This window comes from Loxodonta africana, chromosome X (genome assembly GCF_030014295.1).
Source record: "Loxodonta africana isolate mLoxAfr1 chromosome X, mLoxAfr1.hap2, whole genome shotgun sequence".
NCBI classification, from domain to species: domain Eukaryota; kingdom Metazoa; phylum Chordata; class Mammalia; order Proboscidea; family Elephantidae; genus Loxodonta; species Loxodonta africana.
Window position 1 is genome coordinate 48,799,543 of NC_087369.1, and position 288,358 is coordinate 49,087,900.

Below are 288,358 nucleotides of genomic sequence, written 5' to 3' on the forward strand. Positions count from 1 at the left end.
GCTACCTCCTTTCATTTCTAATTCTCAACTTCTGTTTCTTTACTGTTCCAAGGTAATAGAAAAAACAGTGAAGGGTAAGATCAGTTGATGTACCTCTGGGAAGTGTAGAAATTGGTGAGATCTCTTCCTGTCTGCTCTATTGGGGGGGTTTCTGAGATTTATCCCTGGCAGGATGACTGAGATCTGAATTTGAAGCCTGATTCCTTCGTGGCTGGCTTTGAAGTTGACTCATCCATGGGGTGAAAGGTATGTCCTGGTTGTTTTTTAGGGGAAAGAGAGGGTTCTTTGTCTCTAACATTATCTGAATCTGTGATCTGCTCCCACAATCCTAGTAAGGATCTCTCTATGGATAATGAGAGGGTTCCCTGGCACCCTGACCTCCTGCAAAAGTGTACAGGACAAGGAGAAATGGGAAACAGAAGGAAATATGGAAATACAACTTGGGTCAAGAAATCCTATCCCTAATCCTTTGATATATGTTTCTCTATGGGCATTCTTCAGTCATGCCTCCTTCAAGATTCAGTAAAGTTTCAAGACTATGTCGGATCCTATACTTCTGAGGGAAGCAACATGCATCTTCTGTTTCGGGGCAGGGGAAAGGATGGGCATAAACCAAACCACAAAAAACCAAACCCAGTGCTGTCCAGTAGATTCTGACTCATAGAGACCCTATAGGACAGAGTGGAACTGCCCCACAGAGTTTCCAAGGAGCACCTGGTGGATTTGAACTGCTGACCCTTTGGTTAACAGCTGTAGCACTTAACCACTATGCCACCAGGGTTTGATGCTTGTGTCAGATGGCAAAGCCATTGCTGTCAAATTGATTCCAACTCATGGTGACCTACACATGTTTCAGAGTAGAAAATGTTTCAGAGTAGAACTGTTAATCTTACAAAAGCCCCTGGGTGGCACTAATAGTTAAGCACTCAACTACTAACTGAAAGATTGGTGTTTTGAATTCACTCAGAAGCACCTCTGAAGAAAGGCCTGGTGATCTGCTTCCAAAAGGTCATGGCCTTAAAAACCCTATGGAGTGCAGTTATACTCTGCAATACATGGGATTGCCATGAGTCAAAATCAACTTGAGGAGGTGGGGCCAAGATGGCAAAATTGCCAGATGCTTCTGGCAATCCCTCTTATAACAAAGACCCCCCAAAAACAAGTGAAATGATTATATTTATGACAAGCTAGGAGCCCTGAACATGAAAAGCAAAGTTAGGGAATCAGACTGAGCGGCAGGGGGAGGGAGAGATTGTCAGAAGTGGAGAGGAGTTGCCGGGATCCCTCATGCACTATTCCTGGGAGTACCTGCAGTGGACTGGTAGTAGCACTCAGCTGCAGTTTCCTCAGGGAGAAGCAGCCAGCCACACGGCCTACTCACCTCCAGAACCAGAGAAGAATGGTGCTCTCGGCAAAAGCTAAGTACTTGCACCCCCCACCCCCATGCCGACTTCAGAGGCTGTTGATTTCCCTGGGCCTGAGATAGGCCCTGTTGAGCACCTGGAGCCATTCTCATGGCCTTGCAGAAGGAATAAATTCACGATTGAGGGAAAAGATAATTTGCCAGCTCCACTAACTAGAGGAGCTCCAGACAGAAGCAGCTCCTGTCAAGGCATAAACGGTCCATGGACCTTGAATACCTTTCCCCCCTGCATGGACCTGTGTGGCCTATTTCATGACAATAGGCCCTTGTTGGCAGACTGCAACTGTTCCAGCTATGCGGTAAAGAGGTGGATGATTGACACCACTTTGCCTATTAAACAGGGTCCTCACCTACCCACATCAGGGGCCTAAGGACTGGTGGCTCCACTCAGGTCACCCAGGCACCCATGACAGGTGTCCAAGGATAACTGGTACCTCCCAGTCATTAGAACCAAAAACATTGGGTGCCCATGATCTGTCTGAAGAACACACCCACCTGTATGCTCAAGAGAAGAGGGATGCACTTTCCTCAGACTCACTTAGGGGATGATTATCAGCCCCCTGCCTTGTTCAGAGTGTGACCCTCTGATGCAACCATATACCAGTACCTACACCAATCACCTCTGCCCCTCTAAGACTGTAGGAAAGAGCTTATAGCACACACTTGATGACCACCTACCTGGACACCTGAGCTGAATCCATACAAGAAAAGCAAATAGACTCCTAGAATGATATAACTGATAACAGCTCTAACTATCTAGTGACAGGAATTCAGAGCTTCAAAGGCAAAAATAATCAAGCTGGCTCACTCAAGCCACCCATTTGGGCACATGAAAACAAAACAAAGCAAGAAGCTAGGATATAGTAAACAAACAAAACTAATACAATAACTTACAGATGGTTCAGAGACAACAGTCAATATCAATTAACATAAAGAAACTGACCATGATCGCCTCAACAAGCTCTCAAAACAAAGAATCAAGGGATCTTCTAGATGAAAGTGCTTTCCTGGAATTCCCAGATGCAGAATACAAAAGATTAATATACAGAACCATTCAAGACATCAGAAAGGAGATCAGGTAAATGACAGAACAAGCCAAGGAACACACAGATAAAACAGTTAAAGAAATTAAAAATGTTATTGAAAAGTATAATGAAAAATTTAATAAGCTGCAAGAATCCATAGAGAGATAGCAATCAGAAATTCAGAAGATTAACAATAAAATTACAGAAGTAGACAACTCAATAGAAATTCTGAGGAACAGAATTGAGCAAGTGGAAGGCAGAATTGGTGAGATTGACGATAAAGCACTTGGCACCAATATATTCGAAGAAAAATCAGAAAAAAGAATTTAAAAAAATGAAGAAACTTTAAGAATCATGTGGGACTCTATCAAGAGAAATAACCTATGAGTGATTGGAGTACCAGAACAGGGAGGGATAACAGAAAATATGGAGAGAATTGTTGAAGATTTGTTGGCTGAAAACTTCCCTGATATCAAGAAAGATGAGAAGATATCTATCCAAGATGCTCATCAAACTCTACATAAGGTAGATCTTAAAAGAAAGTCACCAAGACTTATTATAATCAAACTTGCCAAAACCAAGATAAAGAGAGAATTTTAAGAGCAGCTAGGGATAAACAAAAAGTCACCTACAAAGGAGAGTGAATAAGAATAAGCTTGGACTACTCAGAAGAAACCATGCAGGCAAGAAGGCAGTGGGATGACTTATATAAAGCATCGAAGGAAAAAAATTGCCAGCCAAGACATATATCCAGCAAAACTGTCTCTGAAATATGAAGGTAAAATTAGGACATTTCCAGAGAAACAGAAGTTTAGAGAATTCATAAAAACCAAGCCAAAACTACAGGAAATACTAAAGGGGGTTCTTTGGTTAGAAAATCAATAATATCAGTATCAACCCAAGACTAGAACACCGGGCAGAGCAACCAGAAGTCAACCCAGGCAGGGAAATCAAAACAATAAATCAAGATACAAAACAGTGAAATAGCGATGTTATTATGTAAAACAAGACAACATTAAAATGAGAAAGAGGGACTAAGAAATGTGGTCATACATCTTTCAAATGGAGAGGAAGACAAGGTGATATAAAGAAATAAAAGTTAGGTTAAAACTAACAAAAACAGGGGTAAATATTAAGGTAACCACAAAGAAGGCTAATTATCCTACTCATCAAAATAAAACACGAGAAAAAAATAGAGACTCAGCAGAAACAAAACCAACAACAATGAATAAGAGGAAAAGACAATATATAAAGATAAACTACTCAAAACAAAAAATTAAGTGGGAAAAAGAAACTGTCGACAACACAAAAAAGACATCAGAATGACAGCACTAAATTCATACCTACCCATAATTATGATGAATGTAAATGGACTGAAAAAAAAATTTTGGGGGGGACTGAAGGCACCAATAAAGACACAGAGAGTGGCACAATAGATTAAAAACACATGATCTGTCTATATGCTGCCTACAAGAGATGCGCCTTAGACTTAGAGACACAAACAAACTAAAACTCAAAGGATAGAAAAAAAATATATCCAGCAAACAACAATCAAAGGAAAGCAGGAGTGGCAATATTAATTTCTGACAAAATAGACTTTAAATTTAAATCCACCACAAAGTATAAGGAAGGACACTATATAATGATTAAAGGGACAATATACCAGGAGGATATAACCATATTAAATATTTATGCACTCAATGACAGGGCAGCAAGATACATAAAACAAACTCTAACAGCATTGAAAAATGAGATAGACAGCTTCAAAATTATAGTAGGAGACTTCAACATACCATTTTCGGTGAAGGACAGGACAACCAGAAAGAAGCTCAATAAAGACACGGAAGATCTAAATGCCACAATCAACCAACTTGACCTTATAGACAAATACAGAACACTCCACCCAACAGTAGCCAAGTATACTTTCTTTTCTAGTGCACATGGAACATTCTCTAGGATAGACCACATATTAGGTCATAAAGCAAGCCTTAGCAGAATCCAAAACATCAAAATATTACAAATCATCTTCTCGGACCAAAAGGTCATAAAAGTGGGAATCAATAACAGAAAAAGCAGGGAAAAGAAATCAAACACTTGGAAACTGAACAATACCCTCCTCAAAAAAGACTGGGTTATAGAAGACATTAAGAATGGAATAAAGAAATTCATAGAATCCAATGAGAATGAAAGCACTTTCTATCAGAACCTTTGGGACACAGTGAAAGCAGTGCTCAGAGGTCAATTTCTATGAATTAATGCACACAAAGAAAAAGAAGAAAGGGCCAAAATCAAAGAATTATCCCTACAACTTGAACAAACAGAAAGAGAGCAACAAAAGAAACCCTCAGGCACCAGAAGAAAGCAAATAACAAAAATTAGAGTCGAATTAAATGAAATAGAAAACAGAAAAACAATTGAAAGAATTAACAAGACCAAAAGCTGGTTCTTTAAAAAATTAACAAAATTGATAAACCATTGGCCAAACTGACAAAAGAAAAACAGGAGAGGAAGCAAATAACCCGAATAAGAAATGAGATGGGCAATATTACAACAGACCCAACTGAAGTTAAAAAAAATCAAATCAGAGCACTATGAGAAATTGTATTCTAACAAATTTGAAAACCTAGAAGAAATGGATGAATTCCTAGAAACACACTACCTACCTAAACTAACACAAACAGAGATAGAACAACTAAGTAAACCTATAACAAAAGAAGAGATTGAAACGGTAATCAAAAAACTCCCAACAACAACAAAAAAGCCCTGGCCCGGACGGCTTCACTGCAGAGTTCTACCAATCTTTCAGAGAAGAGTTAAGACCACTGCTACTGAAGGTATTTCAAAGCATAGAAAAGGATAGAATACTCCCAAACTCATTCTATGAAGCCAGCATATCCCTGATAACAAAAAAAAAGAAAATTACAGACCTGTACCCCTCATGAACTTAGATGCAAAAATCCTCAACAATGTTCTAGGCAATAGAATTCAAAAGCTATCAAAAATATAATTCACCATGACCAGGTGACCATCATATAAATAAAACAAAAGACAAGAATCACATGATTTTATCAATTGATGCAGAAAAGGCATTTGACAAAGTTCAACACCCATTTATGATAAAAACTCTCAGCAAAATAGGAATAGAAGGAAAACTCCTCAACACAATAAAGGGCATTTATACAAAGCCAATAGCCAACATCATCCTAAACAAAGAGAGTCTGAAAACATTCCCCTTGAGATCGGAGACCAGACAAGAATGCCCTTTATCACCACTCTTATTCAACCTTGTGCTGGAGGTTCTAGCCAAAGCCATTAGTCTAGGTAAAGAAATAAAGGGCATCTAATTGGTAGGGAAAAAGTAAAAGTATCTCTATTTGCAGATGACATGATCTTATACACAGAAAACCCTAATGAATCCTCAATAAAACTACTGAAACTAATAAAAGGATTCAGCAAAGTATCAGCATACCAGATAAACATACAAAAATCAGTTGGATTCCTCTACACCAACAAAAAGAACATCGGAGAGGAAATCACCAAATCAATACTATTTACCGTAGCCCCTAAGAAGATAAAATACTTAGGAATAAATCTCACCAGAGATGTAAAAGACCTATACAAAGAAAATTACAAGACACTATTGCAAGAAACCAAAAAAGGCCTGCATAAGTGGAAAAACATATCTTGCTCATGGATAGGAAGACAACATTGTAAAAATGTCTATTCTACCAAAAGACCTATAGATACAGTCCAATTCTGATCCAAATTCCAACAACATTTTTTAATGAGATGGAGAAACAAATCACCAACTTCCTAAGGAAGGGAAAGAGGCCCTGGATAAGTAACACATTACTGAAAAAGAAGAACAAAGTGGGAGGCCTCACTCTACCTGATTTTAGGATCTATTATACCACCAGCATAGTCAAAACAGCCTGGTGCTGGTACAACAACAAATACATAGACCAATGGAACAGAATTGAGAATCCAGAGATAAATCCATCCACATATGAGCAGCTGATATTTGACGAAGGCCCAAAGTCCATTAAGTGGGGAAAAGGCAGTCTTTTTAACAAATGGTGCTTTCATAACTGGATATGAAACAAGAGCCATACCTCACAACATCCACAAAAACTAACTCAAAATGGACCAAAGACCTAAATACAAAATCTAAAATTATAAAGATCATGGAAGAAAACATAGGGACAATGCTAGGAGCCCTAATACATGCCATAAACAGTGTACAAATCATTACTAACAATGCAGAAGAGAAACTAGATAACTGGGAGCTCCTAAAAATCAAACACCTATGCTCATTCAAAGACTTCACCAAAAGAGTAAAAAGATTACCTACAGACTGGGAAAAAGTTTTTAGCTATGACATTTCTGATCAGTGTCTGATCTCTAAAATCTACATGATGCTGCAAAAACTCTACTACAAAAAGTCAAATAACCCAATTAAAAAATGGGCAAGAGATATGAACAGACACTTCACTAAAGAAGACATTGAGGTGGTGAACAGATACATGAGGAAATGCTCATGATCATTAGCCATTAGAGAAATGCAAATCAAAACTACAATGAGATTCCATATCACTCCAACAAGGCTGGCATTAATCCAAAAAACACAAAATAATAAATGTTGGAGAGGTTGTGTAGAGACTGGAACACTTATACACTGCTGGTGGGAGTGTAAAATGATACAACCACTTTGGAATTCGATTTGGTGCTTCCTTAAAAAGCTAGAAATAGAACTATCATAGGATCCATGAATCCCACTCTTTAGAATATATCCTATGGAAATAAGTGTCTTTACAGGAACAGATATATGCACACCCACGTTCATTGCAGCGTTGTTTACAACATCAAAAAGGTGGAAGCAACCAAGGTGCCCATGAACAGATGAATGGACAAATAAATTCTAGTATAGTTACACAATGGAATACTAGGCATCGATGAAGAACAATGATGAATCCATGAAACATTTTATAAGGAGGAATGTGGAAGTCATTTTGCTGAGTGAAATTAGTCAGTTGCAAAAGGACAAATATTGTATAAGACCACTAGTATAAGAACTTGAGAAATAGTTTAAACAGAGAAGAAAATATTCTTTTATGGTTACGAGAGAAGGGAGGGAAGGAGAGAGGGGTTTTCGCTAATTAGATAGTAGATAAGAACTATTTTAGGTAAAGGAAAGACAACACACAATACAAGAGAGGTGAGCACAACTGGACTAAACCAAAAGCAAAGAAGTCTTCTGAATAAACTGAATGCTTTGAAGGCCAGCGTAGCAGGGGCGGGGGTTTGTGGACCATGGTTTCAGGGGACATCTAAGTCAATTGGCATAATAATATCTATTAAGATAACATTATGCATTCCACTTTGGACAGTGGCGTCTTGGGTCTTAAACACTAGCAAGCGGCCATCTAAGATGCATCAATTGGTCTCAACCCACCTGGAGCAAAGGAGAATGAAGAACACCAAAAACACAAGGTAATTATGAGCCCAAGAGACAGAAAGGGCCACCCAAAGCAGAGACTACGTCAGCCTGAGACGAGAAGAACTAGATGGTGCCCGGCTACAAGCAATGACTGTTCTGACGGAGAACACAACGGAGAATCCAACAGAGAACCCCTGAGGGAGCAGGAGAGCAGTGGGATGCAGACCCCAAATTCTCGTAAAATTTCCAGACTTAAAGGTCAGACTGAGACTAGAAGGACCCCAGTGGTCATGGTCCCCAGACCTCCTGTTAGCCCAAGACAGGAACCCTTCCCAAAGTCAACTCTTCAGACAGGGATTGGACTGGACTATGGGATAGAAAATGATACTGGTGAGGAGTGAGCTTCTTGGATCAAGTAGACACATGAGACCATGTTGGCATGTCCTGTCTGGAGGGGAGATGACAGGGCGGACGGGGTCAGATGCCGGCCGAATGGACATGAAAAGAGAGAGTGGAGGGAAGGAGTGTGCTGTCTCATTAGGTGGAGAGCAATTAGGAGTATACAGCAAGGTGTGTATAAACTTTTGTATGAGAGACTGACTTGATTTGTAAACTTTCACTTAAAGCACAATAAAAACTAAAAAAAAATCAACTTGATAGCAACAAGTCTGGTTGGCTAACCTTACAAGAGTAGGTCACCAGGCCTTTCTTTTGTGGCACCACTGGGTGAATTTGAACCACCAACATTTCAGTTAGTAGGTAAGTGTGAGCTGTTTGTACCATCCAGAGACCAAGAGGTAGGTCTGCTCAAAGGTGATTGGCATCAAAGGTAAAGCAGAGCTTGAGGTGGTTGAGGATGGGAAAGCAGACTTGTGCTGACATGTGTGTCATGTATTATTAATCGCATATTACATACACATGTAGTGAGGCTAACATAGACTAAATACGTTGCCAACGGCCTCATAACTAGTAAGTGGTAGAACAGGATTGAAACTCTGGTCTGGCTCTATTCTTAACTACTATACCTTTATGATCTTATATGGTCATGATCTAATTTTTCATCTTACTCAAAATTGTGATGATAACAGATATGGCTTAAAACAAATGAGGCTTGAAAACAATTCATCAGAGCTTTTTTTGGCACTGGATATATAGATATACAAATATTGGAAATAACTAAGAAAGGGTCTGCAGAGAATATGTGTAAACATGGATATGAGCAAAGATTGCAGATGCCCCCAGGAGTGAATTTTAAGAGTCCACCAGCCTTATGCCACTAAGCTCTGATTCCTCTGATCCATCCAGAGGCCCCTGGTCCCTTCCATTCATTTATTCAACAAATATATAGTGAGTGCCAAATAGGTGTCAGACACTATTCCAGGTGTCGAGATACATCAGTAAACAAAGCGGTCAAATATTCCTTCATCCATGGGGCTCAAATTCTGGTAGAGACAGAAACAAATAAAATAAATAAGTAAAATAAAGAATATATTAGAAAACAACACGTGTTATTGAAGAAAAATAAAGTAGGAAAGTACTGAAGGGATGTTGCAATTTTAAATAGGACAGTTTTAGGGAAGGCCGAACTGAGAAAGTGACAGCTGAGCAAAACCTGAAGAAAGTGAGAGCCATGTAACTATCTGGGGGAAGAACATTTCAGGCAGAGGGACCAGGTAGTGTAAACACCCTTGGGGTGAGCACATGCCTACATATTCAAGGGGGACACTGTGACTGAGAAAAAAAAGATTTTTTTTCCCTCAGGGACACTGTGACTAGTAGAGTAAATAAGTGTGGTAGTATGAGAAGGGGTCAGAGTGATAATGGGTGTCTAAACTGTGACCTTAGAGGTCATTGTAAGGACTTTGACTTACCAAGTGACCCTAAAAGCCACTGGATATTTTTAGCACAGAAATGACATGATCTGATCTATTTTTAAAAGACTGCTTTGACTTGTATATTGTATTGAGAATATACTGCAGGGGGTTAAAGATGGAAGCAAGGAGATTAATTTAAGAAACTTTTGCAATAAGCCAAACAAAAGATGATACCTGTATTTATTTCTTATTGCTGCTGTAACAAATTGCCATAAGCTTAATGGCTGAAAACAACACAAATCTATTCTCTTACAGTTCTGGGTATCAGAAGTTTGGTACCGGTCTCACTGGACTAAAATCAAAGTGCTGGCAGGCTGTGTTCCTTTGTGGGAGCTCTAAAGGGGAATTCATTTCCTGCTCATTCTTCTTGTTGGCAGAATTCAGTTTTTTTGGTTGTAGGACTAAAGTCCCTGTTTTCTTTCTGGCTGTCAGCTGTGGGATGTTTACAGCTTCTAAAGGCCTCTCTCCAGTCCTTGAACATACCCTCCCCCATTTCAGAACCAGCAACAGGGTGTCAAATCTTTCTCACATTCCCATCTCTCTGACCCTCCCTCCTTCATCTGATGAATACTCAGTCTGGCACCACCCTCAGTTGGATTGTTTAGAGATATGGCACTCTCATAAGGCCACTCTCAATATATCCATCGAGACTGAGCAATTGCCTCCATTTTTTTATAATCCATGGCCATCTTGGTAATGCAGTTTTACACTTTATCTCCCTCCTTTCCTGCCTTACTACTTTTTCTTACAACTGATTCACTTGGATTGCAAACTTTCAAAAAGTGTTAGCATGTACACTTTTGCCTCAGGCTCTGTTTTCTTGGGAGCCCAAGCTAAGACATACGAAACACTGCTGTGATTACTAAGAGAGTGAGTTGAAAGTTGAAGGGCTTTGAATATTAGGTTTAGGAATTTTGATTTGGACCTTATCCCATGGCTGTGAATAAAAGGGAGTGTATTAGACAGGGTTGCTGATTGCAAGCAGCGGAAACCAGCTCTGACTAACTTAAGCAAAAAAGGGATTAGAGGAATATTAGGGAAGTGTTTTTTTTTTCAGTATAGAAAGTGGGGTGGGGGTGAAACAGCTAGATCTTAGGAGGGACAGGAGCAAGGACAGTGCTGAAAAATGCAGTGGTGGGATTCCTGGACCCTCTCTTTATGAGGCTGCCATCAGAAGACTCACTTCAAAATAGACGGAGATCATACATTTTCAATATCTGACAATGAAATAAAAGAGAGAGGAAGTCTAAGAGGAAGGAGAGGTAGAAGATGCCAGAAAAAGGAGAAACCTGTCAAGGAGCTCTTCTTCAAGCAGTTGGAGAAGTGGGGACTGAGACTATGAAGCTTTGAGAATGAAGAAGAATGTGTCCTTTTCCTAAACAGAAAAGAAGGAAGATAATGACCTAAACACAAAGATTCTCTGGATGGTGGGAAGTGGTGGGTGAGGCTGGATAGAACTTCAAGAGGATGGGGTTACTTTGTTCATGTGATTCCTCTGCTGTGTGATTATTTACTTCGCTTCTTTGCCTCAGTTTCTTCATATTTAAAAAAAAAAAAGAGTTTCAGGCTCAAAAGTCCATTTTGGCCTAATCAGCCTATAATTTCTTATTTTCTTTGGTAGTGGGAAAGGTGAGGGGTCTTTTTTTGGTAGTGGGAAAGGTGAGGGGTAGGTTTGGGGTATTCTTTGTTTGATCCTTGGGCAGATGGAGTCCTTTAGATTTCTCCATTTTTACCAGCATTTTTCAGACATGTTCCTCCAAAGTTACTCCTTCTCTGACAATATCCTTGTTCCTGTACATGGATGGACTAGGCTGTGATTCTTCCAGCCCAGAAGGAGCATTTTCACCATCTACCATCTATCCTTGGTCTAAATCACTCGACTGCTCCTCGTTTTAACCACACATTTTGCCTGTCCTTGTGGGAAGATGCTCCCCTGGTGCCTAACCACCTTAATCAGGATGAAATCTGTGTAGCGGGGTACAGCAAGCTGGGAGATGTAGGAGCAAAATGCCTTTCCATTGTGTTGTCAGGTTTAGCCATATGACTTACCTTGACCAATGAATTGTTAGCAGAAATGTGAATCATTTTTGGCAGAAGCTTTAAGAGCCCATGTGAGCTTCACTACATTCTCTTTTCCTTCTACCATCATGAGTGGCACTATTCCCCAATAGTGGGAGCTCTATCAGCCTGAGGCTCAAAGTAAGGATGATGGTAACGCAGGGCATAGCCCCAAGCCAACCTGCTGGAATTGTCACAACAATGAGAAATAAACTTTTAGACTACTAGGCCGTGGGATTGATTGTTACTAACTTATCCTGGTTAACACAAGGGTTCAATACTACTCTTCTATGGAATGCAAGATTGCGTAACCCACCAAACACTGAAGAGATGCTGGTGATGCAAACTCCTCTGCTTCTTCAATTTCAACATAGGCTAATACAGTTACAGAGGCTATTATTCCTTTAGCTTCATTTTCCTCCTCCCCTTCTATTGTTCTTTTTTCACCTTGCTACTATGCCTCTTTATAAATCATTTTGGGGAAGATAAGACTCTTTTTTCCCTTCTCAAAAAAAGGAATCATACATGCTTGGCCCAAGAATCTGCAAGATCACATATCATCTCTTTCATTGTAGGCATCGAGACATTTTTTAAGCACATATTATTTAACAGATGACGTTCTCGGTTCCCGTGCATAATAAAAAAATAAAAAGCCCAACACATTTTCTGCCTATGCCTGTAGAAGCAGACAACCAGTGATTTATTTTATCATAATAAGGAAGTATTTATGCCGTGATTCATGTCTCTAATGTGGTGTCATTATTCTGTGGCTGTGCTAACTGTAGAGGAAGAGTTGTTTATAGTCACAGACAGAGCGTCAGACTGAGACCCAAGAGCTCTTCCAAGAATGGTGACAAGAACAGCATGTGTTAGAAGAAGCTGCCCAGCTGGAAGGAGGATTGTGTGAAGTAGAAGTAACCTAAATATTCAGTCTGTTATCTTCGTTGCTTTTCTTCTCTCCAGGGAGAATTTCTTTTGTCTGTTTTTTATTGGAGCTGCTAGTTCCTTCACATGCCACTCTTTAATGGTGACTTTCTTAAACACTGGAAACCCTGGTGGCGTAGTGGTTAAGTGCTACAGCTGCTAACCAAAGAGTCGGCAGTTCAAATTCGCCAGGCGCTCCTTGGAAACTCTATGGGACAGTTCTACTCTGTCCTGTAGGGTCGCTATGAGTCAGAATCGATTCAACGGCACTGGGTTTGGCTTGGTTTGATTTTTTCTTAAACATTTAAGTTTGCAGTGGAATCTCTCTTTACAGACTCCATTGGGGTTTCTGTAAAAGGCCTATACATGTCTAGCTTGAGTACACACACCAGTTTGTATAGGTCAGGACAAGTCACAGAACATTAATTCTCCCAAGGTAGAAACTGGCGGAGCTGGGATAGGAACTCATCTCTTTCTGATTCTAAAACCCACGCATTAACAATTACATAACAATGTTTTCTTAAGCCATGTTAAAGTGTTAATTCTAGAGGAGGTTACGTAGAATGCATTTGAGTTTTGATGTTTTGTGACTAAAAAAAAAAAATTAACATGTATAGGCAGTAAATAAATGTGATACCATATTCTAGTCTTCCTGGAATGAAATTGCACAATGAAGTCATCCTTTTCAGGTAGATTAAAGAAAAATGCCCTAGTAAACAATGCTGAATATGATTTCGCTCCTCCTTCCAGCTTCTTTTTATGTATAAATGCTTTTTGTTTACTTTTTCTGTGTGCAGAAAAAAAAAGAGATAATTTAGGCATATAATGAATCCAGAGGAAACACAAATGGTCAATAAACATGTGAAAAGATGTTCAATTTCACCAATAATCAGGGAAATGTAAATTAAAACTACAATGAGAGAGGATCTTTCACTCATCAGACTACTCATAATTAAAAAATGTGACAACTACCAGATGATGGATAAACTGATAATCTCATATCATGCTTGTGGGCATGTAAATTGGTACAACCACTTGGGAAAACAGTGTAACAGTATCTAGTAAAATGAGAAATGTGCCATACTTACAACACAGCAATTCCACTTTTGGGTATATACTCTAGAAAAACATTTATCTGTACATATTCACAAGAAGACACACAAAAGGATGTTTACTACAGCACCGTTGGCAATAGCAAAGAAATTAGAAACAATCCAAATGCCCATCAATAAGGAAATGAATAAAATATGATATCTTGATGCAATAGATTGCTATTGAGATAAAAGGAAGGAATCAGAACTATATGAATCAATAAGGATATATCTAAACCAGTTAATATTAAATGAAAACAAGCAAGTTACAAAATGAAATATATAAAATAATTCCATCTGTATAACATTTTTCAGGACTCATAGCAATATAACATACTGATTCTTGATTTTTATTGATGTATGCAGTGGTGGTGGGTATGCAAAAGTATTAAAAATTGGTGAATATCAAACTCATAGTGGTTCTCTCTGGGAAAAAAGAGGACTATGGGGCAAGGGATATGGTCAAATAGGATTTTATGTCTTGTTATTTTTTCTAGAAATAAAGGATGCATATATAATATGTGTGATGTTAAAATATACCTACATATACAATGGCTAGAAGGAAATATAGAAATTATTAGCAGCTTTTAAACCTGCATTATGGGAATCTAGGTGTTTGTTTTATATTATACATTTGAAAAGTATAACTTTCTTAAAAAAATCAAGTCCCTTAGCATTATTCAAGACACAGTTTTTTTGCCTGCCTCGGGGAAAGAAGAAAATAAGACTTTGTTAGAACTGGTCATGTGGTCAAACTATAAAAACCAAAACCAAACCCATTGCTGTAGAGTTGATTCCAACCCATAGCAACCCTATAGGACAGAGTAGAACGGCCCCACAGGGTTTCCAAGGCTATAATCTTTATGGAAGCAGACTGTCGTATCTCTCTCCCATGAACAGTTGGTGGTTTTGAACTGCCAATCTTTCAGTTAGTGGCCGAATGCTTAACCACTGAACCACCAGGGATCCTTGCTCCGGCTTTTTGTCTATGCGACTCCGGGATATTTTCCTACTTTTCTTGATCTTTCTACTACCTGGTTCGGAGTTCCCTTTTCCACCCTCCTCCCTGTTACCTGTCCTGGTGACTTCACCATCCATTTTCATGACAATCCAACAGTCTGGCTTCACAGCCTTGAACTTTTCTATTCTGATGTCCTTTATTTCCCTGCTACTTCACTTACATGGAACCATGTTATTACTTATGAATCACCTCCAAGAACTCAAACTCCAAATTTCTCATTTCTGGCCAAGACATCCTGCTCTTTCATTTTTTGACCCTTCGCTTTCCTTTTCATAGTATCTTCCATCACACTAGCCCTGCTCTACGTTTATTGGCCCTTAGCCTCCTTTCTCTTCATCCGCCTGTTTACCTCTCTGGAGCTTTGCTCAACAATGTCTTCTATCTCTCTAGAGTTCTCCTAGACCTTCCCTCATATCCTCCTCATTCCTCAGCTCCAAGCACACCCCACTGTTGGTTTTCTCTGCTCTTCCCGTCAGGAGCTAATCAGTACCAGTATGATTAAATCTACTACAACAGTTCTCCAAGAGTGATCCCCACACCAGCAGCACCCATATCACCCAAGCATTTGGTACAAATGCAAAATTTTGAGTCTCACCCCAGATCTCCTTAACCAGAAACTAGGGAATACAATTCATATACCATAAATTCACCATTTAAAAATATACAATTAGTGGTTTTTAGTATATTCACAGAGCTGTGCAACCATTACTTTTAGAACATTTTCATCACCCAAAAAAGAATAACAGTCATTCCTCATTTCCCCCCTCTTGCATTCCCTGGGAATCTACTTACTGACACTATGGATTTGCTTATATTGGATATTTCATATAAATGGAACCATGCGATGTGTGGCCTTTTGCATCTGGTTTCCTTCCCTAGGCATAATGTTTTCAAGGTACATCCATGTTGTACCAGGTATCAAAATTTTATTTTTTATGGCCAAACAGTATTCCATTATACAGATCTACCATATTTTGTTTATTCATTCATCAGTTAATGGAAAATTGGGTTGTTTCTATGTTTTTTTTTTTGGCTATTATAAATACTGCTCTTGTGAATGTTGGTGCACAAGTTTTTGTGTGAGCATGTTTTCAGTTATTTTGCATACACATCTAGGAGTAGAATTGCTGGGTCAGATGGTAAGTCCATGTTCACCTTTTGAAGGAACTGCCAATCCATTTTCCAATTCACTTTTTTACATTCCCATTATCATTGTATGACGGTACCAATTTCTCCACATCCTTGTCAACACTTGTTATTGTCTGCCTTTTTTTTATTATAGCCATCCTTGTGAGTGTGAAATAATATCACATCGTGGTTTAGATTTGCATTTCCCTGGTAACTAATGCTGTTAAGCATATTTTCATGTATTTATAGCTTTTTGTGTATCTTCTTTTTAATAATTTTTATTGTGCTTCAAGTGAAACTTTACAAATCAAGTCAGTCTCTCACACAAAAACTTATATACACCTTGCTACACACTCCCAATTACTCTCCCCCTAATGAGACAGCCCGCTCTCTCCCTCCATTCTCTCTTTTCGTGTCCATTTCGCCAGCTTCTAACCCCCTCCACCTTCTCAACTCCCCTTCAGGCAGAAGATGCCAACATAGTCTCATGTGTCCACCTGATCCAAGAAGCTCACTCCTCACCAGCATTCCTCTCCAACACATCGTCCAGTCCAATCCATGTCTGAAGAGTTGGCTTTGGGAATGGTTCCTGTCCTGGACCAACAGAAGGTCTGGGGGCCATGACCACCGGGGTCCTTCTAGTCTCAGTCAGACCATTAAGTCTGGTCATATGAGAATTTGGGGTCTGCATCCACTGCTCTCCTGCTCCTTCAGGGGTTCTCTGTTGCGTTCCCTGTCAGGGCAGTCATCGGTTGTAGCCGGGCACCACCTAGTTCTTCTGGTCTCAGGATGATGTAGTCTCTGGTTCATGTGGCTCTTTCTGTCTCTTGGGCTCATAATCACCTTGTGTCCTTGGTGTTCTTCATTTTCCTTTGATCCAGGTGGGTTGAGACCAATTGATGCATTTAGATGGCTGCTTGCTAGTGTTTAAGACCCCAGACGCCACTCTTCAAAGTGGAATGCAGAATGTTTTCTTAATAGATTTTATTATGCCAATTGACTTAGATGTCCCCTGAAACCATGGACCCCAGACCCCCGCCCCTGCTACGCTGGCCTTCAAAGCATTTAGTTTATTCAGGAAACATCTTTGCTTTTGGTTTAGTCCAATTGTGCTGACCTCCCCTGTATTGTGTGCCGTCTTTCCCTTCATCTAAAGTAGTTCTTGTCTACTATCTAATTAGTGAATGCCCCTCTCCCACTCTCCCTCCCTCCCCGCCTCTCAGAACCACAAAAGAATGTTTTCTTCTCAGTTTAAACTATTTCTCAAGTTCTTATAATAGTGATCTTATACAATATTTGTCCTTTTGCAACTGACTGATTTCACTCAGCATAATGCCTTCCAGGTTCCTCCATGTTATGAAATGTTTCACAGATTCCTCACTGTTCTTTATTGATGCATAGTATTCCATTGTGTGAATATACCATAATTTATTTATCCATTCATCCATTGATGGGCACCTTGGTTGCTTCCATCATTTTGCTATTGTAAACAGTGCTGCAATAAACATGGGTGTGCATGTATCTGTTGGTGTAAAGGCTCTCATTTCTCTAGGATATATTCCAAGGAGTAGGATTGCTGGATCGTATGGTAGTTCTATTTCTAGCTTTACAAGGAAGTGCCAAATCGATTTCCAAAGTGGTTGTACCATTTGACATTCCCACCAGTAGTGCAGAAGTGTTCCAATCTCTCCACAGCCTCTCCAACATTTATTGTTTTGTGTTTTTTGGATTAATGCCAGCCTTGTTGGAGTGAGATGAAATCTCATTGTAGTTTTGATCTGCATTTCTCTAATGGCTAATGATCGTGAACATCTCCTCATATATCTGTTACCTACCTGAATGTCTTCTTTAGTGAAGTGTCTATTCATATCTTTTGCCCATTTTTTAATGGGGTTATTTGTCTTTTTGCAGTTGAGTTTTTGCAGTATCATGTAGATTTTAGAGATCAGGTGCTGATAAGAAATGTCAGAGCTAAAAACTTTTTCCCAGTCTGTAGGTAGTCTTTTTACTCTTTTGGTGAAGTCTTTGGATGAGCATAGGTGTTTGATTTTTAGGAGCTCCTAGTTTTTCTTCTATGTTCTTTATAGTGTTTTGTATACTGTTTATGCCATGTATTAGGGCTCCGAATGTTGTCCCTATTTTTTCTTTCATGATCTTTATCATTTTAGATTTTATATTTAGGTCTTTGATCCATTTTGAGTTAGTTTTTGTGCATGAAGTATGGGTCTTGTTTCATTTTTTTGCAGATGGATATCCAGGTATGCCAGCACCATTTGTTAAAAAGACTGTCTTTTCCCCATTTAACGGTTTTGGGGCCTTTGTCAAATATCAACTGCTCATATGTGGATGGATTTATGTCTGGATTCTCAATTCTGTTCCATTGGTCCATGTATCTGTTCTTGTACCAGTACCAGGCTGTTTTGACTTCTGAGGCGGTATAATAGGTTCTAAAATCAGGTAAAGTAAGGCCTCCCACTTTCTTCTTCTTTTTCAGTAATGCCTTATTTGTCCAGATTCTTGTATTATTTGCTCAGCATACAGATTGAATAGGTATGGTGAAGGGATACAACCCTGATGCACAACTTTCCTGACTTTAAGCCACGCAGTATTCCCCTTGATCTGTTCGAATGACTGCCTCTTGATCTATATACAGGTTCTTCGTGAGCACAAATAAGTGTTCTGGAAATTTCCATTCTTCACAATGTTATCCATCATTGTTATGATTCACACAGTCAAAATGACTTTGCATAGTCAATAAAACACAGGTAAATATCTTCCTGGTATTCTCTGCTTTCAGCCAAGATCCATCTGACATCAGCAATGATATTCCTTGTTCCATGTCCTCTTTTGAATCCAGCTTGAATTTCTGGCTGTTCCCTGTCAATGTACTGCTGCAACTACTTTTGAATGATGTCATGGATTGAATTGTGTGCCCCCAAAATATCTTTCAACTTGGCTAGGTCATGATTCCCAGTATTGTGTGATTGTCCACCATTTTGACATCTGATGTGATCCTACATGTTGTAAATCCTATCTATGATATTAAGGAGATGGGATTAGTGGCAGTTATGGTCGAATGTCAACCTATTCTTTTTGGTACAGTGACTTTGTGTATTCCCTCCATCTTTTTTTGATGTGTCCTGCATTGTTTAATATTTTCCCCCTAGAATCCTTCAATATTACAACTCGAGGCTTGAGTTTTTTCTTCAGTTCTTTCAGCTTGAGAAATTCCAAGTGTGTTCTCCCCTTTTGGTTTTCTAACTCCAGGTCTTTGCACATGTCATTATAATACTTTACTTTGTTTTCTGGAGCTTCCCATTGAAATCTTCTGTTCAGGTCTTTTGTTTCATCATTTCTTCCACTTGCTTTAGCTACTCCATGTTCAAGAGCAAGCTTCAGAGTCTCTTCGGACATCCGTTTTGGTCTTTTCTTACTTTCCTCTGTTTTTAATGACCTCTTGCTTTCTTCATATACGATGTCCTTGATGTCATTCCACAACTCATCTGGTTGTTAGTGTCAGTGTGTCAAATCCTTTCTTGTGATGGTCTCTAAATTCAGGTGGGATATACTCAAGTTTGTACTTTGGCTTAGTATGGAGGAGTTTTGCTTAGCGTGGAAGAGATAAAATAGCAGATCAATTGCCTGTATGTGACACGCAAGTAATCAACTTGGAAAGTATAAACTCCAGTACAGTGCTCTCCAGAATGAGTCAGAAACCCTTTGATGCAGATCTGTTGTTGTTAGTTGCTGTCGAGTTGCTGTCAAGTTGGCTCCAACTTATAGCAACCCCATGTACAACAGAATGAAACATTTCTTGATCCTGTGTCATCTTCATGATCATGAGTATGCTCAAGTCCGTTGTTGCAGCCACTATATATTTTCAGTGCCTCTCAACCTAGGGGCTCATCTTCCATCGAGCACTATATAGGATAATATTCTGTTGTAATCCATAGAGTTTTCATCGGCTAGTTTTTGAAGTAGATCTCCAGGACTTTCTTCCTAGTCTGTCTTAGTCTGGAAGCTCTTCAGAAACCTGTCCATCATGAGTGACCCTGTTGAAATATGGGAGGCATAGCTTCCAATATCATTACAACATGCAAGCAACCACAGTACCACAAACTGACAGAGAGGTGGCGGGATGCCTTTTGTTCATGTTTCATGGCAAACCCCTCTTGGGGTCAGTAGAGAGCATGCAGATTTCACACTGTGTAGCTTTCCGTTTTTTAGCCTTTCTGTTGGTTATCAAGTCTCATGGAACTGGCTGAAGAAGAAAATCAGGCACAGGCTCTCTCACACTGGAATCTTCATTTAGAGTCATGGTACTTTGCATTATATTTCATAATGCAAAACACCACATTTAATCTGGGACTTTTAGGCTATTGTTTCCTGTCAACTCCTTAGAGTCCACCTCCACCTGTTAATATGTACTAGCCATAACTCTTAGCACAATCATTATTTTCACTTGTTTTAAACAACATATACTATACACAGGAGCATGCCTGGTTAATGGTTTAAAGTGTATCAGCAAACTTAGATGATATTAAAATATAGTTACTTTTGAGGAAAGCTGTGGCATTGCATAACAGTGGAGAGGTAAAACTACTAACCAATGAAACATTATTTCATGGTTCATGAAAAACTTTGAAAAGCAATCTTATATTAGAAGATATTTCTTGGACTTTTGTGTTGTTCCCTGAGATAGTTAAAGTTGTGTGTCACCTTGGCTGGGCCATGATTCTCAGAGGTTTGGCAGTTATGTAATGATGTAATTTGGCAGTTATATAATGATGTAGTTATCCCCCATTTTGTAATGTAATCACTTCCATAATGTGAGCTGATGTGATCATCCAATCAGTTGTTAAAGAAAGTTTCCTTGGGGGTGTGGCCTGCATCCAATATATATGCTCATTCTGGCAAGGCTTGCTGGCTTTTGTTCTTGGGCAGCGGCCTACCGTATTGCCTGCTGATTTAGGGATTCGTCAGCCTCCACAGACAGTGGGCCAGCAGCCTGCTCTCTCACCTGCCAATCTTGGGTTCATCAGCTCCTGCAGCTACGTGCATAAGCCTCTGATCTGATGCCTGACTGATGGACTTGGTACTTGCCAGCTTCTACAACCACGTGAGCCATTTCTTTGAGATAAATCTCTCTTTCTCATTCTAGTTTCACTTCTCTAGAGAACCCAGCCTAAGACATTCCCTTAATCTGTTTATTCTTTTATGGATTATAAATTAAACATTTGTATTTTATTAATTTATAAATTACATCTTGATGTACAGGATGATCAGACATGTGGACCATTAGAATGGCATGAAATTGTATGTATTGTTTCACTAAGTCACTTAACTTTTGTTCATCTGTCAAATGCCATTCAGTCATGTCCCTTGTGTGTATAATAGCATTGGCCCTGTTAGCATAAAGGGGAAAATCTATGAAGACACTCTTTCTTTATCCTCATGATTTTAGTTTTTTTTTTAATTGTGGACTTCAGATGAAGGTTTACAGAACAAACTATCTTCTCATTAAACAGTTAGTATACATATTATTTTATGACATTGGTTAACAACCTCATGAAATTTAAACACTCTCCTTTCTCGACCTTGGGTTCCCTATCACCAGCTTTCCTGTCCCCTCTTGCCATCTAGTCCTTGCCCCTAGGCTGGTGTGCCCATTTAGTCTCGTTTTGTGTTATGGGACTGTCTAATCTTTGGCTAAAGGGTGAACCTTGGGAGTGACTTCATTACTGAGTTAAAAGGGTATCCCAGTGCCATACTCTTGGAGTTTCTTCAGTCTCTGTCAGGCCAGTAAGTCTGGTCTTTTTTGTGAGTTAGAATTTTGTTCTACATTTTTCTCAAGCTCTGTCCAGGACCCTCTATTGTGATCCCTATCAGAGCAGTCAGTGGTAGCCGGGTACCATCTAGCTATATTGGACTCAGTCTGGTGGAGGCTGTGGTAGATGTGGTCCATTAGCCCTTTGGACTAATCCTTCCCTTGTATGTTTAGTTTTCTTCATTCTTCTTTGCTCTCAAAGGGGTGAGACCAGTGGAGTATCTTAGATGGCCCCTCACAGGCTTTTAAGACCCCAGACAGTACTCACCAAAGTAGAATGTAGAACATTTTCTTTATAAACTATGTTATGCCAATTGAGCTAGATGTTTCCCAAGACCATGGACCCCACAGCCCTCAGCTCAGCAATTCAGTCCCTCAAGGAGCCTGGATGTGTCTATGGAGCTCCCATGACCTTGCCTTGTACAAGCTGTGCTGGCTCCCCCAGTATTGTGTATTGTTTTACTCTTCACCAAAGTTACTACTTATCTCTTGTCTATTTAGTGTTTTTCCATCCCCACCCTTCCACTCCCTTGTAACCATCAAACATTGTTTCTTTTTGTGTGTAAACCTTTTCATGAGTTTTTACAGTAGTGGTGATCTCATACAATAGTTGCCCTTTTGTGATTGATTTATTTCACTCAGCGTGATGCCCTCCAGATTCATCAGTGTTGTGAGATGCTTCTCAGACTGATCATTGTTCTTTATCATTGCGTAGTACTCCATTGTGTGTATGTACCATAGTTTGTTTATGCATTTGTCTGTTGATGGGCATTTAGGTTGTTTCCCTCTTTTTGCTATTGTGAACAATGCTGCAATGAACATCGGTGTGCATACATCTATTCATGTGCTAGCTCTTATTTCTCTAGGATATATTCCTAGGAGTGGGATTGCTGGGTAGTATGGTATTTCTATTTCTAGCTTTCTAAGGAAGGGCCATATCATTTTCCAAAATGGCTGTATCATTTTGCATTCCCACCGGCAGTGCATAAGAGTTACAATCTCTCCCCAGCTCCCCCAATATTTCTTATTTTCTGTTTTTTTTTTTTTTTGATTCGTGCCGGTAATGCCGAGTGAGATGGTCTCTCACGGTAGTTTTGATTTGCATTTTTCTAATGGCTAGTGTTTGTGAGCATTTCCTCATGTGTCTGTTAGCCGCTTGAATGTCTTCTCTGGTGAAGTGTCTGTTCATTTCCTTTGCCCATATTTTAATTGGATTATTTGTCTTTGTATTGTAGAGGAGTAGGATTTTCCTGTAGATTTTAGAGATTAGACCTTTGTCGGATTTGTAATAGCCAAAATTTTTTTCCCAGTATGTAGGTTCTCTTTTTACTCTTTTGGGGAAGTCTTTTGATGAGTATAAGTGTTTAATTTTTAGAAGATCCCAGTTATCTAGCTTATCTTCTGGAGTTTGTGGGTTGTTAATTATGGTTTGTATCCTGTTTATGCCATGTATTAGGGCCTCTAGCATTGATTCTATTTTTTCTTCTATGATCTTTATAGTTTTTGGCTTTATATTTAAATCTCTGATACATTTTGAATTAGTTTTGTGTATGGTGTGAGGTATGGGTCCTGTTTCATCTTTTTGCAGATGGACATCCAGTTTTGCCAGTACCATTTGTTAAAAAGACTGTCTTGTCCCCATTTCATGGACTTTGGGCTCTTGGTGAAGATCAGGAGACCATAGGTGGATGGATTTACCTCTGGGTTCTCAATTCTGTTTCATTGATCAATGTATCTGTTGTTGTATCAGTACCAGGCAGCTTTGACTACTGTAGCTGTATAGTAGGTTCTGAGATCAGGTAGTGTGAGTCCTCCTACTTTATTCTTCAATAGTGCTTTACTTATCCAGGGCTTCTTCCCTTTCCATATAAAGTTAATGATTAGTTTCTCCATCTTTTTAAAGAATGTTGTTGGTATTTGGATCAGGATTGCATTGTATTTGTAAATTGCTTTGAGTAGAATTGTCATTTTCACAATGTTGAGTCTACCAATCCACAAGCATGGTATGTTTTTCCATTTATGTAGATCTCTTTTGATTTCTTGCAGTAGCATTTTGTAGTTTTCTTTGTATAGGTCTTTTACATCCTTGGTTAGATTTATTCCTATTTTATTTTTTTAGGGGCTATTATAAATGTTAGTTTTCCTGATTTCATTTTCGTCATTCTTTTTATTGGTGTATAGGAATCCAACTGATTTTTTTTGTTTGTCTTGTATCCTGCTCTCTGCTGAATCTTTCTATTAGTTCCAGTAGTTTTCTTGTGGACTCTTTAGGGTTTTCTAGGTGCAGTATTTTATCATGTGCAAATAGGGACAATTTTACTTCTTCCTTACTGATTTGGATGCTCTTTATTTCTTTTTCGTGCCTTATTCGTCTAGCTAGGACTTTCAGCACAATGCTAAATAGGAATGGTGATAAAGGGCATCCTTGTCTTGTTCCTGTTCTCAGGGAGAATGATTTTAGCCTCTCTCCATTAAGAATGATGTTGGCTGTTGGTTTTTGCATAAAAAAAAAAAGGTGCCCTTTTTTATGTTGAGGAATTTTCCCTCTATACCTATATTGCTGAGAGTTTTTATCAGGAATGGATGTTGGACTTTGTTGAATGCCTTTTCTGTGTTGATTGAAATGATCATGTGACACTTTTATTTATGAGGTGGACTACATTGATTGATTTTCTAATGATGAACCACCCGTGCATACCTGGTATGAATCCTACTTGATCGTGGTGTATTTTTTTTTGATATGATGCTAAATTCTATTGCCTAGAATTTTGTTAAGAATTTTCGCATCTATGTTCATGAGAGATATTGGTCAGTAGTTTTGTTTTTTTGTGTGTGTGTGTGGTGTCTTTGCCCGGTTTGGGTATCAGGGTTATGCTGGCTTCATAGAATGAATTTGGAAGTATCCTTTCCTTTTCTATGTTCTGAAATAGTTTGAGTAGTACTGGTATAAGCTCTTCTCTGAATGTTTTGTAGAACTCTGCAGTAAAGCCATCTGGGCCAGGGGTTTTTTTGGTTCGGAGTTTGTTTATTACCTTTTCAATTTCTTCTCCTGTTATGGGTCTGTTCATATTTTCAACAACATTTTGTGTTAGTTTTGGTAGGTAGTGTGTTTCTAGAAATTTGTCCATTTCTTCTAAGTTTTCAAATTTGTTGGAGTATAGTATTTCATAATACTCTGCCATGATCCTTTTTATTTCAGTTGGGTCTGTTGTAATGCCCTCCATTTCATTCCTTATTTGTGTTATTATGTGTCCTCTCCTGTTTTTTATCTGTCAGTTTGGCCAGTGGTTTGTCAATTTTTTTGATCCTTTCAAAGAGCCAACTTTTGATTTTGTTGATTCTTTCTGTTGTTCTTCTGTTCTCTATTTCATTTATTTCTGCCCTGATCTTTATTTCCTTTCTTCTGGTGGCTGTGGGCTTCTTTCACTGTTTTGTTTCTATTTGCTCTAGTTGTGTGGCTAACGTTTTTATTTTGTCCCATTTTCTTTTTTGCTTTGTGCATCTATTGCTATAAATTGACCTCTGAGCACTGCTTTTGCTGTGTCCCAAAGGTTTTGGTATAATGTGTTTTCATTTTTTTTTTTTTTTGATTCTAGGAATTTTTTTATTCTATCTCTGATTTCTTTCTATTACCCTGTGGTTTTTAAGCAGGGTGTTATTCAGTTTCCATGTAATTGATTTTTTTTTTCCTTCCTCTTCCTGTTGTTAATTTCTACTTTGATGGCATTGTGGTCAGACAATATATTTTGTATTATCTCAGTGTTTTGGATTTTGTTGAGGGTTGCTTTGTGGCCTAAGATGTGGTCTATTCTGGAAACATTCCATCTGCATTGGAAAAGAATGTGTACTTTGCAGCTGTTGGGTGGAGTATTCTATATATGTCCATGAGTTCAAGTTGGCTGATTTTGTCCTTTAGATCTTCTGTATCTTTGTTGAGTTCCTTTCTAGATGTTCTGTCCTTTACTGAGAGTGGTGTGTTGAAGTCTCCTACTTTTATTGAGGAACTGTCAATTTCTCTTTTCAGTGCTGATAAAGTTTATCTTGTGTATTTTGTAGACCTCTCATTGGATGCGTAAATACTTATTATGGTTATGTCTTCATGATGGATAGTCCCTTTAATCATTATATAGTGCCCTTCTTTGTCTTTTATGGTGGACTTTGTTTTAAAGTCTATTTTATCTGAGATTAATATTGCCACTCCTACTCTTTTTTGGTAGCTGTTTGCTTGATACATCTTTTTCCATCCTTTGATTTTTAATAAATTTACGTCTTTGTTTCTAAGATGAGTCTGTTGTAGACAGCATATTGATGGATCCTGTTTCTTAATCCATTTGTCACTGTCTCTTTATGGGTACATTTAGGCCATTTACATTCAGTTATGAGTATATTGCTGTCTTTTTTGTAGTGCTTTTTTTTGTGATGCAGACATTTTCTTTGTTCCTCTTACTCTCCTGTGCTGAATTCCTTTTGTTTGTAAATATTTTTTCATTTCTTTTGTTTTTGTAGATTTTGTTTTTACTGAGACTTTGTTTTTCTTCTTCATTTTGATGAGTAGGTTTGATAACTTTCTTTGTGGTTATCTTGAAATTTACCCTGTCTTCCTAGATTTGAACCAGTCTATTTTTTTTATTACTTGGGGAAACCCTGGTGGCATAGTGGTTAAGTGCTATGGCTGCTAACCAAAGGTTCAGCAGTTCAAATCTGCCAGGCGCTCCTTGGAAACTCTGTGGGGCAGTTCTAGTCTGTCCTATAGGGTTGCTATGAGTCGGAATCGACTCCACAGCACTGGGTTTGGTTTTTGGTATTATTACTTGGTATCACCTTGCTTTTCTCTCCATTAGAATGTTCTATACCTACACCATTTATTCTCTTTTATTGTACTGACATTGTTGTCATTTGCTGATTAACCTCTCTGGTTCCCTGTTATAAATCATTTGTTTTTGAATAGTCCTTGAGAGTTCATTTCCTAGATTGGTATCTGGCTGGTGTGATCTTGCATCCTAGATTCAGGATGTGGTCTGATGTTGTTTATTCTCAAAATGAAGGACTCCCTTTAATAATTCTTATAAGTTTGGTTTGGTTTTTATTAATTTCTGTTTATCTGACAATGTCCTAATTTCACCATCATATTTGACAAGAGTTTTGCAGAATATATTATTCTTGGTTGGCAATTTTTTTCTTTCAAAGTTTTATATATGTCATCCCATTGCCTTCTTGCCTGCATGGTCTCTGCCAAGTAATCAGAAAAAATAGTCTTATTGTTTCCCTTGTGTATGTGACATTTTATTTTTCTCAACCTGCTCTCAGGATTCTTTGTTTCTTTAGTAAGTGTGATTATGATATGTCTTGGTGATTTTCTTTTGAGATCTGTCCTATGTGGGGCTTGTTGAGCTTCTTGGATGGTCAGCTTTTCATCTTTCATGATATTAAGGAAGTTTTCTGTCAGCAATTCTTCAATGAACCTCTCTGTATTTTCCATTTTCTCCCCCTGTTCTGGAACTCTAATCACTCTCAAATTTTTTCCTTTGATTGTTTCCCAGATAATTTTCAGGGTTTCTTCATTTTCCTTCATTCTTTTTTCTGATTTTTCCTCAAAGTTGTATCTAAGTATTTGTCTTCAACTTCACTGATCCTGTCTTCCATTGTTTTAAGCCTACTCCTCAGACCTTCTATGACACTTCCATTACTGAAATCTTATTTATCTTTTGGATTTCTAATTGTTGGTTTTGTTTGATTTCTAGTTGTGAATTTATTTTGACATTTTGTTCCTGTATTATTTTCCTGAATTCTTCTATTTTTTTCTCTATATTTTCCATGAAATTGTCTATTTTTTCCTTATTTTTGTCTGCTTTTGCTTCAACTCTTGGATAGCTCTGAATATTAGAGATTTGAATTCCCTATCGGGTAATTCTAGTGCCTTTCCTTCTACTGGATAGTCACCGTGTGTTTTATTTTGGACACCTACTGAAACCATCCTGCCCTTTTTTTGTGTGTTTTGATATTGTCTGCTGTCTTCAGGACATTCAGTAAGCTATTTTTTTTTTCATTTATTGATTGTAGATTTATTTGTCTCATGCTGCTTTTTTGTTTTATTTGGTTATGTCTGAGCAGACAGGCTGTGTGTTCTTTGTTGTTTACTTGACTGTGGGGATGATACTTTTCACCTCCTTTTCCAATGGGTAGCGCCAGTAGCTCAGCTATGGTGTAGCAGGTTAGGTCCAGCTGAAGGAGAGGGGCTGGGGTGGGTTGTTTTTGGCATGTACTGGGGCCAATGGGGTGGGCCAGGGGTCAGTGCAGAGAAGGTTCTGGTACGCCATGCTTTTGCTGCTTGGGGGTGTGATGTTCAGTGTATGGTGCAGGTAGACAGGAGGGAGGGATGAGATTGTATTGTGTGGAGCTAAGATGGATATTGAAATGAAGAGACAGAGGTGAGAGAAACAGGAGCCAAAAAAAAAGTGCTGAGGGATTTTACTGTTGGAGTGGGAAGACAAGAAACTGAGAAATGAAGAAAAACAAAAAGGAAAAAAGAAAAAGAGAAAAAATAAATAAAAATTAAAAACAAAAAAGAAATTTCCCATGGATCCCACTGGCTACTGGGGAAGTGGCTCCCAGGCCTTGGGGAACAGCCCATTTAGAAGGGGCCGAGTTGGCACACAGTGCCAGGTATTCAGGAGACAGGAAAAGAAGGAAAGCAGAAAGATATGAGAAACTGAGAAATGAAGAAAGACGAAAAGGAAAAAAGAAAAAGAAACAAAAAGAAATGCCACCAGGGATCCCACCAGCACAGCTGTGCAAACCAGGGAAGTGGCTCCCAAGCTGTGGAGTACAGCCAGGCTAGGAGGCACTTACAAGACGTGAAAAGAAAAAGAAAACAGACAAAACAAAATAAAAAATACCCCAGGGATTCCACCCCAGTCGAGCGGCACTTCACAGCCTCTCTAGAAGAAGCCAAAATGGCACATGGAGCCAGGTGTTCAAGAGAAAGGAGGGGGAGGAGGTGAGAATCAGGAAAGAAACCAAAAGAAGCCAAAAAAAGCAACACTAGCAACAATGAAATGGCACTGAAGGAGCTGGTTGCTGTGGGCGGAGGGAATACAAGTGACTCGGAGCCAGCGCCTCCCAGGCTGCAGTTACTTGGGCTGCTGTGAAGCACTGGAGGCTGAGCAGAGGGAAGAAGGGTGAGGGGTGGAAAAGCATGTATCGCTGGTTACTGGTGTTCTGTCTCCTGCTGGGAGCTCCATGAAGCTGCTTTCCCGTACTCCCTGTCTGCCCATCTCCCAACAGGAGTCCAAGGTGGCATATCCATGTTGCATTAGCTGATAGGGGACCTCTGCTTGTATCTCTGCTTGCTCTCTGTCTTATGTCTGTTTCTTATTCCATTTGGTGCTTGGTTGAGTTCTTTGTCTTTTCATTTGATGCTTAGGGTTCCAGGATTGATATTTGTCTCTGTTTTACTTAGTTTTTCAGGTCTTTGCTGTGGAGGGATGGTGTGGTGCTTCTGTCTGTAGTACCATGTTCATGATTTTAGTTTTTAAAGGGAAGTTATATATTCCCAGCATGCACCAGAGTCACATGCTATCCAGTAGCACAGTAGGAATGATGCTTTAAGGAGCATGTTGTCTTTGATGCCTGTAAGTGCTGAATTCTGCCTTTGCAAATAGAAACATCTTCAAAAAGATACACAAAATTTGGCTTTCAAAATGTCCAGCTTGCATATATCCCATAAAGATCCATTAACAGTTTATCCCATTAACAGTCCTTTGTACTCATCAGTTCAGGCTGCATTTTCCCACTGGGAAAATCATTTACAGTGCCCTAAACATATTTTCACAACATTCACCTGACAACATTGGCTGAGAGAAAAATCATAAGACTGCAGATAAACATCAGGGTCCCATGAATTCTTAAACAACATACCAAATTACAAAAATGGTGTGTATATCTCTTTGAAAAGATTATTAACAATAATTAACCAGGAAAGGAAACAGTAGATAGATCAAGGACTTTGACTCAGTTGTTCCTGCCCTGCCCCTCCCCCAATTGTTGAGAGGATATTGGGAGATTTTTTTTTTTATGTGTGGTAGTCAAGCTTCACATATGCTGTCTACTTTGGGGACCAAAATGCTTGTGTTGGAGAACACATGGAAAGGAGAGTGATTTTAGTCCTTTGGAGTTCACGTAGCAGCAGAAACAGGCTAACCAAGTATCACCTGGTGAAAGGTCTCCTTAATGAGCAAATAAAAATCTTATACAGTTAGTATACACTCATACTCTTTTAATGAGACCACACCAAAAAGCAATCGTTCCTTTAACAGGTAAATAAATAATTCCTCTTCTAATCTCCTTTAACACATTCATCTGCTTAACACATTCATATCCCATTCCTTTATAAAGTGACCCCTAAACTTTTGGCAGAGTCTCTGAATTGTACTACACTCAGACTTCTTTTTATTATACTGGCAACACAGAGGTGCCTGATGTAATAACCTGGAGTATATATTGAATCTATAGCTCTATATCCCACGGAAATATGGTTGGCAAATCTTTGCTACTCAAAGCTAATCAAAGTATGGTAATCAGACCATCAGCATTAGTATCACCTGAGAGCTCGTTAGACATTCTAGGGCCCTCAATCAGGTCTTCTGAATCAGAATTTTGGGGTGAGGTAAGAGACCAGGAATCTCTGTTTTAACAAACTGTTCAGGAGATACTTCTGCATGATAAAATTTGAGAAGCGCTGGTAGGTTCAGAATGTTTATTCTGCCATGTTGCCTCATATCTCCTTGTCTTTTGGTGGGCTGTACCCACTACCTGAAATTCTTCATTTGTTCTACTGTAGCACTCCACAAGCCCCCTTGCTAGCCAGTTCTTACTTGTTCATTACAACTTACTTCCAGGAATCATCTATTTTAACCTGGATGCCCTTCCTTTGCATACAGTGGATATTGTATCACAGCAACTAGAAAAATCCATTGGCAATTATAACACAGTATATGGTTTTCCCTCCTATTAAGGTCAACTCCTAGAAGGCAACGGCTGCAACTTATTTTATTTTGTATTCTTGATACTTAAAATAGAGCTCAAGAAGTGCTTACTGAGTGTACAAATAAAATCTCCTAAGTTGACTAGTTCATGTTCACTTAGTTTCATAGGCCACAGCCATTGATGTATAAAATCAGAATTCCAGTGGTTTGGAACTGTAGTTTGGGAATTTTAGTGATGAATATAAATGCCATGTGAACTAGACAGTCTAGCCCACTGGCCACCATGTTCAGTCCCTGAAGATTAACATGGCAAGCAGTTTCCAACCATATCAATTTGGATTCCATGAGAAGCAGACACCAAGATAGAATTAGACATACAAGACATGTATTAGGGGAATGCCTATGATGAAGAAAGGAGGGAGAGAACATGAATAGGTGAGGAAAGTCTGACTGTGATGCAGGTCTGACATATGTGACAGGAGAGGAGAGAGAAAGGAGGATGGGGTAGGAAGAGCCTCAGACTGCAGTGGAGTCAGAAAGATGGGGAGCCCCAGAGCAATGATTAGCCATTAGAAGAGTCCTATGTCAGGTACCATCAATGACTAGGAGCAGCTTGTGGAAGGCATGTCCTCAGCATGAATGCAGCATTAGATCCAAAGATGTAGAAGCTAGAGGCTGTCAACTCATTGTACTCCTCAGAGCAAGTAACCTCTTCAGTGGAGATCTGAGCAACATACCACCATGACTGACACACCACTAGAGGACGGCCTATGGACCAGCAAGTATGAGAGAGTGAGACAGGAGTCTTACATGAAGAGTGAGAATGAGCCATAATAGCCACCTCATGCCCCTTCCCCTACAACAGGGCTTTTTAATCTTGGCACTTTTGACATTTTCGGCTGGATAGTTCTTTATTGTGAGAGATTTTCCTGTTCACTGTAGGATGTTTAGTAACATCCCTGTCCTCTGCTCCTAGATGCTGATAGGACTCCTCTGTCTGGAGTTGTGACAACTCAAAATGTCTCTGTTGTTGTTGTTGTTAGGTGCCGTCGAGTTGGTTCCGACTCATAGTGACCCTATGCACAACAGAACACAACACTGCCCGGTCCTGCGCCATCCTTACAATCGTTGTTATGCTTGAGCTCATTGTTGCAGCCACTGTGTCAATCCACCTTGCAAGGGTCTTCCTCTTTTCCGCTGACCCTGTACTCTGCCAAGCATGATATCCTTCTCCAGGGACTCATTCCTCCTGACAACATGTCCAAAGTATGTAAGACGCAGTCTCGCCATCCTTGCTTCTAAGGAACATTCTGGTTGTACTTCTTCAAAGACAGATTTGTTTGTTCTTTTGGCAGTCCATGGTATATTCAATATTCTTTGCCAACACAATTCAAAGGCATCAATTCTTCTTCAGTCTTCCTTATTCATTGTCCAGCTTTCACATGCATATGATGCGATTGAAAATACCATGGCTTGGGTCAGGCACACCTTAGTCTCCATGGTGACATCTTTGCTCTTCAACACTTTGAAGAGGTCCTTTGCAGCAGATTTGCCCAGTGCAACGCATCTTTTGATTTCTTGACTGCTGCTTCCATGGCTGTTGATTGTGGATCCAAGTGAAATGAAATCCTTGACAACTTCAATCTTTTCTCCACTTATCATGATGTTGCTCATTGGTCCAGTTGTAAGGATTTTTGTTTTCTTTATGTTGAGGTGTAATCCATACTCATGTCTGTGGTCTTTCATCTTCTTAGTAAGTGCTTCAAGTCCTCTTCACTTTCAGCAAGCAAGGTTGTGTCATCTGCATAACGCAGGTTGTTAATGAGTCTTCTTCCAATCCTGATGCCCCGTTCTTCTTCATATAGTCCAGCTTCTCGGATTATTTGTTCAGCATACAGATTAAATAGGTATGGTGAAAGAATACAACCCTGACGCACACCTTTCCTTACTTGAAACCAATCAGTATCCCCTTGTCCTGTCCGAACAACTGCCTCTTGATCTATGTAAAGGTTCCTCATGAGCACAATTCAGTGTTTTGGAATTCCCATTCTTCACAGTGTTATCCATAGTTTGTTATGATCCACACAGTCGAATGCCTTTGCATAGTCAATAAAACACAGGTAAACATCCTTCTGGTATTCTCTGCTTTCAGCTAGGATCCATCTGACATCAGCAATGATATCCTTGGTTCCATGTCCTCTTCTGAAACCGGCCTGAATTTCTGGCAGTTCCCTGTCGATATACTGCTGCAGCCATTTTTGAATGATCTTCAGCAAAATTTTGCTTGCATGTGATATTAATGATATTGTTCTATAATTTCCACATTCAGTTGGATCACCTTTCTTGGGAATAGGCATAAATATGGATCTCTTCCAGTCAGTTGGCCAGGAAGCTGTCTTCCATATTTTTTGGCATAGACGAGTGAGCACCTCCAGCGCTCCATCTGTTTGTTGAAACATCTCAGTTGATATTCCATCAATTCCTGGAGCCTTGTTTTTTGCCAATGCCTTCAGAGCACCTTGGACTTCTTCCTTCAGTACCATCGGTTCCTGATCATATGCCACCTCTTGAAATGCTTGAATATCGACTAATTCTTTTTGGTATAATGACTCTGTGTATTCCTTCCATCTTCTTTTGATGCTTCCTGCGTTGTTTAATATTTTCCCCATGGAATCCTTCATTATTGCAACTCGAGGCTTGAATTTTTTCTTCAATTCTTTCAGCTTGAGAAACGCCAAGTGTGTTCTTCCCATTTGGTTTCTCATTTCCAGTTCTTTGCATATGTCATTATAATACTTTACTTTGTCTTCTTGAGAGGCCCTTTGAAATCTTCCGTTCAGTTCTTTTACTTCAATTCTTCCTTTTGCTTTAGCTGCTCGACGCTCAAAAGCAAGTTTCAGAGTCTCCTCTGACATCCATCTTGGTCTTTTCTTTCTTTCCTGTCTTTTCAGTGACCTCTTGCTTTCTTCATGGATGATGTCCTTGATGTCATTCCACAGCTCATCTGGTCTTTGGTCACTAGTATTCAATGCAACAAATCTATTCTTCTGATGATCTCTAAATTCAGGTGGGATATACTCAAGGTCATATTTTGGCTCTCGTGGACTTGCTCTGATTTTCTTCAGTTTCAGCTTGAACTTGCATTTGAGCAATTGATGGTCTGTTCCACAGTCTACCCCTGGCCTTGTTCTGACTGATAATATTGAGCTTTTCCATCATCTCTTTCTACAGATGTAGTCAATTTGATTTCTGTGTGTTCCATCTGGTGAGGTCCATGTGTATAGTCGCTGTTTATGTTGGTGAAAGATGGTATTTGCAATGAAGAAGTTGTTGGTCTTGCAAAATTCTATCATTCGATGTCCGGCACTGTTTGTACCACCAAGGCCATATTTTCCAACTACTGATCCTTCTTCTTTGTTTCCAACTTTTGCATTCCGATCGCCAATAATAATCAATGCATCTTGATTGCATGTTCAATCAATTTCAGACTGTAGCAGCTGATAAAAATCTTCTCTTTCTTCATCCTTGGCCCTAGTGGTTGGTGTGTAAATTTGAATAATAGTCGTATTAACTGGTCTTCCTTGTAGGCATATGGATATTATCCTATCACTGACAGCGTTGTACTTCAGGATAGATCTTGAAACGTTCTTTTTGACAATGAATGCAATGCCATTCCTCTTTCAGCTGTCATTCCCAGCATAGTAGACCATATGATTGTCTGATTCAAAATGGCCAATACCAGTCCATTTCAGCTCACTAATGCCTAGGATATCAATGTTTATGCGTTCCATTTCATTTTTGATGATTTCCAATTTTCCTAGATTCATACTTCATACATTCCAGGTTCCGATTATTAATGGATGTTTACAGCTGTTTCTTCTCATTTTGAGTCGTGCCACATCAGCAAATGAAGGTCCCGAAAGCTTTACTCCATCCACGTCATTAAGGTGAACTGTACTTTGAGGAAGCAGCTCTTCCCCAGTCATCTTTTGAGTGCCTTCCAACCTGGGGGGCTCATCTTCCAGCACTATATCAGCCAGTGCTATTCATAAGGTTTTTACTGGCTAATTCTTTTCAGAAGTAGGCTGCCAGATCTTTCTTCCTAGTCCGTCTTAGTCTGGAATCTAAGCTGAAACTTGTCCACCATGGTTGACCCTGTTGGTATCTGAATACCAGTGACATAGCTTCCAGTGTCACAGCAACACACAAGCCCCTACAGTACAACAAACTGACAGACACATGGGGGTTTGCAAGCCAGACATCATTTTTTTTTTGATGTTTGCAATCTAGACATCAGAAAAAAACTGGGGGAGGTGGTGCAGTTAATGAGATGGACCTTCTTAGAGAGAGATACCAGAGAAAGCTATGGTCTCTGTTTCCATCACAAGAGGCCTGATCATTTCCATGGGCTCTAGAAACTTCTCAGTGGGTAGATGGATTAGTCCAATCTGTTCTTAGGCCATCTACAATATAAAAGTACACAATACAATAGAATGCACTTACACCAGTGCCACCCTCCTGCAGCAGCGTTCTGCATGCAAATCAGAGAGAATAATGGATAGCAAAAATGACTAATAAAATAGTCAACAACCTATAAAATCACTTCATAAGGACTAATAGGCTTGATTTAAAAACCACAAAGCTACAGTGGCCACTTGGATTTTAAAATAAATGCAAAGTGCATTAAGAATCCATCTTAAAACATTTTTGAAGTGAAGATTAAATCTGCATAAATTTAGTCAATGCTTTTGTAACAGTTATGTGAACTTTAGAGCATCAGTTATATTTACTGAGGCAAAGAATTTTATGACTCGAGGATCATAGGAAGATGTAATTTTTCCTGAGTTTAAATGAGTGGGTGTATGTGTGTGTGTGTGTGTGTGTGTGTGTGTGTGTGTAATATTTTCACGTGGAAACAGTGTTTCATCACTTTACCATCTCCAGGCTTACTTATCACTTAACCATAGAGTCCAGCTGAAGGGAAGAAACACAAATGCGACCACTTTGTGGTGAGCTGGGTCAGCCTCCTGTTGCATTGGCAAATGGGATTGTTTTGTTTTCTTACACTTGATGCCATACTCACCCTCTTCCAGATTTTCACATGTGCCAAAGCAAATCATTGGGAGAAGGACCAGAATAACACATTGGGGAGGAGGTATCTTTGAATGGGTATGGAAGAAGCAATGTCGCATATTGACATCACTTTCTTTCTGCAAATATAAAAAGACTATGTTCTCAGTTGCCCTCACGGTGATGTGCTGTAACAGATAAATATATTCTTTATTAAGCCACTGAGGTTTCCACGTTTATTTGTTATCAAAGTATGGCCTAGCCTATCATGATTAATATGTCAATAGTACTAGCTCTAAATGTGAAAATGGGGAATCTTTTCTCTGAATCCATTTTGTATATTTAGAGAAAAACTTTTGATTTATTGTTACCATTTTTGTTATTATTTTGAGTGGTATGCAACTGGTTACCATGTAGTTGGGTGAATGGGTTTCCTCTTCCATATTTAGACTTTTGATTATACTCTACAGCTCATAATCCCTCCCTCCATCATATTTCATGTTTCTGTGGCTCTCAAAAGCAATGTGACCTGTTTGTTAGCTATGGCTCTCTCCAAGCACGCTCCGAGCTGTGGCTTCTCTTGCCTATTTCATATTTAGTTATTTCTTCCTCATATACTTCCTGTCTTCTATTAATTTGTTGTAATATTTCATCTGCTGTTGACACCCTTCTATTTTCTATATTCTCATGAGTTTATTTTTATTCCATTATTATCCTTTTAGTTGAGTAGAGGGGATGAGAAGATAAATGCTTTTGGTCAGTCCATCATCTTTACTTGGAAAAATTATTATTTTCTACAGTTTAAATATTATTAATTTATTATTAAATAATAATATTAAACATTAATTGAGGATGGTGATGATGATGAAAATGATAACATAGAAAGCAAAAGTCCTGTGAAGAAAAAAAAAAACACATATATGTTCCCAAAACACCGCTTTATGTCTTCCATGAAAGAAGTCAGTGATTCCTTGCTAATCTTCGGATCAATGCCAGACTGACTACTTACAGTTTAACTGGCCACATCTTTCCTTAAAACCCTTCATTCTTTCTGGTCACTGATACAGAATTGCTGATTCTGCAGACATTTCTCTTCTTTATCTTCCAAACTCTAGTTCCTCTGCCGTTACCCCTGCACCTCCTCTTGCCTGCAACGGCCTTCCTCATCTTCTCTGCATTTCCAAACCTTCTAGTTCTTTTACTACCCAACTAAAGTACATGGTTCCTTCCCAAACTTATTCTAGCCAAAACGTTCTTTACTTCACCTGCAGACCTCTGCTCCCACAGTTTTAAAATTCACTTACATATAACTTCACTCCATTTATTAATTCACTCTACAAGATTGTACCCAGCACTAACTGGATGTCAGGTACTATGAAAGGATAAAGTGTTCTTAAATGGCACAGTAGATATACTTAAAAAGAAAATTACATGTAAACAGGTGGAGGGAAATGTAAGCCAGGGGACTGGAGGCTGAAATGTTATAACAGAAAAGAGAACAATAAGAAAATGCTAGGTATCTTTGGAGATACCCAGCAGAAAGGTGTTCTGAAATCTGTAAAGAAGATGAATAGATATCAGCAAATGTGAGTAAGCCAATGGCCATCCAAAAGAACTGTGAACTTCTTGAGGTTGGGGGTTATGTCCTCCTTGTTTCCAACTGATTCACCTAGGCCTACTGTCAAATTGGAAACCCTGGTGGCGTAGTGGTTAAGTGCTACGGCTTCTAACTGGGGCAGTTCTACTCTGTCCTATAGGGTCGCTATGAGTTGGAATCGACTTGACGGCAGTGGGTTTGTTGTTGTTGTTGTTGTTGTTTTTTTTGGTTTAGTGTCAAATTTACACATATTAGGCATTCCGCAAATACTAATTAAACAAAGAAATGAATGAGGAAGTGGCACATTATGGTTGGTGCCTGTTATGGATTGAATTGTGTCCCTCAAAAAGTTATGTTGATAGTTTATAAAGAAAATGTTCTATATTCTACTTGGGTGAGTAGCATCTGGGGTCTTAAAAGCCTGTGAGAGGCCATCTAAGATACTCCACTGGTCTCACCCATTCAGGAGCAAGGGTGAATGAAGAAAACTAAAGATACAAGGGAAAGATTAGTCCAAAGGACTAATGGACCACATCTACCATGGCCTCCACCAGACTGAGTCCAGTACAACTAGATGGTGCCCAGCTACCATCACTGACTGCCCTGACAGGGATCATAATAGAGTGTCTTGGACAGAGCTGGAGAAAAATGTAGAACAAAATTCTAACTCACAAAAAAAGAACAGACTTATTGACCTGACAAAGACTGGAGAAACCCCAACAGTATGGCCCCCAGACACCCTTTTAGCTCAGTAATGAAGTCACTCCTGAGGTTCACCCTTCAGCCAAAGATTAGACAGGCCCACAAAAAAAAATGAGATTAAAGGGGCATATCATCCCAGGGGCAAGGACTAGAAGGCAGGAGGGGACAGGAAAGCCGGTAACAGGGAACTCAAGGTTGAGAAGGGAGAGTGTTGACATGTTGCGGGGTTGTAAACCAATGTCCTGAAACAATAGGTGTACTAACTGTTTAATGACACACTAGTTTGTTCTGTAAACCTTCACCTAAAGTACAATAAAAAAAAGTTACGTTGAAGTTCTAACCTCTGTATCTGTAAATATGACCTTACTTAGAAATAGAATTTTCTTTTGTTAATTTTAACATAATTTTTTATGTTAATTAGGCAATACTGGGGTAGGGTGGGTCCTTAACCTAATCCTTTCTGAGTGGTATCTTATAAAAAGAGCAGAGTAGACACAGACAGACAGGGAGAAGGTAGATGCCAGGTGAAGATATATCTACAAGCAACCAAGGAACGCCAAGAAACACCTGGAGCTACAGAAGCTGAAAGAGACAAGGATCTTCCCGTGGAGGCCAGAGACAGACAGAGAGAGAGAGAGAGCCTAACACTGCTAACTCCCTGAATTCAGACTCCAAAATGATGAGACAATAAATGCCTGTTTTTTAAAGTCACCCACTCGTGGTATTTTTTCTTACAGCAGCACTAAGTAACTAAAACAGTACCTGTCTTCTGAGAAACACAGGAATACCCACACGATCTGACATGAAACATTTGTGGAGAATACTGTCTTTCTACAGAAGCTTTCAAGACTTACCAAAACCACCAGCTGTTACCCAAACAAAAGAGTCAAAGAAAGGATAGAAATATTGCTGAGCTCCAGGGTTCTTCACTTTTTCCACATAGGATTGATTTCAAAGCCTTTATAAAAATTCTTCAATTTCTTTGAAGTTAAATGGGTAAAAGTTGAAGATCTTGGTTTTGAAAAAGAAAACTATCATAGCCCATAGTTTTCTTTCTTAAATTATTTGGAATATACAGCAGGTGTTATTATACATGGAATTGGAGCTTTGGAGAAACCTCAGGGGTGAATACTGGCACTTGGGAGTTTCCAGCATGGGAGTGGTTCCTGAATTTGGAAAAGTGGATGCTCGGGGAATTCAGAACATAGACCACTATTTCTACCAGTTAAAAGTCAGTTACCTCCCTTCAGTCCGTGTCTGGGTAAAACTCACTAGATTAAAAGAATTTTGAACTGGGCCATATGACCAAATGGATGAAACACATTTTTAGACAGAAAGTGTGAGTTTGTCATGTTATAAAATGCAGATTTGGGGGATGCAGTTGAGGTTTCACACTCTGATATGTTTATTTTTAGGTAACTAAATATGATTTTAGGGAGGACAGATTACATTAAAAGAAAAAAAGTTAAACATTTCTTGCCTTTTCCATCTCTTTCTCTTTTTGATATATTTTCTGGAAGACTTTCTTGATGTTATCTTCCATCTTCTACATTTTTTTTTCATTTCAAGAGTCATATTTTATTCACTTATTTCACAAATTTTATTGTTTTTTTTTTAGTCTCTTTTTTTCTTATTTCATCAATAAAAATAGCACTATTAATCTTTTTAAATGCTAAGTGATTTTTGTTTTCCAACTTGTCTCTTTGCTCTGGGGTTTATTTTTCTTACTGTGCATTTATCTTGGTCTTTCTAATTCACGATGGATGCTTTTCTGAAAAAAACTGGTGATGCTTGGTGAAAGAGAGCCCGCCCACCCCCCCAAAAAAATAAAGAAAGAAAAGCAGAAGAAGCTGATTGGGAGACTTAGGGGAATTAGAATCTAGAGTAAAGGGATAAGTCTTTAGTTTATATTATTTTCTTGAAATTTCAAAAATCATTCCAGCCACAGTCATCACTGGTGGCTGTCTTGTGAGAGCCTGACAGCATTCTATGTTAGTCCTCTGGTTGTTACGGCACCAGAAACATGGTTTCATATCAGCTCCTCACTTCCTCTTATCAGTTTTACTAATACCTTATTTATTAATGATTGTTAAATAATTGCACTATTTTAAAAATAGTTTTGCTTGCTAATGAGGTACAAAAGTGTTTTGACAGTAATTTTAAGTAATTTTGCTGAGATATTTCACCTTTAGTAGTTACAATAAATATAAGGTATTAATTGTACCAATTGTTTTTTTCTGTATTGCAAAACTGTATTGTCAGCTTTGCAAACTTTAAATAACGAGCTACATAAGAAATATCAAACTTGCTCACTTGTGTTCAAAATTTACAACCAAATACCTTCATATACTCTCTTCATATTTGCTCCCTGGTTTTATCATTGTCCTCTACAATTATGGAGTCTCTGGGTGGTGCAAACAGTTAATGCACTCAGCTGCTAACTGAAAGGTTGGAGGTTTGAGTCTACCCAGAGGTGGCTTAGAAGATAGGCCTGATAATCTACCTCCAGAAAATCAGTCATTGAAAACCCTACAGCACAGTTCTACCGTTACACATACGGGGTTACCATGAGTCAGAATCAGCTCGACAACAATTTGTTTCCACAGTTGTATGTTATAACTCCTGGTTTCTCTAAAATGAGACATCTGACATCCTCTGAATACTCCGAAAGGGTGTTTCTGTGGGGATATAGGCTTTTTTTGTGGTCCTAAACAGCTATACGAGGTGGTAGGGTGTGGGAGCCCCTGGGCATTGATTGCTCTCTCCCATGAGGATGAGCACATGACCTTGCTGATGCTGTTTGTTTAAAAAAAAAAAAAAAACGCAGTGCAATTTGGCTATTATTCCAGCAGAAAAAAAGGAACTCTCAAACTGGATAATTTGAGGAGAGTTTGATAAAGTCATTGTTTATAAATGTGTGGGCCCAAGGGATAGGAAAACCAAAAACAGATAGTGTAGGCTTCCACGTCTAGGAATAGTGAGGGCCCCTAACTATACTTACTCTGGAAGGGACAAGACGGGGACACCTTTGTTGGAATTTGGAGAAGCATCTACGAAGAGTACTGCCTGACAGAAGTTGTAGCCTTCATTAGAGAGAAGAAGTCAACCCATAGTGATCCCACAGAGAGGGAGCCAGGGGAATAAAACATCCAAGCCTCATACTTCTCCTACCCTCCCATCTCAACCAGTGCCTCCCACTGGTTGAACCCAACCAGAAGCCAGTGGGTAATGGAGCCCATTGATGTAGTTCATACAAGTCAGTTTCCTGGGACACAGAAGAGGGTGGCAAAAGTCAGAATGGATCTAGGACAGGCAAATGGAAAATAGTCCGCACACTGTGAAAACCCTATGTTTGTTAATAGTTCTTAAATTGACTTGTTAATGTAAGTTTATCTGGAATAATAAAGTAAGTGCATACATTGATCGAGAAATAGTATGGCAAGATCTGCCTTGTTTCTCACTTCTGGAAGGACTCCATCTGCATAGAGAATGACACAGGCAGCTGTATATCTCATAGGAAAACTAGGGATGAGGGAAAAGCCATGTAAAAATATACTCCATCTGCTCATGCTCTGTGTGGCCACCTTGTTTCTATATCCTTGATAAAATAATTGAGAACTTCTAAGTGTATATGCATCTGTCTATGTGTGTATTTTTTCTTTCCATCAATTCACAATGTACCTAAAACACTGTATGTTCATATTTCCAAAATACATAAATTATTTCATGCTATAGACATACTTGTTCTTTAACCACAGAAGTAGTTATCACTTAATTTTGCTAAAAGTTATTCTTCATGAAATACAGGTGGAGTATAATTGATTTGATTACGGTAGATTCTAGTATTTAATTTACATATTTAATACCCACAATCATTGGTAATGAAAATAAAATCGTTATAAGGTTCTTTGAAAGGAGAGGGATCTCTGATAAGGAGAGAGTGTTCAAATAGAGTGCAGCATTCCTATTAACCCATTGCCATCCAGTCAGTTCCAACTCATAGCAACCTTACAGGACAGAGTAGAGCTGCCGCATATGGTTTCCAAGGCTGGAAATCTTTATGGAAGCAGACTGCCACATCTTTCTCCCAAGGAGCAGCTGGTGGGTTAGAAACACCAATCTTTCAGTTAGCAGCCAAACACTTAAACACTGCACCATCAGGGCTCCTACAGCATTTTTATTACTACAGAGTAAATCCTGACATGGGTGCACTGCCTTGGGGTAAAAGCTATTAGCAGAGATGGATCTAGGTTGTGTGGGGCCTGAAAATGATACAATTTAAAGGCCCCTTTTTAAGAAAAAGAACACAAACTTATGAATGTGAAATTACGTATGAAAGTAATTTTTTTTCTTTTTTATTGTTTTGTGACATTGGTTGCAATTCCTACAATGTTTCAGCACTCCCACACCCCCCTTTACATCCCAGGTCCCCTGTGTCCATTCGTCCATGTTTTCTGTCCCTTCCTGCCTTCTCATATTTGCTTTTGGGCAGATGTTGCCCCATTTGGCCAATATATTTGATTGAACTAATAAGGACATTCCTCACATGTTATTGTTTGTTTTATAGGCCTGTCTAATCTTTGGCTGAAAGGAACACTTTGGGAATGATTTCAGTTCTGAGTTAGCAGGGTGTCCAGGAGTCTTGGTCTTGGGGGTTCCTCTAGTTTCTGTCAGACCAGAAGTCTGGTCTTTTTTTGTGAATTTGAATTTTGTTCTATATTTTCCTCCTGCTCTCTCCAGAACCCCTCTATTGTGATCCCTGTCAGAATGCTTGGTGATGCTATCTGGGCACCATTTAGTTTGTCTGGGCTCAGGCTTGTGCAGGCTGTGGTTCATGTAGTCCATTAGCCCTTTGGACTGATATTTTCCTTGTGTCTTTGGTTTTCTTCCTTCTCCTTATCTCCGAATGTGATGGGACCAATAGATATATTTTAGATGGCAGCTCGCAGGCTTTTAAGACCCCAGACGCTACTCACCAGAGTAGGATGTAGAACATTTTCTTTATGAACTATTATGCCTATTGACTTAGATGTCCCCTGATACCATGGTCTCCAGCCCTTAGCCTCAGTAACTCAGTCCCTCAATGTGTTTGGATATGTCTAGGAAGTTTCTGTGGCTTTGCCTTGGTCAAGTTGTGCTGACTTCCTATATATTGTGTGTTGTCTTTCCTTTCACCAAAGTTGACCCTTGTCTACTATCTAGTTAGTGATTTCCTCTCCCCACCTCTCCCCTCCCTCATAACCATCAAAGGTTGTTTTTTTTTTCTGTGTGTAAATCACTTCTTGGGTTTTTATAATAGAGGTCTCACACAATATTTATCCTTTTGTGATTGACTTATTTCAGTCAGCATAATGTCCTCCAGATTCATCCATGCTGTGAGATATATCCTGGATTCATCGTTTTTATTGTTACGTAGTATTCCACTGTGCGTATGTACCATAATTTGTTTATCCATTCATCTGTTGGTGGGCACGTAGGTTGTTTACATCATTTTGCTATTGTGAATAATGCTGCACTGAACATGAATATGCATATGTCTATTCATGTGGTGGCTCTTATTTCTCTAGGATATATTCCTAGGAGCTGGATTTCTGGATTGTATGGTATTTCTAGTTCTAGATTTTTAAGGAGGTGTCATATCATTTTCCATAGTGGTTGTACCATTTTACATTCCCACCAGCAGTGCATAAGAGTTCCAATCTTCCTGAAACCTCTCCAATATTTCTTTTCTTTTTTATTCTCCCCAGTAGTGTCAGGGTGAGAACTCTCTGTAGTTTTGATTTACTTTTCTCTAATGGCTAATGATGATTGCAGCAGTGTATCAACAGGGAACTGCCATAAATTCAAGCTGAATTTAGAAGAGGACTTGGAACAAGGGACATCATTGCTGATGTCAGATGAATATGAGCTGAAAGCTGGGAGTACCAGAAAGATAATTACCTGTGTTTTATTGACTATGTGGATCACAACAAATTACAGATAATGTTGCAAAGAATGCAAATTCCAGAACACTTAGTTGTGCTCATGAGTGCCAAGTGGCACTCGTTCAAACAGAACAAGGGGATACTACGTGGTTTAAGATCAGGAAAGGTGTGCATCAGGGTAGTATCCTTTCACCATACCTATTCAATCTGTATGATGAGCAAATAATCCAAGAAGCTGGACTATATGAAGAAGAACAGGGCATCAGAATTGGAGGAAGACTCGCTAACAACCTGCAATATGCAGATAACACAACCTTGCTTGCTGAAAGTGAAGAGGACTTGAAGCACTTACTGATGAAGACCAAAGACCACAGCCTTCAGTATGGATTACACCTCAACAAAAGGAAAACAAAAATCCTCACAACTGGACCAATAAGCAACATCCTGTTAAATGGGGTGAATACTGAAGCTGTCAAGGATTTCATTTTACTTGGATCCACAATCAATGCCCATGGAAGCAGCAGATAAGGAATCAAATGACATATTGCGTTGGGCAAATCTGCTGCAAAATACCTCTTTAAAATGTTGAAAAGCAAAGATGCCACTTTGAGAACTAAGGTGAGCCTGACCCAAGCCATGATATTTTCAATTGCTTTTTATGCATGCTAAAGCTGGACAATGAATAAGGAAGACCAAAGAAGTATTGATGCCTTTGAATTATGATGTTGGTGAATAATATTGAATATACCAAGGACTGTCAAAAGAGTGAACAGATTTGCCTTGGAAGAAACACAGCCAGAGTACTCCTTGGAAGTGAGGATGGCGAGACTTCATCTCACATACTTTGGGCATGTTATCAGGAGGGACCAGTTCCTGAAGAAGGACATCATGCTTGATAAGGTAGAGGATCAGTGAAAAAGAGGAAGACCCTCAACAAGATAGACTGATACAGTGGCTGCAACAATGTGCTCAAACATAGCAATGATTATGAGGATGCCACAGGACCAGGAAGTGTTTTGTTCTGTTGTACACAGGGTCACTGTGAGTCGGAACTGACTCAACGGCACCTAGCGACAATATTCTTACCCTTGATTTGCTGATGATATCTTAACTCTACACACAATTGGCTGTCTCCCACATAAATATATTCCACTAAATCCAAATTAAAATTAATCCCAACTCAGCTTCCCTCTAACAGAACCCCAAAAAGTATCTGTGACTACTCCATTGCTACCTAAGTAGAAATGTCACAGAAGGAAAGTTGTCATAAAAGAGTCAGTAACCTTATTGTTAATATGTCTGCTTTTCCAATTTTTTAATACAGAAAATCTGATCTTAATACATTGCTTGTGCTTCTTCTATGGCCTTGGAAGATCACTGTGTAAGCTTTATTAGTTTCATGATAAACCCACACTTTGGGGAAGTGAAATAAACTGCATAGAGGTAAAAGGAAGAAATAAACTGCATAGAGGTAACAGGAAGAGGATCTAGGACTGAATCAGTCCTGCAGCTTCTCCCCATAGAATGAATGAGGTTCTAGAAGTTCAGATTCTTAGCTCTGCCCATTCACCACTCAGCCAGGGGATGCTTTAGATAATGACTATGATGACTTTCTTTTTTATTCATTCATTCAGCAGGGATTTGTTGATTGCCCATTATGTGTTAGGTACTATTTGAGGTGATGGGGACAAAATAGTAGAGTAGATGCAGGGCCTGTCTTCATTGATCTTAATGTCTAGTGGAAGACAGACAATGAACCATTTCATCTTTCTGTAAAACAAATATGCAGAAAGTCACAGAATAACTCTTCTACCATTCTGCCCATACCTTGGCACAAAACACTGATCCATGAAAAGTAGTTTCCTAAGGAAGTCTCATTTATGACCTTGATATCTTCGGGCTCTTCTTGTCCCTGAAGAATGAGAGGATAAAAAAAAAAAACAACCTGTTACCGTGGAGTCAATTCTGACTCATAGTGACCCTATAGGATAGAGTAGAACTGCTCCATAGGGTTTCCAATGAGCGGCTGATGAATTCAAACTGCTGACCTTTTGATTAGCAGGTGAGCTCTTAACCACTGCACTACCAGGGCTCCAATGAGGAGAAAGGAAAGCAATAATCTCCAAGGAGTGAAGAGTATAGAAGCTGGGAAATCAACCCATTTCCTAGTCTTTGTTCTTAGAATGCCTAACCTTGTGCTCCATTAACCAGGAAAAACATGAAGGTAGAGTATCTCTTATACTCAACCAATGATAAGAGAATAGACACCATTCTCCTCTTTTAAGCTCTCACCTCATTCTAAATACAATATCTTCAAAGCATTTGTATGCAATGTAAACAAACAAAAACAAACCCATTGCCATCAGGTCCATTCCTACTCATAGTGACCCTATAGGACAGGGTAGAACTGCTCCACACAGTGTCCAAGGAATGGCCGGTGGATTCAAACTGCCATCCTTTTGGTTAGCAGCCAAACGCTTAACCACTGTGCCTCCAGGGCTTCATGTGATGTAAAGGCTCCCATTATCGAATGGGAAGAAAGATGAAGACTTCACTATACGTTTACCCTTGCCACAGACTTTTAGCAAGCCATCTAATAGATTAGCAGCTCAGGTGCAAATCAATGAAACAAAGTCAGCTACACAGATTCTTTACTTACCTCATTGAGATACAAACTTCTGCAAGAATTAGAGCTGTGAATTAGTGGGATTTCCAGAGGGCTTGTCTGTGTTTGGGGAAGTAGAAGGAACTCCCTGTGTCCTAAAGAAAGGATGACCATAAAAAATTATACATAAATAAACATGAATACAATTTAAAAATGGAAATCCCTGGGCATAATGGGATTTTTATCAATATTGGAAATATTAATATCAGCCTTTTCACTGTCCAAGCCATATATACTATACTCTCATGGGTCCTTGACTGCCTGATCATTATCTGTCTTCAGACATAGCTTCACAGGAATGTTGGTGTTCCAGAAATGGTGATGGGAATTCCACTGTCAGATAAAAACAGCAGTGATGTCATAAATATGGAAATTATTGCTTATGTCTGCCAAGCATATTGAATTGTTTCAAGTCTGTTAAGCTCCCTCTAGGCCAAGCTGATGTGATCTTTAGAAACATCAAGACACAGGAAAAGAACACTGAATTTGAATCCTGGTGTTGCAACTTTCTGGGCATATGTGACCTTGGGCAAGTTACTTAACAACCCTGAACTACAATTTTCCTAACCTATGAAATAACAGATAATACTAGCTCCCACTGCAGGATTATTTTGATAATATAAAGAAATTTTATACTTAAAGCATATGCCACAAAATAGGTGCTCAATGAATGGTAACCAAACCAAAAAACCATTCCCATTGCTGTTCAGTCGATTCCAACTCATAGCAACCCTATAGGACAGAGTAGAACTGCTCCATAGGGTTTCCAAGGAGCAGCTGGTAGATTCGAACTGCTGACCTTTTGGTTAACAACCAAGCTCTTAACCACTGCGCCATCAGGGCTCCCAATGAAAGGCAGTAGTTACTAATCATAAGCTAAATTTTATTGCTTGTTCTTCCCATTGTTTAAACTTTGAGGTAAGAATGACTTTCTAACAAGATTATTATGATTTGACAACATGAGCCAACTTCTCCATAGCAATTATTTTGCTGGAAAGTAAGCAAGGTCATAAATCAGTAATGACTCCTCCTGCAACCTCAGGACTTATCGATCTTGCTGTTTATCTTCTGCAATGTTCCTGGAAAACCCAATTATTTTGGAAAGTTACCCAAACTAGTTTACCCACTATTCTATATTAGTGTTATTAGTAACAAAGTGTGAAAGCATTTGATTGATTTTCTTGGAGGAACAATGCCTTTGCAGTATAATAGAGATATGACTGTATCCAATAAATTTCCTAATATAGTTTGTTTTAAAAGGAAAAAATGGAATGAAGCACTAGAGATTCATTTCAATGCATTTGCTTATGATAAATTGCACTCTTCTGGACACCAATGTTGAGAGAGTTAATGGGCACTTTAGCTAAGAAAAATTCTAGGGATCCATAGGCTCAGTCCATCATATGGAGCTATCCACTGGCAATGTTTTGATGTAGGTCTCTCTTTTAATATGTCTGGTGTTGTTCCTCAATACTCAGTACAATGCTTGGTGTGGAGTAAATGCTCAGTAAATGCTTGTTGAATGAAAGAATGAAATAAAATCATAAATGAGCAGTTACTCACTTTAAATGCTTTTGAAAGCAGCTCTACTTCCCTTTCCAGTGCAAATGTTTTATTGGTTTTATATAAAAAAAATAAAACCAGTTGCCAAGAAGCCTATTAAAATTCATGGTGACCCCATGTATGTCAGAGTGAACTGCATTCCATGAGGTTTTAAATGACTATAATCTTACAGAAGTAGATTGGCCAAGCCTTTCTTTCATAGCACTGCTCGGTGGATTCTGGGTTGATTCGAACCACCCACCTTTCAGTTAGTAGACAAGTGCAAACCTTTTGCACCACCTGAGGCCCTCTTGGTTTTATACAAAACCAAACCCGTTACTGTCGAGTTGATTCCGACTCATAGCAACACTATAAAAAACCAAAAACCAAACCCATTGCCGTCAAGTCAATTCTGACTCAGAGAGGACCTATAGGACAGGGTAGAACTGTCCCATAGAGTTTCCAAGGAGCGACTGGTGGATTCAAACTGCCAGACTTTGGGTTAGCAGCCGTAGCACTTAACCACTATGCCACCAGGAAAACCTATGTGTTTAATACTGGTCTTGCTTTACTGACAGACAGATTCAATTGTCTTTCTGTACCACTTTTCAATTTTATACACTGGTTGACTAGAGCTAGTCTCTGTAATGTTTGTGACGTAGTGTCATGGATTGAATTGTGTCCCCCCCAAATATATGTCAACTTGGTAAGGTCATGACTCCCAGTTTTGTATGGTTGTCTCCATTTTGTCATTTGATGTGATTTCCCTATGTGTTGTAAGTCCTATACACTATGATGTAATGAGATGGATTAGTGGCAGTTATACTGATGAGATCTACAAGATTAGATAGTGTCTTAAGCCAATCTCTTTTGAGATATAAAAGAGAGATGCAAGCAGAGAGACAGGGGGACCTCAAACCACCAAGGAAGCAATGCTGGAAGCAGAACACGTCCTTTGGACCTCAGGTTCCTGTGCTGAGCACTCCCAGACCAAGGGAAGATTGATGACAAGGATCTTCCTCTAGAGCCGAAAGAGAGAGAAAGACTTCCGCAGAGCTGACACCCTGAATTTGGACTTGTAGCCTACAGACTGTGAGGGAATAAATTTCTCTTTGTTAAAGCCATCCACTTGTGGTGTTTCTGTTATAGCAGCACTAGATGACCAAGACAGAATTTGGTACTAACAGAGTGGGGTGCTGCTGTAACAGATACCTAAAATGTGGAAGTGGTTTTGAAACTGTGAACAGACAGAAGACTCAGAAGGAAATGAGGAGACGGCACAGATGGTGAGAAGCAGCAAAGAAGCAGAAGCAGTAGAGAACCAGCAGTGGCAGGGAACTGGCAGCAGCAGAACCAGGAGACCAGCATGAGATGGCACGGGAGCCAACTCAGGGAGCGAAAGAGCTGAGTGCCTTTGCGCAGGAGGCTTCCTGGAGGAGTGCGGTGCCTCTGGGCACTTACTGTTAGAACTAAAGAGCTTTGGAACACTTGCCCTGGCAGGGTAGATGCAGGTGTGAGGCCTGAGGGCTGAGAGGCCAAGAAACACAGGAAGCAGAGCTGCCTCAGTCTCAAAAGGTATGGCCATGACCTCTGGGGTTTCAAAGGGTGGAGCCATGGCCTCTGGTGTTTCTAAGGGTAGGGTTGCCACTCAGATGGACTAGGAGAATGGTGTGCCTAAAGCCGAGGGAGCAGAGTTGCCATCCCAGTGGGCCTGGAAGGCAAAGCTGAAACCCAAGGCTGAGGAGCCTCCACTCAGAATCTGGAAAGTGTGGCCAATACCTAGAGTTGGGAGGGCAGGGCCATTGTGTAAATGGTCTCAGAGAACAGAAGATTATTTTTAAGCCTTGAGGGGTAATGTGTTTTGCTGACTTGCTTGGTGCCTGTTATGCCTTCTTTCCCTCCACTTTCTCCCATTTGTAATGGGAATGTCTAGCTTGTTCCTGTTTTGTAATTGTACTTTGGAAGCAGGTAACTTGTATTTTAGATTTCAAAGATGAAGAGGAATTTTTGGATTTTGGACTTTGAGTTGATTTAAGACTTTTGCTATGATATGGTGTGGTAAATATGTTTTACATGTGGTAAGGACATGAATTTTTAAGGGCCAAAGTGTGCAATGTCATGGATTCAGTTGTGTCCCCCCAAAATATCTGTCAACTTGGATAGGTCATGATTCCCGGTATTGTATGGTTGTCTACCATTTTGTCATCTGATGTGATTTCCTTACGTGTTGTAAATCCAGTCACTGTGATGTAATGAGATGGATTATTGGCAGTTATATTGATGAGATCTGCAAGATTAGATAGTGTTTTAAGCCAATCTCTTTTGAGACATAAAAGAAAGAAGCAAGCAGAGACACGGGGACCTCATGCCACCAAGAGAGCAGCGCTGGGAGCAGAACATGTCCTTTGGACCTGAGGTTCCTGTGCTGAGATGCTCACAGACCAAGGGAAGACTGATGACAAGGATCTTCCTCCAGAGCTGACAGAGAAAGTCTTTCCCTGGAGCTGACACCCTGAATTTGGACTTGTAGCCTACTAGACTGAGAGAATAAATTTCTCTTTGCTAAAGCCATCCACTGTTATAGCAGTGCTAGATGACTCAGACAGATAGCTTGAATTTAGGCCTAGTATTTGGAAGGCCAAAGGGAGCTATTTATTAAAACAAAGTGGTCCATGAAAAGGGTAGTGCACCCTCAAACTTGCTTGATAGATGTATCACTTGATATGAATGTTAAAAAAACAAATTCCCAGCCACCATCTGAGAATCTCCAAAGGCAGTACACCAGGTGCGTCTTATGACCAGCCAGATTGGGGAAAGCCTGGGATAGTGGGATGACTGTTACCTTAATATCAGAAGACTGATTGAGGTAAATTAATCTCACATAGCTTCTGTTTCCCATATTTAACATAGGGATATCAATACCTCCCCAGATCACATCTCAGAGTTTCTGTGGTACTTATAGAGGTTTTATTTTCAAGTCTTCATGTTTTATGCAAACTTTTGAAATCTATCCTGAAGTCACTAACAAACCCATCAAGATTGCAATGCTTCTATGTGGAGACACTAATTCAAGGTTTTACAATACTTTTTAGCAATCTTTCCATGTCACCTTTCCAGGGCCTCCCAGTCTACCTTGTCCGTTGCTGTTTCCCTGGAAATGAGTTACCATATTTGTGCAATTAAAAAATATTAAAATATGGGAAAGTGTGTGGTTTTGCTTTAAAGGAAAAAACAATCTGGGCAACTACCAGGTAGACATTAACCATGTGAATTGGACTTATTTTCATGGCTAGGCTAATATCTTGTCTTTAGTAAATGCTCCTACACATATATTGGGAGGAAAATAAAAATAATAATCATCCTTGTCACTATATTAATAACCGCTGTAATATTAATAACCTTTTCAACTCGATATATGTCTGGACGTTTTTGCCAGAGGCAGGAATTTGCATTAATAGAATAAGATTTATGTGAGGCAAAAGAGATAGATGCAATATTAATCTAGCCATGAAAGTCTACTCTGCCATCATGGTTACTGCCTAATAGGAACCAGGCACTGAGGCCCTGAAACACTGTTTTAGGAGTGAACACTGTTTTCGGGGACCGTGTCTGTTGATAGCTGGACTTTCACTACTTTTTTTTTTTTAATTGAACTTTATTTTCTTTTTAATTTTTATTGTGCTTTAAGTGAAAGTTTACAAAACAAGTCGAACTCATACAAAAATTTATAAACACTTTGCTATATACTCCTAATTGCTCTCCCCCTAATAAGACAGCACAATCCTTCCCTCCACTCTCTCTTTTTGTGTCCATTCAGCCAGCTTCGGACCCCCTCTACCCTCTCATCTCCCCTTCAGACAGGAGATGCCAAGATAGTCTCATGTGTCTACTTGATCCAAGAAGCTCATTCTTCCCCAGTATCATTTTCTATGCCATAGTCCAGTCCAACCCCTGTCTGAAGAGATGGCTTTGGGAATGGTTCCTGTCTTGGGCTAACAAAAGGTCTGGGGACCATGACCTCTGGGGTCCTTCTAGTGTCAGTCAGACCATTAAGTCTGGTCTTTTTACGAGAATTTGGGGTCTGCATCCCACTGCTCTCCTGCTTCCTCAAAGGTTCTCTGTTGTATTCCCTGTCACAGCAGTCATTGGTTGTAGCTGGGGACCATCTAGTTCTTCTGGTCTCAGGCTAATGTAGTCTCTTATTTATGTGGCCCTTTCTGTCTCTTGGGCTCATAATTACCTTGTGTCTTTGGTGTTCTTCATTCTCCTTTGCTCCAGGTAGGTTGAGACCAATTGATACATCTTACATGGCCGGTTGCTAGCGTTTAAGACCCCAGGCGCCACTCTCTAAAGTGGGATGCAAAATGTTTTCTTAATAGATTTTATTATGCCAATTGACTTAGATGTCCCCTGAAACCATGGTCCCCAAACCCCCACCCCTGCTACGCTGGCCCTTCAAAGCATTCAGTTTATTCAGGAGACTTCTTTGCTTTTGGTTTAGTCCAGTTGTACTGACCTCTCCTGTATTTTGTGTTGTCTTTCCCTTCAACTAAAATAGTTCTTATCTACTATCTAATTAGTGAAAACCCTCTCCCTCTCTCCCTCCCTCCCCCCTCTTATGTATGTCTCTTGTGGTTTCTTGTGCTAGTGTTTTGTGGTTTTCAATGTATAGGTCTTTTACATCTCTTTATTCCTAAGTATTTTATCTATTGGGGGCTAATGTAAATGGTATCGATTTGGTGATTTCCTCTTTGATGTTGTTTTTGTTGGTGTAGAGGAATCCAACTGATTTTTGTATGTTTATCTTGTATCCTGATACTCTACTGAACTCTTCTATTACTTTCAGTAGTTTTCTTGAGGATTCTTTAGGGTTTTCCGTGTATAAGATCATGTCATCTGCAAAAAGAGATACTTTTACTTCTTCCTTACCAATCTGGATGCCCTTTATTTCTTTATCTAGCCTAATTGCTCTGACTAGGACCTCCAGCACAATGTTGAATAAGAGTGGTGATAAAGGGCATCCTTGTCTGGTTCCCTTTCTCAAGGGGAATGCATTCAGACTCTCTCCATTTAGGATGATGCTGGCTGTTGGCTTTGTATATATGCCCTTTATTATGTTGAGGAATTTTCCTTCTATTCCTATTTTGCTGTGAGTTTTTTTCCTGAATGGGTGTTGAACTTTGTCAAATGCTTTTTCTGCATCAATTGATAAAATCATGTGGTTCTTGCCTTTTGTTTTATTTATATGATGGGTTACATTGATTGTTTTTCTAATGTTGAACCATCCCTACCTACCTGGTATGAATCCCACTTGGTCATGGTCAATTAATTCTTTGATTGTTGTTGAATTCTATTGGCAAGAATTTTGTTGAGGATTTTTTGCATCTAAGTTCATGAGGGATATAGGTCTGTAATTTTCTTTTTGTGTGGTGTTTTAACTGGTTTTGGTATCAGCGATATGTTGGTTTCATAGAATGAGTTTGAGAGTATTCCGTCCTTTTCTATGCTCTGAAATACCTTTAGTAGTTGTGATGTTAACTCTTCTCTGAAAGTTTGGTAGAACTCCGCAGTGAAGCTGTCCGGGCCAGGGCTTTTTTTTTTGTTGGGAGTTTTTTGATTACCTTTTCAATTTCTTTTTTTGTTATGGCTCTATTTAGTTGTTCTACTTCTGTCTGTGTTAGTTTAGGTAGGTAGTGTGTTTCTAGGAATTCATCCATTTCTTCTAGGTTTTCAAATTTGTGAGAGTACAATTTTTCATTGTAATCTGATATGATTCTTTTAATTTCAGTTGGGTCTGTTGTAATATCACCCGTTTCATTTCTTATTCCAGTTATTTGCTTCTTCTCCTGTTTTTCTTTTGCCAGTTTGGCCAATGGTTTATCAATTTTGTTAACTTTTTCAAAGAACCAGCTTTTGGTCTTGTTAACTTTTTCAGAGGTTTTTCTGTTCCCTATTTCATTTAGTTATGCTCTAATTTTTATTATTTCCTTTCTTCTAGTGCCTGAGGTATCTTTTGCTGTTCTCTTTCTATTTGTTCAATTGTAGGGATAATTCTTTGATTTTGGCCCTTTCTTCTTTTTGGATGTGTGCATTTATTTAAATAAATTGACCTCTGAGCACTGCTTTGCTGTGTCCCAAAGGTTCTGATAGGAAGTGTTTTCATTCTCATTGGAATCTATGGATTTCTTTATTCCATCCTTAATGTCTTCTATACCCAGTCATTTTTGAGTAGGGTATTGTTCAGTTTCCAAGTGTTTGACTTCTTTTCCCCGCTTTTTTTGTCATTGATTTCTACTTTTATGGCCTTATGGTCAGAGAAGATACTTTGTAATATTTCGATGTTTTGGATTCTGCTAAGACTTGCTTTATGACCTAATATGTGGTCTGTTCTAGAGAACATTGCATGTGCACTAGAAAAGAAAATATACTTGCCTACTGTTGGGTGGAGTGTTCTGTGTATATCTATAAGGTCAGATTGGTTGATTGTGGCATTTAGATCTTCCTTGTCTTTGTTGAGTTTCTTTCTGGGTGTCCAGTCCTTCTCCGAAAGTGGTGTGTTGAAGTCACCTACTATTATGGTGGAGCTGTCTATCTCACTTTTCAATGCTGTTAGAGTTTGTTTTATGTATCTTGAAGCCCTGTCATTGGGTGCATAAATATTTAATATGGTTCTATCCTACTGGTATATTGTCCCTTTAATCATTATATAGTGTCCTTCCTCATCCTTTGTTGTGGATTTAACTTTAAAGTTTATTTTGTCAGAAATATTGGCACTCCTGCTTTTTTGATTGTTGTTTTCTTGATATATTTGTTTTTCAATCCTTTGAGTTTTAGTTTGTTTGTGTCTCTAAGTCTAAGGTGTGTCTCTTGTAGGCAGCATATAGATGGATCTTTTTTTTTTTTTTTGATCCATTCTGCCACTCTCTGCCTATTTATCGGTAGATTTAGTCCATTTACATTTGGCGTAATTATGGATAGGTATGAGTCTAGTGCTGTCATTTTGATGTCTTTTTTGTGTGTTGTTGACAGTTTCTTTTTTCCACTTAATTTTTTTTGCTCAGTTTATCTTTTTATGTTGTCTTTTCCTCTTATTGGTTGTTGTTGATTTTGTTTCTACTGAGTCTCATTTTTTTTCTTGTATCTTATTTTGCTGAGTAGGATAGTCTCCTTTGTGGACACCTTAATATTTATTGCCTTATTTCTAAGTTTAAACCTAACTTTATTTCTTTAATTCGCCTTGTCTTCCTCTCCATATGAAAGATCTATGACTACTTTTCTTAGTCACTCTTTATTATTTTAATGTTTTCCTCTTTTACATAATGGCATCCCTGTTTCCTTGTTTTGAGCATTTTTTAATCTTGATTTATTTCTGTGGTTTCCCTCTCTGGGTTGACATCTGATTGCTCTGTCCAGTGTTCTAGTCTTGGGTTGATACCTGATATTATTGATTTTCTAACTAAAGAACTCCCTTTAGTATTTCTTGTACTTTTGGTTTGGTTTTTACGAATTCCCTAAACTTCTGTTTATCTGGAAAAGTCCTAATTTCATCTTCATATTTGAGAGACAGTTTTGCTAGATATATGATTCTTGGCTGGCAACATTTTTTCTTCAATTTTTTATGTAAGTCATCCCATTGCCTTATTGCCTGCAAGGTTTCTGCCAAGTAGTCCGAGCTTATTCTTATTGACCCTCCTTTGTAGGTGACTTTTTGTTTATCCCTAGCTGCCCTTAAAATTCTCTCTTTATCTTTGGTTTTGGCAAGTTTGATTATAATATGACTTGGTGACTTTCTTTACAAATCTACCTTATGTGGAGTTTGATGAGCATCTTGGGTAGATATCGTCTCATCTTTCATATCAGGGAAGTTTTCTGCCAACAAATCTTCAACAATTCTCTCTGTATTTTTTATTATCCCTCCCTGCTCTGGTACTCCAGTCACTCATACGTTATTTCTCTTGCTAGAGTCCCACATGATTCTTAAGGTTTCTTCATTTTTTAAAATTCTTTTATCTGATTTTTCTTTAAATACATTGACGCCAAGCGCTTTATCCTCAAGGTCACTAATTCTGCCTTCCACTTGCTCAATTCTGCTCCTCTGACTTTATGGAGTTGCCTAATTTTGTAATTTTATTAATCTTCTGAAGTTCTGATTGCTGTCTCTCTATGGATTCTTACCAAAACCAAGAAACCAAAACCACTGCCAGTGAGCCAATTCTGACTCATAGCGACCCTATAGGACAGAGTAGAACTGCCCCCATAGAGTTTCCAAAGAGCACCTGGTGGATTTGAACTGCCAAACTCTTGGTTAGCAGCACTATGCCACCAGGGTTTCCATGGATTCTTGCAGCTTATTAAATTTTTCCTTATGTTCTTGAATAACCTTTTTAATTTCTTCAACTGTTTTATCTGTGTGTCCCTTGGCTTGTTCTGTGTATTGCCTGATCTTTCTGATGTCTTGAAGAGTTCTGTATACTAATCTTTTGTACTCTGCAACCAGTAATTCCAGGAAGGCACATTCATCCAGAAGATCCTTTGACTCTCTGTGTTGAGAGCTTGTGGAAGTGATTATGATCTGTTTCTTTATGTGGTTTGATATTGACTGTTTCCTTTGAGCCATCTATAAGTTATTATATTAATTCATTATATGTTTGCTTACTGTATCCTAGTTTTTTGCTTTGTTTTGTTTTGATATGTCCAAATGGGTTGCTTGAGTGAGCAAGCTTGATTATTTTTGCCTCTGGAGCTCTGACGTCCAGTCACCAGGTGGATAGAGCTGTTATCAGGTACACGATCTTATGAGTTTATTCACTTTTCTTATGTGGATTCAGCTCAGGTGTCCAGGTAGCTGGTCATCAAATGTGTGATACAGTCTCTGTCGTACTGTCTCAGAGGGGCAAGGGTGATTGGTGTAGGTACTGGTATCTGACTGCAGCAGGGGGTTACACTCTGAACAAGGCAGGGGGCTGAGAACCATCCCCCGAGTGTCTCTGAGGAAAGCACATCCCTGTTCCCTAGAGTATATTGGTGGGTGGGTTCTGCAGACAGACCATGGGCACCCAATGTTTTTGGTTGTAAGGACTGGGAGGTACCAGTTATCCTTGGATCACTGTCGTGGGTGGTTGGGTGACCTGAATGGAGCTACCAGTTCTTATGCCCCTGATGTGGGTAGGTAAGGACCCTGTTTAATAGGCAAAGTGGTGTCAAATATCAAACACCCGCCTCTCCACCGCACAGCTGAAACAGTTGCAATTTGCCAGCAAAGGCCTATTCTCCTGAAATAGGCCCACATAGGTCCATGCAGGTGGAAAGGTATTCAAAGTCCACGGACTGTTTATGCCTGGACAGGAGCTGCTTCTGTCCTGAGATCCCCCGGTTAGTGGAGCTGGCAAATTTTCTTTTCCCCCTAATGTGAATTTATTCCTTCTCCATGGCCAGGAGCTTAGCTCGGGGTGCTCAGAAGGGCCTATCTCAGGCCCAGGGAAATGAACAGCCACTGAAGCTGGCTTGGGGGCAGGGGGCGTGGTAAAATATATGCAAGTACTTAGCTTTTGCCAAGAGTGCCTTTCTTCTCTGGTTCCGGAGGTGTGAGTAGGCTGTGCAGCTAGCTGCTTCTCCCTGAGGAATCTGCGGCCGAATGCTACTATCAGCCCACCACAGCCACTCATGGGAATGGTGCCTGAGGGATCCCAGCGATTCAGGTCTGGCAACTCCTGTCCGCTTCTGAACCGCCTCTCTTTCCCTCTGCCACTCGGTCTGCTTTCTAACTTTGCCTTTGATGTTCAGGGCTCCTAGCCTGTCATAAATATAAGCATTTCACTAGATTTTTTGGGTCTTTGTTGTAAGAGGAATCACTGGAAGCATTTGGCTATTCTGCCATCTTGGCCCCGCTTCATTTATTGAACTTTAGATGAAGGTTTACGGAACAAACTAGTTTCTCGTGAAATGGTACACACATTGTACATGTCAACATTCTCCGTTCTCAATGCTAAGCTCCCTATTACCAGCTTACCTGTTCCCTCCTACCTTCCAGGCTCTGCCCCAGGGCTGGTGCACTCCTTTAGTCTTGTTTTGTTCCATGGGCCTGTTCAATCTTTGGCTGAAGGGTGAACCTCAGAAGTGGTTTCATTACTGAGCTGAAAGGGTGTCCCAGGTCATACTGTCAGGGTTTCTCCAGTCTGTCGGGTCAGCATTTCTGGTCTTTTTGAGTTAGAATTTTGTTCTACATTTTCTCCAGCTGTCTGTGACCCTTTATTGTGATCCCTGTCAGAGCAGTCAGTGGTGGTAGCCAGGCACCATCTAGCTGTACTGGACTCAGTCTGGTGGAGGCCATGGTAGATGTGGTCCATTAGTCCTTTGAAACAATCTTTCTTTGTGTATTTATTTTTCTTCATTCTCCCTTCCTTCTAAAGGGGTGAGACCAGTGGAGTACCCTGAGTGGCCGCTCACAGGCTTTTGAGACCCCAGATGCTACTCACCAAAGTAAAATGTAGAAAACTTTCTTTATAAACTCTCTTATTCCAGTTGAGCTAGATGTTCCCTGAGACCATGTTTCCCTGAGCCCTCAGCCCTGCAATTTGGTCTTTCATGGAGTTTGGATGTGTCTATGGAGCTACCACGGCCTTGGCTTGTACAGGTTGTGCTGGCTTCCCGAGTATTGTGTACTGTCTTACCATTCATCAAAGTTACTGCTTATCTTTTGTCTATGAAGTGTTTTCCCATCCCCACCCCTTCCCTCCCTATTAACCATCAATATTGTTTCTTTTTGTATGTAAACCTTTTCATGAGTTTTTACAGTAGTGGTCTCATACAATAGTTGTCCTTTTGTGATTGACTTATTTCACTCAGCATAATGTCTTCCAGATGCATCCATGTTATGAGATGCTTCACAGATTCACCTAGTGTTTTCTTTGTTCTTCTTACTCTCCTGTGCTGAGTTCCTTTTGTTTGTGGATTTTTTTTTTATTTCTTTTGTTTTGGTAGATTTTGTTTTTATTTAGGCTTTATGTTTTTCTTCTTTATTTTGATGAGTAGGTTTGTTAACTTTCTTTGTGGTTACCTTGAAATTTACCCTTATCTTCCTAGGTTTGAACCAGTCTATTATTACTTGGTATCACCTTGCCTTCCTCTTCCTTAAAAAGTTCTATACCTATACTGTTTATTCCCTCTTTTATTCTTCTGATGTTGTTGTCATTTACAGATTAAGCTCTCTGATTCCCTGTTGCAAGTGTTTTGGTTTTGGATCGTTCTTGAGAGATCATTTTCTAGGCTGGTATCTGGCTGGTACAATCTTGCATCCCAGATTCATGTTGTGGTCTGATGTTGTTTGTTCTCAGACTGAAGGACCCCTTTAATAATTCTTGTAAGTTTGGTTTGGTTTTTACATATTCCCTTAATTTCTGTTTATCTGGAAATGTCCTAATTTCCCCATCATATTCGAATGAATGTTTGGCAGGATATATTATTCTTGGTTGGCAATTTTTTTTCTTTCAAGGTTTTATATATGTCATCCCATTGCCTTCTTGCCTGCATGGTTTTTGCCAAATAATCAGAGCTTAGTCTTATTGTTTCTCCTCTGTATGTGACTTTTTGTTTTTGTCAAGCTGCTCTCAGAATTTTTTCTTTGGTTTTAGCCAGTGTGATTATGATATGCCTTGGTGTTATTTGGGGTCTATCCTATATAGGGTTCGTCGAGCTTCTTGGATGGTCAGCTTTTCATCATTTGTGATATTAGGGAAGTTTTCTTTCAGCATTCTTCAATGATCCTCTCTGTGTTTTCCATTTTCTCTCCCTGTTCTAGAACTCTGATCACTTGAAAATTTTTGCTTTTGATTGTATCCCACATAATTCTCAGGGTTTCTTCATTTTTCTTCGTTTTTTGCCTGATTTTTCCTCAGAGTTGTATCCAAGTGTTTGTCTTCAATTTTGCTGATTCTGTCTTCCATCATTTCAAACCTGCTCCTCAGCCCTTCTATGACACTGTCCATTTCTGAAATCTTGTTTATCTTTTGGATTTCTAATTGTTGTTTTTGTATGATTTCTAGGTGTGAATTTATTTTGGCACTTTGTTCCCGTATTACTTTCCTGAATTGTTCCATTTTTAAATGTATTTTCCATGACTTTGTCTGCCTTTTCCATAAACTTGTCTATTTTTTCCTCATTTTTGTCTGCTTTTTCTTCAACTCTTGGATAGCTCTGAATATTAGAGATTTGAATTCCTTGTCAGGTAGTTCTAGTGCCTTGTTTTCTACTGGAAAGTCATCTGGTGTTTTATTTTGAACATACTGGAACCATCCTCTCCTTTTTTTATGTTTTGATATTGTCTGCTGCCTTTGGGGCATTCAGTAGTTATTTTCATTGTTTCTTGATTGTAGATTTGTTAGTTTTGTCCTGTTTTTTATTTTATTTGGTTATGTCTGAGCAGGCGGGCTGTGTGTTCTTTGTTGTTTGTTCGTCTGTTGTCACGATACTTTCCACCTCCTGGTCCAATGGGCAGGGTCAGTCATTCAGTTACAGTGAAGCAGGGCAGGTCCAGCTGAAGGAGAGGGGCTGGGATGGGTTGTTTGTGGCACATACTAGGGCCGACAGGGTGGGCCAGGAATCAGTGCTGGGCAGGTTCCAGTAGGTCATGCCTGTGCTGCTTGGGAGTGTGATGTTCAGTCCCCAGTGCAGGTAGGCAGGAAAGAGGGGGGAGGTTGTGATGTGTGGAGCTAATAGGGGTATGGGAAAGAGGAGAGAGAGGAGAGAAAAACAGGAGCCAAAAATGAACAAGCAAGCAAAGAAAGAGAAAAAAATAGCACTAAGGGAGCTTGCACTGGAGTGGAGAGATGAGAAACAGAAATGGAGAAAAGGAAAAAAGAAAAGGGAAAATGGAAGCAAAAAAAATAACTAGATAAAAATTTAGAAAAGAAAGGCCCCCAGGAGTCCCGGAGTCCAACTGGTGGGGCTGCTAAGACTGGGGAAGGAGCTCTCTGGCTGTGCAGCATAACCTGGTTAGAGGGGGTGTAGGTGTCATACAGCACCAGATATTTAGGAGACAGGAAAGAAGATAAGTGTAGAGAGATGAGAACTGAGAAATGAAGACAGAAAGAGAAAAAGATAAAAAAAAAAAGGAAGAAGGAAGAAAAAAGAGATGCCCCCAGGGATCCCACCTATGCAGTTTTGCAGATTGCGGAAGTGGCTCCTAAGCCATGTAGTGCAACCATGCTAGAAGGAGCTCCCAAGGTGCAAAAAGAAAAAGAAAACAAACAAAACAAAACAGAACAAAGCAAAACAAGGAAGAAAAAAGCCCCAGGGATGCCACCAGTGTGGTTTCGTGGGCCTGGGAGTGGTTCCCCAGTCAAGCATGGTCTCACAGCTTTTCAAATAGAAGCAAAGATGGCACACAAAGCCATGTGTTCCAGAGAAAGGAAGAGATGTTAGGCATAGAAGAAACCAAAGAGATGGAAAGGACCAACACCAGCTCAGGGGCCCAAACAGTGTGGGCAGGGTGAATCCAAGCAGCTTGAGGCCAAAGTAGTTGCCTCCTGGCCAAGAGACTGAGGCTGGCGGGAAGCAGAGGAGGCTGGGGGGTGGGGGGAAGAAGGTGGTGAGGGGAGGCTAGGAAAGTGTATATCGGTCATTACCAGGTGCTCTGTCTCCTGCTGGGAACTTCGTGAAGCTGCTTTCCCATACACCTTCTGCGCTGATCTCCGACGTGTGTGGGGCGAATCCAAGCAGCTGCACTTCCTGGGGGGCTGAGCCACCGCAGCCAGCTAGGAAGCTCGGAAATAGAGCAGGGGGGAGAGAATGGGGGGTGGGAAAACATGTATCACTGGTTACCAGGGGCTCTGTCTCCTGCTGGGAGTTCCGTGAAGCTGCTTTCCCGTGCTCCCTGTCTGCCAATCGCCGACAGGAGTCCAAGATGGCGGATCCGTGCTGAGTTAACAGATGGGGCCCTCTGCATGTATCTCTCCTCACTCTCTGTCCTCTGTCAGTTTCTTATTCCATTCGGTGCTTGGCTGAGTTCTCTATCTCTTCATTTGGCACTTAAGGTACCATGAATGACGTTTGTCTCTGTTAGTTTTTCAGGTCTTTGCTGTGGAAGGACAGTGTGTGGTGGACTTGCACTACTTTCAACAATGTCTTTTTGTAACTTGTGACCCAAATTCGTAGTGTTTATTGTCCCTCCTAATTGTACCCATTTATCAAATATTTATTGAGAGTCTATTATGAGATATGTTCCCTTTCTTTACCAGTAATGGTTATTACCAATAAAAACATTATGGGAAAAGCCTTAAGCTAAGTGTTTTACATGCTTTCTTTCTTTTAAACCTCATTGCAACCTTCCAATGTAAGTATGATTATTATCACCATTTTACAAATGAAGAAAATAAGACTCAGAAAAGTTATAACTTGCCTGAAGTCTTACAGGTAGTAAGTGGGACAGTCAGGATATATATTCATCTCTATTCAACTCCAGAAGCCAAATTCTTAATCTTCATAATTTACTGATTCTGAAGCAAAACCAAATAGAAATGTAACAGCTCATATTTCTGTTTTTCAAGGTGGTATATCTTCATTTATTTAGACTTCCTGTCTTGTTGTCTTCAAAAGTGAGAAATTGGTAAAATTACAACTATCAATTGCTTTAGGCTCAAACGTTTTGTTTATTTAAATAGCCCTTGCTTAATGAAAAAATACAGTTGTCTCTCTTTGTTCTCTATGTATATACATATATATATATTTATATATAATTCATAAAGTTAGCATAGGAATCTGTACTCATGTCGTTATTGTAGTTAGGTGCCGTTGAGTTGGTTCCGACTCAAAGCGACCCTACATACAAGAGAACGAAACACTGCCCGGTCTTGCGCCATCCTCACAATTGTTATGCTTGAGTCCATTGTTGCAGCCACTGTGTCAATCCATCTTGATGAAGGTCTTCCTCTTTTTTGCTGTTCCTCTACTTTACCAAGCATGATGTCCTTCTCTAGGGATTGGTCCTGCCTTATAACATGTCCAAAGTATGTGAGACGAAGTCTTGCCATCCTTGCTTCTAAGAAGCATTCTGGCTGTACTTCTTCCAAGACAGATTTGTTCATTCTTTTAGAAGTCCGTGGTATATTCACTATTCTTTGCCAATAACTCAAAGGCACCAATTCTTCTGCGGTCTTCCTATTCATTGTCCAGCATTCACATGCATATGAGGTGAATGAAAAGACCATGGCTTGGGTCAGGTGCACCTTAGTCCTCAAGGTGATATCTTTGCTTTTTAACATTTTAAAGAGGTCTTTTGCAGATTTGTCCGATGCAATGTGTCGTTTGATTTGTTGACTGCTGCTTCCATGAATGTTGATTGTGGATCCAAGTAAAATGAAATTCTTGACAACTTCAATCTTTTCTTCGTATATTATGATGTTGCTTATTGGTCCACCTATGAGGGTTTTTGTTTTATGTTGTGGTGTAATCCATACTGAAGGCTGTGGTCTTTGATCTTCTTCAGTAAGTGCGTCAAGTCCTCTTTGATTCCAGCAAGCAAGGCTGTGTCATTTGCATATCACAGGTTGTTAATGAGTCTTCCTCCAATCTTGATGCCCTGATATTCATATAGTCCAGCTTCTTGAATTATTAGCTCAGCATACAGACTGAATAAGTGTGGTGAAAGAATACCACCTAGACACACACCTTTCCTGATTTTAAACCATGCAGCATCCCCTTGTTCTGTTCGAATGAATGCCTCTTGGTCTACGTGCAGGCTCCTCATGAGCACAATTAATTTTACTTGTGTGTGATATTAATAATATTGTTTGTTCAATAATTTCCACATTCTGTTGGATCCCCTTGCTTTGGAATGGGTACAAATATGGATCTCTTCCAGTCGGTTGGCCAGGTATCTGTCTTCCAAATTTCTTGGCATAGACAAGTGAGTGCTTCCAGTGTTGCATCCATTTCTTGAAACATCTCAATTGGTATTCCGTCATTTCCTGGAGCCTTTTTTTTGCCAATGTCTTCAGTGCAGCTTGGACCTCATCCTTCAGTACCTTCAGGTTTTGTTCATATGCTACCTTCTGAAATAGTTGAATACCGAGCACTTTTTTTTGGTACATTCATTCCATCTTCTTTTTTAAATAATTTTTATTGTGCTTTAAGTGAAAGTTTACAAATCAAGTCAGTCAGTCACATATAAACTTATATACACCTTACTCCATACTCCCACTTACTCTCCCCCTAATGAGTCAGCCCATTCCCTTCTTCCAGTCTCTCCTTTTGTGACAGTTTTGCCAGTTTCTAACCCTCTCTACCCTCCCATCTCCCCTCCAGACAGGAGATGCCAACACAGTCTCAAGTGTCCACCTGATACAAGTAGCTCACTCTTCATCAGCATCTCTCTCCTACCCATTGTCCAGTCCCTTCCATGTCTGAAGAGTTGTCTTCAGGAATGGTTCCTGTCCTGGGCCAACAGAAGGTTTGGGGACCATGACCGCCGGGATTCTTCTAGTCTCAGTCAGACCATTAAGTCTGGTCTTTTTATGAGAATTTGGGGTCTGCATCCCACTGATCTCCTGCTCCCTCAGGGGTTCTCTGTTGTGTTCCCTGTCAGGACAGTCATCGGTTGTGGCCGGGCACCATCTAGTTCTTCTGGTCTCAGGATGATGTAAGTCTCTGGTTCATGTGGCCCTTTCTGTCTCTTGGGCTCATAGTTATCATGTGACTTTGGTGTTCTTCATTCTCCTTTGATCCAGGTGGGTTGAGACCAATTGATACATCTTAGATGGCCACTTGTTAGCATTTAAGACCCCAGACGCCACACTTCAAAGTGAGATGCAGAATGTTTTCATAATAGAATTATTTTGCCAATTGACTTAGAAGTCCCCTTAAGCCATAGTCCCCAAACCCCCGCCCTTGCTCCGCTGACCTTCGAAGCATTCAGTTTATCCCGGAAACTTCTTTGCTTTTGGTCCAGTCCAGTTGAGCTGACCTTCCCTGTATTGAGTATTGTCCTTCCTTTCACCTAAAATAGTTCTTATCCACTAACTAATCAGTAAATAACCCTCTCCCACCCTCCCTCCCTCCCCCCCTCATAACCACAAAAGTATGTGTTCCTCTCAGTTTATACTATTTCTCAAGATCTTATAATAGTGGTCTTATACAATATTTGTCCTTTTGCATCTGACTAATTTCACTCAGCATAATGCCTTCCGGGTTCCTCCATGTTATGAAATGTTTCACAGATTCATCACTGTTCTTTATCGATGTGTAATATTCCATTGTGTGAATATACCATAATTTATTTAACCATTCATCCGCTGATGGACACCTTGGTTGCTTTCAGCTTTTTGCTATTGTAAACAGTGCTGCAATAAACATGGGTGTGCATATATCTGTTCTTGTAAAGGCTCTTATTTCTCTAGGGTATATTCCGAGGAGTGGGATTCCTGGGTTGTATGGTAGTTCTATTTCTAACTTTTTAAGAAAACGCCAGATAGATTTCCAAAGTGGTTGTACCATTTTACATTCCCAGCAGCAGTGTATAAGAGTTCCAATCTCTCCGCAGCCTCTCCAACATTTATTCTTTTGTGTTTTTTGGATTAATGCCAGCCTTGTTGGAGTGAGATGGAATCTCATCGTAGTTTTAATTTGCATTTCTCTAATGGCTAATGATCGAGAGCATTTTCTCATGTATCTGTTAGCTGCCTGAATATCTCCTTTGGTGAAGTGTGTGTTCATATCCTTTGCCCACTTTTTGATTGCGTTGTTTGTCTTTTTGTGGTTGAATTTTAACAGAATCATATAGATTTTAGAGATCAGGCGCTAGTCGGAGATGTCATAGCTGAAAATTTTTTCCCAATCTGTAGGTGGTCTTTTCACTCTTTTGGTGAAGTCTTTAGATGAGCATAGGTGTTTGATTTTTAGGAGCTCCCAGTTATCTGGTTTCTCTTCGTCATTTTTGGTAATGTTTTGTGTAGTGTTTATGCCTTGTATTAGGGCTCCTAACATTGTCCCTATTTTTTTTCCATGATCTTTATCGTTTTTGTCTTTATGTTTAGGTCTTTGATCCACTTGGAGTTAGTTTTTGTGCATGGTGTGAGGTATGGGTCCTGTTTCATTTTTTTGCAAATGGATATCCAGTTATGCCAGCACCATTTGTTAAAAAGACTATCTTTTCCCCAATTAACTGACACTGGGCCTTTGTCAATTATGAGGTGCTCATATGTGGATGGATTTATATCTGGGTGCTCAATTCTGTTCCATTGGTCTATGTGCCTGTTGTTGTACCAGTACCAGGCTACTTTGACTACTATGGCTGTATAATATGTTCTAAAATCAGGTAGAGGGAGGCCTCCCACTTTCTTCTTCTTTTTTAGTAATGCTTTACATATCCGGGGCTTCTTTCCCTTCCATATGAAGTTGGTGATTTGTTCCTCCATCACATTAAAAAATGTCATTGGAATTTGGATCGGAAATGCATTGTATGTGTAGATGGCTTTTGGTAGAATAGACATTTTTACTATGTTAAGTCTTCCTATCCATGAGCAAGGTATGTTTTTCCACTTATGTAGGTTCTTTTTAGTTTCTTGCACTAGTACCTTGTAGTTTTCTTTGTATAGATCTTTTACATCCTTGGTAAGATTTATTCCTAAGTATTTTATCTTCTTGGGGGCTACTGTGAATGGTATTGATTTGGTGATTTCCTCTTTGATGTTCTTTTTGTTGATGTAGAGGAATCCAAGTGATTTTTGTATGTTTATCTTATAACCTGAGACTCTGCTAAACTCTTCTATTAGTTTCAGTAGTTTTCTGGAGGATTCCTTAGGGTTTTCTGTGTATAAGATCATGTCATCCGCAAATAGAGATAATTTTACTTCTTCCTTGCCAATCCGGATGCCCTTTATTTCTTTGTCTAGCCTAATTGCTCTGGCTAGGACCTCTAGCACAATGTTGAATAAGAGCAGTGATAAAGGGCATCCTTGCCTGGTTCCCGTTCTCAAGGGAAATGCTTTCAGGCTCTCTCCATTTACAGTGATGTTGGCTGTTGGCTTTGTATAAAAATGCCCTTCATTATGTTGAGGAACTTTCCTTCAATTCCTATTTTGCTGAGAGTTTTTATTATGAATGGGTCTTGGACTTTGTCGAATGCCTTTTCTGCATCAATTCATAAGATCATGTGGTTTTTGTCTTTTATTTATATGGTGGATTACATTAATGGTTTTTCTAATATTAAACCAGCCTTGCATACCTGGTATAAATCCCACTTGCTCTTGGTGGATTATTTTTTTGATATGTTGTTGAATTCTATTGGCTAGAATTTTGTTGAGGATTTTTGCATCTATGTTCATGAGGAATATAGGTCTCTAATTTTCTTCTTTTGTGGTGCCTTTGTGGGTTCTTTACCTGGTTTTGGTATCAGGGATATGGTGGCTTCATAGAATGAGTTAGGTAGTATTCCATCATTTTCTATGCTTTGAAATACTTTTAGTAGTAGTGGTGTTAACTCTTCTCTGAACGTTTGGTAGAACTCTGCAGTGAAGCCATCCGGGCCAGGGCTTTTTTTTTTTGTTGGGAGTTTTTTGATTACCTTTTCAATCTCTTTTTTTGTTATGGGCCTATTTAGTTGTTCTACTTCTGATTGTGTTAGTTTATGTAGGTAGTGTTTTTCTAGGAATTCATCCATTTCTTCTAGGTTTGCAAATTTGTTAGAGTACAATTTTTCATAATAATCTGATATGATTCTTTTAATTTCAGTTGGGTCTGTTGTGATATCGCCCATCTTGTTTCTTATTTGGGCTATTTGTTTCCTTTCCTGTATTTCTGTAGTCAGTCCGGCCAATGGTTTATCAATTTTGTTAATTTTTCCAAAGAACCAGCTTTTGGCTTTGTTAATTCTTTCAATTGTTTTTCTGTTCTCTAATTCATTTAGTTCAGCTCTAATTTTTATTATTTGTTTTCTTCTGCTGCCTGATGGATTCTTTTGTTGCTCGCTTTCTATTTGTTCAAGTTGTAGGGACAGTTCTCTGATTTTGGCTCTTTCTTCTTTATGTATGTGTGCATTTATCGATATAAATTGACCTCTGAGCACTGCTTTTGCTGTGTCCCAGACGTTTTGATAGGAAGTGTTTTCATTCTCTTTGCATTCTATGAATTTCTTTATTCCCTCCTTAATGTCTTCTATAACCCAGTCTTTTTTCAGCAGGGTATTGTTCAGTTTCCAAGTATTTGATTTCTTTTCCCTAGTTTTTCTGTTATTGATTTCCACTTTTATGGGCTTGTGGTCTGAGAAGATTCTTTGTAATATTTCGATGTTTTGGATTCTACAAAGGTTTGTTTTATGACCTAATATGTGGTCTATTCTAGAGAATGTTCCATGTGCGCTAGAAAAAAGTATACTTTGCAGCAGTTGGGTGGAGTGTTTCGTATAAGTCTATGAGGTCAACTTGGTTGATTGTAGTAATTAGGTCTTCCATGTCTCTATTGAGCTTCTTACTGGAAATCCTGTCCTTCTCCAAGAGTGGTGTGTTGAAGTCTCCTACTATAATTGTGGAGGTGTCTATCTCACTTTTCAATTCTGTTAAAGTTTTGTTTTATGTATCTTGCAGCCCTGTCATTGGGTGCATAAATATTTAATATGGTTATATCTTCCTGGTCAATTGTCCCTTTAATCATTATGTAGTGTCCTTCTTTATCCTTTGTGGTGGATTTAACTTTAAAGTCTATTTTTTCAGAAATTAATATTGCTACTCCTGGTCTTTTTTGCTTGTTGTTTGCTTGGCATATTTTCTTCCATGCTTTGAGTTTTAGTTTGTTTGCATCTCTAAGTCTATAAGGTGTGTCTCTTGTAGCCAGAATATAGACGGATCGTGTTTCTTTATCTAGTCTGAGACTCTCTCTTTATTGGTGCATTTAGTCCATTTATATTCTGCGTAATTATAGATGTGTGTTTAGTGCTGTCATTTTGATGCCTTTTTGTGTGTTGTTGACAATTTCATTTTTCCACTTACTTTTTTGTGCTGAGGCGTTTTTCTTTGTAAATTGTGTATTCCTCATTTTCATAGCACTTGAATTTATGTTTGCTGAGTAGTTATGTTTTTCTTGGTTTTTATTTTGAGTTATGGAATTGTTATACCTCTTTGTGGTTACCTTAATATTTACCTCTATTTTTCTAAGTAAAAACCTAACTTGTATTGTCCTATATCGCCTTGTTTTCCTCTCCATATGGCAGCTCTATGCCTCTTGTATTTAGTCCCTCTTTTTTATTATTGTGATCTTTTACATATTGACTTCAATGATTCCCTGTTTTGAGCATTTTTTTCTTTTTAAAATTAATCTTAATTTGTTTTTGTGATTTCCCTATTTGAGTTGATATCAGGATGTTCTGTTCTGTGACCTTGTGTTGTGCTGGTATCTGATATTATTGATTTTCTGACCAAACAATTTCCTTTAGTATTTCTTGTAGCTTTTGTTTCGTTTTTGCAAATTCTCTAAGCTTGTGTTTCTCTGTAAATGTTTTAATTTCACCTTCATATTTGAGAGAGAGTTTTGCTGGATATATGATCCTTGGCTGGTAGTTTTTCTCCTTCAGTGCTCTATATATGTCATCCCATTGCCTTCTTGACTGCATGGTTTCTGCTGAGTAGTCTGAACTTATTCTTATTGATTCTCCTTTGTAGGAGACCTTTTATCCTTGGCTGCTTTTAAAATTTTCTCTTTATCTTTGGTTTTGGCAAGTTTGAATGATAATATGTCTTGGTGATTTTCTTTTTGGATCAATCTTAAATGGGGTTCGATGAGCATCTGGGATAGATATCCTTTTGTCTTTCATGATGTCAGAGAAGTTTTCTGCCAACAGATCTTCAACTCTTCTCTCCGTATTTTCTGTTATCCCTCCCTGTTCTGGAACTCCAGTCACACGCAAGTTATTCTTCTTGATAGAGTCCCACATGATTTTTAGGGTTTCTTCATTTTTTTAAATTCTTTTATCTGATTTTTTTCAGCTATATTGGTGTCAATTCCCTTATCCTCCAGGTCCCCCACTCTGCATTCCAATTGCTCGATTCTGCTCCTCTGACTTCCTATTGAGTTGTGTAATTCTGTAATTTTACTGTTAATATTTTGGATTTCTGAATGCTGTCTCTCTATGGATTCTTGCAGCTTATTAATTTTTCCACTATGTTCTCAAATAATCTTTTTGATTTCTTCAACTGCTTTATCATTGTGTTCCTTGGCTTTTTCTGTAGATTGCCTTATTTCATTTATGAGGTCATCCCTGATGTCCTGAAGCATTCTGTAAATTAGTTTTTTATATTCTGCATCTGGCAATTCCAGGATTGCATCTTCATTTGGGAAAGATTTTGATTCTTTAATTTGGGGAGTTGTAGAAGTAATCATGGTCTGCTTCTTTATGTGGTTTGATATCGACTGCTGTCTACGAGCCATCTATAAGATATTGTAATGATTTACTTTATATTTGCTCGCTGAGTCTTATCTTGTTTTGTTTTCTTTCAATATACGTAAATGGGCTATTAGATTGTGCTGTCTTGGTTGTTGTAGCCCTTGAATCACTTATGTCCTATTACCAGCTGGTTTGGGCTGTTACCAGATATATAAGCCTAAGAGTCCATTCACTATTCTTGAGTAGAATCTGATTTTGGGTCACCAAGTGTGTGGTGCAGACTGCCACCTATCCACCTAGAGGAGTAGTGGTGATAGTTGTGTGCACCAGATTCTAGTAGCAGCAGGGGTCACACTCCAGGGGGTGCAGGATGCTGACAGGCTTCCCCCAATTGCCAGTGAGGTAGGTGTGTCTCTATTCCTAAAGCACTCTGGTGGATGGGCTCTGCAGCTGTATCTTAGGCACCCAATGCATGTACCTCTACAGATTGGTAGGTGTCACCATCCTCAGAACCCTAAGGCAGGAGGCTAGGTGGTCTGGGGGGAGCTTCAGCCCTCAGTTCCCCGTTGTGGGTCAGCGAGGGCTCTATTTAATATGCAGAGATATCAGACCTGGGAAACTTGTCTTTCCAGTAATCCGCTAAACCAATTACAGTCAGATCCCTGTCAGAATTGCCTTTGCATTATAATACCCACCTTGTTCCCTGTAGGGATGAAAGCCCAAGACTGTGGATCTCATATGCTTGGCTGGAGCTGGTTCTGTATTTTTAGTCCAATTTTGGGAAGTCAGGGAAGGATTTTTGGTCCCTGGGTTTTTTGTAGCTACGTCTCTCAGGCCAGGAGAATGGGTTAGGAAAAGATCAAAAAAAAAAAAAAAAAAACCACAGAGCACTTCACTCTCTGGCTCAGGAAATTCCAATGTTAATGAAGGCACCTGGGAAGGGGAGGGGAGGGATCAGAACGAGCAACCATGGGGGTCAGCTGAGGCTATGTCCCCATGGTTGCTCGTTCTCTTGTTAGCCCTGTCATTGTGCAGCCTGCTTGCACTGGCTGAGTCTCTGTCACTCAGGTCAAGTCTTTAGATCTGTGTTTGATGGTCCGGGTTCATAGACTGCCACCTATCCACCTAGAGGAGTAGTGGTGATAGTTGTGTGCACCAGATTCTAGTAGCTCAGGAAATTCCAATGTTAATGAAGGCACCTGGGAAGGGGAGGGGAGGGATCAGATCGATAGGACAGAGTAGCACCCAGGAATATAGACAAAGTTATCTTGCTTGGTGATGACTGTTTTATCTGAGATTCCCGAGGGGTGTGTAGCCTGTGTGCATTGGCTGGGTCGAGATTGCCCCCGAGGGTCAGGCCAGCGTCCCGTGCTTGTGCTGTCTCAGAAGCTGTGGTCAGTTCCTCTGCTTCCAGTCCAAAGCCCTGTGCCAAGGTTCCCCGGCTGGGATGCCGCACTCCAGGCTCCAAAACCAGTCGCTGCCTCCCGGTGACTTCTCCTCCTTTCAGCCACGTCGCTGCGCTGCCTGCGTGCACTGGCTGGGCTTCCCCCGAGGTCACTCCTGGGGGCTAGGGCTGCATCCCGTGTTTGCGCCGTCTCAGGATGCCGTGCTCTGCTCTCCTGTGCCCAGTCCAAAGCCTGGACCCAAGGTTTTCTGACTGGGACACTGGCTCCAAGCTCCAAAAACAGTCGCTGCTTCCCCATGGTTGCTCGTTCTCTTGTTAGCCCTGTCATTGTGCAGCCTGCTTGCACTGGCTGAGTCTCTGTCACTCAGGTCAAGTCTTTAGATCTGTGTTTGATGGTCCGGGTTCATAGATTGTCATGTATGTGATCGATTCACTTGTTTTTCCGAGTCTTTGTTGCAAGAGGGATCCAAGGTAGCTTCTACCTACTCAGCCATCTTGGCCCTGCCTCCCCATCTTCTTTTGATGCTTGCTGTGTTGTTTAATATCTTCCCCATAGATTCCTTCAGTATTGCAATCTGAGGCTTGAATTTTTTCTTCAGTTCTTTTAGCGTGGAAAATGTGGAGTCTGTTCTCCCCTTTTGGTTTTCTATATCCAGGACTTTGCACATTTCATTGTAATACTTTACCTTGTCTTCTCGAGCTGCCCTTTGAAATCTTTGTTCAGCTCTTTACTTCATTATTTCTTCCTTTCATTTTAGTGACTCTATGTTCAAGAGCGTTTCAGTCTCTGCTCACATCCATTTTCGGCTTTTCTTTCTTTCCTGTCTTTTTAATGACCTCTTGCATCATACATGAGTACGATATCCTTGATGTCGTTCCACAACTCATCTCGTCTTTGGTCATTAGTGTGCAACACATCAGATCTATTCTTGAGCTGGTCTCTAAATTCAGGTGAGATATACTCAAGGTCATACTTTGGCTCTCATGGACTTGTTCTAATTTTCTTCAACTTCAACTTGAACTTGCATATGATCAATTGATGATCTGTTCCACAGTCAGCGCCTCGCCTTGTTCTGACTGATGATATTGAGCTTTTCCATCATCTCCTTCCACAGATGTAGTTGATTTGATTCCTGTGTATTCCATCTGGTGAGGTCCACATGTACAGTCACTATTTATGTTGTTGAAAAAAGGTATTTGCAGTGAAGAAGTCATTGGTCTTGCAAAATTCTATCATTCGATCTCCACCTCTGTATTCATAGTGATATGAAACCCACAAAAGTTAGTCCCTTTCTTTTGAAGCCTTTCTTCTGGGTCTTTCCAACTTCAATATCTCTCCCAGGAACTGCTAGGCACTAAAAAAAAGGTAGTAAATGATCCTGAGTTTATGCTCAAATGTAACTGAATAACCTTCTCAAGAGATCACAAGATGACTTTTATTAGGTTTTAAATAGCAATGTTGATGTAGGTTGGGTTCTCTGGAAGCAAATGCTGAGATAGATTTTGGCATAAAGGTATTTATTAGGGAAAAGGCAGGAGTGACATAGCCTCAGCTGACCCCACAAGGAACTCTGGAGAATATATGACCTATCGGAGTTGTCCCCCATTTAGGGTTATCAGATTTGGCAAATAAAAATATGGGACACTCAGTTAACTTTGTGTTTCAGATAAACAAATAATTTTGTAGTGTAAGTACATACTTTGCAATATTTGTCCCATGCAGTATTTTGTCCGACAACCCCACTCTCATTCGACCAAAATTTCTGGGCCTTTATCGATCAGTCACTGTATGCAAGCCACCAGGGAAGGGTGTGACCTTGGTAGATGTGGCTCTCTGTAGCTGAGGCAGACTCTGAAGGAATCGACAGCTGAAGCAACAAACCTTCCTTGAAGGGAAATCTGAGAGGCATATATTTGTATTCACCACAAATTCATAGCCAAGGGAAGTCTCAGCATAAATTAAATCTCCAGATCAAAAATTTTAACAAATGAACTTTAAAAAACCCAGTGCTGTCGAGTTGATTCTTTAGCAGCTTTGAATTTTGCTGCTTAGTGGTAGACTCACATTGGTACTGCAAATGACTAACCTAACAATAAAACTCTTTCAGTCAAGTGAAAAGCTGAGCATACAGTCATGGAGTAAATGTGACAACCTGAGTGGGTCAGAGCAGGGCTGGTCCATGAGCATGCAACCTGTGTGGTCACAGGGCCCTGGGCTCAGAAGGGCCCCATGATTAGTTTAATGCTCTGTGGGCACCATCTTGAAATTCTTAATAATTTTATCTTTGAACTTTTATTGTGTTTAATGAAGTCTGATGGGACAATGGAGCATGCATGTGAGCAAAGGAGATATACGCACAACAGGTGTGTCTTCTATTTCTTTTCTCCCCCTTTGCATATAACCTTCATGATGCTCCATGAGCACAATATTCTGGTGAAACCATGATGGGTGGCAGTTGAGAGAGACTTGGAGTGAGTACAAGGTAAGTAGTTACATCTGTGACTGATAAGTGGGGAGACGGACAGCCCCAAAAGGCCAATTTTCTGTTTGAATCAAAACTTGCTTTGAATGCAAAAAGAAGGCATTGACATTCTAAGAAACATAAATGACCAAGGAACCCTACCATATCTTTTTTTTTACTCATGTTATTTCCCTGTTTTAGCCAATTATGCTGAAAATGATGATAGAAAAAAAAAAAGAGAGAAAGATGGGATAATCTGCAGTTCCTTTTTCTTTGCTTTCAGACTTTCCTGACTCATCAGTGAGTTAAAGGTAGAGAGTGTTGGTACAATATGTGCATATCAAAAAGTGAAATAAAAACAGCTGAGTTTTGCAGCGTTTCTGTTGTTCTGGTAAGATAGCAAAAGTTCATCTTGCTTACTTTGGTCACACCATTAGGAAAGACCAATTGCTAGAAAAGGACAGCATGGTTGGTAGAGAGTCAAGTGAAAATGAGGAAAGTGCTCAACGAGATGGATTGACACAACAGCCACAATGGACTCAAACATAGCAACTACCATGAAGATGGTGCAGGACAGGGCAATGTTTCATTCTGTTGTACATAAGGTTACCATATATATCACCATGAAATACAAATTGTGTAGTTTCAGTGGCTTCACATATGAATTAAATGCTCTTATATTTGCATTGAAAATTGGCATTGTACAATATAAAAACGAATGGTAAAATGCATGCTAATAAAAATTTTGATTTTTCTTTACTTAGAATAATATCAAATAATTAAAAAAATAAGTTGAGAGAAATTGCAGAAGAGAGGAAAAAGCTTTATAGTTTAGTACCTTTTTCTTGTTTTTGAAAAAGGGGTCCTGTGCTTGCCTTTTGCACTGGAACCTGAAAATTATCAGAGAAATGAGATTAGCAAGTATAAACTAAGTGGAGTGAGACAAGGAACCTGAAACTCGGTTTTAGGAGAGAACACTGTTTTCTGGGACTATAACTGTGGACAGATGGACTTGCACTACTTTTAGCAATTTGTTTTGTATAACTTGTGACCCAAATTCCCAGTGTTTATTGCCCCTCCTAATTGTTACACATTTATCAAGTATTTATTGACAGTCTTGTTATGGATAAAGCATATGAAGGGGAGAAAAGTGGGGTTGAGCTACAGGAACAATAACTGCCACCTACCTTCAAGGAACTTGCATTCTAATAATTCACTTTTCTAATTATTTCTAGATTCTGATACGTACCTACAAAACAGTCTTTGTGCACATACACATATACAAATACACTCTTACACTTGCCATTTCCCTTTTTGCTTTTTCAACTGTATTTTGTTCTCTTTCCTCTTTCCAGATCCTTAGTCATTCCTAGGATGGTGATGATGCTGGTAACAATGATAGTTAACATTTTTCTAAGCACTTTACACATATTAATTCAGTTAATCCTTACAACAGTCCTGTGTGATATGTATGTTTCTATCTCCTATTTACAAATGAAGAAACGGAAGCACAGAGAGGTTAAATAATTTGCCCAAAGTCAAACAGCTAAAAAGCAAAACAGCCAGAATTTTAACCAAGGCAGTCTGTGCTGTTGACTATTCTGCTACACTATCAAATTTCCCCAAAGTTTTGGGCAATAGTGACCTTGAGCATCGGTCTTTAAATTTAAATATGTGCACTGTGGTAGAGGGGAGGTACTGAAAATTCAGCAAAGTGTTAGGTAATTGTTTCCAGGTCCTCAGCTTCACTAGGTTCTCTTTCCTAAAAATGGTCTGTCTAGAACAAACCTGTAATTGAGACTGGTTCCCTTTCCCAAAGCCTCTTCTGCTATGCACCTTCTTCCTTTTTATAGGAAAAAGACCATCATGATGAATCTTAATATGGTTCATTGTCTGGGGTATAAACATTTCCAGAATGCTAACAAAGGTGTAATTTTTAAGTACTGGAAATGGTGTTGAGAAAGTGAGTAACTTTAATGATGGTATAACAATATCTTTCACAACTCAGGGGTTCTAATTCTTTGTTATCAATAAAATTAGGAGGGCCTAAGCCCTGGGTGGCACAGTGGTTTATGCATTTGACTGCTAACCAAAAGATCGGTAATGCAAACCCACCAGCCACTCCTTCAAAACCCTGTGGGGCAGTTCTACTCTATCCTATAGGGTTGCTATGTGTCAGAATGGACTCAAGGGCAATGGGTAAACATATATTACTAGCTGATAGATTATTTAAAATGATTTTTAACATCTTTATTTTTTTTAAATATTTTCACTGGGCATAAAATTCTCAGTTGGCAGTTATTTATCTTTCAGTGCTTTATAAAGCTCATTTCATGGTTTCTGATGAAAAGTCAGGAGTCAAGCTTACGATTACTACTAGAAAGTAACATGTCTTTTCTCCTCTAGTTGATTTTAAGATTTTTATCTTTTGCTTTGATTTTCAGTGTTTTTTTTTTATATATATTTTAAATTTATATTCTATCATGGTTGAGATTTGCAAGGTTTTGTGCATGTGTGGTTTACTGCCTTTCATTTGTTTTGGAATATTTGGAGCTATTTTAAAATGTTGCTTATGTCACAGTTTCTCTCTGCTTTCTTTCTGGAACTCCATTTCTATTATTCTCTTTTGCATATTTTCCATTCCTTTCTGTAATTCCATTTAGGTATTTCCTTGTGATGAGTCTTTTAGTTTACCAATCCTGTGTTCTCTTACGTATAAGTTGTCATTGAACCTACTGAGATTTTAATTTCAGACATTTTATTTTGCATTTGATTGATTTTGTAGATTCCAATTCTCGTTAAAATTTTAATCTCTTCACCTGTTTTCTTCAGCTTTCCCCTGATTTCTTGGGTATATTATCCTCACTTATTTCAAAGTTCTTCTTGTCTGGTAACTCTTATCTTTAAAAGTCATGGAACTATTTCTAATGCAGTTTACAGTTATTAATCACACTTCCCTGTCTTTTGGCACGCCTAGTAATTTTTATTAAATGGTGGACATTGTAGATAAGAAACTGTAGAGACTCTAGAAAATGTTGTCTTTTGCTAGAAAAGATACACTTTTTTTAAAATTTTATTGTGATTTAGGTGGACTTTAAAAATGATTTTTAATGATAGATTATCATGTGAATTTTGTCATATAACTTTGAAGGAGTTCTAAGAATTGGATAACAGTTTTATAACAAAGTTCCTTCCTTTAAAAATGGCATGGCTGAGGCATCTGAACTTCTCTAACTTCACAAGGAGGAGAGAGAATCACCATCAGCATCAACAGCTCAAGGCTGATTCCTATTAGGCGGAGGTCACACATAACCTCCTTCCTCCAAACTTTTACCAGTTCTAACACCAGCCATCCCTCTCATGGCACTTTCTACTTATCTGCTGGATTTGATAATCTGTTGCAATGGCTGCACAGAACTCACAGACAATACTCACAACTATGGAATTTATTAGGGAAGTAACAGGTTACAATTCAGGATCCAGGATAATTCAAGATACAGTTCTGTCAGGGCAGCCTCTTCTCAGCCGTGCCCACAGGCAAACCTCTCTCTGGCCCTTGGCTCCTCAGCCCCTCAGCCCCTTGGCCTGGCTTCTGCCCTGCTCAGGCAAGTGTTACAAAGCACTTTAGCTCACTGATAAGTCCCCAGAAGCACCCCACTCCACCAGTAAGCCTTAGCCCTAAGGCGCTCAGCTCTCTAGCTCCATGGGTCAGCGAGCCTAGCTCCACTATTGCTATTGCTTCTCGCCATCTCTCACGGTCTCCAGGGTTACAGCTCTCTCTGTCTAGCTCTCTCTCTCTGTCTCCTGGGTCTAGGAGGTTCCCAGTGCAGGAATCCTGGGTCCAAAGGGCGCACTCCACTCCTGGTTCTTCTTTCTTGGTGGTAACGAGGTCTGCCCTTTCTGCCTCTGGGATGCCTCATTTTAAGCCTAGTGGGATGGCAATACAGACCAATGTCCTTGTTAGGGTTCCATACACCTAATTTGCATGGTACCACCCTTACTAAGATGCCATGCACCTTATTTGCACTATTAGCAATCTGTCCAATCCCCTTGATAGGCCACAAGCACCTTTTTTGCACAGTTCCATCCAATCGTTTGGTGGGAGTTATAAGACCATGGCTAAAAAGGCTATATAAAAGTGATCCATTGCATCACAGTTCAATTCCCATCCTTTTACTTAAGTGGCAAGTTTTCTCAGTATTTATATGTACAGAAATAGAACAGAGGAAGTGAATTTATGTTGAAGCTTGTTTCATTTTAAAAATAAGCACCACTCATTCATGAATACATAAATTGTTTGGATAAAAAATTGCCATCCATCTCGTTAAGAGGTGCATGCCCATTAAGATTTTACTTTTGTATTTAATAATTATCAAAATCTATATTTGTTGGTTCTGATCATTTTATTAAAGTAATGACGACTCAATTCTGATAAAATTCTTAAGGTGCTATCTGATAAAAGGAAATTTAAAAAATCAGGTTTCAATTGAAATATGTATATTTTTTATTTGTTGTATAGGAGAAAAGTATGGTGATTAGTAAAAAGACTTTCAAGGACAGAATATATTGTTGTTGTTAGTTGCTATTGAGTTGGCTCTGCCTCATGGCAGCCTCGTGTATAACAGAATGAAACATTGCCTGGTCCTGCACCATCTTCATGATCGTTGGTATGTTTGAGTCCATTGTTGTGACTATTGTGTCAATCCATCTCATTGAGGGTTCTCCTCATTTTCACTGACCCTATACCAACCATCACGTCCTTTTCTACCGATTGGTCTTTTCTGATGTTGTGTCCAAAGTAAGCAAGATGAAGTTTCACCATTCTTGCTTCTAAGGGGCATTCTGGTTGTTTCTTCTAAGACTGATTTGTTTGTTCTTCTGGTAGTCCACAGTATATTCAATATTCTTCACTAACATCACAGTTCAAATGCATCCATTCTTCTTCTGTGTTCCTTTTTCATTATCCAACTTTCAAATGCACATGAGATGATCGAAAGACCATGGCTTAAATAAGGCAACTTTATTCAGCAAAACCAAACTCGTTGCTTTGGAATCGATTCCAACTCATAGCAACCTTGTAGGACAGAGTGGAACTGCCTCATGAGGTTTCCAAGGAGTGGCTAGTGGTTAGCAGGCAAGCTCTTAACCTCTGTACTACCAGGGCTCCAAAAAGTAGTACTATTATATATTACATTCGTCTAAAATTCCGAAGGGGAAGTGACTGGAATTTTAACGGCAAGAAGAAAAAGAAATTGTGTAAAATCTCTGGAAGTTAAAGAAGAGCTTGTTCACAATTTTTTTTTTTTTGGTTAATAGATGATGGTCAGTAGAACTATAGTATTAGATTCTACTGGGTACATATACGAGTGATAAAAGAGGATGCCTTAAAATGTCAAAATCTAAAATATATTCTTTACAATTATTTAAAATTATAATAAAAAAGTGAAAATCAACTTAAAAACATGTGAAGGGATATTTAGTTTATGAAATTTTTTGAAGTTACACTCACATAAAAGTTTGATAATCCCATGACCTGGAGGAATTCTCCTGTAACCTAAGTATATTATGTTCTATTCATCTCCATTACACACTCCTTCAGTTCTTTTTAATGCTCAGAGCATCCTTTGAAGTTGATGAAAGCCTTGTGCCATGAAGGAAGAGACTTAGAGAAAGGGGTGAGAGACACTCATCAATTGTAGTTTCTCCAGAGGGGACGTCTAAATGAGTCATCAATTTTATTCTTCGCTTCATCATGTTCAGGGAACTTCTGGCCTGCTTACTCATTCAGTTTCAAAACTGCATCTCTCCTAATTGGGCCGACATATAGCAATGATGAGTAGAAACAGTATTTACTTCAAACTTCCCCACTAGTCTAGCCCTGGAAAAAAGAGAAAGGAGAGTAAGATTGTATACATGAGTAAATGAAACAGGACAATTTCTTTCACCTTGGAAATAGAAATCAAGATGACTAACAGAGGCATAACCAAGATATAAAGAATAACAAACCAAATCACTACTGAATAGCTGTGTGTGCCTAAAGTTAATGATTTAACCTCTCTGAGACTTAGTTTCCTCAAATAAGAAAAAAAAGTAATACCTGTCTTAGAGGTTTCTGTTAGGTATGAATGAGGTAAGTGTGAAGAGCTTGGCAAGATGCCCAACACAAAAAAGAAGTTAGAGATCAGTGGAGTTGGCTGGGGAAGAGATGAAATAAACTTCTTGAAAAAATAAGGCAAAGAGGCTCATTTTAATGTATCAGAGTCTTCCTCTTCCTTTAAAAGCTATGTGAGTATTTCAGAGATCCTGTTATTACTAAGACATTCAACAACTTCTCTTTTGGAATTGTTTTCAAAGCATATTAGTTTAGAATAAATATTCTGTTTTTTAAAGAAGATTTAAAAAAAAGCTTTGTGTTTTGAGTTAATTGTAGGTTCACATGCAGTTTTAAGAAATAATGCAGAGAGATCTTGTACCTTTTACCCAGTTTCCCCCATGGTAACATCTTGCAAAACTATAGTATCATATCATAACCAGGATACTGACATTGATACAATCCACCAATCTTATTCAGATTTCCCCAGTATTATTTGTGCTCCTGTATGTGCGTGCATGGCACAATTGTATATATAAGAAGACATTTATTTAAAAAAATATATTGATTGAACCATTTATGATTTCCAGTGATCAGACCCCTGCCTACATAATTAGATTCTGGATCAGAATATGAGGACCCTGAAAAGAAGAAAACACCCACACATCTGACGTGTTGAACAATGATGACCGAAGACCAGATGAGTTTTGGAATGACATCCAAGACATCATACATGAAGAAAGCAAGAGGTCAATAAAAAGACAGGAAAGAAAGAAAAGACCAAAATGAGTGTCAGAAGAGACTCTGAAACTTGCTCCTGAACACTGAGTAGCTAAAGGGAAAGGAACAAATGATGAAGTATAAGAGATGAATACAAGATTTCAAAGGGCAGCTCGAGAAGACAAAGTAAAGTGTAATTATGATACGTGCGAAGACCTAGATATAGAAAACCAAAAGGGAAGACACATTCAGGATTTCTCAAGCTGAAAGAACTGAAGAACAAATTCAAGCCTCGAGCTGCAATATTGAAGGATTGTATAGGGAAAATTTTAAACAACACAGGAAACATCAACAGAAATAGAATGAATACACTGAATCACTATACCAAAAAGAATTGGATGACATTCAACCATTCAGGAGGTAGCATATGATCAGGAACTGATTGTACTGAAGGAAGAAGTCCAAGTTTCACTGAAGGCATTGGCGAAAAACAAAGCTCCAGGAATTGACAGAATACAAACTGAGATGTTTCAACAAATGGACTCAGCACTGGAAGTGCTTACTTGTCTATGCCAAGAAATCTGGAAGATAGCTACCAGGCCAACAGATTCGAAGAGATCATATTTATGCCTATTCCCAAGAAAGGTGATCCAACCAAATGCAGAAATTATCAAACAATATCATTAATATCACACACAAGTAAAACTTTGCTGAAGATCATTCAAAAGCGGCTGCAGCAGTATATTAACAGGGAACTCCCAGAAATTCAAGCTGGATTCAGAAGAGGACATGGAACCAGGGATATTATTGTTAATGTCAGGTGGATCCTGGATGAAAACAGAGAATACCAGAAAGACGTTTATCTGTGTTTCATTGGCTATGCAAAGACATTCAACTGTGTGGGTCATAACAAATTAGGGACAACATTGTGAAGAATGGGAATTCCAGAACACTTAATTATGCTCATGAGGAACCTGCACATAGATGAATAGGCAGTTGTTCGAACAGAACAAGGGGATATTGAGTGGTTTAAGGTCAGGAAAGGTATGCGTTAGGGTTGTATCCTCTCACCATACCTATTCAATCTGTATGCTGAGCAAATAATCCGAGAAGCTGGACTACATGAAGAAGAATCGGGCATCAGGACTGGAGGAAGATTCTTTTAAAACCTGTGATATGCAGATGATGCAACCTTGCTTACTGAAAGCAAAGAGGACTAGAAGCACTTACTGATGAAGATCAAAGACTACAGCCTTCAGTATGGATTACACCTCAACGTAAAGAAAAACAAAACCCTCACAACTGGACCAATAAACAACATCATGATAAACAGAGAAAAGACTGAAGTTGTCAAGGATTTCATTTTACTTGGATCCACAATCAACACCCATGGAAGCAGCAGTCAAGAAATCAAAAGACGCATTGCATTGGGCAAATCTGCTACAACAGACCTCTTTAAAGTGTTGAAGAGCAAAGATGCCACCTTGAAGACTAAGGTGCGCCTGACCCAAGCCATGGTATTTTCAGTTGCCTCATATGCAAGCAAAAGCTGGATGATGAATAAGGAAGACGAAGAAGAACTGGCACCTTTGAACTGTGGTGCTGGCAAAGAATATTGAATATACCATGGACTGCCAAAAGAAGGAACAAATCTGTCTTAGAAGAAGTACAACCATAATGCTCCTTGGAAGCAAGGATTGCAAGACTGTGTCTCACATACTTTGGACATGTTATCAGGAGAGATCAATCTCTGGAGAAGGACATCATGCTTGGTAAAGAGGAGGGCCAGCAAAAAAGAGGAAGGCCCTCAACAAGATGGATTGACACAGTGGCTGCACCAGTGGGCTCAAGCATAGGAACAATTGTGAGGATGGTGCAGCACTGGGCAGTGTTTTGTTCTGTTGTACATAGGGTCGCTATGAGTCGGAATCGACACAACAGCACCTAAAAACAACAACTAAAGAAGAAAAAGGAGTCCTGGTGGTGCAAGGGTTAAGAGCTAACCAAAAGGGGAGGCGGAGGCAAGATGGTGGAATAGACAGATGCTTCCAGCAAGCCCTCTTTACAACAAAGACCGGAAAAAACAAGTGAAACGAGTATATTTATGACAAGCTAGGAGCACTGAGCATCGAAGGAAAGCTTAGAAAATAAACTAAGGGGCAGGGGGAGGAAGAGACGGTTCAGAAGTGGAGAGGAGTTACCAGACCTAAATTGCAGGAAGCCCTCAGGCAACATTCCCGGGAGTGGTGGTGGTGGACTGGTACTAGCATTCAGCCACAGTTTCCTCAGGGAGAAGCAGCCAGCCAAACAACTTACTCACACCTCCGGAACCAGAGAAGTACGGTGCTCTCAGCAAAAGCTAATTACTTGCGAATATTTTACCACGGACCCCCCGTCGTGGCTCCCAAGCCAGTTTCAGTGGCTGAATTTCCTGGGCCTAAGATATGCCCTGTAAAGTGCTTAGAGCCATCCTTCTGGCCTTAAAGAAGGAATAAATTTGCAATTGGGGGAAGAGCTAATTTGCCAGCTCCACTAACTGGGGGAACTCAGGACAGAACCAGCTCCTGTCCAGGCATAAATGGTCCTTGGGCTTTAAGTACGTTTCCCCTCTGCGTAGACCTGTGTGGTCCTATTTCAGGAGAATAGGCCCTTGTTGGCAGACTCCAACTGTTTCAACTGTGTGGAGGAGAGGTGGATGTTTGATGTTTGACACTGCTTTGCCTATTAAACAGGGTCCCCACCTACCAACATCAGGGGCCTAAGGACTGGTGGCTCCACTCAGGTCACCCAGCTACCTGTGACAGAGGTCCAAGGATAACTGGTACCTCCCAGTCCTTAAAACCAAAAACACTGGGTGACCATGGTCCATCTGCAGAACCCACTCACCTATATGCTCTAGGGAACAGGGACATGCTTTTCTCAGAGACACGTAGGGGACGATTCTCAGCCCCTGCCTTGTTCAGAGTGTGACCACCTGCTGCAATCAGATACCAGTACCTACACCTATCACCCCTTGCCCCTCTAAGACTGTAGGACAGAGCCTGTACCACACACTTGATGATCAGGCATCTGGACACCTGAGCTGAATTCATGCAAGAAAAGTGAATGGACTCCTAGACTGATATACTTGATAACAGCTCTAGCCATCTGAGGACAGGACGTCAGAGCTTCAAAGGCAAAAATAATCAAGCTAGCTCACTCAAGCAACCCATTTGGGCATATCAAAACAAAACAAAGCAAGAAGCTACAACACAGTAAGCAAACATAAAATAAACTAATATAATAACTTATAGATGGCTCGGAGACAACAGTCAATATCAAGTCACATAAAGAAACAGACCATGATTGCCTCAACAAGTTCTCAAAACAAAGAATCCAGGGATCTTCTAGATGCTAGTGCATTCCTGGAATTACCAAAGGCAGAATACAAAAGATTAATATACAGAACCGTTCAAGACATCAGTAAGGAAATGAAGCAATATGCAGAACAAGCCAAGGAACACACAGATAAAGCAACTGAAGAAATTAGAAAGAATATTCAGGAACATAATGAAAAATTTAATAAGCTGGAAAAATCCATAGACAGACAGCAATCAGAAATTCAGAAGATTAACAATAAAATAACAGAAGTAGACGACTCAATAGAAAGAGGAGCAGAACTGAGCAAGTGGAAGGTAGAATTTTTGAACTTGAAGATAAATCACTTGGCACTAATATAGTTGAAGAAAAATCAGATAAGAGAATTTTAAAAAAATGAAGAAAACTTAAGAATCATGTGGGACTCTGTTAAGAGAAATAACCTATGAGTGACTGGAGTACTAGAACAGGGAGGGATAATAGGAAATACAGGGAGAATTGTTGAAGATTTGTTGGCAGAAAACTTCCCTGATTTTGTGAAAAATGAGAAGATATCCATCCAAGATGCTCATCGAACTTCACATAAGGTAGATGTTAAAAGAAAGTCACCAAGACATATTATAAAAACTCTTGCCAAAACCAAAGATAAAGAGAGAATTTTAAGAGCAGCTAGGGATAAATGAAAAATCACCTACAAAGGAGAGCCAATAAGAATAAACTTGGACTACTTGGCAGAAACCATGCAGGCAAGAAGGCAATGGAAAGACTTGTACGAAAAAATTGAAGGAAAAAAATTGCCAGCCAAGAATCATGCAACCAGCAAAACTGTCTCTCAGATATGAAGGTGAAATTGGGACACTTCCAGATAAACAGAAGTTTAGGGAATTCGTAAAAACCAAACCAAAACTACAAGAAGTACTAAAGGGAGTTCCTTGGTTAGAAAATCAATGATATCAGGTATTAACCCAAGACTAGGACACTGGAGAGAGCAATCAGAAGTCAACCCAGACAGGGAAATCAAAAAAACAAATCAAGATAAAAAAAAATGCTCAAAACAGGGTAACAGCGATGTTATTATGTAGAAGAAGACAACAATAAAACAATAAAGAGGGATTAAGAAATGTAGTCATATATCTTCCATATGGAGAGGAAGATAAGGCAATACAAAGACATAAAAATTAGGTTTAAATCTAGAAAAATGGGGGTAAATAATAAGGTAACCACAAGGAGACAAACTATCTTACACATCAAAACACAAGAAAAAAAATAGAGGTTCAGCAGAAAAAAATCAGCTACAACGAATATGAGGAAAGGACAATATAGAAAGATAATCTACTCGGCACATAAAATAAAGTGGGAAAAAGAAACTGTCAACAACACACAAAAAAAGACATCAAAATGATAGCACTTAATTCATACCTATCCATAATTATGCTGAATGTAAATGGACTAAATGCACCAATAAAGAGACAGAAAGTGGCAGAGTGGATTAAAAAACACGATCCATCTATATGCTACCCACAAGAGACAGACCTTAGAATCAGAGACACAAATAAACTAAAACTCAAAGGATGGAAAAAAACATGTCAAACAAACAACAACCAAAAAAGAGCAGGAGTGGCAATATTAATTTCTGACAAAATAGACTTTACAGTTAAATCCATCGTAAACGATACGGAAGGACACTATACAATGATTGAAGGGACAATATACCAAGAAGATATAACCATATTAAATATTTATGTACCCAATGACAGGGCTGCAAGATACATAAAACAAAGTCTATCAGCATTGAAAACTGGGAGAGACAGCTCCACCATAATAGTAGGAGACTTCAACACACCACTTTTGGTTAAGGACAGGACATCCAGAAAGAAGCTCAATAAAGACACGGAAGATCTAAATGCCACAATCAACCAACATGACCTCATAGACTTATACAGAACACTCCACCCAACAGCAACCAACTGTACTTTCTTTTCTAGTGCACATGGAACATTCTCTAGAATAGACCACATATTAGGTCATAAAGCAAGGCTTAGCAGAAGCCATAACACTGAAATATTACAAAGCATCTTCTCTAACCCTAAGGCCATAAAAGTGGAAATCAATAACAAAAAAAGCACGGAAAAGAAATCAAACACTTGGAAACTGAATAATACCCTGCTCAAAAAAGACTGGATTATAGAAGACATTAAGGATGGAATAAAGATATTTATAGTATCCAATGAGAATGAAAACACTTCCTATCAGAACCTTTCGCATACAGAGAAAGCAGTGCTCAGAGGTCAATTTATATCAATAAATGCACACATCCAAAAAGAAGAAAGGGCCAAAATCAAAGAACTATCCCTACAACTTGAACAAATAGACAGAGACCAACAAAGGAAACCCTCAGGTACCAGAAAAAACAAAACAAAAAAAAAATTAGAGTAGAACTAAATGAAATAGAAAACAGAAAAATGAATGAAAGAATTAATGACCAAAAGCAAGTTCCTTGAAAAAAATTTAAAAAATTGATAAGCCACTGGCCAAACTGACAAAAGAAAAACAGGAGAGGAAGCAAATAACCTGAATAAGAAATGAGATGGGTGATATTACAACAGACCCAAATGAAATTTAAAGAATCACAGCAGATTACTATGAAAAATTGTACTCTAACAAATTTGAAAACCTAGAAGAAATGGATGAATTCCTAGAAACACACTACCTACCTAAACTATCACAAACAGAGGTAGAACAACAAAATAGAACCATAACAAAAGAAGAGATTGAAAAGGTAATCAAAAAGGTCTCAACAACAACAACAAAAGCCCTCGCCTGAAAGGCTTCACTGCACAGTTCTACCAAACTTTCAGAGAAGAGTTAACACCACTACTACTGAAGGCATTTCAGGGCATAGAAAAGGATGGAATACTCCCCAACTCATTTGATGAAGCCAGCATAACCCTGATACCAAAACCAGCTAAGGACACCACAAAAAAAATAAGATTACAGACCTATATTCCTCATGAACTTAGATGCAAAAATCCTCAACAAAATTCTAGCCAATAGAATTCAACAACATATCAAAAAAATAATTCACCATGACCAAGTGGGATTCATACCAGGTATGCAGGGATGGTTCAACATTAGAAAAACAATTAATGTAATCCAGCATATAAATAAAACAAAAGACAAGAATCACACGATTTTATCAATTGATGCAGAAAAGGCATTTGAAAAAGTTCAACACTCATTCATGATAAAAACTCTCAGCAAAATAGGAAAAGAAGGAAAATTCGTCAACATAATAAAGGGCATTTATACAAAGCCAATAGCCAATATCATCCTATATTAGCCTGAAAGCATTCCCCTTGAGATCAGGAACCAGACAAGGATGCCCTTTATCACCGCTTTTATTAAACATTGTGCTAGCGGTCCTAGCTAGAGCAATTAGGCTAGATAAAGAAATAAAGGCCATCTGGATTGGCAAGGAAGAAGTAAAAATATCTCTATTTGCAGATGATATGATCTTCTATACAGAAAAACCTAAGGAATCCTCAAGAAAACTACTGAAACTAATGGAAGAGTTCAGCAGAGTATCGGGATGCAAGATAAATAAACAAAAATCAGTTGGATTCCTCTACACTAACAAAAAGAACATCGAAGAGGAAATCACCAAATCAATAGCATTTACAGTAGCCCCCAAGAAGATAAAATACTTGGGAATAAATCTTACCAGAGATATAAAAGACTTATACAAAGAAAACTACAAAAACCTTCTGCATGAAACCAAAAGAGACCTACATAATTGGAAAAACATACCTTGCTCATGAATAGGAAGACTGAACATTATAAAAATGTCTATTCTACCAAACGCAATCTATACATTTAATGCAATTCCAATCCAAATTCCAACAACATTCTTTAATAAAATGGAGAAACAAATCACCAACTTCATATGGAAGGGAAAGAGGCCCCAGATAAGTAAAGCATTACTGAAAAAGAAGAACAAAGTGGGAAGCCTCACTCTACCTGATTTTAGAACCTATTATACTGCCACAGTAGTAAAAACAGCCTGGTACTGGTACAACAACACATACATAGACCAATGGAACAGAATTGAGAATCAAGACATAAATCCATCCACATATGAGCAGCTGATATTTGACAAAGGCCCCAAAACAGTTAAATGGGGAAAAGACAGTCTGTTTAACAAATGGTGCTGGCATAACTGGAGGCCCATTGCTTTCGAGCGCAACTGGATATCCATCTGCAAAAAAATGAAACAAGACCCATACCTCACTCCATGCACAAAACAAGCTCAAAATGGATGAAAAACCTAAATATAAAACCTAAAGCGATAAAGATCATGGAAGAAAAAATAGGGACAATGTTAAGATCCCTAATACATGGCATAAACAGTATACGAAACATTACTAACAATACAGAAGAAAAACGAGATAACTGGGAGCTCCTAAAAATCAAACACCTATGCTCATCCAAACACTTCACCAAAAGAGTAAAAAGATCACCTACAGACTGGGAAAAAGTTTTTAGCTATGTCATTTCTGATCGGCGCCTGATCTCCAAAATCTACATGATACTGTAAAAACTCAACTACAAAAAGACAAATAACCCAATTAAAAAATGGGCAAAAGATATGAACAGACACTTCACGAAAAAAGACATTCCAGGAGCTAACAGATACATGAGGAAATGCTCATGATCATTAGCCATTAGAGAAATGCAAATCGGAACTACAGGGAGATTTTATCTCACTCCAACAAGGCTGGCATTAATCTAAAAAACATAAAACAGTAAATGTTGGAGATGGTGTGGAGAGACTGGATCACTTACACACTGCTGGTGGGAATGTGAAATGGTACAACCACTTTGGAAATCAATTTGGTGCTTCCTTAAAAAGCTAGAAATAGAATTACCATATGATTCAACAATCCTTCTCCTTAGAATATATCCTAGAGAAATAAAAGCCTTTATAGGAACAGATATATGCACACACGTTCACTGCAGCACTGTTTACAATAGAAAAAAGATGGAGGCAACCAAGGTGCCCATCAACGGATGAATGGATAAATAAATTATGATATATTCACACAATGGAATACTACGCATCAATAAAGAACAGTGAGGAATCTGTGAAACATTTCATAACATGGAGGAATCTGGAAGGCATTATGCTGAGTGAGATTAGTTGCAAAAGGACAAATATTGTATAAGACCACTATTATAAGAACTTGAGAAATAGTTTAAACTGAGAAGAAAACATTCTGTTGTGGTTACGAGAGAGGGGAGAGAGGGAAGGTGGGAGAGGTGCATTCACCAATTAGATAGTAGATACGAACTATTTTAGGTGAAGGGAAAGACAATGCACAATACAGGTGAGGTCAGCACAATTGGACTAAACCAAAAGCAAAGAAGTTTCCTGACTAAAGTGAAAGCTTCAAAGGCCAGCATAGCAGGGTGGGGGTTTGGGGACCATGGTTTCAGAGGACATCTAAGTCAATTGGCATAATAAAATCTATTAAGATAATGTTGTGCATCCCACTTTGGAGAGCGGTGTCTGGGGTCCTAAACCCTAGCAAGCGGCCACCTAAGATGCATCAATTGGTCTCAACCCACCTGGATCAAAGGAGAAGGAAGAACACCAAGGACACAAGGTAATTACGAGCCCAAGAGACAGAAAGGGCCACATAAACCAGAGCCTACATCAGCCTGAGACCAGAAGAACTAGATGGTGCCCGGCTACAACCGATGACTGCCCTGACAGGGAACACAATAGAGAACCCCTGAGGGAGCAGGAGAGCAGTGGGATGCAGACCCCAAATTCTCATAAAAAGACCAGACTTAATGGTCTGACTGAGACTAGAAGGACCCCGGTGGTCATGGCCCCCAGACCCTCTGTTGGCCCACAACAGGAACCATTCCCAAAGCCAACTCTTCAGACATGGTTTGGACTGGACAATGGGTTGGAGAGGGATGCTGGTGAGGAGTGAGCTTCTTGGATCAGGTGGACACTTGAGACTATTTTGGCATCTCCCACCTGGAGGGGAGATAAGAGGGTAGAGGGGGTTAGAGGCTGGCGAAATGGACACAAAAAGAGAGAGTGGAGGGAGGGAGCGGGCTGTCTCATTAGGGGGAGAGCAATTGGGAATATGTAGCAAGGTGTATATAAATTTTTGTGTGAGAGACTGACTTCATCTGTAAACTTTCACTTAAAGCACAATAAAAATTAAAAAAAAAAAAAAGAGAGAGCTAACCAAAAGGTTGGCAGTTGGAACCCACCCAGCCATTCCTAGGTAGAAAAGACCTGGCGATCTTCTCTAGTAAAGATTAAAGCCTAGGAAATCCTATATGGCAATTCTACTCTGTCATATGTGGTCGCTATGAGTAGGAATCAACTTGAAAACACTCAACAACGTCAAAAGAAGGAAGACAGATGGAAATCCACAAAAACTTCAAACTGCTTGCCAGCCCAGCCAGCCTGTTGCCATCAAGTCAATTCTGACTCATAGCAACCCTATAGTGCAATGTAGAACTGCCCCGTAGAGTTTCCAAGAAGCTCCTGGTGGATTCGAACTGCCAGCCTTTTGGTTGGCAGCTGTAGCTGTTAACCACTACAGCACCAGGCTTTCCGGAAACTGCTTTTGCCTAGTAAAAGTCACTGTTTGGTTAACATAGCTTGTAAAGAAAATGTTCTACATTCTACTTTGGTGAGTAGCATCTGGGGTCTTAAACGTTTGTAAGCCATCATCTAAGATACTCAACTGGTTTCACCCGGTTGGGAGTAAGAGAGAATGAAGAAAACCAAAGACACAAAGGAAAGATTAGTCCAAAGGACTAATGAATGGACCACAAGTACCACAGCCTCCACCAGGCTGGGTCCAGCATAATTAGATAGTGCCCGACTATTACCACTGACTGTTCTGACAGGGATCACAATAGAGGGTCCCAGACAGAGCTGGAGAAAAATGTAGAACAAAATTCAAACTCACAAAAAAATACAAGACTTACTGGTCTGACAGAGACTGGAGAAGCCCCAAGAGTATGGACCCCAAATACCCTTTCAGCTCAGTAATGAAGTCACCCCTGAGGTTTACCCTTCAGCCAAAGTTTAGACAGGCCCATAAAACAAAATGAGATTAAAGGGACACACCAGCCCAGGGGAAGGACTAGAAGGCAGGAGAGGACAGGAAAGCTGGTAATAGGGAACCCAAGGTCAAGAAGGGAGAGTGTTGACATGTAATGGGGTTGGTAATCAATGTCACAAAACAATATGTGTACTAATTGCTTAATGAAAAGCTAGCTTGCTCTGTAAACCTTCATCTAAAGTTGAATTAAAAAAAAAGTCACTGCAAAGTAAAAGTTATCATGATCCTGGGGTTGAAAAGTCTGCTTAATAAAATACAAAACACAAAAACCGGAAAGGAAAAGTCTGATATATTTGAGTTTATGAAAATTAAAAACCTTTACAACAAAACACATCATTAATGAAGTTTAAAAGCAAGATATAGGCTGTGTGAAAATACTTGATACATACATAAACAACAGAGATTTAGAATAACAAATGTACAGAAAGATTCTGTAAATGGATATGAAGATAAAAAAACACTATAGAAAAATTGAGCGCTGTATGTTAGCACTTGAACAATAGAAATAAGAATATAAATAGAAACATAAATGATAAAAATGCTCTATGAATGTAATTCAATTTAAAAGAACAAAATACTGCCTTTCATTCTTTGGATTTGTAAAAATTTGGAAGTTGATAATATAAAGTTAAAAAATAATAAAAAAATTAAAAAATAAGAAAAAAATAAAAATAGCATGTATTAATTGAGTGCTTGAGTGCTATGTGTGAACTATCACTTTTAATCCTCAAAACAAAGATCAAAAACCAAAGATATGAGGCATATAATGTCAGTGTAAGTTGGATCAGGCATACTGGAGGGCAATTTGGTAGTATCTTTTAAAGCTTAGGAGTTGTTCTGAGGATAAAACAAAATAACATATGTAAAGCAGTTAGAACCGAACCTGGCACAAAGTAAGCTCTCAAGAACCAGTTGCTACTGAGTCAATTCTGACTCATGGAAACCCCATGTGCGTCAGAGTAGAACTGTGCTCACAGAGTTTTTAATGGCTGGTTCCTCAGAAGTAGATCACCAAGCCTTTCTTCCAGGTGTTTGTGGGTGCCCCCAAACCTCCAATTTTTGATTAGCAGTCAAGCACATTAATGGCTCTTCCTCTTAATAACATTGATGAGGAGAAACAAAAACAACAGTGGTGATTAACACTAGGGGTGTTCAGGGAAGAGCTCATCAGGGGAGTAATATCTTAGCTGAGCTTTTTCCATAAACAGGAAAAGAAAAGTGTGGAAATAGAATGCAATACAAGCTGGGTAGCAAATGTGATGAGATTCTTGTAGTTGAGTAAATGGGTGGCAGGGAGAGGGAGTTTGAGTAAGATTGTGAAAAAATTTGGTTGCCAAGTTATAACATTTGGGCTTAATTCTATTGGTCAAGAGGAGGTATTGACGGATTTAAATAAAGAGTCATGATTAGCCTAAGATGGCAAAGTTGAACATGAATTGTGGGGTGGGAGAGAAGGAGGCTTTAACTGAGGTAGTGGCAGGAGAATGGAAGAAGTCAAGCACAGCTTGAACAGGACATTCAAGCCAATCATTAAAGGCAAGGGGACTTGTTATGGGATTCAGTGACTAACGTGTCACAAAAAAAAGAAAGGAGAACCAGGGAAAGTAGGAAAGAGTGGCAAGAGGCAGGTCAGACCAAGAATTATCTAGAATATATTCAAATTCATCATGTCTTGCTTTTTGTGTCAGGATTAAGAAGACCCGTGTATCCTCTGGATATAGAGATATTGCAATTTCTCCTAAAAGTTTTAAAGTCCTCCCCCTACCCCACCTATACACACATTTAGATTGTTAACCTATTTGAATTTGTTTTGTATGAAGGCCAAGGTTGTTTTTCATTCCTGTGCAATTATCACACTATTTTAATGACTAATAAAACATATCTAGTTGGACATTTAGTTGGACATAGTTTTTTTTTTTTTTAGTTGGACAAGATATGCCCCTTCCACTACAACTTCTCTTTTCCTTCAAATTTTGTGAGGTATTTTTGTCTCTTTGCTTTTTCATATGAATTTTGGTATTGGTTTCCTAAGGTCTATAAATATCATGCATAAATAACTGCATTATTTATAGACGAATTTGGAGAGAATAGACAAATTAAATCTTCCCATTCATTTACTTAATATATTGCTCTATTCAAGTTTCCTTTAATATCCCAATAATATTTTATAAATTCCCCCTTAAGAGTTTTGCACATCTTTTCAGATTTATGCCCAATAATATTTGATTTTGTGAATTGAGTCTGTTATACTATTACAGTTTCTTATAGTGTTACTGGCATAAAGAAAATTTGGGGGATTCTGTATATTGATAATATATTCATCAAATTTGCTAAATTACCTTTAAAAGTCTAAAAATTTATTCATTAATTTCCTATTCAAAAATCTTAACTCAAATAATGGTAAATCAAATTCAATAGTTGTCCCTGGCGGTGTAGTTAAGTGCTACAGCTGCTAACCCAAGGGTCAGCAGTTCAAATCCATCAGGCACTCCTTGGAAACTCTATGGGGCAGTTCTACTCTGTCCTATAGGGTCACTATGAGTCGGAATCGACTCGATGGCACTGGGTTTGGTTTTTTGGTTTGGTATTATTTTATTCATGCTTTTGAAAATATCTGTTGAATAGCGAGATTCACCTATATTTTTTCTTTCCTTATATTTTTCTTCTCTGGATTTGCTTTCAAGGAAATGCTAACCTCATAAAATGATTGGAAAAGCATTACTTCTTTTATTTTCTGAAATAGGGATTGCAACAGGCATATCTAAGCTTTCACAGTCCACCTATGGTTAATACCATATCTTTCCTATAAAATGTAAAAGACTTGCAACCATATAGGTCCCTTTACTACCCCCCCCACCCCAATGACCTTTATATTATAGTCGTCATATGCATTTCATGTACATGAATTGCATGCCTTGTTAAAAATGTTATAATTTTTTTAGCAATAATCATAAACATTCTAAATAACTTAAGAGGAAAAGGGAATTTTTATGTTTACCCAGATACTTATCATTTGTATTACTTTGTTCCTGAAGACCCAAGTTTCCCTCTGGTATCACTTCCCTTCAGTGTAAAGGATTTTCTTTAGCATTTCTTGTACAGCAGACCTGCTGGTGACAAATTACCTCAGTTGTCCTTTATCTGAGGATGTCTTTATGTCATGCCTTTATTCATGACCAGTATTTTTGCTGGAACTTAGGGTTGACAGTTATTTTCTTTCAGAATATTAAAATGCTGTTCTGTCTTCTGATCTCCATGATTTTTGATGAGAAGCCTGAAGTCAATTAAATCTTTGTTATGTGTTATTTTTCTCTAGCTGCTTTTAATATTTTGTCTTTATCGTTACCTTTACCAGTTTGATTATGATGTGTCCAAGGATATTTTTGAACTAAAAATTCTATTATTATTCAAATTTGTGCACCAACCACTAATGCCAAAGATGAAGAAATTGAAGATTTTTACCATCTTCTGCAGTCTGAAATTGATCAAACATGCAATCAAAATGCATTGATAATTACTGCTGACTGAAATGTGAAAGCTGGAAACAAAGAAGGACCAATAGTTGGAAAATATGGCTTTGATGACAGAAACAAAGCCAGAGATTCTATGATAGAATTTTGCAAGACCAACGACCTATTCATTGCAAATACCATTTTTAAACAACATAAATGGTGAATAAACACCTGGAACTCTCTGGATGGAATACACAGGAATCAGATTGACTACATCTGTGGAAACAGACGATGGAAAAGCTCAATTTCATCAGTCAGAACAAGGCCAGGGACTGACTGTAGAACTGAACATCAATTACTCGTATACAAGTTCAAGATGAAGCTGAGGAAAATTAAAACAAGTCCATGAGAGCCAAAGTATGATCTTGAGTATATCTCACCTTAATTTAGAGACCATTTCAAGAATAGATTTGATGCATTAAATACTAATGATCAAAGACCAGACGAGTTGTGAGATAACATCAGGGATACCATACATGAAGAAAGCAAGAGGTCATTAAAAAGACAGGAAAGAAAGAAAAGACCAAAATCGATGTCAGAAGAGACTGAAACTTGCTTTTGAACGCAGAGTAGCTAAAGGAAATGGGGGAAAATGATGAAGTAAAACAGCTGAACAGAAGATTTCAAAGGGCGGCTCAGGAAGACAAAGTATTATAATGAAATGTGCAAGGACCTGAAGTTAGAAAACCAAAAGGAAAGAACACACTTAGCATTTCTCAAGCCAAAGGAACTGAAGAAAAAATTCAAGCCTCAAGTTGCAATATTGAAGGATTCTGTGGGCAAAATAGTGAATGAGGCAGGAAGCATCAAAAGAAGATGGAAGAAAAACACAGAGTTGCTGTACCAAAAAGATTGGTCGATGTCCAACTGTTTTCAGGAGATAGCATATGATCAAGAACCAATGGTATTGAAGGAAGAAGTCCAAGCTGCACTGAAGGCACTAGTGAAAAACAAGGCTCCAGGAATTTATAGAATACCAATTGAGATGTTTCAACAAACAGATGCAACGCTGGAAACACTCACTCTTCTATGCCAAGAAATTTGGAAGACAGTTACCTGGCCAACTGACTGGAAGAGATCCATATTTGTGTCCATTCCAAAGAAAAGCAACCCAACAGAATGTGGAAATTATGAAACAATATCATTAATATCACATGCAAGTAAAATTTTGCTGAAGATCATTCAAAAACGTTTGCAGCAGTACATCAACAGGGAACACCCAGAAATTCAAGCCAGATTCAGAAGAGGACATGGAATGAAGAACATCACTGCTGATGTCAGATGGATCTTGGCTAAAAGCAGAGAATACCAGAAAGATGTTTACCTGTGTTTTATTGACTATGCAAAGGCATTCAACTGTGTGGATCATAACAAATTATGTATAACATTGAGAAGAACGGGAATTCCAGAACACCTAATTGTGCTCACGAGGAACCTGTATATAGAATAAGAGGCACTCGTTCGAACAGAACAAGGGGGTACTGCATGGTTTAAAGTCAGGAAAAGTATGCATCAGGGTTGTATCCTTTCACCATGCTTATTCAATCTGTATGCTGAGCAAATAACTGGAGAAGCTGGACTATATGGGAAACCCTGGTGGCACAGTGGTTAAGTGTTCTGGCTCCTAACCAAAGGGTTGGCAGTTCAAATCCATCAGGCGCTCCTTGGAAACTCTATGGGGCAGTTCTACTCTGTCCTATAGGGTCGCTATGAGTCGGAACCGACAGGACAGCAATGGGTTTAATGGGATGGACTCTATGAAGAAGAACATGGTATCAGGATTGGGGGAAGAGTAATTAACAACCTGATATATGCAGATGACTCAACCTTGATTGCTGAAAGTGAAGAGGAGTTGAAGCACATACTGATGAAGATCAAAGACTATAGCCTTCAGTATGGATTACACCTCAACATAAAGAAAACAAAAATCCTCACAAGTGGACCAATGAGCAACATCCTGATAAATGGAGAAAATACTGAAGTTGTCAAGGATTGCATTTTACTGGGATTCACAATTAATGCCCATGGAAGCAGCAGTCAAGAAATCAAATGATGTATTGCATTGGGCAAATCTGCTGCAAAAGACCTCTTTAAAGTTTTAAAAAGCATAGAAGTCACTTTGAGGACTAGGTTGAGCCTCACCCAAGACATGGTGTTTCAGTCGGCTCATGCAAGTGAAAGCTGGATGATCAAAGAACTGGCACCTTTGAATTGTGGTGTTGGCAAAGAATACTGAATATACCATGGAGTACCAGAAGAACGAACAAATCCGTCTTGGAAGAAGTACAGCCAGAATGCTCCTTAGAAGCCAGGATGGGGAGACTTCATGTCACATACTTTGAATAAGTTATCAGGAGGGACCAGTTCCTGCAGAAAGACATCATGCTTGGTAAGGTAGAGGGTCAGTGTAAAAGAGGAAGCTCTTTAAGGAGATGGGTTGACACATTGTTGCAAAAGTAGGCTCAAACATAGCAATGATTTTGAGGATGGCACAGGACTGGGCAATGTTTCATTCTGTTTTACATGGGGTCATTATAAGTTGGAACTGACTATATGACACCTAAGAATAACAACAATGGGAATATTTTTATTTGAGTTTGTCCTGTTTCGGGCTTGATGAACTTCTTAAATCTATAAATTTATGTTTTTGTTTTTTACTAATTTTCAAAGTTTTTTTTTGCCATCATTTCTTCAAATAGATTTTATATCCCAATTGTTTCCTGCTCTCATTCTGAGACTTCTACAGGGCTTAGAATGTGTTCGTTCTGGTTGTTAAAACAGATTGCTGGGCCCTATTCCTACAGTCAGGACTTTGAACCAGTTTGTTCTGGTTTGAACTCATGCTCATAATTTGCATTTCTAACAAGTTCCCAGGGGATGCTAAAGCTGCTGGTTAGAGACCAATTCTGAGAACCACTAGTAGAGCAGTGGTTCTCCACATTTATTATACATAAGAATCACCTGGGGATCTTGATAAAATGTATATATTTTAAAATGTAAAATATACATTTTATCAAGATCAGTATATCTGGAGCGGAAACAGAAATTCAGTATATCTGAGATGGAAATGCAAATTCTCAGCAGAGGTTTGAACCTGAATGAACCAGTTCCAAGCCCTGGACTTCCAGTGAACCATAATAGCATTTGGTATTATTCCACAAAACCCAGAAGTTCCTTTTTTTTTTTAAATTGTATTTTAGAAGGTTTACAAAAAAACTAGTTTCTCATCAAAGAGTTAGTACACACATTGTTCTATTACATTGGTTAACAATTCCATGACATGTCAACACTCTCCTTTCTCAACCCTGGGTTCCCTATTACCAGCTTTCCTGTTCCTTCCTGCCTTCCAGTCCCTGCCCCAGAGCTGGTGTGCCACTTTAGTCTTGTTTTATTCCATGGGCCTGTTCAATCTTTGGCTGAAAGGTGAACCTCAGGAGTGACCTCATTATTGAGCTGAAGGGTGTTGGGGGCATACTCTCAGGGTTTCTCCAGTCTCCGTCAAGCCAGCAAGTCTGGTCTTTCTTTTTGAGTTAGAATTTTCTTCTATGTTTTTCTCCAGCTGCGTCCAGGACCCTCTATTGTGATCCCTGTCAGAACAATCAAAACCCAGAAGTTCTGTTCAAGTTTTCATCATTTTTCCTCTAGTGTTTCTCAGATTGTATGCTTTTTATTGATCTGTCTTTAAGTTCATTAATTCCTTCCTCTGTCATCTCTATTGTACCATAGAACACATTCAGTATTTTTTTAAACATATTTTATTTCTCAGTTTTAGAATGTTCATTTGGTTCTATTTTATAGCTTATATTTCTCTGTTGAGAAATTAGTTTTTCCATTTATTTTAAGTGTGTTTACCTTTACCTCATGAGCATAACATTTTGATCATTTTGGGGTTGGCATCTGTTAATTGTCTTTTCCCTTTAGGAATTGATTCATATTGTCTCTGGTTCTTTGTATGTTGAGTAATTCTGGGTGGTATCATGGACATTGTGACTATTGTGGTGTGTAGACTCTGGACCCAGTTATAATTCTCCAGAGATTTTTTTTGTGTGTGCTTTAAGTGAAAGTTTACAGTTCAAGTTAGTTTCTCATACAAAAATTTATACACACATTGTTACGTGACTGTAGTTTCTTTCCCTATCATGTGACAGCACACTTCCCCTCCCCCCCATCTCCACTCTGGCTTTCTCATGTCCATTTAAGCAGCTCCTGTCCCATTCTGCCTTCTCATCTCGCCTCTGGACAGGAGCTGCCTATTTAGTCTCATGTATCTGTTTGAGCCAAGAAGCACACTCCTCAAGAGTATCATTTTATATGTTATAATCCAGTCTAATCTTTGTCTGAAGAGTTGGCTTTGGGAATGGTTTCAGTTTTGGGCTAACAGAGGGTCCAGGGGCCACATCTTCCAGGGTCCCTCCAGTCTCAGTCAGACCATTAAGTCTGGTCATTTTACTAGAATTTGAGTTCTGCACCCCACTTTTCTCCTGCTCTGTCAGGGACTCTCTGACATGTTCCCTGTCAGGGCGGTCATTGGTGGTAGCCAGGCACCATCTAGTTCTTCTGGTCTCAGGCTAATGGAGTCTCTGGTTTATGTGGCCCTTTTTATCTCTTGGGCTTATATTTTCCTTGCATCTTTGGTGTTCTTCATTCTCTCCAGAGATTTTTCATTTTTATTTCTATTTGTTCCAAATCATTTAGATTCAAACTGCAATTCTGTCTTATCTTCTGTAGATGGTGGTTTTGATCTCAGTTCAATTCTCTAGGCTTTTGCTATGCTAGTTTGGGTCTATTCCACATATGCATAGCTCAGGGGGAAGCCTGAGATTGTGTGGTTTCATACACAGAATTAGAGAATGCCCTTCTCTACCTCTCTTTTCTTGAGGGTTCCCCTTACACTCTATGGCCCACAAGATTCTCTTTCCTGGTTCTTTGACCAAAAAGATGGGGTTTCTATTGGAGCTGTCCACAGTACTGTACAGTTCTAAAAATGGGGCCTACTCTCTGGGCAAATGTGTAAGAGAAAAGATAATTTACAAAAATCTAACTCACCCCTGTGTGGGTTGTTTCCCTAATTTTTTACTTCTCTCTAGAATCTGCCTGTTATTATTCACCCTTTGGAGTCCTCTGGTTTTTTTGTGTTTTATGTTTTGCCCAGAGTTTTATTTGTAATCAGCAGAAGAGATGGTCTGTATTGGGATTAGGCCACCATGTCAGAAACAGAACTTCATTTATCTTTTTGACTATGTTAAACATACTTATATTAAAGGTTTACCACCACTTTGTTTCATAATATATTCATCCGCTAATTATTGATTTTGTTGGTTTTCTTTACTGCCAAAAGTTTCTTCATGTGTTTTGGAATTTTCTTTTGTAAACTCATTTTGAGAAGAGATTTTTTATTTATTCTCTCTTCCTTTTGTCTCATTAATGCAGTTCATAATTTATAGTCTATGAACTATCCTGGTGGCATAGTGGTTAAGTGCTACGGCTGCTAACCAAAGGGTTGGCAGTTCGAATCTGCCAGGTGCTCCTTGGAAACTCAATGGGGCAGTTCTACTCCGTCCTATAGGGTCACTATGAGTCGGAATCGACTCGAGGGCACTGGGTTACTGGGATGAACTATCCTAGCAACATTTTTGTAAGTATAGTACTAATATTACTACTATTAGTAATAATAAATAACATTTATATGTCTTTTACTACATGTCATGTTCTATTCCAAGTGTTATAATACATTTTTATATTTTTAGAACAAGCTTTTGTATATCTACAAAAAATCTTGCTGGGATTTCAAAAGAAATTACATTAAATCTATGGATCAATTTGGGGGGAATTGAAATTGTTACTATGTTGAGTGCTCCAGTCCATGAACATAGTATGACATCAGCATTTATATAGCTCTTCTCTGATGTCGTTCATCAACATTTTATAGTTTTCAGTATAGAAGCCCCATACATGTTTTGTTAGATTTATATCTACATTTTTCATTTTTTGAGTGATTGAAAATTATATTGTATCTTTAATTTTGGTTTCCATGTGTTCATTGCTAGTATATAGAAATATAATTGACTTATATGTTTTTTTTTTTATATGTAGATCTTGTAACCTGTGACTTAGCTAGCTTACTTATTAGTTCTAGGAGGGTTGTTTTATTTTTATTTTTTGTATATTTCTTGGCACCCTGATGGTGCAGCAGTTAAGAGCTCCACTGCTAACCAAAAACTCAGCAGTTCAAATCCATCAGTCACTCATTGGAAACCCATGGAGTTCTACTCTATCCTATAGAGTCTCTATGAGTCAGAATTGACTCCATGGCAACGGGTTTGGGTTTCTTGGTATATTTCTTAGGATTGCCAAGTAGACCATCATGTCATCTGCAAAAAGGGGTAGTTTTATTTCTTCCTTTCCAACTTACATGCCTTTTATTCCTGCTCTTGCCTTACCGCACTGATTAGGACTTCCAGTATTATGTTGAGAAAGAGTGGTGAAAGCAGATACCCTTTCTTGTTCCTGATCTTAGGGGGAAAGTATTCAGTCTTTGATCTTTAAGTATGATATTAACTTTAGGATTTTTGTAGATGCTCTTTATCAAGTAAAGGAAGTTTCCCTCTATTCCTGGTTTGTTGAGTTTTGCCCTGAGTAGGTGTTGAATTTGGTCAATTCTTTTTTCTGCATCAATTGACATGATCATGTTATTTTCGACTCATTTTTAAGCACACTGATACATAAACATCTGAATTTGCTGAAAGTAAATTGAAAGAAGTTATTTTACAGAAGGATTGAGTAAATAAGTTTTATAGGACATTAAAATGTAATGTTTTTATTTTGACTAAATTTTCTGGAAAGGTCCCTAGGTGGCATAAGTGGTTTGAACCCACTAGTGACACCGCTGGAGCCTTGGTGGTGAAGTAGTTAAGAGCTCAGGCTGCTAACTAAAAGGTCAGCAGTTCAAATCCACCAAGCACTCCTTGGAAACCCTATGGGGCAGTTCTACTCTGTCCTATAGGGTCGCTATGCGCCAGAATCCACTCAACGGCACACAACAGTGACACCAAGGAAGAAAGGCCTGGAAATCTCCTTTCATAAAGATTACAGCCAAGAAAACCCTGTGGAGAAGTTCTACTCTGTAACACATAGGATTTTGGACTATTTCTGGATATAAGAAACCATCATAGATATATACTACTGAGATCATAATGTTTAATGTCTGGTACATTCAGATGGTTTATGGATTTGCTAGAACAGAACATTTAAAATTAAGTAACGTCAGCAAAACCTATGGCTTACGAGCATATCATTGTTATGATCCACAGGAATCAAATGACAGTAAACCATAGCTCTTATACTCATTATCTTCTTACCAAGCTTATGCCTGTTCTTGTGGTTTAATAGGTCACCCACTGGAAATGGTTATTGAAATACCCTGTAGTCCCTTGAAGTCACATTTTTCTTTTCAATACCTAGGTTAGATTGAGATCTGGCAACAAAATGGTAGACCACTTGAGATGTGTGTGTGTGTGTGTGTGTGTGTGCGCTTCTGCACCTTTCCGGGTTTCCAAGGCTGCACTTGCTGATGAATATTTTTAGCTGATGAATATTTCCACAGCCCTTCACTTCCCTGAGGTCTGATAATACCTATTTAAGATTCGTTTTACTGGCCACTTAATGTAGTTTGAAACCAGACTTAATTTAAAATTAGCCCCTCTGTTTTGTAATGCAGCTATAATATTTTGGCATTGATTTCTTTTCTTCTCTTTTGTGAGATTGAGAAAGTTTCTACTTTTCAGCTTAAGGTCATATATAACCCATGTTCACAAAGTAGGGTGTGGAAAGAAATGTCATAACAGTTTTGTGTGTCATAATTCACTTGAAATTTACAACATATGAATGCTTTGTCTTTCTAGAGGAAATAAAGGGCATAGCTCTAGACCAATGGTTTATAAACTCGGCGTACATCAGCATCACCTGGAGGACTTATTAACACACAGCCTGCTGGGCCTTCCCCCAGAGTTTCCAACTCTGTAGGTCTGGAGTGGAGCTGAGAGTTTGCATTTCTAACAAGTTCCAGGAGATATGCTGATGCTGCTTGTCCAGGGACGACACTTTGAGAACCACTGCCCTAAAAAAATGGGAATTAATCCTGGCTGGGGTAAAAACTATTTGAATGACTTTAAATAAGCAATAAGCATTTTATTCCTCAGTTCCTTTGTGTGACAATTGGGATCAATGATACCAGTTCAACCTACTTTGTAGAGTTGTTGGGAGGAGCCAGTAGAATAATGCACATGCAAGTGCTTTGGAAATTAAAAGAAATAAACACTTCTGTGAAATTGTTAGATTTTTTTCAATGGTTCTGAAAAGAGAGGATGATATCAGAAATATTCACTCAAGAATATGGTGGCTCATGGTGTATTTGCAATTCTATTTTCCTCTTAGGATTTTTCCCTCTTTCTCTTCCCATCTTCATAGCACATCGGTGATTGTCTTTTGGTGATTACCAGGCAGCAGATAAGTAGTTGGCAAATCAAGAAACTCTTGAGCCTTGACTCTCTGATTTTTCTTTTTCCCTCCCATGGTCTCTGGGTAGTCCTCCTTTTTCTCCCAATGCTTATTGCAGGAATATTTCACAGTGAATGGGGTGGCACTAAGCCTCAAGATATTGCTTCTTTTTCCTAAACAAACACTCTTATCACTCAGAGACAATCCTGCCTTAGTCAATGACATGTTAGTTGATATAAATAAAGGTGTTCTTTTAGATCCTTTTCTGCTATTCAGGTTTCCTATAATAAATAAATCAGCGGAAGATGCAATTTGAACTTGATTGCTTAGAAAGACACGAAGGCAGAAAGAACAGGCTGCACTTTAACACTAAATATTGAAGGACCAGCTTGCTGTCCAAGCCAGACCACTTGCTTAATTTGATCTATTGGTTTTAAGCTGAAGGGAGTCTGGAAAAAAGAGTGATAATTTCATGCCCACAGCTAATAAGGAAAAATTTTCATCACTTTTGATTTCTATCAAACATAATAGCAGGGTGCTTTTTTTTTTTTTTGGTTTCATATAAAGCTGTGTAGCAGTCAGTTCTTTATTTGAATGCTAATTACATTCTCAATGTATGAATTAATTATAACGTCTATTGACTATGGTGATATTGTTTAGAAAAATTATCTCTCAGATCATATGAAAAGTTTTGACCGTGTATGAAAGGCTCAAGTGACTTGTTCTGGCATATGCCATTAATATTCCTTGGTGTAAGCTTCATAAAACATTAAAACCAAATTAAACTCAGAAAAGGGACCAGCTCTGCTGATTTATTTATTTAAAGCAGAGGGAGTGGAGACTCCTTGCTTCTCATATGTGTAGATAAAGACATATGTCTGCCCCAGTCCCCCTGCCTATTTAGAAGCATTTTTAGAGATTTCATCAAATCCACCTAAAATGATTATCTCCAAAGCTAAAGCAGAATTTATTAAGCCCTGAACTGTTTGGGCAAAGACAGTAATTTTGTGTGAGCATGCTTGGTCTAAAGCTGGTTTGAATATTCCCAGTGCCAGAGAGAGAAATCCCAAAGAACAGGAAGAAAGGGTAAGAGTAAGTGAGAGTAAACACTTTCTGCAAAGATTCTGTTCAAAAAGCTAGAGGACTTTCAAGTGCTTCATTGCCCCTTCTTGCATCTTCCCCTTGGGGACTGAAGTGTAATGGTTGTTTAAAGAGCAGCTTAGCAGCTTATGGTATGGGGGACTAAATTGTGGAGAAATACATGCTGATAACTGACCTGAGTCATGCTTCTGGAAGAGAGATCACAGAATTTAGCTTTTGTTGTTATCATTCCTTTATGTGCCAAAGAGGCTCCTAGCCTGGGGAGAAGAGTTGGAAACACTCTATATTCTGTTAACCCCCCCGCCAAAATATACATTTCATTTATTCATTAATTCATTTGACAAATATTTATTAAGCCCCCATCATGTGTCAGGCAATGTTTCAGGCACTGAAGACTGTTAAAAAAAAAAAAAGCAACCCGTTGCCATGGAGTCAATTCCAACTCATAGCAACCCTATAGGAAACCCTGATGGCATAGTGGTTAAGAGCTACAGCTGCTAACCAAAAGCTTGGCAGTTCGAATCCACTAGGCATGGGGCAGTTCTACTCTGTCCTATAGGGCCACTATGCGTCAGAAGACACAGTAGTGGGCAAAATAAAGTCTCTAAAACAAGAAGCTTATATTGGTGAAAAGAGGCAGAGACAGACAATAAACAAAAAAAGTAAGTAAATTTTGAGCATGTGAGATGGTGTCAAGCACCAAGGAGAAAAATGAAGCAAAGTAACAGGGATAGGCAGAGATGAAGAGTGGGGGTGGGGTTGCTATTTTATTTAGAATGGTCAGAAAAGGCTTTTGTCTATGAGGTGGGAAAAGAGCACTCTGGAACAAGAACCAAAGTGAGGGCGTTCTTGGAATTAATGAAAATTATAAGGAGGTTAGAAAGTCAGAAGAAGAATGAATGAGGAAAAGTGTGGGAGTAGATGAAATCAGAGAAATAATGGCGGCAGGGATAGAATCATTCAGGGTCTTTTATACCATTATGAGAGCTTTGGCTTTTACTCAGTGTAAGCTAGGAAGGCATTAGAAGGATTTGAGTGGAGAAAAGATATGACCTATTTCAGTTTTAAATGGATTATTCTGGATGCTCAGTGTAGAATAGACAGTTGGGGAACAAAAGCATAAATGGAGGCTTTTGCAATAATGCAAGTGTGAGATAATGGCTTGAATCAAGGTGGTAGTGATGGAGGTGGAGAGAGGTGGTCAGATTCTGAATACAGTTTGAAGGTAGAGCTGAATTTGCTGGTGTAAATGCTGTGGAGTATGCCAGAAAGACAGAAGTCATGATGACTCCAGGATTACTGGTGTGAGCAGATGGAGTTTACATTTACTGAAATGGTGAAGAGGAGGGATGGACAGATTTCGAGTGTGTGCAACGAACCCAGGAAAATAGTCCCCTAAAACATTCCGCTGATCACCAGGCTCATATATCCAACTGATTACCTGACATCCTTACCTGAATGTCAAACATTCCTCAAATGTAAGATGTTCTTGTGCAAAATAGAACTTTTGATCTCCCCACCCACTCCACTCAAACCTCTTCTTCCCCAGGCTATCCATTTCAGTAATTGTGGCCATGTTCTGCCAAATGCTCAAGTCAGGAATTTTGGTATTCTTCTTCTTGCTTTTCACCTCCCTATATTTGATCTGGGTTATATTTGATCTATCAACAAATCTTGTTGCTCCTACTTCCAATACATATTTGGAAAACCCTCCACTTCTCCCCATCCCAACAGCCGTTGCCCTGAACCAGTGCACCACTTCTTTACCTGAACCAGTGCAACAGCTCCTGAATTAGTTTTCATACTTCCATTCCTCCCCACTCTCCCATCCTTTCTCTACATAGTAGCTAGAAGTGAACCTTTAAAATAACAAATCTGACCATTTCATTCTCTTGCATAATGGTTTGGCATTTCTTTCAGAGAAAAAAGCATATTCCTTTTCATGGCATAACAGACCCTGTATGATTTGATAGCAACCTTCTCTCCAATCTCATCTTTTTTTTTTTTTTTTTTACTCTCCTACTTGTCTTCTACAGTCCAGCCACACAGGATTGCTTTCACTTGAATATGTTCAGCTGTTTCACACCTCCATGCTTTACTCCTTCATGAAATGTTCTTGCCCTCTTCTTCTAATGACTGGTTTATTTGCAAGTTCAATAGCCTTCTCTTCAGAGACTCCAGTAGTGGTATGGGTAAGAGACATCTCCATCACTGTTGGCATCTAATTCAGAGACTATAAAGCCAGGCAGAAAATGTCATCCATGAGTTATTGTACCACATTTTAATCGAACCTTATTGAACTTACACAAATTTAGAGTTTTATTATTTCTTTGAGGTATATGGGCTAGACAAGGATGATGAAAAAACTGGCTGCAACTATGATTTGTGACTTAGGTACAGGAATAGACTTCTATGGACAAAGTTAATAGCAGATTAAAAGTGAGAACAGGTGTTTGTCTAAAACTGACATGGAATTAATAACTATGATATACTAGCAAGCTCAGTAGATAAACAATAAAAGGTGATAATCATCACAGAAAATGGGGCAAAAAACTTGAAGAAATCTACAGAATAAGAAACCCTAAAAGTCATCAGGCAATGTGCTCAAAATCAAGAGTAATCAGAGAGATGCATATTAAAATAACAATGAGATAGCACTTTACATCTGACTGGCAAAAATTAGGAAACTTGGTAAAGCCAAGTGTTCTTGGGGATGTGGGGATTTGGGAACCTCATGTATTGCTGGTGAGAGTTAGGACCAGAACAACCACTATGTGAAAGAGAAATTTGGTACTCCTTGTTGTTGTTGTTAGGTGCTGTCACGTCGATTCCGACTCACAGTGACACACATAGTGGCACAACAGAACAAAACACTGCCCAGTATTCCTTAGACAAAGTAATTCAATACATACACTGTGATCTAGCAATTCTTCACTTGAAATTAATCTGAAAGAAATGTCTCACACAGCTCCATAAGAGAACATATATGAGGTTGTTCATTACAGTATTGCAGTTGTAACAATTTGGTGGTGACCTAGGTGCCTATCACTGGCAGACTGGAGAAAAGAAATGTGGCAGATACACATCACGGAGTATGTGCAGCAAGTAGAAGTAAGAATTTAGAACATCATGAGTTCTAAAAAAAAAATAGTGCTAAGAAAAAAAGTAAGAAATAAATGAGATAGGTAACAAATTATCAATTTCTCTATTTTTATATCTGGACATACACAATTAAGTCGGTCTACCAGGCTTGCAGTAGTCATGTGCTACATATTTCTATCAGGAAATTTCAATTGAAGTTACATGGTAGTATTATGATTCTCTACGTTGATTCAAGTTACTTAATTTTTTTCCTTGATTATGAAAATAATCCGTATTCATTGTGTGACATTTATAAAATACAAAAAAAAAGTCAAGAAAAAGTAATTCCCAAAAGAATCAAGAAGATAATCTCCACTATAATCTCACCACCCAAAATAATTATATTTAATATTTGGACATATTTATTTCCAGCCTTTTTTCTAAATATAGCTATGTCTATGTGAGTATTAACATTAAACATGAATATACACAAATATATATACACATATATATATACACATATATATGTTTGTAAGCATACCATATGCAGATTTCAGTGTTGTCAGAATTAGGTAGCATATCTTTTTAGGCCTTTGCTCATTTCATAGGTATCAAATGGCAGCTCATTATTATTTCAAACTGCATTTATTTGATTACCAGTGGAGTTTTTTTTTTTCTCCCCCTTATGTTTTTTAGGTGTTTTTATTTTCTCTTTTGTGAATGGTCTGTTCATGAACTTTGTTCATTATTCTGTAAGATTCATGTTAAATACATGTGAAGATTAAACATTTGTTATGCTTCTTATTGTCATTTAATTTAATTTATGCCAAAAGTGTCATAGTCTTTCTTTTATAAGTAATCAGTGCTATCATTTATTCTTTTCTATGCTTTTCCACATAATTTTTTTAATGCTTTTCCACATTATTTTTAAGCTTAAAAAGTCTTCACTCACCTATAATTTCTTCTCATTTTTCTTTGTATCTCTGTATAGTTATTTCTATTTAATTTTTTTTTATTCTTTGATCAAACCAGGAACTTATTTTATTATATAGTATGAGGAGAATGTCTAAATTGATTTTCACGGCATGTATCATTGAATAGTCTTTTATTTTTCTACTAATTCTCAACACACATACACATTTGTTTCTGTCTCTACAGTGGCATTAATTTATTTGTCTATCCTTTCACCAGTAATATAATATTTTAATTATTATAAGGCTTTAATATATTTTAAGAACTAATAACTGGCAGGTCAAATCCCTGCAATACTCTTTCTAACTATTTTCTTAGCTATTGACTTCTTTCCAAGTAAACCTTAGAACTGTCTTAAGTTTTAAAAAAAAAAAAAAACTCTATTTAGAATTATATTGGCAGTTAAATTTAAATGACTCAATAGTCAGATCATCAGAATTTTAAAAATATTTAGAATTTATATGCAAAAAGATGCTATACCCCACTATTTATTTGAGTCATCTTTAAAATCCCTCTCTAAAATATAGCCATTCTCTTCATATGCGTTGCTTACACTGCCTTGATTAACGCTATTCTTGACTTGTGTTGCTGTCATCTACCACCATAAATATGCCACCAACGCACCTCAACCACGGCAGAAGTTGTAATTTCTGACTGATGTGGAAAGAAGGGTGTCAATGGAAACTGAGAGTTGTGGATACTTGCTCCTTGCTTCTTTGGGAGGAAGTTTCCATGTAGGATCATGGCAGCTACGTGTGTGTGTGTGTGTGTGTGTGTGTGTGTGTGTGTGTGTGTGTGTCTACTGTGATTTCAGAGGTGAGGTCCTCAGAGTTTTTTTCTAAATGGAATCCCATCTCCACTGCATTTAGTGAAAATTCCTTGCAGGATTCAGCAAATGATTGAGTTTTACTCATATTTTCACTCTTATTGTGACTTTGTATCTTATTGTGCTCTTTTATGAACATTTTAATGGAAACATGAGTGCATTCAGAATAGACTAAGTAATGCTGTGGTAACAAACAAGCTCTGAATTTCAGGGGCTTAACACAAGACAAGCTTATTTCTTGTTCCTGTTGCTTGTCTGATACCAGTTGCCAAGGGAGGGGGTGGGCGGCTCTGATCATTGTAGGCTTATGGAGATTCTGTCTCATCACAAGCTTACCACGGTACCACTGCAGCAGGGAGGAGCAATGTGGTGAATCACATACTGGCTTTTAAAGTTTCCACATTGGAATATCATTTCAAGGAACTTTCATTGGCCAAAGCCTTATCTGTCATCAAAGGGGGGTAACCAAAAACCAAACCCATTGCCATCGAGTCGATTCCAACTCATAGCGACCCTATAGGACAGAGTTGAAGTGCCCCATAAGGTTTCCAAGGAGCAGCTGGTGGATTTGAACTGCTGATATTTTAGTTAGCCACTGAGCTCTTAACCAATGAGCCATCAGGGCTCCTCAAAAAGGGTAGAGAAGTATAATCCTACCATGTGTCCACAAGGAGAACAGACAATCTATGAAAGCCCTAATGACTATCACACATTCTGACTTTTAAAAGTCTAATTTCAGTGGCTTTTTAAAAATGGCAGTTACTTAGTTTCTTAATCATTTATAATACATCACGTATCAGGCAAGCAGTGAAATAGAAACTAGAAAGGTATTAATCCTGTTGAAAAGCAATCCATTTTTAAAGGCAAAGACCAAATGCTGGAAGGTCTATACTTCAGCATTTGGCATTTCGATGGGAATAGGAAGGGATAAACATCTCTGTTGTTCTACCCATGGAACGAGCATAAAACACATGCATTCAGAACTCTCTTTCACTGCCTCAATACTTTATTATGTATCTTGACTCCTTCCTCTTCCTTCTAAAGGCAAAACCTTGGAGCATGACTAATCACTTGAATACCAAGTGTCCTTTTCTACAGATTTCTAGGCATTCACTGTTTCTCTTCAGCAACAAAGGAAAGAAAAGTCCTGTTGCTATAATATGCCATTTCAAACAATCCAGGATTGTGAAGCTGCCAACTCTGGCATCAATTAAGTCAGGATCAGGGTGCAATGAGTAGTGAGTGGGTGGGTAGGGGGATCCATCTAATACATATCTCATACTGATTAAAATAAAGGAATGCCCTGTATCTCTAGCTGATGTCGCAAGACATTTACAGTTTTCTTAGGCTGTTTCCCACATCTACTTGGCTCGAAGACTGCCAGGATCAATGGTCCAATTTTAGTTCCACTTTCTTCCTCCATCATTCCTTGTATTCAGATCTTCGGAAGTGAGTTAATAATGTAAAATCTGGCTGAATTAAATTCATTTAACTGTGCTGCCAATTCTTTTCCCTTCATGCATTTTTAAAGAGATCTCAAACCAGTGATGGATTTCTAATGCTCTAGGAAAACAAAGCAAGGATGAGACAGTAAACCTGAATGGGGTAAATTGTTTATTATAATTACTCAGTTGAATTATCTCACTTTGTACTCAGCAGGAAGAGGAAATATCAACCTCTAAAGGCTTTGAAAGTGGTAATACACATGGTGGAAAAAAAAACGGCAGAAAGTGCCTCTTCAGTCAAAGAAGTGACATAGTGCAGCTTCACATGGAAAATATGAGGTGGGAGGGGGTCTTGTTTCTATAGCAACCCAGCATATTCCACCTAGGATTCTCAATGCTTTTTTTTAAACTTACAGCTAGAAGCAAATTAGCAACCAAGTCCCAGACTGTGCCTACATTTGATACTGTAACTATGCGAGCCAACTTTAAAAATGGTCTAATTTGAACCCTGTTCCTCACTCCCATGCCCCAACGCTTATTAAATTGACTGATGCAACTAGAGTGTGGAATCTTAAAGCAATGTGCAGAAGAAGAGCAAAAGATAAAGTTTCCGCTAAATGTATAATAATAAAATGTTAAAGTTTCAGCAAGCAGAGACCTTTTCATAAGGGAATATCCTTAGAAATTAAACATTAATGTTGCTATTAGTTTGGATATAACATCACTGCTTTCAAAGCAAGATGTTAGAAGAGAACGTTCGTGGCTTTTTTTTTTTTTTTTTTTTTTGGAGCTCCTTTTGATTGCAAGATTTCTTTATTCCTCACTACAAACAAAAATCACCTGGCATTTGGATTGTGTTTTATTACCTCCCATCTTCCTGCACTACAGTATCTGTACCCATTAAGTGCTCCTGTTTATCCTAACCATAAAGTGGTTCTAATGGTGTAAATTGGTTATCGACTCAGTCAGTTCTTAGGCTTTACTCTCATGAAAAACCAGAGAGTTGAAAAACTTCGTGTTCTGGTTCCACACTCCCATGTTTTTGTTTTTTATGTGAAACCAGAGACTACTCTGGCACTAGATATGTTCTTCCTCACCACACAGTTCCTGAGTCCGCACCTGTGCTGTGTGTATAAACACTGCAATGGTTCTAAAATCAGTCTGTTAATTTCATGTTTTCCAAACCACTATGGAAATCCAGCCCACGGCAGTGGTGAAATACTGGGTGGTTTATTCAGTCTTCCCTCTGGCAAAACTCAGCATTTAGAGATGCTTAAAGAGTGCAGATGCTCCTAATAAAATGGAAAGTGCCTTTCCTATTAACAATGCAGCACACTTGGTCTTCTTGTCTCTGGATCCTTTTGCCGACTCAAAACAAAAAACAAAAAAACACGACATTGTGCTTTTACACAAATCCCAAACACTTCTGGAGAGCACTGTGTATTTCAGGCAGTGACAGAGGAAAGAGATTTTGAAATAGGAGATGCAAGATTTGAAAAGGATTTTCTATTACTCTGAGTTTTTCCTTTTCCTTTTTTTTTTTTTTTACCCACCAACCACCCGACTCCACACTTGAGAGTTAAGATCCTGAACGTGTCTCACATAGACTCTGAATAAATTTTTAGTAATTGGAACAGCCAGTTTCCTTTACTACTTTCAGAGCAAAATGGGATGTTTATGCTACATCAATGCAAGAACTGATAAAATAAAATTTAGCAGCACAATCACTCCTCCGACAAGCAATTTGGAACTGTGACAGGAACCATATCCCAACATTTTCACCAATGACTGTTTGGACACTTGAGGTCAATTTACTCGACCAAGTCCTCTAGTCCTGTCATCCCTAGCTACCCCCAAAATATAAACTCTTCCAACCACCCTCTGTTCATGCATACTTATCACAATGTGTTCCACTCCCATGACTATTTACTGCTGGCCTTACACCTGACTTTCCCCTCTGAGCACTGGAACCCTCATTTCATTGTGGAAAAACTCCATTCTATCCTCAGCCTTGTCACAGAATTCTTTACCACCTCCTAATTACAACTGAGGGATCCCTTGGTGGTGCAAATGTTAAACATGCTCGGCTACTAATGGAAAGGTTGATGGTTCAAGTCTATTCAGAGGTGCCTCAGAAGAAAAGCCTGGCAATCTACTTCTGAAAAATCAGCCATTAAAAACTCTATTGAGCACAGTTCTACTCTGACACACATGGGGTCGCCATGAGTAGGAACCAACTCGACAGTAACTGGTTTTTACTCTAACTGAAAAATGATTCTCTCCTAAGAACTCTCCTGCAGTGTTCCTGATTAATAGTGGCTGCTCTTCCATATTCTCTGTGCCAGCTATCTCTCGCAGCATAACAAACTATCCCAACACTTAAAGGCTTAAAACAACCATTTTGTTTTGCTCACAATTTTGTGGGCAGGAGTTTGGGAGGGGCTCAACTGGGCAGTTTTCTCTGATCTATGTGGCCTCAACTAGAGCAGCTGGGGCTGGAGTATCCACTTCCAATATGGCTTCTTCACTCACATGCCTGATGCGTCAGTGCTTCTTAGCCTCTCTCTTTCTCCCTGGATGCCATTTCAACCTTTAGGGCTTCTTCACATGGCTTGCCTGAGCTTCCTCAGAGCATGACAGTTTCAGGAAGAGAGTTTTGTTACATAGTAGATGGCCTTCCCCTAGAGTGAGTGTTCCAAGAGACTCAGGCAGTAGCATCTTATGACTCAGTCCAGAACATCACTTAAGCAATATTCTATTAGCCAAAAAGTCACTAAGCTCTGCCCAGAATGAATAGGAGGGGAATTAGATTTCTCCTCTCCGTGTGTGGAGTGGCAAAGAAATTATGGCCATCTTTAATCTACCACATGTCTCATTTCAGAGATCAGAGATGAGATGGCATTCTCCCAACTCCGTTTTTTCTTACTTCCAATGAACTCCTCCATCCCCTCCAATTTGGGCTCTGACCCCCATCCCTTTTTCGAAATAGCCCTTCCAGTGATGCCAATGCCTTATTCTACATCACAGCTCCAATAGATGTTTTCAGTTTCAGCTTACTGATCACAGCAGCATTTGGCATGTTGACTAATTCCCTAGAGGGTAAGACACCACAGTGTGATAAAATGCAAAGTTGATGGAACTGGGAGGTGCTTTAGTTGCATGTAATAGAGGGTTTTCTGTGGGAGCCCCAGTGAAGGCTTTTTAGAGGAGGTAAATAGAGACTTAAAGGATGAGTGGAAACAGGCAGAAAGAAACTGAGAAATGGGAAAGGACATTCAGGTAGAGAAAGCAGCACAAGAAAAGGTATGGATTTGAGAGAGTCCATGATACAGGCAGAACATCATCATTACTGGTACCATATATTTGAGGAAGCAGATGGCAGCAAAGAAAGCAGAGGAGATTGGAAGGAGCCTCCATGACATGGAGGCCCTTGTATCAGTGGGAGGCAATTAATATCCAATGCATGGGCTCTATATTCCAAATTCCACCGGTGGATCCCCATTGCCAATCTGAGATGTGCCCTGGCAGCTTCAGGCGGTCTTTATTTGTAGATTAGACCTTGGCTGTTATTCCTTGATCTCTGCACTTACTCCTTCCACCGTATTTATCTCTGTATTGTTCCCTTTGCATTCTGGCAGAATTTCTGAAGTTTTCTCTTTACATTATGAATTCAACTTTATGCTGAGTCAATTTTGCTACTTTTCTCCAATGCAGATTTTAATTTTACTACTGCCTTTTTGAGTATCTTGCAATCTTTTCACGTATAGCACTTGTTTTCTTTTTATCTGGTCCTTTTTTTTTTTTAATCATAGGCCTTTCCTAGATTAACACTAACAAGAATTTTATTGAGATAATAGAGGAGAAATTTTTCTTTCAAATTCTGCAGTGATTACCTTTTGGTTTTGTTTTTCTTCTTCTGAGTTCTCACAGAAATACCTTCTCTTGTAAGTACAGCAGAATTTTTCATAGGCCCTGAATTGTGAATTGTTTTATTTTTAATCAGACCTAATAAGGAGAAGAAAACCCTTGTGGTGCAGTGGTTAAGTGCTACGGCTGCTAACCAAGAGGTCAGCAGTTCAAATCTGCCAGGCGCTCCTTGGAAACTCTATGGGGCAGTTCTACTCTGTCCTATAGGGTCACTATGAGTCGGAATCAACTCAATGGTGGTGGGTTTGGTTTTGGTTTAACAAGGAGAAATCGATACTGGCTCATGTGTATAACAGGTAGGGACTTATCACCCTCATTCACTTCCACCGTCTACTTGAAAGCAGAAAAAATTCCGTTCTCAGCTGTAAAGCCAGATGCTAATTTGATTTGCATAGCCCTGGCCCCCAAATTCATTGCTCTGTAAGCATGAATTTATTATATATCTGCTGAACTAGAGCAGAAATTTTTCCTCTCAACTATCTCATTCTTTGACTCTGAAGAATGCATGAGTGATGATGGTGTTGAAGAAGGATGAAGAGGAGAAGGAAAAGAAAGGCGGATATAATACCGGTTTTACTCTACCAGACACTGCCCTAAAATCTTTATTCTGATTATCTCACTTAATCCTCTTAAGGACTCTATGAGATAGCTATTATTCTTACCCCATTTTACTTATAAAGAAACTGGGGTTTAAATAGACTAAGTAACTCAAAGTCTTGCTACTAGTAGTAAGAAGCAATAGGACTCCACCCCAGGTCTGTCTGATTCTAAATTCTGTGCTCTTGACCACCATGCAATGCTCTGTTCTACAGAGGCTCTTCCTTAACCAGGTTGGTGCACGCCAGTCTTCCACTCACCTCTGTCTGCGCATAGCATACCTTGCCCCATGGAGCTACACATTCCAGGATACACTGGTTCATCACACCTCCCCACTGCTTTCAACCACTCATCATGCTGCACATGGAACCTATAAAAGGAAGCTGAGGAAGGGGATAGGAGGGTGATAACTCCCTCCAAAGATAGCTCCCATTTTGTCCTACTGTAGCTTTGCGCTTTGAGCTAGGGGCAGAGAGCAGAGGTGGTCCTAACTTCCTTCTATCTACTTCTAAGGTGTGCTATTCTGTTCAAAGGTTGAGCATGTTTTGGCTAGTGAATGTATTTCTTAATCCACACATATATGTGATATAGTTAATAAAAATTTCTCCCTGCTTCCCCACTATGCTGGACTCTCCTACTTGGTTTATTCTGCTACCTCGTTCTCATCATTAATTTACCATGCTACTATAAATTTTTCCTTTGATTAAATTTTTGTACATTTTAATAGGAAAATAAGAAAAAGTTAAATCAAACATTTTAGCTAGTTATTTTGATGCTAAGCCTCTACTCTTCTCAATTTACTTTTTCAATAATAGTCTAGGCAGAAGAAACATTAAAAATTGCTATCTTTGATGCTATATGCATATTGGGATGAATTTAAATTAAAATATTTATTAAATACTAGGAATGGGCAAAGTGCGGTGCTCATTGATTTGAGGATATGGATATAAAGAGGGCATAATTCTTTTTTTTCAGGTGCCTAGTGGGAAGGACATTTCACTGTTCATGCTTTTTTTAAAAATATACCTTACGACACTTTCCCTAATGTAACAAAGTGCTATGAGACCTCAAACGGGGAAGCGGCTACTTTCTATGGGGTCACTGGGAAAGAGTGTCCAGGAAATCTTAGGTTGAGTTCCCCCAGAAGCAGACAGTAAGAATAAGATAGCCCAGGAAGCCCAACAGGGTGTGCTAATGAGTAGTTTACTGTTATGGGCATTTGGGGTTCAGTCCCACTGGGAGATGGAGAAGAATCTACCTCAGTGTTTTTCTACTTGAGGAGGATGGAAGACAAGAGATTTATTTAAGAAATCCTGTTCATCATTGCTTGAGGGCTCTGCTCAAGGGTGTTAGTTTCCAATAATTCTGACCTGTGAATGGTGAATGGAGATGGGGTTTAGCTGAGACACAGACAGTGTCTGCTTCCCTGAAGGAGGCAGCATTTAAACTGAACCTTAGAAGATGGGGTTTTCAGCAAGTTGTGATGGAGGGGGGTAGTTAAGCATTTCAGCATGCAAGAGTAAAAATGACTAAGGCAGCATTTGTGCAGTCCATGGCAAATAATAATAAAGCACCAAAGTTTGAAAATGATTCACATTTTAAAAATCAGAGAAAAGTCAAGGTTATCCCTATAAATATTCATTCTCACTTCCTTGCTTTGAGTGGGAGAGAACTTAGCTCCCAAGAGTTTGCTTAGAGGAAATCATGCTTCACTAGCAGCCTGCTTCCTTTAGTTAATATCTGGGTTGCTTTGACTTATTATACTGTTTTCCTTCCGTGCAGGATTTTGGAGTTTTACCAAAATTTGAACGTGACCCTGTGAGTTGTGTTGTTGCACATGGGAATTTCATTCCTTATGTGTGTCACTTTGGGGAAAAGGCTAAGAACTGCTGATACAATGCATGGAAATGTGACAGATGGGTTTCAGGAAGAACAAATAACCTTGTGGCTGGATCATAGGATGTAGTGTGGGGATGTGGGCTGAGGATGGGTGAAGGAGGGAAAGGAAAGGTGGTATATAACTATGTATAGCTATGAAATAACCAGTTATTTCAATAATAAGAGTCAGAATTAAATGAGTGTGTGTGTTGTTGTTGTTTTGTTGTTAGCTGCCTTTGAGTCGACTCCGACACATGGCAACCTTATGTACAACATAATGAAATGCTGCCTGATCCTGTGCCATCCTCATAATCGCTGGCATGTTTGAATTCATCATTGCAGCTATTGTGCCAATCCATCTCACTGAGGGTCTCCCACACACTTGTTGGCCCTCTACTTCATCAAACACGACATCCTCCTCCAGCAAGTGATCTCTCCTGATTACATGTCCAAAGCAAGCAAGTCAGACAATGGTCTGCTGTGATCCATAAGGTTTTCATTGGCTAATTTTCAGAAATATACTGCCAGACCTTTCTTCCTAGTCTGTTAGAGTCTGGAAGCTCTGATGAAACCTGTACATCATGGGTGACCTTACTGGAATGTAAAATATCTGATGTCAGATGGATTCTGGATGAAAACAGAGGATGCCAGAAAGATGTTTACCTGTGTTTTATTGACTATGCAGAGGCATTCGACTGTGTGGATCATTAACAAATTATGGAAAACATTGTGAAGAATGGGAATTCCAGAACAGTTAATTGTGCTCATGAGGAATCTGGACATGGATCAAGAGGCAGTCGTTTGAACAGAACAAGGGCATACTGCGTGGTTTAAAATCAGGAAAGGTGTGCATCAGGTTTGTATCTTTTCACCATACCTAGTCAATCCGTATGCTGAACAAATAATCCGAGAAGCTAGACTATACGAAGAAGAACAGGGCATCAGGAATGGAGGAAGGCTCATTAACAACCTGCAATATGCAGATGACACAACCTTGCTTGCTGAAAGTGAAGAGGACTTGAAGCACTTACTAAGAAGATCAAGACCACACCCTTCAGTATAGATTACACCTCAACATAAAGAGAACAAAAATCCTCACAACTGGGCCTATAAACAACACCACGATAAACGGAGAAAAGTTTGAGGTTGTCAAGGATTTCATTTTACTTGGATCCGCAATCAACGCTCATGGAAGCAGCAGTCAAGAAATCAAAAGATACATTGTATTTGGGTAAATCTGCTGCAAAAGACCTCTTTAAAGTGTTGAAAAGCAAAGATATCACCTTGAGGACTAAGGTGCGCCTGACCCAAGCCCTGGTGTTTTCAATCGCCTCATACGCATGCAAAAGCTGGACAATGAATATGGAGGACCAAAGAAGAATTGATGCCTTTGAATTGTGGTGTTGGCGAAGAATATTGAATGTACCACGGACTGCCAAAAGAATGAACAGATCTGTCTTGGAGGAAGTACAACCAGAATGCCCCTTAGAAGCAAGGATGGTGAGACTACGTGTCACATACTTTGGACATGTTATCAGGAGGGATCAGCCCCTGGAGAAGGACACCATGCTTGGTAAAGCTGAGGGTCAGTGAAAAAGAGGAAGACCCTCAATAAGATGGATTGACACAGTGGCTGCAACAATGGGCTCAAGCAAAGCAACAATTGTGAGGATGGTACAGGACCGGGCAATGTTTCATTCTGTTGTGCTTAGGGTCACTAAGAGTCAGAACTGACTGGAGGGCACCTAACAACAACTAGTTTGTGGTAATTTGTCACAGAAGTGATAGGAAACTAACACTACACTTCTAAACCAATTCCAATCACAAAATTCCTCTCTGGTTGAAATACCTAGAGGGGCATCTGTTTTCCAGACCAGATACTGATAGGTAGATGTTTTATCTATATCTGTGGAATAAATGAAGGTATAGAAGCTATACATTCTAAAATAAATCTGTTGTACTCCACTGTCTTAGTTTGGGTTCCTCCAGAAGTCAAACCTGAGATAAGGATTTGGTTGCAGTGTTTCCCAGGAAATATTAGTAGGAGAATGGGAAAATGAGATAGGGAATGGAAGACAACCAATGCAGGGTACACTATCAAGCAAGTTATCACTGTGAAAAATCAAAGCCTAATCTTATTGGGGAATTCTAGGAGCCAGAGTAGAACATGCACCTCAGAACTGTTCTACCTGAGGGGCAAAGGAGCTGGAGAATTTATGCACCAACTACCATCAGTCCTTGAGTGAGGGCTGCATTAGTTCCCTGGCACTTCTGATCTGCCATATGGGGTGAGGATGGGGGTCCAGAACAGGCTCTGGTGGCTAGAGAAAGCTCTCAGACCAAGAGAGGGCGACCCCGGAAACTAGAAGTTTAGCTGACATTCACTGAAGGGATAAGGGTCAGGATATGGGGGTGGGGCACTGACAGCCCCAGCGGCCTGCAGGAAAGCTGCTAACTCATTCCAATTTACCTCCCTTCTCTTACTGGGTTTTTCTTAGCCAATAGACACATATTATATGCAGGATTCATGAGCAAAGCCGTGCTTTTGTGATGATAATGAGTGCGTTTTGTCTCTCAGTAGGTCTACAGGGTTTTTGAGAGCAAGGATTATGGTTTATTTTTCTTTTATATTTCTCACAATACTGAGCATGATGTTAGGCATATTGTAAGTACTCAGTATAGATTGTTGAATTGAGTTGATTATCATAATCGTGTAGTATCTATTTCTCACCCTTAAAGGTAGCACTCTATTGAGTTTTTTTCTGCCTTTTTTAATTAAAAATTTCCACATTTTTCCTTCATTAAAGCATTTTGTTAAAATATTTTCATTATACATTAATAAGTTTTCATCATAACTAAGGAAACAACCCAAAGGTGTTTTTTAATGTAAGTATCTCCCTACCAAGGAGCCCTGTGTGGTGCTGTGGATAAGCACTTGGCTGCTAACTGAAAAATCAATGGTTCAAACCCACCATCCTCTCCACAGAAGATGTGGCAGTCTTATGTGCCAGTCGGCTTCTGTAAAGATTTACAGCCTCGAAAAGCCTATGGGGCAGTTTCTACTCTGTCTTATAGGGTCACCATGAGTCAGAATTGACTGGACAGCAACAGATTTGATTTGGTTTATCTCCCTACCCACCTCCATTTTTACCCTTTGACATAACAAGTGTTAATACTCCACCATTAGCCTTCCACAGCTTTTTCCATTTCCTTACAAATATATACAATTGGGTATACAAATGGTAGAAACCCTGCTGGTATAGTGGCCAAGTGCTACAGCTACTAATCAAAAGGTCAGCAGTTCAAATCCACCAGGCGCTCCTTGGAAGTCCTATGAGGCAGTTCTACTCTGTCCTATAGGGTCGCTAGAGTCAGAATCGACTCAATGACAATGTTTTTTTCTTTTTTAATACATATGGTAGGCTGAATAATACCCCCAAAGATAGCCATATCCTAATCCCCAAAACCTGTGAATGTTACCTTATAAGGCAAAAGGGGTTTTGCTGATGTTCTTAAATTAAGAATCTTTAGATGGGGAAATTATTCTGGATTATCTGGGTAGTTCCTAAATGTAATCGTGAAGATCCTTATAAGAGGGAGGCTTGACTTCAGAAGAGTTGTAGGAGATGGGACGATGGAAGCAAGAGATTGGAGTGATGTGAGAAAAGAACCAAGGAATGCAGGTGATTTCTAGAAACTGAAAAAGGAAAGAAAAGGATTTTCCCCTCAGAACCTCCAGAAGGAATAAGGCTTGCTGGTATTTTGACTTCAGCCCAATGAGACTCATTTTAGACTGCTGATCTCCAGAACTATGAGAGAATAAATTTGTGTTGTTTTAAGCCATAAGGTTTTGGTAATTAGTTACAGCAGCAACAAGTAACTAAGATAGCATGTTATGTTTTTGTTTTTACAAAAAATATGATTATAGCATGCACCTTCCTTTTCCACTTGCCAATTTACTTGACAATTTTATGTCATAGAGACCCCCAGGTCGAAATAGATCTAGTTCCTTTATTTTATTAGCTGTAGAATTTTCTCTTAAAAAGGGGAAGACCCTCAATGAGATGGATTGACACAATGGCTACAACAATAGGCTCAAGCACAACAATGATTGTAAGGATGGGCAGGGCTGGGCAGTGTTTCATTGGGGAAGCAGGAAATTTCCCCCACTTCTTAGCGGTTCACAGTGTATTTCAGTATGTGAGGAGTCGGAGAAAGTTATCTCAATTCCCAAGGGCTTAAAGCTTTAGCAATATCAGGAGAAAGCATTCCTGGCTTTTAGTAGGACCTGCCATGGTGGGCCCCAGCAACATAGGTGTTTAAGGCACTGCCTTCAAGTTGTATTGAAGGCAGCAGACATTAACCAGTAGAATCAGCATAAAAAAGACATAGTTCATATGAAACACTGTAGGGAATTATCAGAAATGAATGGGCTGTACTTTGAAAAGACATCATAGTTGTTAACTGCCGTCGAATCAGCTCCTGACTCATGGCAACACGATGCACATAGAACGAAATGCTGTCTGGTCCTGTGCCATGCCCATGATCAGTTGTGGCTCACACTCTTGTGATCCATAGGGTTTTCATTGGCTGATTTTTGGAAGTAGTTCACTGGGCTCTTCTTCCTAGTTCATCTTAGTTTGGAAGTTCTGCTGAAACCCATTCAGCATCATACCAACATATAAGCCTCCACTGACAGATGGGTGGGAGCTGTACAGGAGGTGCATTGGCTGGGAATCAAACCCAGGTCTCCTGCATCGAAGGTGAGTATTCTACCACTGAACCAGTCATCAGCTGGTGGCAAAAGCCAGTGAAAAAAGCCTTATTACAATGCAAGTAACATCTCTCCTCCCCCTACTTTTGTACCCATTGGTTGGTGAGGTTTAGGGAAACTTAGAAAACAACTTGAATCCTCAGCTGGTCCAAAAATTCAGGTCAGTTTGAATAGTCTCACTTACTGAAATAGCAAATTATTTTCCTATGTTGATCTTTTTTTACTGTGAAAACATTTTGGAGTAAAGAAGTACAGTAACAAGATGATTAATCATCTTATTAATATAGCTGTGAACTTTCTTATTGAAGATTATGCTTTATATTGTTTGCAAACGAGCTTCCCAAGTCATAAGCACAATTTTCCTCCTTTATGGAAAAGTCCCACTTCAAAGCTAAAATGAAACCCTTTTTTAAAAAGAAAATTTTCAACAAAGAAGTGATGTTAATGGACACACCTAACGAAAATTTAGTGGAGAAATGAGGCGTATGCATTTTATGTACTAACCCAGCTTTGCCAATTTTTCTGCTTTGCTGAAAAGTTCATTTTCAAAACATCAGTGCTCTATCATTTGACAGCTTGCTCCTTCTGAAACTCTAAATTTCTCATGTGCAGCTAATGTACATACATTTAGAAAATACCAGATCTGAATTCATATGCATGCCACTCTTAAATTACATGCTGCTGTCAAGTATTGATTTTTATGGTTGATAGCTTTACTATTACTATTTGTGTCTCTATAAATTATTTTTGCAGAAGACAAAAAATAGCAAAATCCAGGTTTTATTAACAGATATACTAAGCATAACACTCAAGACATAATTGATATGAATTTCAATAGCATGATTTTAATAACATCAAACATTTTTGTGTCATAGGGAAATGTCTTCTAAATGCAGAATGTGAGTGGTGCAGGGAATCAGGCTTAGGCTCTTAGGAGGAAATACCTGACCTGAATCCATAAGCAGAATAAAAGAACCTGAAAACCATTAGAAACAGCAGTAGAAACAGCCCCAAAGATTCACATTTATCTATAACCTTGAACTTCACAACCACAAACCAATAATAAATTGGCTGCAAGGAGGCCACCAAGATTTCTAGAATTACACAAACAATGGGGATTTATTGTTGTCTGGAAAATGTTGTATGGGGAAAAATTATGCCGGCGGGAGGGGAGGGAAGATGGGGGAATTCAGGCAGGGAGAGGAGTGTTTGAAGAGAGAATCTTTTAGGGAATTTCCTACTGAGAGAAATTTTAAACTTTAGAGATGTCTGGCTTCTCTCTAGGCTTGGGTGCTGGCTGTATGGCATATGTGTGGGAAGAGGGAATCATTGACAGGAGTCATCGGGGGTGTGGGAGAGGTCAATGTAATACAGATGTCAAGAGGGCAGAGGATCCTTTAATGGAACTCCTAGTTAACAAGTTTGAGAGAAGCACACAGAGAGGCAGACATGAAGCCACAGCTCCTCTGTCATTTGACTTATGGAAAAGGAGCACTGAACAAACCAAAACCAAAGACGAGGTAGGCAAACATGGTCCTTAACAGTCCACTTCAATCCTTCTTTCCCTTCCTAACTTCAAGCTCTGTAGCTTCGGTTTATCTCCGATTACTAAGGAGTCTTTGGTTAGTTGTTTCCTACCTGTATATACCACTACCTGTCTGTCAATTTGTTGTACTGTGGTGGCTGGTGGGTTGCTATGACACTAGAAGTTATGCCACCACTATTTCAAATGAAGCAGGGTCACCCATGGTGGTCAGGTTTCAGTAGAGCTTCCATACTAAGACAGACTAGGAACAAAGGCCTGGCAGTCTATTTCTTGAAAATTATCTAATGAAAACCCTATGGATCACAACAGAATATTGTCTAATATAGTGCCGGGAGATGAGCAACCAATGCTATAAGGCACTACGCAGTAGTAGGACCTTGCGATGTTTTGTTCCGTTATTCACAAGGTCTCTATGAGTTGGAGCTGACTCTACTGCAACTAACAGCAACATCTAGATATATCCTTCTTGGGCAGTACTAAGCTGGACTGAGTGGTTTCACCACCAGCCTTCATTTCCTTTCACCTTAATGAAACTTTAACTTTTCTGAAGTTCATTTCTCCAGAGCTATGTTGTTGCTGTTGTTAGGTGCTGACAAGTTGGTTCCAACTCAGAGCGACCCTATGCACAACAGAACGAAACACTGCTCAGTCCTGCACCATCCTCACAATTGTTGTTATGCCTGAACCCATTGTTGCAGCCACTGTGTCAATCCATCTTATTGATCCCTCCTGAAAACATGTCCAAAACAGTTCAGGGACTGATCCCTTCTGAAAACATGTCCAAAACAGTTCACGGACTGATCCCTTCTGAAAACATGTCCAAAACAGTTCAGGGACTGATCCCTTCTGAAAACATGTCCAAAATATGTGAGACGTTGCCATCCTTGCTTCTAAGGAGCATTCTGGTTGTACTTCTTCCAAGACAGATTTGTTTGTTCTTTTGGTAGTCCATGGTATATTCAATATTCTTCACCAACACCACAATTCAAAGGCATCAATTCTTTGGTATTCCTTAATTCATTGTCCAGGTTTCTCGTGCATATGAGGTGATTGAAAACACCATGGCTTGGGTCAGGTGCACCCTAGTCTTCAAGGTGACATCTTTGCTTTTCAACAAAGTGCTATCCTCTTTACAAATTAGGGAATCTGAGCTATTGGTCAATATGATGTTCCTTATCTATTTACATTCTAACAGAATCTCTCAGTCTCAAGCAAAAGATAAATCCAAATGGCAGTCTTTTTATTTTGAGTAGGTTGGTGGGGGAGCTTCTGAGGGGGTGGTAGATTTCTCAGTTTTCCTCAAACCACACTATGTAGATAGCTATTTGTTTTGCATAAACATAAAGCCATCCTTGATCTCTCGTGCACATGGGCTTCCCTTGCTGTCTAGTCCATCATCACATTCTCAAAGTGATGCCCAGTATATTGTACTCAGTTTATGCTGCTGACTATTATGGATTAAACTGTGGCTCCCAAAATATGTTTTGGAATCCTGACCCCTATACCTGTGGATGTAATCTCATTTGGAAATAGGGTCTTCTTTGTTATGTTAATTAGATCACACCTGAGTAGGGTGGGTTCTAGATCTAATCACTTCTGAGTTATAAAAGGAGCAGATTACACACAGAGGTCAGCACATATGGGAGAAGACAGATTCTATGTGATTATTGCCAAGGAACCAAGAGACACCAGGACTACCTATGAGGAAGGAATCTACATGGTAGAGAACCTGATTTAGACTTTTAATCTCTAGACTGTGGGAAAATAAATTTCTGTCCATTAAAGCCACCACTTGTGGTATTTCTGTTACAGTAGCACTACATTCTACTCTGAGGGTCACCATGACACTGCTCATCCACTAGGTCCCTCCTGTCCCCTTGGGCCTTGGCTATCTGCCTAACTTGCCAGTAGGCGTGCCCTAAAGAAGGCTCACGCTTTTCCTTTGGTCTCTAAAGCCCTGACTTCCCCAGCTGCCAATGTCTGAGGAGCCCCCATGTGCAGTGCTGGTAGGTAAGGAGAGACTACCATGCCTGCCACTGGGTGGCCTGGGCCCACAGAGGACCTGTTTTCCCAGTGGCTGCCCAGAAGGGCCAGGTAACTCAGCCCAGAAGTACAGGTAAGCTAATGCCCTGCAGACCCGTAAGGGACTGGAGATGGAAAGAAACCAGCAGATAAATTGCTCTCCCTTTCCCTCTGACAGCCTGGCCTGGGACTCAGTGGATCCACGCAGCCCCTCTGGACATATTCTATGTGACTAAGTTGTTTTTTGATGTGAGGCTGTGGCCAACCCATTAATGCACATTCCTGTATTTACTCTCCTTCCTTCCCTGCCTCACTTCCATTTTTTCCTTCCTTCTTGCTTCCCTGGGATTGCCCTGCCCAATAAAGGGTTAAAGTGTAAGCTTCTACTGTTCTGTTTGCTAGGTAATCAAGGTGAAAATACACAATAAAAATTGATTATTGACATATTTACAACAATCAAATAAACATCCAAGTACACACACACAAACACACATATATATAAAACCAAACCAAATCCGCTGCTGTTGAGTTGATTCTGACTCAAAGTCAACCCATAGGGTTTCCAAGGCTGTAAATCTTCATGGAGGCAGACTGCCAAATCTTTATCCTGGGGAGCTGCCAGTGGTTTTCAACCACTGACCTTTACACACACACACACACACACACATGTCCCTGGGTGGCCCACATTGTTAAGTACTTAGCTATTAACTGAAAGGTTGGCTGTTTTGAGTCCACCCAGAGGTACCTCAGAAGAAAAAGGCCTGGCAATCTACTTCCAAAAAATCAGCCATTGAGAACCCTATGGAGCACAGTTCTACTCTGACTGAGGGTCACCATGAGTTGGAATCCACTCAACAGCAACTGGTTTTATATATATACATATATATATGTGTGTGTGTGTGTGTGTTTATATACATTTTCCTAACCATAAGCCAAAATTGGTCCTATTAAAGTCCAAGGATTATGTGATATAGAAAGTTGCTGAGTACAACATGATGTGGCAGGCAGTGAAGGAGAAGGATGCGGCAGGAATGTTTGAAACGTGTACTTCAAAGAGCAATGGCCCAAAGGCATAAGGAAGTTCACATACATGGAATGTGTTCAGACGTGTCCTATTACAATGATAAGCATCACTTGTGCCCCACACTCAGTGTGGAAAAAAAGTAGAGGTGAGGAGATGGTGGGCAAATCCTGAGGTTAGTTTTTCATTCTCAATGTTGGCTCTGTGGACCTCTTGTTGACTTGGTCAAGGCTTTCAGATCCAGGCCCAGCTGGGTGTCTCTAGGAAGTCCGAGGGAGCAGTCCATTGCTAAAGTTCACCTCTAGGTCTGTGTGTTCTCAAGGAGAAGTAAAACTTATGTTTGTGTATTAGTGTCCTAGGGCCACTATAAAAAAAAAATCACAAATTGGTGGCTTAAGACAGACATTTATTCCCTCACTGTTCTGGAGGCCAGAAGTCTGCAATCAAGGAGTCAGCAGAGCCACACTCCTTCCAAAGGCTCTAAGGGAAAATCTGTTCCATGCCTCTTTCAACTTGTGATGGTTGCCAGCAATCCTAGCATTTGTTAGCTTGCAGCTGCATCACTCTCATCTCTGCCTCTGTTGTCACATGGCATTCTCCTTCTTTTTATAAGGACTCAAACTAGGGCCAACCCTACTCCAGTATGATCTCATCTTAATTACATCTGCAAAGATCCTATTTCCAAACAAGGTCACATTCACAGGCAACAGGGGTTAGGACTTCAACACATCTTTTGCGGGGAATACAATTCAACCCATAACCATGTGCAAATACTTGATCATTGACCTAGAAAACAAAAAAATCACTTACCTATGGTTCTTAAAAATACTTCCTACTTTACAACCATTTTTTATTAAAAGTTCTTAATAAGCAGAAAATTTGAAATGACTGTATACATAATAAGGTAATGTCTCCATGGAAACCAGAGGCTAAGAGTAGACAAGTGTCCTCTAAATGAAATTAAGGGAAATGTAATAATGGCTTTTAACAAGGTCACATTGAAAGGGGATGACAGAATAAACTGGACCATTTAAGAAGTTTGCCAAGTATAAGAATTAAAGTTATATTACTAAAAAATCTATCTAGACGATCTTGGATTCTGAAAAAAATTAATGGGAATTGGATCTAATTATTTGAATTGAAGTGCAGAAAATGTAGTTCATATACATATTAGGGTATATCACTTTTGCCCAAGATATCTGAATAAAGATGTTGACAAAGATCAATTTAATAGTGAATGACATTACTTTGGGAGACCTAGATTTTTTTTTTTTCTAATAAGAGACCTAGGGAAATATCTGCTTAAATAAACAAATCCTAAGATAATATTTAATTTACACTTATTTGGGGCAATAGATAAATTTGATTGTCAAATATAAGTAAAATTGGGGGGCTAAAAAAGGATTGACAAAAATAGACCAAGTGAGTATTCTTTAAACTAAACTCAAGGAAGGACAATGAAAAGCAATATGGAAACAGTTGGGAGTGACAGCATGTTTGGTTTACTCTCTTAAAAGTTCTACACATTTTAGGAATTTAAAGCTTTCAGGTGATTTTAGATAGTTTGCTTTATATTATTTGAGACCATCTTCTCATATGAATACGGTCAAACTAGGGGGAAAAAAAAAGAATCCTATAAAAATTCAATCATTAAAGTTTGAGGAATGAAGAAAAATCATGCCAAGTACTGGGTTAAGATTTTTCTATATGTTATCTTGTTGACTCCTCACAAGAACTCTGTGAAGAAATACTTTCTAATAGCTTCATTTTAGATAAAACAGCTTTAGAGAAGTTAGGTAATTTGCCTGAAGTCTTACACCTTGTCACTCAGGTCTCTCAGGCTGAAAGGCTTGGTTAGACAGTGGGGCTTAGGCACTGTGCTGCCCCCAACCTTCTTGGCACACAGAGCAGCCTGTGTCTGGTTCAGACATGCAGACTAGATTTCAATCTGTCACTCTCCATACAATTGTCTTTGATAAAGCCTGACTATTCTTGTTTCTCCAGCATTCATTTCTGATTTCATCATCTCTCCTAGCAGGTGGGAGAAATGTATCTGTGTTCGGGCATGTTTTTCAGTTAATCGAGATGCAAACTACTATGGCAAAGGGGTGAAAGCTTATCTTTCTTTGACTAAATCCATAGATTCCAGACAAAGCAATAGAAGCTGGTGATGGTGATCCTTTGAAAATGCTTGAATAGGCAAAGTTCCTAATGGCAACAACTAGGGTGTTTGGGTTGGTTTTCTTTGGTTTTATAGAAAGTGTGTATTCTAGCCAAATTTAGGATGTTGTATAGGAGTCATGGAAATCCTGGTGGTGTAATGGTTAAGTGCTATGGCTGCTAACCAAAAGGTTTGCAGTTCAGGTGCTCCTTGGAAACTCTATGGGGCAGTTCTACTCTGTCCTATAGGTCACTATGAGTTGAAATTGACTCTTCGGCAATAGGAAAGTTACTTAACTGCTTCTTGTTTTTCTCATCTCATTGTGAGGACTAAATGAGATAGTATATTATAATGTGTTAGTGATTTTAGTTATTATTATTAACCCATATTTCCACACTCAGTGCAGCAAATTTGATAACTTTACAAGCAAATCAAGTTTCTTAAATTTATACATTTTACATTCCTAAGTCAGTATGTTGATTTTAATGAGTAAAGGACTTTTAAGAATATAAAATGTTTTTTTCATTTTTTTACCCCAACTTCCTTATTACTTGACTCCCCTCTCCAAAAAAAGGAATGAAAGAAAACAAAAATTATTTTTTCCAAGTCTTCATAATTTTTGGAATTACAAATTCAGGAAGGACATTATTAGGCTGAGAAATTTCCCCTTTGGTAAAACCTACACCAGCTACTTATGGAGCTTGTAGGACTCTAAGGGCTCACTGGAAGCCACATCAGAAACGGCTAGCAGGAGGAGGCATCAAATGGGGTAGCCTGTGGTTCTCAGCAGTGAATCTCCATTGGTCCTTATTACCATGACTCTGGCATGAACTACTGCTCTGGTGGTAAATATGAATGTAGACAGAGGCTGCCATCCTTTCTCCTACACTCACTGGGTCTCCCAGTTGCAAAGCTTTCTGATGTTGGTCACAATTTTCAAGAAGTACACACTACAGGTGAGAAGGACCCAAGTTAGACTTTATACTCCCTTCTCTCCCACTTTTAACAGTCTGAATTCAGAAAGTTTTAAGTCAGCAAAAGGTCTAGTTTGATCCTTTGGTTGCTACTAAAATTCTAACTAACATTTTTACTTTTAATGACAACTCCTAAATTGTTCAAGTTTGAAAAGTGAAAAAATAACAAATTAGGAGCCTCTATAAATAACATAAGGAGCCCTGGTGGTGCAGTGGCTAATTAAGCTCTCGGCTGTTAACCACAATGTCAGGGGTTCGAATCCACAAGCTGCTCCACAGGAGAAAGATGTGGCAGTCTGCTTCCGTAAGGATTACAGACTTGGAAACCCTATATGACAGTCCTACTCTGTCCTGTAAGGTTGCTATGAGTTGGAATCGACTCGACAGCACAGGTTTTTGGTATAAATAACAAAAGTATAAATAAGCAGCTCCCTAATATTTGGGCAGGAAATTTTTTCTTAATCTTACAACATTAAGAGATGACACGAAAAATCATTTCATCACAAGACATGCAATGTTTATCACTAAAATCAATCCAGAGTAATGTAATAGCCAAATATTCTATTGTGATTTTAAAGTCATTATCCAAATAAGTTGCTGAAAAAATAAACTAAATAGAATAAGAGCTGTGGAACCATCAATAATATTTTGGTTTTAATAAAAGTTAACTATAAAAATTCTCATTTAAAATTACAAGCACAATTCGAAAATCACAGAGGACTAAAAACAAACACAAAATGACAATCATGAAATCTATCAACAGCTCTAATGGCAACTTACATTTATATGGTAGCTTATAGTTTGAAATAAAACTGCACAGATGTTTTCTTAATATTATAATTCTTTCAAGTAGGTGGACGTGCACCATTATTATCATTTTCCAGATGAATATACTGAGACTCAGAGAGATTATGTAACAGCACAGCTTCAGTTATAATTCAGTTTTCCTGTCCCCAGATAGGTTTTTTTTTTCTTCTATGTCTCTGCAGGCCATCGATGTTAATATTTGTTATATACAGAGGCCATTGCAAGCCATCTGAAGTTGTCTCACAAGCTTGAATATTCACGTATCCATTTTTGTGTATGTGTGTGATCCTGGTGTTAATGTTGCAGGAATCTGTTACATTGGTGGCCCCAAATGAACCACACTGCTTAGTATTCATGTCCTTATGTGTCCTCTCCCTGTGTGTCTGGGATTGACCTAGGCTTGCTTTAACGAACAGAATGCAGCAGAATTGATGATGTGACAGTAATGGGCCTAAGTCTTAAAAGTCTGGCATCTTCTACTTTGTAGCCTTGGGAGCCTGGGATGTCATAAAAGAAGTCTGACTACTCTGCTGGAGAGGCTACCCATGTGGAGACATCACATGGAGAGGCCACTTGGAAAGGGACAGGCTCTAAGACTACATGGAGAAAGAAGGAGAGAGACAGACAGAAAAGCTCAGCCACCCCAGCATGCTGGCGGAGCTCAGCCCCCAGCCAATCTGCTTGCTGAATTCAGCTGCACTAGTAGCCACTGGCAGAACCAACAGAATATCCCCCAGCTGAACACAACCTAGAGCACAGAATTATAAGAAAATAAAACGAATGTTGTTTTAAGCTCCTAAATTTTGTGTTGGTTTGCTACATAGCAATAAATAACTAAGTGTCAGAGTAGTGGACTTTAGGCTTCATTATTTTTCCAAGTATGCCGTTACTGAATGAGTATTTCCCAATTCTATATCTCCAAATCCAGTGACATTTCTATAAATTCTGCATTGGATGTTTTTCATCCTTGAGGGTTGCGGGGGGGGAGGGGGGTTGTCAGGGGGCTGGGAAACCTGCAATAAAAAATAAAAAAATCATGAAATTGACTTATTTTTTTATTGGCACAATAACGCTGCTAATTGTTTGAACCAAAGGCCCAGGCACAATGTGGCTGCCTTGATATGAAATGACACTCCATAAACTTGCAATTGCATTTCACACCCATGAATGCATTTCTGTCCTATGAGGACTGCTGTTTATGCAGGCAGTTTTAATTCTAGGAATGTCATCTGGGAAAAGCAGCAGCTCAGCCTTGAAACCACAGCTTTTCAAATTAGCAAATTTTCATCACTCTGTTCATTAGTGAAATCAATGAGACTTTTAAAGGACTGAGAAAAATTGTCCAAAAATGAGATGAAAATGATGAGAAGAATGGGACTTTAGGAGCTCAGGGGTGAATATGAGGAAGGTACAAAACACTGACTATCCTTTCATATACCTCCAAATAGGCGAAATTCAGTCACATTAACCTAGGCGGCTGCTGTGTCTCTTATGTCATTTGCAACTTCTGAGTATTTGTAACATGCCCTTTTGGGTCATTACTTAGCTTAATTTCCTTCCTCTTCAGATTAAGAACACATCAGATATTGAGAGATTTCCCTTAACTGTGTGATTTTAAAGAACATTACTCTAAGAGGGTGATTAACTTACTGTATATTTAAGCTTAATGCAAAAAATAATCATGGTTTACATAATGAAAGTACATGATTTAGGGGAGGGGAGAAAGGTTTGAACTGTTATATCTTAAGATCTAGGTCTTCCAACTTCCTTCTCACTCCCAGTGACTTGGTTGAATTTTTTCTCTAGGCAGCTGGTGTTTGTTAAGAAATTAACAGGGTGTCAAGCAGAGCATAACATAGAGCACCTGCCTTCAAGGAGTTTGAAGTTAAGACTGTAGTTTGGGAAACGGTAATGTGGGAGGCTCTTAGCTACTCCACAGTCAGAAAGTCACAGAGGAGCTGTCTGAGTTTCCTAGGGCTGCTGTAACAAAGAACCACAAACTGGGTAGCTTATAAGAACAGAAATGTATTGTCTCACAGTTCTGGAGGCTAGGAGTTCAAAATCAGAGCCTGGCTGTGTTAATTCTTTCTGAGGGCTCTGAAGGAGAATCTGTTTCATGTCTCTCTCCTAGTTCTGGTGACGGTTGGTGATCCTTGGTTTTGTTTTGATATGCCCAAATGGGTTGCTTGAGTGAGCTAGCTTGATTATTTTCACCTTTGGAGCTCTGACGTCCTGTCCCCAGATGGCTAGAGCTGTTATCAGGTATATCAGTCTAGGAGTCCATTCACTTTTCTTGTATGAATTCAGCTCAGGTGTCCAGGTAGCTGATCATCAAGTATGTGGTACAGGCTCTGTCCTATAGACTTAGAGGGGCAGGTGTGATTGGTGTAGGTACTGGTACCTGGTTGCAGCAGGGGGTCACATTCTGAACAAGGCAGGGGGCTGAGAATGGTCCCCCACCTGTCACTGAGAAAAGCATGTCCCTGTTCCCTAGAGTGTACAGGTGTGTGGGTTCTGCAGACAGACCATGGGCACCCAGTGTTTTTGGTTGTAAGGACTGGGAGGTACCAGTTATCCTTGGACTTCTGTTGCGGGTGGCTGGGTGACCTGAAGGGGCTACCAGTCCTTAGGCCCCTGATGTCAGTAGGTGAGGACCCTGTTTAATAGGCAAAGCAATGTCAACCATCAAACACCTACCTCTCCGCCGCACAGCTGAAATGGTTGGAGTCTGCCAACAAGGACCTATTCTCCCAAAATAGGCCCACACAGGTCCATGCAGAGGGGAAGGGTACTCAAAGTCCACGGGCCGTTTATGCCTGGGCAGGGGCTGCTTCTGTCCTGAGCTTCCCCGGTTAGTGGAGCTGGCAAATTATCTTTTCCCCCAAACTGTAGATTTATTCCTTCTCCAGGGCCAGGAGGATGGCTCTAGGAGCTCAACAGGGCCTATCTCAGGCCCAGGGAATTCAGCTGCTGAAGCTGGTTTGCCAGTGGGGTGCGCATTAAAACATAGGCAAGTACTTAGCTTTTGCCGAGATCGCCGTTCCTCTCAGGTTCTGGAGGTGTGAGTAGGCTATGTGGCTGGCTGCTTCTCCCTGAGGAAATTGTGGCCAAGGGCTAGTACCAGCCTGCTGCCGCTGCTCCAGGAATGGTGCCTGAGGGCTCCCGTGATTCAGGTCCGGTAACTCCTCTCCACTTAACGGTCTTTTCCTCTCCCTGCCCCTCTGTTCATTTTCTAAGCTTGACTTTGATGCTCAGGGCTCCTAGCTTGTCATAAATATACTCGTTTCACTTGTTTTTTTGGGTCTTTGTTGTAAAGAGAGCTCACTGGAAGCATCTGTGTATTCCACTATCTTGGCTCCGTCCCTCCGTTGGTGTTCCTTGGTATTCCTTAGTTTATAGCTGTCTCCTGCAATCTCTGTCTCTGTCTTCATATGGCCATCTTCCCTCTGTGTCTCTTCTCTTTTATAAGCACACCACCCATATTGGGTTAGAACCCATAATATTCCAGTATGACCACATGTTAATTTAACTAATGACATTTTCAATCACCCTATTTCCAAAAAGGCCACGGTCAAAGGTACTAGGGGTTAAGGCTTCACCATATCTCTTTGGGGGAAACAATTTAATCTATAATAAGAGATAATGATGCAATCAACCGCTCCTTCAATTTGGATTAAAAAGTGGGCTAAAATTAAATATAAAAATTGGTTTCCTTTCACTTTTTTATGCTAATAGGCAACAAGATTCCCTAGACCTCACCTCTTTTTAGTAGCCAGAAATGCCTACAATCTTGAAATAAATCAACTTCCCTATAACTAACAATTATATAATGCCTTACAGTTTAATTAAAATGCAATTTCATAGATATTTTTTCTTAACACAATAATCCTGAGAGGTAGATGGAGCTTTTTTAATCAATAAACTGATACTGAAACAAATCCACACACAGATTTAGAAGTCAGGAGGCAATACACTCATAGATAATAGGTTCTTGACTTTGAGAAAAAATTTTTCCAAAAATATAAGTCTCATTCTGTCCAGTTATCCTAATTGGGAATCAGAGGGAGCAATTGTGAAGGGGTAATGGATTTATATGAAAAGAAAAGAAGAGTATCCTGGAGAGTACTGAGAGTGACTCTTCTTGTGGGAAGGGGGAGTCCTAAGCTCAATGGTTGCTAGAATATCATTAGAAAGGAGTCTGTCCATCACTCTACTTCTCATTTTTAAATGGGTGCCAAAAAGTACACCAAAACTGTCAACTCTAAGAATAACATGGTGGAACATGCCTCACCCTTTCCAGTGTTGAAATATGCATGTTTCCTGGTGTGTAGAATATTAAATTTACAATGTCTGGGTTATTTTCACTACATGTATCCATACAAACACATCTATGTTATCACCTTATTCTACTATACTTAGCAGACACGTAACCTGGAAAGGACCCTGGGCCCTTTCCATTTTCATCTACATCATACTTGCTTATTGAGAAATTTTTAGTACAATCTTGAATAGAATTAGAACCAACTGCACTATTTTATACAATCTCACGGTGGACTTAACTTCCTTGGACTTGAGTTATGGAGCAGAAAACCTTTTCCATGCTCCCACGCCCTATGGCATCCTTCAGAGTTAGTAGAATAGGATATATTTTCTATAACCAAGCTGAGACATGAACTGGACTAACGGAGCATTCATTTTGAATTTCTGCTGTCTAGTAAAGGATTCAAACTCTTTGTGCCTCAGTTGTCTTTCTAGTAAATTGAGAATGATTAGAATAGACTGATTGCTTCCTGATGGGAACTTAAAAAAATAAAAAAATTTAAATTGGGATGGGAACTTAACCACATTAGAAATTCCTTGATATTATTTAGATGTTTTAAGAAACATAATAGTCACTTTAATATGAGGTTGCTGTTATTTTTTCCCAATGGTTCTGTGAACTCAAATAAGAGATAATCTAGCACACACTCTGTATGTACTGACATTTTTTCCTTCCACCTTCCTCATGAGAGCTAAAGGAAAGTCACAGTTAATCCAGTCATGGTAAATGAATAAACCTTCTCCATAGCTCAGGCCAGACATTTTGCATGCTTTGTCTAGCTGTCTCTAATCTTCTATTTGATTTTTCAGTACTCACAAGTAAGATAGAGGGCTGCTTTAAAGGCTGCTTTGGCAGAAACTAAATGTGTAAAAATGTTTTACCATCTGTTGGCATATTCTTGGATGTTATCCCTCCAGAAGCATTCATTATTAAAAATATTTATTGGACATCAACAATATATCAAATTCTGTTCAAAATATGGCTGCCTCATAGTTAGTACCATATTTTATGCAAATAATGCATGCCTTCTACATTCGTTTGCCAACCACACCCTCTTCCCCTCCCCCCCATGAGGTATTTTCATAACTGACACTATGCCAATATTTTTTTACATGTTGCTGTAAAAAGTTAGCATAGCACACTTATGAAAATACCCTGGGGGAGTGGGGAGGGCGCGGTTGGCAAACAAATGTAGAAAAGTGAGTATTCTTCATGTAAAAATACAGTACTCTAACAAGAATCTAAAAAGCATCTTATATTGCATTTTAAAATGGGCAAGAGTTAGCCTGTCCCTGAAATCTGCTACTCTTGACACTATTTTTTCCTTCAGAAAAAAAAGTCCAGAAGGAGGAAGTTATTTAGGGAAAGAACTGTGTTTTTCTTATTTAGAATATCTAGCTCTTAACACAATGTCTTGCATATAGTAGATGCTAAAATTGTTGATTGATAAAATTGTGATGCCTGTTTCATAATCCAAATTGCAGATTTCTTAAGGGAAGTGGCAGGATTTAATATTTCTTAGGTGTGTGAATTTGTTAGGTATTTGTTTGTTTCTTAATGCTCAGCACCTGGTGTCCCAGTTTAAGTTTAGGAAATTGCTCATTATAAAAGCCAAAACACCAGATACATGTTTTCCTAGTTTTCCCTTGAAGCTAACATACTCTCAGGTGATCTAGTTAGACTAATTAGTAGCTAATAATGGTAAGAGTCAGCTATTATAGAAAATTCATTTGCAGCACCAACATTTCCCATTTCTGGGGTGGCAGTGCTAGCAGTGCAGGATGTGGTGGCCTATTCAGGGAGGTGGCAGAAATCCTCTTTCTAAATTCTTCATAGCTCTCATTCATGTAACAAGATCTTGCTTGCTTATTTTCCAAGTCTGATTCTATGGATTTCCAGGTAACCTTATAGATCCAATATACTTTCAATGGGTTTCCTCTTCTGCTTAAATCAGGCAGGGCCATTTATGTTGCTTCCAAATTAAGAAGCCTAGTTGATACGTCGGATTTCTTCCCCAGACTCTCCATAGCAGATATTAAGTAAATATACTGTAGTTGATTTACCAAACACCCTTTTTTGCTCCTCCCATAAGTAATTCTAATTCTATTCTCTCTTATATTTTTAACTATTTATACGTATTAGTCTTGTCTCCCTTATGATATTGTATGGTCCTTAAAAACAGAAATCACATGTTATCCCTCTTTTTAACTTAGTAAGGTCATTAAAAAAAAGTACATACTGAATATATATCTTACTGATTGATATCATCTAAATAATATCAGTTAAGAATAATAGCCATTAGCACAGTGGATACATAACTCAATAAAAAGTAGGTGCCATTATTTCCAGACCAAATTAGAAAATACATGAGTTATTTAAAATTAACATTCAGCGCCATATAAAAGGAACAAAAGATTTGACTGAGTTCAAACTGCTTTGAATTTAATTCAGTCAAATCAATTTTTGTAACCAGACAGTCTTAAAATGGAGACTGATTGTAGGTGTAGCCTTCAGGATAAAATTAGATAAAATAAGAATGAAAGGATGGATTTTCAATTTCATTGGTCTAATGTCATTGTTTGACTAATACTGCATGTTCTGCCCCCTTTCTTTCCTTCTTTTATCTATGCCCCAAGCATATTCACATAACAAGGTCAGAGGAAGATGGTTTGAGGTTGAGTGGCAGAGGGATTAAAGAAAGCATTGTGGGAGGAGTTTTGGTGAAGAAAAAGCTCAGAAATGCCTTGGCTATGAAGATGGTTTGAGGTTGAGTGGCAGAGGGATTAAAGAAAGCATTGCGGGAGGAGTTTTGGTGAAGAAAAAGCTCAGAAATGCCTTGGCCATGAAAATGGGCCTGGGAACTGAGCTGTATGTTCCAGGGAGATGACTCTGGCAGCCAACTGGGGTGTGGAGAATTGCCTGTGTCAGAGAAGAGAAGATATTATCTGAATTTAAATAACCAGAAGCTGATCCTATAGGTATCAATGCTATGAATCAATGTCAAACAGTTCATTCTTTTATGCACTCATTCAACAAACACTTATTAAAGATCTGTTTTGCGTCAAGCACTGCTCTAGGCTCTGGGGATAGAACAGTGAATGAGACAGATAGAATCCTAAACTCAAGTAGCTTATATTCTAGTAGGAGAGGCAGATAATAAACAATCAAGGAAGCAGAAATACATTCTAGCATCAGACAGGGATAAGTGCTATGAAGAAAAATTAAGTGTGGTAAGGAGATAGAAGGTGATGGGGGCTGCTATTTTAGACAGAGTGGTCCAGAGAAGTTCTCTCTCTGAAGTTGGCTATATTTGGATAGAAACTTGAAAAAAGTAACAAAGTAATTCAAAGTACTCTGTGGGAACAGTGCTCTAGGAAGAGGGAACAGCAAAGGCAAAGGTCCTGAGGCATGACTGTTATTTGTGTTGCTGGAGGAATGGCAAGGAGTGTAGTTTACCTGAAACTGACTGAACCAGTGGGAGAATGACAGGAGGTGAGGGGGCAAAGTGTGTTGGACACTGTGGTGCACTGATCAGATCCCCCTTCTATGAAGGATTTGTTGTCCCAGCTCTTGGGAGTGCTGTGGACAGAGAACCACCAGCTGTTAGACTTTTCAGGGACTGCCTCTGCTAAGAGCCACCTCAGCCAAGGTCATTCCCCTTCCCAGGGCAGCCATATTCAATGACTGATCAGTGAGGGAGTATAAAGGCTTAGCATCTTGGCCCAACTCAGGACAATTCTCAAGAGCAGTTCTAGCTCCAGAACTCCCCATGGGGTTGGCCAAGGCTATTGTTGGACCTAGATCACAGTTCAACTTCTCCTTTTGCCCACTCTTGCTCAAAGCTATGAGAAGGAAGCAAATAGTAAAGATTAGACCAGAGGAAAACGAAATAGAGAATAGAAAAACAACAATCAATAAAACCAAAAGTTGGTTCTTTGAAAAGATTGACAAACTTTTAGCTAGACTGAAAAGGAAATAAAGAGAGAAGATGTAAATAAATCAGAAATGTAAATGGGGACATTATTACCAGCCATACAGAAATTTAAAAAGATTGTAAGAGAATACTATGAACAACTGTACATCAACAAATTAGATAAGATATATGAAATGGACAAAAGTCCTAGAAATATAGAAATATATAAACTATCTAAATTGACTCAATAAGAAATATAAATCTCAACAGATCCAAAACAAGTAAAAAGATTGAATCAGTAATCAAAATCCTCCCAACAAAGGAAAGTCCAGGACCAGTTTCACTAGTGAATTCTATCAAATATTTAAAGAAGAATTAGAATCAATCCTTCTCATACTCTTCCAAAAAACAAAAATAGGAGAGAAGGGAATGTCTCATTTTATGAAACTAGCATTGCCCCTATACCAAAACCAGATAACACCACCATAAGAAAACTACAGACCAACATCCCTTATGAATATAGATGCAAAAATCTTCAACAAAAATACAGTAAAACCTGTGAAAGCCAAAACCTGTGTAAGGTGGAAATCTGTCAGAGAAGGAAAACTCAAATATTTTCCACTAACAGAGAGCAATAAAAAAGTGGTAAGACTGCACCCTGTCAAAGGCAGAAAAGTTGCCAGACCTGGAAAAACAAGGCAGTCCCATCGAGTTCTGGCTCTCACAGGTTTTACTGTACTAGCATGAAAAATCCAACAGCATATTAAAAAAATTACATACCATGACCAAGTGGAGTTTATCTCAGGAATGAAAGAGCGGTTCAGCATAAGAAACTCAATGTAATACACTATTACATTTATTAATTACACTAATGTAATTAATAGAATGGAAGATCATATCAATTGATGCACTTGAAAAAATCCAACACCCTTTCATGATAAAAACACTCAATAAACTAGGATTATAAGGGAAATTATCAACATGATAAAGGATATTTATGAAAAACCCAGAGTTTACATCATACTCAATGGTGAAACACCAAAAGCTTTCCCCCTAAGATCAGGAACAAGACAAGGATACCTGATTTCACCACTGCTTTCAACATTTTCAACATTGTATGGGAAGTTCTAAAAAAAAACAAGGCATTCAAATAGGAGAGCAAAAAGTAAAGCTATCTCTATTCACAGATGATATGATTCTATATATAAAATCTCTCTCTCTATAAAATCTCTAAGAATCCATTAAAAAGCTACTAGAGCTAATAAATGAATTCAGCAAAGTGGCAGATTACAAGATCGGCACACAAAAATGAGTTGTGTTCCTATACATCAGCAATGAACAATATGAAAAGGAAATTAAGAAAAAAAAATCTGATTACAATGCCATCTAAGAGAATAAAATACCTAGGAGTAAATTTAACCAGGGAAGTGGAAGATTTGTACACTGAAAACTATAAAATATTGCTGAAAGAAATTATAAAAAGACCTAAATAAATGGAAGGAAACTCTGGTGGCGTAGTGGTTAAGTGCTACGGCTGCTAACCAAGAGGTCAGCAGTTCAAATCCGCCAGGCGTTCCTTGGAAACTCTATGGGGCAGTTCTACTCTGTCCTATAGGGTCACTATGAGTTGCAATCGACTAGACAGCCGTGGGTTTTTTGGGTTTTTTTTTTTTAAATAAATGGAAAGACTCCATGTTAATAAAGACTTAATATTATTAAGATGTCAACACTACTCAAAGGGGTCTATAGGTTCAATGCAATCTCAATCAAAATTCCAACAGGTTTTTTTGCAGAAATGGAAAAGCCAATCCTCAAATTCACATGGAATTGCAAGTATCCCCAAATACCCAAAACAATCTTTAAAAAGAAAAACAAAGTAGGAGGACTCGCTCCCTGATTTCAAAACATACTATCAGGCTAATCAAAACAGTATGGTATTGGTATAAGTACAGACATATAGACCAATGGAATAGAATTGAGAGTCCAGAAATAAATCCATTCATCTATGGCCAATTGAGTTCTGACAACGGTGTCAAGTCCATTTAATAGGGAAAGAATAATCTCAACAAATGCTGCTGCAAAAACTGATCTCCAAATGGAAAATAATGAAGTGCAACCCATACCACACACCATATAAAAAGTTAATTAAAAATGTATCAATGATGGATATGTTGTTTTAGGGGCCGCTGAGTCAATTCCAACTCATAGCAACCTTATGTATAGAAGAACAAAATGTTGCCCAGTTCAGTGCCATCCTCACAATTGTTGCTATGTTTGAGCTCACTGTCGCAGCCACTGTGTCAATCTATCTCTTTGAGGGTCTTCCTGTTTTTTGCTGACCCTCTGCTTTGCCAGGCATGATGTTCTTCTCCAGGGATTAGTCCCTCCTGATAACTATGTTCAAAGTAAGTGAGACAGAATCTCACTATCCTCAGTTCCAAGGAGTATTCTGGCTGTACTCCTTCCAAAAGAGATTTGTTCATTCTTCTTGGAGTCCACAGTATATTCAATATTCTTCACCAACACCATAATTCAAAGACATTAATTCTTCTTTGATATTCCTTATTCATTGTATAGCTTTCCCACGTATATGAGGCAATTGAAAATACCATGGTTTGGGTCTATAGCACCTTTGTCCTCAAAGTGGCATATTTGCTTTTTAACACTTGAAAGAGGTCTTTTGCAGCAGATCTGCACAATGCAATATGTTGTTTGATTTTTCTTTTTTTAAGTAATATTGAGTTTTCGGTGAAGGTTTAGACAGCAGTTTAGGTTCCCATTCAACAATTCCTACACAAGTTTTGGTTTCATATAGGTGATTTTTTAAAGGAGCACAGCACTTGCAGGTGGTATTCATTATTTTTTGAGCCAATTTGTTATTTAGCTATAAGGTGACCTCAGGGATTAGTTTCAGTTCAAGGTTTGAAGAGTATCTCAGGGCAATAGTCTCAGGGAGTCCTCTGGTCTCAACAGGTCCAGTAGGTGTGTTTTTGTTTGTCTTTTTTTTTTAATTTTTTTTCCTTAGGAATTTGAGGTTCTGTTCCACATTTTTCTTCCATTTTATCAGGATTCATCTATTGTAGCCCTGATTAGAACAGTCAGTAGTAGTAGCTGGGCACCATCTGGTTTTTTTGGCCTCAGGGTAGATGAAGCTGTGGTTCACACTGACTATTTGTCATGTAGACTAGTTTCTTCTTTGAATCTTTGGTTTCCTTCTTTCTCTTTTGCTTCAGACGCGTAGAGACCAATAGCTGTATCTTACTTAGATGGCTGCTTGCAAGCTTTTAAGACCCCAGACACTACTCACCAAACTATGATGTAGAACATAACTTTATGAACTATATTATGTCAACTGACTGAGATGTCACATGAGATTATGGTCCTAGTCCTTCAAACTCAGAAATCCAATCCCATGAAGTGTTTGGTTATATCTAAGAAGTATCTGTAACTGTGCTCCCGTGTGTTTTATTATATATATGAATATAAGTTCATACAGTCACATAGAGGCATATACCTATATATATAAAAAAAAAATATATACACACACATAAACATACCTATACAAATATATACTTATATACTCATCTTATTTCTTGACTGTTGTGAGATTTTTTTTCTTTATGTTGAGGTGTAATCCATAGTAAAGACTGTAGTCTTTGCTCTTCATCAGTAAGTGCTTCAAGTCCGCTTTACTTTCAGCAAGCAAGGTTTTGTATATATAGGAACCAAAACCATACAACTTTTAGAATAAAATTTACAAGTAAAGTTTTAGGATTTTTTTTTTCAATGCATTCAGAGTTATAGCACCAAAAGCATGAGCAACGAAAGAAAAAATAGATACATTGGACTTCATCAAAATTAAAAACTTTTGTGCATAAAATGAGTCCATTAAGAAAATGAAGACACAACCTATACAATGGGAGAAAATATTCGGTAACCACATATCTGCTAAGAATTTAATATCCATAATATATAAAGAAATCCTATAAATCTACAACAAAAAGACAAACAAATCAATTAAAAATGAGCAAAGAACCTAAGTAGACATTTCTCCAAAGAAGATACACATACGGCCAATAATCACATGAAAAGATGCTCAACATCAGTGGCCATTAGGGAAACGCAAATTAAAACCATAATGAGATATCACTTCACACCTACTAGGTTGACCATTATCAGAAAAACAGAAAATAACAACTGTTGGTTAGGATGTAGTGAAATTGTAACACTTGTGCATTGCTGGTGGGATGTACAATGGTTTAGCCACTGTGGAAAATTCAAAGTTAAAGACTGAATTACCATATGACTCAGCAATTCCACTCCTATGTATACACCAAAAGAATTGAAAGCAGGAACTCAAAAACATAGTTGTAGACCAATGTTCATTGCAGCATTATCCACAATAGTCAAAAGGTGGAAAAAAATGTCCATCAACAGATAAACTCTGATATTATATATATATAAACCAAAAAAAAAAAACCAAACCTAGGGCCGAGGAGTCGATTCCGACTCATAGTGACGCTAAAGGACAGAGTAGAACTGCCCCATAGAGTTTCCAAGGAGCGCCTGGTGGATTTGAACTGCCGACCCTTTGGCTAGCAGCCATAGCACTTAACCACTACGCCACCAGAGTTTCACAGCAGGTTTTCAGCAGGTATATATATAAAAGAATATTTTTCTACAATTAAAAGAAATGAAGTCCTGATACATGCTGTAGCATGGATGAGCCTTGAAAATATTATGTTAAATAAAATGTCAGGCATAAATATTGTATAATCCCACTTATATAAAATATCTAATGTAGGCAAATGCATAGAGACAAAAGTTTACTAGTGGCTACCACCGTCTGTGAACCAAAAAACAACATCATGATAAACGAAGGAACTATTGAAGTTGTCAAGGGTTTCATTTTACTTGGATCCACAGTCAACACCCATAGAAGCAGCAGTCAAGAAATCAAAGGAAGTATTGCTTTTGGGAATCTGCTGCAAAAAAAACTCTTTAAAGTGTTAAAAAGCAAAGATGTCACTATGAGGACAGAGGTGCTCCTGACCCAAGCCATGGCATTTTCAATCGCGTCATATGCATGTGAAAGCTGGGCAACGAATATGGAAGACCGAAGAAGAACTGATGCCTTCGAATTATAGTGTTGGTGAAGAATACTGAATATACCATGGACTGCCAGGAGAATGAACAAATCTGTCTTGGAAGAACAGACAGAATGCTCCTTAGAAGTGAGAATAGTGAAACTTTATCTCACTTACTTTGGACATGTTATTAGTAGGGACCAGTCCCTGGAGATGGACATCATTCTTCATAAAGTGGAGGGTCATCGAAAAAGAGGAAGATGCTCAACGAGCTGTATTGGCACAGTGGCTGCAACAAATATAGCAAAGATTGTGAGGATAGTGCAGGACTGAGCAGCATTTTGTTCTGTTGTACACAGGATCACTATGAGCTGGAACCAACTCAGTGGCACCTAACAATGACCACCACCATCTAGGGAGAATGGGAAGTTATTGCTTAAAGGGTACTGAGCTTCTGTTTGGGGTGATAAAAAACATTCGGAAATAGATAGTGGTGATGCTTGCACAACATGGTGCATGTAATTAATGACACTTAATTGTACACTTAAAAATGGTTAAAATGGGAATCCCTGATGGAGCAGAACAGCAGTGGGATGCAGACCTCAAAGTCTCATAAAAAGTCCTGACTTAATGGTCTGACTGAGACTAGGAGGACCCTGGAGGTCATGGTTCCCAGACCTTCTGTTAGCCCAAGACTGGAACCATTCCCAAAGCCAACTCTTCAGACAGGGATTGGACTGGACTATAAGATAGAAAATAATACTGGTGAGGAGTGAGCTTCTTGGCTCAAGTAGACACATGAGACTATGTGGGCAGCTCCTGTCTGGAGGGGGACAGAAGCTGGCTGAATGGACAGGAGGAATCCACAGTGGAGAGGAGTGTGCTGTCTCATTAGGGGGAGAGCAACTAGGAGTGTGTAGCAAGGTGTATATAAATTTTTGTATGAGAGACTGACTTGATTTATAAACTTTCACTTAAAGCACAATAAAAAAATGGTTAAAATGGTAAATATTTTATTATGTATATTCTACCACAAAATTAAAATATATATATATATATATGGGAGGAGAAAAAAATAGAAGCGGACATAAACCTGTTGCCATCGAGTCGATTCTGATTCATAGTGACCTATAGGACAGAGTAGAACTGCCCCATAGGGTTTCCAAAGAGCACCTGGTGGATTTGCACTGCCGCCCTTAGGGTTTGCAGCCATAGCTCTTAACCACTACATCACCAGGGTTTCCAGGAGAGGATACAGATGAAACAAAATGAGCCATGAGACCATGAGCTGGTAAGTGTGGAACCTGGATAATGGATATCATTCTGAACACTTCGTATATGCCTGAAAATTTCATTAATAAAATGTTTAAAAATGTATAAAACATGAATTAAAAACAAATTACCTCCTTCCTTAATCCAAATGGTTTATGTCACAGAAGTAAACACCGCTGGGTCACCTGGTGAAATACCCAGTTAGTGCTGCTGGAGCTGGTGGCTATGGATTCTTTATGCCAAAAAGTCAACTACAGCCCACAAGACAAATTCAGCCTGCTGCCTATTTTCATATGGCACAGCCTAAGAATGGTTGAAAAAAATCAAAGAAGAAGAATATTTTGTGACATAAAAATTAAATAAAATTTAAATTTTGTGTCCATACAAAACTATTACTGGCACACATCCATGCTCATTTGTTTAGTCAATGGCTGCTTTTGAGCTTTGAGGGCAGAGTTGAGTAGCTGGGTCAGAGACCATATGACCCACAAAGCCTAAAATATTTACTACCTGGCCCTTTACAGAATATATTTGATGACCCCTGTCATATCTCACAGTACTATAGCCGAGTCACCTGATAGAATGCTCAGTTAGTGTTGGTGGAGCTCATGGCCTGTTCACATACTATAATGTTGTTCCTGGATAGCAGGATGATGAGTAATCGCTCAGGGTCAATTTGTTCAGGTTTGTTTGAAGACCTGTTGGATTCTGGCTCTTTCTGTGATTCCTTTCACTCATTTCAAAGTGTATTATGTTGCCTTGGGTATTAGCTGTTTCTTATTATTTTAAAACATGAGTTTAGGACCTTTCCAGCTGACCTTGTAACTTTCAACTAGTCATACTCATTCACACAGCATGCAGTTACAAATGAAAGCAAGCAGCAAATATTTCAGTGTCATTTTCCAGTTTTCTATAGCAAATGCTTTAATTTCTCTTTGTTCTTAACCCTTGTCTCTACCCCTCATGTTTTTGCCTTGTCCCAGCAATTTAAACTTGACATTTAGACTTGATCGTCCAAGTGTTGATCCTCAGTATTCTCTAGGGATTTTTACTCATGCTTGCTTTTGTGCCCTTTTGTTGATGGCTGTCCTATAAGAAGCCCTAGACTGGCTCTGGCCACAGGACTCAACCCCAGGGTTGCCCTCTCTCGATGCCTCTCCCCTTCTACTTAGAGGCTGCCTCACCAGCTGGCTGTCTTTCCACTGTGCTCTTGCTGTTGCTCTATAGTCTTCTCTCTGCATGGGCATGTGTTAGAAAACCCTGTGCCAAGCTTCTCTTATTTGAGCTCTTCCTTACATTCACTCTTCTTATGTTCTCCTCTGCCTTCTGTTGTTATGTAAGTTATTGGGAAACACCAGGCCTGGGGGGGGTCTATCTCCAATGGGTTGGGGACATAAGACCCTGTGCTGCTGTGTTGTTGCTCCAGTCCTGAGGTCTCAAATCAGTTTGTCTTCTTCTTACCACCTTTCAGACTTCTCCCTTCATTGTATCTTTCATTATTTCCAGTTGTCCTTATTGGGGAGAACAGGGAGAAACAAGTCTATGGCATCTTGTCTGGACCAGAAGTGTAGGTCCACTTTTTTTTTTTAATTGAGGTGAAATTCATGTAACATAAAATTAACCATTTTAAACTAAATAATTGACTGGCATTTAGTACCTTTCACAATATTGTGAAACCACCACATCTATCTAGTTCCAGAACATTTTCATCACCCATAAAGGAAACGCTATACCCATTAAAAGATCACTCCCCCATATGCCCACTTTCAGGATAAGCAAAGAAATGGACATTTCAGGATAGCAAAAAATCTGTGCAATAGGCAATGGATGCAACTGGCAATGGATGTTTTTATTATAAAAAAAATTTTTTTATTGTCTACTCTAGTGGCATAGTGGTTAAGTGCTATGGCTGCTAACCAAGAGGTCAGCAGTTCAAATCCACCAGGCACTCCTTGGAAACTCTATGGGGCAGTTCTCTTCTGTCCTATAGGGTAGCTATGTGTCAGAATTGACTCGACAGCAGTGAGTTGGGTTTTTTTTTTGTTATTGTCTACTCAGAACAATATTACCCAGCATTCAGCTATGACCCTCACTGGTTTTAACTTTCACGTGTGGGAGTCCTCCTAGTTTTCACATTTCTAAGCAGATCACCATACTCACACCTTTGTATCTTTGGTGTGAGAGTGGAGTGGGTAGACAGACACAAAAGGTATCAACCCCACACCGGGCATGTAAAGCTAGGATTCATGCCTTTTTTATAATTTCTTCTAGGGCAAAAATGATTGGCTGTGATGAGATCCAACCTTATTCATGGTGGTCTTATTTGAGATGGATCAATGGGCAGCTCCTTTCCTGTTCTTTAGAACCAACATTGAACATCAAGGTGGCACAAGCTTTGGACAAAGACATCGTAAGGGACTTTGCAAGTATTAACCAAAAAAAAAAAAAATTCAAACCAGTTGCCCTCGAGTCAATTCCAACTAATGATGACCCTTGTATTGCAGAGAAGAACTACACTCCATTTTCAAGGCTGTGAACTTTCAGAAGCAGATTGCCAGGAATTTATTCCAAGGTGCCTCTGAGTGGGTTCAAATTGCCAAGCTTCTGGTTAGTAGTCAAGCATTTAACTATTTGTACCAACTAGAGAAGCATTACATGTTCCATCTGTTGCAACAGCATGAAGTTTATCTTCAGAATTTTGTTATAGTTAATTAAGAAGAGTCAAACAGTTTTTCAAATTTCCATCTTTTTCTTGAGAGATAGAAAACTAATAAATCCATAGTAGGGGTCAGGAAGATTTAAGTTTCTAAAGTAAAATTTGCCCTAGAAGATCCTGAACAATGCTCATAAGAATTTTGTAAGGCAGGTATTATTATCTCTGTTTTACAGTTGATAGAGCTCTAACTCAGCAAGGGTAACTGACTTAACCTCTGGCTAATAAAGACAAGAGAATTCGTCAGCTTTGAATCCTACTGATGATTCCAAAGCCCATGCTGTTCCTTTAGTTAAACTTTTATTCTGTGTCACGCTTTGTGTTCAGTTCTGAAGAGACAATAATGTGTTAGACAGGGTCCCTACTCTCCAGAAATTTACAATCTTATGTGCACAATGAACTTTTTTGCTATAACTTTGCTCATATACCTCTCCCCGAGCCTCTTTTGCTTTTTCCATTTAGTAGGGATTAAAAATATACCTCTATATACATCAAACACTGTCTTTAGCCAAGAAAAGTTTTATTGTAAATTTTTAAATTCTGTGAAGTTTCTCTTTCCAGTTTTCCTTAAGGTGAAAGCTACTAATTTGATGACCAGTAAGAGACACAATCCATTTCCCAGGCTACAGCTATAGGGATTCTCTCATTGTCCGTCGTGTCTGATGCCTTAAAGATGATTATATGGATTATGTTTCCATACAAAAAGTCAGTCTTACAAGATTTCCAAAAAAATAACGTAAGTATGGTGTTTTTTAAAATGATAGCTTCATGAGGAACGTTCATAACAGATTGTTTCAGTTCTCACAAGTATAAATTTTACTCTTATTAAGAAAAAATAACTTGTTTCTTTATCATGTTTCATTTTTTTCTTACCCTACTCTGGTAAATATTTTGTCTCTTTTGGCAGCAGGTAGAGAAGGAAGACTCCAACTCTAAATACTTTGCAGTCAGGGACATCTGATTGGAATCGCAGCTCTGCCACTTACATATGACGTTAGGCAAATGACTTAACCCTGATGAACCTTAATGTCTTCTTTGGAAAATGACAGCACTCCCTTCTTATGGCTGCTTAGAGGGTTACATGTGATAAGAATAGTGCCTGGAACATAGGAAGATCCCCCAAATGCTAGTACTTTCCTCTTTTCCTCTGTCTACTCTCAGAATTATCTTTGGTTAAAGGATTTCTATTAAGTTGTTACAAAGGAACAAGTCCAGTTTTCCAGTACGAGTCTGAGTTCTTGAGTTTAATCCTTTGTTTTAACAAAACATATGTGTCAGCACAATACAGGAGAATTCAGCACAACTGGACTAAACCAAAAGCAAAGAAGTTTCCTGAATACAACTGAATGCTTCAAAGGCCAGAGTAGCAGGGATGGGGGTTTAGGGACCATGGTTTTGGGGACATCTAGGTCAACTGGCATAACGAAATGTATTGAGAAAATGTTCTACATCCCACTTCAACGAGAGGCATCTGGGGTCTTAAATGCTAGCAAGTGGCCATCTAAGATGTGCCAATTGGTCTCAACCCACCTTGAGCAAAGGAGAATGAAGAACACCAATTAAACAAGGCAAATATGAGCCCAAGAGACAGAAAGGGCCACATAAACCAGAGACTACATCAGCCTGACATCAGAAGAACTAGATGGTGCCTGGCTATAACCGATGACTGCCCTGACAGGGAACACAACAGAGAACCCCTGAGGAAGCAGGAGAGCAGTGGGATGCAGACCCCAAATTCTCGTAAAAAGACCAGACTTAATGGTCTGACTGAGCCTAGAGGACCTTGGAGGTCATGGTTCCCAGACCCTTTTTTAGCCTAAGATTGGAACCTTCCCGAAGCCAACGCTCCAGACAGGGATTGGACTGGACTATAAGATAGAAAATGATACCGGTGAGGAGTCAGCTTCTTGGCTCAAGTAGATACGTGAGATTATGTGGGCAACTCCTGTCTGAAGGCGAGATGAGAAGGAAGAGGGGGACAGGAGCTGGTTGAACGGACATGGGGAATACAGCATGGAGAGAAGCAATGTGCTGTCTCATCAGGCGGAGAGCAGCTAGGAGTACATAGCAAGGTGTGTATAACTTTTTGTATGAGAGACTGACTTGATCTGTAAACTCTCACTAAAAGCACAATAAATAAATTAATTTTAAAAAGTGTCAGAATAATCTACTGAGATATTAATTTTGTTTTCTTCCCCTTGCTTTTAAAGTTTAGGGGATATTCTCATTCCTTCTCTAATCTCAAAAAGATGCCCAAGTTTTAGGTTCTGAGATCAGAGTTTGCTGCTAAGACTGTACTGTGTACTGAGACTGTGTACCGAAAAGCCAAATGTATGATTTTTCAGACACCAAGAAAGCCTCCCCCACCCAGGTTTTTATTTTATAAAGTCTAGGCTCTGAAAGACAGATGTGAGTCAGTGAGGAGACAAATGTTTGAGGGGACTTTTCCCCAAGATCAGAGAGGGTTTACTTTAGATGGAGAATTTCCCATTAGATGGCCCATGTTCACATGGTGGATATGCATGACCTTTTCCACACAAATCCCCAAACAGTGGTCAAAGACTGAAGTTTAAGAGATATGAGCTTGAGGGATTCAGATATAGATCCTTGGGCCATTTTCAGGGTTGGACAATAAGCATCAGCCATAATCAGTGGAAGCAGTAGTCAAGAAATCAAATGACACATTGCATTGGACAAATCTGCTACCAAAGACCTCTTTAAAGTGTTAAAAAGCAAAGATGTCACTTTGAGGACTAAGGAGCACCTGACCCAAGCCACGGTGTTTTCAGTAGCCTTATAAGCTGGACAATGAATAAGGAAGACCAAAGAAGAATCAATGCCAAAAGAACAGACAAATCTGTCTTGGAAGGAGTACAGCCAGAACGCTCCTTGGAAGCAAGGATAACGAGACTTTGTCTCACATACTTTGGACATGTTATCAGGATGGACCAGTCCCTGGAGAAGGACATCATGCTTGGTAAAGTAGGGGGTCAGCGAAAAAGAGGAAGACCCTCAATGAAATGGACTAACACAGTGGCTGCAAGCATAACAACGATTGTGAGGATGGCTGAGGACCAGAGAGTGTTTCGTTCTGTTGTACATATGGTTGCTATGAGTCTGAACCTATTCGATGGCACCTAACGACAACATGATCAGTGTGGACTGAAGACTATAAGGTCCTGCCTGGATGTCCTATGTAAAACTCTGTATCAGTCAGGATAGGTAAGGTTATACTGTGGTAACAAGAAAGCCATGAATCTCAGTGGTTTAAAATAGACAAGGTTTATTTATTGCTCACATCCTTTCATGCATGACTGGGGATCCTGTTCCACACTGCTGATATCCACATTCTGGAACCCAGGCTGACGGAGCAACTACCCTCTGGGAGCACTGCAGTACATGACCTGACTCTTAAAGCTTCTTCCTGGGAGTGACACGTACCACTTCTGTCCACATTTCATTAGCCACAGCAAGTCACACGGCTGTACCTAACTTCATACGGGTAGAAATAAAATCCTATCACGTGCCTGGAAGGAGAGAGAGCAGAATATCGTGAACAACCCTAATGTCTTTAAGAGTCTGCCTTTACAGAAAACTTCCCTGATATTGTGAAAGATGAGAATATATCTATCCAAGATGCTCATTGAATGCCACATAAGGTAGATAACAAAAGAAAGTTGCCAAGACATGTTATAATCAAACATGCCAAAACCAAAGATAAAGACAGAATTTTAAGAGTGGCTAGGGATTTTTTTTTTTTAGGGATAAACGAAAAGTCACCTGCAAAGGAGAGTCAATAAGAATAAGCTTGGACACTGGGCAAAAACCCTGCAAACAAGAAGGCAATGGGATGACTTATATAAACCACTGAAGGAAAAAAATTGCCAGCAAAGAATCATATATCCAGCAAAACTGTCTCTGAAATATGAATGTGAAATTAGGACATTTCCAGATAAACAGAAGTTTAGGGAATTTGTAAACACCAAACCAAAAATACAAGAAATACTAAAGGCAGTTCTCTGGTTAAAAAATCAATATCATATATCAACCCAAGACTAGAACACAGGACAGAGCAACAGCAGATATCAACTCAAATAGGGAAGTCACAAAAATAAATCAAGATAAAAAATGCTCAAAAGAGGGAAACAGTGATGTCATTATGTAAAAGATGGCAACATTAAAACAATAAAGAGGGACTAAAAAATGCAGTCATAGATCTTTCATATGGAGAGGAAATCAAGGGAATATAAAGAAATAAATGTTAGGTTTAAACTTAGAAAAATAGGGATAAATATTAGGGTAACCACAAAGAAGACAAACAATCCTAATAATCAAAAAAAAAAAAAAACAAGTAAAACATAAAGACTCAGCAAAAACAAAATCAACAACAATAAGAGGAAAACACAATATATAAAGATAAGCTATTCAGCACAAAAAAATAAGTGGAAAAAAGAAACTGTCAACAACACACAAAAAAAGACAGCAAAATGACAGCACTAAACTCATACCTATCCATAATTATCCTGAATATATACAGGGACTAAATTAACCAATAAACAGAGAGTGGCAGAATGGATTAAAAAAAAAAAAACACGATCCATTTTTACGCTGCCTACAGAAGACACATCTTAGACTTCAGACACAAACAAACTAAAACTCAAAGGACGGAAAAAAATATAGCAAGCAAACAACAATCAAAAAAGCACAGGAGTGAGTGGCAATATTAATTTCTGACAAAATAGACTTTAAAGTTAAATCCACCACAAATGATAAAGAAGGACATTATATAATGATTAAAGGGACACTATACCAGGAGGCTATAACCATATTAAATATTTACAAAACCAATGACAGGAGGCTATAACCATATTAAATATTTACAAAACCAATGACAGGGCTTCAAGATACATAAAACAAACTCTAAGAGTATTGAAGTGTGAGATAGACAGCTCCACAATAATAATAGCAGACTTCAACACTCCACTTTTGGTGATGGACAGAACATACAGAAAGAAGCTCAATAAAGACATGGAAGATCTAAATACCACAATAAACCAACATGACCTCATAGACATATATAGAACACTCCGCCCAACAGCAGTCAAGTATACTTTCTTTTCCAATGCACATGGAACATTCTCTAAAATAGACCACATATTAGATCATGAAGCAAGCCTTAACAGAATCCAAACACACTGAAATATTACAAAGCATCTTCTCTGACTATAAAGCCATAAAAGTAGAAATCAATAACAGAAAAAGCAAAAAAAAAGAAATCAAACACTTGGAAACTGAACAAGACCCAGCTCAAAATCAACTAGGTTACAGAAAACATTAAGGAGGGAATAAAGATATTCATAGACTCCAAAGAGAATGAAAACACTTCCTATTAGAACCTTTGAGAGACAGCGAAAGCAGTCAGAGGTCAATTTTTACCAATAAATGTACACATTCAAAAAGAAGAAAGGGCCAAAATCAAAGAATTATCCCCACAACTTGAATAGAAACAGAGCAACAAAAGAAACCTTCAGGCACCAGAAGAAAGCAAATAATAAAAATTAGAGCAGAATTAAATGAAATAGAGAACAGAAAAACAATTGAAAGAGACAAGACCAAAAGCCGGTGCTTTAAAAACATTAACAAAATTGATAAACCATTGGCCAAACTGGCAAAAGAAAAACAGGAGAGGAAGCAAAAAACCCGAATAAGAAATGAGATGGGCGATATCACAACAGACCCAACTGAATTTAAAAGAATCGTATCAGATTACTATGAAAAATTGTACTCCTTGTTGGAGTACTCTTTGAAAACCTAGAAGAATGGATGAATTTCTAGAAACATGCTACTACCTAAACTAACACAAACAGAGGTAGAACAACTAAATAAACCCATAACAAAAAAAGAGATTGAAAAGGTAATTAAAAAACTCCCAACAACAACAAAAAAGCCCCAGCCCTGTTGGCTTCACTGGAGAGTTCTACCAAACTTTCAGAGACGAGTTAAGACCACTACTACTAAAGGTATTTCCGAGCATAGAAAAGGATAGAATACTCCCATTCTATGAAGCCAGCATATCCCTGAAACCAAAACCAGGTAAAGATACCACAAAAAAAGAAAATTATGGATCTATATCCCTCATGAACTTAGATGCAAAAATCCTCAACGAAATTCTAGCCAATAGAATTTAACAACATATCAAAAAATAATTCACCACGACCAAGTGGGATTCATACCAGGTATGCAGGGATGGTTCAACATTAGAAAAACAATCAATGTAATCCATCGCATAAATAAAACAAAAGACAAGAACCACATGATCTTATCAATTGATACAGAAAAGACATTGGAGAAAGCCCAATACCCATTCATGACAAAAACTCTCAGACAAATAAAAAGCAGAAGGAAAATTCCTCAATATAATAAATGGCATTTATACAAAGCCAACAGCATCCTAAATGCAGAGAGTCTGAAAGCATTCCCCTTGAGAAAGGGAGCCAGAAAAGGATGCCCTTTATCACCACTCTTATTCAACATTGTGCTGGAGGTCCTAGCCAGAGCAATTAGGATAGATAAAAAAATAAAGGGCATCGAGATTGGTAAGGAAGAAGTAAAAGTATCTGTATTTGCAGATGACATGATCTTAACCCTAAAGAATCCTCAAGAAAGCTACTGAAACTAATAGAAGAGTTCATCAGAGTTTCAGGGTACAAGATAAACATACAAAAATCAGGTGGATTCCTCTACACCAACAAAGGGAACGTCGAAGAGGAAATCAATAAATACCATTTACAGTAGCCCACGAGAATATAAAATACTTAGGAATAAATCTAACCAGAGACATAAAAGACATATACAAAGGAAACTACAAGACACTACTGCAAGAAACCAAAAGAGACCTACATAAGTAGAAAAACATACCTTGCTCATGGGTAGGAAGCCTCAACACTGTAAAAACATCTATTCTACCAAAAGGAATCTATAAATACAATGTAATTCCAATCCAAATTCCAATGACATTTTGTAATGAGATGGAGAAACAAATCACCAACTTCACATGGAAGGGAAAGAGGCCTCAGATAAGTAAAGCATTACTGGAAAAGAAGAACAAAGTGGGAGGCTTCACACTACCTGATCTTAGAACCTCTTATACCGCCACAGTAGTCAAAACAGCCTGGTACAGGGAAAACAACAGATACATACACCAATGGAACAGAATTGAGATTCCAGACATAAATCTATCCACATATCAACAGCTGATATTTGACAAAGGCCCAATGTCAGTTAAATGGGGAAAAGACAGTCTCTTTAATAAATGGTGCTGGCATAAGTGTATATTCATGTGCAAAAAAAAATGAAAGAAGACCCATACCTCACACCATGCACAAAAACTAACTCAAAATGGATCAAAGACCTAAATATAAAATCTAAAACGCTAAAGATCATGGAAGAAAACATAGGGACAATGCTAGGAGCCCTACTATATGGCATAAAGAGTATATAAAACATTAATAACAATGCACAAACACCAGAAGAGAAACTAGATAACTGGGGGCTCCTAAAAATCAAACACCTATGCTCATCCAAAGACTTCACCAAAAGAGTAAAAAGATTACCTACAGACTGGGAAAAAGTTTTTAGCTATGACATTTCCGATCAGTGCCTGATCTCTAAAATCTACATGATACTGCAAAAACTCAACTACAAAAAGACAAGTAACCCAATTAAAAATGAGCAAAAGATACGAACACACTCTTCATTAAAGAAGACATTCAGGTGGTGAACAGATACATGAGGAAATGCTCACGATCATTAGACATTACAGAAATGCAATTCAAAACTATAATGAGCTTCCATTGAACTCAAAGCTGGCGCTAATCCAAAAAATACAAAATAATAAATGTTGGAGAAGTTGTGGAGAGACTGGAACCATTATACACTGCTGGTGGGAATGTAAAATGGTACAATGACTTTGGAAATCGATGTGGCGCTTCCTTAAAAAGCTAGAAATAGAACTACCATACAATCCAGCAATCTCACTCCTTGGAATATACAAAAAAAAAAAAAAAAAACCGAACCAAACCCAGTGCCTAGGAATATACCTTAGAGAAATAAGAGCCTTTACACGAACAGATATATGCACACTCATGTTCACTGCAGCACTGTTTACAATAGCAGAAAGATGAAAGCAACCAAGGTATCCATAAAAAGATGAATGGATAAATAAATTATGGTATATGCACACAATGGCATACTATGCATTGATGAAGAACAATGATGAATCCATGAAACATTTCATAACACGAAGGAATCTGAAAGGCATTATGCTGAGTGAAATTAGTCAGTTGCAAAAGGACAAATATTGTATAAGACCACTATTATAAGAACTCTAGAAGTAGTTTAAACACAGAAGAAAATATTCTTTGATGGTTATGAGAGGGGGGAGGGAGGGAGTGAGGATGAGGGGTTTTTACTAATTAGATAGTGGATAAGAACTATTTCAGGTGAAGAGAAAGACAACACACAATACAGGAGAGGTCAGCACAAATGGACTAAACCAAAAGCAAAGAAGTCTCCTGAATAAACCGAACGCTGCGAGGCCCAGCCTAACAGGGGCGGATGTTTGGGGACCATGGTTTCAGGGGACATCTAGGTCAATTGGCATAATAAAATCTATTAAGAAAACATTCTGCATCCCACTTTGGTGAGTGGCATCTGGGGTCTTAAACACTAGGAAGTGGCCATCTGAGATGCATCAATTGGTCTCAACCCACTTGGAGTAAAGAAGAATGAAGAGCACCAAAGATACAAGGTAATTATGAGCCCAAGAGACGGAAAGGCCCACATAAACCAGAGACTTCATCAGCCTGAGACTGGAAGAACTAGATGGTGCCTGGCTACCACCAATGACTGCCCTGACAGGTAACACAATGGAAAATCCCTGATGAAGCAGGTGGACAGTGGGATGCAAATCTCAAATTCTCGTAAAAATACCAGACTTAATGGTCTGACTGAGACTAGAGGGACTCCGCAGGTTATGGTCCCCGGACCCTTTGTTAGCCCAGGACTGGAACCATTCCAAAAGCCAACTGTTCAGACAGGGATTGGACTGGAATATAAGAAAGAAAATGACACTGGTGAGGAGTGAGCTTCTTGGCTCAAGTAGATACATGAGAATATGTGGGCAACTCCTGCCTGGAGGTGAGATGAGAGGGCAGACGGGGACAGGAGTTGGTTGAATGGATATGATGAATGGAGAGGGGGGTGTGCTGTCTTATTACAGGCAAAGCAGCTAAGGAGTACACAGCAAGGTGTGTGTAAGGTTTTGTATGAGAGTCTGACTTGATTTGTAAACTTTCACTTAAAACACAATAAATAAAGTCTGACTTTCTGACCACTAAATGTTCAGTTTACTCTCCTTCTCTCACGCAGAAAACACTCATACTCATTCCAAACGAGGCAACCCAAAAGTCACATTCAGTCTTGGCATCAAGCTCAAAGACCGACATCTCTGGGTGATTCACAGTAGTCTCTAAATCTAGGAGTGATATGCAGTAACTACTACGTCAGGTCTGGATGGGACTGCTCTTGATCCAGAGACTTAAGACTTAGGGACTAAAAATGAAAGTATCCCCACATAGTCAACATGGGAGAACAGGGGCAGGATAACAGCAATGACACTCCTATTTTAAAACTGGAAAAATGGAAGATGTTGGTCTGTTGCAATTCTCCTGGGCAGACAATGGGAGGATCCTCTACCATGGGGGTGGAGAATGCTTAATTATTAGGCCCCAGTTTTGCTCCCTAGCCCTTAGGTATCTTCCTTGGCCTCATGTACAAAGGCATGGGAGACTATACCTCCCTTAGGGGCTGAGCAGCTTTCTCAATCTGCTTTCCCTCAGTAAAGTCAAACTATCACAGGCTTTCTTAGTTAAGGCCCATGGTTTCTTTAGTGGTAGCTCTCTCAAAAACTCAGTTTTTTATCTGTTTAATGCCAGTCATCTACATGTGCCAGCAGTCACACACAGTTCTCTTCTAGATGTCTTTTGACTTAAATGAAGAGATCATCAGGTTATTAATCTTTGGTAGGAAAGCTATATTTTCACACATTTGTAATAATCAGGATAGGTTAGTTCATGCTGCAGTAACAAATACAAACTTTCAGTGGCCTAAAAAATATTTATTTCTCACTTGTGCTACATGTCCATTGACTGTCATCTGGGAGATCTGCTCCACATCTCCTCACTGTGATATTCAGGTCAAAGGAAAAGAGAGCGTAATGAATCACATCGACCACTCTTACAGCTCCTTCCTTAAAGATACTCATTATATCCACTCACATCTCAGTGGTCAGTGCAAGTCACATGGGCACAACTTATTTCAAGTGGGAAGGAGGTAAACCCTGCCAAGTGCCTCAGAAGGGGAAAGCTCTGGAATATTTTTGAAAGGCATGAATAACTACTATGAACTCCCTGGACTTTTGCATGACCTAATGAAGGGCTTTCAAAATATGGACGAGATGGTATTTTCTACCAGCCAGACCCGTGAAGCTTTGAGACAGATGATCTGATTTAGAGAAATAATTGTATTTGGATGATATTTTAATATTAACTGTTTTTTGTTCCTTACAATTACCTTTTGCCCCATGACTACTCTCTTACCTCATCCCTTTGGGCACCCTGAGCTTAGTGATAGAAGGATACAGCAGAGCAACTGAATAAGCTCTCAGCTGGCTTGGAAGTTGGTAGCGAATTTCAAAATACATTCTTGAAACTCTTAGCAGAAACAGTAGGTTGAAAGAATGAGTTTTGAGTCTCAACCACTTGGTGTTTGAGTACCTAAAACTAATATTTATGCTATAAATAATAAATTGTTGATAATGCCAATTGAGAAAGCCCGTACTAGTGTCCTAGACATAATAAAGATTTTGTTGCCAGGGTAGTAAAGAGAAGAGGGCATGCAGACGGAAGACAGAGTAGCCCACCTTTGTACTTTAAGCCTACAGTGCAGACTAAGGTCTACGGAGCACTGAAAACCCCTAAATATGTATGGGGGTCAGAGAGTAGGAGGTCTGTGTCCTGCTTTACATCTTGAACCCAGAATACCACCCCCTTACAAGAATTGCTGGTGAAGCCTCATTATAGCATTAGAAGGAGACCAGAGATGGCTCTGTGGTAGGCAAGGGGCAGGTAAGCACCCTCACTGAGTCACCTGCAGACTTGAAATAGCGTGAGGAACATTCAAACTTTCCCATGCTCCTGAGAAGGGTTCAGAAGCCAATTTAGACAGAGAGGTAACCCAGCCCCTGAAGGGTCTGATACCCATGATAAGGGATGCTGCAGCAGAGGAGAAATTGTGAGGGCCAAGAAAGGACAAGGATTTAGAAACCTCAGTGAATGCAGTGAGGAGAGATGGTGATAACTATTGATCAACCAATGCCTCTTCTCACTGATGCTGGATGCTGATTAATTTCGCTGAAATTCAGAATCAGCTCTGAGGAGGAAGGAAAGTAATTTGATGAAGATCACCCTGCACTGACTGAATTTACTTTCACTTGAATAAGGTCATGTTTTTTGCCATAAGGAAAAATGAGGATATGTGGTAGATTACTGTTCAATAAATATTCACTTCCTTCCTCCCCTCTCACTAACTGTCTTAGTTACCTAGCGCTGCTGTAACAAAAGATACCACAAGTGGGTGGCTTTAAATAAGAGAAATTAATTTTCTCATGGTGCTGGCTCTAGGGGAGAGGTCCTTTCTTGTTATTTCAGCTTCTAGTAGCTGTCAGCAATCCTTGGTGTGCTTGGTTTATAGATTCATCTGTCTCCATCACCTGTTCTCCTCTTCCTACTGTGTGTGTCTCGGTGTCTATTCTGCTCTTTTTATAACTCAGAAGTGATTAGGTTTAAGGCCTACCCTACTCCTGTATAACCTCTTTAATATAACAAAAGAAAAAACTATTTCCAAACAGGGTCATCTTTACAGGTACAGGGGTTAGGAGTTCAGCACATATTTTGGGAGAACAAAATTCAATCCATAATACCAACCTTTATGAGAGAAATATATATATATATTTTTTTAATACCAACCTTTCCTACCCCATTGATGTTGGGCTTGGCCATATGACTTGTTTTGTGCTCATGGTTGGCTGAGTATACTTCTCTGTTTCTTGACTTTGGCAACGTAACTTGCATTGACCCACTGGGTGTTGGCAATCATGATAGAAACGTAGGCTTGAAATGTGCCTGTGAAGCTGGGCTTGCCCTCTGAAGCTATTTCTCTTCACCATGAAGAGAACATGTCCTGGGTAGTCACTGGTCCAAGAAGATTTGTGGAGGAGACCTGAATCCAACTTGAAGCCAGGGCCAAGCCCAGCCTAAATCTGCCAAGCCCCAGCAGACCCATAGCCAGATGAAGAATAAATGCTTGCTGTTGTAAGCCACTGAAATTTCAAGGTTGTTTGTTACATAGCAAAGAACTGACATATACAAGGTGAAAAAAAAATTAAGTTCAGGTAGAGAAATATAAAAGCTATATTTTTGTATACCTGGGTTATGTGGTTTTCATACTTATTACATAATGACATGTTTGGTAAAGTAGAGGGTCAGCGAAAAAGAGGGAGACCCTCAATGAGACAGACTGACACAGTGGCTGCAACAATGGGCTCAAACAAAGCAACAATTGTAAGGATGGTGCAGGACAGGGCAATGTTTAGTTCTGTTATATATAAGGCCACTATGAGTCGGAGCCAACTCAGTGGCATCTAACAACAACATAATGACCTGCAGCATTTTCTACACTTGACTGTTACAGCATAAAATTCATATTTCCTTTAGTTTTCAAGTAAGTTTATTCAAGATGCCTCTGTGTTCTCCTATGAAAGAATAGAATGCCCACATCTACCCCACTTCCAAGATGAGAAGCTATTAAAATTAAGGAAATATTGCATTTTGTCTTTCCAGTTTGGGCTTTCTTGATCTCTTATAAATCTTTTAAATTCTTAACCATTTTACAAAGGTAAGTAAGGCATGGTTCTTTTTCTCATAGAGCTCAAAACCCTGGAGAGGGGGATAGATATGTAGATATGTATAGAAACAATTATCAGACATTTGGCTAAAATTCAAATAAAGGATGTACAAAATGTTATAGGAGATGCAGAGAAACCAATGTCTCTGTGGGGGGTGGAGAGCAAAGAGTCACAAAGAAATTCTAAATCTTCCCACCTCTTCTAGTAGGAAGGAGAGAAAAGAAGTCATGTAGCATTTTTTAATTGCTATTATCACTCCTACTCTAACAATTCCTTCTACATTCCCTGCTACCTACCCCTCCCCCCACCATAAACTGGTTTCCACTGTACCCAGCACTCTAAGATCCTGCTGTTTTCAAATTGCCCCTTCCCTGTTACAAAGGCATAAGACCCTTCTTTTAGATCTTCCTCAACACAATCAGTGGGACTACCTTAGGGCAGTGGGGGATTTATGGTGAAGTGAATGAATCTTAAGCTTCAGGGCCCCTCACTTACCTAGGTCCCTTCCAAGACCCTGGCAGGGGCCTAAGTGATATGCTTTTATAAAATGTATGATTTTATAAAATTTACAAAAGCAAGATATTTTAACAGCAATTAATTAAGATCACAGTCTCCATTCTCTTCAACTTCTCTTCTTTTACACTTCCCCTAATGTAAAAGAAGTATTGGAGTAGCTGTGGCCATATTTGGAATATGGCTACAAGGAAGATGAATTAGAGATCTATGTTAGTTTTCCTGTGGCTGCCATAACAAATTCCCACCAAGTGGCTTAAAACAACAGACATTCATTCTCTCACAGTTCTGGTGGCCAGAAGTCTGAAATCAAGGTGTTGGCAGGGTCCCACTCCTCCCAGAGGCTCCGGGGGAGAATCCATTCCTTGCTTTTTCTAGATTCTGGTGGTTGTTGGCAATCTTTGGCTTGTGGATGTATCACTCCAATCTCTGCCTCCATCTGCACATTGCCTTCTCTTCTTTGTGTTGGTGTTATCTCCCTCTCTTTTAAGGATACTTGTGATGGCATTTAGGGGCCACCCAGTTAATCAAGGATCATTGCCTCACGTAGACAGCCTCAACCACATCTGCAAAGGTAACATTTACATGCTCCTGGGATTAAGACCTGATATCTTTATGTGGCCATTATTCAGCCTACTGCAGGATCCATTTAGATCAGATTTAGTGAGATATATCTATGTGTTTCTGCAGTTGTACAATTAAGCTATTGCTAGTTTAATAAAAAAATAAATATTTTTATATTTTAGCCATACTGATAGAATAATCCCTAATTCACATGGTGCTGAACTCACCTAGCATTGCAACATGAAGGTATGGGGCCATATTGGGATATGAACCTCTCTTCGAGGAGTCCCTGGGTGGTACAAATGATTAATGTGCTTGACTGCTAACCAAAAGGTTGGAGGTTCAAGTTTAGCCAGAGGCACCTTGGCAGAAAGGCCTGGCTATCTATTTACAAAAAATCAGCCATTGAAAACCCTATGGAGCACAGTTCTACTCAGGCACACGTGGGGCTGCCGTGAGTTGAAATCAACTTGAAGGCAACTGGTTGTGGGGTCTGGAACCAGATGTAGGTGGTGATGAAACAAATGTAGAAAGCCAGAAACTGATCTGTGAAAAATCATTCTAAATATCACAGCGTATCTATGAAAGAAGTTTTATATTTTCCTAAATTTGACAACAACCCTAAAAATGTATATGTCATTGTCCATAACAAGCTGTGAAGTGGAAAGAAAATTTTCCTAAATGATCAATAAGAAAAAACAAATTTCCATCAACCATGCTAAAAAATAATATAAAAGATCAGGGAGTATGCAGTCCCAAATATAGGAATGTATTACAGTGGTGTGTCAGGCAGTTCATTCATAAAAATATTGTATTTTGATAGATTTTTGTGATATCTGCCAGGTTTTTAAAAAATTTATAATTTGTTTTTCCCATTCTAAATAAAAATTAACTTTGTAGTTAATTTTGATTTCATGATTTTGTATTCATCTTTTAATGAGCATCCCCAAAACTGTATAAACTTAAGGTCCAGTGTAACCTAGAGGTACCCCTAACTGGGAGGCACTCTTCCGACTGTTCTACTGTTCAGGCTTGCTCATGAGTGAAGGGGGTGGCTTCTTAAATGGATAAAGGGAAGCTGTCACAGGAGTAGACATTCTTCAACATTCCCAAGATGATGTCAGCCTCATTCCCAACTTGGTAAAGCTGGCAACACAGAGTAGTTGCTCTCTAGCTTCTTGTCTGGGGTATCAGCGTGAATTCAGGGCTTCTCACAAACTTGGCTGAAAAAAAAGAATCCTTGTGGGTGACAGATTGTATGAGGCGTATGCTGTCTATATATCCATTCCTTGGACATTCTAATATCCTTCCCTGGAATAAACTAGACCATTGGAGATGTGTGTGGATCCCTCTGCAAGAGTGCTCTGACTGAATTATGTTTATATGGTAGCACCAGGGGGAGTATAAGAAACTGCCCTATGAAGCCTGTTTCTATATTTACTGTAGGGATGCTGTTGAGGAAGTTGTCCATTATGTTCCTGTTTATGGGGACCCAGGGGAGACATTCCACTCTGGCTCTCCTGAGCAGCAGGTTTGATTTTCATCTTATAGATACTGTAAATCATGTATCTGAGACTGTCTCTCTCTTCTCATGTCTCTAGTGGAACTATCAGGATTTAGAATGTGCATTTAATGTACTAATATTACCTCTGCTTTTATTTTTTCCTTTATCCTGCTTTCTTTACTCATTTATTACTTTTTATCTTATATTAAATATATTTATGTAAGTCGCCCTAAAATCAATCTGCAACAATATAAAAACCAAAACCAAACCCGTTGCAGTCGATTCCGACTCATATGGACCCTATAGGACAGAGTAGAACTGCCCCATTGGGTTTCCAAAGAGCGCCTGGTGAATTTGAACTACCAGCCTTTTGGTTAGCAGCCATAGCTCTTAACTACCTCTATGTCACCAGGGTTTCCCTGCAACAATACAGATATAAATAAAAAATAATTTGAAATCCACTTTAAGTGATTGAAAAATAATAAAAAAAAATCTAAAGCTCGTTTTTCTCCAAGGCATTGTTAATTATATGATATTTCTGCACAGGCCTTTTGCCAACAAGTCAGAACCTCATTTAGTGAGAACAGATTCAGTTTTCATTAATGAAAACTTAGACACTTTCCGCTGAGAGAAAAAAAAAAGCCTCATTTTCTTCCTTTTACTTTTTTCTTTTTCTCTTTTGCATTATGATTATTGTTCACTTAAGAGTACAAAGGTTCTCTGAGGCCTCTGAGGCCTCCAGTTCTTTCTTATTCCAGCAGGTTTAGTCAAATTACACATGACAAAGATGACAAAGGCCTTCCTAATCTGCCCTGCTTTCCACTCCCAGGAGAACTGGGCCTCTGTTCTTGTTTCCCTTTCCTGAGTCAGCACTTGGCTCTGTTGAAGAAGATGGGGCCCAGGCACAGACTGTTAGGAATCATAAGGGAGAGGGAGAACAACAGCCCATATTTTAAATTTGAAAATGAGCCCTGCTCTTGAAATGGCAGAATCATTGTTATGAATACAGTTCAGAAAAGAAGGACGAGAGGGAGTCAAGAAAATGAAAAATTCATGTCTCTACAACCCTGCTTTAACTTAATTGTGACACCAAACTTCACAGTGGGATAATACCTCTCTGGCTAAAGAGATAACCAAAATAACTAGGTAAGAAAATCAAAAGCTCAGGTTATTTTATGCACTCAGAAATGAGTATCCTTATCATCCTCTTCGCCAAGAAAAGTTCTTCTGGTCTATGGCTGATTAAGTCATATAAACTGGATAAATCTATGTTTATTCTGATAGTGTTCTTTTGTTCATATTTTTTCCAGCCCTGGTTAACACAGTTTCTAAAAAAAAAAAAAAAAACTATTCATATGATTTTCAGATTATTTCCAACTAGGATATAATCTCTTGATTTTTTTTTCATTACCATTGTTGCTGATCTGTCTTAGCCCCTCAACATGGCCAATTTTTAATTCCATATCTAAATTTGATTCCTCTTATAACTTATTTTTAACTAGGTGCTCATCTGATGTAGAGTTCAGGTAGTCATGTTATATTTCAAAATTTATGAATCAGTTCCCTATTTACCATCCCTCTGATGGTCAAGTTTCTTATGACCTTGACATGGTATTACTTTATGTACTTCCCCTGGGCTCCACCTCCATTTTATACACTATCCTCTACTTCCTGGTTTACTGTCTTTTTCTATATCCTGTCCACTGGCCATTCACAGGAACACTTCAGACCGATGTTCTCTTTGTGGCTTTATGGGAATTACAGTTCCATTTGCATCATATTCTCTGCTCACTCCGTGTTCATGTGTCCATTAATGATGGCTCCTAGCCTCTCTTCTCTGGGCTGTCTTAAAGTACCAATGAGGTCACATCTTATTTTGAATGAACAAAACAAAACAAAACAAAACCAGTTGTTCTTGAGCTGACTCGAACTCATGACCACCCCATGTATATCAGAGTAGCACTGTGCTCCATAGGATTTTCAATGGCTGGGTTTCTTTGGAAGTAGATCACCAGACCTGTCTTCTGCAACAACTCTGGGTGGACTTAAACCTCGAACAATTTAGTTAGGAGCCAAGGGCATTAACTGTTTGCAAAATTGAGGCCCCAAAACAAACGATCCAAAGTAAAGAAGCAACTATAAGCAAAACCATCCATCAGTGAGCAGTGACGTTAGTAGAGAATAAGAATTATTAAGATTGGTTTTAAATGGATCGACACGCATGGTGGAGTGTGTGTGCATATATGGAGGTGAGTAGGAGAATATTTTCTGCCTAAGAAGGAATACGGGCAGGGCCTCACAGCATAGAAGCTAAGCTGAACCCTCAATGGGAAGTAATGTAAGTGATGTTGTCCAGGGCCTGTTTACTCCAGAAATCTGGATGGGTAGGTGGGTGGGTGGATGGCAGAATTCCTGTGCCAGAGCACATACCCACTTGGCACCCTGGACGCTGAATTTCTCTGGTACAGTAGGGAATGCTCGGGTATCTTTTTACTTGACTCTCCTTACCTATTGTAGGTAACAAGAATGCATGCCTGCACATCTTGCCACCATCGCATGTCTCAAAGGGCCCCCCCACCCCTGCCCATCTTATATCAAACTTACTGAGCACAAGAGAGTCAGGTTCTCCATGAATGCTTAATTTCAATGACCTGGCAAGACCATTTGTTTTACTTAGAGTGTTCTTTCTGCTTCAGGGTAACTCTATGTTTGATTCATTCTTTAAATCAGAATCCTATCCATTTGGTGGCTCTGTAGGAAGACTAGAAACTATACGCACTGTGTGTAAATCACACTGCACCAGCATTCTCTTTCTTTACCCCAGCACCCACAATTTCAATGCTCCACATTAACATAAATATCCAACAAGAAGTCCAAGAAAAACATTACACATCATTTGATCAGTAAAGACCATATTATACAGTCAAAGGACATTAAAAAAAAAAGCAATGCTGAAGATGTCCAGCACTTACAAGGTGCCAGGCCCTGTACAAAGCAATTTGCATGTATGCAGTTTGTCTAATCCTAATACCAACCCTGAAAAGTAGGTATTGTAGAAATACAGAAAAGCACAGTTGTTGTTTTCCACTCCAGAGGGGAAAAGGCTAGCTGGCTGGCTCCTGGAGGAATTCATTACCTTTGTGAATTTCCTGAGAGTCAGAGCCTGGCTCTCAGTCTCACAGGCCTAAAAACCTGATTATATCAGCTCAGCGAATGTCCAGCCATCTCTCAGGGGTAAATCATAAGCCAAGGAGAAAGCACCATCGGACAAACCAGAAACCTAAGCCCACATGCTCAGCATATGCATCAGTAAGGGGCTCAGTGGCAGATAGATGGCATGATGAAATTAGGATAACTGGAGGAGGGCTTAATAAAGGGGTTATTTACAAAAGTGTGGGCAGGAAGTAGGGAAAGCATGCAAGATAGTGCAGAACTGGAGGCTAGTAAAATTGTCTCCAGTTCTACCTCTAGGTCTAAAGTGATGAGGGTTGAGAGCAGTTTCATTGAGAGTGACTTGGAGAGGGGGCCACCTTGACAGGAGCTGCATGTTTTAGTCAGGGACTCAGCCTGAAGCAACCCTACAGAGAGGGACAGTGAGAATAAAAAAAAAAAAAAAACCTGAAATCATGCTCCTTCTCTCCAGTCTCCAGGTAGGGTTCCCTGTTGGTAAAGTCCAACAGGAGGCCACAAGGCAAGACTGTTTCTTGAGACAATCTATACAGATCAACTTCTGGAGTAAAGAGCAGGGTAGAGATGGGGGACAGTAAATGTGGAGGGGCAAATGGAAGATATACAACACAGAATGAATACCTTCTCTTTAAGCCAAACTTTGGTCAGAAGCCAATTAATTAATTTATCATGAATAATTGCTATTCCAGAGGCCAAGAATTCTTGTAATTCATGTGACCAGCCCATCTTTCACTATAGACAGACCATGTGAGAAGCCAGATCATGAATAGAAATTTGCTGGTGAGCATGGAGTCAGAGCAAGGGAAGCCAGGAAAAGGGAGTAATCGATGATGTCAACCCAAGATTGCCTGATATATCCATATTATGGAAGGGATAACTTTATCCCTGGGACTGGAATACTGAAAGCTAAAACACTTGGTGGTATTTATTGCTACATAACAAACTACTTCTAAAACTCAGTGACTCAAAACAATAAACAGCTATTATTTATCACAATTTTGTGGCTAACTATATGGTTCTTCTGGGCTGGGATGGTTCTTCTTGTTGGGGGCTGTATTGTCTAGGATGGCCTGACTTACATGTATGGGGCCTCAGCTGGGATGGCTAGACATCTGAGGCCTCTCTGTACATGGTCTCTCATCCTCCAAGAGGCTAGCCCAGGCACGTTCACATGATGGGAAAGAGTTGCCAGCAGTAAGGCAAGGCAAGCCCCAGTGTGTAAGCACTGTTCAAAGCCTCTGCTTATATCATATTTACTAAAGCCCCATTGGTCAAAGCAAGTCACATAGCCAAACCCAGATTCAAGGGGCACAGAAATAAATTCCATCTCTTGATGAGAGGAGCTTCAAAATATTGTGACCATTTTTTCAATTTACCACACCTGTATTTCCATAGCAGGAATGGCCTATCCTCTTGGACAGGAAATACTCAAAGTTTTTTGGCTTACACTGTCACCCCTTCTAGTGCTTCTTGGTGCTTGGGTAAATTTTTGTTATGTTCTACTATGTTCCTGTGGCTGACTAACAAGCCCTGTTCTGATTGCAGTTGCTACTGGGTCTTACAGCCATTCTGGTGTGTGTTTGTTTTAGGGATATGGGGTAATGATATCGGATGTGTTGATGTTTAAGCTTAATTCTCAGACACAATTTTATTTTCCTTTTTTTTTTAAGGTGGGTGCTTATATTTGATCTTCAACTATTGACAATATGTATTATTCCTTTTTTACAGATAATGGACTCAAGACCATAGTCAGTAGAGGCTGGATCTGCACCCAGAGCTAAAAGAATCCACAGCCTGGTCTATTTCCTTTATACTCAGTTACTTCTCAAAATTTATATGAAAACACATTCTAAACAGCATTATTCAGAGTAGAACCCTAGTCCATAGAGAAGTAACAGCACTCCAACAGACAATTTTTACTCTTCCTTTTTCTCTGGAGCCAGCAATAAGCACTTCATAAGACTTACATAAGAATCAGTCTTAATGAGAAGCTTCTAATGGTTTTCCATTCTATTAAATAGCCATTTATTCTTTCAAATTAGCTGTCATTTCAATAGAGAAGCCAATTGGTTGAGCAACCAGGCTATGAGATGTACAAATTAAACCATCTGTGAAGCATGCATGTCTCATGCTCCCATTATGTTCCACATCAAGGCCAAGGATAAGCCCATAGGTTGCTGAACACTCAGTCCTTGTTTTCAGGAAAATTGCTGTCCAATTTAGGGTGATCAAATAATATTTAATAATGATTCACCTAAGTCAATGTTCCTTTCTATTCATATGGCTTGTAGATCTCTTAGTAGCAGGGGTTGGTATTTATACTTCTTTTGTGTAACACCTAGCACAATGAGACACATAGTAAGTGTCTGAGAATATTGTTAATTGATGAGTTGACTGAAGACTGAAATAATTTATGAGCAGGGAGTGAGGGGCAATAGAGGTTCCTTCTATAAAATACTACTGGATAAACATTAATAGTTTGGATTACTGAAGAATTGTGTTTGACTGCAATAATAGGCATCCAAATAAGAGTAGGTTGCAAAAGTTAGCAGGTTTGTTTTTATTTTAGATAACATTAAGTTTAAAGGTAGGCAAGCCAGGGCTGGTATGGAGGCTTATGGGTATCATCAGTGACACCATTCCTTGGGTTTTTCTGCTGCAGCAAAAGCATTTACAATATGTATTATGAACTTATCAGCATCTTATAAGACATATTTTGGAAAATGCTAGTCTAAATGGAGCCCTTCATTTTACAGACTCAACAGAATTTAATTAAACAAGTATTTATTAAGTAGATGTTATATGCCAAAAAATGTTTTTGATGCCCTGGAAGAAGATAGATAAAAAAAAAATTGAGATCCAAAAAAGTGGAGTGACTTGCAAGTGGACACATCAAGTGAGTGGGCTGAGCCAAGGCTAGAGTCTGAGCTCCCCAACTGTGATGTACTCATCCTTTAATAACTATAACTAAGCCTCACAAAAAAATTAGAGAGGGCAGGCATTATTGTAACAATCTTCTTTTTCAGATTGTTAAATGAGGTTCAGCAACAACAAGTAATTTGCCCAAGGTCACCTAACTAGCAAAATATTGAATAAAAACTCTGTTCTGGCCTGTCTGAACCAAGATTTTTTATTCTTCTTCTATAGCATGTTTATTAGTGTCTTATTGTGTCTTTGATACAGCAAAGCAGAGAAATAGCCTCAGTAACAGGAACTGGCAGGCTCTTAAGGAGTTCGGGGCTGGGGCTTAGAATTAGTTCCTTATCCCAACAGGAACCTAGTGTCAGAGGAAACAGAGGCTTGGACATTCATGAGGCCAGTGAGGCTGGCCATTCTTGATGGGAGTTTAGCCTATGTATCAGGCTGCACCTTGCCTGTTATTGATTGGATTGTGTTCCCCCCATAATATATGTTGGAATTCAAATTTGTGGATGTAATCCACTTTGGGAATAGGATTTTCTTTGTTATGTTAAGGAGCCCATATCAGTGTAGGATATGTCCTAAACCTCATCACTTCTGAGTTATAAGGAGCAGTATAGACACAGAAATAAGAAAGCACACACTGGGAAAGACAGATGCCACATGAAGACCATCAAGGAATGCCAGGGCTACAGAAGTTGAGATAAGGGTCTTTCCCCAGAGCTAACACAGAGAGAGCTTTCCCCTAGAGCTGGTGCCCTGAATTCAGTCTTCTAACCTCCTGAACCATGAAAAATAAATTTCTGTTCTTTAAAGCCACCTGCTTGTGGTATTTTTGTTAAAGCAGCACTAGGAAACTAAAACATTGCCCTCTCAAATCATTGCCAGACTACTTCAACAATCCTATTGCCAATAAAGAATCTTCCATGAATGACTGAGACATCATTGGCTGAAGTCCTGGACAGGGCTGAACCTGCCAGCTGTACACAACAGGGGCATCAGTGAGTTTTCTCTGTTACTCCTCTGTAATCCTTTCTTTCCATACTTTATACTCCCTTTGCCAAATATGCCCTTTACATTCCATCAACTATCAAGCCCTTTCTAAGGGTTCTTCCTTAGAAAAGTATTTTGAATCATTTCCCTTTTCCATTGACAGTCTTCAGCGCTGAATTCCCAGATTATTGTAATGGAGAGACCAAATAGCTGGCTGTGACCACTCTCTCTCATTCCACACCCTCCTGCCCTAGGCTGAATAAAAATTCATCCTCAAACCTCATGTCATTTTCATGTTCAAAATGTCATAAACAATACTTAACTTGTCATTAAAGTCCTTTGCCAAATGTTCAGGGACTCTTAGTGGCTTACCCATATTAATTCTCTCTTACTCTTTTTTATTTTTTTTATAATTTTTATTATGCTTTAAGTGAAAGTTTACAAATCAAGTCAGTCTCTCACACAAAAACCCATATATACCTTGCTGCACACTCCCAATTATCCTCCCCCTAATGAGACAGCCTGTGCTCTCCCTCCACTCTCTCTTTTTGTGTCCTTTTCGCCAGCTTCCAACCCCCTCCACCCTCTCATCTCCCCTCCAGGCAGGAGGTGCCAACACAGTCTCAAGTGTCCACCTGATCCAAGAAGCTCACTCCTCACCAGCATCCCTCACCAACCCATTGTCCAGTCCAAACCATGTCTGAAGAGTTGGTTTCGGGAATGGTTCCTGTCCTGGAACAACAGAAGGTCTGGGGGCCATGAACACCGGGGTCCTTCTAGTCTCAGTCAGACCATTAAGTCCGGTCTTATGAGAATTTGGGGTCTGCATCCCACTGCTCTCCTGCTCCCTCAGGTGTTCTCTGTTGTGGTCCCTGTCAGGGCAGTCATCGGTTGTAGCCAGGCACCATCTAGTTCTTCTGGTCTCAGGATGAGGTAGTTGCTGGTTCATGTGGCCCTTTCTGTCTCTTGGGCTCGTGATTGCCTTGTGTCCTTGGTGTTCTTCCTTCTCCTTTGATCCAGGTGGGTTGAGACCAATTGATGCATCTTACCTGGCTGCTTGCTAGTGTTTAAGACCCCAGACGCCACTCTTCAAAGTGGGATGCAGAATGTTTTCTTAATAGATTTTATTATGCCAATTGGCTTACATGTCCCCTGAAACCATGGTCCCCCGACCTCTGCCCCTGCTACGCTGGCCTTCGAAGCATTCAGTTTATTCAGGCAACTTCTTTGCTTTTGGTTTAGTCCAGTTGTGCTGACCTCCCCTGTATTGTGTGCTGTCTTTCCCTTCACCTAGAGTAGTTCTTATCTACTAATTAGTGACGGCCCCTCTCCCAACCTCCCTCCCTCCCCCCTCTCGTAACCACAAAAGAATGTTTTCTTCTCAGTTTAAACTATTTCTCAAGTTCTTATACTAGTGGTCATATATAATATTTGTCCTTTTCCAACTGAATTTCACTCAGCATAATGCCTTCCAGGTTCCTCCATGTTATGAAATGTTTCACAGATTCCTCACTGTTCTTTATCGATGCGTAGTATTCCATTGTGTGAATATACCATAATTTATTTATCCATTCATCCATTGATGGGCACCTTGGTTGCTTCCATCTTTTTCCTATTGTAAACAGTGCTGCAATAAACATGGGTGTGCATATATCCGTTCGTGTAAAGGCTCTTATTTCTCTAGGATATGTTCCAAGGAGTGAGATTGCTGGATTATATGGTAGTTCTATTTCTAGCTTTTTAAGGAAGCGCCAAATGGATTTCCAAAGTGGTTGTACCATTTGACATTCCCACCAGCAGTGTATAAGTGTTCCAATCTCTCCACAGCCTCTCCAACATTTATTATTTTGTGTTTTTTGGATTAATGCCAGCCTCGTTGGAGTGAGATGAAATCTCATTGTAGTTTTGATCTGCATTTCTCTAATGGCTGATGATTGTGAATGTTTCCTCATGTATCTGTTAGCTACCTGAATGTCTTCTTTAGTGAAGTGTCTATTCATATCTTTTGCCCATTTTTTAATTGAGTTATTTGTTTTTGTAGTCGAGTTTTTGCAGTCTCATGTACATTTTAGAGATCAGGCGCTGATCCGAAATGTCATAGCTAAAAACTTTTTCCCAGTCTGTAGGCAGTCTTTTTACTCTTTTGGTGAAGTCTTTGGATGAGCATATGTGTTTGATTTTTAAGAGCTCCCAGCTATCTAGTTTCTCTTCTGCATTGTTAGTAAAGATTCGTATACTGTTTATGCCATGTATTAGGACTCCTAACATTGTCCCTATTTTTTCTTCCATGATCTTTATCACTTTAGGTTTTATATTTAGGTCTTTGATCCATTTTGAGTTTGTTTTTGTGCATGGAGTGATGTATGGGTCTTGTTTCATTTTTTTGCAGATGGATATCCAGTTCTGCCAGGACCATTTGTTAAAAAGACTGTCCTTTCCCCATTTAACTGTTTTGGGGCCTTTGTCAAATATCAACTGCTCATATGTGGATGGATTTATGTCTGGATTCTCAATTCTGTTCCATTGGTCCGTGTATCTGTTGTTGTACAAGTACCAGGCTGTTTTGACTACTGTGGCGGTATAATAGGTTCTAAAATCAGGTAAAGTAAGGCCTCCCACTTTGTTCTTCTTTTTCAGTAATGCTTTACTTATCTGGGGCCTCTTTCCCTTCCATATGAAGTTGGTGATTTGTTTCTCCATCTCAGTAAAGAATGTCTTTGGGATTTGGATTGGAACTGCATTAAATGTTATAGATCGCTTTTGGTAGAATATACATTTTTATAATGTTAAGTCTTCCTATCCACAAGCAAGATATGTTTTCCACTTATGTAAGTCTCTTTTGGTTTATATAGAAGTGTGCTGTAGTTTTCTTTGTATAAGTCTTTTACATCTCTGGTAAGATTTATTCCTAAGTATTTTATCTTGTTGGGGGCTACTGTAAATGGCATTGATTTGGTGATTTCCTCTTCGATGTTCTTTTTCTTGGTGTAGAGGAATCCAACTGATTTTTGTATGTTTATCTTGTATTGCGATACTCTGTTGAACTATTAGTTTCAGTAGTTTTCTGGAGGATTCCTTAGGGTTTTCTGTGTATAAAATCATGTCATCTACAAATAGAGATACTTTTACTTCTTCCTCGCCAATCTGGATGCCCTTTATTTCTTTATGTAGCCTAATTGCTCTGGCTAGGACCTCCAACACAATGTTGAATAAGAGCGGTGATAAAGGCCATCCTTGTCTGGTTCCCGATCTCAAAGGGAATGCTTTCAGGCTCTCTCCATTTAGGGTGATGCTGGCTGTTGGCTTTGTATAACCCACTGTAAAAAGATGCCCTTTATTATGTTGAGGAATTTTCCTTCTATTCCTATTTTACTGATTTTATCATGACTGAGCATTGAACTTTGTCAAATGCCTTTTCTGTATCAATGGATAAAATCATGTGATTCTTGTCTTTTGTTTTATTTATGTGGTTGATTACATTAATTGTTTTTCTAATGTTGAACCATCCCTGCATACCTGGTATGAATCCCACTTGGTCATAGTGAATTATTTTTTTGATATGTTGTTGAATTCTATTGGCTAGAATATTGTTGAGGATTTTTGAATCTACATTCATGAGGGATAAAATTTTCTTTTCTTGTGGTGTCTTTACCTGGTTTTGGTATCAGGAATACGGCTTCACAGAATGAGTTTGGTAGTATTCTACCCTTTTCTGTGCTCTGAAATACCTTTAGCAGTAGTGGTGTTAACTCTTCTCTGAAAGTTTGGTAGAACTCTGTAGTGAAGCCATCTGGACCAGGGCATTTTTGTTGGGAGTTTTTTGATTACCTTTTCAATCTCTTCTTTTGTTATAGGTCTATTTAGTTTTCTACCTCTCTTTGTGTTAGTTTAAGTAGGTAGTGTGTTTCTAGGAGTTCATCCATTTCTTCTAGGTTTTCAAATTTGTTTGAGTATAGTTTTCCATAGTAATCTGATATGATTCTTTTAATTTCAGTTGGGTCTGTTGTAATATAGTCCATCTCATTTCTTATTCGGGTTATTTGCTTCCTCTCCTGTTTTTCTTTTGTCAGTTTGGCCAGTGTTTTATCAATTTTGTTGAGTTTTTCAAAAAACCAGCTTTTGGTTTTGTTAATTCTTTCAATTGTTTTTCTGTTTTCTATTTCATTTAGTTCAGCTCTGATTTTTATTATTTGTTTTCTTCTGGTGCCTGTGGATTTCTTTTCTTGCTGTCTTTCTATGTGTTCAAGTTGTAGGGATGATTCTTTGATTTTGGCCCTTTCTTCTTTTTGGATGTGTGCATTTATTGATATAAATTGGCCTCTGAGCACTGCTTTTGCTGTGTCCCAAAGGTTCTGCTAGGAAGTGTTTTCATTCTCATTGGATTCTATGAATTTCTTTATTTCATCCTTAATGTCTTCTATAACACAGTCTTTTTTGAGCAGGGTATTATTCAGTTTCCAAGTGTTTGATTTCTTTTCCCTGCTTTTCCTGTTATTGACTTCCACATTTATGGCCTTATGGTCAGAGAAGATGCTTTGTAATATTTCAATGTTTTGGATTCTGCTAAGGCTTGCTTTAGGACCTAATATGTGGTCTATTCTAGAGAATGTTCCATGTGCACTAGAAAAGAAAGTAGAGTTGGTTGCTCTTGGGTAGAGTGTTCTGTATATGTCTACGAGGTCAAGTTGGTTGATTGTGGCATTTAGATCTTCCGTGTCTTTATTGAGCTTCTTTCTGAATGTCCTGTCCTTCACCGAAAGTGGTGTGTTAAAGACTCCCACTATTATTGTGGAGCTGTCTATCTCACTTTTCAATGTTGATAGAGTTTGTTTTATGTATCTTGCAGCCCTGTCATTGAGTGCATAAATATTTAATATGGTTACATCTTCTTGGTGTATTGTCCCTTTAATCATTATACAGTATCCTTCCTTATCCTTTATGATGGATTTAACTTTAAAGCCTATTTTTCAGAAATTAATATTGCCACTCCTGCTCTTTTTCGATTGCTGTTTGCCTGATCTATTTTTTCCATCCTTTGAGTTTTAGTTTGTTTGTGTCTCTAAGTCTAAGGTGTGTCTCTTGTAGGCAGCATATAGATGGATCTTGTTTTTTAATCTATTCTGCCACTCTCTGTCTCTTTATTGGTGCATTTAGCTCATTTACATTCAGGGTAATTATGTATAGGTATGAATTTAGTGGTATCATTTTGATGTCTTTTTTTGTGTGTTGTTGACTCTTTCTTTTTCCCACTTAATTTTATGTGCTGAGTAGATTTTCTTTATATATTGTCCTTTCCTCATATTTGTTGTTGTTGATTTTGTTTCTGCTGAGTCTCTATTTTTCCCATGTATTTTATTTTGGTGTGTAGGATAGTTTGTCTCCTTTGTGGTTACTTTATCATTTACCACTACTTTTCTAAATTTTAAACTAACTTTTATTTCTTTGTATCGCCGTAGCTTCCTCTCCATATGGAAGGTGTATGATTACATTTTTTAGTCCCTCTTTATTATTTTAATGTTGTCTTCTTTTATATAATAACATCGCTGTTACCCTGTTTTGAGTTTTTTTTTTTCTCTATAATCTTGCTTTGTTTTTTTGGATTTCCCTATCTGAGTTAACTTTTGGTTGCTATGCCCAGTGTTCTAGTCTTGGCTTGACACCTGATATTATTGATTTTCTAACTAGAGAACTCCCTTTAGTATTTCCTGTAGTTTTGGTTTGGTTTTTATGAATTCCCTAAACTTGTGTTTATCTGGAAATGTCTTAATTTCACCTTCACATTTAAGAGACAGTTTTGCTGGATATATGATTCTTATCAGGCAATTTTTTTCCTTCAGATTTTAAAATATGTCATCCCATTGCCTTCTTGCCTGCATGGTTTCTGCCATGTAGTCCGAGCTTATTCTTATCGGCTCTCCTTTGTAGGTGACTTTTCATTTATCCCTCGCTGCTCTTATAATTCTCTCTTTATCTTTGGTTTTGGCAAGTTTGATTATAATATGTCTTGGTGACTTTCTTTTAAGATCTACCTTATGTGGAGTTCGATGAGCATCTTGGATAGATATCTTCTCATCTTTCACAATATCAGGGAAGATTTCTGCTAACAAAGCTTCAACAATTCTCTCTGTATTTTCTGTTATCTCTCCCTGTTCTGGTACTCCAATCACTTGTAGGTTATTTCTCTTGATAGAGTCCCACATGAGATTTAAGGTTTCTTCATTTTTTTTTAATTCTTTTATCTGATTTTTCTTCAAATATATTAGTGCCAAGTGATTTATCTTTGAGTTCAGAAATTCTGGCTTCTACTTGCTCAATTCTGCTCCTCTGACTTTCTATTGAGTTGTCTACTTCTGTAATTTTATTGTTAATCTTCTGAATTTCTGATTGCTGTCTGTCTATGGATTTTTCCAGCTTATTAAACTTTTCATTATGTTCCTGAATAATCTTTCTAATTTCTTCAGTTGCTTTATCTGTGTGTTCCTTAGCTTGTTCTGTGTATTGCCTCATTTCCTTCCTGATGTCTTGAAGGGTTCTGTATATCAAACTTTTGTATTCTGCATCTGGTATTCCTAGGAATGCACTTGCATCTAGAAGATCCCTGGGTTCTTTGTTTTGAGAGCCTGTTGAGGTGATCATGGTCTGTTTCTTTATGTGACTTGATATTGACTGTTGTCTCCGAGCCATCGATAAATTATTGCATTAGTTTATGTTTGCTTACTGTGTCATAGCTGCTTCCTTCGTTTTGTTTTGGTATACCCCTATGGGTTGGTTGAGTGAGCTATCTTGATTATTTTCGCCTTTGGAGCTCTGACGTCCTGTCCCCAGCTGGCTAGAGCTGTTATCAGCTATATCAGTCTAGGAGTCCATTCAGTTTTCTTTATGAATTCAGTTCAGGTTTCTAGGTAGCTGATCATCAAGTGTGTGGTACACGCTCTGTCCTACAGTCTTAGAGGGGCAGGGGTGACGGGCGTATATACCGGTATCTGATTGCAGCAGGGGGTCACGCTCTGAACAAGGTAGGGGGCTGAGAACTGACCCCCAAGTGTCTCTGAGGAAAATGCATCCCTGTTCCCTAGAGCGTCCAAGTGGGTGGGTTCTGCTGAGGGACCATGGGCACCCAAAGTTTTTGGTTGTAAGGACTGGGAGGTACTGGTTATCTTTGGACCTCTGTTGCAGGTGGCTGGGTGACCTGAGTGGAGCTACCAGTCCTTAGGTCCCTGATGTGGGCTGGTGAGGACCTTGTTTAATAGGCAATGTCAAACGTCAAACACCCACCTCTCCACCATACAGCTGAAAGGCTGGAGTTTGCTAAGGAGGGCCTATTCTCCCGAAATAGGCCCACACAGGTCCATGCAGAAGGGAAAGGTGCTCAAGGTCCACGGACAGTTTATGCCTGGACAGGAGCCGCTTCTGTCCTGAGCTCCCCTGGTTAATGGAGGTAGCAAATTATCTTTTCCCCACAATTGCAAATTTCTTCCTTCCCCAAGGCCAAGACGATGGCTCAAGGTGCTCACCAGGGCCTATCTCAGGCCTAGGGATTCAGCCACTGAAGCTGGCTTGGGGGTGGGGGGGTGCAGTAAAATATATGCAAGTACTTAGCTTTTGCCAAGAGCGCTGTTTTTCTCAGATTCCGGAGGTGTGAGTAGGCTGTGTGGCTGGCTGCTTCTCCCCAAGGAAACTGCGGCTGAACACTAGTACCAGCCTGCCGCCGCCACTGCTCTGGGAATGGTGCCTGAGGGCTCCCCCCGATTCAGGTCCAGTAACTCCTCTCCACTTCTGAATGGTCTCTCCCCCTCCCCCCGCCCCTCAGTTCATTGTATAAGCTTGCCTTTGATGCTCAGGGCTCCCAGCTTGTCACAAAAAATACTCGTTTCACTTGTTTTTTCGGGTCTTTGTCTAGGAAGGGCTCGCTGGAAGCGTCTGTCTATTCCTCTATCTTGGCTCCACCTCCTCCTTATTCTTTAATAACAAAACTCTAGTTTTATTCAGGGCAACAAGGTACCTAAGGAAAAACTTATATTTTTAAGCCTGCCTTGAAGATATGTATAGTCTACCCATTGGAGCAAAAGAAAAGTACTGAATGGGCTGTGGAAAATCTATTCAAAGAGGGCTCATTCTTCCAGGAGGGGCTAGAATGTGAACTTGGCTGATGCTTCCGCAGGGGAATAGAATCCATGTACTAAAGAGCAGAAAGATAGAAGGCACATGTCTCTGAGGACTTCATGGAACCACTGTGACAGCCCTAGACGGGCTACTTCTAGAATTATTTTCATGAGAGAGAAATAAGTCTAAGCCGAAAGCAGATATTTCCCACTTAACATCAATAATCCATTCCAGAAAATAAGACATGCTGCATGAAAATGCTAACTGGGAGTCTATTTCCCATTATTTTAAATGAGAAAAAAAAATATGTGCTAAATGTCAACCAAAACATTTCACCAATTTCTTAAAATATAACTAAAACACACTCAAATGTCAGTATGTAAGTAACAATTGTGCTGAGACGTAAAATGCTCAAAATATCATTTCTTGATATACAAATAATCAATATGGTTGTCAAAAAAACAATTGGACTTCCACTTCCAAACAAAATGCCATAACAGGTACCAGATTTAACTACACAACCAGAACAGCCAAAAGCTGGACAAAGTATATGAAACAGTGGTTTTTAAAACACGGGATATCATGTGACAAAGACAGTGATGTTTGAGAGATGAGAAACAAATGTGATGAGCCCTGTGATTTGTGTAGCTTTCTGCCTTGAAAGAGTCTCCAGGCAAAAGTGAAGAAAAGGAGAACTAAGGCAGAGCTAGGTGGACTTCCTGAGTTGAGGAGATGTGGCTAAGGGTCTGGAAGGAACAAAGTTGCTAGAGTTCACAGGACAGGATATTAGAGAGGATACAGCTGCACAGAGACAGAACTCTGGTAATTTGTAGGGAGCCCCTTGAGTATTCAGCAGCATATTGATCAGTCCATGTATTTGTGGAAATGTCCTGAGGCTTGGGGGAAAAACACTCGAAAGAGTGATAGGTAACAGTGCCTGGCTTTCACACAGGGTTGGGAATAATCACACCAGCCAGACTGAAAACCTCATGATTCATGGGACATTGGACAGAGTAAACAGAAGGGTCTTATTTCAGTAGTGGGGGGTTATTTATACCAGGCAGCAGAACTCAGTCCCATCTAACAAATCTTAAAAGCAAAACTCTTACGTTTCAGCAAGTTTCTTAGTAACTTAACTCCACCCCAGGACAAATTTCAAGAAAATTTATAGAAATACAAAAATATCCAGCACCCAACAAGGTGAATTTTAGAATATTTGACATTCAACAAAAATTACCAGACTTGGAAAGATGCAGAAAAATATGACCCATAATGAGGAGAATAAGCAAGCAAAAATCAAATACATGGAAACTGAATAACACCCTATTTAAAAACCACTGAATAATAGAAGAAATTAAAAAATGAAATTAAAAAAAAATCCTAGAACCAAATGAGAATGAAAACACAACATACCAAAACCTTTGGGACACAGCAAAAGAAGTGACCTGAGGAGAATTTATAACAATAAATGCACACATCAAAAAAGAAGAAAGGGCCAAAATTAATAGCTTAACCCTACAACTCGAACAAATAGAAAAAGAGTAGCAAAAAAGGCTCACAGTCATCAGAAAAAAGGAAATAATAAAGATCAGACCATAAATAAATGAAACAGAATCAACAAGACTAGAAGTTGATTCTTTGAGAGAATCAATAAAATTGACAAACCACTGGCCAAACTGACAACGGAAAAGAATGAGAAGATTCAAATAACCAAAATAAGAAGTGAGATGGGTGACATTACAACAGAACGAACTGAGATAAAAAGGACTGTAACAGAATATTATGAAAAATTGTACTCCAACAAATTTAAAAACCTAGAAGAAATGGACAAATTTCTAGAAACACACAACTTACCAAACTAACACAAACTGAGGTAGAAAATTTGAACAGATCATAACAAAAGAGGAAATTGTAGAGGTCATAAACTCTTCCTCCCCCTGCCCAAACAACAACAACAACAAAACTCCTAGCCCAGACGGCTTCACTGGAGAATTCAACCAAACATATAGAGGAGAATTGACACCAATTTTTTATACAAAAAGAAAAGGAAGGAATATTCCCTAATTCACTCTATGAAACCAACATAACCCTGATACCAAAGCCAGGCAAAGACACCACTAAAAAAGAAAATTACAGACCAATATCCCTCATGAATATAGACACAAAAATTCTCAATAAAATTCTAGCCAATAGAATTCAACAGCATTCAAAAACAAACAAAAAACCAAAATACATCATGATCAAATGAGATTCATATCAGGGATGCAAGGATGGATCACCACTAGAAAATCAATCAACATAATTCACCACATTGAAAAAAAAAAACAAAGGAAAAGAACCACAGGATAATCTCAATCAATACAGAAAAGGCATGTGATACAATCTAACACCCTTTCCTGATTAAAAAAAAAAAAAAAACTCTCAGCAAAATAGGAATATGACAGAAATTCTTCAACATAATTATGGGCATAAATACAAACCAACAGCCAACATTATTCTCAATAGAGAGAGACTGAAAACATCCTCCTTGAGAACAGGAACCAGAGAAGTATGCCCCTTATCACCACTCTTATTCAATATTGTACTGAAAGTCCTAGCAAGAAAATAAGGCAAGAAGGTAAATAAAGGGTACTCGTATCAGTTAGGAAGAAGTAAAGCTATCCCTATTCACAGGTGACATGATCCTGTACATAGAAAATCCCAGAGACTTCAGAAGAAAGTTACTGGAACTAAGAAGGGTTCAGCAAAATGGCAGGGTACAAGAACAACATAAAAAAATCAGATTCTTCTACACTAACGAAGAAAACTCTCAAAAGGAAATCAGGAAAACAATACCATATACAGTAGCCCCCAAAAGGGTGAAACACTTAGAAATAAATCTAACTAGGAACATAAAAGACACAAAAAAAACTAATACAAAACATTACTGCAAGAAACCAAAAGAGACCTCCATGAATGGAAAAACATACTATGCTTATGGATAGGACAACTGAACACTATCAAAATGCCAGTGCTACCCAAAGTGGTCTATAGATATAATGCAATTCCAATCCAAACTCCAACAACATTCTTTAACGAAATGGAAAAACTAATCTCCAGTTTTATACGGAAAGGAAAGAGGCCTCAGATACCTAAAGCATTATGGAAGAAAAACAAAGTAGGAGGCTTCACACTTCCTGATTTCAGAACTTACTATATAGCCATAGTAGCCAAAACAGCCTGGTACTGGTACAATGACAGACACATAGACCAATGGAACAGAATTGAGAATCCAGAAATAAATCCACCCAGCTATGGACAGCTGATTTTTAACAAAGGGTTAAGTCCATTAAATGAAGAAGAGGTAGTCTCTTTAACATATGGTGCTGGCAAAATTGGGAATCCATTCGCAGAAAAACAAAACAGCATTCATACCTTACACTATCCACAAAAACTAGCTCAAAATGGATCAAAGACCTAAATGTTAAACATAAAACTATAAAGTTCATGGAAGAAAACATAGGGACAGAGCTAGGGACACTAATTTATGGCATAAACAGACTATCAAACATAACTCAAAATAGACAAAAGGATAAAATAAACTAGATAACTGGGATCTCCTAAAAAATTAAATACTTATGCTGATCAAAAGACTTCACCAAAAGAGTAAAAAGAGAACCAACAGACTGGGAAAAACAAATTGGCAATGACATATCTGACAAGGTTCTGATCTCTAAAATTTACAGAAAACTTCAACACCTCAACAACAACAACAACAAAAAACAAACAATCCAATTTTAAAAAATGGGCAAAGGACAAGGACAGACACTTCACCAAAGAAGAATTCAGGAGAAACACATGGAAAGACAGGAAAGAAAAAAAAGGCCAAAATGGATGACATAAGAGACTCTGAAACTTCTCTTGAATGTACAGTAGCTAAAGCAAACGGAAGAAATGATGAAGTAAAAGAACTGAACAGAAGATTTCAAAGGGTGGCTCAAAAAGACAAAGTAAAGTATTATAATGAAATGTGCAAAGACCTGGAATTACAAAACTAAAAGGGAAGAACACACTCAGCATTTCTCAAGCTGAAAGAAGTGAAGAAAAAAAATCAAGCCTCGAGTTGCAATACTGAAGAAATATTCTATGGGCAAAATATTGAACAACACAGGAAGCAACAAAAGAAGATAGAAGGAATACACAGAGTCACTGTACCAAAAAGAATTGGTTGATATTCAACCATGTCAGGAGGTAGCATATGATCAGGAACCAATGATAGTGAGGGAAGAAGTACAAACTACACTAAATGGTGAAAAATGAGGCTTCAGGAATTGATGGAATACCAATTGAGATGTTTTAACAAATGGATGAAGCACTGGAGGTGTTCACTCATCTCTGTCAACCAACTGAAAGAGATCCATATTTGTGCCCATGTCAAAGAAAGGTGATCCAACAGAATGCAGAAATTATCAAACAATATCATTAATATCACACACAAGAAAATTTTCGCTGAAGATCATTCAAAAATAGTTGCAGCAGTACATCAACAGTGAACTTTCAGAAGTTCAAGCCAGAATCAGAAGGGGACATGGAAAGAGGGATATCATTCGTGATGTCAGGTTAATCTTGGCTGAAAGGAGAGAATACCAGCAACATGATTATCTGTGTTTTATTGACTATCCAAAAGCATTTGACTGTGTGGATCACAACGAATTATGGGTAATATTTCAAAGAATGAGAATTCCAGAACACTTAATTGTGCTCATGAAGAGCCTGTACACAGAACAATAGGCAGTCGTTCGAACAGAACAAGGGGATACCGGGTGGTTTAAAGTCAGGAAAGGTGTGCGTCAGGGTTGTATCCTTAAACCATACTTATTCAATCTGTGTGCTGAATAAATAACCCGAAAAGCGGGGCTATACGAAGGAGAACAGGGCGTCAGGATTGGAGGAAGATTCATTAACAAACAGCGATATGCAGACGACACAACCTTCCTTGCTGAAAGTGAAGAGGACTTGAAGCACTTCCCGACGAATATCAAAGACTACAGCCTTCAGTATGGATTGCATCTCAACATAAAAAAGAAAATAAAAATTCTCACAACTGGATCAATAAGCAACATCATGATAAATGGAGAAAAGATTGAAGTTGTCAAGGATTTAATTTTACTTAGATCCACAATCAATACCCATGGAAGCAGCAGTCAAGAAATCAAACAATAGATTGCATTGGGCAAATCTGCTATAAAAGACTTCTTTAAAGTGTTAAAAAGCAAAGATGTCACTTTGAGGACTAGGGTGCGCCTGACCTAAGCCATAGTGTTTTCAATCACTTCATATGCATGCAAAAGCTGGACAATGGCTAAGGAAGATCAAAGAAGAATTGATACCTTTGAATTATGGTGTTGGCGAAGAATATTGAATATACCATGGCCTGCCAGAAGAATGAACAATTCCGTCTTGGAAGAAGTACAGCCGGAATGCTCCTTAGGAGCAAGGATGGTGAGACTTTGTCTCACGTACTTTGGACACGTTGTCAGGAGGACCAGTCCCTGGAGGACATCATGCTTGGTAAAGTGGAGGGACATTGAGAAAAAGAAGACCTCAATGAGATCGATTGACACAGTGGCTGCAACAAGGGGTTCAAGCATAATGATTGTGAAGATGGTGTAGGATGGGGCAGTGTTCTGTACTGTTGTACACAGTGTTGCTATGAGTCAGAATAGACTGTATGGCACCTAACAACAACAACAACAACAAATGCATGAAGAGATGCTCACGATCAGCAGCTCTTGTTGTTGTTAAGTGCCGTCAACTTGGTTCTGACTCATAGAGACCCTACAGTGCAGAGTAAAACTGTCCCATAGAGTTTCTAAAGAGCGGCTGGTAGATTTGAACTGGAGACCTTTTGGTTGGCAGCTGAGCTCTTAACTGCTACGCTACCAGAGAGATGCAAATCAAAACTATAATGAGATACCGTCTCACCCCAGCAATATCGGTACTAATAAGAAAACCAGAAAATAACAAATACTGGTGAGGTTGTGAGGAAATTGGAACTCTTACACACTTCTGGTAGGACTGTAAAATGGAACAACCACTATGGAAAATGGTATGGCGCTTCCTTAAAAAGCTAGAAATAGAGATACCGTATAATCCAGCAGTTCCACTCCTAGGTATATATCCTAGAGAAATAAGAGCTGTGACACGAATAAACATATGCACATCCATGTTCATGCAACTTCATGCACAATAGCAAAAAGATAGAAACAATGAAAGCGTCTGTCATGGATTGAATTGTGTCCCCCCCCCCCCCCCCGCCAAAATATCTGTCAACTAGGCTAGGCCATGATTCCTAGTATTGTGTGATTATCCACCATTTTGTCATCTGATGTGATTTTCCTACGTGTTGTAAATCCTAACTCTATGATGTTGATGAGATGGGATTTGCGGCAGTTATGTTGATGAGACGGGACTCAATCTACAGGATTGGGTTGTATCTTGAGCCAATCTCTTTTGAGATATAAAAGAAAGAAGCAAGCAGAGAGACAGTGGGACCTCATACCACTAAGAAAGCAGTGCCGGGAGCTGAGCATATCCTTTGGACTCAGGGTTCCTGCACTGAGAATCTCCTAGGCTGGGTGAAGATCAATGACAAGGACCTTCCCCTAGAACTGACATAGAGAAAGCCTTCCCCTGGAGCCCAATGCCCTGAATTTGGACTTCTAACCTACAGGCTGTGAGAGAATAAGCCATCCACTTGTGGTATTTCTGTTATAGTAGCACTAGATAACCAAGTCAGTGTCCATCAACAGATGGACATTGATCCTTATATTCCTACATTCATGCCTTTGTATAATCCCTTTCCTTTGAATGGGGTGAATCCTATGACTTGATTCTAACCAACAGAATATGGTGAAGGTGATGGGATGTCACCTCCATTATTATATTATATGGTATAAGATTCTGCCTTGGTAGCAGTTTCCCTCTCTCTCTCCATTGCTTGCTTTGAAGAAATAAGACTGAATGAATCCTATAGCCAAAAGGAAATAAATTCTTCCAATAACTTGAGGAAATGAGGAAGCAGATCATTCCCTAGTCAAGCCTCTGATGAGAACTTAATCCTGGCTGAAACTTTGATTGTTGCTTTGTGAGACACTAAACAGAGGACCCAGATAAGCCTTGCCTGTATTTTCTGACCCACAGAAACTGAGATATAATAAATGGGTGTTGTTTTACACAACTGAGTTTGTGTTAATTTCTTATGTAGAAATAGACTACAAAATTTTTACACAAATAACACACACCTTCTAAGTTTGCCAACTGCTCCCTCCTCCCTTGAGGTATTTTTGTAAGCAAGCTATGCTAATTTTTTTTACAGCAACATGTAAACAATTAGCATAGTGGCGCTTATGAAAATACCTCTGGGCGGGGGGGAAGGAGTGGTTGGCAAACAAATGTAGAAGGTGTGTGTTATTTGAGTAAAATATGGTAATACAGTCAACCTTTCCATTGCTGTATTTTCATCACTATTGCTATTGAGCTAAACCACAGGGAAATTATGAGGTCACATTTGCCTTCAATTTTTAAACTTTCAATTCAGTTTCCTTATTATCTACACATTTGGACATTGAGAGGTGAAGCTGAATGTTGTGGATTGAACTGTGTCCCCCCAAAATGTGTGCCAACTTGGCGAGGCCATGATTCCCACTATTGTGTGATTGTCCACCATTTTGTCATCTGTTGTGATTATCCTATGTGTTGCAAATCCTACCTCTATAATGTTAATGAGGCAGGATTAGAGACAGTTATGTTAATGAAGCAGGACTCAATCTATAAGATTAGGTTGTATCTTATATCAACCTCTTTTGAGATATAAAAGAGAGAAGTGAGCAGAGAGACAGGGGACCTCCTATCACCAACAATGAAGAACCAGTAAGGGAGCGTGCCCTTTGGACTAGGGGTACCTGCACTGAGAAGCTCCTAGACCAGGGGAAGACTGATGACAAGGACCTTCCCCTAGAGCTGACAGGGTAAGAAAGCCTTCTCCTGGAGCTGGCACCCTGAATTGGGACTTTTCACCTCCTAGACTGTGAGAAAATAAATTTCTCTTTGTTAAAGCCGTCCGCTTGTGGTATTTCTGTTATAGCAACACTAGATAACTAAGACACCAATTTTCTTGATCCTTAGAGCCACCACTGCTACCATCATGAGCTGCCTTCAAGCTGATTCTGACTCATGGAGACTCCATGTGTGTCAGAGTAGAACTTTGCTGTATAGAAATTTCAGTGACTAACTTTTCAGAAGTAGATCACCAGGCATTTCTTCTCATGTGCCTCTGGGTAGGCTCAAACCTCTAACCTTTTGGTTAGCAGCAAAACACATCGACCATTTGCACCACCCAGCAACTCTGATCCTTAGAGTAGTGGTTCTAAAAATTTAGCATGCATCAGAATCAAAGTGCTTGAAGGGCTTGCCAAAACACAATTGCTGGGCCCTATCCTTTTCATCCGCAGAGTATCTGATTCAGTAGGTCTGGGATTGGGCCCAAGAATTTGTATTTTTAAGAAGTTATCGGGTGATGCTGATGCTGCTAGTCCAGAGCACTTCTATAGACCATCTTTACTATACTTCTTGTTTCTATGGCCTCCATGACACACATTTTTTTGCAGTTTACTCCATCCCTTTTCTCACGATGACTGACATTACAAGCTGCTGGAATTTCCAGGATCTGGCTGGCAGTTGCCATGGCGACACACACAGGGTTGCCTGTGCCTGCAGCTCTGAGTGAAGATGGCATCAGATGAATCAATGGCATAAGTGACTTGTAAGTGGCAAAGGCATTTCTCCCAAATTGTCCATTTCCTTCTGTGACCTTGTTCCTGGTTCTTTCCTTTTTTGGTAATGTCTTTTTTGAGTTTTCCCCAAGATTCTCCCCTATAATATGATAATATCAAAACCTTAGATTTATAATACTCACATTTAAACAACAAACAATGCGATTTTCTGCACAAAATTTAATTTTATTTGCATAATAACCCTGTGAGGCGTGCTGCATACATGTTCTCATTACAGGTAATGAAGCTAAGACTCAGTGATACTCGGAGATAATCAAGATTCAAAGTCACACAAGGTAAATAGTGGCAGAGCCAAGTCTGGAACCCAGAAATCCTGATTTCTGCATTAATGCTTGTATTACCCAAGGTCCTGAAAAAAAACAGATGGCACAATCAAAATAACTGAAGAGAGGATAAGCTAGATAACGGGGATCTTCTAAAAATTAAACACTTATGCTCATCAAAAGACTTCACCAAAAGAGTAAAAAGAGAACCTATAGACCGGGAAAAAAAATTTTGGCTATTGCAGATCAGACAAAGGTCTACTCTCTAAAATCTACAAGAAAATGCAATACCTCTACAACAAAAAGACAAATAATCCAATTAAAAATGGTCAGAAGAAACGGAAACTTCACCAAAGAAGACATTCAAGAGGCCAACAGATACATGAGGAAATGCTCACGATCTCTAGCCATTACAGAAATGCAAATAAAAACCACAATGAGATACCATCTCACCCCAGCATTACTGGCACGAATCAATAAAACAGGAAATAACACATGTTGGAAAGGCTGCAGGGAGATCACAACTCTTATGCATTGCTGGTGGGAATGCAAAATGATACAACTATTTTGGAAAATGATACGGTGCTTCCTTAGAAAGCCAGAAATAGAAATACCATATAATCCAGCAATCCCACTCCTAGGAATATATTCTAGAGAAAAATGAGTCATTGCACAGGTAGACATATGCACACCATGTTCACTGCAACACTGTTTGCAATAGCAAAAAGATGGAAACAATCTCAATGCCCACCAACAGATGAATGGTACACACATACAATGAGGTATTATGCAACAATAAAGAACAACAATGAATCTGTGAAGCATCTGATAACATGAAGGAATGTGGAGGTCATTATGTTGAGTGAAATAAGTCAATCACAAAAGGACAAATATTGTATAAGACCACTACTGTAAATACTCATACAAAAAGAAACAATCTTTGATGGTTATGAGGGAGGGGATGTAAAAACACTTAATAGACAATAGATAAGTGGAAACTTTGGTGAAGGGTAAGACAGTACACAATACTGGGGAAGCCAGCACAACCTGTACAAGGCATCCAAATTCCCTGAGAGAACGAATTGCTGGGCTGAAGGCTGTGGGGACCATGATCTCGGGGACTATCTAGCTCAATTGGCATAACATAGTTTACAAAGAATATGTTCTACATTCTATTTTGGTAAGTAACGTCTGGGGTCTAAAAGCCTGTGAGCGGCCATCTAGGATACTCCACTGGTCTCATCCATTTGGGAGCAAGGAAGAATGAAGAAAACTAAAGATACAAGGGAAAGATTAGTCCAAAGGACTAATGGACCACATCTACCACAGCCTCCACCAGACTGAGTCCAGTACAATGAGATGGTGCCTGGCTACCATCAGTGACTGCTCTGATAGGGATCACAATAGGGGGTCCCAGACAGAGCTGGAGAAAAATGTAGAACAAAACTCTAACTCAAAAAGAAAGACCAGACTTGCTGGCCTGACAGAGACTGGAAGAAACCTTGAGAGTATGGCCCCCAGACACCCTTTCAGCTCAGTAATGAGGTCACTCCTGAGGTTCACCCTTCAGCCAAAGACTGAACAGGCCCATGGACCAAAACAAGACTAAACGGGCACACCAGCCCTGGCTGGGGCAGGGACTGGAAGGCAGGAGGGAGCAGGAAAGCTAGTAATAGGGAACCCAGGGTTGAGAAAGGAGAGTGTTGACATGTTGTGGGGTTGTTAAACAATGTCATAGAACAATGTGTGCACTAACTGTTTGATGAGAAACTGGTTTGTTCCGTAAAACTTCATCTAAAGTACAATTATACAAAAAAAAGAAAAAGAAATTAAAAAAATGATAAATGAAGAGAGTTTAACAAAGGGAGCCAGAAAACATGGTGAAGTCCCCCAGGGCTAGCAACTAACCCAGAGGCTCAAGAGGAAAGAATGATTAATGGAACCTGGATAGAGAGATGTATCTATAGCTGTAAAAAAAATAGCTGTAGGAAAAGGCCACATAACAGGAGCTGTGGCCTTTAGTGGAGGAATGCAGCCACTGGCCACCCACAAGCCAGCAGGAAGGGGACCAGGACAATAAACACCACGCTTCTCTCTCCAGATTACAAATGAAGCTTAAAATGGGGCAGGGGCGTTTTGCCTCAGTGCTGTTGGATTTGGAGGTCACTGCAATTTTCAAACACGAAAATGGGGTATTAGGAGAAGTGGTCTGGCAGGGTGATAAAGGGCAGATTGGAGGGAGAAGAAGCTGGAGGCACAGTGATCAGGTAGAAGGCTGCTACAGAACTTAGAGCATCTATTTCTGTTTACACTGCAGTGGCTTTGAACGTAGTAGACAAGGGAAGACACCTGAGAGTTGTGGACACCTGTCACTCCTCCATCCCTAGGACATGTCATTTGTTTAAAAGAATTGTCTTAATATACCTGGATATTCAATATTGACCTGGAAGTCCTTTTCATCCAGCAGGTTTTAACAGGGGTATGAGCTGTCTTTGGTCTTGGTTTGGGTTCTTGAAAAGCAGACTTAGAGATAAGGCTTTAAGAATAAGTAGTTTACTAGGGATACAGGCAACACCAGCAGGGAAACAGTAAAATGAAGAAGAGAAACCGATAAAGGGCATATTATCAACTCAACTATCTTCACAAGTGAGTGACGTTTAATTCCATGGATAAATTCTAAGAAACAGTGTAAAACACATGCCTCAGAATCATCCAACTTGTGGGACAAGGGAGTTGGTATATTTATACACCAACTTTTGAGCATCACTGGTTGAGGGCTGCTCCTGGGGAGTGTTAATTACTGACACTTCAAGCCTGCCATATGCACAGGCAGAGTGGCCTTCTGTAGTTCTGGAAATAGCCTTCTGAACCAGAGATGCAGATGCTGGCAGTTGGAAGTCACTCTGAGAGCTCAGTGAAATGGATAGGGGTGGAACATTGGCAGCACCTGCTACATTGTCATTTGCAGGATTGTGCTCATCAGCACTATGGTCTCTAGTCACTTGATACATTGTCTTCAACTGCCATGTTCAAACTGAATCCTACTTGATCATGCACAAAATCAAGCCAGCATGGTTGTTTTCAAGGCTATGACATTGTTGGATGGATACTATACTGGGCAGTGGAATTTGTAGTCAAAGAGAGGAGGTGAATTTTTACAATTTTTAAGGTTCCAGGGGAAAAAAGACATATTACCAAATAGGCAGGGGATCAGTGTGCTAACCTATCTGTTGGCAGTTGACCAATGAACCCAGGACCCTGTGATCTGTCAATCAAAAACCCAAAGAGGAGCACAGTAAGCAAGGAAAGACATTGCACAGTATGTCTACTTTTTGCTCTGAACTGGTTGTAAAATATGCCTAATAGCTTGGACTCCACTGAAAAACAAACACTTCAAAGTGGTATCGTTTTCTATGGAGATTCTGAGCAGCCAATAGTCTCATGCACTCCTCTGTACATACACCTCACTGAGTTTGTATCTCCCAATTCAGACAGGATATCTATCCTGCACTACATCAGAGCACTCAGCATGATCCTGAATCCACAAAGACACAAGTTTAAAAAAATGAGGCAGAGGGAAGCATTTTCTGTGCCATACTGTGCTGAATTATTTACTCCCAGCCTGGGATTCAGAGAGCTAGCTCTTTCTCAGCCTTGGATTTTACTGCAGTACAAAGAAAGAAAATAAGTAAATAAGTAGAGAAAGGAAATAAATCCCTCGGAGACATACTGGCATATGAAGCATCTTTTGAAATGGAGCCTGAGGCTGAAATAATTGTAACATTTTAGAGTGCAGTACTAATAGTCTCACAACCATGGCTAGATGCTGGAGCTAAGCACAATTTTGCAGCAATAAATTTGCAGTCACTTGTTTAAGGAGAAAAAGAGAACTCTAAAACTTCAAAGATTTATTAAGTATCCCCAAATTTTGAAATTACTCCAAAATAATGCCTTCGAGCATTTTCTGCAAAAGAATAATATGTACAGATAATAGCAATGAGGGCGTCTCCATTTTCTCTGAGATCAGAACGAGGAAAAAAATACAATATAGGTTGGGAGGTATTTATGTGGTTACAAAAGAGAGAAATCTGCCTCCTTTCAGTATATGTATCGGGGAGAGAAGTCATGAATATTCCCAATGTATTCTAAAACCAAAACCAAACAAACCTCCTGCCTTTGTGACAGAGTAGAACTGTCCTCATGGCGTTTTCCAGGCTAAGAAACGCCAAAGAGCCAAGCAACTGCTGATTTGGATTTTTAAACTCCAGAACTGTGAAAAAATAAATTCCTGTTATTTAAAGCCACCCGCTTGTGGCATTTATGTTGCAGCAACATTAGGTAACTAAGACAGAAGGATAATTCCTTCCTGGCCCCTCGACAAAATCCTGGGCAGTCTGTTTCTTTCCTGTGGTGTTTAGATAATAAAAATTCTTATGGTCATTTTAAGTCAAAACACATTCTTTTTTTTTTTAATTTTTATTGTGCTTTAAGTGAAAGTTTACAAATCAAGTCAGTCTCTTATACAAAAATTTACATACACCTTGCTGTATACTCCTAGTTGCTCTCCCCCTAATGAGACAGCACACTCCTTCCCTCCACTCTCTATTTTCATGTCCATTCGGCCAGCTTCTGACCCCCTCTGTCCTCTCATCTCCCATCTAGATAGGAGCTGCCCACATAGTCTCATGTGTCTACTTGATCCAAGAAGCTCATTCTTCACCAGCATCATTGTCTTTTGCATAATCCAGTCCAATCCCTGTCTGAAGAGTTGGCATTGGGAATGGTTCCTGACCTGGGCTAACAGAAGGTCTGGGGACCATGACCACTGGGGTCCTTCTAGTCTCAGTCAGACCATTAAGTCTGCTCTTTTTATGAGAATTTGAGGTCTGCATCCCACTGATCTCCTGGTCCCTCAAGGGTTCTCTGTTGTGTTCCCTGTCAGGGCAGTCATCGGTTGTAGCTGGGCACCATCTAGTTCTTCGGGTCTCAGGATGATGTAGTCTCTGGTTTATATGGTCCTTTCTGTCTCTTGGGCTCATAATTACCTTGTGTCTTTGGTGTTCTTCATCCTCCTTTGATCCAGGTGGATTGAGACCAATTGATGCAAAAACACATTCTTGTTTTAACAATTATTAGTAACTATAATTTCCAGGGAGTTCCTGGGTGGTACAAATGGTAAACGCACTTGGCTGCTAACCAAAAGGTTGGAGGTTCAAGTCCACCCAGAGGCACCTTGGAAGAAATGCCGGGTGATTCACTTCTGAAAAATCAGCCATCGAAAACCCTAAGGAACATAATTCTACTCTGACACACATGGGGTTACCACAACTCAGAACTGGCCTGACAGCAACTGGTTCCTGGCTTACAATTTTCAGGCCCAGGTAATGATCAAAACTTTGAACACACTTTGCTGCCCATAGGAAACCTGGAGCTGGGGTACAGCAGGGAGAGACATGGTCAGCTTTTTCTCTAGAGGAGAAGGAATAGTCTTCCTCCCCAGCTGCTAAACTGGTTCCTCACCCCTCCTGCTCTTTTCTAACTGGAACTCTTATGAGCACTACTCATTCTGTGCGTGGTTGATGTGAAACTCTCACTTTTTTCCCAGTAGATACTGTCATGGGGTTTTTGGAGATGCTGTCCCCCATCAAAGGACGGGGCTCCTGACTTGACAGCTCTCTTGCCCCAAGTGATGTGCTCTTCCCTAGTTTGTAACAGATCCCTGTTTCCTTAGCACCCTGCTATCCCCCTGGGTTTGATCTTAGCTTATTTCTCTGGAGATCGTTTCACCCTTCCAAGTGGGCGCTCCTGGATAGTCCCTAAATTGATTCTATGCTGGCGTGCACTCTCTCTCTCTCTCTCTCACACACACACACACGCCACTGGCCCTAATCTCATTCACAGGAAACACACACCCTTTTGTACATTAAATTCCAGAGGTGACGGCCACTCCCAATGCAGCTATCTCTCCTTTACCCCCCCATTAAGGCAGTCATTCTATCCATTCCATGTGTGAGATGGACATACGTGTGTCTCCCCCTCCAACTCTGGGTGATGTGTTGATGCATACTATACCTCCAAATTGTCTCCTTAAAGCCCTTCTCCCTTGAATTCAGGTAAAGAGGGAAGCACTTCCCATCCTTTTCAAAACAGCTTTCTCAAATAAATCATGTCTATGAAATCATCCTCTAAACTCTAACCCTCAACTCTTTCCCTCTTTGCTGTGGGTAAGAGTTACAAAACTCATAAAATTGGTTTTTGGCCATTTCTTTGTGCATATAATATAGGAAAGTCTATCTCACAATTCACTTTGGTATCTGGTATCTGTTAGTGTCTCAGCAGAAATTTCTACTTTAATATCCAATTGCAAAATAAAAAGTATAAAGAGGCTATTTTTCCTTCAACCAACACTTGAAAGTATCCACAGACTCAGCAATAAAGAACACAGGGCTGTTATTTTTGGATTTGCAGAGGGCTCTGAATCACTTCTTACTAGACGGCTAGTATGTCAACAGCATTTACTAGGAAACCACCATGTGCCCCCAAGATAGCTATGATGTATGAAATGCTATTTCTCCTTTTATCCCAGAAAAATAATTGTAGCTATAGAAAAATAAAGTGGCTTGACTAGAGGCATTAATGAGTGTTTAGAACTTGAGAAAGAACTCTATCAGTCATTGTGTGATCAGCCAACCAACTAAGCCTGTTAACATATGGCACAATTCAATCTAATAATTTCTTTCTGTCCAACAAATGGCATCCTTCTGAAACCTCTAGCCTGGTGGTCCATAGACTGAGGTTCATCTGAAATATAGTGTTATCTGTGATGCAGGATCATAAGAGTGAAGGAAAGCCTAGGAATTTGACCATTGAAACAGAAAGTAAAAGCTATCAAGAGACAGAAGTGGCACAAAAGCTGGAAAGCAAAAGATCATTGGATTAAAGCATGTAGGCAGACAGGACTTCAGAAGAATTAATATTCCAGAGACAAGGAGAACTTGAAGTTAAATCAGAGTTGCCTCATCTTGGAGGATTCTTTTGTATTCATTCCTGGAACATGAGCTACCCTCATGAAGAGGAAATTCACTTTGGAGATGACCACAAGTCATCTTTCTCAGAAAACCTCAGAAGCCTACTGCCTACTGGAGAGTCCACCAGTATACACGTGTGCACACGCACACACACACACACACACACGTGTGTGTGTATATGTATACTGTGTATATGTATAGATAGATACACAGACGATAGGTAGGTAGATAGGTAGATGGATAGATAGGTGATAGATAGATGATAGATAGATACATTAGATAGATAGACAGATGATAGACCGATCGATCGATCGATCTCTTCCAATCAGTCAGCCGGCTAGCTGTCTTCCAAATTTCATGACATAGACGAGTTAGCACTTCCAGCATTGTACTGGTTTGTCAAAACATCTCAATTGGTATTGGCTGCAACAATGAGCACAAGCATAACAACGATTGTAAGGATGGCTCAGGATCGGGCAATGTTTTGTTCTGTTGTTTATAGGGTCCCTATGAGTCAGAACTGACTCGACGGCACCTAACAACAACATATATATATACATATATATATATACACACACACATAGATATATATATATCAGCATTCTATGGCAGAGAATGGCAGCTACTCACCAAACTTTTTTCCTTGTCTTCCAAGGCACACAGCTAGACCACATTTCCAAGCCTAACTTGAAGTTAGGTATGGACAGACACCTGGATTCTAGCCAATAGAATATAATTGGGAACTGCTGGGTGCCACTTTCAAATCTGGCCCATGAAAACCTCCCACATGCTATGCCCTATGTTGTTTTTCTCTCTATTGACTTGATGTAAAGGAGTCCAGCAAGCTTGGAAGGCGCATGCTGAGGACATGGCTAATATCATGGAAGAAGCCTGGGTCCCTGAATCACCACTTGGAGTATTACCATCCACCCATTTTGGACTTAATATGAGCAATAATTAAATTTCTATTATGTTTGAATAATTATATATGCTTGCATTTTTACATTACAGCAGCAATGATTACCTAAAGTGATACAGACCCCCTGAGAAAAGCTGTTGGACCTATACACATCGAAGCATGGGTTTCAATTCAGAAGTTTAAAATAAAAATTGTAAATATGACTTTGAGATCCTTTAAAGCAGAGCCCACATCCTAGTTATTGCTGTAGTCTCCTAATAATAGTTCTTGAAAGGGTTACACATATAGTAAGAATTTAATGACTATCTGTTTAAAATGTTTAAACATTCAAGTCTTAAGCAGAAGCATAGGTTGTGAAAAGATTGAAGAGTATTTCACGTAGTAAGGACTAAATGAAGGCACATTGGATAAATAAATGAATGAGTGAATACATGTAGTTTGGTGGAAATAAGTCTCACCTGAGGAGTTACAGGGACATTTTCTTATCTGTAGAATGAAGATTATAATATCTTGCCCTTTTGAACTCACAGGTAATGTGTTATTACCAAATGAGGTAATACACTTTTAAACATTTAATTCATAAATTACTAAGTGCTAGACATGCATCCCTGGATGGTGCAAATGGTTAACGTGTTTAGCTGCTAACTGAAAGGCTTGAAGGTTTGAATCCACCCAGAGGCACCTCCAAAGAAAGACCTGCTGATTTATGGTCAAAAAATCAGCCATGGAAAACACTGTTGAGCACAGTTCTATTCTGATACACAGTGGGTCGCCATAAGTCAGAAACAACTAGATGGCAAATGGTTGTTGTTGTTAGTCGCCCTCCAGTCAATTCGACTTATTGCAACCCTGTGTGATGCTATATGTGCAGAGTAGAACTGTCCATAAGGTTTTCAAGGCTGTGATATTTCAGAAGCAGATTTTCAGGTCTGTCTTCTGAGGTGCCTCTGGGTGGGTTCGAGCTGTCAGTCTTTCGGCTAGCAGTTGAGCACTTAACCATTTGCGCTACCCAGGAACTCAGGCAACTGGTTAGACACACACAAGTTCTCTAATATAATTTGGATAGATCACTTTATGTTTTAGCAGTATGTTGATAATAGGGTTGAAGGGGAACCATCTCTGAAGTGCTTTTGAATATCTTAGGAAAAATTTAAAAGTTATTTGGATGACCAGAAGACTTTACACTTCTCAAAAATCTGAATCTCTACCAATTTAAAGATCTCTTTGAAGTGTTCAAAAGCAAAGATATCACTTTAAAGGACTAAGGTGCGCCTGACCCAAGCCATGGTGTTTTCAATTGCATAATATGCATGTGAAAGCTGGGCAATGAATAAGGAAGACTGAAGAATTGATGCTTTTGAATTATGGTGTTGGCGAAAAATATTGAATATACCATGGACTTCCAGAAGAACAAACAAATCTATCTTGGAAGAAGTACAGCCAGAATGCTCATGGCGAGACTTTACCTCACATATTTTAGACATGTATCAGGAGGGATCAGTCCCCGGAGAAGGACATCATGCTTGGTAAAGTAGAGAGTCAGCAAAGAAGAAGACCCTCAATGAGACGGACTGACACAGTGGCTGCAACAATGAATGGGCTCAAGCATAACAACAATTGTGAGAATGGCCCAGAACCAGGCAGCGTTTCGTTCTTTTGTACATAGGGTTGCTATGAGTTGGAACCAACTCGACAGTGCCTAACAACAACAACCACCAATGTGCAGGAAAAAAAAAATTCCCACCATTTGTCACTGAACTCAAGAGAACATCTTTGCATTATCAGTGCCCTGCAACAGTGAGCATATATATACCTTCTGTATCTCCCAGTGCTACAGCTGTTAACCAAAGGGTCGGCAGTTCGAATCCGCCAGGCACTCCTTGGAAACTCTATGGGGCAGTTCTACTCTGTCCTATAGGGTCGCTATGAGTTGGAATCGACTCGACGGCACTGGGTTTTTTTTTTTTTTGTATCTCCCTATGATGTACCTGTCATGTCTCAGGTTCCTACATAATGACCAGAGTCAGAAAGGAATTAAGCAATACTGCTATGTCAAATACAATGGAAGCTTCTTCATCCATACTATAGAGTGTTTGAACACTCAGCCACATGAAAATACATTTGGCTATGTCTGAAATCAAGATGGCCAAGAACACCCACAGGGAATGTTTCTTTAAAAACCTGTAAGATCCAGTGATCCAGGGAATGGCTCTGTGTGCACTTTTGGTCAGAAGCCCGACGGTGGGGATTGGGCACAAGTGTCTGACTAATGTGCCAACGGTAGTGATGACCCCTACCAGCTGAAGTTGGGAGGTATATGCAGTAGGTTTTAAGGGATGCACTCATCGCTGAATCTTTCTTGCATTTTGCCCAGTTTATCATTCTCTTTCTTCACTTGACTTCCAGGACACCACACTTTACTGCTTGCTGCCTACCTTACTAACTGCTCTTCGTAGGGGTATCTTTGCTGCTTCCTCCTCATCCCCCAGGGCTTAATCTTCAGGCCTCTTTTCTTTATACTCTCACTCCCTTGATGGTCTCATTCAATCTCATGATTTTCTACTCTATATGCTGATGACTCCCCAAGTAATACCTCTACCCCAGACCTCTTTCCTGAACTACAGATACATATATTCAACAAGCTATCTGACATCTCACCTGGATGTTAATAGGGATTTCAAAATTAACACATGCAAAACTGAGCACCTGATCTTTTTCTCCAAACCTGTTTCTCTTGAAGCACCCCCACCTCCCAATCTCAGTTAATGACAGCTACAATCTTCCAGTTGCTCAGGCCAAAACCCATGAAGCCATCCTTGATTCCTCTCATTCACTGCACATCAAATTTATCAGAAAATCCTGATGGACCATCTTTTAAAATATATCTAAAACTTGACCCGTTTTTACCAGCGTCACTACTATAACCCTGGCCTAAGCCAAGCCAATGTTATCTCTTACTTGGATTGCCCCAATAGCCTCCTAACCGGTCTTTCTACTTGTGCTCTTGCCTTCTTCATTTTTATTATAAATGCAGCAGCCAAAGACTCATAGTGACCCTATAGGACAGAGTAGAACTGCCCCATAGGGTTTCCAAGGAGCACCTGGTAGATTCGAACTGCCACTATACCACCAGGATTTCCTTATTAAACTTAAAAAAAATTAAAAAATGACCAGGGTTTCCTTATTAAACTTAGGTAGAACATATCATTCCTGTTTATAATCCTCTATTGGCTTCCTACCTTACACTGTGTAAAAGCGAAAGTCCTTACAATCACCTGCAAGGCTGTACGTGATCTGACCAATCACTAGATCGCCGATGTCATATCCTACCACGCTAGCCCCCAAAGCTTTCTTGCTGTTCTTAAATATTTCAGTCACTCTTCTGCCTCAGGATCTTTGTATCTTCTGTTCTTTATGCATAGAATGTTCTTTCTTTAAATACTCATACGGCTTACTCCTTCATCTCCTTGAGATATATCCAAAATGCAATCATTACTCCACCTGTGACACTCCCTATCTCCCTTGCCTGTTTTACTCCCCTCCAGCACTTACCATTATTTATCATACTAGGCATTTTAATTATTTATCCTATTGATAATCTGTCTCTTCCATTAAAGTATAATTTTCTTGCGGGTGGGGATTTGGGCCTATTTTATCCACGCCTGTATATCTACGACCTAGAAGTGTGCTGGTACATAGTAAATGCTAGATAAATATGTGTTTAAATAACTGTCTTACAATATACCCAGTGTAGAGTAGGTGTTTAGAAACTATACAACTATATTGTGTGTCTCCTCTTCATAGACTAGAAATCTAATGCAGGAGCCCTCCTCGCCCTCAGCACCTTATTAACACCATGGCCAGTGACTCCCATTCAGCATCTATATCTTTCTCAAACGCAACTTCTATCAATATTACCTTGGTCACTGTCTTAGTTATCTAGTGCTGCTATAACAGAAATACCACAAGTGGATGGCTTTAACAAAGGGAAGTTTATTTTCTCACAGTAAAGTAGGCTAAAAGTCCAAATTCAGGGTGTCAGCTCCAGGGGAAGATTTTCTGTCTCTGTCAGTCTTCTCATCAATCTTCCCCCAGACTAGGAACTTCTCTGCACAGAGACCCTGAGTCCAAAGGACGAGCTCTGCTCCTGGCACTGCTTTCTTGGTGGCATGAGGTCCCCCTGTCTCTCTGCTCGTTTCTCTCTTTTATATCTCAAGAGATTGCCTCAAAACACAATCTAATTTTGTAGATTGAGTCCTGCCTCACTAACACAAATGCCGCCCATCCTCCCTCATTAACATCATAGAGGCAGGATTTACAACATATAGGAAAATCACACAATACCAGGAATCATGGTCCAGACAAATTGATACACACATTTTTGGGGGGACATAATTCAATCCATGATAGTCACCATCCTACTAAACCAACAGCTGGCACACTGCCCACATATACCATGCGTTTAGAGTTATAGTGATACATTATGTTATAGCATTTCTCTCTTTTGTGTCCATACATCAGGTCTGAAATAGTGCCACATGATCATTATGCTGGAGGAGCAAGGTAGACACCACAGCTGATGGTCAGAACGGATAAGACCATTTTTGAATGAGCTCAGGAAGGTTAGTCGAATTGTGAACTAACCAAAACCAAACAAAACTCGTTGCTGTAGAGTCAATTCCGACTCATAGAAAACGTATAGAGTAGAAGTACCCCATAGGGTTTCCAAGGCTGTAAATCTTTATGGAAGCAGACTGCCACATCTTTCTTCCAAGGAGCAGCTGGTGGGTTTGAACCATGGACCTTTTGGTTAGCAGCTGAAGCACTTAACCACTGTGTCACCAGGGTTCCTTACAATTGTGAACTACCCCATAGGGTTTCCAAGGCTGTAAATCTTTACAGAATCAGACTGCCACATCTTTCTTCCAAGGAGTGCCTGGTGGGTTCAAACCGTCAACCTTCTGGTTAGCAGCTGAGGACTTAACCACTGTGTCACCAGGGTTCCTTACAGTTGTAAATTAGCCCCCATAATTTGGAGAATTCCTGAGAGACAAAATAATGTCCATAACTCTGGGACCTTATGATTCTTTCAGGTCCCAAGAATCTGTTGTTATCTGCCTTCGAGTCAGGCCTTGAATCAAAGCAATCCCATTCACATTTGGAATTAGAGACTCACTGCCAAGTCCTGCACCATCCCCAGATCTTTGTGCTCCATAGGGCTTTCACTGGCTGATTTTTCAGAAGTAGATTGCCAGGCCCTTCTCCATAGTTCATCTTAGTCCTAAAGCTCCACTGAAACCTGTTCAGCATCATAACAACACACAAGCCTCCAATGACAGATGGATGGTAGATGCTCATAAGGTACATTGGCCAGGACTCGAACCTGGGTCTCCCACACGGAAGGCAAAAATTTTGCCACAGAACCATCACTTCCCCCATCCAGAACCTCTTAGGAACAGACTGCTATAGCTCTAATATCACTTTTATTTAGTTCTTATAATGTGCCAGGCATTGTTCTATGCATTTTATACAATCAACTCATTGAATTGTCTCAATAGCTTTATGAGGTGGGTAGTATTATCCTCATTATAGAACTGAAAAAACTGAAGCACAGAGAGTCACATAGCTTGAAAGTTTCAGGGACTGGGTTTGAACTCAAACAGTAACCACTGTCAATACACCATGGAAAATTTTAGTCCAGACCTATCTCAAGCTGTGACCAAGGAATCCTTCTGTCTTCAGTGGATGAGAGAGAAGCAACAACTTAGCTTCCTGCCCTGACTCTGCGAATTTGCCTTTCCTGCTGTATGTTCTTCCCTTCCTCCCCTTCCATCCATTGAAACAGTGGGCAGAGGAATATTCCCAGCCTCTGGTGTCAGACAAGCAAAGACAAGAGGCACTTTTCCACCTCTTGCACCAACTAATACTTCATGGTTGGAAGTTTCAAATCACATCCCAAGCTTCTTAGAGCTCAAAATTGAGTTATCTGACTTAGTAAAATGTAGCTTTCTCACTTAAAAGGATTTGTCCATGGATCCTCTGGGATTTCAAATATACTTAAAAGCAACAACTGTGTTGAATCACAGAAGCATAAGGGATTGCATTTCTGCTGCAGAACACGCAGGATGTATTAAACACAAGGAAAAATGTTTGAAGTCCAAAAAGCTTTGAGTCTCATCCCACCCACCACATCTAAAAACTAGCTGAGTCATTTGATGAAGGCAAAATACAGCTGGGCTCCCTTATTCTTCGTGTTATTGTGGTCTCCTGTCTTGACATTATGATGCTATCTATCTCAGCAGGAATGTGTTCACCTACATCTGCTACCCTCTTTCTACTGGAATCAGAAAGCGGCCATTTTTCAAAGTCTATCTGGAGGAGGGTGGGCTGGGGGGGTGGCAAGAGACAATTATTCCTATTAACAGAAGGCTATTCTCTTCACTTTAGCAAATACAGCTCTAGACAAAACAGTGAAGGGTACTGGGTTTGCCCATGGCTGCTATCAAAGAGGTTCTAGGGCCTTTATCTGTTCACTGGAGCTGCAGTACAGTGTAGCGTGTTTAAAGACACAAACTTGGAAGTCAAACAGATCCAAGTTTCATCCTCACTCTGCCCATTTATTTACTGGCTACGTGACCTTGGGAAAATTACTTAACCTCTCTAGTTAGGTGTTAATTTCCTTACTATAAAATGGGGATAGTACTAATCACATAATAGGATTGTCATGGAGAGCCAACGTGTGCAGAGTAGGGTTTTCAAAGCTGTGACCTTTCGGAAGCAAGTCTTCAAGCTTTTCTTCTGAGGCACCTCTGGGTGGGTTCAAACTGCTAACCTTTTGGTTAGTAGTCAATCACTTAACCATTTGTGCACACATGGTGTTGCCATGAATTGGAAAGGACTCAACGGCAACTGGTAACTGGTAATAGGATTTTCATGATGATTAAATGAGAAAATGTTTACAAGGTGCCTTGGACTATGCTGGGCACATAAGCAGTCAATAAATATATTATTTTTATTGTTGTTATTATTGCTGTCTGCCCCTCGGATGTCCACTGCACTTAACTCTATTATTAACACCTGCTTTCAGATGTTTTAGCCCCCACTAAGGAACAAATGAAAACAATTTAGAGTCTTACCTTCCTTCCTAAATTCTTGATCCCAGATCAGCACTTAAGATGGAAGTCAGAGGGGAAGGACTAATAAAATGCAGAATATTCCCCAAAAGCAATTTTTTCCAGGCTTGTCCTGACCTCCACAGAAGGCCTGCAGGTCAAATCAAAGAAACCCAAATAATTTTGGAAACTTGAGCAAGTCATTTTAATTCCCTGGACCTCATTATAGAGATGAAAAGACAGAGAGTTCTTATATCAGTGTTTTTCAAACCTATTTTTGCCACAAAACTATTTGCTTATATGTCTTAGTCATCTAGTGCTGCTTTAACAATCAGAAGTTTATTCTCTCACATTTAGGAGGCTAGAATTCTGAATTCAGGGTGCCAGCTCCAGGGGAAGGCTTTCTTTCTCTGTCGGCTCTGGGGGAGGGTCCTTGCCATTGATCTTCCTCTGGTCTAGGACCTTCCCAGCACAGGATGCACGTACTCCTAGCTCTCCTCGTTTGGTGGTAATGAGATCCCCTTGTCTCTCTGCTGGCTTTCTTTTCTATTTCAAAGATACAACCTAATCTTGTAGATTGAGTCCTGCCTCATTAATATAACTGCCTCTAATCCTGCTTCATTAGCATCATATAGGTATAATTTACTACAACACACAGGCAAATCACATCAGATAACAAAATAGTGGGCAATCACACAATACTGGGAATCATGGTCTAGCCAAGTTGATATACATTTTCGGGGGACACAATTCAATCCATAATATCATACAAACCCTCATAGGGAAATACCATGTGTAGATCAGATGAAATGGACATGAGAGAGAAGTTTACATAGCCCCTCTCCCCAGGCCTTTGGGAGGGATCTATGAACCTTTAGGTTATGCAGAGTCACACTGTGAATACTGCTCAACTATATGATCCACCAAAATCCTATCTGGATCTAATGCCCTAGGCATATAGCTTTTATTTCCTTAAATACCAGGCCAGATTCCCCAATACCCTCTGAACTTGCTCTGCTTATACCTACCTTTCATCTTGGGGTTCCTCATATTTGAAAGATTTTCTAATTTCTCCTCCCCACAGGAGTATATCAGTAGTCATAGTCTCTCACCCTTAGACCATTCTAAATGGCAGACTTCTTTCATTTGATCAGCAATATCTATCTCCAGGTTAACATGCATTCTCCAGTTCCTAACAGGCCCCACTACTCCCTACGACTCTCTTACCCAAGTCAAACATATATACTACTTGTCTGGCCCCAGAAGTCATCTGAGTTTAGGGTGTCAGATCTTTCTTGTCCTGCTCAACTCTAGTTTCTGGACTCTCCTAGCCACTCCCTTCTCATTGTAAAGATAAAAATAGCAAAAGTAAAGAATAACTTAGAGTTTAATTTGGAGAACTGATTACAAAGGGGAGCAGTTGTTCAAATTCTTCTGGATCTCTTCTAACAATTTACATAGTGAGTATGCAAGCTCCTCTTGATTGAGAGGTCAAAGATGTGACCACAGAATAGACTTCTTTTGAAAAGATTCTACTTAATAGTCATGTCAGTAGTATATTAGGATAACACTAATTTTGATTTTAAAAACTCAAAATTTCAAAGATTTAACACAATAGAATTTAGTTTCTTACCTACAAGCTAAGTGTGGGTGTATCTGGTTTATGGATGACTTTAAAAAATTTTATTTTAAAATAATTTTAGAACTACAGAAGAGTTGCACAGATAATAGAGAGTTCTCAGATACCCTTTCCCAAGTTTCCCCTAATGTTATCATCTTACATAACCATGAGGCATTTATCAAAATCCAATTTCACCAGTTTTTCCACTAATGCCCCTTTTCTGTTCCACTGTCCAGTCCAAGATATCATATTACACTTACTTGTTATGTCTCTTTAGTTTCCTCTATTTGTGACAGTTTCTATATTTACTTGCTTTTTATGACCTTGACACTTTTGAAGAGTACTGGACAGATACTTTGTTGGATGTCCTTCAATTCAATTTGGATTTGTCTGATGTGTTCCCATGACTAGACTGAAGTTATGGATTTTTAGAAAGAATACCACAGAGGTGAATTGCTCTTCTCAGCACATTATATCCAGGGGTACATGATATCCACATGACTTATCACTGATGATAACCTTGATTCCCTTGGTTAAGATGGTATTTGCCAAGTCTGTCCACTATAAAGTTACCTTTTTTCCCCCCCATTCCATATGCCATTCTTTCTGGAAGCAAGGCACCAAGTCCAGTCCATACCCAAAAAATACCCAACGGGAAAGGAATTCAACTTCACTTTCTGGAGAAAGGAGTAAAAAGAAATTTGTGGACATATGTTAAACTCACTGCACTAATAAATATTTAGGGAGAGATCCTTTGAGGTTGTCCAAATATCGTTTCTCCTTAAGATTTCTCCCATTAATTTTAGCATCCATCAGTGAATTCTGCCTACAGCAAGCATTGTGGTGTTCTAACCAGGATTTTCTATTTCTCTCCTTCCTTCTACATTATTTGGGATTGAATTTAAGGGAGTTTTACCTTTCCCCTCATTTATTTATTCAATTATTTATATCACTATGAACTCATGGATATTTTATTCTTTGGGTTGTAATCCAATAACATTATTAATTTTGTTGCTCATATTGCTCCAGCTTTGGTCATTGGGGGTTCTTTGATGTTGGCTCCTATGTCCTTTTAATATGCTTTCACTTTTAGAAATTATTTTTCTATTTATATATTTTTTTTCAGAACTTCCTTAGTTTTGAACATTTCAAGATGTTCCAGGGTCATTCCTTGCCCCAGCCCTAGAATCAGCCAAATTTTGACACGTATTTTTACTTTCATTTAGTTCAAATAGTTATTTCCCTTGAGACTTCCTTTTTGACCCATAAATTATTTGAAAATCTGTTGTTTAATCTCCAAATATTTGGAGACTTTATTAATAGTTTTGCATTATTAATTTCTAGTTTAGTTCTAGTACAGTCCAAGAACATACTTTGCATGAGTTCTGTTGTTTTAAATTTGGTAAGGTTTGTTTTATGGCTGAGAATATGGCCTATCTTGGTAAATGTTCCATGTACACTTGAGAAGAATATGTATTCTGTTGTTGGCTGGAGCATTCTATAAGTGTCAACTATGTCAAGTTGGTTGATAGTGTTCTTCAGGTTGTCTTTATCCTTATTGATATTTCATCTACCTTTTCAATCAATATATATCAACCATAAGCGTGAATCTACTTGTCCTTTCAGATCTATTCTTTTGGCCTCATGTATTTTGAAACTTCTCTATAGTGCATATACATTTAGAATTATTATTTCTTCTTGAAGAATTGATGACCCCTTTATCATTACATAATGTCTCTCTTTACCCCTGATAATATTTCTTGTTCTGAAGTTTTCTTTGGCTGTAATTAATATAGCTACTCCAACTTTCTTTTGGTTACTGTTTGCATGGTGTGATGTAACATTAAGGTCATACGTTAACTTGGCTAGGCCATGATTCTCAGTGGTTTGGCAGTTATGTAGTGATGTAATCAACTCCATAATGTGATCTGTTATGAGCAGCCAGTCAGTGGAAAGGTAGTTTCTTTGGGGATGTGGCCTGCATCCAGGATATAAATGGATCTTCCAGCAAGGCTCTCACTCTACATTCTGCACCCCGCTCATCATCATCTGATCTCCATTTCTTGGGACTTGGGCCAGGAGTTTACCTGCCAATCTTGGGATTTGTCGGCCTCTGCCGCCTGTGAGCCTGCCCTCTGACCTGCTGATCTTGGGTTTGTCGGCCCCAGCCCCAGACTTGGGACTTGCCAGCCTCTACAACTGTGTGAACCATTTCCTTTAGATAAATCGCTCTCTCTCTATATATATGCTTCACTGTTTTGGTTTGCTAGGGAACCCAGCCTAAGACACATGGTATATATTTCTCCATCCTTTTGCTTTTAGCCTATTGAAAGTAGATTTCTTGTAGACAGTACATAGTTGAGTCTTGATTTTTTTTTAACCCAATCTGATTTAACCGGTGTGTTTAGACTATTTACATTGAACAGGATTATTCATGTGGTTGGACTGAAATCTACCGTCTTGCTAGCTGTTTTCTGTTTGCTCTCTTCTTTTTATTCTCATGTCTGCCTTCTCTAGGTGCAATTAAACATCTTTATGATTTTATTTATATCCTCTACTGAATTATTATTTATATTTCTTTTGCAGAAACATGCTTAGTGTTTTACAATATACATTTTAAATAATCTGATTCTACCTTCAAATAATATAAGAACCATGTAACAGTATATTCCCAATTCATTCTTCCATTCTTTGTGCCATGTTGTCATTTATTTCACTTCTACATATGCTATAACTGCTCAATACACTATAATAAATTTTCCTTTAAACCAAGGCTTCAAACCAGTTCATTCTGGTTTGAACTCCCACTGAGAATTTGCATTTCCACCCCAGGTATACTGAATCAGAGACTACAGTTTAACAAGATCCCCAGGTGATTCTTATGTATAACTTCCTAGGAAGTTGTTAGAAATGCAAATTCTCAGCAGGGGTTTGAACTAGAACAAATTGTTTGGAATCCCTGCTTTAAACAGTCATTTAACTGTTAAAAAAAAAAAAAAAAACATTGCCATCGAGTTGATTCCAACTCATAGTGACCTTACAGGACAGAGTAGAACTGCCCCATAAGGTTTCAAAGGAGAGCCTGGTGGATTCAAACTGCCAACCTTTTGGTTAGCAGCTGTAGCTCTTAACCACTATGCCACCAGGGTTTCCATTTAACTATTAAAACAGTTAAATATAAGAAAAATGCTTTTATTTTAGCATAGTTTGAAAACACAACATCCCCGGTGTGGTAGGTAAGAAAACACCCCTCAAAAAGACATCAACATCATAATTCCCAGAATGTGTGAACGATACCTTATATGGGTTAAAAAAAAAAAAAAAAGAGGGGGTATTTGCAGATATAGTTAAAGATTCTGAGATGGAGAGATTTTCCTGGATTATCCAGATGAGATCTAAACACAATCATAGGTGTCCTTATAAGCAGCAGCAGATTTCACACACACACACAGAGGAGATGATGTCAAGTCAGAGCAGAGAGATAACTGAAAAGACTGGCCTTGAAGACTGGAGAGATGTGGCCACAAGCCAAGAAATGCTGGCAGCCATCATAAACTGAAAGAGGCAAGGTAAAGACTCTCCCCTAGTGTGGCCCAGCCAATACCTTGAATTTCGCTCATGATAGCGATTCACATTTCTGGCCTCCAGAACTCTGAGAGAATAAATCTCTGTTGTTTTAAGCCACCTAGTTTGTGGTAATTTGTTGCAGAAATCATAGGAAACTAACATACTTAGGTTATTTTTTTTGCCTGTTTGGTGTTCTCCGAACCTCTTGAATCTACGGTTTGGTGTTTGTCAAAGATTTTGGGAAATTCTTGACCATTATTTCATTAAATATTTACTCTTCCCTCTCTTCTTCTGAAATGTCATTAAAATTGGTGAGACCATTTGATATTTCCCATAGCTCTTGGAGGAAACCTTGGTGGCGTTGTGGTTAAGCGCTACAGCTGCTAGCCAGAAGGTCAGCAGTTCAAATCCACCAGGTGCTCCGTGGAAACTCTATCGGGCAGTTCCACCCTGTCCTATAGGGTCACTATGAGTCAGAATCAACTCGACGGCAATGGGTTTTGTAACTCTTGTATACTCTATTTTTCTTCCCACTCTTTTCTCTCTTTGTGTTACAGTTGGTGTAATTTCTACTAACCTACATCAGGATCCTTGGCTATGTCGAGTCTACTGAAAAGCCCTTTGAAAGCATTCTTCGTCTCTGTTCTTATGGTTTTCATTTCTAGTATTTCCATTTTTTATAGTATCCATCTCTCTACTAAAAGTAACTATTTCTGCATATTGTTTACCTTTTTAATTAGAGCCTTTAACCTATACATCACGACTAATTCCCTAGTAGATCCAATATCTATGTCTTATCTGAGACTGCTGCTGATGATGGCTTTGTATCTTTAGACTTTACTTTTTTTTTATCTTTCTGTATGCCTGACTTTTTTGGCTAAAAGATGGACATGTTATATACAGTAGATACTGAGGTAGACAATTTTTTTATGCTTGGAGATGAGCATACCTTTTCTTCTGCTATGCATTTAGTGTGAGGGTTTGTGATAATACAAGCAAGATATGAGCTAGGTTTGAAGTATGTTTCCCTACTTGGCCTTGGGTCTTCCTATTGTCCTGCTCCCCAAAGGGAATCTTTCTTTGGTAGCTCTCCCAATTATGCCAATTGACTTAGATGTTCCCTGAAATCACGGTCCCCAAACCCCTGCCTCTGCTACACTGGCCTTCGAAGCATTCAGTTTATTCCAGAAACTTCTTTGCTTTTGGTTTAGTCCAGTTGTGCTCACCTCCCCTGTATTGTGTGTTGTCTTTCCCTTCACCTAAAGTAGTTCTTATCTACCATCTACCACTAACAGATGCACCTGACATCTGTTAGTGTGGTTGTAGAAGTATGAAGAATAGGGACATTATTTGATGTTCTCATTAAGCCTCAGTCTTAAGAAAGGCACTATGAATCTGGGTCTCACGGGTTGTTGCTTTCACAAGTATTGCTGCCCCTCTTCTAGACATAATGCCGTACCAGGCATGTACTCCTACCCCTCTCCCAAGGTCAGAGGTTTTTATTTTTTATTGTTCCCTGTTCCCTTCTGCTGAACTGGGTTTCCATCAGTGCACTCAAGCTACAGTTTTTTTTCCTTTTTTTTTTAATTTTTATTGTGCTTTAAGTGAAAGTTTACGAATCAAGTCAGTCTCTCACATAAAAACTTATATACACCTTGCTACATACTCCCAATTACTCTTTCCCTAATGAGACAGCCTGCTCTCTCCCTCCACTCTCTCTTTTCATGTCCATTTCACCAGCTTCTAACCCCCTCTACCATCTCATCTACCCTCCAGGCAGGAGATGCCAACACAGTCTCAAGTGTCCACCTGATCCAAGAAGCTCACTCCTCTCCAGCATCCCTCTCCAACCCATTGTCCAGTCCAATCCATGTCTGAAGAGTTGCCTTTGGGAATGGTTCCTGTCCTGGGTCAACGAAAGGTCTGGGGGCATGACCACTGGGGTCCTTCCAGTCTCAGTCAGGCCATTAAGTCTGGTCTTTTTATGAGAATTTGGGGTCTGCATCCCACTGCTCGCCTGCTCCCTCAGGGGTTCTCTGTTGTGTTCTCTGTTAGGGTAGTCATCAGTTGTAGCCGGGCACCATCTAGTTCTTCTGGTCTCAGGATGATGTAATCTCTGGTTCATGTGCGCCTTTCTGTGTCTTGGGCTCATAATTACCTTGTGTCCTTGGTGTTCTTCATTTTCCTTTGATCCAGGTGGGTTGAGACCAACTGATGCATCTTAGATGGCTGCTTGCTAGCGTTTAAGACCCCAGATGCCACTCTTCAAAGTGGGATGCAAATGTTTTCTTAATAGATTTTATTATTCCAATTAACTTAGATGTCCCCTGAAATCATGGTCCCCAAACCCCTGCCCCTGCTACCCTGGCCTTTGAAGCATTCAGTTTATTCAGGAAACTTCTTTGCTTTTGGTTTAGTCCAGTTGTGCTGACCTCCCCTGTATTGTGTGTTGTCCTTCCCTTCACATAATGTAGTTCTTACCTACCATCTAATTAGTGAATACCCTCCCTACCTCCCTCCTCTCGTAACCGCAAAAGAATGTTTTGTTCTCAGTTTACATTATTTCTCAAGTTGTTATAATAGTTGTCTTATACAATATTTGTCCTTTTGCAAATGACTAATTTCACTCAGCACGCCTTCCAGATTCCTCCATGTTATGAAATGTTTCACAGATTCACCACTGTTCTTTATCGATGCATAGTATTCCATTGTGTGAATATACCATAATTTATTTATCCATTCATCCGTTGATGGGCATCTTGGTTGCTTCCATCTTTTTGCTATTGTAAACAGTGCTGCAATAAACATGGGTGTGCATATATCTGTTCGTGTAAAGGCTCTTATTTCTCTAGGATATATTCTGAGGAGTAGGATTGCTGGATCTTATGGTAGTTCTATTTCTAGTTTTTTAAGGAAGCACCAAATCGATTTCCAAAGTGGTTGTACCGTTTGACATTCCCACCAGCAGTGTATAAGTGTCAAGCTATAGTTTTGGTGTAAACAGTTAACATGCTGAGCTGCTAACCCAAAGGCTGGTGGTTTGAATCCACCCAGAGGTGCCTCAGAAGAAAGGCCTAGAGATCTACTTCTGAAAAATCAGCCATTGGAAACCCTATGGAGCACAGTTCTACTCTGATACACATGGGGTTGCTAAGAGTCAGAGTTGACTCAGGGCAACTGGTTTCCCTGCAGATTAAGGCTTTTAGGAGTGAAGTCTGAATTGAGTTTCAATAGCAGCTGCTGTTTCCCTCTACCAGTCAACTCCATAGAGGAAATTTTCTCAGAATTCTCCCTGCCTTCCCTGTAAATACCTGTGGGATTTGAGTAGGAAAAGCTTGCCAGAAGGTATGAACTTTCCTATATCAGAAGTCCCCAGGGGCTTCACACTCTCATATTAAGCTCATGTTCAGTCTTTAGCAATTTGATTAAAAAAAAATTCTAGCTAAATCCTCTCCCTGGCTTATATGGCATTTGACAGCATCTGTTTTTTTGTGTGTGTGTCTGTGTGTGTGTGCCTAGTAAACAAATGCTAGAGTCCTGTTTCTCCCTGCAGACACCTGTCTTTCTCTGGGTTTCAAGTTAGTTGTTTGCCCGTGCATTCAGTTCTCTCATGGATTCAAAAAACGAAAAAAAAAAAAAAAAGCCATTAATTTGAAGTTTTTTCTGCTCTTTCTTTCTATTTTTGTTATTGAAAGGATGGGAGCAATGGTTTCTCCAGCTCTCTACATCTCTAAGGTGAAACTGGTGGAGGATATTTTTTGTCCATTTATTCAGGGATTTAGGCTCCTTCCTTCTTGTATATAATTATTTATACTCATAGATGACTTTTACTTAGGATAATTTTTAGATGTAAAATTACTGGGCATGGCAGAATGTGTTTCCAAGGACATAGATACAAAGGTACAGATTAGTATGTTTGAACTTTGTTGGGAAATACTCTTAGGATCAACACCAGTGGAAGGGAAAAAAAGAAAGCAGGAATGGGCAAAAGGAAAAGTTCAGCTCCGAAGGAATTTCAACAAAGGCTTCAGCTGACTTCTTGGGGAGCACTAGGGCAGAGTTAGTCCTGAAGAGTTGTCCTATAATGCAGCACAAAAGCTGGGTCTTTATAACCTTACTTCAACCAGTCATTGGATGTGGGCTGGCCCACAGTCAGACCTTGGTAAGGCATGTATCTCCAGGTGAGAGCAGTATTTAAAGAAGAATGAGAGCTGAGGACCATTAACTGGTAGCACTCCCAGTAGCTAGAGGAATAAGTCTTCGAAGGGGATCTGGGCAGTGCATCACAGCTTCTACTACATTTAGTCAAAGAATATGCATATATATGACTTTTGATAGATATTATCAACTTATTAGGGGCCCTGGTGGTACAGTGGTTAAAGTAGCTTGGCTGCTAACTGAAAGGTCTGCAGTTCAAACCAAACAGCTGCTCCATGGCAGAAAGATGTAGAAGTCTGCTTCCATAAAGATTATAGCCTTGGAGGCAGAGCCAAGTGGTGGAACAGACAGATGCTTCCGGCGAGCCCTCTTTGTAACAAAGACCCGAAAAACAAGTGAAAGGAGTATATTTATGACAAGCTAGGAGCCCTGAGCATCAAAGGCAAGCTTAGAAAATGAACAGAAGGGCAGGGGAAGGAATAGACGGTTCAGAAGCAGAGAGGAGCTACTGAACCTGAATCGTGGGGAGCCCTCAGGCACCATTCCTGGAGCAGCAGCGGCAAGGTGGTACTAACCTTCAGCCACAGTTTCCTCAGGGAGAAACACCCAGCCACACAGCCTACTCACACCTCCGGAACCAGAGAAGAATGGCGCTCTCGGCAAAAGCTAAGTATCTGTGAATATTTTAACCCACTTCCCCCCCAACCTCTAAGCCAGCTTCAGGGGCTGAATTCCCTGGGCCTGAGATAGGCCCTGTTGAGTGCCTAGAGCCATCCTCCCGGGTTTGGAGAAGGAAAAAAATGTGCATTTGGGGGAAAAGATAATTTGCCTGCTCCATTAACCAGGGGAGCTCAGGACAGAAGCTACTCCTGTCCAGGCATAAATGGTCTGTGGACTTTGAGCACCCTTCCCCTCTGCATGGACCTGTGTGGGCTTATTTCAGGAGAACAGGCCCTTGTTGGCAGACCCCAACCATTTTAGCTGTGCGGTGCAGAGGTCGGTCTTTGATGTTTGACATTGCTTTGCCAGTTAAACAGGGTCCTCACCTACCCACACCACAGGCCTAAGGACTGGAAGCTCCACTCAGGTCACCCAGCCACCCGTGACAGGGGTCCAAAGATACCTGGTACCTCCCAATCCTTACAACCAAAAACACTGGGTGCCCATGGTCCATCTGCAGGAACCACCCACCTGCAAGCTCTTGGAAACAGGGATGCACTTTCCTCAGAGACACCGAGGGGTCAGTTCTCAACCCTCTGCCTTGTTCAGAGCGTGACCTCCTGCTGCAACCAGATACCGGTACCTACACCAATCACCCCTGCCCCTCTAAGACTGTAGGACAGAGCCTGTACCACATACTTGATGATCAGCTACCTGGACAACTGAGCTGAATTCATACAAGAAAAGTGAATGGACTCCTAGACTGATACACCTAATAACAGCTCTAGCCATCTGGGGACAGGACGTCAGAGCCCCAAAGGAAAAAATAATCAAGCTACCTCACTCAAGCAACCCATTTGGACATATCAAAACGAAACAAAGCAAGAAGCTATGACACAGTAAGCAAACATAAACTAATACAATAACTTATAGATGGTTCGGAGACAACAGTCAATATCAAGTCACATAAAGAAACAGACCATGATCACCTCATTAAGCTCTCAAAACAAAAAATTCAGGGATGTTGTAGATGAAAGTGCATTCCTAGAATTACCAGAGGCAGAATACAAATGTTTAATATACAGAACCCTTCAAGGCATCAGGAAGGAAATGAGGCAATACACAGAACAAGCTAAGGAACACACAGATAAAGCAACTGAAGAAATTAGAAAGATTATTCAGGAGCCTAAGGAAAAATTAAATAAGCTGGAAAAATCCACAGACAGACAGCAATCAGAAATTCAGAAGATTAACAATAAAATTACAGAAGTAGACAACTCAATAGAAAGTCAGAGGAGCAGAATTGAGCAAGTAGAAGCCAGAATTTCTGAACTCAAAGATAAATCACTTGGCACTAATATATTTGAAGAAAAATCAGATAAAAGAATTAAAAAAAAAAAAGTGAAGAAACCTTAAGAATCATGTGGGACTCTATCAGGAGAAAAAACCTACGAATGACTGGAGTACCAGAAGAGGGAGGGATAACAGAAAACACAGAGAGAATTGTTGAAGATTTGTTGGCAGAAAACTTCCCTGATACCATAAAAGATGAGAGGATATCTATCCAAGATGTTTATTGAAATCTACATAAGGTAGATGTTAAAAGAAAGTCACCAAAACATATTATAATCAAACTTGCCACATCCAAAGATAAAGAGAGAATTATAAGAGCAGCGAGGGATAAATGAAAAGTCACCTACAAAGGAGAGCCAATAAGAATAAGCTCAGACTACTCGGCAGAAACCATGCACGCAAGAAGACAATGGGATGACACATTTAAAAAATTGAAGGAAAAAGTTTGCCAGCCAAGAATCATGTAACAAGCAGAACTGTCTCTCAAATACGAAGGTGAAATTAGGACATTTCCAGATAAACAGAAGTTTAGGGAATTTGTAAAATACCAAACAAAAACTACAAGAAATACTAAAGGGAGTTCTTTAGTCAGAAAATCAAAAATATCAGGTATCAACCCAAGGGTACAACACTGGGCAGAGCAATCAGAAGTCAACCCAGACAGGAAAAGCAAAAAAACAAAACAAGATTAATAAATAAATAAATAAAAAGCTCAAAACAGGTTACCAGCGATCTTATTATATAAAAGAAGACAACATTAAAACAATAAAGAGGGACTAAGAAATGTAATCATAGACATTCCATATGGAGAGGAAGATATGGCAATACAAAGAAATAAAAGTTAGGTTTAAATTTAGAAAAACAGGGGTAAATAATGAGGTAGCCACAAAGGAGACAAACTATCCAAAATAAAATACAAGAAAAAATTAGAGACTCAGCAGAAACAAAATCAACAACAATGAATATGAGGAAAGGACAATATATAAAGATAATCTACTTAGCACACAAAAGTAAGTTGGAAGAAGAAACTGTCAACAACACACAAAAAAAGACATCAAAATGATAGCACTAAATTCATACCTATCCGTAATAACACTGAATGTAAATGGACTAAATGCACCAATAAAGAGACAGAGAGTGGCAGAATGCATTAAAACACACGATCCATCTATATGCTCCCTACAAGAGTCACACCTTAGACTTAGAGACACAAACAAACAAAAATTCAGAGGGTAGAAAAAAATACATCAAGCAAACAACAATCAAAAAAGAGCAGGAGTGGCAAAATTAATTTCTGACAAAAGAGACTTTAAAGATAAATCTATCATAAAGGATATGGAAGGACACTATATAATAATTAAAGAGACAATATACCAAGGAGATATAGCCATATTAAATATGTATGCACCCAATGACAGGGCTACAAGATACATAAAACAAACTCTATCAGCATTGAAAAGTGAGATAGACAGCTCCACAATAAGAGTAGGAGACTTCAACACACCAATTTTGGTGAAGGACAGGACATCCAGAAAGAAGACAAATAAAGACACAGAAGATCTAAACATCACAATCAACCAACTTGACCTCAAAGACATATACAGAACACTCCACCCAACAGAAACCAAGTATACTTTCTTTTCTAGTGCACATGGAACATTCTCTAGAATAGACCACATATTAGGCCCTAAAGCAAGCCTTAGCAGAATCCAAAACACTGAAATATTACAAAGCATCTTCTCTGACCATAAGGCCATAAAAGTGGAAATCAATAACAGAAAAATCAGGGAAAAGAAATCAAACACTTGGAAACTGAATAATACTCTGCTAAAAAAAGACTGGATTAGAGAAGACATTAAGGATGGAATAAAGAAATTCATAGAATCCAACGAGAATGAAAACACTTCCTATCAGAACCTTTGTGACACAGCGAAAGCAGTGCTCAGAGTCAATTTATATCAATAAATGCACACATCCAAAAAGAAGAAAGGGCCAAAATCAAAGAATTATCCCTACAACTTGAACAAATAGAAAGAGAGCAACAAAAGAAACCCTCAAGCACCAGAAGAAAGCAAATAATAAAAATTAGAACAGAACTAAATGAAATAGAAAACAGAAAAACAATTGAAAGAATTGACAAGACCAAAAGCTGGTTCTTTGAAAAAATCAACAAAATTGATAAACCACTGGCCAAACTGACAAAAGAAAAACAGGAGAGGAAGCAAATAACCTGAATAAGAAATGAGATGGGCGATATTACAACAGACCCAATTGAAATTAAAAGAATCATATCAGATTACTATGAAAAATTGCACTCTAACAATTTTGAAACCTAGAAGAAATGGATGATTTCCTATAGAGACATTACCTACCTAAACTAACACAAACAGAGGCAGAACAACTAAATAGACCCATAACAAAAGAAGAGATGGAAAAGGTAATCAAAAAACTTCCAACAAAAAAATCACCCTGGCCTTGACGGCTTCACTGTAGAGTTCTACCAAACTTTCAAAGAAGAGTTAACACCACTACTACTAAAGGTATTTCAGAGCATAGGAAAAGACAGAATACTCCCAAACTCATTCTATGAAGCCAGCATATCCCTGATACCAAAACCAGGTAAAGACATCACAAAAAAAAGAAAATTACACACCTATATCCCTCATGAACTTAGATGGAAAAATCCTCACCAAAATTCTAGCCAATAGAATTCAATAATATATCAAAAAAATAATTCACCAGGACCAAGTGGGATTCATACCAGGTATGCAGGGATGGTTCAACATTAGAAAAACAATTAATGATAAAAAAAAATTTTTTATCACATAAATAAAACAAAAGACATGAATCACATGATTTTATCAATTGATGCAAAAAAGGCAATTGAAAAGTTCAACACCCATTCATGATAAAAACTCTCAGCAAAATAGGAATAGAAGGACAATTCCTCAACATAATAAAGGGCATTCATACAAAGCGAACAGCCAACATCATCCTAAATGGAGAGAGCCTGAAAGCATTCCCCTTGAGAATGGGAACCAGACAAGGATGCCCTTTATCACCACTCTTACTCAACATTGTGCTGGAGGTTGTAGCCAGAGCAATTAGGTTAGACAAAGAAGTAAAGGGCATCCAGATTGTCAAGGAAGAAGTAAAATTATCTCCATTTGTAGATGACATGATCTTATACACAGAGAACCCTAAGGAATCCTCAAGAAAACTACTGAAACTAATAGAAGAGTTCAGCAGAGTATGGGGATACAAGATAAACACACAAAAATTGGTTGGATTCCTTCACACCAGCAAAAAGAACATTGAAGAAGAAATCACCAAATCAATACCATTTAAAGCAGCCACCAAGAAGATAAAATACTTAGGAATAAACCTTACCAGAGATGTAAAAGACTTACACAAAGAGAACTGCAATACACTTCTGTAAGAAACCAAAAGAGACCTACATAAGTGGAAAAACATACCTTGTTCATGGATAGGAAGACTTAACATTATAAAAATGTCTATTCTACCAAAAGTAATCTATACATTTAATGCAATCCCAATCCAAATTCCAATGACATTCTTTAATGAGATGGAGAAGCAATTCATCAACTTCATACGGAAGGGAAAGTGGCCCCAGATACATAAAGCATTACTGAAAAAGGAGAACAAAGTGGGAGGCCTTATTCTACCTGCTTTTAGAGCGTATTTTACCACCACAGTAGTCAAAACAGCCTAGTACTGGTACAACAACAGATACACAGACCAATGGAACAGAATTGAGAATCCAGACATAAATCCATCCACATATGAGCAGCTGATATTTGACAAAGGCCCCAAAACAGTTAAACGGGGGAAAAGACAGTCTTTTTAACAAATGGTACTGGCATAACTGGATATAAATCTGCAAAAAAATGAAACAAGACCCACACTTCACTCCATGCACAAAAACTAACTCAAAATGGATCAAAGATCTAAATATAAAATCTAAAATGATAAAGATCATGAAGAAAAACTAGGGACAATGTTAGGAGCCCTAATACATGGCATAAACACTACACAAAACATTACTAACAATGCAGAAGAAAAACTAGATAACTGGGAGCTCCTAAAATTCAAACACCTATGCTCATCCAAAGACTTCACCAGAAGAGTAAAAAGACTACCTACGGATTGGGAAAAAGTTTTCAGCTATATTTCTGATCAGCTCCTAATCTCTAAAATCTACATGCTACTGCAAAAACTCAACTACAAAAAGACAAAGAACCCATTTAGAAAATGGGCAAAAGATATGAACAGACACTTCACTAAAGAAGACATTCAGGTAGCTAACAGATACATGAGGGAATGCTCACAATCATCACCTGTTAGAGAAATGCAAATCAAAACTACAATGAGATTCCATCTCACTCCAACAAGGCTGGCATTACTCCAAAAAACACAAAACAATAAATGCTGGAGAGGCTGTGGAGAGACTGGAACACTTATACACTGCTGGTGGGAATGTCAAATGGTACAACCACTTTGGAAATCCATTTGGCGCTTCCTTAAAAAGCTAGAAATAGAAATACCATACGGTCCAGCAATCCCACTCCTCAGAATATATCCTAGGGAAATAAGAGCCTTTAGAGGAACAGATATATGCACACCCGTGTTCACTGCAGCAGTGTTTACAATAGCAAAAAGATGGAAGCAACCAAAGTGCCCATCAACTGATGAATGGATAAACAAATTAGGTATATTCACACAATGGAACACTATGCATTAATAAAGAATAGTGATGAATCTGTGAAACATTTCACAACACGGAGGAATCTGGAAGGCATTATGCTGAGTAAAATTAGTCATTTGCAAAAGGACAAATATTGTATAAGACAACTATTATAAGAACTCAAGAATAGTTTAAACAGACAAGAAAATATTCCTGATGGTTATAAGAGGGGGGAGGGAGGGAGGGTGAGAGAGAAATATTCACTAATTAGATAGTAGATAAGAAGTACTTCAGGTGACAGGAAAGACAACACACAATACAGGCGAGGTCAGCACAATTGGACTAAACCAAAAGCGAAGAAGTTTCTGGAATAAACTGAATGCTTCGAAGGCCAGGGTAGCAGGGGCAGGGGTTTGAGGACCATGATTTCAGGGGACATCTAAGTCAACTGGCATAATAAAATCTATCAAGAAAACATTCTGCATCCCACCTTGGAGAAAGGCGTCTGGGGTCTTAAATGCTAGAAAGCGGCCATCTAAGATGCATCAATTGGTCTCATCCCACCTGGATCAAAGGAGAATGAAGAACACTAAGGACACAAGGTAATTATAAACCCAAGAGAGAGAAAGGGCCACATAAACCAGAGACTACATTAGCTTGAGACCAGAAGAACTAGACGGTGCCTGGCTACAACCAATAACTGCCCTGACAGGGAACACAACAGAGAACCCCTGAGGGTGCAGGAGAGCAGTGGGATGCAGACCCCAAATTCTCGTAAAAAGACCAGACTTAATGATCTGACTGAGACTAGAAGGACCCCGGTGGTTATGGCCCCCAGACCTTCTGTTGGCCCACGACAGGAACCAATCCCAGAGGCAACTCTTCAGACATGGATTGGACTGGACAACGGGTTGGAGAGGGATGCTGGTGAGGAGTGAGCTTCTTGGATCAGGTGGACACTTGAGACTATGTTGGCATCTCCTCCCTGGAGGGGAGATGAGAGGGTAGAGGGGGTTAGAAGCTGGCAAAATGGACATGAAAAGAGAGAGTGGAGGAAGGGAGCGGGCTGTCTCATTAGGGGAAGAGCAATTGGGAGTATGTAGCAAGGTGTATATAAGTTTTTGTGTGAGAGACTGATTTGATTTGTAAACTTTCACTTACCCAAAAAACCCAGTGCCATCAATAAAAATGAAAAAAAAAAAGATTATAGCCTTGGAAACCCTATAGGGCAGTTCTACTGTGTCCTGTAGGGTCGCTATGATTTGGGATTGACTTAACAGCAATGGGTTTGGTTCGGGTTTCGTTAAATTATCCACAAAAGGTTTGCCGGAAAACTTCTGTACTTAGTTTTCTCATCTGTAAAACGGTGTTATGTGTCATTGATTCGATTCAGACTCATAGTGGCCGGAACGAACTGCTGCCTGTCCTGTGCCATCCTCACAGTTGTTGTTATGCTTGAGCCATTGTTACAGCCACTGTGTCAATCCATCTCATTGAGGGTCTTTCTCTTTCACTGACCCTCTACTTTACCAAGCATGATGTCCTTCTCTAGGGACTGATCCCTCCTGATAACGTCCAAAGTATGTGAGATGAAGTTTCACTATCCTTGCTTCTAAGGAACATTCTGGCTGTACTTCTTCCAAGACAGATTTGTTTGTTCTTCTGGCAGCCCACTGTTAAATAGAAGTAATAAAAATATCTCTCTCACAGAGTTGTTGTGAAAATTAAATGAGTACACCTTTACAATACCACCACCACCTTTACAATACAGTGCCTTGTATATGTTGTTTTTGTTGTTAGGTGCTGTTGAGTCTACTTTCTACTCATAGTGACCCTATGTGACAAGAGAACTGCCCCATAGGGTTTTCTAGGCTGTAATCTTTACGAGAGCAGATCACCAGGTCTTTCTCCCACAGAGTGGCTGGGTGGGTTCAAACTGCCAACCTTTCCGTTAGCAGCTGACTGCTTAAATGTTGTGCCGCCAGGGTTCCTGCCTGGTATATACTAAACACTAAATGCTGGTAGTGTATTGCACTACTACCAGCAATACATTTATGAGTGTCTGTTTCCCAGCACCCTAAATAGCCACCTACAGGTATTTTCATTACAAATAAAACTTTTCAATTTGATACCTATCATGATGTTTTATTGGCCACTTTATTTCTTCTTTTGTGAATTATCTGCTTATGTCACTTGCCTATTGTCTATTAGGATGTTGTCTTTGTCATCTAGTGCTGCTATAACAGAAATACAAGTGGATGGCTTTAACAAAGAGAAGCTTATTCTCTCACAGTCCAGTAGGCTAGAAGTCCGAAATCAGGGTCCTGGCTCCAGGGAAGGCTTTGCTCTCTCTGTTGGCTCTGGAGGAAGGTCCTTGTGATGCATCAGTCTTCCCTTGGGCTGGGAGCATCTCAGCCGAGGAACTTCAGGTCCAAAGGATGCGCTCTGCTCCTGGCACTGCTTTCTTGGTGTTATGAGGTCCCCAACTCTCTGCTTGCTTCCCTTTCCTTTCATCTCTTGAGAGACAAAAGGTGGTGCAGGTCACACCCCAGGTAAACTCCCTTTACATTGGGCCAGGGAGGTGACCTGATTAAGGGTGATGTTACAATCCCACCCTGATTCTCTCAACAAAAGATTACAGTCACAAAATGGAGGACAGCCACAGAATACTGGGAATCATGGCCTAACCAAGTTAATGTACACATTTCTGGGGGACATAATTCAATCCATGACAGATGCTATATTTTTTTCATATTAATTTATGAGAATGTTTTTTCATATATTCAGGATGTTGTTGTTGTGTGCTGTCAAGTTGATTGCAACTCATAGTGACCCTATAGGACAGAGTAGAACTGCCCCACAGAGTTTCCAAGGAGCGGCTGGTGGATTCAAATTGCTGACCTTTTGGTTAGCAGCTGAGCACTTAAATGTTGTGCAATCAAGGCTCCTGCCTGCTATATGCTAAACACTAAATGCTGGTAGTGTATTGCACTACTACCAGCAATACATTTATGGGTGTCTATTTCTCAGCACCCTAACTAGCCACCTATGGGTATTTTCATTACAAATAATAATTTCCAATTTGATACCTATCATGATGTTTTATGGACCACTTTATTTCTTCTTTTGTGAATTATCTGCTTATGTCACTTGCCTATTTTCTATTAGAAAGTTATATTTTTTTCTTATTTTCTGAGAATATTTTTCCATACATTTAGGATGTTGTTGTTGCTGTTGTATGCTGTCAAATCAATTGTGACTCATAGCAACCTTATAGGACAGAGTATAACTGCCCCATAGGGTTTCCAAGGAGCGGCTGGTGGATTTGAACTGCCGACCTTTTGGTTAGCAGTCATTTATCAGTCATATAAATCATAAAAGTTAGAAACATATTTCCAGTTTTCTGTTTATCTTTTAGCTTAAATTAAATTATTATATTTTTATATACTTGCTGGAAAAAGCCTAACTAGTAGATCAATGTCCACTAAGGAGCCCTGATGGCGCAATGTTCAAGTGCTTGGCTGCTAATCAAAAGGTTGGTGGTTCAAACCCACCAGCAGTTCCATGGGAGAAAAGACATGGCCATCTGTTCCCATAAAGATTATAACCTAGTAAACCCTATGGGGCAGTTCTACTTTTTCATATAGGGTTGATACGAGTTGGAATCAACTCAATGACACCTAACAACAATAGTGAACCAATGTAAAAATGACATTAATGATAATTATAATAACAAAGGTATTACTTAATGTTAACTAATATCTATTGAGTATATCCTATCCCAGGATGGTTAGACACATTCATTCATTCCTGCATTTTCTTATTTAATCCTCACTCATTTAGTACCTCACAAATCTATAAGGTAAGAACTTCTATTATGCCCATTTCATAGATGCGTAAATTGAAGATTACAGATATTAATTAAATTGTTCAAAGCTGGTAATGGTAGAGCTGAGATTGAAACTCAGGTTTGTTAGATTCCAAAGCCAGCATTTCTCAAGATGGTGTTGTTGTTAGATGCCATTGAGTCAGTTCCAACTTACAGTGATCCTACGTACAATAGAATGAAACTGCCTGGTCCTGCACCATCCTCATGATTGTTGTTATGCTTTAGCCCATTGTTGCAGTCACTGTGTCAATCCATCTCATTGAGGGTCTTCCTCTTTTTCGTTGAACGTCTACTTTACCAAGCATGATGTCCTCCAGGGACTGGTCCCTCCTGATAACATGTCCAAAGTATGTGAGATGAAATCTTGCCATCCTCGCTTCTTAAGAGTGTTGTGGCGGTACTTCTTCCAAGACACATTTGTTCATTCTTTTGGCATGCTCTGTGAAATACTATCTCATGAGATACTATACACACACACACACATGCATAAACACCTATACACGTTATATAGTGAAATTGATACAGAAGAGTCTTGAATATCTTATTCCACAAATAATCCATAGATATTAGCATATTAAAAACTCTAAGGGACACTTTGGGAAAGAAACTTGTTCAACCTTATTTAATCCTGCATTTCCCCAAAACTATTTCATCATGGGTCTTTTATTTCTCATTATACCTACTAACCTATTGCGGAAATAGTGTTCTATTTCACACACTTCATGAAATGCCACATTATGCTACTCAGCCTGCCAACCAGAGGGGGTATTCAGTGCTCACCTATCTAGATTCTGTTCACTTATTATCATTCAGCTGAAAACAAAGAGAACAACCTAATCAAATTAACTGGTGACTCAAAGTGGGGAAGAAATGCGACACTAGATAACAGCATAAAACCAAAAACCAAACCAAACCCACTGCCGTCGAGTCGATTCTGCCTCATAGCAACCCTATAGGACAGAGTAGAACTGCCCCATAGAGTTTCCAAGGAGTGCCTGGCAGATTTGAACTGCTGACCTCTTGGTTAGCAGCTGTAGCACTTAACCACTATGCCACCAGGGTTTCCAATAACAGCATAAGGATTTAATAATCTGGAACAGTGGACAAAATAAGATAAAATCTGACAGGGATAAATGTATAATCCCATAGTTAGGTTAAAATAAAAATCTATGACATGAGTACAATTTAGGAGGAAACTTGATTTCACAGCAGTTTGTGTAAGGAAGCCTGGGGGATTTAATTGATCACAAATCCAATAAAAAGCAATTGAAATATATTCAACAAGAGAGGGAACTTCAGTGTTAAAGCCGTATTAATACCAAGGTAGAGTTCAGAGTGGCAGAGATTGGTATCCATTTCCGTGGCCTCTATGCTAGACAGAGGGTGTCTGGAAGATTGTGATATTCCTGCAACATATTTCACAGCAGACACTGAATGGCAGTCCAAAATCCAGCCAATTGATGTTGATTTAGTTAATAAGGAATCCAGCAGCCACCACGTTTCAAACAACAATAGAAATAACTCAAGATGTTTAGTTCTGACAAGAGTAGTTTCAGGGTGGCTACTGGGTCTGGGGAGTCCCAGGGTGATGCAAACGGTTAACATGCTCAGCTGCTAACAAAAAGGTTGGAGGTTTGAATCCACCCAGTGGCACCTCAGAAAAGCCTGGAAATCTACCTCGAAAACCCTATGGAGCATAGTTCTACTCTGGCACACATGGGGCCTCCATGAGTTGGAGCTGATTTGATGGCAGCTGGTTTTTGTTGGGGATGGATGATTGTACTAGATATGTTTTGTCTCTTATTCTCCATCCCTTTCCATTGTGCTTTGTATCTTTGGAGGCTCCCTGCACTCTATTGGCCAATTGGAGGCACCAGAGGAAGACTGGAAGGTAGGAGAGTAAGGTGGGACATTGCCTTGGTTGATTCCCTATTGGTTTGCTACAGGGGGACTGTGTTCCTCTATCTGCTGGGCGGCCCTTTCCTATAGCTTCAGCTACTCTCTCTGGCTTCAGATAACCTTTCCTTCCTCTTAGCCCTTCAGGCTTTGGACCCTGCTCTTTCTAGCTCTGGGGTGCTCCTCAGATTTCATCAACCCTGCCCACATCTTTGTAAATAACCCTTTCAATCTACTCTTTTCAATTACCCTGTGTGAGTGTGAGACCTGTTTCCTGCTCAGATCAGACCTGAACTGATGCTGGGATGATTGACTGTCTTTGAATATTTCAAGGGCTGGGTTATATGGAAGAGAGTGAAATTAAGACAAGTGTTAAAATTCCAGAAAAATTGGATTCATGTACTCAATAATCATTAAACTAATCTTAATGAGGCTTTACTATGTGCCAAGGACTGTGCTGAGCATGAAACAGTGCTCTAGAAGCTCGTAGCAAAGGGATCTAATATAAGCTAGAATTCAGGAAGGCCTCCTGGAAAAAGACCTGAAAAATGAGTAGGAAATGCTAGGAAAAGAGAGGAGAACATGGGCAGGAATTTTCTAAGCAGAGGAATTTATAGAACAGAAAGCTGGACGTGAGAGAGTCTTATTCTAGGAAGTGAAAGAAGACCCCAGTGGCTGGAGCTTCTCTCTCTTACAATTGGGTGAGGGGAGTGTGTCAGGGATGAGGCTGAGAGGTGGGATGAGGGCTGAGCCTGCAGTGCTGTTGTGAACATGGGCTTATACCAAGGGACCACGGGAATTCCTTGACAGGTTTAAAGTAGGGCTGTTAGCTGCTGTCCAGTCATTCCAATTCATGATGACCTTATATAACACAATGAAACACTGCCCAGTCCTGCATCATCTTCATGATTGTTGGCATGCTTCAGTCTATTGTTGCAACTATTCCAACCTAGGGAGTTCATCTTCCAGCATTATATTGGGTAATGTTTTGTTGTGATCCATAGAGTTTTCATTGGTTAATTTTCGGACTGACACAGTGGCTGCAACAATGGTCTCAAGCATAACAACAATTGTGAGAATGGTGCAGGACCAGGCAGTGTTTCATTCTGTTGTACATAGGGTCACTATAAGTTGGAACTGACTCGACGGCACCTAATAACGACAATTTCCAGTAGATCACTAGGCCTTTCTTCCTAGACTGTCTTAGTCTGGAAATTCCATTGAAACCTGTCCACCATGGGTGGCCCTGCTGATATTTGACATACCAGTGGCATAGCTTCCAGTATCACAGCAACATGCATGCCACCACATTATGACATACTGACACACAGGTGGTAGTAAAACAGGGGAGATGACCAATAAGATTTTCTCTTTCCATTGCAGATCAAAGAGAGCAAGGATGTCCAAGAACCAGCATTGTTCAGAAATCAATCAAGCTGCCTTGCCAAAGAAAGAGCAGCCAGTTCCTGGAAGCATCCAAGTAGAGTCTGGATGACAGCTCCAGGATATTTTCAAAGGGATAACTGCATAGAGTGGGAGGTTGGACTAGCAGCTGTCTGCTTTCTAATTCTGAAAATTCTGAGACTACTCTGGTGGGGCCCCCATGTTCCACTGTGGGATAAAAGACCTAGAGGTTTGAGAATTGATTCACTGACATCCAAAACTGGCAGTGAAATGTCATTTTTTTCTCTCCCAGCCCCTCCCCTTGGGCCTAGAAGGCAGGATGCAAGTCCAGACCCAAGCCTCTGAGAGTACACAGGGCTTTAGTGTTCACATTCTTCTTTCTTTCCAGCTGACACAGCAAATTCCAGAGAATGGCTGTGACAGCATCTGACCTTCAGGCCTCCCAATGGTTGGCTCTATATCCTAGGATATTAGACAAATTTACTACTTTTTTTTTGTTTGTTTATTTTAAAATTAAGTCCCACGAAAAGCAGAAAGCAAATATCCCAGGCCCTGGGTCAGAGCCAACTTTGGTCACGGTGGAAGCAGAGCAAGGTCTGAGGGCTATGAAAGCCTTGTCGAGCACAGCAGCCCTCTTGTTTTGGAACTCACTCTCGGGAATTGGGCTGATCTCTATGTGATAACACAGCTGTGTGCAAATGCCAAGGCTGGGTTGATAATTATAGAAACCTTCTCATTATGCTTGAATGGGGGCCAAGGTATGGCCCTGCCAGTGAGGAGAGTGTGAGGTAGCAAAACTGGCACTGTTTAGAGCAAGTTGGCTTTTGCAGCCAGCACAGGCATGTGAGGTGTGCCAAAGAGCCCGCTTCCCTGCTCCCTGTTGGCAAGTGCCCCGAGCGCCAGCTTCTGATCTTCAGACTCACTCAACCTCTTTGTTCCTAACCAGACTGCAGCAAACACAGAAGCTTTGTCGGGAGGGCTCAATCTTCTCATCAGTATTCCACTCAAGTCCTGTTCCCATGGACTCATCTTCCTGGCCTATCACATACGCCTCTTTTTCCCAGTCCCTGGAATGGATTCATTTTCCTTAAAATTTCAGGTCTACAATATTTTTAATCAGAGCCAGTGCAGTCCCTGCTGACTACCGTGACACCAGAAGTGGCCTGGCTTTCCAGGTGTTTCTTGTGAGGAAAGGTTTATTTTGAATGAAATATCCATTAGCAAAAGATAATTAAAAATTGATTAATCTACACTTTGGGTCATATATGAACTAAAGCCCAGGATAGGTCATCCTAGCCCTACCAGGATCACCAGGCTAGCAGGAAGGCACCATTGTGGAGAAGGGTCTCAAGGAGGAAGGAAGGAGCTGAGGTGGGAGTAACCACCATGAAGGGGAGTGAAGCAAAGTGAAGTGAATGTGCGAGGGTTTAATTTTCTTCATGGAAAATGTGTGATTATCAAAAAGCAGCTTTCTCTACTGGCATTTTTGCTTTTTCCAATAGTGGTGAAGAAGTACAGTTTTATGTAACACATATAATAGGGAAAGTAGAACGGTGACCCTGTGAAAATTACAGCATTAAAAGTAATAAGCCTGCCATTGCTAATAAAGCACACAGACACCATGCTGTGCTATCTTGAGTATAAAGGTGACATTTTTACAGTTATTCCTATAGTAACTTCTCCAACTGCAACTGCATTGTGAACATCATGCTCTCACACAGAAATTCTTTCTAAAGTTTGACGATTGCTGAGGGTTCATTCTTCAAACCCCCTCTCCTCAAGAAAGCTCAGCTGCCTGGGTTATATGCTCCCATAGTATCCTTCTTTCATGATCATTATTTCATTTCCCTATTTGGTAAGTGGAGTCCCTGGGTGGTGTAAGCAGTTAGTGCACTTGGCTGCTAACTGAAAGATTGGAGGTTGAAATTCACCCAGGGGCACCCCAGAAGAAAGGCCCGGCGATCTCTTTGTGAAAAATTAGCTATTGAACACCCTATGGAGCACAGTTCTATTCTAACACACATAGGGTTGTCAGTAGTCAGCGTCAACTTGATGGCAACTGGTACCGGTATTTGGTAATTGTTACTTATCATTTCCATCCTCCAGATTATGAGCTTCTTGAAAGCAAGAAACATGGATTATTCATTTCTGAACTCCTGGTGTCTAGCAATGTCTGGCTTTGTAAATATTTGTAGAGGTGGGTAATTAATGAGATTTTTTTCTTGCCCCAATCTTTAAGCAAAAGAAGACTACAACCATGGGGAAATTAAGTGAAATTAGATAACTGGATGACCCCTTCTAACCCCAGCATGTGTAATTTTAGGACCTGCTGTTTTCTGCCGAAATCAGAAAGTGGGCAAGGTTCTGAAGCAAGAAAATTATTTGGCTGGTAAGAATGTAAAAAAGAGGAAAGACTTTTGCCTAAGCAGAATCCTTCATTTAGAAGACAGACGCGAAGTGTGGCAAGGGTAGAAAAGAATTTAAGCCAGAGGTATAGAAAAATATGTGCACCAAATTATTTTAAAAAAGGAAACATTAATTCTCAGTTTTTCAGTAAAGAATTGAAGTCTAGAAGCAGTCATAACCAAAATTTCTCACTCCAGGAAAATACTAGAAACCCTCCTCTCTTTTTTTTTTCTGAAAATGTAAACTGTGACTTCATAAAAATAAGTTAAGGATAAGGTGAGGGCTTATTTCTTTTAAGGATCAGTGGCTCAAAGGGGTAGAAACAATTCAAGGTCAATAAGAAAAGACAATTTGTGTGTGTGTGTGTGTGTGTGTTTAAAGAAATGTAAAACATTAGACTCTTCTGAGTTGCATAAAGAATAGAGAACATAAAAAATACAATAAATAGAACAAAATATATATGCATTTTCATTCCCTACTGTCCACAGTTACAAGAACAACAAAGAGAATTGAAGCCAGTGAGTGAGCAAGCTTTGGATAAAGTGAAAAAACAGAGAAACATACATGCAAACCCACTTGGACACACAAATGTAATTAGACAAAGACATACAGATAAAGACCCAGATACATGTTTCCTGGCTCAGAATCTCCATTTTGTGCTATTTTCCAAAAGCCAACTAAGGCTTTTAAGATCATGCTGCAATTTTGATCTTAGAGACCTCCATTCTTGTTTTAGGAGCATATGAGAATCTGATGCTTGCTCTGTATCTATGTATGTGTGTGTGTGTGTGCGTGCGTGAAAGAGAGAGAGAGAAGAGAGAATGAAAGACCATAGAAACTGGCATAAAACGTATGATGAGAGACTTTGTTCAGGGTAAGGAATATTTCAGGAAGGGAATATTTTGCAATTTTGAATGTATTTCTTTGCAATCTTACTTTGGTTGCTGAAAGAGACAAGATGCCAGGGTGTGTGGGTGGGGGAGGGGCATTGAATCAGAAAATGGGTTTCATTGGTTGTCATTTCTTTCCTTGGAGACCTTCCGGATCATCTATTTGACCACACCTCACGCTAACCAGAGAGCTCCTGGAGTGTGATGGGAGTAGGGGTGCTTGTCCTGCCGTTACCACACTGCTTCCTTCATAACCCAGTGGAAGTGGGTAAACGAACTCAGTGTATAAGATTTTCCATCTTATAAAAGAAATGCTTAAGCAAAGAACCATTCCTTTGACAATACAATTAACCATGGTCCACTAATGTGTCTAGTAATAGACTTATTACAGGAAACATTCCTGGATTTATTCCATGCTGAAGCTTCTACTTTTTTTTCATATGTAGCTACATATTGGAAAGATTCTACAGTTAAGCAGCTTTGCACATCTTTGTAACTCCTATTATTGTACCTTTTAAAAATATTCCACTTTCACTCATTCAATTCATAGCTATTGATTCAGAAGAAAGATAATATGTAGCATTGTCGACTTATTACGTGTTATGAACTTAATGTGCACATGAAGCATTGACTGTCTTCTGCCATTGAATATTTCTTGTGCCCATGTTATTGTGTATTATTGATCCACCATGACTTTGTGATAAAATCAGTTTTCTTTTGTGGACATTATATTCGATATAATTTAAAACTCTGTAACTCAATTGCATTATTTTTGTTTTGCAAACAAAACCCTTTTTTGAGTTCATATTATGGGCAAGACACTATGCTAGCCACTGGAAGTGAATGCCTTGTTACTGTGACTCTGTGTTGCAAAATGACTTTTAGTCTCACTTAGTGATTTATAACCTATTTCAACATGTTTCAATTAAGTGGAGTATTATTATAAACTGTACTTTAAAAGAAGAAAAGAGACTTATTTATGTACATGTTTTAAATAAAGTGGCATCAAATAACCATCCCCTAACCTTTCCTGGTTGTATGGCAAAATATGACCAATAAAAATTTTTTATAGACTACGACCTCATCCTCTCAGGATGGAAGTGATTTATATTATAGATAGAAGTGATATATAGTATATATTAAAGTCTTTATCTTAGACTTTGTCTCTGATAGATCTAGGTACAGGGGATTCAGAGGCTTGAGTTTAAGTCCCTTAATAGGATGAAAGGACCTCCAACCCTAGCTGTGGCATTGTTGCAGGGACTTGTTACAGGGAACATTCCTGGATTTATTCCATTTTTAAAGCTTTTAATTTTTTATTCATGTGTAGCTATATATTGGAAAGATTCTACAGATAAGCAGCTGGGCTAGGTCTTTCCTATTGTCTTAGCTTGGTTCTCTAGAGGAGTAAAGCCAGTGAGACACACACACACACACACACACACACATATATACAGAGAGAGAGACTTCCTTTAAGGGACTGTCTCAGGCAATTGTGGAGATGGCAGGTCCAAAATCCATATGTCAGGTAGCAGGCTGGGGACTTCTGCAAGCTTACGTTCCATGATCTGTAGGTCAGGTGACTAGAAGAGAAAATCAAACCAAACCCACTGCCATCGAGTCAATTCCGACTCATAGTGACCCTACAGGACAGAGTAGAATTGCTCCTTAGGGTTTCCAAGGAGTGCCTGGGGGATCCAAACTGCCAGCCTTTTGGTTAGCAGCCATAGCTCTTAACCACTACACCACCAGGGTTTCTGACTAGAAGAGACCAGGGTCAAAACAGAGAGAGAGAGCAAGCTCTACCAGAAAAATCCATTTATATTCTGGAGGCAGACCGCAACCTCAAGGAAACTCCCCTTTCAGCTGACTGGTTGATCACATTAGATCACATCATGGAAAGTGAGTTACATTACATTATATTAAGTTACATTATGGAATAGTAACCAGTCCAGTAACTGGCCAAACCACTGAGAATCATAGCCTAGCCAAGATGACACATAAAGTAAACCATCACACCCATTTTTTGTCTCTAAGAGCCAGTGCTCTAGAGGTTGAGGTCTGCTCCATTTTTCTTAAGGAGATAGGGTTTAACTAAAAGTAGAAATAAGAACTATTATTTGACCAAGTCTTGATGACCAGTACAAAGTTAACTGATTCCATGGTATATTTCAAGCCAAAATATATTCCCTTTCCGAACCCTAACCAGTTGCCATGGAGTCAACTCTGACTCATGGTGACCTCATGTGAGTCAGAGTAGAACTGTGCTCTATAGGGTTTTCAATGGTTGATTTTTTTGGAAGTAGATTGCCAGGCCCTTCTTCCAAGTCACCTGTGGGTGGACTTGAACCTCCAACCTTACAGTTAGCAGCTGAGCACATTACCCTGGGACTCCCTCTGAACCCTAAACATGGCTAAAATGACTGATTCTTTTTTTCCTATGGAGATAAAATCATAACAATATTCTATAAGAAAATTTCTAAAAGACTGTCCACAGCTTACTTTATGCTTTTTCGGTCTCCAAGATTAGATAATACTGGTAGAATTTTAGATCTATGAATTCAAGTTAAACGGAAATAAGTGCTACAAAATAGGTATTAAAATAAACAAAGAAGGAAGAGAAATTGATTATGACTGTACGTTGGAGACCTGTGATCAGGAATGTTTCACAGAGAAATGCTTAAAGGATTCTATTAGTTTCCTAGGGCTGCTGTAACAAAATACCACCAACGTGATAGCTTAAAACAACAGAAATTTATGTTCTCATAGTTCTGGAGGCTAGACGTCTAAAATCAAGGCATCGACAGGTTCATGCTCCCCCTGATGGCTCTAGGGGAGGATCTTTCCTTGCCTCTTCTCAGCTTCTGGTAGTTGCTTGCAATCCTTGATGTTCCTTGGCTGGCAGATGCATCACTCCAATCCCTGCCTCTGTCTTCACATGATCATCTTCCTTGTGTGTATCCGAGTCTCTGTTTCCTCTTCTTATGAGGACACCAGTCATTGGCCCACCCTAACCTCGTATGACCTGATCTTAACTAAATACATTTGCAAAGATTTCATTGCCAACTAAGGTCACATTCTGAGGTTCAAAGTAGATATGACTTTTGGGGGGTAGGTGGGCACTATTTAATCCAGCACAAGGACTTTAGCTGGTTCTTAGACTACCCAAAATATTTTAATTAATTAATTAAAAATTTTAAATTGTGCTTTAAGTGAAACTTTACAATTCAAGCCAGTCTCTCATACAAAAACTTATGCATATATTGTTATATGACCTTAGTTGTTCTCCCTAAAATGTGACAGCACACTCCTTCTCTCCACCCATATTTCCCGTGTCCATTCAACCAGCTCCTGTTCCCCTCTGCCTTCCCATCTCGCCTCCAGACAGGAGCTACCCACATAGTCTCATGTGTCTACTTGAGCTAAGAAGCACACTCCTCACCAGTATCATTTTATGTCTTATAGTCCAGTCTAATCTTTGTCTGGAGAGTTGGCTTCAGGAATGGTTTTAGTTTTTGGCTAAAAGGCAGTCCAGGGGCCATGATCTCTGGGGTCTCTCCAGTCTCAGTCAGACCATTAAGTCTGGTCTTTTTACTAGAATTTGAGGTCTGCATCCCACTTTTTTTCTGCTGCATCAGGGATCTCTGTGTTGTATTCCCTGTCAGGGCAGTCATTGGTGGTAGCTGGGCACCATCTAGTTCTTCTGGTCTCAGGCTGATGGAGTCTCTGGTTATCCAAAATATTTTGACAAAGAGAAAAGGGAAAGCTTATCTAGGTTTGAGCAAAGGCATGCTATGCTATAGTGGTTGGGGTACTTGGGGAACATGGAGTGGTTTACTGTGGTTATAATGTGTTATTAGAGTGGCTGGGACCCAAACCAGTGAATTATTTTTAAACTAAATGCTAAGTGTCACTAGCAGGAATCAAAAGGGGGTCAGGACGTAAATCGTCAGTGTGTTTAAATACAGCCAGACTACTTCATTGATCCGTATTCATAAAGCCTGTTAAATCAGGAACAGGGTCTTTTCTCTCAGAGACTTATTTCATCCTGAATCCCAGGCAGAGAAGTGACACAGAATCACTATTGGCTCAACTTCTTTAGATTCAAAATACCAGTTATCTATGCCACAAATAATGTTGTATAACATCCTCTCTCCCAGAACATAGTACATGGGTCTGTTGATCAGCTGGATGGTTCTTCTGTTCTGGGCCAGGCTAAGATGATCTTGGCTGGAAGCATTCATGTGTCAGCAATTAGCTGATCCACTGCAAACTGGCTTGTCACCAATGACCTTCCTTGAGATTGTTCTCCTCAATGTGGTCTTTCATCCTCCAGCAAGCGGTCTAGGCTTGTTCACATGGATCTCAGGATTCCAAGAAATCGAGCAGAAGTCAGCAAGACCTTTTAAGGCCTAGACTTGGAACCACAACAACATTACTTCTACTTCATTCTATTCGCCAAAGCAAATCACAACGCCAGTCCACTTTCAAGGATGCAAATATAGCCTTCACCTTTATGGGAGGAGTTCCAAAGTCACATTGCAGAAGGGAGTAGATTCAGAGAGGCAGGGACAATTAGTCTATTTTTACAATCAATGTTCCTTGGAATAAGAAACTTAAAGAGTAAAAGGCAAATATCAGGTTAAGGAAATGTCTCCTAGGTTTGAACTAATTGAGGTATTATTAGGCAGTGAGGAATCACATCAGGCTGTGTTTCTTCCCCCCGCCCCCCCCCCCACACACAGTGGCATCTTAGAAAATTATAGATCAGGAAACAAACTAGATCAACAGATTACAATGGAGTCAGGCTCTTGTTTTAAAAAAGAAATCAATTTTTTCAACCATTCAAAACGTGGAGCGAGATAATCTCCCATAATTAAAAAATATGTTTTAAGAAAAGCTAAGAATTCATGAGGAAATATACAAAACTTGTTTTCAAACTCTATTTGAACGAACCAAACAAAGCAAAGTTTTATAACTTGTAATTATTGAAGTGGCAAAGTAGAAAACAGACCATTTTCTCAGGAAAACCACACTTCATTCTTGGAATAAGAACAAAAATGACTTTCTGATGCCTCCTGATGGTAAATAACTTAAATTGAGAGATTAGCCTAAAGGCATGACTCACCCCGTTAGCATCATAGGCTTTGCAGCCTGTCTAAGTTTGTTTAACCCAGCATTTTCAATACTTGTTTGAATCATGAAACCTAATTTTGCTGAGAGCATCTCCCAGAATGAGTTTTGCTGAACGTCATGTGGGTAGAAGCAATGAGAACTGCTCTAGGATTACAAGGAATATAGAAAGTGAGGTAATAACTCTGGTGCTGATATGGATTCTTTTGCACCCTGATTTCCTTAACCATTTAATATGGATGCTTTAAACTTTTCCTGCATAAAGGTCACAAGTGCAAATTAAATCATATTTTAGAACGTGCTTCATGCATTACTAGAAGTTTAAATTGGAATGATATTTTTAGAGGGTAGTTTTGGTGTCAAAATCCCTTGATTTTTGCACACTTCTTGATCCAGCAATTCCACTTTTAAAGATTAATTTTAAGGAAACAATCTGGGATGTGCATAAAGCTTTAACTACAAGGACACTTATTCTTCTAATTTCATGACAGCAAAAATACTGGAAACAATCAAAATGACCCAAATTAGGGGTTTGGATGAGTAAATTACAGTAGATCCATACACTGAAATGCTAGGCAGCAGTGAGAAATGATGATGTGGAGAATATGATATGAATGTATGCTGAATAGTTTTCATGTCATTAAATGAAAAAGTAAGGAACAAATTATTTTCAGTATAATCATATTTTTGAATTAAATATGTCTATAAAAAGACAGGGATAATATGCACTCAAATGTTATCTGGTTGTCTATGTTGAAGATAGAAATGCATTTTATTTTCTTATTTTTGCTTAACACTATTTTCCACATGTATTACTTTTGTGTAACTGTTACTGTTTTTTTTCTTATTACAAAAAGCTTATGGAATAAAATTTATAAATATAAAGCACTTTTATACTTACTTCTGGAATCAGGACATCATAATAATGAGAACTCAAATTCAAAACTCTCCATCTTTAAGAGCACTGCAAACTGACATTTGTCCTTGTCACAGACAAAACACTTCCATCTACAGCATTGAAAAACGCACGGTATCCTCCAGCGCAAGGAGGGAGATTTATAATAAAGCCCTTCATCTCAGTGTATACCTGTAAATCATTCAATAGACTCACATTAAGTATAAGCCTCAAAGCAACAGATGTATCAAACAAACAATAAAATTTGAGCGTGTCTGCACTATCTGCATCTTTGTTTCTCTGTGTAAGCATGAATGTCTTGCTAAACTCTATTTTAGAGCCATCTCATTGTTCACTCAACGTATATTTATTTTGGCACTACATATCACCAGCAGAGCCTGATACCATGATTCTGGAAAGTCAGATTGCCAGTGGCTTCTTGGAATCACAGTCCTCACAGACACTCAAGAATACTTCCAAGATAGTAAAAAAAACCCAGTGCCGTTGAGTCGATTCCGACTAGATAGTACAGGTTCTATATGCAATATCAAGTAAGCAAAATACCTTAACCTTGCCTCAAGAAATTTGTTTTCTGGTTGAAAAGGAAACTAAAAAAAAAAAAAAAAAGATACGCATATTGAATGAAAAAATGCCATTATATCCATTCTGACAACAAGATTTACTTAGAACTTATTATTGATGGGTAGCTTACCAATCAAGAGCAGAGACGATATGTGATCCCATCAAAGAATATAAAATATAAAAAAATAAAGGTCAATTAACACTAGTGTGGGATTTACAACTAATTGATCACAACCAGTTACAGATTCCTTTGTTTCTTCTCCACTCCCACTGTTTCACTTGACCAGTCTTGGAGCCCTGGTGGCGCAGTATTTGAGAGCTATGGCTGCTAACCAAAAGGTCAGCAGTTTGAATTCACCATCTGCTCCTTGAAAACCCTATAAGGCAGTTCTACTCTGTCCTATAGGGTCACTGTGAGTTGGAATCGACTCAATGGCAATTTTTTTGTTTTTGTTTTTTAATACAAATGGTATAATTTAGGGGAAGGAGAGAGTAATCTTAACCCCACAAAACCTGCTTCAGAACTGGAATGAAACTCAAGAGCACCTTGTTCAAATAAATGTAGCATGATTTTTTAGAGGGTAAAACTAAATAAATGGGGATGGCTTCCTAGTAGAAATAGATCTTGGGATGAGATTGGAAGAATGGGTAGAATTTGGTGGAGAAGAGTGACAAAGAATATTCTACCAGAGAAAAATACAAGCAAAGGCCCCGAATGGAGCAAGGATATGACCTATAAGTAAACTCAAGAGATAGGAGCACTGAATATTTACCTGAGGACCAAATAGAGAGAGAAAATTTCTCCATTGATTCACAATATGCCCTAGGCATCAAAGAGTGCAGCTTTTGAGGTCATTATTCTTCCTCAAAAGAGAGACGAAAGGAGGCAGGGCCAAGATGGTGGAGTAGTCAGACACTTCCTGTGGTCCCTCTCACAACAAAGATCTGAAAAAAACAAGTGAATCAATTATATATGACAATCTAGGAGCCAAGGAATCGAACTAAGCAGCAGAGGGAGGGAGAGACGGCTCAGAAGCAGCAAGGAGGTGCCAGTCCTGATCTGGCTGGCACCGGTACCCAGCAGTCTGGATTGGCTGGCACACATGGTGAGGCAATCAGTGGTGCTCGGGACATGTTTTCCACATCAGGAAAGACCGAGCAGCAGAGAGTCTGCTCACACCTCCAGAATCAGTGAAAAGCGGCGCTCAGTCAGCAAAAGATAAGTACAAGCATCTAACCTACTGCATGGATCAAAAAAACAAAACAAAATCCTTTTGGGAAGTACCTCTCTCCCATCTACCTGCACTCTCCCCACTCTGCTCTGAGTCCTGGTATGGCTCAGCAATTGCTGCATACCCTGGGCCGGAAGTAGGACCCATTGTATGCTCTGAGCCATTCTCCCAGCTTTAGAGAGGGAACAAATTAACAAACAGGAGAAAATAATCTGCCAGCTCCCCTAAGCCTGGAACTCAGGGCAGGCACAGCCTCTTTGCCTAGGTACACACATAAAGGGTCCATGAAATCTGAATGCCTCTCACCCCTGCATAGACCAGTATGGGCCCATTTCAATAGTGTAGGCCATTATTAGCACAGTATAACAGGGTATATACCTGAAGCCTATTTTCACCTGTATCTGCTATAAGGGGGAGCGGCAGATTCATGACATTTGACACTGCTCTGCCCATTAAGCAAGGTCCTAACCTACCGATATCAGAGGCCTGAGGACTGGTGGCTCTGCTCACTCCACCAAGCCACCTGCAACAGGGGTCCAAGAATAAGTGGTGACTCCCAGTCCTTAGAGCCAACAGTATTGAATGCCCAGAGTCTGGCTGCAAAACCCCCCTACCTACACAGTCTAGGGAACAGGGACACACCTTCCACCTAGACACTAAGGGGTAGCAGTCAGCCTCCTGCCTTGATCAGTGCATGACCCTCTACTGCAGCCAGGTACCTGTATCTACTCCAATAACCCCTGCCCATCTAGGACTGTGGGTGACAGCCTGCACCACACACTTGATGACCGATGACCTGGACACCTAAGCTGAATCCACACAAGAAAAGTAAATGGACTCCTGGGCTCACATGTCTAGTTATAGCTCTAGCCACCTGGAGACAGGGCTTGAGAGCTTCAAAGATGCCAACAATCAAACTAGCTCATACGACCAGCCTATTTAGGCATATCAAAAAAAAAAAAAAACAAAACAAGAAGTTAGGACACAGTAAGCAAACATAAAACAAATAAATATAATAACTTATTGATGGCTTGGAGATGACAGTCAATATCAAATCACATAAAGAGGCTTCAGCAAGCCACCAAAACGAAGACTCAAGAAACCTTCTGGAGGAAGATAACCTCTTGGAATTACCGGAGATAGAATTCAAAAGACTAATATACAAAATTCAAGAGATCAGGCAAAAGGCAGAAAAGGCAAGGAACACACAGACAAAGCAATAGAAGATGACAAATTTAACAGGCTGCAAGAATCCACAGAGAGACAGCAAACAGAAATCCAAAAGATTAACAAGAAAATTTCAGAATTAGACAACTCAAGAGAAAGTCATTAGGAGCAGAATTGAGGCAATGGGAGTCAGAAGCACTTGACACCAACTTATTTGAGGAAAGGTCAGATAAAAGAATTAAAAAAAAATAAAGAAACCCTAAGAATTATGTGGGACTCTATCAAGAGTAATAACCTACAAGTTATTGGAGTACCAGAACAGTGGGGGATAACAAAAAATACACAGAGGATTGTTGAAGATTTGTTGGCAGAAAACTTCCCTGATATCAAGAAATATGAGAAGATAACTATCCAAGATGCTCATCGAACACCACATAAGAAAGTCACCAAGACATATTATAATCAAACTTGCCAAGACCAAAGATAAAGAATTTTAAGAGCAGCTAGGGATAAACAAAAAGGCACCTACAAAGGAGACACAATAAGACTAAGCTCTGACTACTCAGCAGAAACCATGCAGGCAAGAAGGCAATGGGATGACTTATATAAAGCCTTGAAGCAAAACAGAAGTGAAAATATATAAACAGCCCCAAATAGTTGCTCAATTTTATGCCTTTAAAAAAAATTCTAAGCAATAAACTTAAAATAAGCAATTACTAAAAACTGTAGGCTGGAAAAAATTCTTGTAGTTTTTCTAGCTGTAGAGGTACTTATAAGATCATGTTTTGAAGCAGAAGTCAAAAGAACTGGGTATGAATCCTGCTCTACCATTTACTATAACACTGAATCCCCCTGGAGTTCCCACACAATCTTAGGATCCTTTTTTCATTTTAAAATGGAATGATCGTATTTCCACTTTTCCAGGATGAAGTAATAAGAACCACATTTATACTACTGCCTCTAACAACCACAGAGATCAGACAAAATATATAAAACAATGGTGTTTAAGTCACTGGAAATTAGGCCGTGAAGGACAGTGATCCTGAGAAATGGAACAAAATGAGATACAACCTATGATTTCCCCCAACTTACTGTTTTGAGAGTTTCTAGGCTGCAGTGGAGAAAGTGGGAAACTGGGTAGAGCCTGACGAGCACTGGTAGTCCAGTGGTTAAGTGCTTGGCTGCTAACTGAAAGGTCAGCAGTTCAAACCTGCAGCCACTCCATGGGAGAAAGACATGGCAATCAGCTTCTGTAAAAATTACACCCTTGCAGTCCCTATGTGGCAGTTCTACTCTGTCCTATATGGTCGCTATCAGTTGGAATAAACTCAATGGCAACTTTTTTTTTTTTTGGTTATGGGCTAGGGCCTGACAGTCTCACTGAGTCAAGGAAAGAGAGCTATAAGTTTAGAGAGACCAAGACAGAGATACCTGTACAGAGTACCACAGAGGAGTGAGATGCACAGAGAGGGAGCCTCAAAGACCTGCAGAGGGTTATATTCAAGTATTCAGTAGAGCACTGGTCACAGCATGTGTGTGAATAAGCCACCTGAGGCCAGGAAAAGAACTGCCAGAAATAGTCAACGTGCCCAACACGCATATTGGGCCAGAAATGGCTATTCCCACCAGCCAGACTTGGGAAAGTCACAATTCATGGGGTAGAGGACTCAGGAGGTCCTGCCTCAGTAGTGGGAGAACAATTTTTCCCTAGACTGAAGACTGCTCCAGACCTAACGAATCATAAAAGCAATACCTGAAATTACTGAACTGTTTCCAAATAACTTCACTGCATCCTTGAGCAAAGCTCAAATATACTTACGGGAATACCAAAAAGTCCACCATCCAACAAGTAAAATTCACAATGGATAGCATCAAATCAAGGATTCCAAGGCATGCAAAGAAGCAAGAAAATATGATTCATAATGAAAATAATCAATCATCTATTGCAAATGTTAGAATTAGCAGACAACACTAAAACAGTTATTATTACTGTATTCCATTTGCTCAAAATATTAAAATATTGACAATATAAAGAGGACCCAAATCAAACTTCTAGAGATGAAAATTACCATGTTGCATATGGAAACATACACCAGATGGGATTAACAAGACATTAGAAGTGGCAGAAGTAAAGACTCGTGAACTTTAGGACACAGTAATAGAAACTATGCCAAAAAAAAAGAGGAAAAGTAATTTTTAAAAAGGAAAGAAAAGGGGGAAGAAGGGTGGGAGGGAGCAAAGGAGAGACAAAGAAAGGAAGATGGAAAATAAAACAGCATCAATGATTTGTGGGACAACTTCAAGCAATATAAAAGATGTGTAATTGAAATTCCCAAAGAAGAGAAAAAGGGAAAACAGAAAACTTATTTGAAGAAATAATAGCTGAAAATTTTCCAAATTTTACAAAAACTGTAAACCCAGAACTCTAAGCTCAATGAACCCCAAGCACATAAAACATGAAAAAATTAACTATACCAATATGCATCATAATCAAACTGATCAAAATCAATGGTAAAGAGAACATTTTAAAAGCAGCAGGAGAAAAAAACATTATATACAGAGGACCGAAGATGAGGATGACATTATATTTCTTGTCAAAAATAATGCTAGCCAGAAGACAGTGGAACAACATTTTTAACGTACTGAAAGAAAACAAACTGTCCATCTAGAATTCCACACTCAGTCAAAACTATCTTTCAAAAATGAAGGCAAAGAAAGACTTTTTCAGACTTTACAATACTGAAAGAATTTATTGCCAGCAGACCTGTAGTACAAGCTATACTAAAGGGAGACCTTTAACCAGAAGAAAAATGATACTAGAAGGAAATATGGAGCTATACAAAGAAATGAAGAGTTCCAGAAATGTTAATCACATGGGTAAATTTGTAAGAATTTTACCATTTCATGTCTCTTGAAAAAATAATTGACTGCTTAAACAACAACAAAAGCAAACAGGCAAACAATGTATTAGGGAGTTTATAACATATGTATAAGTAAAATATATGATAATCATAAAATCCAAGAGAGGAGAAACAGAAGTATGCTTTTGTAAGATTCTTATACTATATATGAAGTGGTATAGAATCACTTGAAGGTAGATTGGGATAAGTTAAAGATGTATAGCATAAACCTTCAAACAATCACTAAAATAACAAAGAATTATAGCTAATAAGCCAAAAAAGGATATAAAATAAAATCTTAAAATATTCAATACAAAGAAGGCAGAAGAAAGAGGAAAGAAGGAATAAAAACAGATGGGAGAAATAAATAGAAAACATATAGTGAGACAGTACATGTAAACAAAAGAATATCAATAATTGCATTAAATGTAAATGGTCTAAAGATCCAATTAAGAGACAGACTGTCAGATTGAAAAATAAAGCAAGATCCACCAACAAAAAAATGCACTTTAAATATTATGAAAAGAAAAGCTTAAAAATAAAAGGATGACAAAAGATATATCATGCTAACATTAGTCAAAACAAATTTTTAGTGGCTACATAAATAATAAAAAAAAGTAGATTTCAAAAAAGTAACATAAGATAAACATACAAAAATCAGTTGGATTCCTCTACACCAACAAAAAGAACATCGAACAGGAAATCACCAAATCAATACCATTTACAATGCCCCACACAAAGATAAAATACTTAGGAATAAATCTTACCAAAGATGTAAAAGACATATACAAAGAAAACTACAAGACACTGCTGCAAGAAACCAAAAGAGACCTACATAAGTGGAAAACATATCTTGCTCATGGATAGGAAGACTTAACATTGTAAAAATGTCTGTTCTACCAAAAACCATGTATAGATACAATGCAATTCCGATCCAAATTCCACTGACATTTTTCAATAAGATGGAGAAACAAATAACCATCTTCATACAGAAGGGAAAGAAGCCCCAGATAAGTAAAGCATTACTGAAAAAGAAGAACAAAGTTGGAAGCCTCACTCTACCTGATTTTAGAACCTATTATACGGCCAAAGTAGTCAAAACAGCCTAGTGCTGGTACAACAACAGATACACAGACCAATGGAACAGAATTGAGAATCCTGACATAAGTCCATCTACATATGAGCAGCTGGTATTTGACAAAAGCCCAAAGTAAGCTAAATGGGGAAAAGATAGTCTTTTTAACAAATGGTGCAGGCATAACTGGGTATCCATCTGCAAAAAATGAAACAAGACCCATACCTCACACCATGCACAAAAACAAACTCAAAATGGATCAAAGACCTAAATATAAAATCTAAAATGATAAAGATCATGAAGAAAAAATAGGGACAACGCTAGGAGCCCTAATACATGGCATAAACAGTATATAAAACATTATTAACAATGCAGAAAAGAAACCAGATAACTGGGAGCTCCTAAGAATCAAACACCAAAGACTTCACCAAAAGAGTAAAAAGATTATCTACAGACTGGGAAAAAGTTTTCAGCTATGACATTTCTGATCAGCGTCTGATCTCTAAAATCTACATGATACTGCAAAAACTCAACTACGAAAAGACAACCCAATTAAAAAATGGGCATAGAATATATGAATAGGCACCTCACTAAAGAAGACATACAGGGAGCTAACAGATGCATGAGGAAATGCTCACGATCATTAAGCATTAGAGAAATGCAAATCGAAACTACAATGAGATTCCATCTCACTCCAACAAGACTGGCATTAATCCAAAAATACAAAATAAATGTTGGAGAGGCTGTGGAGAGATTGGAACACTTATACACTGCTGGTGGGAATGCAAAATGGTACAACCACTTTGGAAATTGATTTGGCGCTTCCTTAAAAAGCTAGAAATAGAACTACCATATGATCGAGCAATCTCACTCCTTGGAATATATCCTAGAGAAATAAGAGCCTTTAAACAAATAGATATATGCACACCCATGTTCAGTGCAGCACTGTTTACAATAGCAAAAAGATGGAAGCAACCAAGGTGCCCATCAATGGATGAATGGATAAATTATTGTATATTCACACAATGGAATACTACACATCAATGAAGAACAATAATGAATCCATGAAACATTTCATAACATGGAGGAATCTGGAAGGCATTATGCTGAGTGAAATTAGTCAGTTGCAAGAGGACAAATAGCTTAAACAGAAAATATTCTTTGATGGCTACACAAGAGGGGAGGGAAGGAGGGAGAGGAGTTATTACTAATTAGAGGAGTAGATAACTATTTTAGGGGAAGGGAAAGACAACACACAATACAGGAGACGTCAGCACAACTGAACTAAACCAAAAGCAAAGCAGTTTCTTGCATAAAGTGAATGCTTCGAAGGCCAGCGTGGCAGGGGTCAGGGTTTGGGGACCATGGTTTTAGGGGACAACTATTTCAATTGGCATAATGAAATCTACTAAGAAAACATTCTGCATCCCACTTTGGAGAGTGACGTCTGTGGTCTTAAACAGTAGCAAGCAGCCACCTAAAAAGCATCAACTGGTCTCAACCCACCTGGACCAAAGGAGAATGAAGAACACTAAGGACACAAGGTAATTACGAGCCCAAGAGACAGAAAGGGCCACATAAACCAGAGACTACATCAGCCTGAGACCCGAAGGACTAGAGGGTGCCTGGCTACAACCAATGACTGCCCTGACAGGGAACACAATAGAGAACCCCTGAGGGAACAGAAATCAGTGGGATGCAGACCCCAAATTCTCGTAAAAAGACCAGACTTAATGGTCTGACTGAGACTAGAAGGACCCCGGTGGTCATGGCCCCCAGACCTTCTGTTGGCCAAGGACAGGAACCATTCCCAGAGCCAACTCTTCAGACAGAGATTGGACTGGACAATGGGATAGAACAAGATTCTGGTGAAGAATGAGCTTCTTGAATCTAGTAGACACTTGAGACTATGTTGGCATCTCCTATCTGGAAGGGAGATGAGAGGGCAGAGGGGGTTCGAAGCTGGCGGAATGGACACGAAGAGAGAGAGTAGAGGGAAGAAGCAGGCTGTCTCATTAGGGGGAGAGCAATTAGGAGTATATAGCAAGTTGTATATAAATTTTTGTATGAGTGACTGACTTGATTTGTAAACTTTCACTCAAAGCATAAGAAAAGTTTTAAAAAATAACATTTATATTAGAATAAAAAATATAAAATACTTAGGGATAATTCTGACAAAACATATGAAATGAAAAATTACAAAACAATGCTGAGACAAATTAAATAAAACCTAAATAAATACAGAGGTATACCTTGTTGAGAGCCCTGGTGGCTCAGTGGTTAAGTGCTTGGCTGCTAACCAAGAGGTCAGCTGTTTGAACCCATTAGCTACTCTGTGGTAGAATGATGTAGCAGTATGCTTCTGTAAAGATGACAGCCTTGGAAACCCGATGGGGCAGTTCATCAACTTGATGGCAACGGGTTTGGGTATATCTTGCTCAGGAGTCAGAAGACTTGATATGGCTAAGATATAAATTCTCCCTAAATTGATCTACAGATACAATGTAATCCCAATCAAAGCCCAAGCAGGCTTTTTTTTTTTGTAGAAAGTGACAATGGGATTCTAAACTCCATATAGAAATGTAGAAGACCTAGACCATCCAAAATAACTTTAAAAACAATAATTTTAGAGCACTTAAACTACATGATTTCAAGAATTATTATAAGCTACAGTAATCAAGGCAATAATAGCATCAGAATAGAAAAATAATCAATGAAACAAAGTAGAGCCCAGAAATAGATCCATGCATATATGGACAGGAAACCCTGGTGGTGTAGTGGTTAAGTGCTACAGCTGCTAACCAAAAGGTCAGCAGTCAAATCCATCAGGCACTCCTTGGAAACTCTATGGGGCAGTTCTACTCTGTCCTATAGGGTCGCTATGAGTCGGAATCGACTCGACGGCGGTGGGTTTGGTTTTTTGTTTTTGATATATGGACAACAGATTTTCAACAAAGGGGCAATGGCAATTCAATGGAGAAAGACAGCCTTTTCAACAAATGGTGCTGGAATGATTGGATATTCGTATGCAAAAAACAAACAAAACAGAGAAACTTCCACCCATACCTTGTGCCAGATACAAAAATTAAATCAATATGAATAATAGAGCTTAATGTAAAAACTAAAATCGTAAAGCTTTTAAAAGAAAACATAGGTGAAAATCTCTGTGACCTTTCGGATTAGGCAAGGATTTCTTAGATATGATATTAAAAGTGTGATTCATAACAGAAAAAAATCGGACTTCAACACAGTTTAAAACCTTTATTGTGCTTTAAGTGAAAGTTTACAGTTCAAGTTAGTTTCTCATACAAAAATTTATACACACATTATTATGTGACCCTAGCTGCTCTCCCTATAATGTGACAGCACACTCCTCCTTTTCACCCCGGATTTCCCGTGTCCATTCAACCAGTTCCTGTCACTTTTTGCCTTCACATCTCACCTCTGGACAGGAGCTGCCCAGAGAGAGCGCTAAGAAGCACTCCCTTCATGAGTATCATTTTATGTCTTATAGTCCAGTCTAATCTTTGCCTGAAGAGTTGGCTTAGGAAATGGTTTCAGTTCTTGGTTAACAGAGAGTCCAGGGGCCATGTCTTCTGGGGTTCACCCAGTATCGGTCAGACCATTAAGTCTGGCCTTTTTACTAGAATTTGAGTTCTGCACCCCACTTTTCTCCTACTTCGTCAGGGACTCCCTGTTGTGTTCCCTGTCAGGGTGGTCATTGGTGGTAGCCAGGCACCATCTAGCTCTTCTGGTCTCAGCCTGATGGAGTCTCTGATTTAAGTGTCCCTTTCTGTCTCTTGGGCTATAATCTTCCTTGTCCTTTGATGTTCTTCATTCTCCTTTGCTCCAGGTGGATTGGAACCAATTGATGTATCTTAGATGGCCGCTCACTAGCTTTTAAGACCCCAGCTGCCACTCACCAACATGGGATGCAGAACATTTTCTTAATAAACTTTGTTATGCCAATTGACCTAGATGTCCCCTGAAACCATGGTCCCCAGACCCTCAACCCTGCTGCTCTGTCCCTTAAAGTGTTTGAAAAACCTCTGCTTTTTAAGAGATACTGTTAAGAGAACAGAAAGACAAATCATGGACTGGGAGAAAATATTTGCAAAGCCTTTGTCTAATAACCCACCACCAACCCAGTGCCGTCAAGTCGGTTCCGACTCATAGCGACCCTATAGGACAGAGTAGAACTGCCCCCATAGAGTTTCCAAGGAGCACCCGGCAGATTTGAACTGCTGACCCTTTGGTTAGCAGCCATATCACTTAACCACTATGCCACCAGGGTTTCCATTTGTCTAATACAGGACTTTTATTCAGAAGATATAAAAACAAATAAACAAACAAAAAGATAAAAACTCTCAAAACTCAATGATAAGAAAACAAACAACCCAAACAAAAAATGGGCAAAAGATTTGGACAGACATTTCATCAAAGATGCACTGATACCAAATAAGCATTTGAAAAGGTGCTCAACATAATTAGTAAATGATAGATATGCAAATTAAAATCACAGTGAGACACCATCACACATCTATTAAAGTAAATTAAAACTGACCATACTAAGTTTTGGTGAGAATCAGGAAGAACTGAAACTCTCATATATTGCTGAGAGAATACAAAATGATACAACCACTTTGGAAAACATTTTGGCAGTTTCCTAAAAAGTTAAACATATACATACCACATGACTCAGTATTCTACTTTTAGGTATTTAGCCAAAAGAAGAGAAAGTACATGGCCATACAAAGATTTGTACACAAATGTGCATAAGCAATTTTATTTGTAATAGTCAGACTGAAAACAACCCGAATGTCTATCAATTAGTGAATGTAACAACATTGTAGTATATCCATATAATAGAATATTACTCAGCTATGAAAAGCAATGAGCTGCTGATACATGCAATAACATGGATTCATTTCAAAGAAATTATGCTAAGTGAAAGAAAGAAGACAACAAAACAGTACATAGAGTATAATTCTACTTATTCAAAATTCTAGAAAATGCAAACTAATTTATAGAGACAGAAAGCCGATCATTGGTAGGCAGTTTACTATATACCAATTATGCCTCAATAAAGCTGTTAAAAGTAAAGGAAAAAATAGAATGATCATAACTCTTGTATGAAAGGACTATTATTATGATGAAATGAGATGCTGCATACATGAGGGCTCAGGAAATCAACAGCGTACAATGTGAGTCACTGTTATCATCTGGGCCTCTTAACAAGTTTCTGAAGTGTTAATGATGAAGTTTACTTGCACAACTTGCACAAATTTTTACAAAACCTTTCTTGGTTGGTGAGTAGGGGAGTGCACCCCCAATTTGATATATATATATGCATATATGTGTATATATGTATATATGTATACGTATATACCTTTTATGTATATATGTATACCTACGCACACACATACATATGCACACACACACGTGCACATGCACACACACATACACACACACATATATATGTGTGTATATATATATATATTTTTATATATATATATATATATATATACATAATGTTGTTGTGATTAGGTGCCATTGAGTTGGTTCTGACTCATAGCGATCCTATGTACCACAGAATAAAACACTGCCTGGTCCTGCGCCATCCTCACGATCATTGCTATGCTTGAGATCATTGTTGCAGCCACTGTGTCAATCCATCTTGTCAAGGTCCTTCCTCTTTTTCACTGACCCTCTACCTTACTAAGCATGATGGCCTTCTTCAGGGACTGGTCCCTCCTGATAAAACTAAACATGTCTAAAATACGTGAGACAAACTCTCACCATCCTCACTTCTAAGGAGCATTCTGGCTGTACTTCTTCCAAGACAGATTTGATTGTTTTTCTGGCAGTCCATGGTATATTCAATATTCTTTGTGAACACCATATTCAAATGTATCAATTTCTCTTTAGACTTCCTATTCATTGTTCAGCTTTTGTGTGTATATGAGGGGACTGAAAATACTGTGGCTTGGGTCAGGTGCACTTTAGTCCTCAAAGTGACATCTTGGCTTTTTAATACTTTAAGGAGGTCTTTTGTAGCAGATTTGCCCAATGCAGTATGCCCTTTGATTTCCTGACTGCTACTTCCATGGGCGTTGATTGTGGATCCAAGTAAAATGAAATCCTTGATAACTTCAATCTTTTCTCCATTTATCATGATGTAACTTATTGATCCCATTGTGAGAATTTTTGTTTTCTTTATGTTGAGGTGTAATCCATACTGAAGACTGTAATCTTTGATCTTCAACAATAAGTGCTTCAAGTCCTCTTCACTTTCTGCAACAAGGTTGTGTCATCTGCCTAACGCAGGTTGTTAATAAGTCATCCTCCAAACTTGATGCCCTGTTCTTCTTCATATAGTCCAGATTCTCAGATTATTTGCTCTGCGTACAGATTGAATAGGTATGGAGAAAGGATACAGCCCTGATGCACACCTTCCCTGACTTTAAGCCACTCAATATCTGTTTGAACAACTGCCTCTTGATCTGTGTACAGGTTCCTCATGAGCACAATTAAGTGTTCTGGAATTCCCATTCTTTGCAATGCTGTCCATAATTTATTATGATCCACACAATCACATGCCTTTGTATAGTCAATGAAACACAGGTAAACAACGTTCTCATACTCTCTGCTTTCAGCCAAGATCCTTCTGACATCAGCAGCGATATCCCTCGTTCCACATCCTCTTCTGAATCAGCCTGAATTTCTGGCAGTTCCCTGTTGATGTACTGCTACAATCGTTTTTGAATGATCCTCAGCAAAATTTTACTTGCATAGGATATATATAACACCTGTCTGTCATTTTTGGTACTACAATGGCTTGGGTGTTGCTATGATGCTGGACGCTTCGCCACCGGTATTTCAAATAACAGCAGGGTCATCCATGGCGGATGGGTTTCAGCAGAGCTTCCAGACTAAGAGAGACTAGGAAGAAAGGCCTGGCAATCTACTCTTGGAAATTAGCCAACGAAAACCTTATGGAACACAACAGAACACTGTCTGACTCTCTTACTTTGGATGTATCATCAGGAGGAATCAATCGCTACAGTAGGTTTATTTTTGGTGAAGTATAGGGCTGGTAAGAACAAGGGACACCTTCATTAAGATAGATTGGCATAGTACCCACAACAATGGACTCAAAAACACTGGTGATCATGAGAATGATGCAAGATCAGGCAATGTTTTGTTTTGTTCTACATAGGGTCACCATGAGTCGAAGTCAATTATCTGTCTCTCACAGTTTCAGTTCCATTAAGCCTAATCTGATACAAATCAGCAATCCTCCACCTGCCAGGACATGATATATATTAAATCTTTCTCCCTTCCCTATCTCTCTGTCTCTCAATCTTGACCCTGATCATTTTCCAAATGCTCTATGAGGATACCTGGGAGCACTATTGGGTTCATCACTTATTCAGTATATGTAACACAGCTATTTAAAAATTTGCTGCTGAGATATATATCATCACTGAGGTTAAAATAAAACACACTAAGCATAAGTTCCATTTTTCAAAAGGCTTATCCAATAAGTCAAACCACAGAAGCTGGTAGTCTGGTTTCTAACTGCAGAATCAGGAAAAATATCTGTGTGTTGTCCAATCAAACATTTGAGGCCAGACAAACTCCTTGGGAAAGCTTAAATTTTTTTTTTATTACCAATTTATGAGTTTAGGGATAAAATATTTTAGGAGCCTCCATTGCTGAGCCAAAGGAATCAATATTTTTCTGTTAACAGGCAAGCTGTCACATAAACAAATCAGCTGAAAACCTTCATTTAGCAGCTCAGGAAAAACGCCTGCTCCAGAGGCACACCAAAGCCAGTGCTTTGCTGTATTTTGGTCTCCTAAGCTTAGCCAGTAAAACCCTCACCAGCTGCTGTTCCAGTGAGTTAATGTACCATTGTTCAATAGCTATCTAGGAGATTCTAATTCATTTTGCTAAATAATATGTTGTCATGTTGTTGATTCAAGAACAAAACTTGTCTTATTATTTGGGTAAGGGGAGTTTGAGGCCTTATGTTGGTTGCATTTATCATGTCCCTTTTTCTTCTCCTGGAGTTACAAATATAATAGATCATAAAGTCTCCTGGCAAGTCTGAGATCATAACTTTGGAGGGGAGGGAGGAGAAGAAAGGCTCTGAGAGTAAGGTAACCTCTTTTCTAAAAGGCTTTCTCTCTGCAGAGCTGTTTCCCTCTCCATCTTATTTTTTGTTCTTCACGCTTCTGAACCCTAAAATAATAGAAGTGTTTTACAATTATTAAATGGAGATGGGAATGAATGATGTTAAGATGTACCACTGCACGCCGAATGAGTCTTTGACTTATAATCATGCTATACTCAGGCCTACTCCTACTTTAAACAAACTGAATAGCCATTCGTGCAACCAATACTAATTCAACCAATCCTACGCACCAGGCATTGTGCTAGGTGCTAAGGATTAAAAGCCATTAAGGTACAATCTTCTCCCTGAAAGGGGAATAATAAACAAACGTAAAGTATTTCACATGTGAACTGACATATAAAATATGATATGCATCTAATCTTTTTAGAAAAAATTCACTGTATAAATCCAGATTTTTCCTCTGTGTGTGTGTTCATGTGTGCCCACGTGTGTGTGTTTTAGCTTTTTTTACAGGTCAGTACTGATAAGGAAAAGTTTGTCAGGCAGTGTTCATTAAAGCTGATTATGCGTCACCTCCATCAGAATCACATGGAAATGTCTCATAAAAATGCAGAGTCTTGGGCCCCACTGTAAGGTCCCTGGGTGGTGCGAATGGTTTTCTCTCAACTACTAACCTAAAGGTTGGTGGTTTGAACTCACACAGCAATACTGCAGAAGAAAAGCCTGGAGATCTGCTTCCATAAAGATTACAACAAAGAAAACCCTATGGAGCAGTACTATTCTATAACACATGGAGTCATCATGAGTCAGAACTGACTCCATGGCAACGGGTTTGGTTTTGCTTGATTTGGCCTCACTCTGGTTCTAATTAATGAGAATTTCTGGGAGATGGAGGCTTGTGAATCTGAACATATAACTCAGTTTCTAGTTAATTCTGTGCACATCAAGTTTACAAATCCACTGCTACATAAAGAAGTTTCAAGAATGACCGCTGGGATGTAAGGGCAAAAATAGTGCAGATGGTCTCCCGTAACTCACAGAATGGATACACAAGCTTAGTGGTGCCAGTGGTGGCTCAGTAGAACTACCTCCAAAGTGTTGTTAGCTGTCATTGAGTCAGCCCCCTACTCACGATGACCCTATGCAGAACAGAACAAAATGCTGCCCAGTCCTGTGCCATTCCCATGATCAATTTCGGATCAGACCATTGTGATCCACCGGTTTTCATTGGCTGATTTTCAGAAGTAGATCCCCGGGTCTTTCTTCTAGTCCTTTCTACTTAGGAAGCTTCCCTGAAATCTGTTCAGTATCATAGCAACAAACAAGCCTCCACTAACAGAGGGATGGTGGCTGCACGCGTGGTACTTTGGCTGGGCATTGAATCTGAGTCTTCCACAATGAAGGTGAGAATTGTACCACTGAACAACCACTGCCTCACATCTGAAGTAGTACTGCTATACTCAGGAACCAAAACAAAACTGTTTGCTAGGAAAATGTCTGATCAGGAGAGAGCATTGGTGACCAAAAAAAAAAAAAAAGGCTCAGAACTGGGGAATGAACATTTTGTTCTCACCCTGGTTCTGCTGCCCATTGGTTTTGTGATATCAGAAGGGTCACTTCTCCGATAGCCACTCTTATTGTTTTAATACAAGGCAAAAATCAAATGAATATACTTTTATACATCAAATGTAAATCCATGTCTTCTCTGCCTACCTTATTAGGTCACTGTGAGGTGCCAGTGAGGTACCCTCATGGAAATGGCTTGAGAAGAATGCAGCGTTTACTAAACGCAAAGTATTCAGCTTATTCTCCCATTACCACTTCTCCTTCTGAAAGGACAGAATGTCCTCCCTATTTGGCTGGGGGTGAAAGATCTAGTTGGCTTTCCTTTACCACCATTCTTCTTGCCAAAGACTAAGTAATAACCCCCGCTAGTGTACCATCTCTTCAGTCCCTAAGCAGCTACTGGAATGTGGAGTAGGCCACTGTGGCATGATTCCTGGATCAAAGGCCATGTTGAAGACCCACTGCCTAGGCCTCCTTCAACATTTAATCCCTTTTTTTTTTTTTTTAATTAAGGAAATCTGTGGGCTCAGAACTAGTGGAATTATGTAGTGTTTACACCGGGCACAGGAAAACAGTAACCTGTTGCCATGCAACAAGATTTCCTTTAAGATTTTTTTTTTTTCCTGAACTGGACTTTCTTAAATGAAAACATCTATAGCCCTGATACAATGTGCTTGTCACAAAAGCAAAGGAGCACTATATTGGTAATCAATGGCTGTATAACAAATAACCCCCAAAACTTAGTGGTTTAAAACAACAGACATTATTTTATGGTTTCTGAGGACCAGGAATCTGGGAGCAGCTAGGCTGGGTCCTCTCACTCAGGGTCTCTCACAAGGCTGCAACCAAGGTGTCAGCTGCAGCTGCAGTTTCATCTACAAGAGGATTGGCTTCCAGGCTCACTTACAGGTTGTTGGCAGGATTCAGTTCTTTGGCGGCTGTTGGACTGAGAGCCTCTTTGAGTTCTCTCTGGCTATTGGTTCAATTCCTAGCCACGTGGGCCCTTCTGTAGGGCAGCTTACAATATGGCAGCTGGCTTCCTCCAGAGTGAGGACTCAGAGGGAGACAGAGAGGACTTTTTGTAACCTAATCACGGAAGTGACACCCCATGACTTTTTGCCATATTCCATTAATGAAAAGCAATTCACTAGGTCCAGTCCACACTCAAGGGAAGGGTGTTACACAGTATCAGGAGTAGGTATCACTGGGGGTCATCTTTAGGGTTGCCTACCACAGGCACTTAGGAGTTCCTGGGTAGCGCAAATGGTTAAGTGCTCGACTACTAGTCGAAAGGATTGGCGGTTTGAACTCACCCAGAGATGCCTCAGAAGGCAGGCCTGGAGATCTGCTTCTGATAGGTCACAGCCTCGAAAACCCTATGGAGCACAGTTCTCTGCACCCATGGGGTCTCCATGAGTCAGAATTGACTTGACGCCAGCTAACAACAACTACCACAGGCACTTAGCTCACTGAGTTTAGAAGCCTGGTAAAAACATTTCTTTCAAAGTCAGTTTGTGGTTTGTCAATCAGTGAGCACTATTTGTTGCATATCTTCTCTATGTACAAGGTAACTACTCAGTAGGTGTTCAAGCAGTACAAAATATGCTTGAGTCTTTCCCAAAGCATTTGCCTTATTATAATACACTGACTTTGTATTTCTTTGTTTTATTTAACTCTATAGTTACAGCTATGGAACAGAGTTCTACTCTGACCCACATGGGGTCACCATGAGTAGTATCAACTCGACAGCAACTGGTTTTTTACATGTAAAAATGACGTGAGGATAGCTTCTGACTTCCTTTAACTTCACAAGGGGAAAGGAGAATCAAGACCAACAGCTCGAGGCTGACTCCCATGAGGTGGAGGTCACACACGCCTCCTCTCTCTGCCATCTTTATCAATTCTGACACCAACCATCCCTTCCACGGCAATCTCTACTTCTCTACTAGGTTCGATAATTCTTTGCAATGGCCACACAGAACTCACAGATTATTCTCACAGTTATGGGGTTTATTAGGGAAGTAACAGGTTACAGTTCAGCTTGAGGAATGCTCAGGATACAGTTTTTCCACCAGGACAGCCTCATCCCAGCTGAGCTCACAGGTATGCCTCTCCCTGGCCCTCTTCTTCTGCCCAAAGGCACTCTGCTTTCTCGCTCCATGGGCTGAGAAGCCCACTGCACCATCTCCTGCGGGTCCCTCCTGCTGGTCTCTCCCTCCTTAGTGACAGTAGGCTCTTCTCTTTCCTGTCTCTGGGATGGCTCACCTCAGGCCTAGTGGGATGGCAAAACTGACCAATCCCTTTGGTTAGCCACAATTACTCTATCACACAGTCCTGCCCAATCAGTTGGGTGGAAGTTATAAGACCATGGCTAGAAAGGCCACACAGAAGTGATCTATCATCCTGTGTTACAGTTATAGCATATAAATATTGCATGTCATTTGAGGATATGGACCTATTCTAGGTAATCTTCATTTGAGCAAGTCTTCACGAGTACATAAGTATTATTTATAATTTATAGAGATAACATAGCATAGAGCTTGAGAATATTGATTCTGGAATCAGGTAGTTTTAAATTCCAGTTCTGACTTGGCCATTTAGCAGCTGTTTGACTTTGGGCAAGTAAGCTCATTCCTCTAAGTCTCTATTTATTTACATAATGAGGGTTAGAAATAGTTCCTGCATCATAGGGTTATTGTAAGGATTAAATGAAATAATGCATTTGAAAAGCAGAGCACTGAGCCTGGTACACAGTAGGCACTCAATAAATACCGTGTCATTATATGATTAATTGGAATCTTAAGGTAAGGTGGAGGGCACCTGATCACTTCTGTTTGAGGAGTCCGAAATCCAGGGCTTATTCTATTTGTTCATTACAACTCCTTACACTATGCCATTACATTTTCATTTATTTCCCCCCATTATACTGGCTATAAGGATTTGGATGTGCTCTAATGTCTCCTGAGAATACATTTTACCCTTTTTCCTCACACCTGCCTTCTCTTATGGGTCCTTGCAGTTTTCACATATTCCTTCGCAAAAGCCACTGTTATAGTTTTATGGCAACTCATTTTCAGGTAAATATGATGTATTAGAGGAAGAATGCCTGCCTCTGCCAAATTTAACAAGTGATTTATGTACAATGACAGGTTAAAATGAGCTTGTTTCCCACACTGATATAAAACAGGTATTGGGAATTTTGTCCTTCCTGGTCCCTGACTCTGCTCACTTAAACAGTGATTTATTCTAATATACTGCTCAGTTTTGTCTGACTTTGCCATTATTTTCTCATGAGCAGACATCACTCCAAGTTTTCTTAATGCTTTTGTCCAGGGTGGCAAGTCTCAGGAAATCATTGGCCAAAACCTCTTGCCTGTATTTTTTAGAAGCTGTGTTTCTCTCTGCAGCAGTAGCAGAATCATTGTTTATATGCTCCATTGAGTTCATTTCAGCGCCAGTCTTGGGATTGTTTGTACCATCCCCTTCTCACTCCCTTGCTTCTTCTGGTACCAGCCAGAGTGGGCTGGTGGAGACAAGGATTCTTACTGTGTTGTGCATTACTGGGAACTTTGTAGTGCAACATTAATGTTTGTCTGCTCCTCTGAGTTCTTGTTAGTTGGATGCCTTTGCTTGCCTAGGGCATAGGAAATAACGTGTTTTGATTGATAGCTTTGAGTTGTAATAGATAATTGATGCCGCTCATGCTCAGCCAGTTACCAATACCCAAACAGTAAAGTTTTGTATGACAAGAATAATATCTTGTTAAAAAAAAAAAGGAAACAGAATAGCAGCAGGTTGTACTTGTACACAGGTATGCTTACAAGTATTCCCTGAAAACATCTGAACTAGGCCTTCACCCTGAAACCTGAATATACTCTATGTACAAAATTTCTGAAGAGTTTAAAATCAGTCAGTCTCTTCTCTTGTACTGAGAGAGTTTCATTATGTGGAATCAAATAGGGAGATTGGGATGCCAAAGGAGCCAACAATTACAGAACAATAACCACGTGCCAGGCTTTGGGCCCAATTCTTTACCTGGTTAGCTCATCTAATGCTCACAACAACCTTGAGAAGTAGGTATTACTATCTCCAAACTACAGCTGGGAAAATCAAGGCCAAAGAAGACTCCAGAATGAAACATAGGTGGTTGATCTAGATTTTATTCTCAGCTCTGTCTGAATCTAAAGCCTCACTCCTACTACACTGAACAGAAGAGCATTGTACTGGTCACCATCTTTGAGGCCCAGCTACATGCCACATTAATAATAGCCAAAGTCTGTATAGCACTTCCTAAGTTCTAGGCACTGTTGTAAGTTTTAACTAATTAAATCCTCATAACAACACTGTGAGGTAAGTATTATTATTATCTCCATTTTATTGATGAGGAAACTGAGGCACAGGTTGCTCAAAGTCATAGAGCTTTTAAATGGCAAAGTCAGAATCTGAAGCCAGGTGTTATGGATCCACAGTCTCAATAATGTACCTCACCTCCTATACTCACCAACAGATTCAGTTAATTAATCAAGTTATTAGCAAAGCCCCTCATTTTAGTTATCTATTGTTAAACTACCCCAAAACTTGATGGATTAAAAAAAGAAAAATTAATTTTGTTCATGAGTTAATGGGACAGTAATTCAGGAATGACCCAGCTAGGCCTTTCCTGAATCCATGTGGCATTAGCTGGGGTGAGTGGGGCTGGAGGATTTACTTTCAAGGCGACTTCTTCATATGCATGCCTGGTGTCTCATTACTTCTTTGCCTGTCTGTCTGTCTATCTCTCTCTCTCAAGCTCTCTCCATATGACATCTCATCTTCTATGTAGCTTGCACTTCTCTCAGCATGGTGGTCTCAGGATGGTCACACTTCTAATCTGGTGGCTCGCTTCCAAGAGGCAGGAAGAAGTTTCCAGGCCAATTAACAGTTTTGCCCAAGATAGGCAAAGTATCACTTCTGGCATATTCTAAAGGTCAAAGCAGTCATAGTGCCTACCCAGATTTAAGGGGTAGGAAAATAGACTCCACCTCTTGATGAGATTGCAAAAAGGTCACATTGGAGTATATGAGGTGGCCAATTTTATGGCCATTTTTGAAAAATACTATCTGCCACACCCTTCTCCCCAGTATAATGTCATGGCTTAGAGGCTTAAATGTCACAAACGAAATTAACCTGGTAAAGGAATTGCTGTTTATATCACAGCACTGGGTCATCTATTTTAGCACTGTAATTTAAGGGAGTGTCCTTACATGGTATATGAAGGCATGGCTTATACTTTAAGTCTACAACAAAACAATCCAAAGGTGCTTCTTTACTGAATAAAATTTGGTAATTTTTGATGTCCAATAAAATTATCCATCAAGAGAAACTCATTCTTGACTAAGATTTAAAATAACTTCCAATAGATTGTGAAATTTATTTAGGGCAGGGGTTATCGTTATTTATTCCAAAATTTCCTCCAGAAAGTGAATTTTGTGAAATAAGTATTGTACATAAGCCACAGACATAGACTTTTTGCCACCTGGACCAGCAAAACACAGGAAAGTATGCTGATCACCCCAGGCACACATCAACCTTCCCAGGGTGTAGGCATGTGCTTACATCATCAAAGATGGTACATGCAGATTGTGCCTGAAGTTGGACCACCTTTGAAAGAATATGCTAATTAAAAGCTATCAGACTGTGGCTGAGCCCAGGAGCTATGAGAGACACTCACATGGCCTAGCTTGAGTGCCTGCATGCCTCTGTACCATGTGACATTTTTAGTAATGTGCATTAGTGGCTGTAGACTCAAGATGGAGGTGTTTCTGGCTGTGTGGAATCCGTAAACTGATAATAACAACTTCCATGTTTTTTTTTCCAAAATGTGATTTCCTAATGTTGTTAGAATTACTGAGTATTCTTTAGAACAACAAGGATAATATTTCTACGAATGTAACATATTGCTATAATACACACTATGAATCTGCAGATTTAACTTTGCTACCATCTGTATGCTTTTATGTGTTCAATAAATATTTATTAAACATATCCATACCGTTTGCTACTCTGTGCTGTTACAAAAAGAATGCGGCAAGAAAACTTAGGATGTAAGTGGTTTACCATACTGGGTATCAGTGTTTAAGCCATTATTACTGTTGGAATAATGTGTCTTCAGAAAGTTTGTAATGGCATTCTCAAGGCACTGTGTGAGAACGTCGGAGCTCACAAAGATAAACAAAGCCATTTCAGCTGGATTCAGATCTTGAATCACCTCGCTTGTGAAGGACAGCAGCATATCTCTTTCTCTAAGCGTAAGATGAAAAATGGGAGTCCCTGGGTGATGCAAACAGTTAAACTCTCAACTACTAGCCAAAAGGAGGAACCTCAGAAGACAGGGCTGGCTATCTGCTTCTGAAAGGTCACAGCCTTTGAAAACCCTATGGAGCAGTTGTACTCTGCCACATGGGGTTTCCATGAATTGGAATCGACTCAACAACAACCAGCAACAACAACAACATGAAAAATAAAGATATACAACATATCTTTGAACAGAACACATTGTCCATACTTTCTTGACTACACTAATATGCCTTCCTTCATGCTCAAAAAGAGGGAATTTGAGGTGATCACATGGGCACTTTGAATAACAAAGCATTCAAACAGCACCTACATTCTATTTCTGGAGTCAAATAAACTTCTTGGTGTTCCTTCTGAGGAGAAGATCTTGCGTGACTTGACCTCACCTGGTCTTTAACAACCCTAATTAGGACCACTTACACTCATTCATCAAGGATCAGTTTGAGTGTAGGATCTTTGGTTGGAAAATTCTATCCACCCTGGACTCAGCCATTGTTGTGTGAAAATACTGCATTCTAAAATTCTAACTGTGCCCAGGTGTTTAAAGAGGTCTGATCCAGAGACCAACAGACGATGACCATTCTAGAGATGTTCAGGAAGCCCTTAAATAAGATTATAATACATGAATATATCCTTGTGAAAAAGGGCAATGAGATATCAAAATGCCCATGGTTTTCAAATTGGTGCAGCTGGTATACACTGTATTCAATATGTACTCATTGCAGGTCAGGTTCCCAAGAACTAGATTTTGAGACAGAGATTTGCATTGCAGGAGGTCTATTACGGAATGTTCTTGGGATTGATAACTATGGGAGAATGAGGAAGCAAAACTGGGCAGAGGTAGGAGTTGAACTGAGAAACAATCACAACAAAGACCTTAGCTAAAACCATGGGGAACTGTAGACCTATAATAGTCCTGAAGAATCGTCCCAAATTGTGACCAGTGGAATGGGTCTTTATATATTCATATTGACCAGTCATTGGATGCCACTACCCCACTGGAAGGGTGTGTGATCTTGTGTGAGGCAGATCTCTTAAGAAGAGAGCAATTTCTGGAGACGGCTAACAGCTGAAGGCTGTCAGCTGTCATTACTCCCAAAGCTGGGAGAATGCTGCTTTATTTTGTGGCATCTTAGCAGCACATCACAGTATCCACCACAGTGTTTATGATATACGAAGCAAGCACTCCTGTAACAATTAAGGACACTCCGGTCTTTCTGGCTCTTAACGTCTTAAAAAAAAGTGTCACTTAATCAATCTATTGTGACTAATGGTGATTTCCTGTGTGTCAGAGTAGAAATATGCTACACAGGGTTTTCAATGACTGATTTTCAGAAGTAGATTGCCAGGCCTTACTTCCATGATGCTTCTGGGTGGACTCAAACCTCCATCCTTTCAGTTTGCAGCCAAGCACATTAACATTTTGCACCACCTAAAGACTACTGAGTTTTTATTCTACAAGTTGCACTCATTCCTGAGCTCCTTCCAAATATGCGGAAAAAGATATTTCAGGAATGTCAAGCAGTTGTTGATTCCTCAGCCTATCAGTGCATTTTCATGAATATATATTACTTTTTCTTACAACAAATACTTCACTTTGGGGAAAAAATATGCCAGATAACTCTGAGACATTGAATGCTTTCTACGCGAAAATAATGTTATCTGCATTACTGACATCGCACACAAATTGAAAAAGGAAGGTCTTGCTATTATTTCAAAATTCAAACACTTCATAATTACCTCTATTGTCATATCTTAACAATTTATAGTAACCAAATTACATTTTTTTTCCTAAGATCACCCTCATTTATTTATTTCACATTATTACTTACATAATGTAATAAATTGCAAATGTTAATTAATTTAAGTCTCGTAACAATTCTATAAGTTAGGTAAAATTATCAAATCCATTTAACAGATTTACAAACTGAGATACACAGAACGCTAAGTAACTCATACAACTGGTAAGTAGTGGAGCTAGGATTTCAACCCAGGAAGTTGGCCTCCAGTCCCTGCTCTTCACACTTACACTATGCTGCCTTCATAACATCAAATACTGATGCCATGTGACTTCTGACACCCCACATCCAAGATGATGTGCATGAGACCTCCATTTCTCATTTCTTGACTTTGACTAAATGGTATGTTAATCCTATAGGATCCCAGATTGTTCTGCCTCTTAAACTGTGCCTATGTGTGTGTGCCCACGTGTAAGTGTGGTGCTGGAAAAGTGGTGGTGAGGGTTGTAAGGGTATAAAAACCAAAAAAAACCAAACCCAGTGCCGTCGAGTCGATTCTGACTCAGTATAAGCAGGGAATATGAGTAAAGGAGACAGAATTTGTATACATAGTCTAAGAGGTGGTAATCATATTATCGCATCAAGATTAAAAAAAATATATATCCTAGAATATCATGGAAATCTATATTAGAAGGTGGTCATCTAAAATTACTCCTCATTAGAAAAATACCTCAAAGCAGTTCCATCCAGCCCAGATGAGTCAGCATAGCTCATCAAAATAATCGACTTTTCCAGTGAGGCTGACTAAGAAAAGTTGGTCAAGAATATATATCCATTTTTCCAGACCATTTTATGATAAGATTTTTTTTTTTAAACTATGCTCAATTCTTTCTCAAAATATCTTGGCATTCTCCCAGTCTCATCTTAAATGTCACAGATATACACTAGTTATTTTAACAGGTATTGCCAGCTACATTAATTTCTAGTGGTGGGCGCTATTTACCTCTATTTTGCTTTTCGCAAAAACAACTTTCTTAGAACTGTCAGTCAGAGCAGTGCAGCCTCTAAGACATGGACAAAAAGACATTTTGCTTGAGTTTTCATTACCCTGCATGCCACTCCCCACTCCACCCTGAGACCCAGTCTTGCCATATAACAAAAGGGGCAGCATCTCAAGACTTATTTTTCAATCTGTCTGAGCTGAGAATTTGAGGTACAATAGAAATAGTGCAGATGTTGGTCTGACTAAATTACTCTGCAATCTCGTCTACAGACTGCAAAATTGGTGGTTTCCTACCCAAATAATTGTGAGCAGAGGATCTGAACTGCACATGGTCTAAATCACAGAGGCATGTCTTATAGGTAGGTATGAAAATGAAAGTCCCAAGAATGCTATTTTTGGATTGATTTTCTAGTCATAAAAAAAAAAAAAATTCCCCAGAGCCATGTGTTGAGTCATATCCAGCCTCATCACAGGGGCAAAAGTGGAAAAATCTTGTATTTTCACATCCACTGGTATAGCCAAACCAAAAAAAACAAACCCATTGCCATTGAGTCGGTTCCAACTCATAGCAGCCCTATAGGACAGAGTAGAACTGCCCCAACTAGTGTAACAGATGACCATACACCAACCAGCACAAAGGCAGACTCCCAAAGGGTCCCTCTTTGTTTATTAAAGTGGTGTTCCACAGACCATGGAGGGTCCACGGACCTATTATCAGAGGCCTGTAAACGTTCTATGAAAATTTCCTAATTCGATATTTAGATTTTGATGATAATATATCAAATTCAGCATGATCTAGATAATCCCTGTGAACAATTAACCAAGTCCTATTCTTGTGTTTCAATCTCCAAATGTGTGATTAGGTGTACTATTATATTGATGTCAAATAATACCAGCTGAAAGTGGTGGTTCAGACCCACCCAGCAGCACCACAGAAGAAAGGCCTGGTGATCTGCTTCCATAAAGATTACGGCCAAGAAAACCCTATGGAGCTCAGTTCTACTCTGTAACACATGGGGTTACCATGAGTCAGGATCAACTCGAAGGAAAAGGTTTTTGTTTTTGTTTTTTTAATTGCCTAACTTTTAAAAAAATGAAGTAGACTTAATAGATAAAAGATATTAGCCTCAAATAATGGACAAATGACCTAACAGCAAACACAGTAAGAGCAAAGATTTCACAGTAGTTTGAAAAAGGGAAAAGAGGGCAAAAAATTGAGATGTCTTATGACACATGGTTGTAAGAGTTTGCTGAACTCAAAAGAACCTGCCCTCTAGCAGTACCTCCAAGAAACAGGCTCACCCCACCTTAGAGCCTTTGCAGGCACTGCTACCTCTGCCCGGAACATCCACCTCCCAAATAATGTCTAAATGTTCACTCCTTCTCTGCAAGTTTTTATATAAATTTCACCTTCTTTGTGAGGCCTTTCCTAACCATTGTATTAAAAACTGCAACTCCACTTTCCCAAACTCTTTTATTTCCCCTTTCCTAGATACTTATCATCATCATCAGACACACTATATAGTTCGCTTATTTATTTGGTTTATTATCTGTCTCCTCCCACTAGAGTGTGAGCTCCATGAAGGCAGGGAATTCTGTTTTGCTCCTGGACATATTTACAGCACCTAAAAACCAAAACCAAACCCATTACCTTTTGACTCAATTCTGACTCAGGGTTTTCTTGGCTGTAATCATAACAGAAGCAGATTGCCAGGCCTTTCTTCCCCCATACCAGTGGGTGGGTTCGAACTGCCAACCTTTAGGTTAGTAGTCCATTGCAAACAGCTTGAGCCACCTAGGGACTTATTTATAGCACCTACTTTTTTTTACAGGAGTACAATTGGAACCCTAGTGGCACAGTGGTTAAGTGTTCAGCTACCAACCAAAAGGTTGGCAGTTCGAATTCACTAGTGGCTCTTTGGAAATTATGGGGCAGTTCTACTCTGTCCTATGGGGTCGCTATGAGTCTGACTCAATTCCAAATAGCAGGCATTCAAATAATGTGTGTTGAATGAGCAAACAAATGCATCAATGAATGAATGTTTACACTGTGAGTAGCAGTTTGGCTTTGTCACTCCCACCTGACTTGTCTGATTAATATAGTTAATTTGTATTTTATTGTTTTGTAGTTTTGCTCATATTTTATTTTTAAACTTATTTTTTATTTGGTGGCAAATGGTTAAGCACTCAACTACTAGCTGAAAGGATGGAGGTTCAAACTCACCCAAAGGCACCTTGGAAGACAGGTCTGGTTGTTACTGGGTGGAGACCCCAGGTTCTTACTTGGCATGACTCGTATTGGCCAATAAACAAGAGACTGAGATGGGAGAACAGGACAAAAAAAAAAAAAAAAAAAAAAAACCAACCCATTGCCGTGGAGTTGATTCCCACTCAAAGCGACCCTATAGGACAAAGTAGAACTGCCCTATAGAGTTTCCAAGAAGCACCTGGTGGATTTGAACTTCCAACCTTTTGGTTAGCAGCCATAGCTCTTAACCACTACACCACCAGGGTTTCTGGGAGAACAGGAAAGGCACCTTCATTTTGTTGTACAAGGAAATGGAGTCAGTCAGAGCTACTGCTGCCAAGACTACTCACCAAGGGCAGTAAGGCAAGTTACTTTTAAAAGGATTTAGGAGTAGGGAGTTCACACAAGTTACATCAGCAACATTCTTAATCATACTATGCAGGTGCAATGGGATTCATAAAACCTCCAGCTAAAAACAAAAAAAAAGCAGGATTCAAATGCAAAGCTGAGGCCAGGGAGCCCAGCAAAGGAAACGATAGGGGAGGAAGCCAGGTAAAGAATACAGCACTGTGGGTGTTCTGTCTCACTCCTCCCATTTCTTTTCGGACATTGGTCATTCAAGACAAGTGTCCATGTTGAACTATAGCCTGGCTCGGAATCGTCTGGCATATTTTTGGGGAGGGGCAAATATTGGACCTAGGCTTTCACTGTGGCTGCTGACCTCTTGTTGGTTTATAACTGACTACAAAATATTAAAAGAAAAAGAGTAGCTTTTATGCCCTATTTATGTGAATGTCTCCCTAAAAGACTCTTTTTTTTTTTTTCAGGCTGTCTTAGCTATAATCTTTATATCTCAGGGCCCAGTTGATGTGTCTTTATGAGTCTTTGTGAGTCCAGCTCCAGCTAGGTCACATTTTTATGTTCATTGACTGGGAATAATGGCTCCAATATTATCTTTTAAATCATTCTTTTCTTTTGACTGGAGATTGGAGATATTAATACCTGGACTTACTCGAGCCCTTAGACAGCAGCCATGGCAGGCTCTTTAAACTCATGGTGCTAGTTTTCCACCAGATACCATCTGGTTCCTCATCAGGATCTTAAGAGTGATGTCAATCACACTGCCAAAGTGAGCAGACTCAGTGAACATCAACATTTTAGCCCGAGGCCTTCTTTTGTCTTTTTAGGTGTGTAAGACAATCAAAGATAACTGTTTTTATGCCTAATACTATCAGGATGTATACTAAGAACACTACTATCCCTTGCAGTAGTGATCTAGCCCATGCAGTTATTCCTGATGGTAGCCAACCAAATAAATCTAGTGTTTGTAAGGGTACTGCAGTGTGTAACCAAGTAGTTTGCTGTCTAATTCTATGTATATATACATCCTGTTCTATGTCTCTTATATTATTTATCCAAATGCAACAAGAGGTATTTGCTACAGCACAGACTATACTTTCTTGGGCTAATAAGAGGCTATTTTGTTATCTCATGTCACCTCGGCTAATGAGGTCAGAGATTACTGTTGTGTTTTTACCTCATTAGCAATTTCATCTGTTATTTGTCCCATAACGATTGGTAATTTCTTAAAGATTTCTCCAATTCAACTGTACCATAACTAGGAATTAAAGCTGCCAACCATGCCCTGAGTGTTGGGCCAATGGTCTTCTTTTGACTCTCATTTTATAGTGTGTAACAATTAAACATTACCTTTTCAATATTTACTAGCATCATTATTATGAATACCTAAAGGTAATCTTAAAATTCTCAAAGTGCATCACCCATGCATTCACCAGGGATCTAGACAAGAGATTGCCCACATAAACTCACCCTCCGTTGGAAAGGGACCATTTAAAACCAGTATAGTTGGATCCACCACACACAAAGTTTGCTTAGAAAAAATAGAAGGTATAGAAAAATTCAGATGTGACAACCAGATTTTCATTAGAGAATACATGATTAACATGATATAGGATGGACATACGAAGTGTTCTTCTTGAGGGCAAGCTGTCCCTCCTTAGTCTACCTACCTACTAATAGTCATGGGTCACTTTCTCAGAAGCAGAAGTGTCACAAAACTGTTATGAGAGAAGAACTTCTAATTCAAGAGTTACAGTATCTAAACTCATTAGTTAAATAATTTAGGAGGAAGGAAGATGGTTTTTTATATCTAGAAAGTAGGACCTTAAAACGTCAGCAACATTCCCACATAAAACCCATAGTTATCCTTTCATTTACTCAGTCTTACATAGTTAATTTCTGTTTCACATGATTCTGGATCAGCCACAGTCTGTGTTTCTGAATAGGAGTTCTGGAAATTTTATTGTCTAGTCACAGTCCTTTTCGAAAGTCCAACATAGTCCCTCTTTTTGTTGGGATATTTTGGCCAAATGTTTTCAGGAAATCAGCACAATAAAAACTTATCTTTATCTGACAAAACTTAATATGGCCATGATTAACTTATAAAAATAATACTCTTATAGTGAAAGACCTGATAGAATTAATTACAATCATAATGTAAAGGCCAAATAAAATCAGTTAAAAAATTAGACAAAAATATCTCTAAATATAACCATTAACTGTATTTTTAAAGAGCTTCAGATATAATACATAATAATCGTAAGGCACAATACCATATAGTCAGGATATACCAAGAATATACCAAGATTATCAAGTCTCTAAATACCTGAATAGTAATTAAAAAAAAAATTCATAGGTAAATGATGTGAATTCTCCAATCAAATCATTGGCTTTGATAAAGTTGTCACCAAGTTAACAATTAAGAAATAATAATAAAATTATGACAATATTATGCATTTGCTGTCTAATATTAGGCAAAAACACAAGAGGAAACGCTAACATATAAATCTTAACCCAAAGAGAATCAGGCGTTTTTCCTGATTTCGACAACACCTTCCGTGTATTAAATAAAACTTTTTTAGCACTTTTCCTTTGTAAGAAAATTTTTTTTGTGGCTTCCCATTAAGTTTCACAGTTATCAAAAGTTTATTATAGGTCACCGTGAAACAATACTTAAGTTATTCAACCAAAGATCTTAAAGTAAACACCTTAGCTTTTTTTTTTTTTTCCTAAAAGTCATGTGGCTTAGTTTTCAGCTCAGGAATATTATTCTAATAATAGGCCAAACCTCTGCCTTTGAGGCAGATTATACAAAGAATAAATTAACCCTTCAACTCAGAAATCAAAGAAAATTTTGTCATTTTAACAGCAAGAAACCCAATTCTTTGTTTTATATTTTAATGTTAAAGCTCCTAAAAATCTCAGAAACTAAACCATTAAACTTTAGCCAGGCAGATAAAACTTTTGGCCATATCAAATAAATTTCTTTTTCATAAACCTCTCAAACATTGTCTTTGTTGCAAACCTCTTATGTTGCATCTCTTTAAACAGCAAAAATGAACATACTCTTTAGGAGACCCAAATATACATACATTCTCTTGTGGCATAAAAAGCAAAAATACATAATCTTAAATTATGACAAATATCTATTAGAATTAATTTAATATCAATAAGTTATCTAAAACGTGTTAGAAATTATTTTGAGCCTGTATACCATAAAACATACTTGTTATTGAAAGAAAGACTGTTTGTTATTAACTTGCCAGAGCGTCAGATGGAGGAATAGTACTGCGATTCTTTATTGAGAAATTCTACCATAAAACAGAGTTCTGTTTCTCCCTGCAGATTTGGCAAAACAGGGAACTATTTTCCAGGTTTTCTCAGAGCCACAAAAGGCAACATAACGAGGAACGCCGTGGGGTTTGGACAGTGTTTCGCTTAGACTAATGTGTATCTTTGTTGCTCGAGGGTTATCTTGTGGGTGGCAGTCAGCCTAGTGCGCTAACCTGTCTCGCAACCAACTTATCCTGTCACCGGAGTCTTTAGCACTTGTGATGAGTGCCGGTGACCACCCTAATGGCTTTTACTGGTTGATCCATGCCCAAATTTTCACAGCTTACAGTGGCTCAGAGCTCTTTGAAAATAAAATTACCTCTTTAATGTTTCAAACACCAGAATCCAGACCTAAACTGCATCTCACCAAGAGTTAATAGATATTACTATTAAACAAACAATCAAGCAAAAATCTAAGATTCTCCTTAATCAAAGAACCAGTTTTCAAACAAATATGCAAAATAAAACTTAAGAAAACATAATGAAAAGAACAAGCAAAAGCTCATTTTCCGAGAGCACTCACCCCATCGGTGTCGAAAGGACATGGCGCGTGAATGCTTGAGTCCAGAAGATAGGGCCTCTCTTTTCGCTGGCTTCTGCTCCACAGTCCAGGTCTCCTTAAGGTCGGCCGGATTCGTGGTTTTAGAACCCTTGCAGTAACTAACTATTGTAGGGTGAAAACACCACAAGGTTTAGTAAATCAAAAAGAAAGGTTTTATTCAGCATATATTAGAGACAAAAGTAGGAAAGGGACAAGCATGCTGCCAGAGCCATGTCTATATGAGTCTCTGTTCCCAGTTTTTAAGGATGCATCTTAGTGGGCCACATTTTGGGATTCCTTGAACGTTTCCCATTCTCTATATACACACACTTAACACACACAACCTAATTCGGTGCACCAACTTAATAGGTACCTGAGCCTTTTATGCCTTCAGTGGTCAATTCTGCCTGCTTCTTGGGAGTCTTCTAAGGCCTTACATAGGAATTACCCTGTTACTTACCAAATAACCTCAGATTCCTCATGTCCTCAATGGTCAGTTCCTCCCACTTCTTGGGACTCTTCTAAGGCCTTACCTAGGAATTACCTTGTTACTTACCAAGTAACCCTCAACAGTCAATTTCTCCCACTTCTTAGAACTCTTCTAAGGCCTACCTAGACACTTACCAAATGACCCAAGTGCATTTCATGTCTCTCACAGAGCCATCATTTGAGTCTCAGGGGAAATCAGCTTTCAGAGCTATTTCAAGGTCTCCAGGAGAAATCCCCTGGTGGCACCAGGCATCTGGGGCATTCTGTTTTCTGATTCACCCCAGGAACTGAGCAAATGACTCCTGGCTGGCTCGACAGAAATGTTACCGGGTGGAAACTCTAGGTTTTTACTCGGCATGACTTGTATTGGCCAATAAATGAGAGACCAAGGTGGGAGAATGGGAAAGGCACCTTTATTTTGTTGTACCAGGAAATGGAGTCAGTTGGAGCTACTACTACCAAGACTACTCACCAAGGGCAGGCAGGCAAGTTACTTTTAAAGGGGTTTACAAGTAGACAGTTCACACAAGTTATGTCAGCAACATTCTTAATCATACTACGCAAGCGCAATGGGTTTTACATGCAACCTCCAAGCAAAAGCAGGATTCAAATGCAAAGCTTAGGGGAGGGAGCCCAGCAAAGGAAATAATTTTGTAATACACGACTGTAGCGGGGGAAAAAAAAAAAAAAGAAGCCAGGTAAAAATACAGCACTGTGGGGTTCTGTCTCGTGGTGATCTGCTTCTGAAAGTTCACAGCCTTGAAAATTCAATGGAGCAGTTCTATTCTGCACACGTGGGGTCGCCATGGATCAGAAACGATTCAATGGCAACTAACAACAACATACTTGTATACTAAGAATACATATGAGCATTTATCATACCTTAGTGGTCCCTACATATTTAAACAATACAATAACAAGTAGTAAAGAGGCAGAGCCAAGATGGTGGATTAGTCAGATGCACTAGGCCATCCTGGGGTAATAAAAAACCTGATAAACCAAGTAAAACACATACAGACATCAATCCTAGAACCCTGAACCCTAAATGAAGGGATAAAGTATTAGAATGGAAGTCACTGAGGAGCAGAAGAAACTGATAGAAAATAGGGAAGGACTAAAGATAGGGGTGGAGGTTCCTGACTAAACAGTATAATCCAGTGGTTGCCATCTTGCAATAAAGCCCACAACCCCCTGTAGAAAGGCACCTTCAAGGAATTCCCAGTAGGAGAAGAGGAACCGCTGGTGGACCTACCCAGGACTAAGATCACATTTCCTGGCTGCAATTCAAGGAGAAGCCCAGACTCACCCAGTAACCACAGGTGCAGGCTCCTACAACTCCCACCCCTCTGGAGAACAGCGGCTAGAACCGCCGCATCTCGGCAACCGCCACCGCCTGGAATCGGAGTACCAACCCACCCTACCACCCTGCTACATCTAGCCCCCTCTGCCCTTGCCTTTTGCACCCCATCCTACCTCTGTCCTCTGCCCAGGCAACACGGCCCGGAAGGGACCCAGCCGGGATCCCAGGCCTCTTCCTGCCAGCTACGGAACCCTACCGCTGCCTGCCACGGCACCTAGGGGACCGGTCTACGTGCAAAGGTCCCTTCCGGCTGGCTCCAGACCTCTGCTATCTCCCGCTGCGGCACCTAGGAGACCCAGCCCAAATCCCAGTCCCCTTCCCACTGGCTTCGGACCCCTACCTCTGTCCCGCACTGCAACCTGGGGAACCAGGCCTAGAACCAAGGCCCCATCCCGCCAGCTCTGGAACCCAACCCTCACTCGCTGCAGCCCGGAGTTTACCTACCTAGACCCCAAGCCCCTTCCTACAGGCGGTGGGCCCCTCCCGCTGCCAGCCACCACAACCAGGGGACCCAGCCCGCTGGGCTCCGGGCTCCGGACGCCTTCCGCCACCTCCAGCGACCTGGAGGGGACCCGGGTCTGACCCCAGGTCCCTTCTCGCCTGTTCTGGATCCCTTATGCTAGTTTCAGACCCCTCCTGTCGCCCACCGCGGCATCCAGGATATTCGGCCCCCACCCCAGGCCCTTTCTCGCCGGCTCCGGATCCTTCCTGCCACCTGCCAGGGCTCCTAGGGGATCCGGCCCGAACTCCAGGCCGCCTCCCGCTGGCTCTGGACCCCTTCTGCAGATCGCCGAACAAACCAGGGAACCAGACTAGACCCCTGTCCCCTTCACTCAGCTCTAGACCCCTTCTGCCGCCTCCAGTGGCCCGGAGGGGACCTGGCACTGACCCCAGGCCCCTTCCACTGAGGCCAGGCCACGAGAGGACCCGATCAGGACCCCAGGCCCCTTCCCGCCGGCTCCAGAACCCAACCCCGGGCTCGCTGTAGCCCCAAGGGTACCCAACCTGAACCCCAAATGTCGCCTCACCAGCTCCGGACACCTCCCACCACTGTCCTCAGGCCTGAGGGGACTGAGCCCAGACCCCATCTCACAGGCTCTGAACCTCTCCTGCCATTGCCGTCAGCCCTGAGGAGACCCAGTCCAGACCCCAGGCCTCTTTCCCCCGGCTCCGGACTCCTACTTATGCCCGCTACCGCCCCCAGGGGACCCCGCCCAGAACCCGGGTGTCTTCCCGCAGGATCCAGTATCCTACCGATGCCCGCCACTACACCTAGAGGATCCGATCCGGACCCCAGGCCCCTTCCCACCAGCTCTGGAGACCTCAGGGAGCCCAGATGACCCAGGCGGGACCCTAGGTCCCTTCCCCCCCAGCTCCGGCTGAGGCCGGGCCACGGAGGACCTGACCCAGGCCCTAGGCCACTTCCTGCCGACTCTGGAACCCAACCCCCACTTGCCATAGCCCCGGGGATACCCATCCTGAACCCCAGGCCCCATCTCACCAGCTCCGGACACCTTCTGCCACTGCCCTCAGCCTCGAGGGGACCCGGCTGGGACCTCTGGCCCTGTCTCACCAGCTCTGGACCCCTCCTGCCCCTGCCCTCACCCCTGGAGGGACCCGGTCCAGACCCCAGGCCTCTTTCCGCCGGCTCTGGACCCCTCCGGCTGCACGCCACAGTTACCAGGTGACGCGGCCCAAATTCCAGGCCCCTTCGGCAGGCTCAGGACCGCTCCTGCCATTGGCCGAGGCAACTAGGGTACCTGGTGGGACCCCAAGCCCCCCTCCCGCAGCCACTCTTAGCCCCAAGGGCACCCAGCCCATACCCCAGGCCCCTACCCACGGCCTGGAGCCCTCCCACCATTGTACTCAGTCCCAAGAGGTCTCGGTACACAACCCAGGAACCTTCCCACCAGCTCTGGAGCCCTCTCTACGCCTGCCATGGAACCCAGGGGATCCGACCGGAACTCCAGGCCCCTTCCCACGGGTTCCGGACTGCTTCCGCCACAGCTAGTGGCACCGAGGGGACCCGGCCCAAACCCCAGGGCCCTTCTTGCAGACTCCAGTCCCCAGGCCTCTTCTCGCTGGCTCCGGACCCCTCCTACTGTCCACCTCGGCACCCAGGGTACTCAACCCGGACCCCAGGCCGTCGGATCCAGGCCCCTTCTGCCACCCGTCCCAGCTCCCAGGGGATCCAGCCAGGACTCCAGGCCCCTTCCCATGGGTTCCAGACTGCTTCCGCCTCCACCAGCAGCCCGAGGGGGCCCAGCCAGGACCCCAGGCCTCTTTCTGCGGGCTCTGGGCCCGTAATGCAGCCAACCACGGCACCCAAGGGACTCAATACGGGCCCCAGGTCCCTTCCCGAAGGCTCCAGACCCCTCTTCCCGCCACCCACAGCCACAAGGGGACCCAGCCTGGACCCTGGGTCCCTTTGCATTGGCTCCGGGCCCCTTCCGGCCGGCTCTGGGGACCTCCGCCACTCACCGCAGCACTTAGGGGACCAGGTCCAGACCCCATGACCCTTATCCCCAACACCAAAACCCTGTTGCCACCACCCGCAGCCCCAAGGGGACATGATCCTGACCCCATCATTTCCGCCAGTTCCGGATCTCTTCTGCCTTCTACGGACCTCTCCTGACACCTGCCACAGCAACCAGGGAACCAAGACCCAGGCCCCTTGCCCCCTGCACTGGGCCCCTCCCGCCACTGTGCTCAGCACGGAGGGGACCTCGCTGCACACCAGGCTCCTTCCTACCAGCTCTGGACCCCTTCCATTTCAGCTCAGGCTCCCAGAGCACCCGACCCGGATCCCAGGCCCCTTCCTGCCAGCTTAGGAATCCAATGTCCTCTCCTCGTAGTCCCAAGGGTACCCAGCCTGGACCCCAGGCCCAGTCTCGCTGGCTCTGGACCCCTCCCACCACTGCCCTCAGCCCTAAGGGAACCTGGCCTGAACCCCATACCCCTCCCTGCAAGCTCCGGACCCCTTCTGACATCCACCACTGCACCCAGGGGACCAGGCCTAGACTCCTTTCCCACTGACTCTGAACCCCACTCACAGCCCTGAGGGAACCTGACCCAGAGCCCAGGCCCCTTGCTGCCGGTTCCAGACCCCTCATGATGCCTGCGGCAGTAACCAGGGGACCAGGCCCAAACCCTAGTCCCCTTCCGGTCAGCACTGGACCCCTCACCCACTACTCTCAGCACCGAGGGGTCCCAGCCTGTGCCCCTGGCCCCTTCCCACCGGCTCTGAACCCCAGCTCCCTTCTGACTGGCTCTGGAGCGCTCCGGATGCCCACTGCGGAAACCAGGGGATCCGGCTAGGACCCCAGGCCCCTTCATCCGGGTCTGGATCGCTTTTGTTGACACCAGCAACCCAGAAGGGTCACAGCCCAGACCCCAGGCCCAATCTCGCTGGCTCCGGACCCATCCTGCCCCTGTCCTCAGCCCCCAGTGGACCTGGCCCAGACCCCTACCACTGCCTGCCATGATAACCAGGGGATCCAGTCCAGACGCCTCCTGCCTCCACCCACAACCCCAAAGGGACCTGGCCCAGACCCTAGAACCCTTCCTGCTGGCTCCGGACCCCTTCCACTAGCTCCAGACCCCTCCTGTCACCCACCGTGGCACCCAGTGGACCTGGCCCAGACCCAGACCCCTTCCTACAGGCTCCAGACTCCTGCAGCCACCTGCAATGTCACCCGGGGCTCCAGCCGGGACACCAGTCCCCTTCCGGCCTGCTCTGGAAGTTAACCTCTGCAGTCCATAGCCCCGGCAGTACCCAGCCTGGACTCTAAGGCCCTTCCCACTGGCTCCAGACATCACTTGATGCCCACCACAGCACTAGGGGACCTGGCCCAGAACCCAAGCCCCTTCCTACTGACTCTGGAGCCTTCCCAATGCTTGCCAGGAACACAGAGGATTCGCTCAAGCTCTAGGCCCCTTCCCAGCAGCTTCAGACCCCTTCAGCTAAGGCCAAGAACCTGAGAGGGTCTGACCTGGACTCCAGGCCCCTTCCTACTGGCTCTGGAGCCATCCCGAAGCCTGCCGGGAAGCTCAGAGGACACGGGCAGGACCCCAGGTCCCTTTCTGCCTGATCTGGACCCCCTATGCTGAGGCCAGGCCACGAGAAGACCCAACCCAGGCCCCTTCCTGTTGGCTCTGGAACCCCGTCTCGCTCACCGTAGCCCCAAGGGTACCTAACCTGGACTCCAGGCCCCATCTCACGGGCTCTGGACACCTCCCACCACTGCCCTCAGCCTCAAGGGGACCCTGCCTGAAACCCAGGCCTCTTCATGTGGGCTCCAGACCCCTACTGGGGCCGCCATGACACCCAGATGACTCAGTCCAGACCTCGGGCCCTTTCCTGCAGGCTCCAGACCCCTCTAGCCACCTGCCGCAGCACCTATGGTGTAACTAAATGAGGATTCTTGTCCTGTCCTATCAGCCAATGGAAATAAGACACCACACCACCAGTTGCAAGGGAAACAGAAAGTGGATATTTTCTGTTTGTGCAAACAAGGAGAAACCCTTGGGGCCTAGCAGCAGAAAGACCAAACGCTCCAGTCCCAGAGGAGCTTGGAGCTCTTATGGTCTCCGTTCCACAAGGGGCAGGATTGTTGCCCAAAATCCCTACCCAGATCCCTCCCATGTCCATATTTGGAGATCTAGGTGCTGAGTCATGTAGCAAAAGAAGGGACATTTTGCTCTGCACATGATCTTGGGTGCAGCTGTGTACCAGAGAACATCTTCCGCTCCGGTGAAGTTCAGGTCCGGAGTCAAGTTCAGGGACCATGGCTCTTTAGGTCCTGCATGTGCCAATATCTTGGTTTGCGCATGCGCGGGATTCCGGTGCCAAATTCAAACCGAAGTTAGAGCCTTTGGCATTGTCCTGGCCAAACCACAATTAGAAACCGGGGTTTGGTGAGCTGCAAGGGGGGGGCACTGCAGCTGAGCAGGGGGAAGCTTCAGCAGAGGCGGCTTCAATGGGATCCTGCCCAGACACCATGCTCCTTAACGCCGGCTCTGAACCCCTTCCTTCACCCCACGTGGCAACCTGGGGACCAGACCCAGAATCAAGGCTCCTTCCCGCGGGCTCCAGAACCCAACCTCCACTCTCCGCAGCCCAGATGGTACCCAGCCTGAACCCCCAGGCCCTTCCCAACAGCTCTGGATCCCACCCACTGCCCGCAGCGGCAACATAGAGACAAGGCCTAGACCCAAAGCCCCTTGCAACCGACTCCGGACCCCTCCTGTCTCCACTTGTAGCCCCTCAGGGACCTCACTTGTACCCCAGACCCATTCCCCTTGGCTCCAGACCCCTACCTCTGTCTGCCACGACAACCAGGAGATCCGGTTTGGACCCCATGGCCCTTCCCGCAGGCTCCAGACCTCTTCCCAGCTCAGAACCCCTCCAACCACCACCCTCAGCCCCAAGGGGACCTGGCCAGGACACCTTCCACTGCCGCGTTTGGTCTTTCTGCTGCTAGGCCCCAAGGGTTTCTCCTTGTTTGCACCAACAAAATATATCCACTTTCTGTTTCCCTTGCAACTCGTGGTGTGGTGTCTTATTTCCACTGGCTAATAGGACAAGAACCCTTCTCACTGGCTCTGGACCCCTCCCGCCACTGCCCTTAGCCCCGAGGGGACTCAGCCCAGGCACCCTCCCGCCAGTTCCAGACACCTTTCATTGCTGTGTCACCAAGGTGACTTGCCTTGAATCCTGGCCCCATTCTCACTAGCTCCAGATCCTTCCTTCCCCTTGGAGCAGCAACCAGGGAACCAGGTCCAGGCCCCAGGCCGCTTCCCACCAACTCCAAACCCTTTCCTCCAGCTCCAAACCCCTCATGCTGCCCTCCACAGAACCCAGGGGTTCTGACTCAGACTCCAAGCCCCTTCCCGTCAGCTCTGGACCCCTCCTCTGCCTGCTGTGGCTACCAGGTGACCCGGCCCACACCCTAGGTCCCTTCAGCTGGCTCTCAACTACTCCCTTCACCTGCTGTGGCAATCAGGGGACACAGCCTGGACCCCATGCCCCTTCCCACCAGTTGCAGACCCCTCCCACCATCCAGTGTGACAACCAGTGTACCAGGCCCATACCCCAGGCTCCTTCCCACCAGCTCCAGACCTCTCCAATGCCGCTCAAGAGAATTCTCCTGGAAATCCAGGCCCCTCCCCACCAGTTTGTGACCCCCTGCAGACTGCAGTGGTCACCTTCAGCCCACTGCCTGATTCACACTGCAAGCAAACAACCCATCTCCACCCCTTCCTTTCCTGCTGGACCTGCCTGGCTACACCACAGCCAAGCAGTCTGTGCTGCACACCAGGACAAGGTGGTGAGAACTATCATGACCAGGGACCAGCAAGCAACAAAGCACGCCTGGCCCACCTGCCCAGACATAACCAAACAAAACAAAAAAGCAGAATGAAATTAGCAAACCTACATTCAATAAATAACGAAAGTAATAACTGACTGTCTCAGGGACAGGAGACAATATCAAACATAAAAAAAAAAAAAAAAAAAAAACAGGACACGATGGTTCCAGTAAGTGACCAGAATAAAGCATCAGTTGACTTTCCAGCAGAAGAAAAGACACTATAATTACCTGGTAGGAAATTCAGAAGTCCAGTATTCAGAGCTCTCCAAGAGATTAGGAAAGAGATCAAGGAAAACACAGATAAAGCCAATCAAAACAACTAAAATCAAGGAAAATACCAACAAAACAATAGAAGAATTCAGGAAAATAATACAAGAACAAATCACAAAAATAAATAATTAGAAATTATACAAAAACTGCAATTAGAAATCCAAAAGATAACAAAATTTCTGAAAGAGGCAACACAATAGAAGGTTTTAGGGACAAATTTGAAACATTGGAAGACAGAATCAGTGAAATTTAAGACAAACCTATGGATGCCAATTTGTTTGAGGAAAACTCAGAAAGGAATGAAGAAGAATGAAGAAAACCTAAGAACTATGTGGGATACAATCAAGAGCAAAAATTTGCATGTGATAGGAGTTCCAGAACAGGGGAGGCAATGGAAAACAGAGAGAGGATCATTGAAGATTTGCTGATAGAAACTTTCCCTAATATCAAGAAGCTCAGAGAACCCCATATAGGATAGATCCTGAAAGAAAGTAACCAAGACATATCATATCACACTTACCAAAACCAAAGACAAAGAAAGAATCCTGAAAGCAGCTTAAGAAAAAAGAAAAGTCACTTACAAAGGGGAAACAATAAGACTAAGCTCTGATTACTCTGCAGAAACCATGCTGGCAAGAAGGCAATAGAGGATATATATATATATATATATATATATATACACACAAAAAAAAAAACATTGCCATCGAGTCGATTCTGACTCATAGCGACCCTATAGGACAGAGTAGAATGGCCTCATAGGGTTTCCAAGGAGTGCCTGGTGGATTCGAACTGCTGACCTTTTTGTTAGCAGCCCTAGCACTTAACCACTATGCACCAGGGTTTGTATATATATATATACACATACATATACATATACGTATACGTATACGTATACGTATACGTATACGTATACATGCATACATACATATATATATAAATAAAGCCTTGGAAGAAAAAATTGCCAACCATGAATAATATATCCTGCAAAACTCTATCTCAGATATGATGGTGAATTTAGGATATTTCCAGATAAACAGAACTTAAGGGAATTTGGAAAACTAAACCAAACTTACAAGAATTAATGAGGGGAGTCCTTTGGTTAGAGAATCAACATCAGACAACAACTTAAATCTAGGACACAGCCAAATACTGACCTAGGTAATGAACTCTCAAGGATAAAACAAAACCAAGATTTAAGACAGGGAACTAGAGATGTCAATCTGTAAATGATGACAGCGTCAGAACAATAAATGGGGGGAATATACAGTGTAGATATAGAACTTTCAAATAGAGAAGAAGTCAAAGTGATATCAAGTAATAAAAGACTGTTTCAATCTTAGGAAGATAAAGGTAAATTTCAAGGTAACCACAAAGAAAGGTGTCGAAATTACTCATCAAAATAAAGAAGAAAAGAACAAAATCTACAATAATGAAAGAAATTTAACAACCAAAGGGAACTCAGCACAGAAGAGTAACAAAGAAAATGTCAGCATCACAAAAAACGACTGCAAAATAACAGCAATTAACCCATACCCGTTGGTAATCATACTGAACGTAGATGGCTTAAATGCATCCATAAAGAGACAGAGAGTGACAGAATGGATTAAAAAAAAAGACCCATCAATATGTTGTCTACAAGAGACACACCTTACACACAAACACGTGAATATATTAAAAATCAAAAGATGGAAAAAATATATCAAGCAAATAGCAACCAAAAAAAGCAGGAGTGGCAATATCAATCTCAGATAAAAGAGACTTCAAGGCAAAATCCACCATAAAAAACAAAGAAAGAAATTATATAATGATTAAAGTGACAGTCCACCATGATGACATAAGCATAATAAACATGCACACAATGACTAGGCTCCAAAATACATAAAACAAACTCTAACAGCACTGAAAAGAGAAACTGACAGTACAATAATAATAGTAGTAGACTTCAACACACCAATCTTGGTAAAGGACAGAATATTTAGAAAGAAATTCAGGAAAGATACAGAAGATCTTAAGGCCACAATCAACCAACTTGACCTCATAGACATATAGAACAGCTCACCCAACAGCAGAAAAGCATACATTCTTTTCCAATACGCATGAAACATTCTCCAGAATAGACCACATCTTAGGCCACAAAGCAACCCTCAACAAAATCCAAAACATTAAGATAATATAAAGCATCTCTGATCACAATGCCATGACAGTAGAAATTAATAATAGGAAGAACAAGGGAAAAAAATCCAAATAGATGGAAACTGACTAACATCCTTCTTAAAAACCACTGAATAATAGAAGAAATAAAAAAAAAACTTTCTAGAACCAAATGAGAATGAAAACATATCTTACCAAGGCCTGTGGGAGACACCTAGGGCAGTGCTCAGAAGTCAATTTATAGAGATAGGCACACACATCAAAAAAGAAAAAAGGGAGAAAATAAAAACATTAGCCACATAACTTGAACAAATACAAAGAGAATAGCAAAAGAAGCTCACAGCCACCAGAAGAAAGGAAATAACAAAGATCAGAGCAGAAATAAATGAAATAGAGCATAGGACAACACTAGAAAACAATCAACAAAACCAAAAAAGTTGGTTCTTTTAAAGGATCAACAAAATCAACAAACCATTGGCCAAACTGACAAAAGAAAAACAGGAGAGGAAGCAAATAATTCAAATATGAAATGAAATGAGTGGCATTACGACAGACCCAACTGAAATAAAAAGGATCATAACAAAACAAAACAAAGTACTATGGAAAACTGTACTCCAATAAATTTGAAAACTTAGAAGAAATGGACAAATTTCTAGAAACACATTACCTACCTAAACTAACACAAAGTGAAATAGAAAATCTGAACAGACCCATAGCAAGAGAAGAGATTAAACAGGTAATTAAAAAAAAAAAAAAAACTCCCAACAACAACAAAAAAGTCTTGGCCCAGTTAGCTCCTCTGGAGAATTCTACCTAACATTCAGAGAAGAGCTTGCACTCAGGTCTCCTGAAACTATTTCAGAACATAGAAAAGAAAGGAATACTTCTGAATTCATTCTATGAAGCCAGCATAACCCTGATACCAAAACCAGGCAAAGACACCATGGGAAAAGAAAATTACAGACCAATATCTCTCATGAACGTAGATGCAAAAATTCTAGACAAATTCTAGCCAATAGAATTCAGCACCATGTAAAATAATAGACCATGACTAAGTGGGATTCAAACCAGGTATGGATTCAAACCAGGTATGCAAGGATGGTTCAACATTAGAAAATCAAACAAGTAATCCACCACATAAATAAAACTAAAGAAAAGAATCACATGATCATTTCAATTGATGCAGAAAAGGCATTTGATAAAATCCAACACCCATTCTTGATAAAAACTCTCAATAAGATAGAAATAGAAGGGTGTCATGGATTAAATACATGTATCAATTTAGCTAGGCCATGATTTTCAGTATTGTGTGATTGTCCACCATTTTGTCATGTGATGTAATTGTCCACCATTTTGTCATCTGATGTGATTTTCCTATGTGTTATAAATCCTGTCTCTGTGATGTTGATGATATGGGATTAGCGGCAGTTACATTAATAAGGCAGGACTCAATCTACAAGATTGAATTTTGTCTTGAGCCAATCTCTTCTGAGATATAAAAGAGAGAAGTGAGCAGAGAGATGGGGACCTCATACCACAAAGAAGGCAGCACCAGGAGCAGAGCACATCCTTTGGACCTGAGGTTCCTGTGAGGAGAAGCTCCTAGACCAAAGGAAGATTGATGACAAGAATCTTCCTCCAGAACCGACATAGACAGAAAGTCTTTTCCTAGAGCTGGCACTCTGAATTTGGACTTCTAGCCTCCTAGACTGTGAGAGAATAAATTTCTCTTTGTTAAAGTCACCCACTTGTGGTATTTCTGTTATAGCAGCACTAGATGACTAAAACAAAGGGAAATTCCTCAACATAATAAAGGACATCTATACAAAACTAATAACATCCAACATCATTCTCAAAGGAGAGGAGTTGAAAACATTCCCCTTCAGAACGGGAACAAGACAAGGATCCCCTTTACCACCACTCCTATTTAACATTGTGCTGGAAGTCCTAGCCAGAGCAATAAGTCAAGAAAAAGAAATAAATGGCATCCAAATTGGTAAGGAAGAAGGAAAACTATCCCTATTCATGGATATGATACTATACATAGAGAACCGAAAAGACTCCAAAAGAAAGCTACTGGATCTAATAGAAAGATTCAGCAGAGTAGCAGGATACAAGATAAACATAAAAATCAGTTGGATTCCTATACACATATAAAGAGAACTTGAAAGGAAATCAGGAAAGAAATATTATTTATAATAGCCCCTAAAAGAAAATACGTAGGAATAAATCTAACCAGGGATGTAAAAGACCTATACAAAGAAAACTAGAAAACAATACTGTAAGAAACCAAAAAAGACCTACATAAATGGAAAAACGTACCATGTTCATAGATAAGTAGACTGAATATTGTGAAAATGTCAGTTCTACCCAAAGTGATCTACAAATACAATGCAATCCCAATCGGAATACCAACAGCATTTCTCAAAGAGATGGAAAAACTAATCATTAACTTTATGTGGAAAGGAAAGAGGCCCCAGATAAGCAAAGCATTATTCAAGAAAAAGAATGATGTAGGAGGTCTCGCACTACAGTAGTCAAAACAGCCTGGTATTGGTACAATGACAAACACATTGACCAATGGAACAGAATCAAGAACCCAGAAGCAAATCCATCCACCTATGGCCACCTGATGTTGACAAAGGCCCAAAGTCCATTAAGTGGGGAAAAGACAGTCTTTTTAACAAATGATGCTGGTAAAACTGAATGTCCGTCAGCAAAATGAAACAGAACCCATACCACACCATACACAAAAACTAATCCAAAATGGACCAAAGACCTAAATATATTACCAAAAACTCTAAAGATCACAGAAGAAAAAATAGGGTCAACACTAGCGGGCCTAATATTTGGCATAAAAAGCATGCAGACCATAATTAACGATGCACAAACACTAGAAGTTAAGCTAGATAACTGGGATATTCTAAAAATTAAACACTTTTGCTTGTCAAAAGACTTCACCAAAAGAGTAAAAACAGAAAGTACAGACTGGGAAAACGTTTTTGGCTATGACATATCCAACAAAGGTCTAATCTCTATAATCTATATGAAAATCTAACACCTCTACAATAAGAAGACAAATAATCCAATTAAAAAATGGGCAAAGGATATGAACACACGTTTCACCAAAGAAGACATTCAGGTGGCTAACAGACACATGAGGAAATGCTTTCGATCAGTAGCCATTACAGAAATGCAAATCAAAACTACAATGAAATACCATCTCACCCCAATTTTACTGGCACAAATAAAAAAAAATAGAAAATAACAAATGTTGGAGAAGCTGTGTGGGGAGACTGGAACTCTCCAGTACTGCTGGTGGGAATGCAAAATGGTACAATCATTTTGGAAAACAATATGGTGCTTCCTTAAAAAAACAGAAATAGAAATACCATATGAACCAGCAATCCCACTCCTAGGAACATATCCTAGAGAAATAAGAGCCATCACTTGAATAGACATATACGCACCCATGTTCATTACAGCACTATTCACAATAGCAAAAAGATGGAAACAACCTAAGTGCCCATTAACAAATGAATAGATAAACAAACCATGGTACATACACACAATGGAATCCTACTCAACGACAAAGAACAATGATGAGTCTGTGACATATCTCACAACATGGATGAATCTGGAGGGCATTATGCTGAGTGAAATAAGTCAATCACAAAAGGACAAATACTGTATGAGAACACTATTATAAAAACATGTGAAAATGTTTCCACATAGAAAACTATGTACATGAGGTTAATGGGCACACCAGCCCCAAAACAAAGACCAGAAGACAGAAAGAGACAGGAAAACTGTATGTTTGGAATGCAAAATAGAATGTGAGTTGTTGAGTAGCATTTTTACCTAAAAATAAAACACTACTACTGAACCCAGCTTCTCCTCTGCCCGTTAGTTTTACTGAAAAATTGCAACAGCTTTAAGAATCCATCTTTTAAATAAGGTCTCATTTCTATGAAATTGTAGCTATTGTAAAGCACATTCAGAGGTTTATATAGTGTGTATATTTTCCTCCTAAAGCTGGTGGTATAACTATTAGGCTGTAGTTGAAGGCTCTGAAAAATCATTTGTTCTGGGGATGAGTTCCCCACCAATTGTTCTATCCCAAAGTGTTCTGACGGTATTAGCTCAGTCCTTCAGATGCTTGATAAGCTCTTTTTTTTATTTATTCCAAAAGACCCAAAATGGTGCTTTCAAATATAAAAGGGACTCTATAACTTTTAAGGTATTTTATAAATAGGCACTTCCAGATTTAGTCTTAGAGGTGGGAGCAAAACACTCCTTCTCCGTACCAACCACAGATACCACACCCAACAATCCTTAAAATCCCTTATTTAGTTACAAAACAACAACTACTTTGGCGCTTGAATCTCAGAACTATGAGTAGAAAATCAAACCATCACAAATTGGCAGAGAAAAGATGATGTTTCAGTTTATACGTAGGAATTATGGATTACAGATGAGGAAATTCCCCCTTTCCCTCTCCTTCAGAACACACAGAATACCCATCGCTGTTAGATTCTGTGGCTAAAGAAAATCAGGCTAAGTAAAATGACATTTCCTCTAACATCCATACCACATCTTTCTTAAGATCATAGATTCACCCTTTAATATGTGCATTATTGTACTCCTGCATCAAATGCAGAAAAAAATTGTTGGAATTAAACCATCTCTTTCAGGTTTGTGATGTTGGGCCCCATGTGTCCAGTGGGCTTCTCCCATCTTCTCTTCCTAAATGAGTCCCTCTGGGACAGATAGGGATCACAGAATGTTCCCTTACTACTGAAGTTCCCCTTTCTCAGTGTCTCTCACAGAGGATGTGGGCTTTGAGAAAGCTTTGCCTGCTTTGCTTAATTCCCAGACCAACTATATCATTATCATAACCGTACAACTACTTATAGCAAATGGACATGGGCAACTAAAAATCATCTGTGGAAGATGTACCATGTGCAAAGCTTTGTATGAATGTGTTTTTTCTTCAATGTCTAACGAACTCTAACATGTGACTCACACATTCTCATTGAACACTGTTGTCATTGAACATTTCCAACTGCAATTTTCCAAAAAAGTCTTTGCACTTGGCAGTAGCATTTCAGGACCCTTCCTGTTGCCCAAAGGTATAAGCCTGTCTGCACCTGATTTCCAGCCCATTCCACTCTCCGGGTCCCTTTTATTTTATACTCACGCTTCCAATTCCCTTAGCCATGCCTCCTCCTAGGTTGCTGTAATAGTTGTCCTTTGCTGCATAAGAACATTACCACAATATCAGTGGCTAAAAAACACCAGTTTCTGTGTGCCAGGAATCTAGCATAGTGCAGCTGGGTCCTTTGCATCAGGGTCTGCCACAAGGCCTGGGTGTTGGTCAGGGCTAGACTCTCATCTGATGCTTGGGTGTGAAAGTATCTGCTACCAAGCTCATGTGGTTGTAGCAGGATTCAGTTCTATGGGAGCAGTTTGCCAAAGGCTGCCCTCAGTTCCTTGTTTTGTGGGCCTCTCCAACATGGCAACTTATGTCATCAAAACCAGGAAGCGCAAGAGTCTCCTAGGAAGACAGAAGTCACAGCCTTTTGTAAGCTAATCATACAAGTGATATCTCCATGTCTCATGTCACGTATACCCTTAGGCCTATACAATATTAATGGAATTTGGCTTGATTTTCAGCAGCTTGCATCTACATCTTCATGTCCAAGGTCATCTTTGGCAGCAAGAGACTTCTTTGCTTATGCACACCATATACTGGAAGTAAAGGAGAATAAACTCCTCCTGGAAGCAGCCTGATAGAGCATCCATTGCCCACAATGATAACTAGCTTGATAGCACATGCTTTGTTGGCTGCCTTCCCTGTTCTGTCTCTCTTCCACCACTCGCCTACTGGTTTTTCCTGGGATCACATCCCAAATAAACTACTTGCACCTTGATCCTTGACTCTGGGGCTGCTTCTGGGCAAATCTAAACTAAGACACCAGTAATTTCTTGCAATTTCTCCAGGCTTTTATGCTGGCATGGAACATCAAAGACAAGGCATCTTTTGGAAACAACTTTTTAGGATGGAAAAAAAAAAGTAGTACAGTTTTGGTCTCACGCAAGAAGATGTCCTTGCCCCTCATCTCATGCTCCAAACTTGATTCTGAGCTCCTTTGTTAGGAAGAATTTCGAAGTTATCTTTCACATTTAGGCCACCGTGGATTTTAACTAACGAAGGGGTATTTAAGCCCAACTTCCTAAAACAATCTTCAAGAAACTCCACTGCTCTGCTGAATGAGCACAACAATGAACAGAATTAGTAGTTGTTATCTGCTTCTCCCTCTAGGAAGTCCCCCAGCTTCAAGAGAGTTCACTGTGGGTTTTTCTTTATGCTCTATACCTAAGGAGAACCTAAGAGGCATTGAGCAAAAAAATAACACTTGTGGCTGTTCAGACCACCTGTGTCCAAGAGCCTAGGCTAGAAGCCTCAGAAGACCAAACTATTCCTAATGAGAATTCCTGACACTTGCTAATATTGCTTTCAGAGCCTGTTTTTTTCACTGTTTTAGAAACACACAAAAACACATCAGAAATGGATTGGTGGAGCCAAGAACAGTGTGCCCTTGGTGACTGACATCTTGTAGAAAAAAATGACTCATAGAAAATCTTTTATTTTTAATAGGTTTAATGCATGTGCTACTGTATATATGAAGCACTCATAGATAGTGTTTTAATACATGTTCCATAATTAGGTACAATGATCAGTGAAATAAGCAGGCAAATCAGGAATTAATTGTCTCTGAGTTATAGTTGAATTTCCTGATCCTTAAAAGGTCAAACAGCTAGTAAATAGTGGAGCCAGAAGTACCTCTTTCACTTTCCCTTGAAGGCTATCCTTAATTTTAATTTCCTCTAAATTTATTCCTTTTACCTTCAAGTCTGTTATTTGTTGTTGTTATGTGCCATCAGGTTGATTCCGAATCATAGCAACCCGATGTGACAGAGTAGAATTGTCCTATAGGGTTTCGTAGGCTGAAATCTTTATGGAAGCAGATCACCAGGTCTTTCTCTCATGGAGCCATTGGGTAGGTTTGAACCACCAAACTTTCAGTTTACAGCAGAGCACTTAACCATTGCACTACCAGGGCTTCTCAAGTCTATCGTCTTAGTCACCTAGTGCTGCTATAACAGAAATACCACAAGTGGATGGCCTTAACAAAGAGACATTTATGCTCTCACTGTTTAGTAGGCTACGAGTCCAAATTCAGGGCATCAGCTCCAGGGGAAGGCTTTCTCTCTCTGTCAGCTCTGGAGGAAGGTCCTTGTTGTCATCAACCTTCCTTTGGTCTGGGAACATCTCAGTGCAGGAACCTCAGGTCCAAAGGATGCACTCTGCTCCTGGCGCTGCTTTCTTGGTGCTGTGAGGTCCCCATACCTCTCTGCTTGCTTCTCTCTTTTATATCCTGAAAGAGATTGGCCTAAGACACTGCCTAATCTTGTAGACCTCATCAATATAACTGCTGCTAATCCATTTTATTGCATCATAGCAATAGGATTTACAACATATAGGAAAACCACATAAAATGGTGGACAATCACACAATACTGAGAATCATGGCCCAGCTAAGTTGACAGATATTTGTAGGGGACACAATTCAATCAATGACATCTATTAATACTGCTAGAGGGTGATAAGAAGGGAAGAGAAAGGAAGAAAAAGAGAGAAGGGAAGAGAGGAATATAGTAAGTCTAAAAAAAAAAAAACAGCTGTATGGGAAGATGAAGGAGTTAAACTGTACATTTTTTTCCTTCCTTGAAATTCTGTGAACACGGTTCAGCTTACATGCCACCCCAGAGCTGTGCCCTTTCCTTGCTTTCTGGTTAGAGTGGCCCTAGCAATGATTTGCCCTGCCCCTGTAATCATGGAGCCAGGTAGGTCACTGCTGCTGCCCTATCTACTGTTAGAGAGTAACTAGCAAAGAGAGAACACCCCATTTGTATCCTGGATGGAGGGGACTCGCAGAACTCTGGCTTCTCAGCAGCTCATGGAAGCAAACTTGCTTGTGTTGTGGGGGAGTGTCTTAGGTCAGATTCCCCAAGAAGCAGACTCTGAGGAGATTTGAATGCAGGAGGTTTATTGGGGAACTTCACTAAACAAGATCTGTAAAGGAGTGAGGGAAGCCTGACTGGGGATAAGGAAGTTTTATCTCCAATGTAGTCACAACAAAGGCCTCAGCCAGTGCCATGAGGAGATCTGAAGTTGGGACGGCCCTTCAGAGATGTGACTGAGCCATAGGGGTGGGATTTTATTTCATTCCCCACCCATCAATCAGTCACTGGATGTGGGCTGCTTCTGGGGAACTCAACAAAACAGCTCCCTTCAGCCTAGAACATGGGTTGAAAAAGTATGGCCTGTGGGCCATACCCCACCCGTTTTTGTAAATAATGTTATTGGAGCAAAGCTACGCTTATTTGATTGTGCACTGTCTCTGGCTGCTTTCATGCTACAATGGCTGACTTGAGTAGTTGCAGTAATATGGCCTGCAAAGATTAAAATATTCACTAGCTTGCCCTTTACAGAAAACATTTGCCGATCTCTGGCCTAGGGTAATTCCTTTCAAGAGATCTCTGCGAGCCATCAGCAATCAACATTCCTGGCAGCTGGAAGAATGAGTGCCTGGGTCCTGCATACTACATCATCTTTTCTTCCACCGTGATGGACTGTTCTAAGATGCAACATAGTTCATATGGACTTTCTGAAGATGTGTTGTAAAACCAATTGCCTACACTTGTTACAAAGTGGTGGCTAGCTTGAAAACATATTCTCTAATATTTTTCTCCTGCCATCTCTATTCTAGTATCCCTTTTCCCCCTTGCTTTTGCTTTTTTGGATTTGCTGTCCCCAGTAAAGTTTAGCATATAAACTTTTTACCTTGAACTCTATTTCCTAGGTAACCTAGGCTAAGACCTGTAAAATTAGAATTTGACATGAACCTAGTATAGGGTTAGAATAGTGGGACACTCAGAGGAGTGAGGACATATTCTGCCGTCATCTCATTCTCAAACCCAGAGCATTTTTCAAAGCTACCTCTTCCCATAACCCTCAAGTGTCTATTGGGTTTTAAACTCTGCCCTGAGGTTCTCCTGAAGTATTAATACTTCTGTATTTCTGGCTCCCATTTGCCCATAACCAAGATAGAACGCTTGTTCTTCTTCTGGAGGCTCCTTTTCCAGCACTGGGAAGCGTGTTTATTGTATATGATACTTTTTTCTTACCCTGAGGGTATTCCTGTTGATCTTTCAGGATATCACAGTTCACTCTGTGAGTTATGAAACCACCAAGGGAGAAAAAGTTGTTATGGCCAAGATACAATTTTAAGAAGACACACAAAACAAAATGGAGAAAAAGGGCCCCCAGGCTGCTCTGCACTTCTAAAGTAAAGCTACAAAAAATAAAATAAGCAGGCCACACACAAGGCAGCAGGAAAACTTTGTTTTGCTGAGAGGACTCTTTTCCTTGGGTTAATTCCAAGAGGGAACAGGCGCTGAGTGAGTCACAGAATAAGTAGGGCACAGTTTGCCTTTCAGGGAATGCTGCAGCGTGGGTGGACCCATGGCCCCTCAAGAATGCACAGGCACAAATTTCTGAAGCCCAGGCTATGTCAGGCTAAAGCCTACCATGCAG